This window comes from Ranitomeya variabilis, chromosome 1 (assembly GCF_051348905.1).
Source record: "Ranitomeya variabilis isolate aRanVar5 chromosome 1, aRanVar5.hap1, whole genome shotgun sequence".
NCBI classification, from domain to species: Eukaryota; Metazoa; Chordata; class Amphibia; order Anura; family Dendrobatidae; genus Ranitomeya; species Ranitomeya variabilis.
Window position 1 is genome coordinate 178619759 of NC_135232.1, and position 288358 is coordinate 178908116.

General features: G+C 42.9%; 1 protein-coding gene across 4 annotated transcripts; it reads left to right on the forward strand.

Annotated features, from left to right (window-relative positions):
- The first annotated feature begins 427 nt into the window (after nucleotides 1-427).
- Nucleotides 428-206699, forward strand: TNFAIP8 (TNF alpha induced protein 8). Of its 4 annotated transcripts, none has more exons than XM_077290823.1 (2): nucleotides 428-470; nucleotides 205460-206699. In XM_077290823.1, coding segments are annotated over exons 1-2 (570 nt in total). In that variant the 5' UTR covers nucleotides 428-469; the 3' UTR covers nucleotides 206029-206699. The 4 variants fall into 4 exon arrangements, with proteins under 4 accessions (XP_077146938.1, XP_077146929.1, XP_077146946.1 ...); XM_077290814.1 differs by lacking the exon at nucleotides 428-470 and adding an exon at nucleotides 130530-130653; XM_077290831.1 differs by lacking the exon at nucleotides 428-470 and adding an exon at nucleotides 143854-143953.
- Nucleotides 206700-288358: the final 81659 nt, after the last annotated feature.

Genomic DNA, 288358 nt, shown 5'->3' on the forward strand with positions numbered 1-288358 from the left:
CTACAGGCCCGGGGGTGAAGAGGTTAAGGAAGAGCCCGGAGCATAATTAGGTGGCACATAGCCCCGAGTGTGCGACCTCCCAAACTTAGGACCTGTAGTATCTATGTGTTCTCCTCTATGAAGTTATGAAGGAGAGCTGTGAGGCCGTGACCGGGCACCACTCGTTACACCGCCGCCCGGCCACATACATAGCATTCCCGGTGCCGCACTGACACGCCGCTACACGCCGCGCTCTGCTGTGCACGTCCGGGGCTCTGCTGCCTCAGTGTCCGCCCCGCCAGCACAGGCGCGCAGCTCCGCCCCCCGCACCGCTCACAGTCCCGCACTTCTCCGGAGCTCTGCGCGCTACAGCTTGTGCTCCCGGCAGCTCGCTTGGCGTTACCCGGTGCGTGGTGGTTACTGTGCCCTGGACCCCGTCACCACTGTGCCCTGGACCCCGTCACCACTGTGCCCCGCGCTCTGCACCCTCAGTAAGTACCGGCTGCGTCCCTGTTACTGTGTGAACCAGTGCAGTCAGTAGTCATGCCTCCAGGCGCAGGTTTCCAAGGTGCAGTGAGGAGCGGTGCTCTCCTTGCCTGGCATGTGCCCTCCTTGCCTGGCATGTGCCCTCTCTGCCTGGCAAGTGCCCTCTCTACCTGGCAAGTGCCCTCTCTACCTGGCAAGTGCCCTCCTTGCCTGGCATGTGCCCTCCTTGCCTGGCATGTGCCCTCTCTACCTGGCATGTGCCCTCCTTGCCGCCTCCTTGCCTGGCATGTGCCCTCCCCGCCTGGCATGTGCCCTCCTTGGCTGGCATGTGCCGTCCCCGCCTGGCATGTGCCCTCCCCGCCTGGCATGTGCCGTCCCCACCTGGCATGTGCCCTCCTTACCTGGCATGTGCCCTCCCCGCCTGGCATGTGCCCTCCCCGCCTGGCATGTGCCCTCCTTGACTGGCATGTGCCCTCCCTGCCAATCATCTGTTACACTGTGCCCTTTTCCAGAGTGTGACACATGGCTGAGCAGACATAAGATTGTGATCCGAGTGATGGGAATTGAGGTTGGGCGGTGCAGTTATCTCAGTTTTTCTGATGATTTATTTTCTGTGATCGCTCAGTTATCTGAAGTTATGTAATTTGTTGAAAAATGTGAAATGTTTAAGTATTTTGTATTTCAACCATTTGCATTATTTTAAGTGCAATGTATCTGTGACTCGTGAAATATTTATCGGCACTGGATTGTTGTGGCGCCGCCGATTCTCAATGTCTATAGAAGTGATGGACACAAGCAAGCGATGTAATCAAGTGCCAGTGCAGGAGGAATCGGAGACATAAGACCCCCAATCTAGTGACTGGTGGGGCTACCATTGATCTGTGGATAGTTGTCATTTGTGAGGAAACCCCCGGGAAGTGATGGCACCAAATATGTTCTTCCTTATTGGTAAGGTGGCACCCACCGATCTTGGGAGCGGGGCTCTGCACCCAGTCTCCATGGATCATCTCTGCCCCATTTATTCTCTGTGGGACTGCAGAAATAGCTGAGCACAGTATTGGGCGTTCTCTGACAGGTCCGAAGAGAATGAAGGTGACTCTGGCTGGGCATTCTTTTTAGTCAGACTGGGTGCAGGCTTTAACTTTAAGATGCTACTGATTGATTTTAACTGCTATTGGTTGAACAGCTTTAAAGTAGCTGTACTTTATTTAAAGGGATTGCCCACTATTTGGACAACTCCTTCATAAATGCTTTTGTCCCCCGTGTACAATGTGTACAATGAAAAAAAACCCCCTTGTTCTCCTCCTCATCTTTCAACTGCGCAGTCCCAGTGACGTCGGTGTGCCGCAGCCAATCAGCACCTGATAATGGACTTCACTCATACATACGGCTTTTAAAGTGTGTTTTTCTCTGACATCACGCAGCGTTTCACAGTCAAACATACCTGGCTGACATCACACAGTGTGTGTCCGATACATGCTGCCTGTGGATCGGGCAGCATGTAACAGCTATCAAGTTCCATTTAAAGGGAACCTGTCACCCCCAAAATCGAAGGTGAGCTAAGCCCACCGCATCAGGGGCTTTTCTACAGCATTCTGCCCTCAACAGGGCAAAGTACGCCTGTGCCGGAGCCGCAGCGTGAAGACAAGAAGAGGACGTCATCGTAAGAAGATGGAAGGCCCCAGACCACAACACCCATCGGACCCGGACCGCAGCGGGTCCGCCCCTCGGTGAGTATACTATAACCTCTTTTTCTCATCTTTCAGGATACATCGGGGGCTTATCTACAGCATTCCATTTTGGGGGTGACAGGTTCCCTTTAAGAAGAGGTTGCCCAAGTAGTTGACAATTCCTTTAGTAATTAAAATCAATTAATAAGAATACAAGAATAGCCTCAGTCTGCATTTACAGCTTGTAGCCACAGTGAGGTGCTTTTTTTGTTGTCGCGGTTTTCAGTACTGCTTCATGTTTGCTGCAATATTCCAAATTGCATTAAACGGCAGCCTTTTTATTGCGATTCCTGTGAAATTAAGGTAAACCTAAGCCTGTTTGTGCGTGATTGTGAAAAACTGCAGCAGACAAAATACACCGTGGCCACAATGTGCGTGTGCAGCCTTTTGTTACCCCTAATCTTACTAGGGAAATATGTACATGACGGTGGAGAGACTCCACTAAGGTTCCTCACAATGTGATGTTCCATGGATGGTCATTGATCTAAATGGACTTGAATAGTATTACATTTTACTTTTAGTAAAAGTGTATAGCCCACTGCAGCTACACTAGTATAATTATCTGATTCCGGATCTGTGATAAGCCGGACTTGTGGCAATTTCTGTTTTCTTGTTTTTTTCTTAAATGCTTCCTTCCTTTTGCTGATCTTCTGCAAGATAAAAAAAAGCATGATTTGATGTGTTTTTGATGTGAGTGAAGTACTGACTCACAGACTTTCTATTGAGCCCATACACCATTCAGCTTTGGCTGACAAGTGATGTTTTCATAAAGGCTAACTGAGTGAGTGGTGAGATCTCAGGACCTACCCACCGATTTACAGGACATGTCCGATAATACCAATCATTTTAAAAATAAAATTCCTGTTCTGAAAAAAAGACTATATCAGGCGTATGCTGAAAAAAGTATCAAATTAAGGTAAAATGGCCCAAAAATCACTGTTTGGAGTGTGTTTTAATATTTTTCTATTCTCTCACTGCTAACTTGTAAGGGCAGCAAAATAAATATATAAATATATACCATATATATATTCCTAAGTGGGGACCCAAAAGGATTCTTTTCTTGTGAAAGAACATGGTTGCTGTGAGCGTGTGATGGATAAGGTGATACTCACTTTTATGTTTATTTGTGTTAGCTATATGTCACATTTCAGTTCACATTGTTGTAACATTGATTTAGGTTTTTGTTTCATCCAGGTTTGCACCATGTTGTATACAGGAGGCTCTCATACAATTGCTATGCATGAGCTGTACATCACATTGTAGTGTTTTATTTAGATCTATGGCAGTGTGTGTAAATAATCCAACCGAACTGTGAGTCCTGATTACAGGTGCACAAGTCTGTCTTCACATGGGTCTTTCTGTAGCAAGTTCTTCTGTAAACCTGTGTTAGACAGGGCTGTGGAGTCTGTAAGCCAAACCTCCAGCTCCGACTCCTCAATTTCCATGACACCGACTCCACCAAAATGGACTCCGACTCAGACTCCACAGCCCTGCCAGGACTGTGAAGTCAGGAAGCCAATAGTGATGAGCGAATATACTCGTTGCTCGGGTGACCTCCGAGTATTTTTTAGTGCTCAGAGATTTAGTTTTCATCGCCGCAGCTGAAATATTTACAGCTATTAGCCAGGCTAAGTACACGTGGGGGTTGCTAGGGAATCCCCACATGTACTTATGCTGGCTAACAGATGTAAATCATTCAGCTGCGGCGATGAAAACGAAATCTCTGTGCACTAAAAAATACTCGGAGGACACCCGAGCGTGCTCGGGAAATCTCGAGCAATGAGTATACTCGCTCATCACTACTGGTTAGTAATTACATTTCATACAGTAATTTTTTTTGTACACTCTCCTGGCACTGGCTTAAATATGGTTTATGTGAAACTATCTTAACCATATTCAGCAGTGCGATTGACAATAGTGATGACTATGTGACATTTTAGAGCTCCTTCCCGAGCGTCCTCCGTGGTCAAACAATCAGCAAGTTATCACCTCTCCTGTGGATATTAGATATTTTGCTGAGTTCGGATATTCCCTTTAATCACAGTATAAGGGCAGGTGCAGACGCCCCTAGATTCTCTCATCCAAGAGAATCGCGCTGATTATGCATATGACACTGATTAGAGTGTGACCAAAGTGCGATCTGATATTTTCTCCGATGAAGAGTAGAGGGAGAAAAAAAAATGTCTCCATCTTCTCTATTCTGTTAGTGAATGGAAATCAGACTGCACTCATGTCATGCGGGTGCTTGACCGATGTTTTCCATCCACTGATGGACTTTCATGGCCAAGTGCAATCCGAATATTGGATCAAACTCTGGCATGGAGCTGTTTTTTATTTTTCTTCCTTGGACAATCTGTCGAGGGAAATATCGGACATGTGTATGGCCCCATACACTGACATCTGGACTGAAAATACGCTCGTGTGCACCTGCCCTAATAAAGTTATGTGATTTTAATAGTTTGCTACATGTTTCAAGGTCTTCTTAAGGAGACCCATTCCTGCAGAGAGATGAATAGATTTGTATCTTTCAATTACTAATTCCATGGGGATATTACATGGCTACATGTCTCCTGACTACATCGGCTGATTCGTGCCCATTGTGGTCACCCCTGCCCAATATAACATCCCTACGTTGAGCACACACATTTCAGTAAATCATGATACAAGTAGTAGTGAATGTCTATCTGACCTGCCATGACATCTAAATGTAGCGGCCTCATACTGATTTTCCTGCCAGACTGACTTTTATTAGTGGTTTGGAAAAACCTGCTATTACTGCAACCTAATACAGCATTCAAATCATAGTCACTATAAAAGCGCAGTCAGACGGCCGTATCACACGGACGACGATCACATGGCAGTGCTCAGACTGACCTGTGGCTCTCCTGACCTGAGTGCGACAGCTGCATAGAAATACATGCTGGTCAGGAGAGCCACCAGCCAGTCCGAGCATTGCGGTGCGACCCTGTGATAATGCTGTACACCTGCGCCCTAAGCTAAGACTTCAAATATTCTGTAAAAGTTTCCTATGTCTATCACAATGTAAAATGACCATGATCGGTTTTCTTCCCCCATGTAGAAGGATAACTGTTGCATTGCTGCTGTGACTTGCATGTTAAAGCTCTTCTAGATCCCTAGTTGTAACAGCAATTTTGGGTTCTGTAACCGTCAGTCGCACTATGACACTGAACTACCGCAATGCTGAGTTCCTGCATAATGCCACTTCCTGCTAATTAGAACTGAAGCCACATCAAGAGCAAGTCTAGGCCTTATTGTACAGGAAGAATACATCTTGTATAACTCACTGGACACTTGGTGAATTCAGTTCTCGTATTTACAATATACCCATCACAGTATCATTCACACAATGTTTTATTTTGAGATTTTAAATTGCATGAAATTAAAAAAAACCACACTTGAAAATGTCAGTATTCAAGAAAAATATTTTGTGATGGTTTTTAAAATATTATTTTTTCCAATGTGTTTGATGGATTTCCCTCCCCCTTTGTAGTACATTTAGTTGTTTTTTTTTTTAAACATGAGGTTGTAGCTTTTTTTCCCCCGCATCCCCACCAGAAAAAAAGCTGAAAACAGCCATCACAATGGCCCAATGCAAATTGATATCTACATTTCATGCCCAGTGTATCAGGTCCCTGTTGACCTTCTGCGGTGATATCACCTACGAGACCAGTAGGGAAGATCAGGGATCCGGCCCGTGTCAGGGATGAAGTGGGTAAGTATATATAACTTTCTTATTTTAGGTACTGTATATTACTGCCTGTTCGCAATTTTTATTAGTCCAGACATCCCTTTAAGGCTATGTGCACACGATCAGGATTTCTTGCAGAAATTTCCTGAGAAAAACAGGACATTTTCTGCAAAAATCCGCATGCATTTTTCTCGCGTTTTTACCGCGTTTTTGGTGCTTTTTTTTTTGCGGATTTTTCCGGAGGTTCCCAATGCAATAATATAGTGGGAAATCCGCAAAAAATTCTCGAAATTAATGAACATGCTGCATTTTTTACCGCGATGCGTTTTTTTTTCACGGAAAAAAAAAACTCATCATGTGCATAAAAATTGCGGAATGCATTCTAAATGATGGGATGCATAATGTTTGCGTTTTTTTCACGTTTTTATAGCGAAAAAAATGCTAAAAATATGCAACGTGTGCACACACCCTAAATCCGTTTTTACAGCATTACCCCTTTGTACTCCTGTGAAGTATTTGCAATCCGTAACATTCATTAGCAGATGATGGTAGTTGGTCACACGTATGCTTTCTAACATGCTTGGCGTTATGTTATTTTCCTACATGCCGGCAGAAAGGGGAGTACTAAAATGTTTCACATGCGTTGAAGATCGGAAAATATGTAAAGAACACATGATGTAAATTTCACTGATAAAAAGAACAAAAAAGTTCTAATGACTTGCAGAATTTACTGTTGACCTTTCATATGGGCACAAGAGTCACTAGAAGACTGAAAAGCCTTGTTCTGATTTTCCCCTTCTCCCTTGGATGGAAGCCAGATGTGGGGAGCACCTAACCTAAAAACCACTCTGTTTCTTTCTTTTTTTTTTTTTTTTTTTCTTTTAAACTCCTGGATTTCTTCAAGTGAGGAAGTGTTTCTGGAGTGGGCCTGATTTCATTCTGTTTCCTGGCGGTTGGTGATTTGTTTACTACCGTACATTACTATACTCCATCTCTGTGATAGTCGTGATTTAGGCATATAGACTATATTATATGAACCGTTCAGACTATGGGGCAATTGTTCTGACATCTCAGTATTTATCCAGGAAAAAGGAAATGACCCAATACATTCAGTTAGCCCTGAACCCTTGTGTAAGACTGCAATGCCTCCTTGTAAATGTTACCAGGTTGCGCTGTAAATACGGCATGCTTTGTCACCCCCTCTGTAATAATGCTATGTTTGTATAACATGCCATCACTAAGCAAGACAATGCACTGTCATCGTGCCGTACACTACACTTTCTGAGATTTATTACTCAAACATAACAATTAGGTTATGCCCAAGACAGGGTCTTTTTTTGAGCAGGACAACTGTGAAAAATGCCTGAAAAATTGCTGAAAAAGCGCTTGAAAGACTATTGTTAGTCATTTCTATTGTAAAACAACGCTGTTAATTCGTTCGGTCTTTTCTTCCACTTCAGGTATTGGAAAATGACTAGTGGAAGAAAAGAATGAGCATGTCACTTCTTATAGACGCCTCTCCATTACTAAGCCGTGGGCTTGATGTCACCAGACAATACAAAGGTGACATCAACCTCACATATATTACCTCACTAGCCACCGCTACAGCGTAAGAGGGAACAGCCAGACAAAGCGCTGGAATTGATAGATGTGCCTTTTTTTGGGCGGCTGCATGTTGCTATTTTTAGGCTGGGAAAGGGGGTCAATATCCATGGCCCATTACCAGCCTGAGAATACCAGCCCCCAGCTGTGTGCTCTAGCTAGGCTGGCTGTCAAATGAAGGGGACCCCATGCGGTTTTAAAAAATTATTTATTTAAATAAAAAACAAAAACAACAGCGTGGAGACTCTTTCTTGATAACCAGTCTTGCTGACACCTGAGGGTTGCAGCCCGCAGCTGTCAGTTTTGCCTGGCTGGTTATCAAAAATACAGTAGAACCCACGCCGTTTTTTGTTTTACACTTATTTATAGCGCAGGCGACAGCTGATGAATACTCCCATCAGCCGCCGCATTCTCTCACTGTTATTAGCGGCAGCAGGTATAGGCTGATGGGAGTAAGGCTATGTGCACACGTAGAATGGTCCTCTGCGGATTTTTCCACAGCGGATTTGATAAATCTGCAGGGCAAAAACACTGCGTTTTTGCTGCAGATTTATCGCAGATTAACCGCGGTTTTTGTGCGGATTCCACTGTGTTTTTACACCTGCGGTTTTTATATTATGGAGCAGGTGTAAAACCGCTGCGGAAACCGCAGAAAGAATTGACATGCTGTGGAATCTTAACCGCTGCGTTTCCGCGCTGTTTTTTCCGCAGCATGGGCACAGCGTTTTCTGTTTCCCATAGGTTTACATTGTAATGTAAACTCATGGGAAACTGCTGCGGACACGCTGCGGATCCGCAGCAGAATCCGCAGCGTGTGCACATACCCTAATAGTCACTGTTATCAGTTGAGTGTTAGGCCGGGGTCACACTAGAGAGGAATACGGATGTATGAGAGGCGCAAAAACAACGCATTGCACACGGACCAATGTTTCTCTATGGGGCAGCTCCTATCTGCCGTATATTTCTCTCAGGCTGAGAAAATCGCATGCTGCGTTTGTCAGCGTATTGCGCAAAAAATCCACCAATGAAAGTATATGGGGGCGAGAAAAATACGGATTACACACTGACCATGCGTGTTACTTGCGAGGAATACGCACCTGTGTTCTATAGAAAAGCCGGTAATTCAGTGCGGTGTACAGTAAAATCACACTGACAGGTTAGAATAGAATAGCTAAAATAAATGTCTACACACAGAATAGGTAGATATATAATACAGAGCTAGATAGCAGAAAAGCCGGTAATTCAATTGCCGCCTTTTGCTATCTCCTTATCAAACCCGACAGGATCTGAGACATGGTTTACATACAGTAAACCATTTCATATCCCTTATTTATTTTTTTTTACATATTCCTCACTAATAATATAAGAAGTGTCTGTGTGCAAAATGTGGGAGCTCTAGGTGTTAAAATAAAGGGTTAAAACCCAGAAAAAACTGGCGTGGGCTCCCGTGCAATTTTCTCCACCAGAGTGGGAAAGCCAGTGACAGAGGGCAGATATTAATAGCCTAGAGAGGGACCATGGTTATTGGCCCCCCTGGCTAAAAACATCTTCCCCCAGCCACCCCAGAAAAGGCACATCTGTAAGATGTGCCTATTCTGGCACTTAGCCACTCTCTTCCCACTCCCGAGTAGTGGTGGGATATGGGGTAATAAAGGGTTAATGTCACCTTGCTAACGTAAGGTGACATTAAGCCTGGGTTAATAATGGAGAGATGTCAATAAGACACCTATCCATTATTAATCCAATAGTAATAAAGGGTTAAAAAACCACACATTATGAATAGTATTTTAATGAAATAAATACACATGGGGTTTTAACATCTTTATACGCTCAATCCAACTGATGACCCTTGTCATCTGAAAAAAAAAAAAAGGAAAATTAAAAACAGCAATATCCCATACCTGTCCGCCGTACAGTCATGTCCCACCATGTAAATACATCTGAAGAGGTTAAATAATTTTACAACCAGGAGCCTGCTAATGCAGCTGCCCCTGGCTGTAAAAACTGGGCAATGAATGGAATGCAGGGGAACGTAGCTTCGTAGACTTGCGGTGATGCCCCTCCTGGTGGCATAAACTCATATGAACTCTAGCGTGGAAAAATATTCAGACTGTAAATATGTTTTCACGAATATTTGAGCCCATGGATCCATTCTATGTCCATTTTGCAAGCCGGCGAGAAAATCTCGCCGTACGGATGCCATACTGAGGTTTACATGCGCAAAATACGCAGCCACACCTTGCCTACAGATGACATACGGATCACTGTTCAGGGAACATTTCTGCGTATTTGGTCTGTAAAAAATGGACCGTATTTTTATACGTTGTGTGTGACTCCAGCCTTATACTCGCCGTTCTCCCCTACTTGCGCTGATCGTCGGCAGAGCAGTCTTCAGCACTCGGCACCTGGGAACAGCACCAACTGTACTGCTGATTGAATGGTTCTACGTGTGTAAGGGTATGTGCAGATGATCAGTAAATGCTGCAGGTTGGATGCAGTGTACTTGTGCAGCGTCCAGATGTTACAGCATAGTCGATGGAATTTCAAGAAATCCCATGCCCCCTATGTGTCCAAAGACACCCGCAGAGATGGACATGTGGCGCGTCTTTCCGGACCACAGCATGTCTATTTATCTTGCGGAGACATTCCATAGAATGTATTGTATGCGGCAAATCCACACGGTTCAGTGAACACATGCGTATTCACCTTCATTCAATAGACGGCACATGCGCTGCCAATTCTTGATCGTCTGCACATACTCTAAGGGTACCGTCACACAGTGCCATTTTCATCGCTACGACGGTACGATTCGTGACGTTGCAGCGTCGTATAATTATCGCTCCAGCGTCGTAGACTGCGGTCACACGATGCAATACACGGCGCTGGAGAGACAATTTCATGACGTATTTGCGATGTAGAAGCCGTTGGTTACTGTGCGCACATCGTATACAACCTGTGTCACACGATGCAATCATGCCGCCACAGCGGGACACTAGACGACGAAAGAAAGTTTCAAACGATCTGCTACGACGTACGATTCTCAGCGGGGTTCCGGATCGCAGTAGCGTGTTAGACACTACGATATCGTAACGATATCGCTAGAACGTCACGAATCGTGCCGTCGTAGCGATGAAAATGGCACTGTGTGACGGTACCCTAAGGGTATGTTTCCACGTTCAGGATTGCATCAGTCTTTGGTCAGGATTTTATGCAAGTAAAATCCTGACCAAAACTGCACCTGAGGTCACTGGCAGGTCACCTGTGGTGTACCTGCGTGTTTTGCTCATAGTAGCAACATGCAGCGTTTTGAAAAAACGCACAACGCATGCGTTTTCGCGGCAAAAACGCATGCGTTTTTAAACGCATAGTGGAGTCTGGATTTCATAAAATCCCATCCATTATGCTGTAACATCTGGACGCTGCGTTTTCGACGCAGCAGAAAAACGCAGCGTCAAAAACGCAGCGTTTCCTGAACGTGGAAACATACCCTTAGGGTATGTTTCCACTGTCAGGATTTGCTCAGAATTTGACTCAGGTAAAATCTGCACCTGAGGACACTGGCAGGTCACCTGCGTTTTTGATGCGTTTTTTTCATGCGGATTTGTGTGTGTTTTTGTAAGCTAAATAAAGATATACCAAAAAAAAAGAATTGTGATGTCATTTCTTGTCCAACCTCTTCATTTACATACTCCATTGAAGAATAATGTTTACACACAGAGATAGATAGATGAGAGATAGTTGAGAGATAGATGAGAGATAGATGAGAGATAGATGAGAGATAGATGAGAGATAGATGAGAGATAGATGAGAGATAGATGAGAGATAGATGAGAGATAGATGAGAGATAGATGAGAGATAGATGAGAGATAGATGAGAGATAGATGAGAGATAGATGAGAGATAGATGAGAGATAGATGAGAGATAGATGAGAGATAGATGAGAGATAGATGAGAGATAGATAGATAGATAGATAGATAGATATTGGATAGATAGATAGATAATGGATAGATCTATCTTTTCTATCTATTGTATCTATCGTATCTATCTATCTATCTATCTATCTAATCTATTATCTATCTATCGTATCTATCTATAAATATTTATCTATGGATAGCTAGATAGATATATCGATAGATAGATAGATAATAGATAGATAAATAATACCAAGCCCAATGTTTAGTAATAAATATAATAAAATGGTACATAAAGAGTTAGGCCGGGATCACAAATGCGAGAAACTCGGACGAGTCTCGCCTCAATACTCAGCACTGCCGATGGCACTCGGGAGCGGAGCGTGCAGCTGCATGTATTTCTATGTAGCTGCACGCTCCGCTCCTGAGTGCCGGCGGCAGTGCCGCGTATAAAGATGCGAGGCTCGTCAGAGTTTCTCGCATATGTGATACCGGTCTTAAATAAAGACACACTCACAATAAATCTGCGTTAGGCCGGGGTCACACTTGCAAGAAACTCGCACGAGTCTCGCACCTCAATACCCGGCACTTCCACCGGCAACGTGGGACCGGAGTGTGCGGCTGCATGTATTTCTATGTAGCTGAACGCTCCGGTCCCGAGTGCCGGCGGCAGTGAGGGGTATTGAGGCGAGAGACTCATGTGAGTTTCTCGCAAGTGTGACCCCGGCCTTAAAAGCAATATGTTTAATTAAAAAAAAAAAATGGCGTGGGCTCCCCCGCAATTTTCTGAGCCAGAGAGGGAAAGCCAGCGACTGGGGGACAGATGTTTGTAGCCGGGGAAGGGATTAATACCCATGGATCTTCCCAGGCTGAATATCAGCCCGCAGCTGTATATTTAGCCTTTACTGGCCATAAAAATAGGGGGACCCCCCCAAAAAAAAATTGACGTGGGGTCCCCCTATAATTTATAGCCAGAAAGGCTACGCAGACAGCTGCGGGCTGATATTCATAGCCTAGAGAGGAGCCATGGATATTGGGCCCCCCCTGGCTACAAATACCAGCACTCAGCCGCCCCAGAAATGGCACATCTGTAAGATGCGCCAATTCCGGCGCTTAGCCTCTCTCTTCCCACTCCCGAGTAGCGGTGGGATACGGGGCAATAAAGGGTTGATGTCACCTTTGTAAGGTGACATTAAGCTGGCTTAGTAATGGAGAGGCGTCAATAAGATACCTACCATTACTAATCCTATAGATGTTAAAGGGTTAATAAAACACACACACATGCAGAATAAAGTATTTTAATTAAATAAAACACCACACAGTTTTGACCATATTTTTATTATATGCTCAATCCATGCGATGCCCTCATCTCCTGGAGAAAAATAATAAACCAACAGTATACTTCCTGAGTCCGACGTAGTCTTTAATAACGAGTGTCCCACGACGAGTCCAGCTCTGCTACATCTGGATGCCTGACATCGAGACGTAGCAGAGCTGTAGATGATCGCTGGAGATAACTCTCCGGCGATCACCTACCCTGCAGCGTTCTCACAATCAGCTGACCGTGAGAACCAGCCTAGTGTGACTGGAGATAACCCCCCCGGTCACGTGCACGGCAGTTCTCGCAGTAAGCCAAGTTATCGCGAGAACTTAGCTGACTGCGAGAAGTGCAGTGGACGCGGACTTCCGGCGGCGGGACAGGTAAGCCGGCATGTGAATTAGTAGACATGCGTAGCAAGCTGCGTTAACGCAGTTACTACGCATGTGACTAATCATTAGATGCGGTTTTACCGCATCTAATGATCTATGGTAAATTTACGGCGCGTCGCCACATTAAACAGACATGCTACGTTCTGAAAAGATGCGCCGCACGTCCGTTTACGCAGGTCTGCCGCATGCGTGTTTTACCCCATAGTGGAGACGGGATTTCATGAAATCCCCTCCGCTATGCTGTAACATCTGGACGCTGCAGGTTTGACGCTGCGGCTCTACGCAGCGTCAAACAAGCAGCGTTTCCTGACCGTGTCTCCGGTACTTATGAAAAGTGTCACCTCACCACATGTACCAGACACACTGTTCTCTGAAAGAGGCTAAGAGGGACTGCGATAAAGAATGTGATATTTTCCCTAGCTCCCCCTTGTGGTGGATTAACGTTTGCTTCCCTATGTACACTGTGATATAATACAGCCTGTAGGATCTGCAGTCTCCACAATCAGTTATGACCTGTACATCATCCTCCGCATACCTGCTTCTATCTTCATGAACTTATTTGCTCATCTGGAATCTGCAGATCAAACCAACATCATACTTGGTTTTTCTTTTTTTCTTTTTTCAGTTTTAATATTTTGTAATATGGATAGCAGACATACGATAACAGTGAATGTCTGAATGAGAACTTGAACTGATCTAGAAGCAGTGCACTGTCTGACCATAGACAGCTGGACAACTGGCTATGTGAGTGAGTTATACAGACTACAGAATCAAAATTGTCCTTTTTTTTTTTTTTTTTTTTTAAAGTCTACTTGCTATTTGCTTTCTAAATGCACATTAGGCAACTTTATAAATTGTTTAGGCTTTCCCCAAATATCCTTCCTCCCTGTAGTCCTGGCATTCTGTTTATGGAACAGAAAAAAAAAATAGTAGGGTATATTCATATATCACAGTTTCGCTATATAGATAGTTATAGATAATATTTTTTTTTTGCCCACAAAATCCTGGCAAATAATGACGCTTTTCCAAAATTGTTAGGCTATGTGCTCACGTTGCGTATTTGACGCTGCGGATCTGCAGCTGTTTTCCATGCGTTGTACAGTACCATGTAAACCTATGGAAAACAAAATCCGCAGTGCACATGCTGCGGAAAATACCGTGCGGAAACGCAGTGGTGTTTTTTCCGCAGCATGTCAATTCTTTGTGCGGATTCCGCAGCGGTTTACACCTGCTCCTCAATAGGAATCCGCTGGTGTAAAACCGCAGGTGGAATCCGCACAAAAACCGCCGTAAATCCCCGGGTTATCTGCAGTGCGGTTTACCTGCGAATTTTGCAAAAAGTGCGGAAAAATCCGCACACCAATCCGCAACGTGTGCACATAGCCCCACAGACTGTGTCTCAATATATTAAATACCTGCACACACTGTTTGAAACTGATACAGAGAATAACACAGGATGGCAATATGTTAAGGGGTCCAAGTGCTTGTACCTGCATAAATCCTTAAATTAAAGGGGGCTGGCATTGGATTTCAATGTTACTGATAGTTTCAGGTGACTTTTGTGTGTGTGTGTGTGTGTGTGTGTGTGTGTGTGTGTACATGAATGAAATAATGAAATAAAATAAAGGTTTGTGCACACAGTTTTTTGAGGCAGTAAAAAAAACCAATGCTTTTTCAAGCAGAAACCTCTTTTAGGAACGCGCCTTCTAATTGGCTTATTCTAGGTATTTTATTTTTGTCCTGAAGTGTTTTTTGTTAACACAATGCTAACATTTCCTGAAGCATTTTGCTCATTTGTAAATATTTCTGAAGCGTTTTTTTTTTATTGCGTGCGGTCTTCACGTTTTGGCAGTGAGTTAATCACTAGCATTTTATGTGGCAAAACCGCGTACAAAATGCTCAAAAAGAGTCCCAGGCGTCTTTGTGGTGTTTTTGTAGACTTCCCATTGACCACCGTTGTAAAATGTAGAGAAACTTCATCGCGTAACACGCCTGCATAGGACACTGATTTTAAACTCTTGTGTCTTAAGTCATCTTTATATTTCCACTAGTTTTCTTTGGTGTGAATACGCCTCAATTAGTGAACTTTGTGATTTGCAACAAATTCAGCAATTTTCACTTTTTTTCCCCAAGTTGTCGTTAATTTAGTGTTGCACTTTTTTACTACAATGTGGCTTTTCCAAATGTTTTAGACTCGTCAATTGAAACTTTTTTTTTTTAAAGTTGCATAATTTGGCACAAGACTACTCCAGCCCTCCTCTACGGTGATTGTGCACGTCGCCAAATGCCATCTCTGGGTATTGTATGGTTTCCAATTTACCTCTGCAGGCTCTAGCTGTAAATTTTAGTTGACCTGAGTAAGGCTACGTTCACATTTGCGTTGTTGGGTGTTGCGTCGGCGACGCAACGCATGCAAAAACGCATTGTTTTGTGACACATGCGTCCATTTTTGGCTTGATTTTAGATGCCAAAAAAATGCAACATGTAGCGTCCTGTGCGCCCTGACGCTTGCGCCAAAAATGACGCATGCGTCACAAAACGCAAGACAACGCATGTCCATGCGCCCCCATGTTAAATATAGAGGCACATGACACATGCGTCGCTATGCTTCGCCAAACCTGCGCCCGACGCAACGCAAATGTGAACGTAGCCTAAGTGGGTGGAAATGAGCTACTACAATAGCCTGAAGCAGCGGCATTCAGGACATGATCCGGCAGCACTTGGCATTGAGGTAGGATCACTACTACACATATGCCTCTGACGTTCCCCATCAATGTGGTATTCATCCATAGAGGACTATACAGTCTTGTGATGAGCGGATAGTTTGTGTGATCTGTACATTTTACAATATACACTTTAGATTTTGGCAAAGCCATTTGCAAAATTCTTTTTGTTAATCTAATTGTCAAAGTTCATTAGCATTGCCTGAATTTTTTAATTCTTTCCATTCATTTTTTTTTCTCTTATTAGTTTCTCTTTTTTCCATTTATGGCTATTGTTACATTTCAAAGTCCCTGAACTTGATCTCTTAAATGAAATATGGCACGCATAGATCTTGGGACATTCTCTATTCTATTTGATTTTCGCAGCTTGCACAGCGAAAGCCACATGTGGTGATCATACCAAACGGTCTGGAGCATAGCCCATAGTGGGAACCTGTTCCTATGGATGAGATTAAACATTTTAGGCTATGTTCACACAGAGCGTATTTGCTGTGTGTGTTTTTTCTGCAGACAAAACCTGCTCTCTTGACGTTAAAAATGCTGTGTTTTCGAGGCGATTTTTGTGTGGATTACATGTGTGCTTTGTCTACAGGACATATTTAATAAAGTTTTATTCAGCAAAAACTCTTGAAAAATGCTGCAGATTTCGTAAATCTGATTGATTTTGCTGTTGTGAAAAGCTGATAATTTGTATAAGGCCAGTCTCACACGTCCAGATAATTCCGGTACCGGAAAAAAACGGTACCGGAATTATCCGTGTCCGTGTGCCCCTGTGTTTCTGTGGCACACGTGTGCCTCCCGTGTGCCCACTGGGTACCACACGCACCGTGCAGGAGACAGCGCTAAAGTTTAGCGCTGTCCCCTGCATCGTGCTGAAGCCGCGATTCATATCTTCTGTGCAGCAGCGTTTGCTGTAAAGAAGATATGAATAATCAATTTTTTTAGTGGTATTTCGTGTTTAAAATAAAGCTCCATGTCCCCACCCCCTGTGCGCCCCCCCCGCTGTTCTGAAAATACTCACCCGCCTCCCTCGCAGTGTCCTGTCCTGGCCGCACCTTCTACTGTATGCGGTCACGTGGGGCCGCTCATTTACAGTAATGAATATGCGTCTCCACCCCTATGGGAGGTGGAGCCGCATATTCATGACTGTAATCGGCGGCCCCACGTGACCTCATACAGTAGAAGGTGCGGCCAGGACAGGAAGCAGCGACAGCCAACGAGGGAGCCGGGTGAGTATTTTCAGAACAGCGGGGGGGGGCACAGGGGGTGGGGACATGGAGCTTTATTTTAAACACGAAATACCACTAAAAAAAATTGATTTTTCATATCTTCTTTACAGCAAACGCTGCTGCACAGAAGATATGAATCGCGGCTTCAGCACCATGTGGGGGGGACAGCGCTTACTGGAGCGCTGTCTCCTGCACGGCACACGGAGAACGTCCGTGTGCGGTACGTGTTTTACACGGACCCATTGACTTTAATGGGTCCGTGTAATACGTGTGCTCCCACGAACACTGACATGTCTCCGTGTTTGGCACACGGAGACACGGTCCGCAAAAAATCAATGACATCTGCACAGATGCATTGATTTTAATGGGTCTACGTGTGCCAGTGGCTCCGGTACGTGAGGAAACTGTCACCTCACGTACCAGAGCCACTGACGTGTGAAACCGGCCTAAAGAAAAGGCGGCATGTTAAAAGAGCCTTGCTCATTCTGGTACTATGTAAATGCTTAAAAATGTCTTTTATGTGGTCCCGGTCCCCATTTGGTAGTGTTACTTTTTCTATCTGTCATTGGTATAAACAGTGTAATAAAAGCTTTGGGAAGGACATGGATCAGTTTGTTCAAGACCACAACCGCAGAGAAAAAATGCACTGTTTATAAACTGTATTGAAAACGCAAAGTGTGAACTCATCCAGTCTAATGTGTATATGGAATAGCAGGAGAGCTTTCTGAGCAGCTTGACTCAGTACACCGTGCATCTGAGCTGTACATTTAAAGGGAACCTGTCCCCCCCTCAGGCGTTTGTAACTAAAAGAGCCACCTTGTGCAGCACTGATGCTGCATTCTGACAAGGTGGCTCTTTTAATTATGATGCCTGCACACGCTGAAATAATCACATATAAAATGTGCCCCCTCTTACCCTGAATCCGTCCCGGGGGCCGGACTTTCCTTCCTAATCAGACGCAGCACAGCCGTCACTCCGGCGCTGGGCACCGCCTCCTCTTGCAGCATTATCGTCCCCGGCGCCTGTGCATTAAGTTTTTTTCGGGCGTGCGCAGTTGCGCTGCCCTTTGTACTTACAGCGCAGGCGCCGGGGACGACAATGCAGCAAGAGGAGGTGGCGCCCAGCGCCGGAGTGACGGCTGTGCTGCGTCTGATTAGGAAGGAAAGTCCGGCCCCCGGGACGGATTCAGGGTAAGAGGGAGCACATTTTATATGTGATTATTTCAGCGTGTGCAGGCATCATAACTAAAAGAGCCACCTTGTCAGAATGCAGCATTAGTGCTGCACAAGGTGGCTCTTTTAGTTACAAACGCCTGAGGGGGGGACAGGTTCCCTTTAACATATATGCCAGGAAAAGCTCTGCGTGGTTCATGTGTACCTATACCGTGGCATGTAATGACTTTCTGGCACTCGTCTGTGTGATCTGGTGCATTTAAAATTACAAGAACAAATGATGTCATGGAAACTAATAACAATAGTTCCATAGTATTAGTTGACAAACCGATGCTTTTTATATCTCTGACATAGTTGTTTGTACCTTTTTTGCAGCTCTTATGCAAACTAATGTAAGCTTGTAGGATTGTAAGAGTTTTCTGCTAGCACTGGCTGTTCTATGTCTTGCTTTTACTGCTAGTACTTTACTAGCTTCACTCTAATCATATGATTCTTAGAGATGATGATAAAAATGTGTATGCATTTATAACAGCACGATTAAAAATATAAGTTTTTATTTTACATAATAGGTAATTATTACATGCTACAAAGAAATAGACTGCAAGCTGCACATTGTGTGCCCAAATATAGCTTTATGTTGCTGCTACAATGAAGTATAAATGCAGAGAAAAGGGGTAGCATTACGACTGGCAACAAGTTTTTGCGACTTGCGGAAGCACTCCCATCAAAGTTTTTATCCTCTTAATATAGTGCAGTCATCATGGCAACACAAGATCTATTACTTATAAATGAATAAAAAACATGACACAGAGAATTAGTGGAAGAAAAATGGCCGTGATGTTTATTTAGGGTTAACCAATGAAACACATAACTTTAATTTAAATAAACTCATATAAATATCCAGCTTCCAATAAACCAAATCCAATCCGCCCAAACAAATGGGCGATTTTCCCGCCAATAAAACACCACGACAAAGACATAACAGAGGGAGGGTGGGTGGGATCTTCTCTTCACCGCAACGGCGGACTGACAGCTGTCCATAAAAAGTGGGTCTTTATATAGTTTAAATAATCTGCCCAACAACCAAATTCTCCAATGAAAAGCCGTTAAAAACGGCGCCAAAGACACCAGTTAGAACTGGTTCTTCTAAAAATAGTTCACCTGGGCCAACTGACAAGACCCTAAAATTAACCCTTAAAACTAAACAGGGCCATAATAATAGGCCATAACTCCAAAGATCTGTGCAGCCATGAGACCCCCCCTGTATTCTTTTTTGACTTGCGGGGGGGGACTAGCATGGCAACACAAGATCTATTACTTATAAATGAATAAAAAACATGACACAGAGAATTAGTGGAAGAAAAATGGCCGTGATGTTTATTTAGGGTTAACCAATGAAACACATAACTTTAATTTAAATAAACTCATATAAATATCCAGCTTCCAATAAACCAAATCCAATCCGCCCAAACAAATGGGCGATTTTCCCAAAAGCCAAGCCTCAGAGAGGCGAGGCCCCCCCCCAAACCACACAGCCATTTTTCTACCATCGTCTGTAAATTCAAGTTAAAAATGTCTAACCCGATGTCCGATAAATGGACCAAATCGTTCCTAAATAGTCCAGGTAAAAAACCCTCCAGCTCCTCGTGTCTGAAGGAAAAACCACCAATTAAAGGTAAAAATTTACTCATGTTCCTATTAACTCGTTTGCGAATCTTATCTAAAAATGACAGATTACTGTCAGACCACAAAAATCTAGGTACTATCTCAGAAAAAATGAAACCAACCGATGGGAATGACTGCTTAAGGTTGCAAATGTCCGATCTCATGAGAGCTAATAAATCAAGAGTTCTCACTTTACCAAGGTCATTACCAGCAAGATGAAAAATGACTAAGTCTGGGAAAGGAAAAATTTTAATACATCTCTTAAACTGAAAGCAAAAATTGGACCAAATCATGCCCCGAACACTATGCCAATAAATTTGAACGTCAGTAGAATTAAAAGAAAGGTTCTCAGAATAAACTCTCTGCCTGGCTCTCTTCTCTGCCCAAAATATGAACGAGTGTCCCACAATCCAGACTATGATAGGACCTGAAAGGTAAATGAAGAATTAGTAGTCATAGAGCTCGTGGCGAACATACAATTTGAATCTTCCAGAATCCCATCTACCCAATTTCTGAATGAAAGCATCATCCAAACCCGCTCGGGATGCCTCAGTAGCAGCACCTATGCGAAATGAGTGGGAGGTAATCCTTAAATGTTGACAATTCAAAAAACATAAGCATTTTTTTAAAATGGCATTAAATTGAAATATTGTGACTGGAGATCTGTCCATATGAATAAATAATGAGCCTCCGCTCTCAGGCCTTATCAGGAGCCAGCGCTTTAAACTAGAAACTGGGCATATTGCAGGGACAGAAAAAGAGTTGACTCTCAGCCTAGACCCCCTGCCCAATTGGTCAGTTTTTGATTTTCTAATAAACCATACCAAATAAGAATCATGAATGCTAATGTCAGTAAATAGCAAACCAGAAGGCTCTGCTTTCCTAGCCGACACCACTTCACCAACCCTTAATGCTCCAAAAAATGTCAGGGTGAAAATTGTATGAAATAGCAGGCTCTCCTCAACCGAAATACAAACCTTTGAAAGAACTAAACATAAATCCTGTAAAAACGAAAAAGAGATCGGGCGTCTAGAGTCTGCCTTAAAATTAGATCTCTTCAGACCTTTTAAAAATTGTTTTACAGGAAAAAAACCGGTTAAAGGGGGGCTACCCCTTAATTTAAAAAAAAATGACACCCCCGCAAAGGATTTGGCTATCGCTGAATGAGAAAGGCCTAGCTTAGCCAGAGATTCAGCAAACCTGAGGCCTGAAAAAGCACTAGATGTGTTGTAATTTAGATTGTTCAGCATACAAAAATTCACCCATCTATGCCATGCGGCCGAGTAATCAGCCCATGATCTGTCAGAAAGTGAGTTCTTAATACAGTGAGGAATCAGCTCAAGATTAAATCCCAAATCGACTGAGGGCAGGGAGTCGGTTCCAAGTCTGCGACGGGTACCTGTGAACGAAAAATTGACCGCTCATGCCTAGCCAATAAACCCGCAGTAACTGACCATTTGCTTAAACCCCGGTTAGCCTTAATCCAAATATTGCATTTTAAGCAAGTTAAAACTAACTGCCTAAGGATAGCCGAAGCCCATTTATTCTTTGAAGACAGGGTATTAATAGAGAAAATTACTCCTTGGTTTAAGGACAAAATGACAATTCTAGAATCCTTAATTAAAGGGCCCCATAAATAAAGCCCTAAAAAAATTACAAAAAGTTCAAAAACCATCTCAACGTTTGTAATATGACCGTCCATCCACTGAGGTGGCCACCGAACGGTGCACCAGTGAGATGACAAGAAAACACCACCGCCAAAGGTGGGGTCAGCTGCAACAGAAAAGGGGATGGAATCAGCAGAGACAAAAGCGGATTGCCAAGAAGAATGTCCGTTGAATTCAGAAAGGAATTTAAGCCAAACTTTAACATCCTCCCTCATCTCTGAAGAAATTCTAATATGAAAAGAAGGAGATGTTATACCTGCAGTCGCATCATATAACCGCCTAGAAAAAACTCTCCCAAAAGGAATTATGCGGAGTGCAAAATTAAGTAAGCCCAGTAAAGATTGGAGTTCTTTTAAAGTCAGCTTTTTCTTGGACAGACAATTATTAAGAGCGTCAGTTAGTTTGGTAATTTTATCGATCGGGAGTCTGGATTCCATCTTGACTGAGTCTAAAGTTATTCCAAGAAATTCAATGGAAGTACAAGGAAAAACAGTTTTTTCGTGGGCAATAGGGACCCCAAAATAATCACACATTCTCAAAAATTTATTAAGTGTGTCCAAGGCAAGAGTGGAATCAGGGGGACCTACAAAAAGGAAATCATCTAAATAATGCAAAATTTTGACATTGGGGGAATTGGATTCCAAAACCCAATGCAAAAATGACGAAAAAGTCTCAAAATAAAAACAAGATAAAGAAAAACCCATGGGGAGGCACTTGTCAAAAAAGAAGAGATTTTCAAAATAAAACCCCAAAGAATTGAAACCCCTGGGATCTATAGGAAGTAGACGAAACGCTGACTTAATGTCTGACTTAGACATGAGCGCGTTAACGCCGACAGACCTAAGCATTTCGATGGCAGAATCAAATGATGAATAGCTAACAGAGCAAACATCTTTATCCACTTCATCATTTAAAGATGAGCCAGGGGGGTAAGATAAGTGATGAATTAAACGGAAGGACCCTGAATCTTTTTTGGGAACTAAACCTAATGGGGAAATTCGAAAATTCGTAAAAGGAGGGGAGGTGAAAGGACCTGCAACCCTTCCCAGTTTTAATTCGCTAAGAATTTTATCCCTGGCTACATCCGGATTAACCGACAGGGAAGGCAGGTTTCTTACAATATTGCATCCGATCCCTTGAAAAGGTGGGACAAAAAAACCTTTCAAAAAACCGTCAAAAATCAATTTACTGCTCTGAAAGTCTGGGTATTTGTTTAGCCAATAAACCAGACTTTCCAGCTTCACTGGTGTCTGAGCCCTTTGAAATAGAGTCCCTTGAAAGTGCATGCTGTGCGGACTGTTTTTTAAAACACCTCGACATAGAGTGTGCGTTTCCACAAAACGAACACTCGTGCCGAAAACGACAATTACTGTTCCACTTACAGCTGGAGTCATTGAAAGCAAAGCAGACACCTTTCTTAGGGACGACTGAAGGAGCTTGTTTCAAAGATGCCTGTCTCTGAGGCAGCATCAAATTTATCCATAATCCGACATCCTTTATACCCCAGGAGAGGTCAGGATGAACCGCCAACTTTTGTCTAAAGGATTCATCATAGTTTAGCCAGGCAAAACCGCCAAAGTTGCGGTATGCCTCCAAAACTATGTCGATATGTTGAAACAATTTACTACATAACTCTGGAAATTTCTCGCCGAGAACAGCCGAGTAGATGGAAAAGGCTTGTAACCAATTATTAAAAGATTTAATGTGACCACGTTTAGGGTCATCTACATCAGATTTATCGTCACGCCTTTCAGGTTTACTATGCTGTTCCCTGCGAGGAAGGAGCGAGAATAAATCAACATATTGATTGCTCCAAATCATGTCTTTAACTGCAAAACTTAAATGAAACCCTAAAGGGGAAAGCTCGCAAGTGAGGGCTTCTTTAAAATAATTTTGAGGACATGAAGAGGGAACTGTGACATTTGAATTGCTAATATTGCTAGCTGAATGAGAAGAGGACTTAAAAACCTCACCCAGCGTTTCTGACATCACATCCCTGATCATGTTTTTAATCTGAATATGTGAAACAGACAGGGGCACACAAATGTTCTCACCGCTACCGTTGTCTTGAATGCTGGGATCTGGTTGGCAGCCAGCGCTCCAGCCCTCCATGCTGGGCGAGCGCCGCTGCATTCCAGCTGGAGAAGGCTGGCAGCAAACATCGGCTTGAGTTGCTAGAAGATCAGACGCAGGAGCAGGAATCTTGATAGAAGATGCAGCCATCCCCGGCGGAGCGCCTGACAGAGGGGTTCCTGCAGCGCTTTTACGGCTGCACCTCACCCCCGATATGCCGGCGCTCCTGGATGACGTGGCTGTCGCTGGTTCCTGACGCGGATGCAGATCTCGCGCTGGACTGCGCGATCTCGTCTTCCTTGAGCGGGAAGATCTCCTGGCCGGAGCTTGAGCACGCCGGCGTGGCTGGACTGAGGACCGCGATGCTGGAGACGGCGGCAGTGCAGGACCCGGAACTCCGCTGAAGGACGGTGGAGCAGGAGCGACTTGAAACGAAGAATCTTCATCAGACGCCGGTAAAGGAGGGGGGGAGACGGCATCAGAAGCTACCGGTTCAGGTTCTATAGCCAGGCAGCTCTTCAGCCAATCTACCCCGCCCTCCAAGCTGGCTCTGGCAATCAGCTGCTGCACCAAGGCTTCCATCCCAGAGGATCTTCTCTTCTTCACCGCAACGGCGGACTGACAGCTGTCCATAAAAAGTGGGTCTTTATATAGTTTAAATAATCTGCCCAACAACCAAATTCTCCAATGAAAAGCCGTTAAAAACGGCGCCAAAGACACCAGTTAGAACTGGTTCTTCTAAAAATAGTTCACCTGGGCCAACTGACAAGACCCTAAAATTAACCCTTAAAACTAAACAGGGCCATAATAATAGGCCATAACTCCAAAGATCTGTGCAGCCATGAGACCCCCCTGTATTCTTTTTTGACTTGCGGGGGGGGACTAGCATTATACTGTACTGTATACTTACTATTGCTCATTTTGCCTTTCTTCCTAGTTAATTCTTTTTTCTCTGCTCTATTTAGAAACCGGAAGTTTCTTGTTCATGCAGAAATCATTCCGCTCCAACTCCTGACCCAGCTGCTCTCTCCTCCCCTCGCCATTGACTTTTGCAGTGACTTATGATCCATAGAGGGAAAATTGACCTCCTGTTTCTACATAGAGCTTAGAACGATTCAGCTTGTTTTTAATCATGTGATGTTATAGACCTAACGAAAAATCAGAAGATTTAACTGGGAAGAAAGGCAAAATGAGCAATTGTAGCACACAGTGCTATATAATATGATGATAGTAATATACTAACAGGATACAAATTTTGATGGGAGTATTTGTTTAATTTGTGCAATACCCTGTGGATCACAATGCACCCTCATTAATTTGCATGACACTGCAATGTAGTAGCGGCATAGAGGCCAAAGTTAACGTGAACCCCCCGTGTCTTATGGTGGAAGTATTTGCCAAAATTAAAAATACTGCTAAAATTATATTTCATTTATCTCCTGAAGTTTGCTTAAATTGAACCTGTTGGATGATACATGCTGCTCAATCCACAAGCAACGTGTATTAGACACTGGCTGTATGAACTCAGCCAGGTATGATTGACTCTGAAATGCCTCATAGAAAAACATACTTTAAAAGTCACCCATTGACCTGGATTGTTAGGTCTTTGCCTGCATGTGTAGGCAGAGGCCTGTCAATCCACAGGTATAGGTGGGGAGAAGCTGCCGGGGACCCGCCTGTCCAGCTAGTCTACTTGGCTCAGTATGTTTGTCTCTGAAATGCCGAAGTGGTTTTGAGTCAAACATACCTGGCTGAGCTCATACAGCCAGTGGCTAATACATGCTGCCCAAGGGATTGGAAGAATGCATCGGATATAAAGATCTCTTGAACTTTTTACATGGTTACGAAATGGGTCAATAATAACGTTACTACAGCAAGACAAGTGACTGTGTAGCTCATATTCACTTGTGAAAACTGCCGCCTTCCCAGTTATAGCTTAGAAATACTGATGGAAAACGCTGGCTGAATACTGCCGTGTGAAAGTGGCCCACTATGGCAGTGCCCAAGTACATGGCTGTCACTGTGAGGATGTCTAAGTGTATGTGCACACGTTGCGGATTCTCTGCGGATCTGCAGCTTTTTTGCGGTGCAGAAATGCTGCAGATCCGCAATTGATTTACAGTACAATGTAAATCAATGAGAAAAAAAAAAGCTGTGCGCATGTTGCGGAAAATCCGGTGCGAAAACGCTGCGGATTAAAAGAAGTAGCATGTCACTTCTTTTTTGCGGATCTGCAGCGTTTTTGTACCCATTCCATTATAGAAATCCGCAGGGCTAAAAAACGCAGTAAATCCGCAAAAAATCCGCAGCAAAAACGCACAAAAAACGCACCAAATCCGCAGCTGCGTTTTCTGCCAGGAGAGGCAGAATCCGCACCAGAAATTCCTAAGGCTAATCCGCAACGTGTGCACATAGCCTAAGAGTGTGGGAAGCATGGCTCTACTTGGGCACTGCCATAGTGGGCCACTTTCACACGGCAGTATTTAGCCAATGTTTCCCATCAGTATTCCTAAATTGTAACTGGGAGTGGCTTCAAAAAATATAATTAGCTGCACTGTAATGTGTTTAAGACCGCATTCCGACATCCGACTTTCACATGCTTAGTCTATCTGTTGTACACCCATTATAACCTACAGAGCTGATCACTTGCCCCAGGTCCATGACCATGTCTCCTCCGCTGTCTGTCGTTTGTCTGCCGTATTGACATCATGCCAACAGCGCTGCAGCAAATCTTCAGGCTATGTGCACACGTTGTGGATTGGTGTGCGGATTTGTCCGCACTGTTTTTGCAAAATCCACAGGTAAACTGCACTGCGGATTACCCACGGATTTGCCTCGGATTTACCATGTTTTTTGTGCGAATTCCTGTTATGGAGCAGGTGTAAACCACGGCGGAATTCCCACAAAGAATTGACATGCTGCGGAAAAAACACTGCTGCGTTTCCGCGCGTTTTTTTCCGCAGCATGTGCACTGCGGATTTTGTTTTCCATAGGTTTACATGGTACTGTACAATGCATGGAAAACTGCTGCAGATCCGCAGCATCAAATCAGCTGCGGATCTGCAGCAAAATCCACAACGTGTGCATATAGCCTCATCCTGCTATTCTTTTTCCACTAGCTAAAAGACTAGCACATTTCCTACATCGGGTCTGTATGGAATAGGGATTTGTTTTTCTCACTTTTTAAACCGCATTTCATAAATGTGTCTAATTCCTAGAGCAGAAAGCTACACTTGCTTTTCTTTCCACCTTTAAAATATAATGTTGTGCTTGGCATAAATGGTTAAAAAAAACAATAACAAAGCAGAATGGGCACTGCTTCAACAGAAAAAAAAATGCACAAAATACATTAAGTGAGGGCCAGTAGAAAAGAAGCGTAAACCGGTATGAAGACCAATGATTGTATCTGACAATGGCAGAACCTGACCCTGAAATACTCGTGTCTCAATCAGACTGCTGACCTGCGCTTTTAGCTTTGTTTTGCCAGTGACATGGAAAAGGTTGTGATTGTATACTGTTGTTATAGAAAAGCTCTAACTATCCATGTGTGTAAATACACTTCACCTTAGGGAAACTTTTGTGAGAATGCAATAATATATAGATTTACTAATAATAGTAAGTGTATCTTTTACATTCTGTGCAATGTAGCGCTGAGTGAGAGTTACATGAGCATTCGTTTGTTTGATGCCGAAAAGGATAAAAGGGGACAGTTCTGCCAGAAAAGTTTTGCTTTTGTTTTAGAAAGTGCATTATTTGAGCATGTCCTATATGGTCGCTTGTCCCTAGGGCTGACTTGGTTGCCGGACCTGTAAAGGACCTATGTGATTGATTAGTATATTAATGATAATAAAAGTGTGAGTCTGCAGGGAGACTGGGTGGTAAGATCACTGCAGTGGCCCTGCCTGGGATAATATGTGGTATTATGACTGTTTCATGTTGGAAGTGCTTGTACTCTTAAAAAGAGGTACTCTAAAATACACTTGAACTCTAGTTGTGTAATTTTCCAATTGCGCCACATTTATTAAGATGCCTTTGAATACATTTGGCACGAGACACTCCAGTTTGGCATAAGATGCATAATGTAAGGAATTCCAGTGTTAGTAAATTTGGTCCATTACATTTTCTGCTAATAGTGGCCATTGCTAAGTAAAGTCTGGGCTACACTGCAAGTTTTTGTAGCCCTACTGATTGATTTTTAACTGTGAAGTGGCAGCTGCAGTCCTCCAAATTACATACAGCTCCTTATACTGATGATTTGGACAGCACGTGTACGGTAACTAAAATCAAATGGTAGTGCTACAAAAAGTTGCAGTGTAGATCAGGTTTTGTCCTGGGGCCCTTGTTGCACCTTTACACCCTTAGGCCATGTGCACACGTTCAGGATTTTTAGCGTTTTTTTCGCGTTTTTTCGCTATAAAAACGTGATAAAAACGCGAAAAAAACGCTAACATATGCCTCCTATTATTTACAAGGTAATCCGCATTTTTTGTGCAAATGTTGCGATTTTTTCCGCGAAAAAATCGCATAGCGGAAAAAAAAGCAACATGTTCATTAAAAATGCGGAATTGCGGGGATTCCGCACACCTAGGGGTCCATTGATCTGCTTACTTCCCGCACGGGGCTGTGCACACCATGCGGGAAGTAAGCAGATTATGTGCGGTTGGTACCCAGGGTGGAGGAGAGGAGACTCTCCTCCACGCACTGGGCACCATATAAGTGGTCAAAAAATAAGAAATAAAATAAAAAACAGTCCTATACTCACCCTCGATGTCCAGCGCAGTGTTCCCGCCTCTGTGCTGCACGCTGGCTGGTTCCTGTAGCTGGTGTGCGGAGAAGGACCTTGCCGAATGACGTCACTGTCCTGTGATTGGTCGAGACCGCTCACGTGACCGTGACGTCATGGAAGGCCCTGCGCGCACACATCAGCTATAGGAATGGACGCCGGTGAGGAGATCTGATGTCTGCGGGTGAGTATAAGCATTTTTTTTATTTTTTTTATTATTTTTAAACGTTCTATCTTTTACTATAGATGCTGCAAAAGCAGCATCTATAGTAACAAGTTGGTCACACTTGTCAAACGCTATGTTTGACAAGTGTGACCAACTTGTCAGTCAGTTTTCCAAGCGATGCTACAGATCGCTTGGAAAACTTTAGCATTCTGCAAGCTAATTACGCTTGCAGAATGTTAAAAAAACGCAAAAAAAACGGAAAAAAAACGCAAAAAAAAAAATGCGGATTTCTTGCAGAAAATTTCCGGTTTTCTTCAGGAAATTTCTGCAAGAAATCCTGAACGTGTGCACATACCCTCAGTGTATTTCCTACTTTCAAACTAGACCCCCTGTATTCAGTGGCTCTGTGTCCCAGTCTTCAGTGTTCTTTCAGGTAGTATGTTGTGTAGAACAAATATTACGTTAGTGTCCCCATCACAGAGAGTGACCCACATAACATTTGTAATGTATCTTTGGACAAGAGTTGACAATATAACCTCACAATATGTGGAGTTGCGTGATCTGCTTTCTGTATATGGTGCCCGCTATAGCACGGGGTCTAGTTGTGAAATACTGAGGGCAATAGTGATGACTTTAATCATTGTCTCACACCACAATATATACAGTGGTGTTCAAAAGTCCTGCATAGGCATAGGATAAATTGATTTTTCAAGTTTTAAACGTTTTCTGTCGAATATCTTCGATGCTAATATGACATATTATATATGGTTTTGTTCAGAATACAATTTTGCATTCTCTCCCTGTAATATTTTTGGCTTTTGAAACAGTTTTGCCTGAAATTATTGCAACAATATGGGAATTGAAAGCACAACTAAATATTGTACAGCTTCAGATCCAAAATTAGCCAATCACAGATGAGGTTCTTGTGACCAATCATAACCTGGATATAGCAGCCAATCACATTGCATCACATCTGCTGCTTTGTTTGTTTGTTTGTTTTATCTGTTGGTCTATCTAGTGAATCATACTGCAGAGTTTTATGATGGGAGCCTTCAGATTTTTGTCAGCGGAGGATCGTGTGCGAGTTGTGGTGCTACATGAAGAGGGTTATACTGGCCCTCAGATCACAAGGAAGGTCGGCTGTAATCAGAGTACAGTCGTAAGAATTTTGCAGAAACATAAGTAGCTTGGAATTACCCAGGACAGGCCCAGATCTGGTCGGCCCAGAAAGTCAACTAAAAGGGAGGATAGAGTACTGATAAGAACATCCCTTGCCAATCGAAAGCTCACCTCTCCTCAGCTTCTTTGAGAATGGCAAGAAAAGTGCAACATTGAGGTAGCAACATCAACTGTTAGGAAGAGATGTTTGGAAGCAGGATTGAGAGGGTGCAAGGCCCGAAAGAAGCCATTGATGACAGCCATACAAAGACAAAGGCGAAAACTGTGGGCATTGAAATATGTAAAATGGAGGAAGGAGGAGTGGGAAAAAGTGCTATTTAGTGATGAAAGCACTTTTTGCATTTTAGGAAATTATGGCAAGTCTTATGTGAGAAGGTTCCCATATGAAGAGTACAAGCCAGAGTGTTTGAGCTTCTCTGTGAAACATCCGATGAAAGTAATGGTCTGGGGCTGTATGGCAGCCAATGGTGTTGGAAGAACAAGGTGGCTACTATTGACTGGCCAGCTCAGTCCCCGGACCTCAATCCAATTGAAAATTTGTGGCACAAGGTATCATTAAAGATATCTAGAAAACAGCCAAGGGCCAAGAGTGAGTTGATTGAGGCTCTGATACAGGCCTGGAACCACATCATCACTCGTGAACATCTGCCGAAGCTTATTCACTCAATGCCACAGAGATGCAAGCTGGTGCTCAAGAGCAAAGGCTGGCCAATAAAGTATTAGAAGCTAAAGATGCACTCTAAAGGCCCTTTTCAGGACTCTGAATTAAATAAAAAATAATAAATCTTAAAAAGTAAAATTTAAGTCTGTGTGAACGTGCATTGGAAGTTAATGAACTTAGAAACCTGTTCACCATTCTACACACTGTACTGGTGTAGGTATGGTTATGTTGTAATTAAAATTATCAAAAATGCGCATACCATAACAATTTATACACTTGGGACATTCAAAAATGAGTATGGCATACAATGAGGGATTACAAAAACATATATGTTCCACCAGTTTCACTGTAGAGATGCAGAAGTATGAAACATATAGTTTTCTTCACGCCTATGCAGGACTTTTGAACACCATTGTAGCTTTTATTTTTTTAGATTAGTATAGCAATAGGCAGTATTGTAATGAAAATATTACCGGCCTTTTAAGTAAACAATGATCACAGTGACTCTCCTGTCCATGATCACGGATGCCACAGAACAAGCAGTGGTCGTTGTGGGCATGATGAGAGCCACTGGGTCAAAAACTCCAGAGGAAGGCGAAGAACCCCCCCTTCATAGAGTTGTACCTCAAAGGGGGAAAAATTCCTTCCTGACCGCTGTTCTGGCGATCACATATTTCCCTGGATCATGTTTGTCATGCTGCATGTTACTATAGAAGTGCTTCTCACAAAATTAAAATATCATAAAAAGTGAATTATTTCAGTCCTTCAATACAAAAAGTGAAACTTGTATATTATATAGAGTCATTACATAGTGATCCATTTCAAGTGTTTATTTCTGTTAATGTTGATGATTACGGCTTACAGCCAATGAAAACCCAAAAGTCATTATCTCAGTAAATTAGCAAATAATACCTGCATAGGCTTCCCAAGCATTTAAAAAGGTCCCTTAGTCTGTTTCAGTAGGCTCCACAATCATGGGGAAGACTGCTGACTTTACAGATGTCCAGAAGGTAGTCACTGACACACTCCACAAGGAGGGTAAGACACAAAAGGTCATTGCTAAAGAAGCCGGCTGTTCAGAGTGCTGTATCCAAGCACATTAATGGAAAGTTGAGTGGAAGGAAAAAGTGTGATGGAAAAAGGTGCACAAGCAATCGGGATAACTGCAGCCTGGAAAGGATTGTTAAGAATAGCCCATTCAAAAATTTGGGGGAGATTCACAAGAAGTGGACTGCTGCTGGAGTCATTGCTTCAAGAGCCACCACACACGGACGTATCCAGGACATGGGCTAAAAGTGTCGCATTCCTTGTGTCAAGCCACTCATGACCAATAGACAACGCCAGAAGCGTTTTGTATTGATGAAATGAAATAAAGTAACTTTTTGATGATATTCTAATTTGGGAGAAGCACCTGTTTATCTGTATATCTTTATAAGCTTAGTAGGAACAACTGCTCATAGAAAAAGCCATATATCTGCTCTTAGGAATTAACAATCTACAGTAATACACTACCTGCTACTAGGAGCTCAACCTAATACAATGAGTACTGTGATCCTAAGAGTTTACAATCTAATAAACAATAGAGATTCTGCTGCTAAGTGCAGGTGCATATGGCCGCAAATTCTCTCATCTGAGAGTATTGGATTGATTATGCAAATTACATTCTGATCACACTCTGATCAGCATGTGATCCAATTCTCTCAAATGAGAAGATGGAGAAAAAAATGTCTCCATCTTCTCCATTCTTTGAAACTACTGAAAACTGACTGCACTCACATGTCATCAGAGTGCAATCCGATGGTTTCCACACCCACATTGACTTGCATGGCCAAGTGCGATCCAATTATTTGATCAAACTTTTCCTCAGACAAGTTCTTCAATTTTCTTCAGTCTCTGTTCGAGGAAAATATCAAACATGTTCCCCGCCCCATAGAATAACATTATTCCCAGGGCAATTTAATGTTTTGTCGGCTCAAAGTCAGACCGAAAATATGACTTTTTGGCCAATTTACATCTTTACACCTTTATGTTACAGCATGAAACACAGTAGTGCTCCATAACAACAGTATCCAAGTTAAATACAAAAAACAATTAATTTCTTAGAGCAATCTTTAACAGTACAACTTGTTTCATGCACAAAGTCGCAATGTTACTACAGCCTAATGGTGTGTATGCCAAAAATAAAATATTGCTGCTGAAAACTCATTTCATTTTCTCCTGATCACTTCATAACGTTAAATAAGTGCAAAATGGGTGAATAACCAGAGATTACTACAGCAAGATAAGTGACTGTGAAGCTTCTAACCACATACATGAAAACAGTCTGCCTTCTGACGCCTCCCTGTTTGAGAAGCATGGCTGTACTTGGGCACTGCCATAGTTGGCCACTTTCACGCCGCACTATTTGGGCAGTGGTTTTCATCATTATTTCTAAGTTAAAACCAGGAGTGAAATGCAAGCAGAGAAAGACTATATAAGGGCTACTTCTCATCTGCATATACCGGTAAACCAGATGAGTGCAATCTGATAAAAAATCTAATTGCACGCTGACTAATTGTATTCAGTAAAGGTACCTTCACACTGAACAACTTAACAATGATAACGATAGCGATCCGTGACGTTGCAGCGTCCTGGATAGCGATATCGTTGTGTTTGACACGCAGCAGTGATCTGGATCCCGCTGTGATATCGCTGGTCGGAGCTAGAAGGCCAGAACTTTATTTGGTCGTCAGATCGGCATGTATCGTTGTGTTTGACAGCAAAAGCAACGATGCCTGCAATGTTTTACAATGGTAACCAGGGTAAATATCGGGTTACTAAGCGCAGGGCCGCGCTTAGTAACCCAGTATTTACCCTGGTTACCATTGTAAAAGTAAAAAAAAAAACAGTACATACTCACCTTCTGATGTCTGTCACGTCCCCCGGCGTCCGCGCTGCTGCTCAGAGCTTCCTGCACTGAATGTGTCAGTGCCGGCCGTAAAGCAAAGCACAGCAGTGACGCCGGGGGACGCGACAGACACTGGAATGTGAGTATGTAGTGTTTTTTTTTTTTTTTACATTTACACTGGTAACCAGGGTAAACATCGGGTTACTAAGCGCGGCCCTGCGCTTAGTAACCCGATGTTTACCCTGGTTACCCGGGGACTTCGGCATCGTTGGTCGCTGGAGAGCTGTCTGTGTGACAGCTCTCCAGCGACCACACAACGACGAAACAGCGACGCTGCAGCGATCGGCATCGTTGTCTATATCGCTGCAGCGTCGCTTAATGTGACGGTACCTTAAGTCAGTGCTCATCTGCGAGTTTTTTTCTCAGCTTGGATCGGATTGAGAAAAAAAATGACAGCATTCTGCAAGTGGCCATGTATATGTGGCGAGACTCGCCAATGCAAGTCAAAGGGTTTGAGAAAAAAATCGAATGGCACAGGCCATGTGTGTGCTGTCTGATTTTTATTTTATTTTTTTTAAGCACGCATCTCAATAGAAACCTGACATTTCATCAGTGAAGTACAGTAAATTCTCAGTGCTTTGCTTGTGTAGTTTTGTGTACTTGCATTTAGCTAATTAAATGTATAAAACAATGGCAGTGGGTCCCCCTTATTTTTATTAGCCAGCTAAGCAAACGCTGCGGAATATGATGGCGCAAGGTAATCAAAGCATAACAAATAAAAGGGAAAGCTGACAGCTGTAAGCTAATGTTATTATTCTGGGAAGGGGCCAGTATCCATGGAACTCCCAGCCTATTCATAACAGCTCACAGCTGTCTGCGCAGCCTTCGCTGGTAATTAAAAAGGGGGGAACTAAAAAAATAAAATAAAATGTTGTTTTTAATAACCAGCAAAGGCTAAGCAGACAGCTACATGCTGATATTAACCTCCTACTGACCTCCGCCGTACCATTACTGCGGAGGTCGGATCCCCTGCTTTGATGTGGGCTTCGGCGCTGAGCCCACCTCAAAGCCGGGACATGTCAGCTGTTTTGAACAGCTGACGTGCTCGCAATAGCGGCGGGTGAAATCGCGATTCATCCGCCGCTATTAACTAGTTAAATGCCGCTGTCAAATGCTGACAGTGGCATTTAACCGGCACTTCCGTCCATCTGGCCGGAAATGAGCGCATCGCCGACTCGGTCACATGATCGGGGGTCAGCGATGCATCGGCATAGCAACCAGAGGTCTCCTTGAGACCTCTATGGTTACTGATGCCGGCTTGCTGTGAGCGCCACCCTGTGGTCGGCGCTCATAGCAAGCCTGTAATTCAGCTACATAGGAGCGATCTGATGATCGCTGCTACGGTATGTAGCTGAGCCGATCCAGTTGTGCCAGCTTCTAGCCTCCCATGGAGGCTAGCAAAGCATGGCAAAAAAAAAAAAAGTTTAAAAAAATATGGAAAAAAAAAAAAAATTAAAAGTTTAAATCACCCCCCTTTCGCCCCATTCAAAATAAAACAATAAAAAATAAATCAAATCTACACATATTTGGTATTGCCGCATTCAGAATTGCCCGATCTACCAATAAAAAAAGGATTAACCTGATCGCTAAGCAGCGTAGCGAGAAAGAAATTAGAAACGCCAGAATTACGTTTTTTTGGTCGCCGCGACATTGCATTAAAATGTAATAACGGGCGATCAAAAGAACGTATCTGCACCAAAATGGTATTATTAAAAGCGTCAGCTCGGCACTCAAAAAATAAGCCCTCACCTGACCCCAGATCACGAAAAATGAAGATGCAACGGGTATTGGAATATTGCACAAATAATTTTTTTTTTTTTTTTTTTAAACAAAAGTTTGGAATTTTTTTTTATCACTTAGATAAAACGTAACCTAGACATGTTTGGTGTGCATGAACTCGTAATGACCTGGATAATCATTATGGCAGGTCAGTTTTAGCATTTAGTGAACCTAGCAAAAAAGCCAAACAAAAAACAAGTGTGGGATTGCACTTTTTTTGCAATTTCACTGCACTTGGAATTTTTTTCCTGTTTTCTATGCTAAAGTCAATGATGTTGTTCAAAAGTGCAACTTGTTCCGCAAAAAACAAGCCCTCACATGGCCATATTGACGGAAAAATAAAATAGATGGCTCTGGGAAGGAGGGGAGCGAAAAACAAGAACACAAAAATGGAAAATTGCAAAATCGTGAAGGGGTTAATAGGCTGGGAAGGTGCAATGGATATTGTCCCCTTCCCAGACAAATGACACCAGCCCTCAGCCACCCCAGAAATCGTGCATCCATTAGATGCGCCAGTTCTGGCTCCTAGCCTTGGATATCCCTGATTGCCTTGATGTGTTGGCAATCAGCGTAATGGTTTTGGGGTTGATGTCAGCTGTGTACTGTCTGCTGACATCTAGCTCAGAGGTTAGTAATGGAAAAGTGTCTGTCAGATACTTCCAATACTAAGCCCGTAGTCAAAAGAAATAAACACAAACATACAAAAGTCCTTTAATTGTAAAAAGCATTTTCCGACAATTACCCTCTTTTACCCATTTATTAGCAAAAAAAATAATTCAAAAGGTCCGCCGTAAATCATAATAATGTATAACATAGACGTACCACGACGATCTCCGACTCTCCTACATCCGAAGGCAGTGATGAGCGGTGACATTAGTAACTTGACAGCTCACCACGGCTGCCGGAAAACCCTGAGATTAGTGTGAGAACCAGTGGCAGTAATGAGCAGTGATGTCATTAAGATTATCACAGGCGGCGGTTCTTACACTGTCCTCTGCTGCTCACACAGAGGTTACCGTGAGAACCTCTGGTTGTGACCTGCAGTATCCTTACTGTGGTGAGCCAAGGTTAGTGGCTATGTTAATCATGTCAGTGCTGATCACAGCTTCCGGATGTAGCAGAGTCGGGGATCGTCGTGGGACGTCCATATTATCGACTTATGGCGGACCCTGTGGATTATTTTTTTTAAATTAATAAATGGGTAGGTGCTTTATAGAATTTTGTATGTGTGTGTGTTTATTACTTTTGACTGCGGGTTTACTAATGGGGGTGTCTTCCAGACACCTGTCCATTACTAATCCCTGGGCTTGATGTCAGCGGACATTACACAGCTGACATCAACCCTAAAACCATTACTTTGATTGCCAACACACCAGGTCAATTGGGAAGAGACGAGGCAAAGCGCCTGAATTGGCACATCTAATGAATGCGCCATTTCTGAAGCGGCTGAGGGCTGGTGTTCTTAGTTTGGAATGGGGTGAATATCCATGGCCCCTTCCCAGCCTATTACTGTCAGTCTGCAGCTGTCTGCTTAGCCTTTGCTGGTTATTAAAAATTAGGGGAGGACCGAATGTCATTTTAAAATTAATTATTTAATATGTTAAATAAGGCTAAACCCCCCTTGATTGTCACATGAAAGGCTCAAAAGGGTGCTAGTTTGTTTTATACAGGGGGATTGTGACTTAAAATATCTACAGGACATCTATCCTATATTTTCTATCTATATCTGTATTTGATTGCCTTATTAGTTTGTAAGCTAGCTTTAATTGACAGAGATAATTACAATATATGAAAGCTGATGTTAAAAACGCAATGCATACGAATTGCTTACACGTGTCATAAGGATCCTAGGTGACAAAAAACACATCATACTCGCCTGACACTCATCCTACTTTTCTGGGTCAACATCAGAGTTTTTATTTTTCCTGCAGATATCAGCGAGCCATAAGGCCAAATTCAGTGTATCACCTACCATGCTATGCACACTAGCCACCCGTCTCCTGACCAAAACTCGACAGCTTCATATATGCCTATGAGGCTGTCGAGTTTGAGCCCAAAAACCCGCGGCTAGAGTTGCATCACAGTCCGTACTTAGACCATGATGCTCGGATCTCTGAATCTTGCCTTACAGAAATATTTGCCCTAGTCTGGTTTTGGTTTACAACTACTGATATAAAATAATGCCCAGGATACTGCTGTGTGAATGAGGCCTTACTCACAGAATTAGATCTGCCGATTGCAATAAGCCTGTTTAAAATTACACACATGTTGATAAATGTGGACTCGCAAAGTGTCTACGTTAAAGGGGTGGTTCGGTTTGAGAAAGGCGCAATGCATTGTGGGGGAGAACCCACTATGCTTTTTTCACTTTCCCAGGGTCTGGTGCTTTGTCTCCGCCAGTGCCCTGCCACTGGTCTTTGTCTGCAGCGCTGATGTCACATCAACAACGCTGCAGCCAATCTTGAACTAATGCTGTTTACGTCAGCAGAGCCGCTGAGCTCCATGATTGGCTGCATTGCTGTTGACGTGATTTCAGCACTTCAAACAGCAGGACAGTGGTGTAGACAACGTGCCCTCGCATTTGGGATAGAACTTGTCTGAAACCAGAAAACCCCTATAAATTTAAGTGAATTTTTGAATTTTGTTGCGACAAGCATTAACTCCACTTGATAAATCTGTCATAATATTACTGTTCTTTGACACTGGCTTAAAGTATAGCCCATTTTCTACAACAGGGTCTTTTTTTTTCTTCTTATACTGTAGGAAAGTAGCTGCATTTCATAGATGTGACTAATTCTTGGACAATCAAACAGCCACACTTAGTTTTCTCTCCACCATTAGGCCACATTTGGATAGGAATATAAAAGGCTGTCAAGTTCCGGTCAGAAAACCCACGGACAATCTGTGCATCGTGAACCTCTCATGGACTGTTACAAGGTGGTCTGAGTGAGACTTTAAAGGTAGTCTGTCACCACTAAAACTGTATATAACCCCTTCGTGCAATATGAGGTACGTGATTGCATGGGTGGTCTCGTGTGGACAAGGCTCAGAAGATGCGTTCTCTCAATATTCAGCAAATAATGGATATATTAAACAGCCGGCGTCTGTGTCTAACAACTGCATCCATAGCTGAGCTCAGTGTTAGTTCTTGCTGCCTGGTTTGGAGTTGGAGGTGTAGTTCTTGGTTTGAGTAGGCATTTGGAGATTTATTTAAGAGATTGTTGCTTGGAGTTTTGTTTGTATGCGCATCCTCATCCTCTATTTGGTTTGTCCTTTTTTTTTTTTTTTTTTACTCCCCTGTGTTCCAGTGGTGTGTATATTTTATGTTATTGTTTTCATTTATCCCTGTCCGTCTTCCATTGTTAGTTAGTCAAGTTAGTGTTTTCCTATACATTTCAGCTTTCCACCTCCCTGGGTGGGGGAGGGGACAGGTTAGGGCTGATATAGGAGCATAACAAGGCACGTGAACTCGGCATCTCCACCTTCTGGAGTAATCCGGATATCATTAATGTTTCATCAGATTTTTTCATGTATGAACGAACATGTATTACAGATTATCTCCTGTACTTTGCAATGTTAATCATAGACAGCATATGGATGGCACTTTGATGCCAACTGTGTGTTGTCTGAGATTTTCACAAACCCATAGATTTTTATGGCTAATTTTGATCCATTATCAAAAACAATCATTTCTCCTTGTTTTTCTTTTTATTTTTCAGATACAACATATATATATATATATATATATATATATATATATATATATATATATATATATATATATATATATATATATGTACATGTTCGAAATGAGAAAACCATGAATAGAACACGTACTTGAAAAATAACACATAATTGTGGACTTAGCGTGCTTTAATTCTTCCCTCTAAGCAAGCCTTTGGAAAGGAAATACTGGGCAAGATTGTATTTAGTCCGTACAAACCTTTTAAACTTAATGGGGTCGGTCAGCTGCAACGCAAGTTTGAATATACCCATACTATTGTATTTCCTGATCGCAGCTTGTAGCACTGGAGTTTCTTTTAGTAGCTAAGGGTTAGCATAGGATAATACCATTTTTAATTTAAAGGGGGTCTTCAAGAATGTGTTAAAATGGCCCCTGTCTCGTCCTAGTCATGTGTCAGGACTGAGTGCAGACTGAAGTAACAGTTCCTAGAACTGTGTTTGCACTGTCAGAGGAGCAGTGTAGTAAACACGTGTAATTCAGGGTGTACTGGAACAGGGCTGTGACACGAGAAGAAACAAATCTTCTCTATGACTGAGGACAAAGAATTTTTTTTTCTCCAGTCTCGGTTCTCCGTGCACAGGCTGTCGGCAAGGAGATTTGTTTCTTCTCATGTCACTGCCGTGCTCTGGAAGCTCACTGAGGTATGTGTTTACAACACCATTATTCGGTCATTTGATATGCAGGTTTAGATCAGTGTTTCTTCAGACTGCAGATTGAATTACTTGACTATTTTATTACATTTTTGGTGAAAACCTTTAAATTAAAATCTTGAATACACGGTTCAGTTTAGTCTTTGGGGACCCTCACAAAATAGTTACCTGTTGATGGTTCGGTGAAGAGCTATTTTTCCTGGCTTCTATATTCTCCACAAAAGAGCTGCAGCCAGACTACCTTTCTCAGAACAAAAGGATGGGAATTCCAAAATCGAATATGCCGCATCGTTGGCTCCCTAAACAAAATCTGTTGTGGAAGAGACGGAAAAGGCCCGTATACATTACACTGCTGGCTGAGGCTCCCAACATTAGTCTAATGTGAAGGGGGACCTTTAATCTGAGATTACATGTTTGTTTGGCTGCTAAAAATCAGTATGGAGACTTACGATTGAATCTGACTGGCATGGACTGACTCTGAAATACTCAGAGACTGCTGACTTGTGCTCTTTTAGCTTTGTTTTGCCAGTGAAATGGAAAAGGTTGCATGATTGTATAATGCTGTTGTAGTAAAAGTTCTAGAAATTCATGTGTATACATATAATGCACCTTAGAGAAACTTTTTAGCAGTGTGAGAGTGCAGTAACAAATACATTTACTTTAAATATTAAATTTATCTTTTAAATTTTGTATAGTATAGCGCAATTACATGAACATTTGGATGTTCGATACAGAAAAGGGTGAATTTTATTTTAGAAAGCACATTATTTGAGCATGTCCTATGTGGTCCCTAGGGCTGTCTTCTTGCTTGCTGGGCCTGTGTGATTGATTGATATTGTAATAATAATTGAAGCTTGAGCCTCTAAAGCCACCGACAGGTCATGTTTTCAGTATTTCCTTAGTATTGCACAGGTGATAACTCCATCACCTTCACAGGCAGGAATTTCATCACCTGTAAAATACTAAGGAAATCCTGAAAACATGACCTGTTGGTGGCTCTAGAGGACTGGAGTTGGGGAACACTGCTCTAGGGAGACAGGATGGTAAGATCACTGTAGTAGCCCTGCCAGTGGATCTCTCCAGTCGATATTATTGTGGTGTTACTGCTTTTGCAAGTGCATATACTTTTTACTGGAATCTATCAGTAAGATCAAAGCTCCCAAGCTGTCTATATGGGCATATGTAAAGTTGCAAGGAGCGGTAGTCATGACCGAGCTGCTGTTCGGTTATGCTCTGGCACTTTACAGGAAACGGTGTGCAAGTCACAGTGTTCTGTCTGGTGTTGGGTGCACTTGCATGATACATGCTTCCACGGTTTCCAGGCCTCCATATTTAGGAGCCGCCACACACAACTCATGGGACACCAAATTGATTGCAACAAGCAAACGTTTACTGGTCAGTTCAAGTTCATCAGGTTGTAACATGTGGGAAAGGGCACAACACTTTGTATTCCTTACTTCCTTTGCACGACACTTCTTCAGTCCTTACATTTGTTCCTTCTAGACTATCCCTAAGCTCACTGACTCAGTCAGCCCCAGGATTTTCCTGTTCAGTTCCACGGTGCTCTCGGGATCATCCTCCTGCCCTTCACACAGTTCTGTGTCCATCTTCCCAAATGCGCTCTTCAGCCTCACTCCGGGCCTTGGGCTCTTGACAATGCCGGACCCCGAGAGGAACCTGCAGAGGTGTCAGGCATAATCACAGCGACAATAACACATCACACTGGTAACTCCTCCTTCATGTAAAATAAGTTCAGGAGGCAGAATTATCTTCCGGGCAGTGTCCTCCCAATAGTCTGCATGGGGTCATTTATATTAAGTGATAAAAGATAATTTCTCAACAAAGCATCTGATATGAGGCATACAGGTAGGACTTTTCTCAGAGGTCTATAAACTCTATGCCTATATTAATAGTTTAGATAGGTCAAATGCGGTCACAGACTACCTTTAAGGCTACATTCCCATGAAGAGCTTTTGGTGCGTTTTTGACGGTAAGTATCTGTGCTCAAAAATGCAGTGTCTTACAGTTCCAGCAAAGCGGATGGGATCTCACGCCCACTGTGCTTTTATTTTTACTCAACGTAAACTGACCTGTGGTGCACATTTTTAATCTGCAACATGTCAGTTTCTCTTGCAGATTCCCTAAGTTTTCTGTGCAGAATTTCCCCATAGACTTGCATTAGATACAGAAAGTCCGCAGGTAAAAAATGCACATGCGTTCTTAGTGCATTTCCATGGTGGAATCGGATCAAAAACGCACGTATCAAATTTTTCATATACTTTTGTCAAGCCAAATACCAGTAAGTATCAAAAACAAAGCAGCTTTATTTAAAGTATGACACACCAAAAAGAGACAAACGCAGTGTCAAAATTTTTTACCAATCAGTGGAGATTGGAGGACCCTGACCCTGACTGATTTGCTGCACATTAGTATGAATTATTCACCTGTCCTTGCTCCAGAGCCAAGTGCTGAGTTTTCTTCTTGCCTTAGCTTCCTGCATCTGTTCTTCTGCAATGGTAACCCAGCACTTTTCTCTGATATTACTTTCTCTGTCCTAATAGGCCTGCTCAGGCTGCAACACGCCACCTGTGTATTCAGGTAGCTGATGTCCATGCCGATACCATGGACTGCCACTACTCTTGGACCCTTGAAAAACTCAACACTGCTATAACGCTGCACAGTTATGTTGCACTGAACGCTTTGACAAACCAAGCTCTGCTATATTGCTGAGTCAACCCTGCTGTACCAATTCCAGCTCTGCATTGTCATCCATGACACTCTCTGCTCTACCACATAATTGAGTCATCTCTGCTCTACCGTTGTATCAGTTCCTCATTGAACTTGCTACATTGCTGGTCTATTCCTGCCTTAGAACCTCTTGTGTATTTCAGCCCTTCTACACCAGTTTTTCAACTCCAAGTCTACCAAGAACGCAACTCTTACACGTCCGTTGATGTTTCCTCAATTTTCTTTTCTGTTGTTTTGATGTTTTCACGTAAATTAAATATCGAAAAATTCTATTTGGCATTTGTAAATAGTCACAATATGAAAAAAGGAAGAGTTTAAAATTTTGTCATAATGTAAAGGTTTTTAGGATTTTACATTTTAATATGAAATCACACTTTAGTATGTTTAACAACATTTTAAAAGAAATTTTATATATAGTATAATTATATTTATAGTGTTTTTAGAGTAGAAAAAATATTTTTCAGTGAAAAATTTGTGTACAAAATTTTTCGGTGTGAAATATTTTACTTTTTTTTGTTGTGTGAAAAAACTTGTGTATAAAATTTATTTGGTATATGAATTTTGTTAGATTCCCAGAGTGCAAAATCCTGCATATCTGAGTATCTGGGTGTGTCTGAAAAACAGATCTTTCAGCCCCCACTCAAATTGACATGCAGGGATATCTGCTATAAAATGTGTTCAGATAGATCTGTTTATATGCATGACATTATACCTACTGCTGATTTGTTAATTCTGCCTCCTAAAGATCGCATTAAGGTTTGGCTCACATTTATCCTGTGCTCTAAACTGACTTCTTACATCTGGATTTCTGTGTAAATCTCTGAAATACATGACTCAGACAGAACTCCCGGCAGAAGATTCCCTATAATGAGGCAGATGGGGCCGCTGTGGATGCCTTCAGGCCTATGATCCAGTGAAGTCCATCTTTTTAAGCGTGCATAAAAGTGCCTTCTGCAACAGTTTTTTGCGCTTATGAGAAGGACAATGCTGAACAGAGGCTAGATGGAGTCCATAGTAACTGCTGCCTCATATGGATTGGATCCGTTGGGGGTTTCATCTAGATCATGTCACTCTGAGTCTTAAATGGAAACCCCGATGTAAGTGCTCAGCGTAGAACACAGGATAAACGTGATTCAAAATGTTATGTAAAATGTTCCAAACAAAAGCTTCAAATCAATCCACAAAAACAGCAAGTCCCCACTCAGGTCCGTCATCTGTTAACGGAAATATAGGAGCTTCCAAGTCACTGGTAGTGCAAAGGCTCTGGAAAAGTGAAATGGCCCCTCACCCTATAAAAGAAATTCAGCAAATTCTTCACTCCCAAATGTAGCTTTCCATTTTGAGCCCCACAGTGTGCCTAAACCAAATTTAGCATCCACATGTTTGGCATTTTTGTAGTTATGAGAACTGGCGCATGTTTCCAGAAGTATGAGCTAGGCATTACAATGTTACATTTTAACCCATTTTCCAGTGGGGCTAAAACAAATTTTTTATGGTAAAAAATGTAATTCTGTTTTCTTTACTTCCCAACGGTATAAAGTTCTGTGACACACCCCTACATTAATTCATTGGAAGGGTATAGTTTGTAAAATGACACAACTTATGGGGGGTTTCTGCTGTTCTGGCACCTCACGGGCTCTGCCATTGTGATAAGTCACATTCAAGCCATTCCAGCAAAATCTGAACTTCAATATGGCGCTTCTTTCCTTCTGTGCTTTGTGCTCAACTTTGTTTGCCTCAGAAGTAGTTTTCGACCACATATGGAGTATATGTGTACTGATGAGAAATTGCACAACAAATTGCATGGTGCATTTTACTCTTGTTACCCATATTAAAAAAAAAAATGGGGGCTAAAATAACATATTTATAGGAAAAATGTTTTGGTTTTTTTCTTCTTCACAGCTCAATGTTATAGAATTTTGTGATGCACTTGGGGTGTAGATAAATTGATTAAGGGGTGTAGTTTCCAAAATGGGATCCCAATCGCGACATGGCATCTACTAATGATTCTGGACAGTTTTGCGTTCCCTTCCGAGCCCTGCCTTCCACCCAAACAGTAGTTTTTCCACCACATATGGGGTATTGGCATAACCATGAGAAATTACCCACAAATTTTGTATAGTCCATTTTCTCCTGTTACCCTTATAAAAATGCAATATCTGGGGCTAAATGAACATTTTTGTGGGAAAAATTAAAATGTTAATTTTTTCCTTTCACATTGCTTTAATTCATTTGAAACACCTTGAAGGGTTAATAAACTACTTGAATGTGGTTTTGAGCAGTTTTCTTCAGAATGGTGTCACTTATGGGTACTTTCTGTCATATAGGCCTCTCAAATTCACTTAAAATGGGATGTGGTCACTAAAAAAAATATTTTTTTGTAAAACTGAGAAATTGCTGGTCAACTTTTAACCCTTCTAACTTCCTAACAAAAAATAAATTGTTTCAAAAATGATGCTGATGAAAAGTAGACATAGGACATTTTACTTATCAACTATTTTGTGTGACATAACACTCTGGTTTAAAGGGAACCTGTCACCCCGTTTTTTCAGTATGAGATAAAAATACTTTTAAATAGGGCCTGAGCTGTGCATTACAATAGTGTATCTTGTGGACCCCCGTTCCCCACCTATGCTGCCGAAATACGTTACCAAAGTAGTCGTTTTCGCCTGTCAATCAGGCTGGTCAGGTCGGATGGGCGTGGTGTCTTCCCCCAGATCTTGCGTAGTTTTCCGTTGGTGGCGTAGTGGTGTGTGCATGTCCAAGGTCCCGAATCCTGCACAGGGGTGTGAAAATAGCAGCGATGTCCGTTATTCCATTGGTGATCGGTGGGCGCGGCCATCTTGCTTTGGCCGCGCGTGCGCAGAAGCGGCGCTCTGCTGGCCGCGGCTTCAGGAAAATGGCCGCTGGCATCCGCGCGTGCGCAGCTGGCTATCGCGGCGGCCATTTTCGTGAAGCAGAGTTCGCATCTCGGCTTCACGAAAATGGCCGCCGCGATAGCCATCTGCGCACGCGCGGATGCCCGCGGCCATTTTCCTGAAGCCGCGGCCAGCAGAGCGCCGCTTCTGCGCACGCGCGGCCAAAGCAAGATGGCCGCGCCCACCGATCACCAATGGAATAACGGACATCGCTGCTATTTTCACACCCCTGTGCAGGATTCGGGACCTTGGACATGCGCACACCACTACGCCACCAACGGAAAACTACGCAAGATCTGGGGGAAGACACCACGCCCATCCGACCTGACCAGCCTGATTGACAGGCGAAAACGACTACTTTGGTAACGTATTTCGGCAGCATAGGTGGGGAACGGGGGTCCACAAAATACACTATTGTAATGCACAGCTCAGGCCCTATTTAACAGTATTTTTATCTCATACCGAAAAAACGAGGTGACAGGTTCCCTTTAAGGGCGTACAAATTAAAAGTTTGAAAACTGCAAAATTTTCTCCAAATTTCCGATATTTTCACAAATAAGCGCGTCATAACGAACAAATATTACCCCTATCATGAAGTACAATATGTCACAAAAGTACAATTTCCGAATCAGTGGGATCCATTGAAGTGTTCCAGAGTTATTACCTCCTAATGTGATACTGGTCAGATTTAAAATATTTGACCTTGTCATTCAGGTTAAAATTGGCTTGGTGACTAAAGGTACCGTCACACTCAGCAACTTTGCAACGAGAACGACAACAATCCGTGACGTTGCAGCGTCCTGGATAGCGATCTCGTTGTGTTTGACACGCAGCAGCGATCTGGATCCCGCTGTGCCATCGCTGGTCGGAGCTAGAAGTCCAGAACTTTATTTTGTCGCTAGGTCTGCGTGTATCGTCATATTTGACATCAAAAGCAACGACGCCAGCAATGCCAGACATGGAGCTAACAACCAGCGAGAACGAGAAGTGAGTCGCCGTTATGTCACTGGATCGCTCCTGCATCGTTCTGCAGTTGCTGTGTTTGACGTCTCTACAGCGACCTAAACAGCGACGCTCCAGCGATCTAGTTTAGGTCGGCTCGTTGTCTATATCGCCGCAGCGTCGCTGAGTGTGACGATACCTTAAGGGGTTAGTTAAACAGTCACGTGTTGGTTTTTTTGTGTGTGTTGTTCTCACTTTTGTTTGAATGGCTTTCAATGTTTCATTTAGTATTCTGTAAAAAAAACCCACAAATGTTCTTTTAAAACATTCCACAACTATTATTACTTCCTCGTCTAGTTTGTTACTACTACTTCTAGTTTACCTAATCTACTCCGTTACCCTGTTGCACATTTAAGGGTATAAAAATTAAAAGTTTTAAAATTGTGAAAATTTCAACATTTTCCCAAGTTTCCAATGTTTTCTCAAATAAAACAAGTCATATCGAACAATTTTTACCAGTATCATGAAGTACAATATGTCACAAAAAACAATCTCAGAATCCGTGGGAGCCATTGATGTGTTTCAGAAAGGCCTGATAATCAACTGTAGTGAGGCAGGGAGGAGCCAGCCGGGAGCTGCGCTGGACCAGTCAGGTCTCTCTAATCTCTAGCCCGCTTTTCAAACCCTGACGTGCTGCATGATTTCAGAGAAAGACATACTTGCCTCCAATCTCTCTGCCAGCTTCTGATTCATCTACTGACCGGTTTCATTCAAGGGGTTAAAATTTGAAATTTACCAACTCGAGGAATAATGAAATTATAAAGATTGTGACATGCTCTACCTCCTTCTTTTAGGCACAGTATGTACTGTATATTATATGCCCGAGTCAGACCCAACTGCACAATTATAGCCAGGTACAGCGTTTCAGAGAAAATATGTTTTGAAGATCCAGCCGGGGACCATAGCCGAAGACTAGACTATTCCATCTCTGCCTCTGATCAACTCTACCCAGGTGATAAGACAGGTCTCCCACTTTTGTGTACATAAGGAGATATGCAGTCCATGAATTAGTACAGTATCATTTGGATAGCTATCGTTCACAGTGTGCACAATTATCACTACAAGCTAACTAAACACACAACACACAACCTCACCAACAAGTTTCACCTACAGGCCTCCGCCTCCCCATAAGTTTCACCTATACAGGCTTCCTCAGGGGGCTATGTGTTTATTTTAGTTAGCTGTAGTGATATCTGTGCACTTTGTGAATGATGGCTATCCAAATGATGCTGTATTAATCCATGGGCTGCAGTCATGGTATAGGTAGGACAGTATATATCTTATAGAGTAAATAAAATCTCCGCAAAGTGGATAGGATTCTAAAAATGTATGAGTTCAGTTTAATAAGAGAAACACAGGCTATCTACTGCAATTTTACAATTCTACCACTTTTTAAAGAGCATATAATAAAAGTCAAGTTTTAATATATCTCTTTAATTGGGTCTATTTCCCCTCTGGGTAATTTGGTAGTACGAATTTTCATTCCACAAGGGGTGTGTACACCCATTAGTTGATTTATAAGAATGTCCTGTTAAAAGAAGCTACTTAGAGAAGTAGAAATGGATTCATGTGTAACATACATGTCTCACTATGATTTAGATGAAAATGAGTTTGCACTTCTGTCCAGGAAGTGTGTTCATTGTGACCACACACTAAGCTAAGAGACTTCCCATCAACTGCTTGCTCTTTTTAATATTTCATCTTTAACGACTGCCGATACGCAATAAAACGGCTGTCATTAATGGGCCTTATTCCCTTATCGGCCGCAATTTCCCATGGGTGTCAGCTGTACATGACAGCTGACACCTTTCGGTATTGGCCCCGGCCGGTTTTGAAGCCGACAGGGGCTGAGTAACCCCTTAAATACTGCTGACAGTTGCGACAGGGGTATTCAATTGGTTGCAAGGGGGTTACAAGACCCTCATTGTAACCATCAGACCCCCGCAATGAGAATAGCAGGTGCCGATGGTTACCATGCTACCCTGAAGTCATGTGATACCTCAGGGTACGGTGGCCTGTGAGATCCAGCTATAAACTAGGTCTCACAGGCTGTATCAGTGAGACACTGACAGTCTCATGCATTGTATTACACGAGTACTGCAGTGTATGAGACCAGAAATCAAAATAAGAATGATACATTTCCCATAGTGAGACTAAGTAAAAAAGTGAACTAAAATATGTAAAAAAAAAAGTAAAAAAAACACAAAAAAGAGCACACATCACAAAGAGCCTTTTTGTCACTCAAAACGCAGCGTTTGTGATAAAACAAAAATAAACAAAAAAGTACACATAATTGGTATCGCCACTTCCGGAACGTCCCACTCCATAAAACTGGCCAGTATTTAATCCGTATGGCAAACGTCTTCAAAAAGATATATAAAAAACAATAAAAACATGTTACTTTTTTCATCATACTGACTCAAAGAAAAAGTGAATAAAGAGCGATCAAAATGTCATATATATATATATATATATATATATATATATAAAAAAAAAAAAAATGGTGTAAATGAAAATTCCAAACCTTTCTAGAAAAAACAAGCCATGGCAGCGTTGCTAATTCGGCAAACAAACAAAAGTTACAGCTCTCAGAATATGACAATGCAAAAGCAAATTCATATTTGTAAAATATTGTTTTTTGTCTGTAAAAGTAGCAAAACTTAAAAAAAATAAAATAAATCTAAGTTTGGTATCTCTATAATCTTACTGACCCGGTCTAACTAACAAATCGGTCTTAGCACTTTTACCTCACGGTGAACGGCATAAAAATTAAGATCAGCAATTAAGGTATTTTTTTTTGTTTTTCTGTGTCTGAAAAATCTTCATAAAAAATGATTATGTATCGCCAAATGGTACCTAAAAAATGCAACTTGTCCCGCAAACAATAAGCCTTTTCCCCTATTAACCCTTGTGTACCTGACAAATTTGCAACAAATACAAAAATTACATTTTTACCACTAAAATGACATATTTCCATGTCTCAAAGTTGCAAAATTCTTTGAGGCACCTATGGGTTCTAAATACTCACACCCCTAGATGAATTCCTAAGGCAGTGAAGTTTGCAATAGGGGGTCACCTGGGGGGATGGTGGTTCTGCTGTTCTGGCACCTCAAGGGCTCAACTAATGGAGCCCACAATCTATTTAAGAGAAATCTGTGAGCCAAGTAGCGCTCCTTTCCATCTGATCCCTGCCGCGTTCTCAAATTTTAGTGTACAACCACATAATGGGGTACTGCCACATTCAGGAGAAATTGCGCAACAAATTTTGGTGTCCAATTTCTCCCAATACCCCTCTTGTAAATTATAAATTGTGCTAAAACAGTGTTTTGGTTCGAAAAATTACATTTTATGTTCTCACATCTAAATGTTATTAAGTTTTATGAGTCGCCTGTAGGTACACCTCTAGAAGAATTCAGTCAAGTTTCCACAATGGGGTCACTTTTGAGAGCTTTCTGCTGTTTTCGCATGTCAGGGTCCCTCCAAATATGACATGATGCTCGCAGACCATTCCATCAACGTTTACATTTTAAAACGTCACTCCTTCCTTTCTGAGCCCTGCAGTGCACCCAATCAGTAGTTTTACCCCACATATGGGGTGTCTGAGTACTCTTGAAAATTTGCACAACACATTTTGGGGTCCATTTTGTCCTGTTACTATTGTGAAAATAAATAAATGGACTAAAAGTAATTTTTTGTGGGAAAAATAAGATTTTTTTGAAATTATTTTCATGGCTCTACATTATAAACTTCTGTGAAGTACCTCAGAGTTCAAGGTGCTCACGACACATCTAGATACATTCCTTGAGGGATCTAGTTCTCAAACTGGGGTCACTTGTTGGAGGTTTTCACTGTTTAGGCACATCAGGGCCTCTCCAAATGCTACAAAAGTCACAGTACTCCTTCCCTTCTGAGCCCTCCTGTGTGCCCAAACAGTAGTTTTCTCCCACACATGGGGCATCGGCATCCTCGGGAGACATTGCACAGCAAATAGTGAACTAAAAAAATTTAGGCTAAATTGGGGTAAAATTTTTGTGGGAAAAAAAAAGTGAAAGGTTCATTTTTTCCTTAGGCATTGCTTTAGTTCCTGTGAAGTGCCTAAAGGGTTATAACACTTCTTGAATGTGATTTTGAAGAAATTGAGGGGTGCAGTTTTTAGAATTTCACTTTTGAGTATTTTCTATCATATTGGCCCCCTAAAGTCACTTCAAATGTGATGTGGTCCTTTAAAAAAAAAAAAAGTTTAAAAAAGGATGCAGCTGTAAAGTACACATGTGGTAAATGTTATTTATTAACTGATTTGTGTGACATAACTCTGGTTTAAGGGCATAAAATTAAAAGTTTGAAAATTGTTACATTTTCGCCCAATTTCCGATATTTTTGCATATCATATCAATCAAATTTGAACACTATACTGGAGTACCTTGTCACAAAAATGCAATTTCATTAACTGTGCTATTCGTTGAAGCGTTCCAGAGTTATAACCTCATAATTTGACACTGGTCAGATTTGAAAAATTTGACCTGTTCATGAACCCCTTTATCCCATATGACGTACTATCCCGTCGAGGTGACCTGGGACTTAATTCTCAGTGACGGGATAGTACGTCATAGGCGATCGGCCGCGCTCACGGGGAGAGCGCGGCCGTTTGCTGCCGGGTGTCAGCTAATTATTACAGCTGACGTCCGGCACTATGTGCCAGGAGCGGTCACGGACCGCTCCCGCGACATTAACCCTCAGAACACTGCGATCAAACATGATTGCAGCGTTCTGGCAGTTAGGGTTGGGGCTACAGTTAGGGTTGGGGCTAAAGTTAAGGTTAGGGTTGGAGCAAAAGTAAGGGTTAGGGTTGGGGCTACAGTTAGGGTTGGGGCTACAGTTAGGGTTGGGGCTACAGTTAGGGTTGGGGCTACAGTTAGGGTTGGGGCTACAGTTAGGGTTGGGGCTAAAATTAGGGTTGGGGCTAAAGTAAGGGTTTGGATTACATTTACGGTTGGAATTAGGGTTGGGATTAGGGTTAGGGGTGTGGTTAGGGTTATGGTTGGGATTAGGGTTAGGGGTGTGGTTAGGGTTATGGTTGGGATTAGAGTTAGGGGTGTGGTTGGGATTAGGGTTACAGGTGTGTTGGGGTTAGGGTTTCAGTTAGAATTGGGGGGTTTCCACTGTTTAGGCACATCAAGGGCTCTCCAAACGCTACATGGCGTCCCATCTCAATTCCAGCCAATTCTGCGTTGAAAAAGTAAAACAGTGCTCCTTCCCTTCCGAGCTCTCCCGTGCACCCAAACAGGGGTTTACCCCAACATATGGGATATCGGCGTACTCAGGACAAATTGGACAACAACTTTTGGGGTCGAATTTTTCCTGTTACCCTTGGGAAAATACTAAACTGGGGGCTAAAAAATAATTTTTGTGGAAAAAAAAGGATTTTTTTATTTTCACAGCTCTGCGTTATAAACTGTAGTGAAACACTTGGAGGTTCACAGTTCTCACAACACATCTAGATAAGTTCCTTAGGGGGTCTACTTTCCAAAATGGTGTCACTTCTGGGGGCGTTTCCAATGTTTACGCACATCAGGGGCTCTCCAAATGCGACATGGTGTACTATCTCAATTCTAAGTCAATTTTGCATTGAAAAGTCAAACGGCGACCCTTCCCTTCCGAGCTCTGCCATGCGCCCAGTGGTTTAGCCCCACATATGGGATATCAGCGTACTCAGGACAAATTGCACAACTTTTGGGGTCCAATTTCTTCTGTTACCCTTGGGAAAATAAAAAATTGGGGGCGAAAAGATCATTTTTGTGAAAAAATATGATGTTTTATTTTTACGGCTCTACATTATAAACTTCTGTGAAGCACTTGGTGTGTCAAAGTGCTCACCACACATCTAGATAAGTTCCCTAGGGGGTCTACTTTCCAAAATGGTGTCACTTGTGGGGGGTTCAATGTTTAGGCACATCAGGGGCTCTCCAAACGCGACATGGCGTTTTATCTCAATTTCTATCAATTTTGCATTGAAAAGTCTAACGGCGCTCCTTCCCTTCCGAGCTCTGCCATGCGCCCAAACAGTGGTGTACCCCCACATATGGGGTATCGGCGTACTCAGGACAAATTGTACTACAACTTTTGGGGTCCAATTTCTCCTGTTACCCTTGGTAAAATGAAACAAATTGGAGCTGAAATAAATTTTTTGTGAAAAAAAGTTAAATGTTCATTTTATTTTTAAACATTCCAAAAATTCCTGTGAAACACCTGAAGGGTTAATAAACTTCTTGAATGTGGTTTTGAGTGCCTTGAGATGTGCGGTTTTAGAATGTTGTCACACTTGGGTATTTTCTATCATATAGACCCCTCATAGTGACTTCAAATGTGATGTGGTCCCTAAAAAAAAAAAAAAAATGGTGTAAAAATGAGAAATTGCTGGTCAACTTTTAACCCTTATAACTCCCTAACAAAAAAAATGTGGTTCCAAAATTGTGCTGATGTAAAGTAGACATGTGGGAAATGTTACTTATTAAGTATTTTGTGTGACATATCTCTGTGATTTAAGGACATAAAAATTCAAAGTTGGAAAATTGCAAAATTTTCAAAATTTTTGCCAAATTTCTGTTTTTTTCACAATTAATCGCAGGTAATATCAAATAAATTTGTCCACTATCATGAAGTACAATATGTCACGAGAAAACAATGTCAGAATCATCAGGATCCGTTGAAGTGTTCAAGAGTTATAACCTCATAAAGAGACAGTGGTCAGAATTGTAAAAATTGGCCCGGTCATTAACGTGCAAACCACCCTTGGGGCGTAAGGTCAAAATTGGCTTGTGACTATGGAGTTAAACAATCACATCTTTTTTTGCATGTGTTTTTCATCACTTTTGTCTAAATGGCTTTTAATGTTCCATTTAGTGTTATGCATCAAAAACAAATGTTCTTAAAACATTCCGCAACTGTTATTGTTTGCTCTTTTTGTCTAGTTTTCCTAGTTTACTCAGGGTAACTGTTTTATGTTTAGAGCTAGAGCGACACAGTGATTGGTCACACAATCTGAGGAGTGAATTGTCATATTCCACCACTTAGTTATCACATACAGTATGGTTGTGTTGTGGCATGCGACTAACCTGTATGGGAAGTGACACTTGTAGTCATATAAAACTAACTGCACTGTAAGTCGCCTATTAATGTGACTCAATTGCTTTCATTTTTTGTTCTCTTTTTTTGTGTGTGCTGCGAATACAAAAGCGCACATGGCTTCCATTCAGAAATAATTGACACCAGTGAGACAAGAAGCAGCAGACACATCACACATTTTTAGTGGCGCTGCTTAATAATGGTCGACCAAGGTTACCGTGGACTGGTGCCTCAGATTTTTCTATCACTTGTTGATTGGAAACTGTAAGTGCTGTGACCAACAGCAGAACCCAACTAGTTACAGTGCTTCAGTATTCATATTTTTTTTTTTACATTTTGGCAGGAGATAAAACCTGTATGGTGAAATGTGTCGCCACTGAAGGTCACTTCCCGTTTCTCACTGTCTTTAGTTCCGTCTGCATGTGTGAAACGTGAACTGTTTCTCTACAATATGAGATGGTGGCGATGAGCTTGATAGCAATGCTGGAGTTCTATATTGGTAGGAGTCCAGAAGCCCAAAATATTACTGGGGAATTAATAACTGACATTTTGAGAGCTAGAAGAATGACTAGTCCCTACTTGGAGGCTTCAGATTTGGAAGAATGTCCTGTTGATATTTTTAGAATACATCCTTAACGCACCTCATTAGTCAGGTATTCACAGCTTGAGTGTCTGACTGGAAACAATTCAGCAACATTGAAACCTTGTGCTGTCATTACTAGAATTTGCAAATTGAATTTGCTTGAAACTTCACAAAACATATATAATACTTAACTCTCCCTGGCCCTGACCTGTCCCACCTCACAGCTTCCTCCTATTATGGTCACTCTTCTGGGCTTTCTGGTGCTAGTAAGGCCTTATGAGATCACTAGCTATTTCCAGCCAGCTAACGCTCTGCACGCTCATTGCTATCTAATGTCGTGGGGGGGTGGGATTATGTGTGGTAATGGGGTAAGGGGGCGGGATTATGTGTGGTAATGGGGTAAGGGGGCGGGATTATGTGTGGTAATGGGGTAAGGGGGCGGGATTGTGTGGTGATGGGGTAAGGGGGCGGGATTATGTGGTGATGGGGGTGTGGGATTATGTGTTGTGATGTGGTGGGGGGCGGGATTATGTGTGGTGAAGTGGTGGGCGGGATTATGTGTGGTGATGTGGTGGGCGGGATTATGTGTGGTGATGTGTTGGGGGGGCCGGATTATGTGTGGTGATGTGTTGGGGGCGGGATTATGTGTGGTGATGTGGTGGGGGCGGGATTGTGTGTGGTGGGGGCGGGATTGTGTGTGGTGGGGGCGGGATTGTGTGTGGTGGAGGGCGGGATTATGTGTGGTAATGTGGGGGGCGGGATTATGTGCGGTGATGGGGTGGGATTTTGTGTGATGATGGGGTGGGGGGCAGGATTAAGTGTGACAATGGGGTGGGGGGGCGGGATTATGTGTGGTGAGGGGGCGGGATTATGTGTGGTGATGTGGTGGGGGGTGGGATTATGTGTGGTGATGTGGTGGGGGGTCGGTATTATGTGGTGATGTGGTGGGGGGCGGTATTATGTGTGGTGGTGGGGCGGGATTATGTGTGGTGATGTGGGGGGTCGGGATTATGTGTGGTGATGTGGTGGGGGCGGGATTATGTGTGGTAATGTGGTGGGGGCGGGATTGTGTGGTAATGTGGTGGGGGTCGGGATTGTGTGTGGTGATGTGTGTGGGGCGGGATTTTCTGTGGTAATGTGGTGGGGGGGCGGTATTGTGTGTAGTGATGTGGTGGGGGGCGGGATTATGTGTGGTGATGTGGGGGGCAGGATTATGTGTGGTAATGTGGTGGGGGGCGGGATTATGTGTGGTAATGTGGTGGGGGCGGGATTATGTGTGGTAATGTGGTGGGCGGGATTATGTGTGGTAATGTGGGGGGCGGGATCGTGTGTGATAATTGGGTGGGGGCGGAGCTACTGTGCAGGGGGCGGGATTATGTGTGGTAATAGGGTGGGGGGCGGGATTATGTGTGGTGATGTGGTGGGAGGTGGGATTATGTGTGGTGGGGTGTGGAATTATGTGTGGTGATGTGGTGGGGGGCGGGATTATGTGTGGTGATGTGGGGGCAGGATAATGTGTGGTAATAGGGTGGGGGGCGGGATTATGTGTGGTGATGTGGGAGGTGGGATTATGTGTGGTGATGTGGTGGGGGGCGGGATTATGTGTGATGATGTGGTGGGGGGCGGGATTATGTGTGGTGATGTGGTGGGGGGCGGTATTATGTGTGGTAATGTGGTGGGGGGCGGGATTATGTGTGGTGATGTGGTGGGGGCGGGATTGTGTGTGGTGGGGGCGGGATTGTGTGTGGTGGGGGCGGGATTATGTGTGGTGATGTGGTGGAGGGCGGGATTATGTGTAGTAATGTGTTGGGGGCGAGATTATGTGTGGTGATGTGGGGGGCGGGATTATGTGTGGTGATGTGGGGGGCGGGATTATGTGTGGTGATGGGGTGGAGGGCGGAATTATGTGCGGTGATGGGGTGGGATTTTGTGTGATGGGATGGGGGGCAGGATTATGTGTGGTGAGGGGGCGGGATTATGTGTGGTGGGGGGTGGGATTATGTGTGGTGATGTGGTGGGGGGTCGGTATTATGTGGTGATGTGGTGGGGGGGCGGTATTATGTGTGGTGATGTGGTGGGGGGTTGGGATTATGTGTGGTGATGTGGTGGTGGGGGCAGGATTATGTGTGGTAATGTGGTGGGGGCGGGATTGTGTGGTAATGTGGTTGGGGTCGGGATTGTGTGTGGTGATGTGTGGGGCGGGATTTTCTGTGGTAATGTGGTGGGGGGGCGGTATTGTGTGTAGTGATGTGGTGGGGGGCGGGATTATGTGTGGTGATGTGGTGGGGGGCGGGATTATGTGTGGTAATGTGGTGGGGGGCGGGATCGTGTGTGGTGATGTGGTGGGGGGCGGGATTATGTGTGGTAATGTGGTGGGGGGCGGGATCGTGTGTGGTGATGTGGTGGGGGGCGGGATTGTGTGTGATAATGGGGTGGGGGCGGAGCTACTGTGCAGGGGGCGGGATTAGCGAGTAATCACGATGCTATATATATATATATATATATATATATATATATATATATATATATATATATATATATATATATATATATACACATATATATATATATACACATATATATATATATATATATATATATATATATATATACATACATACATACATACATACATATATATGTGTGTATATATATATATATATATATATATATATATACATATACATATACACACCGTATTTTTCCGACTATAAGACGCACTTTTTTTCCTCCAAATTTGGGAGGAAAGTGTGGGTGCGTCTTATAGTACGGATATAGCATGTGGGGAGGAGGGCAGCAGCGAGTGGGATCGCAATGATATCCCACTTCAGGATGTCCCCGCTGCCGGAATCAGCTGCTGGGGAAACCACATGGCCCCGCTGATTAAGTGCAGTGAATATTCATTAGCGGCTCCCCGCCCACCGATCAGCTGAGCGGTGAGCAGGGAGCAGCAAATGAATACTGCACTTAAGCAGCGACACACAGTTTCCCCAGCACTGATTCTGGGGAGAATCTGTGTGTCCGGGGGAGGAGGCAGCAGCAGCAGCAGGGGCCAGGAGATCGCTGTATACCTGCCTGTGCTGGACGCTGAGCTGTCTGTGGTGCACAAGGAGGACCTGTGTGATGTCAGAAGTGGGCGGGCTGGAGCATCACATGGCAGCTCAGAGCCCTCCCTCTTCTGACATCATCATAGGTCCTTCAGACTCCCACCTAGAATCTGCAGCTTCCTCTTATGTCCTGCGCGTGCTTTGTGGAAAGGCAACAAGAGAGGGCTCTGTGTGTGCAGCCATGGGATGCTCCAGCTTTTACCTCACCACAGGCTGGCTGCCACAATTAAGAGGTTAGTCTTTACAAAACACAATAAAGCACTCTGCCACTCCTTTGGTGAACTATAACTCCCAGCATGTCATAGGATCTGCAGGACATGCTGGGAGTTATAGTTCTCCCATGGGATTTTAAAGCAGCACTCCAGTGTTATTTTGCAGTGCTGGAGTGGTGCTTTCACTATAAGCCCTGTGCCCCCATTCTTATACTCACCCTCCAGCATTTTCACATAGTACTTTACAGATACCACACTGGTCCCGCAGCTTCCAACATAATAACATACTATTATATATAATAACACCACATATAATAGTATGTTATTTATGTTATTAAATATTTTACCACATTTTTTTTGCTTCAAATATTTTTTTCCCTATTTTCCACCTCTAAAACCTTGGTGCGCCTTATAGTCCGGTGCGTCCTATAGTCCGAAAAATACGGTAGATGTGGGGCCTAGTCAATAATGACTAGACACCACACAATGCCATGTCCTCACAATGCCTAATCGGCGCTACAGAGTCCTGAAGTGACTAGAGCAGGAGGGAGCTACAAGGCAAGGCCATTGAGGGGCTGGTAGTAGTGACTAATGTATAAGTATCCAAGTTTTTTATTATTGTATGTATTTTTTTTAAATCCTACTTCTATTATGCTCTGTGGTGAGCGCATATTAAGCAAGTCTTAAAATGGTAAGTTATATTTGGATCAAATACACTTGATGCAAATTGAATTCCCCTACCTAATTCAAACCTTTTCAGATTTACTTGTCTCTAATATTTTGTGCCTCTCCAGAGGTGTGTATAGGAATGTGTGGTGAATAGTGAGGCATTTGTGTCGGGCATAGCCAGCAGAGAAGTGCCTTTAAGCGGTCTGAGGTATTTCCCTGGTGGCTGCATTTTGCCCCTCTCCCAGAGTAGGATTCAGCTGTTCTTCACACCTGTCAACCACTGCAGAGGACATGTGACATCCCCCTTTACTCCTTTCAGGCTGCGAATGTTCTCTTGATGGTCTCCAAGCCTGCAGCATTGACACAGTGCTTAATTTGAGAGGTGAGAACTGTCAATCAAAAGAATTGGAAGGGCCCCAATATACAAATGAAATATCAGAAATCTCATAGACGTTGCTGATATAGTAAAATTATTATTTTTCGTTGAAAAAAAAAAAGTACTGCAGTGCACAGGCGCCGGGAATGGTCAGAGAGGCCCCGCGCACTGCAGTACTTTACTCTGCCCTCAACATGGCAGACAAAGTACGCCTGTGCCGGAGCCGCAGCGTGACTAGAAGAGGAGGACGTCATCGTAAGAAGATGGGAGGCCCCTGAAAGGAACGCGACGTCCATCGTACCGGGACCGCCCCTGGGTGAGTATAATCTAACCTCTTTTTCTCATCTTTCAGGATACATCGGGGGCTTATCTACAGCATTACATAATGCTGTAGATAAGCCCCTGATGCTGGTGGGCTTAGCTCACCTTTGATTTTGGGGGTGACAGGTTCCCTTTAATCACAATTTCTCAGTTTGATTGAGAAACGGACTTAGATTTGTCCATTTCAGGATGGGCACACGTCACTAAGTTTTTACCCTCATAGGGTATAATGCAACCCTCCTCACAGAGCATACTGCAGTCCCACATGGAATACAGTGTAGCGCTGCCCCACCCCATTGAATATTATCCAGCCACCCAGTCCTACAGTCTTATGGCCACCAGGACTCACCCACTGATGATAAAAATAAATATGTGTATATATATATATATATATATATATGTGTATGTATATGTGTGTGTGTGAAAATATATATATATATATATATATATATATATATATATATATATATATATATATATATATATATATATATAGTGAAAAAAATTGGAACAGCATCAAATTACTACCTTACAAGGCATGCAGAGCTCTTCCGACCAGCAATCCAATGGTCAAAAAGTAATAAACTCAAAAAAAGGAAAAGCAGCACAAAATAATTGAAAAAAAGTGGACTTTAATGCATGAACGGCGTGGCAATGTTTCGGATGTGTTATCCTTTGTCAAGCAATCTAGTCTGAACTGGTGCATAACCAAAAAAGGACTTACATAGCAAATAGATAAATGGCTGCACTAAATTGCTGTTCAGTCAGTTTTCCTATATTTACTATGTACTATTTTTTCTGACTTGAACGCCCCGCCCTTCACCATGCTGTGATTTTAATTACATCCAAACACAGTTGGTTCCGACCTTCCTATAAATGCAGGCTTTACCATGTTGTTAGCCAGAGGTAAGTGTTCACACTAGGCAGACAGGTCGGGTACCCATCCGATTTGAGATTACCTTGACGTTTGGTGGATGAGCTCACAATTTTTGGCCAAATCTTGTGCTAAGCATCTCATGTGTTTTTTCATAGATTTCACAAGCCATTATGCTATTCACATTTCATGTATCGCACATTTCCTTGCTTTAGTATAGTAAAATTGAGTGCAGCCATTGATTTGTTTGCTATGTACTGTAAGTCCTTTTTTGGTTATGCACCAGTTCAGACTAGATTGCTGTTCAGTCAGTTTACCTATATTTACTATAATCATTAGACGGAGACCTGGAGAGGCGTACAAGCCACAATGTCTTGCACCCACTGTGAAATTTGGTGGAGGATCAGTGATGATCTGGGGATGCTTCAGCAAGGCTGGAATTGGGCAGGTTGTCTTTTGCGAAGAACGTATGAATCAAGCCTCATACGAGGTTATCTTGGAAAAACAGTTGATTCCTTCTGCTCAGGCAATGTTCCAAAACTCTGAGGACTGTTTTTTCCAGCAGGACAATGCGACATGCCACACAGCTAGGTCAATCAAGGTGTGAATGAAGGACTACCGCATCAAATCCCTGTCATGGGCAGCCCAATCTTCAGACCTAAACCCCATTGAAACGCATTTCATGCATTTTTACCCCTGCGGATTTCTATTATGGAATGCGTGCAGAAACCCTGCAGATCCGCACAAAGAATTGACATGGTCCTTCTTTTAATCCGCTGCATTTTCCATGCTGAATTTTCCGCACCATTAGCACTGCATTTTTTTTCCATTGATTTACATTGTACTATAAATCACTTGTGGATCTGCTGCGTCTCTGCCTGGAAAAAAATGCTGAGGATCCGCAGGAAATCTGCAACGTGTGCACATAGTCTTACACTAGACAAATATTTAATAAAGCAGTAAAGTTTCTATTAGACAGGTAAGTACCATATTTTTCAGATTCACTTTTTTCCCAAAAATGTGCGTTTTATAATCCGAATCTAGCTTACTGGAGGAGGGGCGTCTGGGGTGGAGCGACGTCACAGGAGGCAGGGTCGCTGCTTTAGGAGGCCTGGTGGTGGCAGGATTGGCTTGGTGCTGTGGGCCCCAGGCTGGTAGAAGGTGGTGTCCTGGCAGTGTAAGACTTTGCTGGGCTTTCAGAACATGACAAGAATTTTTTAACCCTTTAATCCCATTGGACGTACTATCCCATCAAGGTGACATGGGATTTAGTTCCCAGTGACGGGATAGTATGTCCAGCGCGATCAGCTGCGCTCACAGGGAGAGCGTGGGTCTTCGCGGCCGGTTATCAGCTGACTATCGCAGCTGACATCCGGCACTATGTGCAAGGAGAGGTCATGGATCGCCCCTGTCACATTAACCCCCGGCACACTGCGATCAAAGATGATCGCAGGGAGGGGACTCCCTATGGGCTTCCCTGAGACCCTCGGTACAAGGCGATGTGCTCACCTTGTACCGAGCGACTCCTCCCTGCAGGCTCCGGATCCAAAATGGCCGCGGGGCTGCATCCAGGTCCTGCAGGGAGGTGGCTTACCAGCGCCTGCTCAGAGCAAGTTCTGGTTAGCCTGCAGCGCTGCATGTCAGATCGCTGATCTGACACAGTGCTCCGCAAAGTGTCATATCAGCGATCTGACCCTATAACATGATGCCCGCCCTGGGGCAATGTTATAAAGTAAAAAAAAAAATATTCACATACGTAAAAAACGAAAAATATATATATATATATATATATATATATATATATATATATATATATATATATATATATATATATATATATATATATATATATATAGTTCCCATAAATACATTCCTTTATCTAAATTAAAAAATAAAAATAAAAGTACACATATTTAGTGTCGTCGTGTCCGTACCGAGCCCACTTATAAAACTGTCCCACTATTTAACCCCTTCAGTGAACACTATAAAAAAAATTAAAAAAAGAGGCAAAAAACAACCTTTTATCATACCGCCGAACAAAAAGTGGAATAGCACGCGATCAAAAAGACAGATATATATAACAATTGTACCGCTGAAAATGTCATCTTGTCCCGCAAAAAACGAGCCACCATACAGCGTCGTCAGTGAAAAAATAAAAAAGTTATAGTCCTCAGAATAAAGCAATTCAAAAATAATTCTTTTTTCTATAAAATAGTTTTTATCATATAAAAGTGATATAAATGAGGTATCGCTGTAATCGTACTGACCCGAAGGATAATACTGCTTTATCCATTTTACCAAATGCATAACGGTATAAACGCCCCCCCCCCCCCCCCCAAAAAAAAAAAAAAAAATCAAGAAAAAAATTCATGAATAGCTGGTTTTTGGTCATTCTGCCTCACAAGAATCGGAATAAAAAGCGATCAAGAAAAGTCACGTGCCTGAAAATGTTACCAATAAAAACGTCAACTCGTCCCGCAAAAAACAAGTCCTCGCATGACTCTGTGGACCAAAATATGGAAAAATTATAGCTCAAAATGTGGTAACGCATAAAAAATGTTTTTGCAATAAAAAGCATCTTTTAGTGTGTGACAGCTGCCAATCATAAAACCCAGCTATAAAAGTAAATCAAACCCCCCTTCATCACCCCCTTAGTTAGGGGAAAAAAAAAAATGTATTTATTTCCGTTTTCCCATTAGGGTTAGGGTTGGGGCTAGGGTTAGGGTTGGGGCTAGGGTTAGGGTTAGGGTTGGGGCTAGGGTTAGGGTTTGGATTACATTTACGGTTGGGATTAGAGCTAGGGGTTTGTCAGGGTTAGGGGTGTGGTTAGGGATGTGGTTAGGGTTATGGTTGGGATTAGGTTTAGGAATGTGGTTCCCTTCCCAGCCCTCCCGTGCGCCCAAACAGGGGTTTACCCCAACATATGGGGTATCAGCGTACTCAGGACAAATTGGACAACAACTTCTTGGGTCAAATTTTTCTTGTTACTCTTGGGAAAATAAAAATTTGGGGGGCTAATAAAACATTTTTGTGGGACAAAAATGATTTTTTATTTTCACGGCTCTGCGTTATAAACTGTAGTGAAATGCTTGGGGGTTCAAAGTTCTCACAACACATCTAGATAAGTTCCTTGGGGGGTTTAGGTTCCAATATGGGGTCACTTGTGGGGAGTTTCTACTGTTCAGGTATATCAGCGTCTCTGCAAATGCAACGTGATGCCTGCAGACCAATCCATCTAAGTCAGCATTCCAAATGGCGCTCCTTCCCTTCCGAGCTCTGCCATGCGCCCAAACGGTGGTTGCCCCCCACATATGGGGTATCATCGTACTCAGGACAAATTGCACAACAACTTTTGGGGTCCAATTTCTCCTGTTACCCTTGGGAAAATACAAAACTAGGGGTTAAAAAATAATATTTGTGGAAAAAATAATTTTTATTTTCATGGCTCTGCGTTATAAACTGTAGTGAAACACTTGGAGGGTCAAAGCTCTCACAACACATCTAGATAAGTTCCTTAGTGGGTCTACTTTCCAAAATGGTGTCACTTGAGGGGGGTTTCACTTTTTAGGCACATCAGGGGCTCTCTAACACAACATGGCGTCCCATCTCAATTCCTGCCAATTTTGCATTGAAAAGTCAAACGGCGCTTCTTCCCTTCCGAGCTTTGCCATGCACCCAAACAGTGGTTTACCCCCACATATGGGGTATCGGCGTACTCAGGACAAATTGCACAACAACGTTTGAGGTACAATTTCTTCTGGTAACCTTGGGAAAATAAAAAATTGGGGGGTGAAAATTTCATTTTTGTGAAAAAATATTATTTTTTATTTTTACGGCTCTACATTATAAACTTCTTTGAAACACTTGGTGGGTCAAAGTGCTCACCACACATCTAGATAAGTTCCTTATGGGGTCTACTTTCCAAAATGGTGTCGCTTGTGGGGGGTTTCAATGTTTAGGCACATTAGTGGCTCTCCAAACGCAACATGGCGTCCCATCTCAATTCCAGCCAATTTTGCATTGAAAAGTCAAATGGCGCTCCTTCCCTTCTGAGCTCAGACATTCGCCCAAACAGTGGTTTACCCCCACATATGGGGTATCGGGGTACTCAGGACAAATTGTACAACAACTTTTGCGGTCCATTTTCTCCTGTTACCCTTGGTAAAATAAAACAAATTGGAGCTGAAATAAATTTTGTGTGAAAAAAAGTCAAATGTTCATTTTTATTTAAACATTCCAAAAATTCCTGTGAAACACCTGAAGGGTTAATAAACTTCTTGAATGTGCTATTGACCACCTTGAGGGGTGCAGTTTTTAGAATGGTGTCACACTTGGTTATTTTCTATCATATAGACCCCTCAAAATGACTTCAAATGTGACGTGGTCCCTAAAGAAAAAATGGTAAATGGTGTTGTAAAAATGCGAAATTGCTGGTCAACTTTTAACCCTTTTAACTCCCTAACAAAAAAAAATTGTTTCCAAAATTGTGCTGATATAAAGTAGACACGTGGGAAATGTTACTTATTAAGTATTTTGTGTGACATATGTCTGTGATTTAAGGGCATAAAAATTCAAAGTTGGAAAATTGCGAAATTTTCGCCAAATTTCCGTTTTTTTTTTTCACAAATAAACGCAGGTATTATCAAAGAAATTTTACTACTATCATGAAGTACAATATGTCTCGAGAAAACAGTGTCAGAATCACCGGGATCCGTTGAAGCGTTCCAGAGTTATAACCTCATAAAGGGACAGTGGTCAGAATTGTAAAAATTGGCCCGGTCATTAACGTGCAAACCACTCTCGGGGCTTAGCAGGGTGGATAAAAATCAATGTTTTTTAAAAAAAATCAAAAAAATCGGATTTTTTTGATTTAAATCGGATTTTTTTGATTTAAATCGGATTTTTTTCAATAAACTGCTTTTTGAGGAAAATATTTTACCATCCAAAGGTTCTTCCATCATGAGATAAAGCTGAGATGTTTAACTCAGTAGAATAAAGGCTGTATATGTGTAACATTCACAATGCCATGCTCTTCCAGAGGTTTCTGTAGGATTAGTGGGCAGTTTCTCTCCTATATTATCACAGTCGCTCGCTTTACGCAGTTCTCAAAACTGAATTTGACTCCGCAGAGGTCCCAGCCTCTTCATCATGGCAAAAATGTTACAACATGAACAGAGTTGAGAAAAAGACCTTAATCCTATTGTTCTACAAACCTATGAATACAGAATCAACCCCTTCAGTGCCAAGTCCAAGAAGTTAGACAATATGTTTCTGATTGTTTGGAGTGGAATAGATCTGCACAACACAAGAAGAATGTGAATCTAAGTGTTTTGAGGAGGAAGGGCAAGCAGACAAAAAAATGAAAGTGAAACTTTGAGCACAATACTGCAGCATAGCCACAGACAGACAAGTCTGGATCTGTTTGTGTGTACGATCTGAGGTTTATTACATTCTTTCCTTATAATGGCAGCAGGCCGTAAAAGAGACCCAGTTTGGGAATATTTTAATGAAGCTCCTTCGCCTATCGGTAAGGCAGGCATGCGTGCAAAATGCAAACGATGCAACAAAGAGATGCAAGGCCTGGTGGCGTGAATGAGGCAACATCATGAGAAGTGCGGTGATGAAGATGACCAAAGAAACACTTCACTATCAACATCTTCATTTCCCTTCTGGTTGCAGTTTTCATAATGTGATTTCAAACGGCAAACAAGTCCTTGGATATCCTTTTGACAGTATTTGCACTTTGCTCTTGCACCTTTCTTTCCAAGATCTGCTGCTGGCATCTCAACAAAATGAACCCAAATAGGGTCTCTCTTACGACCTGCCATGGCTCACACAGATCACTTATGAAGTTTGATTGTTACTACAGCCAAGTACTGCTGACTATCCAACAAGTTTGGGCATGTCAACTGAATGGAAAAAGAAACTAAACCAAAAGTGAAACCAAGCTAGAAGTGTGGAATTAAAGGGGCAGTATGAACAAAATGTGGAGGCTATTAATAGTTTATATAATTAAGACATGCTGCTTTTAAACACCTACCTATTGCCATATAGTAAAACAAAAAAGATTTTTACTTACTTTGGGGTCCCCCCCTCACCCTGGCGTTAGATCGTTGCCCCTAGTTTCGTCCGTGTAACTATGGGCGCACATGCGCACTGCTCTCACTTCTCATTTTAATCGTGATTTATATTAAAAAAAACCTTTTGATTTAAATCAGTGATTTAAATCATGATTAAAATCATGATTTAAATCGATCCGATTTAAATAGAAAAAATTTTTTGATTTAAATCGTGATTTAAATCATGATTTAAATCGGCGTGATTTAAATCAATCCACCCTGGGCTTAAGGGGGTTAAAGAAATTCTTTCCAACGGCAGATAATTTTATTCCTTTTGAATGTGTTCACCTCCTTACAGATTTTGTTCCTGTTTTTTAGTGGAAAAAAATGAAAGTTTATCGTAGCAAAACAAAGAATTGCCACCTTAGACATCCCTCTGGGACCTGCATCTATCTCCAGAATGGCCATTCCCCAACTGTGACCCTACTGGTAAAGGAAAGTGTGACTGCCAGCAACGTCAGAGGCAGAGAATGATTGGTAGAGTGGTCATTCATTTGGCCATGGACTTCTCCATTCACTTTTCACTTTAGTGGAATTTACAGAACCTGCATGACCACGTTTCATTAATTTCCATTCCATTAGACATGATTTATAAAAATTTCTCGCCCACTGAGCTTCTTTTAATGCAGCGTAAACTGACCTGCGGTTCGTGTCTCAAATCCATGTCATGTCAATTTCTCTTGCGGATACACTAGCTTTTCTATGTGGAATTTCCCCATAAACTTGCAGTAGATGCGGGAATTCCTCACGTTAAAAAATGTAAATGCGTTTTTAGTGCATTTCCGTGACGGAAACACAGCAAAAACACATGTAATCAACAAATAAGTACAGTTTATCAGTGGAGTACAAAAAAAATTAAAAAAACGCAAATAACCAAATTTAAATAATAGGTGCAAAAATTCTGCAGCATCAAAAATTCACCAAAAGCTCATCATGGGTAGGTAGCCTTATTGTCTTTCATAAATGAAAACTCCACAACCAGCAGATTACAATTGAAAGTTTTATTCATAATTTCTCCCAAATAGAAAACTGCCAAATACATGTCTGTAATATACACACCTTAAAAAATTAATTTTGTCCTCATTATTAAGTCATGAGAATATCTTTTACAAAAGCTAATTTTTCATAGCAATCTAGTGTACATATCAGTTCAAACTCTTTTTATTTTTTAAATACCGTATATTATATACTCCCAATCAAGAAACCCCCAAAAATTGTGTAAATGGTGCCCTTGCTCAACGCAGTCAAAGCCTTAATATGGCTCCGACATTTTATCACACAAATGTGCCTTCCGTCAGCGCATCACACCCTTTTGTTTCATAAAAATGACCCAACACAGTACTATATGGCCTAATGTGACCTTATATTCTGGTGTACAAGCAGCTCCTTAGACATTTGTAGCACATCTACAGTCTTTGCTAGAAATGCCAGATACATGCAGGCCAACCGATTGGGATATGCACCCATCTCCTGAACTTGAGTGTGTGTGTGTGTGTCTCTGTGTGTGTGTGTGTCTCTGTGTGTGTGCGTGTCTCTGTGTGTGTGCGTGTCTCTGTGTGTGTGCGTGTCTCTGTGTGTGTGCGTGTCTCTGTGTGTGTGTGTGTATCTCTGTGTGTGTATCTGTGTGTATCTCTCTGTGTGTGTCACTCTGTGTCTGTGTGTGTCACTCTCTGTGTGTCTCTGTGTGTGTGTCTCTGTGTGTGTGTGTCTCTGTGTGTGTGTGTCTCTGTGTGTGTGTGTGTCTCTGTGTGTGTGTCTCTGTGTGTGTGTCACTCTCTGTGTGTGTGCGTGTCTGTGTAGGCATCCATTGTCCGATGGGACTACTGCTCCCATGCGGCAATGAATGCTTACAGTGACAGCATTGCCGATGTTGGGAAAGTAGTCCCATCAGACAATGGCTGTGTTCAGTAGTTAAAAAAAACAAACAAAACATACAGAACATATAACAAACAGTACATACAGTACACATAACATACATCACATAACATAGAGTGTATACTTACCAAACACCTAGTCCCTGAAGCCCTCGATTCTCCTGTAATAAAAATAACATAATAAGCCAACCTATACTTACCTTTCCGCCGTAGTCCAGTTAATAATGAGTGTCCCACGACCATATCCCGTGTAGAACAGTGACATTGGGCTATGTCTGTGCTCTACAGGGTCTCCCCGATGAACTGACAGCGGGGGTAATCCTCAGGGATGTTTTTCCCTTCGCCGCTGCCAAGAGAGAGGTCACTTAAGTTCATTCTCTCACCAGCAAAGCTGTGTGAGAAAATTCCCACGCAGCATTGCCATAAAGCGACAGAATGAACTAAGGTAACCTCTTCAGTGATGCACTGCAGGAGCCATTGTATCCTGTCAGTGTGTCACTGAGGGTCCTATAGAGCAGTGACATCACCCTGATGTCACTGTTCTATAGGAGAGATCGTTGTGGGACACTCGTTATTAATTGGACTGTGTCGGACCAGGGAGTATGCGGTTGGTTTATTACTATTAATTTTTTGTATGTGATCGATGGCTTCGGGGAATTAGGCGTGATTGTAAGTTTGGTGAAATTAATAATATTAAAATAATTTTTTCTGACTGTGTCTTTTTTTTTTTTTAAAACTCTTTCACTACTATAGGATTAGTCCTGGATAGGCGTCTTATTGACACCTCTCTATTACTAACTGGGCTTAGTGTCACCCTACAATCAAAGGTGACATTAACCCCTTATTACTTTATTACCGTTTCCATCTTCTATTTCACCAGCTACATAGCGCTCACTTGTTGAAGAAAAAAAATACTAATGAGGTAAAAATAAAAAACTTTGGAACCAAGTAATGATATGTGCAAAATATTGTTAAAAACAAAAAGTTTCACAGCAAAGGGGGGGGGGGGGGGAATTCAAGTTTTTACATGTAAATGTTTTAAAAGCTTTTTAGGTACCGTATTTTCTGGCGTATAAGACGACTTTTTAACCCCTGAAAATCTTCTTAAAAGTCGGGGGTCGTCTTATACACCGGGTATCGTCTTGGACGCCGGGTGTATATGGTGGGTGGGGGGGGAGTGGTCCTGATGACGACGAGGGGGCGTCTCACAGGAAAGTGCGTGGAGTATCCCCCATTACCTCATCGTAGCGCTGCAGCGTGGGGTCTCTGTGCTGGGAGCGGCGGCGGCTGCTCTTTGTGCCGCATGGGTGCTGTGCTGTGGGGCGGCGGCTCCTCTTCTGCAGTGTGGGGCCTCTGTGCTGTGGGGCGGCGGCGGTGTATTTTCATGCAGTCAGTCGGGGCTCCTCCGGCATCTCCTTAAAGCCCGGAGGCCCCGCTGGCAGCTCCATTGCTATGATGCGGTGGCCTCCGGGAAAATGGCCGCTGCTCAGATTCAGATCTCGTCTCCCGAGATCTCGGGACGAGATCTGAATCTGAGCATGCACCGCCCCTAGCGGCCATTTTCCCGGAGGCCACCGCATCGTAGCAATGGAGCTGCCGGCGGGGCCTCCGGGCTTTAAGAAGATGCCGGAGGAGCCCCGACTGACCGCATGAAAATACGCCGCCGCCGCCCCACAGCACAGAGGCCCCACACTGCAGAAGAGGAGCCGCCGCCCCACAGCACCCACGCGGCACAAAGAGGAGCCGCCGCTCCCAGCAGAGACCCCACGCTTCAGTGCTACGATGAGGTAATGGGGGATAGTCCACTCACACTTTCCTGTGAGACGCCCCCTCGTGTTCATCGGGACCACTCCCACCCAAAAGGCACATTAGTCACCGGCCCTATAAGACGACATACGGCGTATAAGAAGACCCCCGACTTTTAAGAAGATTTTATATTTTAACTGGAAAAGTTGGGGGGTCGTCTTATACGCCCAGTCGTCTTATACGCCGGAAAATACGGTATATATATGACAACGTGAAGAGTTTTTATTGTACAGGCTATTCAGTGCGAATTGTGAACATTAAGATTATAAATAAGAAGTAACAAAATTACTAAAGTATACAAATTTGTCGAGCATTAAACAAAATATCTAACATTGTTTGATGCACTGTAGTTGGAATACATTTTTCTTTCTCAGCCTTCCTCATTTTCTTTCAGTACCGTCACCAGAATACTCCATACAACATATAAGGTTGCTGGTTTGGTGAAACTTTTAAAATTTTGGGGTTCAGCTGTCCTGGTGCTATAAAGTTGACAAAAGGGGTTAAAACAAGTTCACTATTCATGCCAGCATTAGAAGTGTGACTAATGGCTTTACTCTGTTTATTAACCTCCTTTAATGTAGGTTTTTAAAAGAAAGCAGTGTGTGGAGACGGCACCAGTCTGCTGTCGGAGTGCCCTCCAGTGAAGCTTAGATGCCTTGAATTGCTCTAGTGTTTTGGACGGGCTACAGCTGTACTCACACTGACCTTTCCTCGCCCGCTCTGGCATCATTTTGTACAGTGAGGAGAAGTTTACTTTAGGTGTCAGCATACTGGTGTTCTAAGCTTTTGAAAAACAAAACTTTTCCAGTGAGTTCATTTAACTGTGTTTTTGCTTATCATTATTGCATGCCTTACCGTAAAGGTTCAAAAATAAGAGGGCATACTGCAATGGTCTAGTCAGACTCTGGGTGCTAAATTGGGTTTTGGATATTCCGTCAAAGAAAATATCTAAGGCAGAACTCCAGTTGGGTGTTACATCATTTGGAAAACTTACTGAGTTATGTGTGTATTTACAAAAGCGCTTGTGAATAAGAATAAGTCCAGTTTTTGGTGTGATATCATGCTGTGTGGAGGTATTAAGGTACCGTTACACTAAGCGACGCTCCAGCGATATAGACAACGATCCGACCTAAACTAGATCGCTGGAGCGTCGCTGTTAGGTCGCTGTAGAGACGACAAACACAGCAGCTCCAGAACGATGCAGGAGCGATCCAGTGACGGAACGGCGACTCACTTATCGTTCACGCTCCATGTAAAAACATTGCTGACATCGTTGCTTTTGCTGTAAAAAATGACGATACACGCCGATCTAGCGACCAAATAAAGTTCTGGACTTCTAGCTCCGACCAGCGATATAACAGCGGGATCCAGATCGCTGCTGCGTGTCAAACACAATGAGATCGCTATCCAGGACGCTGCAACGTCACGGATCGTTGTCATTCTCGTTATAAAGCTGTTTAGTGTGAAGGTACCTTAAGTCTTTGCTTGAAAACTGGTGTGCAAAGTTCCAACAGTTAATACTTCGACACAGAAATATTGAGACTTCTGTAGCTTTGTGCCAGCACTGGCTGGAGATTTGAAGCAGGATGGGCCTTTTGCTGCCCAACAAATTAAATCTAGTTTATGACAAAAAGTGGCGCCCATACAATTAGGCTGCTGGTGTGAGGGGGCTTACTCCTATTGTCTGTGGGCAATAGTGATTGCAGGAATCGGTGATCTGTACAGTTCAGGTACCATTATGTGATGGAGTAGAGAGGGGTTAAAGGGAATATGTCAAGACAGTGTTACTACTGAAACTGCTAGTATAACGGTATAGGTCCTAGTAAAAATGGTATTTGGTTTGTTGTAGTCCATTTGTCAGCAATTGGAGTGCATCAATACACTTGTAATGCACTTCCAGGCTAATTTGTGAGCTTCCCTTCTGAGCGCCAGCGCATCAGATTACTACAATATTGGTATCCTTTTTCGGGCATGTTTACCTCGTTCAGTATTTGTAAGCCAAAATCAGGAGTGGAACAATCAGAAATAGTATAATAGAAAAAAGGAAAATGCTGAAAACACTAGCACCCTCACAACAGAAATGATAAAGGAGGAACAGGAAAGCGGTAAGCTGCAGGCAAACTTCGGATTGTGTGTGATAAATCCAATGGTTAAACAGAAATATGTTGTTTGTCACACTAGTATGCTTATAGAGATACTAACTAGCAGAATAAGATAGCTATTTAGGGGATATGCTTTAAGCACTCTGCGTTCGCCACTAACACAAAAATGGTTATAATAAAAGTGAAACACAGAAACTCAATATATGCTTTTGGTAGTTAGATAGAAGACAAACATTCAAAAAATATCCGCTTTTGTGGAGGAAGCGCAAATTGTAAAAAGGTTATTATTGCGTTGTTTGATTTCTTTGAAATGATTACTCAAGTAAAACAGTAAATGAGAACCTGCATTTAGCTTGTTTTACTTGATTCAAGTATTAGTGATTTGTGCAGCAGAGAAAAATAAACTGCTTTGTTGTTTCTAGAACTCTTGGAAGGACGCGATGTCTTGGAGAGGTACCAGCCATGTTTTATAGATTGCTAAAGGATGTTGAGAATTACCCAAAGGACTCAAGAAGCCAATAGTTCAGAAATAGTGCAATCTAATAGCCAAGATCCATCTTCTGTTTGTACTTTCCTTCCTGTGACCTTGCTTTTTTGTAGATTTTTTTTTTTTCCCCTCGAAAGCCAATGTTTTAATATTGATCTGCTTTATGGGCCAAGCGCACAGGTCATAATGACAAAACCAATGTAGAGTATAATATGCAGGATGTTTTACAATGTTTATTTACATTGTAAACTTGTGAAAAATTAACTTATAGGCTACATTCCCAGGCTGAGCTTTTGGTGAGTTTTTGATGTTGACATTTTCTAAAACCCATTACGTAAAATAAGAAAGAAGAATCCTCCAGCGATGAAGCAGGGTAAGTATAAAACTCCACATTTATTGGTACGTTAAAAGATTATGGCAACCTCGTATCTCACACTAAAACTGTACATTTTGGTTAGAGAGCCTTACTTATGGTCTAGATAGCTGCTGGTGAACCACCATTAATTACTGTTGGCTGTTAGCCACATGGTGTTCAGCCAATGGGGGAAAAAAACCCATGCATAGAATTAGTTCACCTGCTGAAAAAAATGTGTAAATTAACAGTTAGAAACTATAAACAGTAACACAGGATGGGTATTACTTGAAAAAGTATTAAACAAAAACAAATTATTAACCCCTTACCGACATCGGGCGTAATAGTACGCCGATATCAGTATCCCTCCCTTTGATGTAGGCTCCGGCGGTGAGCCCACATCTTTCCCTGGACATGTCAGCTGTTTTGTACACCGCGATCCACACGAGGCTATTAACTAGTTAAATGCCGCTGTCAAACTATAACAGCGGCATTTAAATGGCGCTTCCGGCAATCGCACCAGAAATACACACACGTGTGTAGGCATGATATCCTGAGGTCTCCTGGCGACCTCTATGCTTGTCAGTGCCGGATTGCTGTGAGCTCCACCCAGTGGTCGGCACTAGGGTTGAGCGAAACGGATCGTTCATTTTCATAAGTCGACGACTTTTGGCAAAGTCGGCGTCTCATGAAACCCGACCCGATCCCTGTGTGGGGTCGGCCATGCGGTACGCGATCTTGGCGCCAAAGTCGCGTTTCGTATGACGCGTTTAGCGCCACTTTTTCAGCCAATGAAGGAGTGTGGGCAGAGTGATGACATAGGGGTTAGGGGCGTGCACGCCTATCATCATTTTATCGCTTGTGCGCAGTAGGGATTTGCAATGTGTAAAACGAAATTTTCGGGGCTGAGACGGAGGGGAGAGAGAGAGCGAGAGAGAGAGAGAGAAATAATAAATAAATAATCCCCATTGACGTGCATAGGGTTTCGTGTTCTGGCCGATCCTCGACTTTTCGCAGTAATCGGCTGATTTCGCCCGACTCGACTTTTCAAAAAGTCGGGTTTCGCGAAACATGACTCGACCCTAAAAAAGTCAGTCGCTCAACCCTAGTCGGCACTCATAGCAAGTCAGCAATTCTACATAGTGGCGATCTGACCATCGGCGCTATGTAGCAGAGCCGATCGGGCTATGTCAGCTTCTAGTCTCCTATGGAAATTACTAGCATGGCAAAAGTTAAAAAAAAAAAAAGTGAAAAAATTCTAAACGTTAAAATCACCCCCATTTTGCCCTTTCAAAATAAAACACTAATAAAATCAAACCTGCACATATTTGGTATTGCCGCGTTCAGAATCGACCAATTTATCAATAAAAAAAAGGATTAACCTGATCGCATCATAGCAAGAAAAAGTCAAAACGCCAAAATTACTTTTTTTTGGTCGCCGTGACAGTGCATTAAAATGCAATAACGGGCGATCAAAAGAACGTATCTGCACCAAAATGGTATAATTAAATACATCAACGCAAAAAATAAGCCCTCACCTAAACCGAGATCTCGAAAAATGGAATACGGGTATTGAAAAATAGCGTTTTGGTTTTTTTTAACAAAGTTTAGACAAAAAGAATGTAGACATGTTTGGTGTCTATGAACTCGTAATGACCTGGAGAATAGTAATGACAGGTCAGTTTTAGCATTTAGTGAACTTAGTAAAAAAAAGGCCAAACAAAAAAACAGTGTGGGATTGCGCTTTTGTTTGCAATTTCACCGCACTTGGAATTTTTTTCCTGTCTTCTAGTACACATGGTAAAACCAATGGTGTCGTTTAAAAGTACAACTTGTCCCGCAAAAAAACACATGGCCATATTGACGAAAAAATAAAAAAGTTATGGCTCTGGGAAGAAGGGGAGCGAAAAACGAAAACTCAAAACCAATAAAAACCTTTGTGGGTTAAGAGGTTAAAATCTTTAATTTTAATCCATATCTTAGTCATCTCTTCAGCTGCCAGAATTTCCAACCATACAAGCTTCAATTAGAACATGGAAACTACTAAACAGAAAACTAATAGACCATCCCATCCAGGGTAAAATAAAAAATATTCCAATAAGGATTCTGGAATCGGCATTACCATATGTAACATTAGAGGAGTGGGAAAAAAAGGTGTCTGTCACTTGGATGACATATATCAAGAAGGAACTAAAGAACTATTAACTTTCTATATAATGCAAGAAAAATATAAATTAGATGATACAGAGTTCATAAAATACTTGTACATTAAAAGATGCATAAACGAAAAAAAAGAAAAAACAGAACCAACAACTACAAATACCTAAGCCAATAATCACCTTGATCGAGGAACCCAATAAAATGCAAAACATGTACTGTATATATAAACTTTTTAATCACGACATTGGTCTTATAAAGACAACTAACCTGACAAACTGGGAGAAAGATCTGAACTTTACTCAAAATTCAGAACAATGGGAAAAATCTATTAAAACAGTATATAAATCCAATACATGCGCTACGCTGCATAGAACTTGTTATAAACTGATGACAAGATGGTACTTTACACCAGCTAGACTTAATAAAATCTTCCCAGCACAGTCACCATTGTGCTGGAGGGAATGTGAGAAAAAGGGAGATATCAAGCATAACTTTGGGGAATGTACCTCGATTAAAGAAACATGGAAAAAAGTGGAAGAACTGTGTGATGGTGTGATATGCTATGTGGGTATCATTTTGTTTATATTTCTATTTTACTTATTTTCATGGTGTTGAGTTGTTATTTGCCATCTGATATTCTCCCCACAGTTCTGTATTGTTATCTCTCCACAGGGTCAGTGAATAATGTTGTTTTCTAATATGCTAATGACATGTTGACCTGGCTTGTTGAAACAATGAGCCCCTGCGACCCACCCCCCTAACCTGTGAATGGGGAGGTGAGACACAGAGCAGTTTTTTTTTTGGAACTATGAAGTGAAGGCAGCACATCAGAGAGAAAGAAGGGAATATGGACTGTTATCCTCTGTGCTGGATTGTTGGACTTTTATCCTGTTACTGGATGCATTCGTGTTCTGGAATATTTAATCCTTTGTGTGATGGATCGTATATATGGACCTTTCGTGTTTTGCCTAAATAAAGGTCTTGGAATTGTTCACTATTCTCTTGCTCTGTTGATTGTGTGACACCGGAGAAGGAACCCATGACAACCTGATACAACAGATTACACACAATAATATAAGACTCTCTCCACAATTAACAATTCTAGCAATAGGGATAAATTATATACCAAAAGAAAATATCTATATAGTCTCACATATAATAATGATAACAAATCATTTAATTGCATCCATTCGGAAAAGGAAAGACCATCCAAAAATAGAGGACATCATAGAAAGAATAGCTACACATAATGTGTACGAATTTAACCACACCATAAGACGCAATAGATTTCCCAAATATTCAAAAAATTGGACCTCCTGGTTCAATTCACAACAGCATTCACCTAGTCCCCTTTAATCACTGGAGAGTAGGAAAGAGAAAGTGGAAAAAGGAAAGAAAAAAACAAAAAGAAAATCAGCATGAGAAAGCCTCGGGTGGGATCCCTCCTTTGCAATGGGAGAATTAACAATTGCAAAAGAAATGTAGGCTTGGAATACAAGAATTTGTTTCATTAAGAGTAGATTTATTAGAAACGTAAATAGAAGTAAATATATTGTGTATTATTGGTGGATATAAAGTTGGTATAATTGTATTTTCTGTAATAATAGGTAATAGTTTGTTTATACTTGTTTATTCAGATATTTTTATTTTTTTGTTTATTTTTTGAGAAAATGAGCTATAAAGCATTTACTCCTGTTTTTATCCTACAGTCATGGCCAAAATTTTTGAGAATGACACCAAAATTATATTTTCCCATGATCTGCTGCCCTCTGGTTTTTATTAGTGTTTGTCTGATGTTTATATCACATACAGAAATATAATTGCAATCATATTATGAGTACCAATAGGTTATATTGACAGTAGAATGCAGCAAGTCAATATTTGCAGTGTTGACCCTTCTTCTTCAAGACCTCTGCAATTCTCCCTGGCATGCTCTCAATCAACTTCTGGACCAAATCCTGACTGATAGCAGTCCATTCTTGCATAATCAATGCTTGCATTTTGCATGAATTTGTTGGTTTTTGTTTCTCCACCCGTCTCTTGATTGACCTCAAGTTCTCAATGGGATTAAGATCTGGGGAGTTTCCAGGCCATGGACCCAAAATCTCTGTGTTTGAGCCATTTAGTTATCACCTTTGCTTTATGGCAAGGTGCTCCATCATGCTGGAAAAGGCATGTTGGGCGCCAAACTGCTCTTGGACGGTTGGGAGAAGTTGCTCTTGGAGGACATTCTGGTACCATTCTTTATTCATGGCTGTGTTTTTAGGCAAGACTGTGAGTGAGCCGATTCCCTTGGCTGAGAAGCAACCCCACACATGAATGCTTTCAGGATGCTTCACAGTTGGCATGAGACAAGACTGGTGGTAGCGCTCACCTCTTCTCCAAATAAGCTGTTTTCCAGATGTCCCAAACAATCGAAAAGGGGATTCATCAGAGAAAATGACTTTGCCCCAGTCCTCAGCAGTCCACTCCCTGTACCTTTTGCAGAATATCAGTCGGTCCCTGATGTTGTTTCTGGAGAGAAGTGGCTTATTTGCTGCCCTCCTTGAAACCAGGCCTTGCTCAAAGAGTCTCCGCCTCACAGTGCGTGCAGAAGCACTCACACCAGCCTGCTGCCATTCCTGAGCAAGCTCGGCACTGCTGGTAGTCCGATCCCGCAGCTGAAACAGTTTTAAGATACGGTCCTGGCGCTTGCTGGTCTTTCTTGGGCGCCCTGGAGCCTTTTTAACAACAATGGAAGCTCTCTCCTTGAAGTTCTTGATGATGGGATAGATTGTTGACTGAGGTGCAATCTTTGTAGCTGCGATACTCTTCCCTGTTAGGCCATTTTTGTGCAGTGCAATGATGGCTGCACTTGTTTCTTTAGAGATAACCATGGTTAACTGAAGAGAAACAATGATACCAAGCACCAGCCTCCTTTTAAAGTGTCCAGTGATGTCATTCTTACTTAATCATGACTGATTGATCGCCAGCCCTGTCCACATCAACACCCACACCTGTGTTAATGGATCAATCACTAAAACGATGTTAGCTGCTCCTTTTAAGGCAGGTCTGCAATGATGTTGAAATGTGTTTTGGGGGTTAAAGTTCATTTTCTGGGCAAATATTGACTTTGCAAGTACAGTAATTGCTGTTAAGCTGATCACTCTGACATTCAGGAGTATATGCAAATTGCCATTAGAAAAAATTAAGCAGTAGACTTTGGAAAAATTAATATTTGTCTCATTCTCAAAATTTTTGGCCATGACTGTAGATTTGGATATACCAATTCCTTTAGCCTTCTACCCCCCCTTGCCCTTCCCATGCCCATATCTCCCATTACAATAAATATGTCTTAAGTATAGTAAAATATTGAAAGACGATATACTTAAAAGATGGAATTGATTGGCTGATATTAGGAATGCAAGCCCAGGACTGGGATCACTGCAGCAGGACGTTGCTCCTAGCAATCAGGAAGACGACTGCTGTAGGAAGGAGGTAAATAGGAGTGCAGCAAAAACCAGACAGATGTTGTTGGTAGGGGACTCTATAATTAGGCAGACAGACAAGGTCATCTGCCGCTGAGACCATGAATGCCGAACAGTGTGTTGTCTGCCGGGTGCTCGGATTTGACATATTGCGGATCGAATAGACATTGCTGGGTGGGGCTGGGGAAAACCCAGCGGTCATGGAACACATCGGTACCAAAGACAAAGTTAAAGGGAGGTGGAAGGTCCTTAAGAATGATTTTAGGGAACTAAGAGACAATCTGAAGGCTAGGATCTTAAGGCCCCGTCACACACAGCGACGCTGCAGCGATAAAGACAACGATGCTGATCGCTGCAGCGTCGCTGTTTTGTCGCTGTGTGGTCGCTGGGGAGCTGTCACACAGACCGCTCTCCAGCGACCAACGATGCCGAGGTCCCGGGTAACCAGGGTAAACATCGGGTTACTAAGTGCAGGGCCGCGCTTAGTAACCCGATGTTTACCCTGGTTACCAGTGAAGACATCGCTGAATCCGTGTCACACACACCGATTCAGCGATGTCAGCGGGACCTCAACGACCAAAAAAAGGTCCAGGCCATTCCGACACGACCAGCGATCTCACAGCAGGGGCCTGGTCGCTGGTACGTGTCACACATAGCGAGATCGCTACTGAGGTCGCTGTTGCGTCACAAAACTTGTGACTCAGCAGCGATCTCGCTATGTGAGACGGGGCCTTTGGGACCTCCAAGGTGGTGTTTTCAGAAATACTGCCAGTACCACGAGCATCACTAGATAGGCAGTGGGAGCTTAGGGAGATAAGTGGCTTAGAAAATGGTGCAGGAAGGAAGGGTTTGGGTTCCTTGAGAACTAGAACTGGGCCTACCTACTTATCTGTCGGCTACAGGCTCTATGGTAGGGGAGGGTGCAGCTGTGCTTGGGGAAAAAATTGTACGATGGATAGAGGAACGTTTAGACCATGTTCACACTTTGCGGGTTTTACCGCGGATCCGCGGCGATTTTGATGCTGCGGGTCCGCAACAGTTTCCATAATGTTTACAGTTACATGTAAACCCTATGGAAACCGCAAACCGCTGTGCACATGCTGCGGGAAAAACCGCGCAGAAACGCAGCGGTTTACAACCCGCAGCATGTCACTTCTTTGTGCAGAATCGCAGCGATTCTGCACACATAGAAATGCATTGATCCGCTTACTTCCCGCTTGGGGCTGTGCCCACGATGCGGGAAGTAAGCGAATAATGTGCGGTTGCTACCCGGGGTGGAGGAGAGGAGACTCTCCTCCAGGCCCTGGGAACCATAAATAGTGTAAAAAAAAAAAAAAAGAATTAAAATAAAAAATGATGATATACTCACCTCTCAGCGCTGCACACGGCCGTCCGGTCTCAGTTGCTGTGCGAGCAGGGCCTGAGATGACGTCGCGGTCACATGACCGTGACGTCACGAAGGTCCTTCTCGCACAGCATCTTTGGAACCGGACCGCCGCGTGCAGCGCCGAGGAGATCGGGACATCAGAGGGTGAGTATATAACCAATTTTTATTATTTTTAACATTACTATTGATGCTGAATATTGCTGCATACGCAGCATCAATAGTATAGGAGTAAACCCGCAGCGGAAACCGCAAAACAAACCGCGATAAATCTGCAGGGATAACCGCAGCGGTTTTGCCCTGCAGATTTATCAAATCCGCTGTGGGAGAACCCCGCAAAGTGTGCACATAGCCTTAAACTAGGATCTGGGGAGAGGGAGGGTAGTTGTTCTAATAAGGGGGATAGATGGAGAATACAGAGCGGGAGACAGTAGGGGGCAAATAAGGATTTAGGGGTGGCTGGGATATATAAGGTAAGCAGGGAGCTAAATAGGAGTAAAAAAAAGTGCTAATATTAAATGTCTGCTGGCAAATGCAAGAAATCTAGCAAACAAAATGGATGAACTGGAGACTCTTATGACGGTCACAGAATACGATGTGGTGGGTATTATGGAAACCTGGCTTGACGAGAGCTATGACTGGGTAATAAATGTAGAGCGGTACACTACATTTAGAAAGGACTGGGAAGTTAAAAAAGGTGAAGGGGAGTGCATCTTCGTAAAGTCCACATTAAAACCTGTGCTCAATAAAGACATTGGGGGAGTTACAACAATGTAGAGTCACTATGAGTAAATGTACATGGGGATGGTAATAATGGAAAGCTGCTAATTGGAGTTTGCTACAAGCCTTCTAATACAGCTGAACAGGTAGAGGATGAAATGCTGCAACAAATTAAAAAGGCAGCAAACAGTAATAAGGTTCTTATGATGGGGGATTTTAACTATCCAGACATTCAATGGGACATAGAATATTCTGGTTGTGCTAAAAGCTGCAATTTTTTACCCACAGTTTTCAGGACAGTTACCTCTCTCAGCTGGTAGATGAACCAACCAGGGTAGGTAATCTGCTGGATCTGGTTCTGTCAAATAGACAATATACAATTTCAGATCTACAGGTAAGGGAGCATTTGGAAAGCAGTGACCATAACATGGTAAGTTTCAATGTAAGTTTCAATCAAACATTCGAAAGGGGAAATGCCAAAACCTGGAACTTTAAGAAAACTGATTTTAACAAAGTTCAATAAAACAAAAACAAAGGGCATTCAAAATCTTGAAAGCTGAGAACACTGAAATAGCATTTCAGGAGTATTAAGATCTAAATAAGAAATGTAAAAAAGAAATCGAGAGCAAAGTTATCTACAGAGAAACAAATCGCCAACGATATTAAAATAAATCCCAAATTTTTTTTATAAATCAATGCCAAAAATAAAAAAAATAGATGGTATCGGCCCTTAAAAGATCACAGTAACAAGATAATCACAGTGGATAAAGAAAAGGCTGAGATATTAAACAGCCACTTATCATGCGTGTTCACCAATGAACTGTCTGTTACAGGGATCATTCAACAAGGCAATAATCAAAATTAACAACCTGATATAACTAGTTTAACACAACAAGAAGTGCATTTACATCTGAGCAATTAAAACACTGACAAATTCCCTGGCCCAGATAGCATTCATCTACGGATACTGAGGGAATTGAGCTCAATAATTGACAGTCCACTGTATTTCCTATTCTTAGACTCTCTTGTAACAGGGGTTGTGCCACAGGATTGGAGGATGGCTCACGTGGTACCAATATACAAGAAAGGTAAGAAGGTGGATCAGGTCAACAACCGTCCGTTAAGGCTGACATCAGTAGTGTGCAAAATTTTTGAGGGCATTATAAGAGACTAGATGGTAGCCCGATTCTAATGCATTGGGTATTCTAGAATATGTATGTAGTTTATTTATGAAGATTTTAGAATAATACATTGAATACACAGGATTCGGCCGGCCGCGACCAATTAGCGAAGCGTGGTTCAAATCCCACGCCAATTCGCGGCCGGACTGCGCCTGTCACTGATTGTTCGCGGCCGGCCATGTAGTAAATAGCACAGCCACGTAGTATATAGCACAGCCACGTAGTATATAGCACAGCCACGTAGTATATAGCACAGCCACATAGTATATAGCACAGCCACGTAGTATATAGCACAGCCCACGGAGCATATAGCACAGCCCACGGAGTATATAGCACAGCCACGTAGTATATAGCACAGCCCATGGAGTGTATAACAGCCCACATAGCATATAACACAGCCACATAGTTTATAACAGCCCACGTAGCATATAACAGCTCACGTAGTATATAACAGCCCACACACGCAGTATATAACACAGCCCACGTAGTGTATAACACAGGCCACATAGTGTATAACACAGGCCACGTAGTGTATAACACAGGCCACGTAGTGTATAACACAGGCCACGTAGTGTATAACACAGGCCACGTAGTGTATAACACAGGCCACGTAGTGTATAACATAGGCCACGTAGTATGTTGCACAGCCCACGCAGTATATTGCACAGCCCACGTAGTACAATCCACAGCCCAGGTAGTACATTGCACAGCCCACGTAGTACATTGCACAGGCCACATAGTATATAGCACAGCCGACGTAGTATATTGCACAGCCCACGTAGTATATTGCACAGCCCACGTAGTATATAGCACAGGCAATGTAGTATATAGCACAGGCAACGTAGTATATAGCACAGCCCACGCAGTATATAGCACAGCCCACGCAGTATATTGCACAGCCCACGCAGTATATAACACAGCCCACGCAGTACATTGCACAGCCCACGTAGTATATAGCGCAGCCCACGTAGTATATTGTGCAGCCCACGTAGTATATTGCGCAGCCCACGTAGTATATTGCGCAGCCCACGTAGTATATTGCACAGCCCACGCAGTATATAGCAATGTGGGCATCATATCCCTGTTAAAAAAAATAATTAAAATAAAAAATAGTTATATACTACCTTTCCGTTGGCCCCGGATCCAGGCGAAGCAATTACCGACGCTCCTTGCGCGCTCCGGTCCCAAGAGTGCATTGCGGTCTCGCGAGATGATGTAGCGGTCTCGCGAGACTGCTACGTCATCATCTCGCGAGACCGCAATGCATGGAGCGGTCAAGGCGGGAAAGGCCGGTTCTGGATCCAAGGAGCCAACGGACGGTGAGTATATAACGATTTTTTTTTAATTATTTTTAATATTGGATGTTTTAACTATTGATGCCGCATAGGCAGCATCAATAGTAAAAAGTTGGTCACACAGGGTTAATAGCAGCGGTAACGGAGTGCGTTACCCGCGGCATAACGCGGTCCGTGAGCGCTGACTGGAGGGGATTATGGAGCGGGCACTGACTGCGGGGAGGAAGGTGCGGCCATTTTTCCCCCGGACAGTGCCCGTCGCTGATTGGTCGTGGCCGTTTTGCCGCGACCAATCAGCGACTTGGATTTCCATGACAGACAGAGGCTGCGACCAATGAATATCCGTGACAGAGAAAAGGACAGACGGAAGTGACCGTTAGACAATTATAGAGTAGATGACCTGCAGAAATATATTGTAGAGAATAATATAACTGACCACCAGCATGGATTCATGAAGAATAAGTCGTGTCTAACTAACATGTTGGGTTTCTATGAGGAGATGAATGCAAATTTGGATGTAGGTAATGCGGCTGATGTGACTTTTCTGGACTTTGCAAAGGCATTTGAAAGATACAGTTCTACATAACACTTAAGCTACAGAAGCAATGACTTGGGGAAACTATATGCAGATGGATAAGGAATTGGCTAAATGACGGGAAACAAAGAGTTGTCATAAATGGTACTTTCTCTAAATGGGATATAGTCAGCATTCGGGTACCACAGGGATCTGTGCAAGGACCAATTCTTTTTAACCTCTTTTTTAAGGACATAGACATGGATGGGTTTGAGAGTAAAGTGTCAGTCTTGGCTAACGACACCAAACTATGTAGGATACTAAAATCTGACCTTGATATTACAATCTTGCAAAACAATCTGAATAGGATGACTGAATGGGCAAACACTTGGCAAATGAGATTTAATATAGATAAATGGAAAGTAATGCACCTACGACGGAGTAATCCTATTGCTGCATATACATTACATGGGAGCATACTCGGGACAACAGAAACAGGAGAAGGACTTGGGTATTCTGGATATATAAGTAAGCTGAACATCAGTACTCAATGTCAAGCACCAGCTGCAAAAGCAAACAAGATTTTAGGATGTATAAAAAGAGAGAGAAAATCCTGCGATCCCAACGTATTATTCCCCCTAAATCACTGGTGAGGCCACATATAGAATATGGGATCCAGTTTTGGGCTCCACATTTTAAAAAGGATATTCAGAAGTTAGAATCCTTTCAAAGATGGGCAACTAGGTTAGTACAAGGGATGGAAGGCCTCTCATATGAGGAGAGGTTGGAAAAGTTGGGTATGTTTATCTTAGAAAAAAGACGCCTCAGAGGGGATCTCATTTACATGTATAAATATATGTGTGGCCAGTACAAAACACTGGCACATGACTTGTTCCTTCCAAGGACGTGCTGAGAACTTGGGGGCACTCGTTATGGGTGGCAGAAAAGCGATTCTGACAGCTAAACAGAAAATGGTAGTAATGGCAGACACTATAACAGCTTTTCAAAAAGGGCTGGACGATTTCCCTGATACACATAATATTGCAGGTTATAGCTAGATTAGTGACGAAACAGTTGGTAGAGAAAGGTTGAACTTTGATGGACATACAGTCATGGCCAAAAGTATTCACACCCCTGAAATTCTGTCAGATAAGATAATACTCAGTTTCTTTCTCAAAATGATTGCAAACACAAATTCTTTGGTATTATTATCTTTATTTAATTTGTCTTAAATGAAAAAACACAAAAGAGAATGAAGCAAAAAGCAAAACATTGATCATTTCACCCAAAACTCCAAAAATGGGCCAGACAAAAGTATTGGCACCCTCAGCCTAATACTTGGTTGCACAACCTTTAGCCAAAATAACTGCGACCAACCGCTTCCGGTAACCATCAATGAGTTTCTTACAATGCTCTGCTGGAATTTTAGACCATTCTTCTTTGGCAAACTGCTCCAGGTCCCTGATATTTGAAGGGTGCCTTCTCCAAACTGCCATTTTTAGATCTCTCCACAGGTGTTCTATGGGATTCAGGTCTAGACTCATTGCTGGCCACCTTAGAAGTCTCCAGTGCTGTCTCTCAAACCATTTTCTAGTGCTTTTTGAAGTGTGTTTTGGGTCATTGCCCTGCTGGAAGACCCATGACCTCTGAGGGAGACCCAGCTTTCTCACACTGGGCCCTACATTAAGCTGCAAAATTTGTTGGTAGTCTTCAGACTTCATAATGCCATGCACATGGTCAAGCAGTCCAGTGCCAGAGGCAGCAAAGCAACCCCAAAACATCAGGGAACCTCCACCATGTTTGACTGTAGGGACCGTGTTCTTTTCTTTGAATGCCTCTTTTTTTCTCCAGTATACTCTATGTTGATGCCTTTGCCCAAAAGGCTATACTTTTGTCTCATCTGACCAGAGAACATTCTTCCAAAACGTTTTAGGCTTTTTCAGGTAAGTTTTGGCAAACTCCAGCCTGGCTTTTTTATTTTCTTGGTGTAAGAAATGGGGTCTTCCTGGGTCTCCTACCACACAGTCCTTTTCATTCAGACGCCGACGGATAGTACGGGTTGACACAGTTGTACCCTCGGACTGCAGGGCAGCTTGAACTTGTTTGGATGTTAGTCGAGGTTCTTTATCCAACATCCGTACAATCTTGTGTTGAAATCTCTTGTCAATTTTTCTTTTCCGTCCACATCTAGGGAGGTTAGCCAAAGTGCCATGGGCTTTAAACTTCTTGATGACACTGCGCACGGTAGACACAGGAACATTCAGGTCTTTGGAGATGGACTTGTAGCCTTGAGATTGCTCGTGCTACCTCACAATTTGGTTTCTCAGGTCCTCAGACAGTTCTTTGGTCTTCTTTCTTTTCTCCATGCTCAATGTGGTACACACAAGGACACAGGACAGAGGTTGAGTCAACTTTAATCCATGTCAACTGGCTGCAAGTGTGATTTAGTCATTGCCAACACCTATTAGGTGCCACAGGTAAGTTACAGGTGCTGTTAATTACACAAATTAGAGAAGCATCACATGATTTTTCGAACAGTGCCAATACTTTTGTCCACCCCCTTTTTTATGTTTGGTGTGGAATTATATCCAATTTGGCTTTAGGACAATTCTTTTTGTGTTTTTTCATTTAAGACAAATTAAATGAAGATAATAATAACAAAGAATTTGTGTTTGCAATCATTTTCAGGAAGAAACTGAGTATTATCTAACAGAATTGCAGGGGTGTGAATACTTTTGGCCATGACTGTAGGTCTTTATCCAACCTACACAACTATGTAACTATATACCACACGCACAGCTTATTATTATTGTTAAAAAAAAATAAAAAAAAAATTATTCTTTCTCTTTTTGGAAAAATAAATAAAAATCTATTGAAACAGAAACTATAAACAGAAAGAAGCAATGCACAACCAATCACATATATTGAAAGATAAGATCCTGTCTCACATTTAGGCTATGTGCACACGTAGCAGATTTTTCGCGTTTTTTTTTTCGCTATAAAAACGCTATAAAACCGCAAAAAAACCGCTTACATTAAGCATCCTATTTAATAGAATGAAATCCGCATTTTTTGTGCACATGCTGCATTTTTTTTCCTGAGCAGAATCGCATTCCAGAAAAAAATGCAGCATGTTCATTAAATTTGCGGAATCGCGGGGATTCCGCACACCTAGGAATGCATTGATCTGCTTACTTCCCGCATGGGGCTATGCCCACCATGTGGGAAGTAAGCAGATCACGTGCGGTTGGTACCCAGGGTGGAAGAGAGGAGACTCTCCTCCACGGACTGGGCACCATATAATTGTTAAAAAAAAAAAAAGAAGAATTAAAATAAAAAATTGTGATATACTCACCCTCTGATGGCCCCCGGAGCCTTCCCGCCTCTCAGCGGTGCACGTGGCTGCTTCCGTTCCTATAGATGGTGTGTGTGAAGGACCTGCGATGACGTCGCGGTCACAAGACCGCGATGAAGTCGCGGTCACGTGACTGCGACGTCATCGAAGCTCCTGCACACACGCCATCTATAGGAACGGAAGCCGCTGAGATCGGCTGTTTGCGGAAGGTGAGTATAACAATTTTTTTAATTTTTTTTATTATTTTTAACATTCTATCTTTTACTATTGATGCTGCATAGGCAGCATCAATAGTAAAAACACTATGTTTGACAAGTGTGACCTACCTGTCAATCAGTTTTCCAAGCGATGGTACAGATCGCTTGGAAAACGCTAGCATTCTGCAAGCTAATTATGCTTGCAAAACGCTAGTTTTCTGCGGGAATATGCATGCCAATTCCGCATGCGATATACCCGAGGCAGGAGCTGCAGAATTGCCGCGGAAATTTCCGCGGCAATTCTGCAACGTGTGCACTTAGCCTTAGTCCTGGTGTTTAACTTGACTTGAAGAGCTAAAACTATTCTCTGTTCAGGATTTTCCTTTTCAAGTTACCATCCCTACTTGGTCTACAGAACCTTACTATGCCTGCAAATTCTAAAGAAGATCTATCCCCTTGTGTGAGTGCAGAAAATGCCTGCAATCCGCAGATAAATTAATTGCTGTTGGATTTACCGCATCTGACTTGTGCCTTCTGATGCGTTTTTTTTTTTTCAAGGCCCCAATTGTACTGCTCACATATTGGATTTGCCATGTCACGCTTTCAATTAGATAATGCCAGCAGGGGCGTAACTACCGCGGTCGCAGGGGTCGCAATTGCGACGGGGCCCGCAGTGCTTAGGGGCCCACCCAGTCCAGCAGACTGGGCGGGCTCCTAAGAACTCTAAGCTACAAAATGGGCCGCCGGCCCTTTAAATAATTCTTCCTTACAGGCCCTGCTGCGCGTGCACTCGCGATCACGGGTGGGACTGCACTTGACCCGCAGCACAGCCCCTCCACCGCAGAGAGCCGCACACCACTACTATAGCTGCCACTGCTCTGTGCGCACAGGACCTGTGATGAGGTCACAGGAGGGGAGGAGTTGGAGTCACATGATCAAGGGCTTCCGTGTAGTGCAGGACAGTAGTGCAGTGCTGTTTGTCATCATGCTGGAGGAGGGTAAGCTTTAGTGTGAGGTCAGGAGGGGTTTGGGTGGATGTAGCAGAGCAGTGTGTGTATGAGGTGTACGGAGCGGAGCCGGGTGTGTATGAGGTGTACGGAGCAGAGCTGGGTGTGCATGAGGTGTACGGAGCAGAGCCGGGTGTGTATGAGGTGTACGGAGCGGAGCCGGGTGTGTATGAGGTGTACGGAGCGGAGCCGGGTGTGTATGAGGTGTACGGAGCGGAGCCGGGTGTGCATGAGGTGTACGGAGCAGAGCCGGGTGTGTATGAGGTGTACGGAGCGGAGCCGGGTGTGTATGAGGTGTACGGAGCGGAGCCGGGTGTGTATGAGGTGTACGGAGCGGAGCCGGGTGTGCATGAGGTGTACGGAGCGGAGCCGGGTGTGCATGAGGTGTACGGAGCGGAGCCGGGTGTGCATGAGGTGTACGGAGCGGAGCCGGGTGTGCATGAGGTGTACGGAGCGGAGCCGGGTGTGCATGAGGTGTACGGAGCGGAGCCGGGTGTGCATGAGGTGTACGGAGCGGAGCCGGGTGTGTATGAGGTGTACGGAGCGGAGCCGGGTGTGTATGAGGTGTACGGAGCGGAGCCGGGTGTGTATGAGGTGTACGGAGCGGAGCCGGGTGTGCATGAGGTGTACGGAGCGGAGCCGGGTGTGCATGAGGTGTACGGAGCGGAGCCGGGTGTGCATGAGGTGTACGGAGCGGAGCCGGGTGTGCATGAGGTGTACGGAGCGGAGCCGGGTGTGCATGAGGTGTACGGAGCGGAGCCGGGTGTGCATGAGGTGTACGGAGCGGAGCCGGGTGTGCATGAGGTGTACGGAGCGGAGCCGGGTGTGCATGAGGTGTACGGAGCGGAGCCGGGTGTGCATGAGGTGTACGGAGCGGAGCCGGGTGTGCATGAGGTGTACGGAGCGGAGCCGGGTGTGCACGAGGTGTACGGAGCGGAGCCGGGTGTGCACGAGGTGTACGGAGCGGAGCCGGGTGTGCACGAGGTGTACGGAGCGGAGCCGGGTGTGCACGAGGTGTACGGAGCGGAGCCGGGTGTGCACGAGGTGTACGGAGCGGAGCCGGGTGTGCACGAGGTGTACGGAGCGGAGCCGGGTGTGCACGAGGTGTACGGAGCGGAGCCGGGTGTGCACGAGGTGTACGGAGCGGAGCCGGGTGTGCACGAGGTGTACGGAGCGGAGCCGGGTGTGCACGAGGTGTACGGAGCGGAGCCGGGTGTGCACGAGGTGTACGGAGCGGAGCCGGGTGTGCACGAGGTGTACGGAGCGGAGCCGGGTGTGCACGAGGTGTACGGAGCGGAGCCGGGTGTGCACGAGGTGTACGGAGCGGAGCCGGGTGTGCACGAGGTGTACGGAGCGGAGCCGGGTGTGCACGAGGTGTACGGAGCGGAGCCGGGTGTGCACGAGGTGTACGGAGCGGAGCCGGGTGTGCACGAGGTGTACGGAGCGGAGCCGGGTGTGCACGAGGTGTACGGAGCGGAGCCGGGTGTGCACGAGGTGTACGGAGCGGAGCCGGGTGTGCACGAGGTGTACGGAGCGGAGCCGGGTGTGCACGAGGTGTACGGAGCGGAGCCGGGTGTGCACGAGGTGTACGGAGCGGAGCCGGGTGTGCACGAGGTGTACGGAGCGGAGCCGGGTGTGCACGAGGTGTACGGAGCGGAGCCGGGTGTGCACGAGGTGTACGGAGCGGAGCCGGGTGTGCACGAGGTGTACGGAGCGGAGCCGGGGGTGTACGAGGTGTCGCATCTCTGCTTCAGGAAAATGGCCGCCGCGATCTCCATCTAGGCACGCGCGGCATCCTGCGGCCATTTTCCTGAAGCCGCGGCCAGCAGAGCACCGCTTCTGCGCACGCGCGGCCAAAGGAAGATGGCCGCCCCCACCGATCACCAATGAAATGTCGCACATCACGCTATTTTCACTCCCCTGTGCAGTGGATTCGGGACCTTGGGCATGCGCACACCACTACGCCACCAACGGAAAACTAAGCAAGATCTGGGGGAAGACACCACGCCCATCTGACCAGACCAGCCTGATTGACAGGCGAAAACGACTACTTTGGTAACGTATTTCGGCAGCATAGGTGGGGAATCAGGGTCCACAAAATACACTATTGCAATGCACAGCTCAGGCCCTATTTAACAGTATTTTTATCTCATACGGAAAAAACGGGGTGACAGGTGCCCTTTAAGAGAAAGCCAAAATAACCCCGGGACAGAAGGCGAGAGCAGGGGGGAGGTGCGGGACAGAGCCGCTTTAGGCTAGTTTCACACTAGCGTTAACTGCAATACGCCGCAAATGCGTCATTTTGCCGAAAATACGCATCCAGCAAAAGTTCTTGCTGGATACGTTTTTTCGTCATAGACTAACATTAGCGACGCATTGCCAAACGTCGCGTCCGTTTTGCGACGCTTGGGCGTGTGGTAGTGGACCGTCGGGAGAAAAAAACCTTACATGTAACGTTTTTTGCTCCCGACGGTCCACTTTTTCCGACCGCGCATGCGCGGCCGGAACTCCGCCCCCACCTCCCCGCACTTCCCCGCACCTCACAATGGGGCAGCGGATGCGTGGGAAAAATGCATCCGCTGCCCCCGTTGTGCGGCGGAGACCACACTAGCGTCGGGAACGTCGGCCCGACGCACAGCGACGGGTTGTTCCCGACGCTAGTGTGAAACTAGCCTTAGTCAGGAGAAGCTGAGGAGCTGCAGCCGGTTTACATCAGCCACCCCTGTACCAGAGAGGAGATTGTGAGTTGTGTATATGAGCTGGTATCTCTGGTGTGTGTGTGTGTGTGTGGTATCTGTAGTGTGTGTGTGATAACTGTAGTATGTGTGTGATATCTGTAGTATGATGTGTGTGTGTATGTGTGTGTGTGTGTGATATCTGTAGTGTGTGTGTGTGTGTGTGTGATATCTGTAGTGTGTGTGTGTGTTATCTGTAGTGTGTGTGTGTGTGTGTGTGTGTGTGATATCTGTAGTATGATGTGTGTGTGTGTGATATCTGTAGTATGTCTGTGTGTGTGTGATATCTGTTGCCCACTATTCCCCGTGTGTCAGTCTCCCTTGCCCACTAGTCCGTGTCCCCGTGTGCCAGTCTCTCTTGTCCACTAGTCCCCGTGTGCCCTTTGTGTCAGTCTCCCTTGCCCACTTGTGTCAGTCTCCCTTGCCCACTAGACCCCTTGTATCCTTCTCCCCTGCCTCCTAGCCCCCATGTGTCCCCTAGTGCCTGTCTTCCTTGCCCCCTTGTTCCCTCTCCTCTGCCCCCTCGTCACCATTTGCTCGTGTCTTTGTCACTGCCCCTGTATGGAGGGGCTGCATTATACTATGAGGGGGGGGCTGCATTGTATTCTATGGGGCTTACATTGAATTTTATGGCGGGGGGGGCCCCATTTGGAAGTTCGCACCGGGGCCCATAACTTTGTAGTTACGCCACTGAATGCCAGCGATATTGCAGTTTATTAAAACTCTTGACTCATAACATGGGGGAAAATTTGTGCATTTCTGGATATTTTGACAAGACACACCTGGAGTGGCCGCACTTATAAAAATCATTTAACCCTTTCACGACATGCGCCGTACATGTACTGCGCATGCCGTGTCTCCCCCTTTGATGTGGGCTCCGGCGCTGAGCCCACATCAAAGTCGCGACATGTCAGCTGTTTTGTACAGCTGACATGTGCGCGCAATAGCGGCGGGTGAAATCGCTATTCACCCGCTGCTATTAACCTGTTAACTGCCGCTGTCAAACGCAGACCGGCATTTATCTAAAGCTTCCGGCCGGGCGGCCGGAAATGACGTCATCGCCGACCCCTGTCACATGATCGGGGGTCGGCGATGTGTCAGGACAGTAACCATAGAGGTCCTGGAGACCTCTATGGTTACTGATGCCGGCCTGCTGTGAGCGCCCCCCTGTGGTCGGCGCTCACAGCACACCTGCATTTCAGCTACATATGAATCAAAATGAACAAGGCCTGCACCCACAACCAATAAGGGAACGGTGCATAAGTAAAGGTGAAGTGCCAATAACACTGAAAATCATACGAAGAAAGAGCACCATAAATACCAATAATGATAAAAATTACAAAAGTTTACTGAAAATGAAAAAAATAAAAAACAAAAAGACACAGCAAAGTAAAACAGGGATGTGACAAGGTAAGCCAAAAGTAGATGGCACCACAGGCAAGGACAGGTCCATTCAGGTATGTATTGAAAATACAATATACATTATCAAGAATAATTCACCAATAATTGTGCAAAGAAGCATAAACAGTAAATAAGATACAAAGGGGCTGTTATACCACCAATGCAAATTGAGCAAGAAACCAGTAAAGTGACTGAATGCTGAGAGTAATTTACCTGAAAGGACTCTGGAGCTCTGAGGTGCCACCGTCCCCAACGCGCGTTTCGGCGCTTAAGCCCCCGGAAGAAGATTGATTATGGCCCCATAAGATGCTCCATACAGACATTTGCCTCATTTGCTGTTGTTGCGATAAAAAAAAATCACATACTCACCTCTCGTCGCTCAGGCCCCCGGCACTTTAAATATTCACCTTTCCGGCCGCCGCTCCATCTTCAGCGTCTTCTGCACTGACGTTCAGGCAGGGGGCACGCACTAACCACATCACCGTGCCCTCTGACCTGAGCGTCACTGCAAAAGACGCTGAAGACGGAGCGGAGGCTGGAACGAGGAGAGGTGAATATCGCGCAGCGCTCCCCCTCCCCATTATGCTCTCCTGCTCCTGGCACGGTGCAGTTCCTTGTTCCCCGGCACCGCAGCTTCTTCCTGTATTGAGCAGTCACATGGTACTGTTCATTACAGTAATGAATATGCGGCTCCACCCCTATGGGAGGTGGAGCCACATATTCATTATTGTAATGAGCGGTACCATGTGACTGCTCAGTACAGGAAGAAGCTGAGGCGCCGGGAGAATCAGGGACCTGCAGGGACCGCGCCTGGAGTAGGTGAGTATAATTAGACACCCCCTGCTCCCCCTCCCCTGCCGACTCTGGGTATGACTCGAGTATAAGCCGAGAGGGGGACTTTCAGCCCAAAAAAAGGGGTGAAAATCTCGGCTTATACTCGAGTATATACGGTATATGCTTTAGCTAAACTCCTAAAATCGTGTGGTGTGGTTGTTGTTGTGGTTGTTGTTTTGTTACCTACTTCTGTTGTTTCTATCCTTATTTGGTAGAATAGGTGCACAAGTCCCCCTTTGCTTTTTGCCCTTAGTTTATGTCCTATTCTACCAAATAATGATGGCCCCCGGGGTGCCGTCTATTGAAAGCATGCAATAGGAAGGCTTCCTTACAGTTTATGAATAGTGATGAGCGAGTGTACTCGTTGCTCGGGTGACCTCCGAGTATTTATGACTGCTCGGAGATTTAGTTTTCATCACGGCAGCTGAATGATTTACAGCTAATAGCCAGGCTGAGTACATGTGGGGGTTGCCTGGTTGCTAGGGAGTCCCCACATGTTATCAAGCAAACTAGTAGCTGTAAATTATTCAGCTGCTGCAATGAAAACTAAATCTACGAGCAATCATAAATACTCGGGAGGTCACCCGAGCAACGAGTACACTCGCTCATCACTATTTATGAATAAAAGGCAGGTTAGGAACATTTTTATCAATAGTCCGTGTGTATTTTGATAAACGTAATTAAACCTGAATTTTTATGGCTTGCTAGAGTGGGATTTAACATGGGTTTGTCTATTTCTGTATTAGTTGAATATACAGGGTGGTCCAAAAGTAGGTGGACAGTATGTGTAATAGAGTTATGAAGGGGGAGATTTATCAAACATGGTGTAAAGTGAAACTGACTCAGTTTCCCTTAGCAACCAATCAGATTCCACTTTTCATTCTTCACAGACTCTTTGGAAAATGAAAGGTGGGATCTGATTGGTTGCTAAGGCTATTTTCAAACTAGCGTTGGGTACTGCACGTCGCAATGCTTCGTTGTGGAGAAAAAACGCATCCTGCAAAGTTGCACTTAACCTACTGATGCTCAATTAATTTTACTTTTATTGGTATCTATTTGTATTTTTGACATTTACCGGTATCTGCTGCATTTTCCACCCTAGGCTTATACTCGAGTCATTAAGTTTTCCCAGTTTTTTGTGGCAAAATTAGGGGTCTCGGCTTATACTCGAGTCAGCATATACTCGAGTATATACGGTATATATTATCCAGAAAAATGAAGGCAGCACTCCAATAGAAAAAATAAATGTGGTTTATTGGCCCGTGTGCGACACGTTTCAGGCCAGGATGTGGACCTTTCTCAATAAATATATATATATATATATATATATATATATATATATATATATATATATATATATATTGGTAGTAATGGCAGACACTATAACAGCTTTTCAAAAAGGGCTGGACGATTTCCCTGATACACATAATATTGCAGGTTTTAGCTAGATTAGTGACAAAACAGTTGGTAGAGAAAGGTTGAACTTTGATGGACATACAGTCATGGCCAAAAGTATTCACACCCCTGCAATTCTGTCAGATAATACTCAGTTTCTTCCTGAAAATGATTGCAAACACAAATTCTTCAGTATTATTATCTTCATTTAATTTGTCTTAAATGAAAAAACACAAAAAGAATTGTCCTAAAGCCAAATTGGATATAATTCCACACCAAACATTAAAAAGGGGGTGGACAAGAGTATTGGCACTGTTCGAAAAATCATGTGATGCTTCTCTAATTTGTGTAATTAACAGCACCTGTAACTTACCTGTGGCACCTAACAGGTGTTGGCAATAACTAAATCACACTTGCAGCCAGTTGACATGGATTAAAGTTGACTCAACCTCTGTCCTGTGTCCTTGTGTGCACCACATTGAGCATGGAGAAAAGAAAGAAGACCAAAGAACTGTCTGTGGACTTGAGAAACCAAATTGTGAGGAAGCATCAGCAATCTCAAGGCTACAAGTCCATCTCCAAAGACCTGAATGTTCCTGTGTCTACCGTGCGCAGTGTCCTCAAGAAGTTTAAAGCCCATGGCACTGTGGCTAACCTTCCTAGATATGGACGGAAAAGAAAAATTGACAAGAGATTTCAACACAAGATTGTGCGTTTGTTGGATAAAGAACCTCGACTAACATCCAAACAAGTTCAAGCTGCCCTGCAGTCCAAGGGTACAACAGTGTCAACCCGTACAATCCGTCGGCGTCTGAATGAAAAGGGACTGTATGGTAGGAGACCCAGGAAGACCCCACTTCTTACCCCGAGACATAAAAAAGCCAGGCTGGAGTTTGCCAAAACTTACCTGAAAAAGCCTAAAACGTTTTGGAAGAATGTTTTCTGGTCAGATGAGACAAAAGAAGAGCTTTTTGGGCAAAGGCATCAACATAGAGTTTACAGGAGAAAAAAAGAGGCATTCAAAGAAAAGAACACGGTCCCTACAGTCAAACATGGTGGAGGTTCCCTGATGTTTTGGGGTTGCTTTGCTGCCTCTCACACTGGACTGCTTGACCGTGTGCATGGCATTATGAAGTCTGAAAACTACCAACAAATTTTGCAGCATAATGTAGGGCCCAGTGTGAGAAAGCTGGGTCTCCCTCAGAGGTCATGGGTCTTCCAGCAGGACAATGACCCAAAACACACTTCAAAAAGCACTAGAAAATGGTTTGAGAGAAACCACTGGAGACTTCTAAGGTGGCCAGCAATGAGTCCAGACCTGAATCCCATAGAACACCTGTGGAGAGATCTAAAAATGGCAGTTTGGAGAAGGCACCCTTCAAATATCAGGGACCTGGAGCAATGTGGCAAAAGAAGAATGGTCTAAAATTCCAGCAGAGCATTGTAAGAAACTTATTGATGGTTACCGGAAGTGGTTGGTTTCAGTTATTTTGGCTAAAGGTTGTGCAACCAAGTATTAGGCTGAGGGTGCCAATACTTTTGTCTGGCCCATTTTTGGAGTTTTGTGTGAAATGATCAATTTTTTGCTTCATTCTCTTTTGTGTTTTTTCATTTAAGACAAATTAAATGAAGATAATAATGCCAAAGAATTTGTGATTGCAATCATTTTCAGGAAGAAACTGAGTATTATCTGACAGAATTGCAGGGGTGAGAATACTTTTGGCCATGACTGACTGTATGTATATATATATATATATATATATATATATATATATATATATATATATATATATATATATATATATATATATATATATATATATATATATATATATATATATATATCCCTACCAACCTACAAAGTCATCATTCCCCTTTGTTTGTTTTTTGTGTAAAACTGTTTTAATCAAATATCTTGAACCCTCTCCATATGTCCTTCACTCTGAGGAGACCACTTTCTTGTTCAGACTAGGTTTCCTGTGGAAGGTTTTCAGTTCCACCATGTATTATGCAAAGTGAATATCATCTTTGAGAAGACCACCCCCTAGTTAACCACTTTTCAAGAGGTTTCACTATTCATTTTAGTAAATTTGGGGGTTGTATGTGAAAGCTGTTCTTTTGCAGGACTTGATTAGTATAATGATGTCTTGATCTGTTAGTATTTTAACGACCTCTCGTAACCACAATTTCCTTCCTCACATAAAATGTTTTCATCACTGCGACACACTCCTGTACTTCTCATCAAGTAAACATCCTAGCTATTTACTGAGAGGGGCTGCATCTTCTGTTACACCAAGTATAGTCCTAAAACACCTGAGAGTTTTAGAAAATTATTTATAAGTTTTCACTATGTAAAAAAAAACGTGAATTTGAGGTTATGCTGCAGAAAGTACATTTGTTTGCATTCTTTACCTGTTGCAGTTTTCTGGCAAAAATTCCACAAATTTTATTGTATTAAAATATGTGAGCATGCTTTTGCTGCGATTTTTGGTGCATGTTTGCCGCTGTTTTACATGTTTTTTGCATGTGTTTTTGTACAGAAATGAATGCTTTTTTGAGTTAAATAAAGATCTAAGAAAAAATTTTGTGATGTAGTTTCTTGGTTAACAGAAATAAGCACTTGAAATAGATCACTCTTTGTGTAATGACTCTACTAGATGGTGGCCCGAATCTAACGCATCGGATATTCTAGAATATGTATGTATGTATATAGCAGCCACATGGTATATAGCACAGGCCACGTAGTATGTAGCAGCCATGTAGTTTATAGCAGACAAATACTATGTGGCCTGTGCTATATACTATGTGGCTGCTATATACATGCATACATATTGTAGAATACCCGATGCGTTAATACAGGCCACGCAATATATAACAGTGGCCACGCAGTATATAACACAGGCCAAACAGTATATAACACAGCCCACGTACTATATAACACAGCCCACATAGTATATAGCAGCCACGCAGTATATAACACAGGCCACGTAATATATAGCACAGCCCACTCAGTACAAAACACAGCCCACATAGTATCTAACACTGGCCACATAGTATATAGCAGCCACACAGTATATAACAGCCTAAACAGTGTATAACACAGGCCACATACTATATAACACAGGCCACGCAGTATATAGCAGCCACACAGTATATAACACTGGCCACGTAGTATATAACACAGGCCACGCAGTATATAACACAGGGCACGTAGTATATCACACAGCCCACGCAGTATTTAGCAGTGTGGGCCCCATATCCCTGTTTAAAAAAATAATTAAAATAAAAAAGTTATATACTCACCCGCCGGGATCCATCGAAGTTCTGGAGATGCGCTCGCGGCTGTCGCCATCTTCCGTTCCTCGCGAGACCCCTAAGTCTTCTGGGTAATTTCGCAATGCATCTCTGGGAACGGAAGATGGCGGGAGCCGCACGCTCCTCGGCAGACTACAGAGGGTGAGAATAGCAGGTTTTTTGTTTTTTTATTATTTTTAACATTACATCTTTTTACTATTGATGCTGCATATTCACCTGACTTCGTTCCGGTGCCGCTCCATTTTCAGCGTCTTCTGCACTGACGTTCAGACAGAGGGCGCGCACTAACCACGTCACCGCACCCTCTGACCTGAGCGTCACTGCAGAAGACGCTAAAGACTGAGCGGTGTCGGAACGGGGAGCAGGTGAATATTGCGCAGCGCTCCCCTCCCCGTTATACTCACCTGCTCTTGGTGCTGTGTAGTCCCTGCTTCCCGGCGCCGCAGCTTCTTGCTGTACTGAGCTGTCACCGTTACCGCTCATTACTGTGAGAGGTGGAGCCGCATATTCACTACTGTAATGAGCGGTACCATGTGACTGCTCAGTACAGGAAGAAGCTGGGGCGCCGGGAAGCCAGGCTACTGCAGGGACTGTGCCAGGAGCAGGTGAGTATTATTAGACAGCTCCCCCTCCCCTGCCGACCCCTGGGTATGACTCGGGTATAAGCCGAGACGGGGACTATATATATATATATATATATATATATATATATATATATATATATATATATATAGAGAGAGATATATATATATATATATATATATATATATATATATATATATATATATATATACATATATATACACTCACTGGCCACTTTATTAGGTACACCTGTCCAACTTCTTGTTAACACTTAATTTCTAATCAGCCAATCACATGGCGGCAACTCAGTGCATTTAGGCATGTAGACATGGTCAAGACAATCTCCTGCAGTTCAAACCGAGCATCAGTATGGGGAAGAAAGGTGATTTGAGTGCCTTTGAACGTGGCATGGTTGTTGGTGCCAGAATGGCTGGTCTGAGTATTTCAGAAACTGCTGATCTACTGGGATTTTCACGCACAACCATCTCTAGGGTTTACAGAGAATGGTCCGAAAAAGAAAAAAAATCCAGTGAGCGGCAGTTTTGTGGGCGGAAATGCCTTGTTGATGCCAGAGGTCAGAGGAGAATGGGCAGACTGGTTCGAGCTGATAGAAAGGCAACAGTGACTCAAATCGCCACCCGTTACAACCAAGGTAGGCCTAAGAGCATCTCTGAACGCACAGTGCGTCGAACTTTGAGGCAGATGGGCTACAGCAGCAGAAGACCACACCGGGTACCACTCCTTTCAGCTAAGAACAGGAAACTGAGGCTACAATTTGTACAAGCTCATCGAAATTGGACAGTAGAAGATTGGAAAAACGTTGCTTGGTCTGATGAGTCTCGATTTCTGCTGCGACATTCGGATGGTAGGGTCAGAATTTGGCGTAAACAACATGAAAGCATGGATCCATCCTGCCTTGTATGGAGCATCTTTGGGATGTGCAGCCGACAAATCTGCGGCAACTGTGTGATGCCATCATGTCAATATGGACCAAAATCTCTGAGGAATGCTTCCAGCACCTTGTTGAATCTATGCCACGAAGAATTGAGGCAGTTCTGAAGGCAAAAGGGGGTCCAACCCGTTACTAGCATGGTGTACCTAATAAAGTGGCCGGTGAGTGTATATATATTATACACACAGCTAAAAAAACATAGAGGGAACACTAAAATACGACATCCGAGATATGGATGAATGAAATATTGCAGTTGCAAATCATTATTCTTTACATAGTGGAATGCATTGAGGGCAATAAATCCTGAAAGTGATCATTCTAAATCAAAATTAATATCCCATGGATAATCCAAAATCAATGTGTAAAATCTAATTACAGGCTGTTCCAATTTCAGTAGAATTGCTTCAAGACAAGGAAATGATGTTCAGTAGTGTATGTGGCCTCCACGTGCCTATATGACCTCTTTACAATGCTTGGGCATGCGCCTGATGAGGCGACGGATGTTCTCCTGAGGGATCTCCTCCCAGACAGACTGTAGTGCCACATGGCGTTGGTTGATGAAACGAGACATGATATGTACCAGGTTTGCCTCTCCACACCATTACTGACCCACTGCCAACCGGTCATGCTGGAGGATGTTGCAGGCAGCAGAACGCTCTCCACGGCATCTCTGGACTCTGTCACCTCTGTCACATGTGCACAGTGTGAACCTGTTCTCATCCGTGAAGAGCACAGAGCGCCAATGTTGAATCTGCCAATCTTGGTGTTCTCTGTCAAATGCCAATCTCCCTCCACGGTATTGGGATGTAAGCACAACACCCACTTGTGGACGTCAGGCCCTCATTACCACCCTCATGGAGTCTGTATCTGACCGTTTGAGCAGACACATTGATGTTAGTGGCCTGCTGGAAGTCATTTTGCAGAGCTCTGGCATTGCTTCTTCTCTTCCTCCTTGCACAAAGGAGGAGGTAGCAGTCCTGCTGCTGGGTTGTTGCTCTCCTACGACCTTCTCGTCTCCTGGTGTACTGGCCTGTCTCCTGGTACTGTATATGCTCCATGCTCTAGACACTGTGCTGACAGACATAACTACCCTTCTTGAAATGGCTCGCAATGATGTGCCATCCTAGATGAACTGCAAATTCTGTGGGTTGCAGGCCCCACCTCATGCTTCTGTACAGTACAGTACTTCTAGGGGTGAGAGCAATGCCAAAATGCAAAAGTGAGAAAAAAGAAAAAAAGGATGAGAAATGGTTCTCCACCTGCAGAATCATTTCTTTATAAGGGTTGTCTTTCTAATTGCCTATCATTTCTTCCTGTTATCTGTTCCATTTGCACAACAGCAGGAGGAATTGATTCGCAATCATTGTTAATTCATAACTGGATGTTATGATTGAGTGTGATTGTTACATTGTGTTGTTTGTGTTCCCTTTTTTTTGAGCAGTGTACATATACTCTCCCTACCGTGTGTCCTCCGTTTGCCTCCTTCTGCCACCTATGCTCAGATTGGTGTACAGTCTCTCCTGCTTTCATCATAACCACCTTGGTGACGTGCAGAGTGTAGAGATACGGTAATTCTTAACCACACCTCCTCTATCTTTCCTATGGCATGGGAGAGACCAGGCGTGGTAAACCTTTTTTTCTGCAAAGGGACATTTGGATATTTAAAACCTTGGTGGTTGTACAAAATTATAAATTTGAAAAATTCCCTGCTATATTTGATCAAACATTTAATTAACTTTTATTTAATGTGATGGCTGGAACGACTTCTCTATAGTGCCTCGTTTGATGTTAAGTGATAATGTTGCTACTTTTAACTACTTTTACAGATTTGCTTTGGTCTGGGACTCAGGCGACTCTTTATAAAGAACTCGAAGCAGTAAGTTGTTCCAAACACAGATGTATATTATACTACAGGTCTTCTCACAGTGGGAAATCAATCACTGTTCATGTTACATTTATAGAACTCAAGCATTGGCAAGTCTGCAGTATACATAACACAGGAGGCACTGAGACTGTTCTAAATACATCACATAGGAGACACAAAGACTGCATTATATACATCACATAGGATACACTGAGGTTGGAGTATAAACATCGAGCAAGTTAAGTATTGAACATATCACCTACTAAGTAAATGTTTTTCTAAAGGTGATATTGACATGAAATTCTCACCAGATGTCATTAACCATCCAATCAACACAGGCAAAGAAATCAAACCATAGATGTTTATAATTTATGTTGTGTGTAATAATGAGAAATGACACCAGGAAAAAGTATTGAACACGCTTACTTGAAATGTATTTAGTACTTCGTATAAAAGCCTTTGTTGGCTTTTTTTCTACACATCACACAGGAGACATGGCGCTGCGGCATATACATCACAGGAAGAGTCATGGGACTGCAGTATATAAACTGCAGCTGCGGTATATAAGCTGCAGCTGTGGTCTTTTTTGGGAAGGCAGCACATCATACCCTAATCCTGCCAACAAAATACGTCCTGACACAGGCAGTGGCCAGAGTCAGGACGTAGTCTATCATCGCATGTGTCACAGTGTTCAGTCGTGAACGCTGCAAGCCCTTGCAGAGCAAAAAGAAATTTAAAGGGCTGGCAAAATGCAGCTGCCAGCCCAAGCATTGCAGTCACCAGGAATTCGCCCAGGGGCCAGAGAAAACATCATTGTGGGCTGTACCCCTGGCTAGGTCATCCAAGTATTTTCAGATGCTTCCAAACTGGTTTCCAGTCATATAGATGTGTCTTTTCACCAAACTTTGTCGTAAGTTGGCAGTAATTTCATGTTTTACTTAATTTCTTAAATAAAAGCAGATTTTTACTTGATTTAATGTAACATCTTCTGTGTATTTTCAGAAAACCTTTTGCCTGTTTGTTGTTGTTGTTGTTGTTTTTATATCCACCATACAGTTTCAAAGAATTTTCCCTTTTTTATTTAGTGCACCCATTCTGCGTTTTTTATAGTTTTCTTTTTTGATCTTCTTTAAAGAGTATCTAAACCTTTAGCAGGTTTTTTTTTTATTTTGCAGGCACTGTATTTGTCTGCAGATCGCTGAAAAGTGTGCAGTTCAATTTATAGGAGCGCCCAGCTGCAGCATGAGCGCCCACACCCAGCGAAGTGCGGATGCAGCAGGGAGCATAGCGGATTCAGCAGGGAGCATAGTGTCTGCAACGTTCTAAACAAAAAACAACCTGCTGAAGGATTGGCTCAGGGAGTAGCTAATCTATAAAGCAACCTATGCGGTGCAGTGCTAATGCACTTTAATTCCTTTTAAAGTCCATGGAAACATCACCCATGATTTACTATGATTCTATATCTACAGTTATAGCACATCCCAACCATTCTTTTTACCTGGGATTTCTAAAAGGTGTGTAGTCCGATCATAAAGCCTGTTGTACACTATAGGTAGCTGTTAAGTAATTTTGTCCCAACACATGTACGTGCAATTCATTTCCAGACTGAAATATCTTGTTTCTATAACTCCTATAGAGATAAATGGGAGTTTCGGAAATTGCATAGCTCGCTATGTAGTGTTTCCATAATTCCCATTAGTTTTTACTGGAGGTGTGGAAATGGGCTAGGTGTGCGTTAACGTAGCCCTAAGCCCTGTTGTCCCCTTCTGGATAGAATTATTTCAGTCTCAGGCTTGAAAGACTGAGAAAAAAATATCAATGAAAAAAAAGATACAGCCTTACCAACACCAGGTCAGATTACCAATGTACCAGCAGGATGCAGCAGACCCCTATGATAAAGGCGGGGGAGCACAGGAGCAAAATGCTGATAAAACAACTCTCACAAACCTACCAATTCATGGAGGGGGTGGCTGTGTAGTATTAAACATGCTCACAGAAGACGCTTGCATAGGACGCCAGTCACACAGATAAGTGTGATGCACAGTGTCGGGCTTATAGCCTATTGATGACATGCACACTATTACATCAGGTGGGCTTGTCAGCACTGTATAAGTGCACCCCACGACAGACACCCCAATACACCCAACCAACACTAAAGGGTCTGGCTGCATCCTGCATAACAATGAAAAAATGTGCAATAAAAGGATGAAAAATAATGTATAAAATAAATACATTATGTGAGGTGCTGGTCGATATTTTGGCAAAGATATGCAAACTCAAAACTCACGTCAAGGATCCTCACACCTGCGAGTCCTAACACTAAAATTAACAATGGCTGCCATAAGACAAAATTAAAAAAAAAAAACCCTCACAGAAAAAGATACAGCCTTACCAACATCAGGTTAGATTACCAATGCACCAGCAGGAGGCAGCAGACCCGCATGATAAAGGTGGGGGCAGTATACAGTAGGGGAAATAAGTATTTGATCCCTTACTGATTTTGTAAGTTTGCCCACTGACAAAGACATGAACAGTCTACAATTTTAAGGGTAGGTTAATTTTAACATTGAGAGATAGAATATCAAAAATAAAATCCAGAAAATCACATTGTATAACTTATATACATTTATTTGCATTTTGCAGTGAGAAATAAGTATTTGATCCATCTGGCAAACAAGACTTAATACTTGGTGGCAAAACCCTTGTTGACAAGCACAGCAGTCAGACGTTTTTTGTAGTTGATGATGAGCTTTGTGCACATGTCGGGAGGAATTTTGGTCCACTCCTCTTTGCAAATAATCTCAAAATCATTAAGATTTTGAGGCTGTGGCTTGGCAACTTGGAGCTTCAACTCCCTCCATAAGTTTTCTATGGGATTAAGGTCTGGAGACTGGCTAGGCCACTTCAAGATCTTAATGTGCTTCTTTTTGAGACACTTCTTTGTTGCCTTGGCTGTATGTTTTGAGGCATTTTTGCTGGAAGACTCAGCCTCAACCCATTTTTAATGTCCTGGTGGAGGGAAGGAGATTGTCACTCAGGATTTTACGGTACATGGCTCCATCCATTCTCCCATTGATGTGGTGATTTAGTCATGTGCCCTTAGCAGAGAAACACCCCCAACACATAATGTTTCCACCTCCATGCTTGACAGTTGGGGCGGTGTTCTTTAGGTCATAGGCAGCATTTCTCTTCCTCCAAACACGGCGAGTTGAGTAATTTTTGTCTCATCTGACCACAGCACCTTCTCCCAATCACTCGCAGACTGCATATCTGAGTTGATGGCATGAACTTTGCACAATCTATTACTATAAGCAAAGGCTGCTTTGCCACTACAGCATCGGAGCGCAGCAGGCACTACAGCGTTGAAGCCCGATGCTGTAGTGCTGCAGTTGCTGTCCGATGCTGTAGTGCTGCTTCTGCTCTCCTATGCTGTAGTGCTGCTGCTCTCCTATGCTGTAGTGCTGCTGCTTTCAGACGTAGTGACTGCTGCGCTTCGACGCTGTAGTGCCTGCTGCCCTCCAATGCTGTAATGCCTACTGCGCTCCAATGCTTTAGTGCCTGCTGCGCTCCAATGCTGTAGTGCCTGCTGCGCGTCGACGCTGCTGAGGCAAAGCAGCCTTTGCTTATAGTAATAGACTGTGCAAAGTTCAGGCCATCATCTCAGATATGCCGTCTGCCCCAACTGTTAACCATCAGCGTTTTACTCCTGAATATTGAAAGTGAGACAATCCCTTTTAAGATGGGGTTTCTAGTAGTGAGACCAGTATTAGATGCAATCGCATACACATTGTGCTAATAGTCATATTACCTTTATTGCGAATGATCTTTCAATGTTTAGTTGCTGTGGAACCCTGGTATAAAAAGTTTAATTTTAGGTTTTCTTTAATGGTTCTGAAATACTAGCAGCAAAATCAAAGCATTTTTCCAGTTGATGTTTAATACAGAAAATGGCAGAAATGGCATTCAAGGTTAAGACCGAACTATACCTCCTCAGCACTGACAGTAGCATAATGGGGTAGTGTATATTTTTCTGGCTCAGAGGAATTCCACAAAAATGGCACTATGGCTGTTCATAAAAGTTGTTTATAAAAACCTGCTTTTGGTGTCCGTGGACTAAGAATAGGTCATAAGTAGATTTGCTTTTGTTACTGTATGAATACTTTAATATAGACGAGAAACTTAATGAAGGAGACACAAACTGCAGCAAACACCAGAACAGAAAATATATTGTTCTTAAAGGTCATTCATACACTAAATAAAACGGTTTGTTTGTAAATTTAATTCTATTGCTTTGGAAAAAAAGATTCTATAAAGGGGTTTTTCAAAAAATTGTTTAAATGTGTTAAAACGTCTGAGAGAACTTTTACTTGCCTGTTCTCTCCCCCTCTGCTCTAGCGGGGACGTTCCGGTGCTCCTGTTCTGTCCCCCTCTGCTCCAGCGGGGCAGTTCTGGAGCTCCTGTTCTATCCCCCTCTGCTCCAGCGGGGCAGTTCTGGTGCTCCTGTTCTATCCCCCTCTGCTCCAGCAGGATAGTACTGGTGCTCCTGTTTTATCCCCTCTGCTCCAGCGGGGAAGTTCCGGTGCTCCTTTTCTACCCCCCTCTGCTCCAGCGGGGAAGTTCTGGTGCTCCTGTTCTATCCCCCTCTGCTCCAGCGGGGCAGTTCTGGTGCTCCTGTTTTATCCCCCTCTGCTCCAGCGGGGAAGTTCCGATGCTCCTGTTCTGTCCCCCCCTGCTCCATTGGGGCAGTTCCAGTTCTCCTGTTCTATTCCCCTCTGCTCTAGCGGGGCATTTCTGGTGCTCCTGTTCTGTCCCCCTCTGCTCCAGCAGGGTAGTTCTGGTGCTCCTGTTCTATCCCCCCCTGCTCCAGCGGGGCAGTTCTGGTGCTCCTGTTTTATCCCCCTCTGCTCCAGCGAGGAAGTTCCGATGCTCCTGTTCTGTGCCCCCCTGCTCCATTGGGGCAGTTCCGGTTCTCCTGTTCTATTCCCCTCTGCTCTAGCGGGGCAGTTCCGGTTCTCCTGTTCTATTCCCCTCTGCTCTAGCGGGGCAGTTCTGGTGCTCCTGTTCTATCCCCCTCTGCTCCAGCGGGGCAGTTCTGGTGCTCCTGTTTTATCCCCCTCTGCTCCAGCGGGGAAGTTCCGATGCCCCTGTTCTGTGCCCCCCTGCTCCATTGGGGCAGTTCCGGTTCTCCTGTTCTATTCCCCTCTGCTCTAGCGGGGCATTTCTGGTGCTCCTGTTCTGTCCCCCTCTGCTCCAGCAGGGTAGTTCTGGTGCTCCTGTTCTATCCCCCTCTGCTCCAGGGGGCAGTTTCGGTGCTTCCTGCTGCTCTTGTTTACTTGTCTGCAGCAGTGACACAATGAAACTTTTGCTTTTACCTATTCTACTCATTCATGGGTTTTTATATTTAGTGTACAAAACACGACAGATGTAACTTTCAGAAGTGACTTACAACCAATTCGGCCTCGTTAAGTTTTTGAGAAATGTTGCTATTCTGCAAACTTGATTAAAAAAATAATCTTCTGGAGTAGCTTTCTGTCTAGTCCATACTGCCATCTTGAGGGTAGTTTGCAAACTGCATAGCATTATTGTTTTGGGTTACTGAGGCATCACATTTGAGGACACTTTTCAGGTAAAACAAACACACAAAACAAATTACTCTGTAACCAGTAAAAACAAATAGCGCAAATTGCTAAGTTAGTGCATAACACCTTAGTTGGAAATAAAATGGACCTTTATCCTGCTGTAAATAAATAAGTAAAATTAATAGTGCATATAAATAACACTGGGTACTCAGTAAACACTGTTTTTTATTTTTAAAAAAGAGTAAAAGTCATCCCACCAGCTTCAAGGTGTACTCAAATCGGGATGGTCCTAACCTCTAGTATTAAAAACTTACCTTGTGTCATAGTGACGTCAGTGTGAATAAAGGCTGAGCAGGACCCAGCAAATGGGAAGCTATATAAAAGTAATGTCAAGCTGAAAGAAAGGGAAGCCACATCCTTACCGGAGTGCAGAAACCTGAGACTTAACCAAAAAAAATGAACTTGAGTATAAGTTGGTCTGCATTCAAAATAGGAGCATGTTCACACCGGCCATTAAACGAACAAACAAGACAGAAATTGCGATATAGAAACAAAATGTAAATATGCCCTACTGTAAATAAATAGGTAAAAGCAATAGTGTATAGAAATAACATGGGGAACTTGTTAAACACCGTCTCTAATAAAAAGAAGCCTTAAAAGCCATCCCACCAGCGTCAAGGTGCACCTAAATAAGTTAGTGGATAGCATAATATATTTGGCACAATTCTGTAGGTACGCTTTTCTTTTTCCCATCTAGTGGACATGTACAGAAATTTTGTTCCAGAAAATTCTGAACATCTTTAAAAATGTAGCCATGAACTTGTCCATGAGCTTTGTGTATTATATTGTCAGTGTTTCACAGAACTTTGCATCAATAGTACAAGCAAATATTAAAAGCTTTTCAGAAAAATGTGCTCCTTTTCTCTACTTAGAGCCAGTTCTTTTCCTTGTCTCTGTTTTCTCAACTGCTCATTTGCTCAGAAAAATGGATAAACTCTGTCTTGCCAAAACAGGTGGAACTGCGAGCTCACTATGGGATTAGATGAATGCTGTCCATTGAATTCTATAGAGAAAGGAGGTTGAAGAGAAGGGAGGAGCAGAGTGAAACAGATCCCTGCTGTGACTTTCTAGTGTTTTAACTCATTCCATAGCTGGATTCACAGATACTCTGATAAGTACTGCTGGAAAATGTCCTCCATGCCATTGTTCCTGAATATGTGCTACATTACGATCTGAAAGTAGGAATCCTTCAAGTCTGTGTGTACTGTGGATGGTCAATATCATAGCAGCTAGTCTTCACCCACTAGCTCAGAGGAAATGAGGCTGCATGTAGAAGGAAAAACAGGTAAATTAAAGTCATATAATGGCCAGAAATACTGACAGCTTGTTATGAAACAGAAACCTGAAATGATCAGGTTTTTTTTAAAACTAAAGTATGCATTACAACTGAAAGTCGCCTTTAAAAGTGCAGAAAGCTGAAATGAAACCTGTACGAATTCCAGAAGCCACTTAGTAAATTTGTGGTTTTTCATTTTTAAGATCAAGAAATCATTTATTACCTTGTTACTATAAATACAAACAAAATGGCTCTTTTAAGATTATTCCCGTTTTATAAAGGGATGGCATATCTTTAGGATTACCCATTAGTATATGATTATTGGGTTTCTGACCTCTGGTACCCCCCACTCTGGTCCTAAGAATGAATCAGTGCTGTATCCGATTTACCATGCACAGGGCTGACATCGGCCCCTTGAATAGATCGGTGCTACACGTCGTTTGCACAGCAGGTGGATAGTGTGTGATTGTGCAGGAAAAAGCATCCCAGAGGTCAGACATATGATGGCCTAGCCTAACAATTTGCTACCACTTTACGAGATGGAAAAGTCGCTTTATCTAAACAGAAATGTGTCCACTTTTGGCAGAAATGACTAGGAAACTGTAACCAAAACTACAGTAGTATGATATAAGTAGACAGAAAAGCAATACATGTCAATATTGAAAAGAGCAAGGTCAAAAATGTTACATTAAATCAAGCTAATATCTGTTCCATGGCCATGATACTCTTAGGTGATTGTTTGCCTTGCAAACACACAGCAATAGTGTTTATCGGTAAACAGGATCGAAGAAGCAAAAAGGTCAGAGTTTTGTGGTTGCATGAAGCTCTTAAGTCTCAATGTTTTTACAACACCAGAACATGTTTACCAGTTGCCAGTCATTGAAAGGAATCGAGTCACTAATAATATTTTTTGTATTATTGTTTATTTAGATAATCCAAGTATATAAGCTGTTACGGATTTATAGTAATAGCAGTGTGTTTAATATAACCCTATGTAAATATAAAAAGTAGAACCAGTAATATGTAAACTACTGAAATGGAAAAACACTGCACTACCAAATTATGACCTCAAGGTTACCTTCCCACAGACTGATAATAGAGGTGCCTTGGTATTTATGAGTATACAGTCATGGCCAAAAGTATTCACACCCCTGCAATTCTGTCAGATAATACTCAGCTTCTTCCTGAAAATGATTGCAAACACAAATTCTTTAGAATTATTATCTTTACTTAATTTGTCTTAAATGAAAAAACGCAAAAGAGAATGAAGCAAAAAGTAAAACATTGATCATTTCACACAAAACTCCAAAAATGGGCCAGACAAAAGTATTGGCACCCTCAGCCTAATACTTGGTTGCACAACCTTTAGCCAAAATAATTGCGACCAACCGCTTCCGGTAACCATCAATGAGTTTCCTACAATGCTCTGCTGGAATTTTAGACCATTCTTCTTTGGCAAACTGCTCCAGGTCCCTGATATTTGAAGGGTGCCTTCTCCAAACTGCCATTTTTAGATCTCTCCACAGGTGTTCTATTGGATTCAGGTCTGGACTCATTGCTGGCCACCTTAGAAGTCTCCAGTGCTTTCTCTCAAACCATTTTCTAGTGCTTTTTGAAGTGTGTTTTGGGTCATTGTCCTGCTGGAAGACCCATGACCTCTGAGGGAGACCCAGCTTTCTCACACTGGGCCCTACATTATGCTGCAAAATTTGTTGGTAGTCTTCAGACTTCATAATGCCATGCACACGGTCAAATAGTCCAGTGCCAGAGGCAGCAAAGCAACCCCAAAACATCAGGGAACCTCCACCATGTTTGACTGTAGGGACCGTGTTCTTTTCTTTGAATGCCTCTTTTTTTTCTCCTGTAAACTCTATGTTGATGCCTTTGCCCAAAAAGCTCTACTTTTGTCTCATCTGACCAGAAAACATTCTTCCAAAACATTTTAGGCTTTTTCAGGTAGGTTTTGGCAAACTCCAGCCTGGCTTTTTTATGTCTCGGGGTAAGAAGTGGGGTCTTCCTGGGTCTCCTACATACAGTCCCTTTTCATTCAGACGCCGACGGATTGTACGGGTTGACACTGTTGTACCCTCGGACTGCAGGGCAGCTTGAACTTGTTTGGATGTTAGTCGAGGTTCTTTATCCAACATCCGCACAATCTTGTGTTGAAATCTCTTGTCAATTTTTCTTTTCTGTCCACATCGAGGGAGGTTAGCCACAGTGCCATGGGCTTTAAACTTCTTGATGACACTGCGCACGGTAGACACAGGAACATTCAGGTCTGTGGAGATGGACTTGTAGCCTTGAGATTGCTGATGCTTCCTCACAATTTGGTTTCTCAAGTCCTCAGACAGTTTTTTGGTCTTCTTTCTTTTCTCCATGCTCAATGTGGTACACACAAGGACATAGGACAGAGGTTGAGTCAACTTTAATCCATGTCAACTGGCTGCAAGTGTGATTTAGTTATTGCCAACACCTGTTAGGTGCCACAGGTAAGTTACAGGTGCTGTTAATTACACAAATTAGAAAAGCATCACATGATTTTTCGAACAGTGCCAATACTTTTGTTCACCCCTTTTTAATGTTTGGTGTGGAATTATATCCAATTTGGCTTTAGGACAATTCTTTTTGTGTTTTTTCATTTAAGACAAATTAAATGAAGATAACAATACTGAAGAATTTGTGTTTGCAATCATTTTCAGGAAGAAACTGAGTATTATCTGACAGAATTGCAGGGGTGTCAATACTTTTGGCCATGACTGTGTGTGTGTGTGTATATATATATATATATATATATATATATATATATATATATATATATATATATATATATATATATATATATATATATATATATATATATTGAGAAAGATCCACATCCTGGACTGAAACGTCACACACGGGCCAATAAACCACATTTATTTTTTCTATTGGAGTGCTGCCTTCATTTTTCTGGATAATATATACCGTATATACTCGAGTATAAGCCGACCAGAGTATAAGCCGAGACCCCTAATTTTGCCACAAAAAACTGGGAAAACTTAATGACTCGAGTATAAGCCTAGGGTGGAAAATGCAGCAGATACCGGTAAATGTCAAAAATACAAATAGATACCAATAAAAGTAAAATTAATTGAGCATCAGTAGGTTAAGTGTTTTTGAATATCCATATTGAATCAGGAGCCCCATATAATGCTCCATAAAGTTAATGATGGGCCCCATAAGATGCTCCATACAAAATACGCCCCATATAATGCTCCATACAGTTTATGATGGGCTCCATAAGATGCTCCATATTAAAATATGTCCCATATAATGCTGCACAAATGCGGATTATGGCCTCATAAGATGCTCCATAAAGATATTTGCCCCATATAAAGCTCCACAAATGTTGATTATGGCCCCATAAGATGCTCCATACAGACATTTGCCCCATATAATGCTGCACAAATGCTGATTATAGCCCCATAAGATGCTTTATAAAGATATTTGCCCCATGTAATGCTCCACAAACGTTGCTTATGGCCCCACAAGATGCTCTATACAGTCATTTGCCCAGTATAATGCTCCACAAACGTTGCTTATGGCCCCACAAGATGCTCTATACAGTCATTTGCCCTGTATAATGCTCCACAAACGTTGCTTATGGCCACATAAGATGCTCTATACAGTCCTCGTTCCACCGCCGCCGGGCGCTGCTGTGTCTTCCATCCTCTGCACTGACTATCAGGCAGAGGGCACACACTAATCGCGTCACCGCACCCTCTGACATGAGCATGGAACGAGGAGCAGGTGAATATCGCGCACTGCGTTATACTCACCTGCTCCTGGCGCGGTCCCTGGTTCTCCCGGCGCCACAGCTTCTTCCTGTAGTGAGCGGTCATTTTCTAGTGCTTTTTGAAGTGTGTTTTGGGTCATTGTCCTGCTGGAAGACCCATGACCTCTGAGGGAGACCCAGGTTTCTCACACTGGGCCCTACATTATGCTGCAAAATTTGTTGGTAGTTTTCAGACTTCATAATGCCATGCACACAGTCAAGCAGTCCAGTGCGAGAGGCAGCAAAGCAACCCCAAAACATCAGAGAACCTCCACCATGTTTGACTGTAGGGACCGTGTTCTTTTCTTTGAATGCCTCTTTTTTTCTCCTGTAAACTCTATGTTGATGCCTTTGCCCAAAAAGCTCTACTTTTGTCTCATCTGACCAGAAAACATTCTTCCAAAACGTTTTAGGCTTTTTCAGGTAAGTTTTGCCAAACTCCAGCCTGTCTTTTTTATGTCTCGGTGTAAGAAGTGGGGTCTTCCTGGGTCTCCTACATACAGTCCTTTTCATTCAGACGCTGACGGATAGTACGGGTTGACACTGTTGTACCCTCGGACTGCAGGGCAGCTTGAACTTGTTTAGATGTTAGTCGAGGTTCTTTATCCAACATCTGCACAATCTTGCGTTGAAATCTCTTGTCAATTTTTCTTTTCCGTCCACATCTAGGGAGGTTAGCCACAGTGCCATGGGCTTTACACTTCTTGATGACACTGCGCACGGTAGACACAGGAACATTCAGGTGTTTGGAGATGGACTTGCAGCCTTGAGATTGCTCATGCTTCCTCACAATTTGGTTTCTCAAGTCCTCAGATAGTTCATTGGTCTTCTTTCTTTTCTCCATGCTCAGTGTGGTACACACAAGGACACAGGACAGAGGTTGAGTCAACTTTAATCCATGTCAACTGGCTGCAAGTGTGATTTAGTTATTGCCAACACCTGTTAGGTGCCACAGGTAAGTTACAGCTGCTGTTAATTACACTAATTAGAGAAGCATCACATGATTTTTCTAACAGTGCCAATACTTTTGTCCACCCCCTTTTTTATGTTTGTTGTGGAATTTATATCCAATTTGGCTTTAGGACAATTCTTTTTGTGTTTTTTAATTTAAGACAAATTAAATGAAGATAATAATACCAAATAATTTGTTTGCAATCATTTTCAGGAAGAAACTGAGTATTATCTGACAGAATTGCAGGGGTGTCAATACTTTTGGCCATGACTGTATATGAGGGACCGAGGGCATTATTACAGTGGGTATTGGAGTAATTGATTGCGTAAATGAGAACTAATGGAGCTGTCCACAAATGAGAACATTCCCCACAACATAAAAAAGTGTGTTTGATGTGATTTGGTTTTGGGAAAACTGAATGTGGGGATGTTTTCTATGATGCTAGTAATAGATGTTTTCTAGTATGCAGTGTGCTGTATTTGATTCTTAAGGCTACGCTCACCCTAGTGTATAACACAGCTGAGTGCTATCCAATGTTTTATTGGTTAGCACTCGGCCCAATGTTATGCTATGAGGCAGTGCAGGTCTGCTATTTTTTTCTCAGCCAATTCAGCATGGGAAAACAATTGCAGCATGCTACGAGTGACTCGAGTATTTCGATCACACGCACTCAAGTCTCAGGACTGCACTCTGATATCATCCGAGTGCAGTCCGACATTCATGGACTCTGACAATGGAAAAGATAGAGAAATTAAGTTCTCCTTTTTCTTCACACCTCTCATGCAAGAGAGTCTGATCACACTAAGACGACGTACGGCTCAAACTCTGAGTTTGAGCAGAGTGTCCTTGGCATAATTGGCCCAATTCTATTCACGTGACAGAAGATACTGCCGTCTGACCGCATTCTTACTTGGAGCCTCATGTCACCTCTCATCTATGATAATGGTATATATGCATATACATGTAGCAGATTAATCGCAGAAATGTCTGCTACTAATAATTATATAACAAAAGGGGATTGTAACTAGAGATGAGCGAATGTTTCAAAATAAGGTTCGGCTCACGATCGCCGAAATTGCAATATTCACCGATTTAATAGCCAAACAGACACTGCACAAAAGCCGGTGTTTCCCATCCTGTGTGACAGTGTGGGAAATACCAGCGTAGCGCTTCTGATCGGCAGTGAAATCATCCCCGCAGTCAGAGAACCGCGGTTCCCACGCTGTCAAAAGACAGCGTGTGCGCGCTCAGCTGTGATCGGAGGTATAAAGTTTACCTCCGATCACTGGTGTCAGCTGATGGGACTACTGCTCTCATCATCCGATACCTGCTGCTGCTAATAACAGTGAGAGGAGGAGCTGTGGATGGAAGTATCCATCAGCCGCTCCTGCTCTGTAAATAAATTAAAAAAAAAACCTGCATGGGTTCTCATGTATTTTTGTCCAAGAAGTATCGTATCTCTCGGAGATTGACATGCTAAGCGTCTCGAGATGAGGAGACTTAAAGCCGCAATGCTCCTCTGGAAGAGACAATTTGCATGTATTTTTGATAACCAGCCAGGCAAAACTCACAGCTGCGGGCTGCAACCGTCAGCTTCAGCAAGGCTGGTTATCAAGTATAGAGGGGTCCCCATGCCGTATTTTTTTAATTATTTAAATAAATCCTTTAAAAACGGCATGAAGTCCCCCCAATTTTTGACTTGCTTAAAGCAGACAGCTGGTGGATTGTATTCTCAGGCTGGTAAGGGGCCATGGATATTGCCCCCCCAGCCTAAAAATAGCAGCCCGCAGTCACCCAGAAATGCACATCTATTAGATTAACCAATTTTGGCACTTTGACCGGCTCTTCCAACTTGCCCTGTAACAGTGGTAAGTGGGGTTCATATTTGTTGGATTGATGTCACCTTTGTATTGTCCGGTGACATCAAGCCCACTTATTACTAATGGAGAGGCGTCTGTAAGACACCTATCAATTACTAATCCTACAGTTATATGGTAAATAAAGTCACAGCCAGAATAAAATCCTTTACTAGAAATAAGACTAAACACAGTTTTCCATTTTATTTAAAAGTAACAAACACAGCTAGACTCGCCTAATGCCTAATTCCACCGAAGTCCTCGTTCTCCTGTAATAAAACTAAAATTAGAAAAACAACAATATCCTTTACCTGTTGGTCGTTCTGTCCCATGCTGTAATCCATGTCTGGGGGATTAATAGTTTTCAACCTGGACGATGCCAACATGCGACTATCAAGGCTGAGAACCACTGGTGACTGAGCTGCTGCGAGCGCAGAGTCAGTGACTAGCGGTGACGTCATCAAGGTTACCTCCGGTCACTGAGGCTGCTTTCCCAGCCGGGCTGAACTGCAGTGACCTCTGTCAGATCCCTGCTAGCACCATGGGAAAAAGTCACTAAGATCACCGAAGTGCAAGCTCAGTGACTTCACATCAGGTCACCGTGAGAATTTCTCACCTTGAACTGCGGTGACCTCATCACTGACTTTTTTCCATGGTGCTGAGGTCACGGCAGTTCAGCCCTGCTGGGAATGCAGTCTAAGTGACAGGAGGTAACCTCGATGACGTCACCGCTAGTCACTGACTCTGCGCTCGCAGCAGCTCTGTCACCAGGGGTTCTCATCCTGGACGATTGCATCTTGGCACCGTCCGTGTTGAAAACTATTAAACCCCCAGACATGGATTACGGCGTGGGACAGAACGACTGACAGGTGAAGGATATTGTTTTTTTTATTTTTGTTTTCTTACAGGAGATGAGGGATTCAGTGGGACTGGGCATTAGGTGAGTATAACTCATAGAATCATAGAATGGTAGAGATGGAAGGGACCTCCTGGGTCATCTGGTCCAACCCCCTGCTCAAAGCAGGATTCACTAAATCACCCCAGACAGATGTCTGTCCAGCCTCTGTTTGAAGACTTCCATGGAAGGAGAACTCACCACCTCTCGTGGTAGCCTGTTCCACTCATGGATCACCCTGTCAAAAGGTTTTTTCTAATATCTAATCTGTCTCCTCCCATTAAGTTTCATCCTATTGCTTCTAGTCTTTCCTTGTGCAAATGAGAATAAAGATGATCCTTCTACAATGTGACAGCCCTTGAGATATTTGTAGACAGCTATTAAGTCTCCTCTCAGTCTTCTTTTTTGCAAGCTAAACATTCCCAAATCCTGTTACTTTTCCCTTTTTTATTTAAAAATAGCAGTGTTTAGTCTTATTTCTAATAAAGGACTTTATTCTGGCAGTGCCTTTACCATATATCTATAGGATTAGTAAGGGATAAGTGTCTTATAGACTCCTTTCCATTACTAACCCCTGGCTTTGATATCACCTGACAATACAAAGGTGACATTGTATGCCGCACATGAATTGTCGGCTTTTCTATCTACCTATCTATCATCCACTTTAAAATACTTTTAGTGGCAACGCAATTATTTTCCTGCACTTTTACCGAATGTTACCGACTTTTTCCGATTTGAAGAAAAATCCTTGTGTTGCCGATCACGAATCTGAATGTACCATATTCATGCCGAATTTGTTTGGTGATCGTTTTCCGAACATATTCGCTCATCTCTAATTGTAACTATACTATGCAAATAGATTTCTCCACACTGTAAAAAAAAAAAAAAAAAGGCTGGCTCAAAAATGTATGACCAAGAAAGATAGACACAATAATTTTAATACAACAGCATTGATAATTTGTTCAAATCTTTCAGATTTTCATATCTCAGTTTGTCCATTGTATTTAATTCCAGCTGTCTATTCCAAAAATGCATTAATTATTAAAATGGATATAGAGGGGCCACATTCATTATTATGGGTCTATCCGGCTCTGTTTGGTGTCCATTTTTTATAATGGGGGAAAAAAAGTCCTGCATGCAGAGCATCTTTCAGTCTATCAAGAAATCTGAAATCCAACTGCTGAATAATAATCAACTTTTGTTTACATTACTGATGAAGTGGATCATTTTTGTACATAAATTCCATTTGTCTGTTCCTAAAATGGAATGTGCAATTTGACATTTCAACTTACCTATCTAACTATAAGGGCAGTATAGTGGTTAATGCTTTTTTTTTCCTTCTTGCACTTACTTTAAACCATTTGTAGGGGTTCACAAGTTACCTGTTCAACTCTGGTGACACCATTACTGAAGGCATTTTAAAGGGAACCTGTCATCCCTAAAATCGAAGATGAGCTAAGCCCACCAGCATCAGGGGCTTATCTACAGCATTCTGTAATGCTGTAGATAAGCCCCCGATGTATCCTGAAAGATGAGAAAAAGAGGTTAGATTAAACTCACCTGGGGGGCGGTCCCGGTCCGATGGGCATCGCGGTTCGGTCCGGGGCCTCCTATCTTCATAGGATGACGTCCTCTTCTTGTCTTCACGCTGTGGCTCCGGCGCAGGTGCACTTTGTCTGCCCTGTTGAGGGCAGAGCAAAGTACTGCAGTGCGCAGGCACCGGGAAAGGTCAGAGAGGCTCGGCGCCTACGCACTGCAGTACTTTGCTCTGCCCTCAACAGGGCAGACAAACTACGCCTGCCCCGGAGCCGCAGCGTGAAGACAAGAAGAGGACGTCATTGTAAGAAGATGGGAGGCATCAGACCGGACCGCGACGCCCATCAGACCGGACCGCCCCCCAGGTGATAATAATCTAACCTCTTTTTTGTATCTTTCAGGTTACATCGGGGGCTTATCTACAGCATTATAGAATGCTGTAGATATGCCCCTGATGCTGGTGGGTTTAGCTCATCTTCGATTTTGGGGGTGACAGGTTCCCTTTAAGATCTTTTAAGTAAGCTTTCTGTTTGTTACATTCTATCCACTACTCTGAACAATGTGATTAATCCCCAATACCCACAGTTTTAAACGTGCCCTAAAAACGCATTTCTTCAGACCAGTTTACCACCTCATCATATTTATTTTAACTTTCCCTGTGTTGACCATTCAAAATTTTCTTGAAAACCAGGACCTCATATCATCTGTTCTCACCCCCTTTATGCATTAAGTAGCCAAGTAGCCGTCTGTGTCTGTACTTTTACACATACTGGCTGGTTACCGGTTCATGCAGCATTAACCCCTAAGTGACAGAGCCAGTTTTGTACTTAATAACAAGACAATTTTTACAATTTTGACCACTGTCATTTTATGAGGTTATAGATCTGGAATGCTTCAACGGATCCCACTAATTCTGAGGTTGTTTTTTTTGTGACATACTGTATTGTACTTCATGTTAGTGGTAAAATTTCTTTGATATGACATGTGTTTATGAAAAAAAAACGTAAATTTGGCAAAAATGTTGAAAATTTAGCTATTTTCAAACTTTTAGTTTTTGTGCCCTTGAATCAGAGAGTCATATCGCACAAAATAGTTAAAAAAAACATTTCCCACATGTCAACTTTACATCATTGCAATTTTGGAAATATAATTTTTTTGTTAGGATGTTATAAGGGTTAAAAGTTGACCAGAGATTTCTCATTTTTCCAACAAAATTTACAAAACCATTTTTGTTAGGGACCACCTCACATTTGAAGTGAGTTTTCGGGGGGTCATTATAACAGAAAATACCCAAAAGTTTCACCATTCTAAAAACTGCATCCCTCAAGGTGCGTAAAACTACATTCAAGAAGTTTATTAACCCTTCAGGTGCTTCACGAGAACTAAAGCAATGTGGAAGGAAAAAACAAACATTTTCCTTTTTTTTTTACAAAAAATTACGGTAACTTTGGAACCAAACTTTTTTACTTTCACAAGGTTATCAGGAGAAAATGGACCACAAAATTTGTTGTGGAATTTCTCCTGAGTACGCTGATACCCCGTGTGTGGGGGAAAGCCACTGTTTGGGCGCATGGCGGGGCTCAGAAGGGATTGAGCACAGTTTGACTTTTTGAACGCAAAATTGCCACCAACAGGTCATGTTTTCAGGATTTCCTCAGTATTGCCCAGGTGATGGACTTATTGCCTGTTCAGTTTTTGCAATTATCACCTGAGCAATACAAAGGAGATCCTGAAAACCTGACCTGTTGGTGGCTCTTGAGGATTGGAGTTGGGGAACACTGTGCTAGATCATATCAGAGGAGAGAGAAATAAATGGGAAATCTGACTTTTTTTTTGGCGGTCGCCGTTATTCCGTGAATAACGGTGATCGCAACACTGAGATCGGTAAAAACCGACCCGAATCATGTTCTCCTGGGTCTCAGCTACCCCCGGTAGGCAAGATCCCAGAGATTTTCCAACACTGGGGGACGCTATAACCTTATTTCTCAGTGCCTTTAAAAAGCGGCACCGAGGAATAAGTACCCTTAACTGCCGCCGTTAAAATGCGTATTGGCGGTCGTCACACTGTCTAGAACATTGTTGGCTGGACCGTACAATGAAAGCAATTATTACCATCCACCTTTTGTGTCTCCCCGTTTCCTCAAAGATTGTAAACTTTCTAGCAGTGCCCTCATTTCTCTTGGTACCTGTTGATTATATGGGAATATTCTTATTCTGTAATGTATTTTATTGTTTGTACACGTCCCCTCTAAAATGTATGGGATCATTCTCAGATAAACTGTTGCAAACACAGAGCCCAACGGTTAATCTTCACTCTTCAGGTATGTCCTTGGAATTAACGATATCCTCCACTAAACTCTGTGTTCAAGTTTCTTTGTGGATGCCTCCGAAGATAGTCTCTGTGAATGGCTCTGCAGATTCTCCACCATCACCCGGTTCTAGTAGATCTTCAGTCAGTTTATGGTTTTTCTTCTTTTGGTTTCAATTCCTCCTCCCCATCCTCCTGAAAAAAAAAAAAAAACTTCAAAGGTTATGCCATATGCAGATACTTTGATCCAGGTGATCCTTCTGAAGATGCATTTTTCACATTTAATTGAATCTGAACCTATCCTAGTTTCCATCTCATCTTCAGATTCTCCACTCCACCGTTTCTAAAGCACACCACCAGAAAGTCTTGCCTTGGGCATATTCTTCTCCTCTTTGTGGTCATCCAGGTATTAAATTGCTGAAATACTTTTTCTATTGGGGGCACAAATGGAAACAAGAAATCAAGGTATTTGTGCAATCTTGCCTTCAGTTTGTGCAGTTCAAAGTGGCTCCTCCTATACCACAAAAACCCTGTGGGCTGAGATTCCCATGGAATTTATTGATCTTCCTGAGCTACAAGTGTTCACTACTATCTGGGTCATAGTGGACCATTTCTCCCCAAAACAATTTTTTCTTTCATCAACTGTACTTCCATCTGCTGCACAGTTTTCCTAAGTGTTTTTCAAAGAAATGTTTTGCTTCTCTCCTCTGGAATAGTGTCTGACTGTGATGTGCTATTTTTTTCCAGGTTCTGTAATGCACTCTGCAAGAATTTAAAAATCTTCTTGATTTTCTCTTCAGCTTATCAACCTCAAAGTATTTGATTCTTTCAGTTTGCCAGTCAGTCCATGGCTCAAAATTTATGAATTTTCTGTAACTCTCATCAAGAAAATTGGCCGGATTAGTTTCTTCGGGCTGATTTCTCCCACAAAAATTCAGTTCCAGTCTCCTTGAAATCTCCATTTGTTGAAGTGTATGGTCGAGAGGCTTATCTTCCTTTGGTGATTGCACCTAAAAGTCAACTCCATACTGTGAAGTGCCCCTCTCAGAACATGCATAACATTTGGACTGAGGTGCAATCCAATTTGGCTGCTAATGTGAAGTAGAGTGCTGATGTACACAGTCGACCTCCTTATAGCATCTCAAGCGAAGATAAGGTTTGACTTTCCAGCAAAAACATGCAGTTAATCACTCATTCCAATGCTTTTCATATATGCTTTACTATGTACTCTGATCTTCAATAAATTCTCTATGCTACGGTCAAGACATCTTTTGCTTCTTCCTCCTGGTCCTAACATGGAGTATCTGATAAACCAAATTCTGGACTATAAGAAGGTCAATGGGAACCTCATCTACTTGATAGACTGGACGTGATAACAGTCCTGAAAAGAAATGCTGGGTCCTCTTAAAAAAAGACATTAATGCTCCAATCTGGCTCATATTTCATGCCAAGCATGTTCTGTCCTCTCATATTGACTCTCCTAGGAGATGCCCTAAAAGGAGGTTATCACCCACCTCTATTGGCTCCATAGTCTGACTCTACTCCATTTCCCTACACTTTCATGAGTTTTGAGTTTCACAAGTTCTCTAGTAACATCACCCAAGAGCTTTTAAAGTCAACTTTGACACGTGTGTCTGAATGTTAAAGGGAACCTGTCACCCCAAAAATCTTTCAGGTTACATCGGGGGCTTATCTACAGCATTCCAGAATGCTGTAGATAAGCCCCTGATGCCGGTGGGCTTAGCTCACCTTCGATTTTGGGGGTGACAGGTTCCCTTTAAGTAAGGCTTGTGTTTGTAACCTTCTGCTTTGGAGTTTGTTCCACCAGTTTACTCAGCTGGAATCATCTCTTCAAACTTCTGTCTGCTTCTACAATCTACATTTTCTTCCTGGATCAGACCTGCTGATTAACCCATCGTCTACTTTAAGCATAAGTGACTGTTAACATTACTATCACTACTGCATCTTCTCCATAGAAAAGTTTTCCTCTTCATCTCTGCTGCCATCAGCTGTCTGTTGTTTGCTTATTAACCCTTTGTCTGCTGAAAGCATTACAAACTTACCTTTAGACTAGTGAACATTACAAAAGATGCTGCTATTCCTGCACTGTTTCAGCTTCAGTTGCAGTGCTTGTCTACACTACTGGCACTGTCTTCTGGTCTGGGCGGCTCCACTTGTCTGCCTGTGGTCTTAGTCCTCGCTGTTTTTAATGACATATGGCAAGTCCAGTCCGCTGTGCCATTCCTTTTGATCTATATTTTCGTCCTGACCTCTGACTTAGTAAATCCACTTCTCCATGTGAACCTTATCTTTAGGGCTTGTTTCCACTTGCGAGAAACACGTTCGTATCTCGCATGTGGAAACCAAGCTCTGGCGCCGGCACTTTGGAGCGGAGCGTGCAGCTCTATGTGTTCCTATGTGGCCGCACGCTCCGCTCTGGTGTGCCAGCGCCACAACTTGGTTTCCACATGCGAGATACGGACGTGTTTCTTGCAAGTGGAAACAAGCCCTTAATATCAGGTTTGTATAAGGGGGCAGTCTTCTCAAAAAAGTGATCCTTTGGAGAGGTTTCACTGAATATAAATTTCTGTAGAACTCTGCTACCACTTTTTGTTGTTGTAAATCAGGACTTGCTGACAATCAGTTAATTGTTGAGTCTGCAGCTTAAAGCTCTATCACTTTTTCTTATTGCCTATTGAAATGACTAAGTCCTCTAAAGTGGGTACCTCTATTTGCATTGGCTCTTCTCTTTGCAAAAGAGAGAGCCGGTAGACGGCAAAACTTGGCAGAAGCAGGACTGGACCTTAAATGACTATAGCAATCTTAGAGCCATTAGTTTAAAATCAGTCAAAACCATAAATATAGGGGGAATTGGCTGACAATCTGAGGACTCATTCACACGTCCATGTTGCATGTACGTGTTGTTTCTGTTTTTTTTTTCACGGATATAACACGTGCCCATTATAATTTATGGTGCTATTCACATGTCCATGGATGACCAGGGCAAATGCAAGTCTATGGGTCCGTGAAAAACGCGATCAGCACATGGATGGCATCTGTGTGCTGTCCGTATTTAATATTTGAAAGGATAAGAGAAGCTTTGTAGTTTATTTGTCCATCTGTGAAAGAAACACTGATGGTAAAAACGGACACACGGATGGCACACTGATGTAGAACACTGACATCGGTACCATTTTTTCACAGATGGATGTGTGAATGAGGCCTAATGTGTATGGAGACCTGACATCCCTGACATGAGAGGAATTTAAATTTAATTGTCCCACCCTTTTGTACTTTGGCGATAGGTCGCCACTATAGCTGTTTGGCAGCAGTTTGTTCCACTCTCCCTATCGAAAACGCAGAACTGCTCTGCAGTTCTTGTGTATTGGGGAGTCAGGAGTGATGGCTATCAGCACTGTGACCTTGTGTTCCAGCCATTGTTTTGCTTGCTGATTACTTTAACTTAATTAAAAGATGAATATGCAACATTTTTATTTTTAGCAAACAGTGGTAGAACGCATTGTAACATGCTTTTATCAGCAAGCACAATCGGCAACGTTCTTATTGATACTGTACACATAGGAGCTCCGTATCAAATGAAAGTCTTATAGCAAAAGCAAATGATTTAAATTGACCACCGGTAAATAATGACAAAACAAATGGAGTTGTAATGTAGGATGCCCAAAGACATTAAATTAATGTAAGTGGAATTTACAGACTGGCAGATGTGTTTCAGGGTCTCCTAAATAAGGAGTGGACATGTTGAAGCCAAAAGGGAGTGTCCTCTTTCCATTCAAATGAACCTGTGCATGTTAAAAATTGTTTCCATTTCAGACATTCATAATGGAATACTGGAATAATCCCATCCAGGCTTCAATCACTATAAGTGCAGCTAAAGAAACAGCTGAGCTACACTGTCTACCATAGAAATTAATGGAGGCTACCTAAACAGAATAGCTCAGCAGGCTAAGGCTACGTTCACATTAGCGTTAAGCTAATGTGCGTTGGGTTTGCGTCGGCGACGCAGCGGCGACGCATGCGTCATGCGCCCCCTATACTTAACATGGGGGACGCATGCGTTTTTTTTTGTTGCGTTGTGCCACACATGCGTCTTTTTTGCCGCAAGCGTCGGACCAAGAAAACGCAACAAGTTGCATTTTTCTTGCGTCCGATTTTCGGCAAAAACCGACGCATGCGTCGCAAAACGCAGCGTTTTTGCGTGCGTTTTGCCGCGTTTTTGCGTGCGTTGTGCGTTGCGTCGCCGACGCAGCGGCGCACAACGCTAGTGTGAACTTAGCCTAAGTTGTTGCCATGTTAGCATGTTAGGGGTTCTTACAATTAAATCTGTCCTTTCAACAAACTTGCATGAATCAATAGTACAGACTAATATAAGAATCTTCGCAATATATATTTTATATTTTAGGAGAGAAATCACCTTTCCCCCACTTCTGCCTCCTGAACTTTTCAAGCACTCTTAAAAACTAGCTAAAATCCATGCTTAGACCAGGACTACAGGTGTGACACAGCCCTCTATACTCTATGTAGGCTGGAGATGTGTGGGGCAATGGGAGGAAACAGGCAGAGGGAGTCACTGAACCATTGGACTGAGGTGTCTAAGGCCGGCGTCACACTGGCGAGTTTTACGGACGTTTATTATTTTTCCAAGCGAGGGTGTTGCTGATGGATTGAGAGAGCAATAAATTATTAAAACAACCGCTGTGTTTATTGCATTAAAATACTTTTAAATCATGTGCGTGTGTGTTTTTTAACCCTTTCATACAATTGGATTAATAATGGATAGGTGTCATAATTGACGCCTCTCCATTATTAATCTGGCTTAATGTCACCTTACAATAGCAAGGTGGCATTAACCCTTCATTACCCCATATCCCACCGCTACAGGGAGTGGGAAGAGAGTGGCCAAGTGCCAGAATAGGCGCATCTTCCAGATGTGCCTTTTCTGGGGTGGCTGGGGGCAGATGTTTTTAGCCAGGGGGGGGGCCAATAACCATGGACCCTCTCTAGGCTATTAATATCTGCCCTCAGTCACTGGCTTTACCATTCTGGCGGAGAAAATTGCGCGGGAGCCCACGCCAATTTTTTCCGCCATTTAACCCTTTATTTTAGCAGCTACAGCGCTGAAATTTTGCACATACACACTATTAACATTAGTAGTGTGGAATATGCAAAAAAAAATGGGGATATGAGATGGTTTACTGTATGTAAACCATGTCTCATATCCTGTCGGGTTTGTGCAGGAGAAATGAGAAGCCGGCAATTGAATTACCGACTTTTCACAGATATCGCGCTGAATGAAATCTAAATACAGAATATATATATGTGTCTCAATGACATATATATATATATATATATATATATATATATATATATATATATATATACACTGTATATATGTTTTAATGAACATTTGAGCACATAAATCCATTAGATGTCGGTTTTGCAAGCCTGCGTGAAAATCTCGCAGTACGGATGCCATACAGATTACATACGGAGGATGCCATGCGCAAAATACGCTGACACACCCTGACTACGGATCACTATTTTGGGAACATTTCTCCGTATTACGGCCGTAGTACGGACATATAATACGTGGCATATTGTCTTACGCCAAGTGTGACGCCGGACTAACACTAACTTATTTCAGATCCAGACAGCTCTGCTGTATAAGATACTCCATGTTTCTGTTACTGTTCTTTATGCACTAACAAAAATGAATGACGTACAGGAATCCCACGGTGATGAGTATGGTATGTTGTACAGTGGGTATGGAAAGTAATCAGACCTCTTTAAATTTTTCACTCTGTTTCATTGCAGCCATATGGTAAATTCAAGAGTTCATTTTTTTTTCTCACAGAATTGCAGTAATTTTTGCAAATTTATTAAAAAACAAAAAATGAAATATAACATGCTCATAAGTATTCAGACCATTTGCTCAGTATTGAGTAGAAGCACCCTATTGAGCTAGCACAGCCATGAGGGTTCTTGGGAATGATGCAACACGTTTTTCACACCTGGATTTGGGGATCGTCTGCCATTCTTCCTTGCAGATCCTCTCCTGTTCCGTCAGGTTGGATGGTGAAGGTTGGTGGACAGCCATTTTCAGGTCTCTCCAGAAATACTCAATTCGGGTTAGGTCAGGGCTCTGGCTGGGCCAGTCAAGAATGGTCACAGAGTTGTTCTGAAGCCACTCCTTTGTTATTTTAGCTGTGTGCTTAGGATCATTGACTTGTTGGAAGGTGAACCTTCGGCCAAGTCTGAGGTCCAGAGCACTCTGGAAGAGGTTTTCATGCAGGATATCTCTGTACTTGGCCGCATTCATGTTTCCTTCAATGACAACCAGTCGTCCTATCCCTGCAGCTGAAAATCACACCCATAGCACGATGCTGCCACCACCATGTGTCACTGTTGGGGTTGTTTTGGGCAGGTGATGAGCAGTGCCTGCTTTTCTCCACACATACCGCTTAGAATTAACACCAAAAAGGTCTATCTTCGTCTCATCAGACCAGAGAATCTTATTTCTCATAGTCTGCTAAAAAAACACATGAACAACTCCCAAACGCTATGCGGGCTTTCATATGTCTTGCACTGACGAGAGGCTTCCGTTCCGCCACTCTGCCATAAAGGCCTGACTGGTGGAGGGCTGCAATGATAGTTGACTTTGTGGAACCTTCTCCCATCTCCCTGCTGCATCTTTGGAGTTCAGCCACAGTGATCTTGGGGTTCTTCTTTACCTCTCTCACCAAGGCTCTTCTTCCATGATTGCTCACTTTGGCTGGACGGCCAGGTCTAGGAAGACTTCTGGTGGTCCCAAGCTTCTTCCATTTAAGGATTATGGAGGCCACTGAACCTTGGAACCTTGAGCATTGCAGAAATTCGTTTGTAACCTTGGCCAGATCTGTGCCTTGCCACTGAGCTCCTTGGCCAGTTCCTTTGACCTCAAGATTCTCATTTGGTCTGACATGCACTGTGAGCTGTGCGGTCTTATATAGACAGGTGTTTGCCTTTCCAAATCAAGTCCTATCAGTTTAATTAAACACAACTGGCCTCCAATGAAGGAGTAGAACCATTTCAAGGAAGATCACAAGGAATTGGACAGCATGTGACTTAAATATGAGTGTCTGAGCAAAGGGTCTGAATACTTATGACCATGTGATATTTCAGTTTTTCTTTTTTAATAAATTTGCAAAAATTACTACATTTCTCTTTTTGTTCAGTCAAGATGGGGTGCAGAGTGTACATTAATGAGAAAAAAAATGAACTTTTTTGAATTTACCAAATGGCTGCAATGAAACAAATAGTGAACAATTTAAAGGTGTCTGAATACTGACCATACCCACTGTATGGCAGAGATCACAGCAGCTAGTCTACTTCCACCAGCTCCTAATTGATTCCAAATGAGAGGGAGCATGCAGCCGTGAAAACTGGTGAAAATGCAGTTTACACGTCATATAATGATCAGAATAGTGTCTATCTTCATGTACACACAAAGAAACCAGCTAATTCTAAAACGTTACTTGAAAGTATGGTTACCATTTAAGAGACATTTTACTTTGCTGATGAACAATGTAGCATGTTGGTTGGTAACATAGTTAGCAAGGCTGAAAAAAGACATTTGTCCATCCAGTTCGGCCTATATTCCGTCAGAATAAATCCCCAGATCTACGTCCTTCTAAAGAACCTAATAACCGTAAGCAGTGCCGGCATCAGCACCCGGGCAAGTGCCTGGGCCCTGAGCAGGCAGGGGGCCCACTCGCCATCGGGGACACTGGCGTTCTATGGTTCCGGCCCCCGCGAGTGGACCCCCCGCCTGCTGCGGGCCCCGGCACTTGTGATACTTACCTCTCCCAGTTCCAGCGCTGCAGCGTCTTCCATCCTCTGACTGTGACGTTCAGGTCAGAGGGCGCGATGACGTCACCAGTGCGCGCCCTCTGCCTGAGCAGTCGCAGCACAGAGAGCAGGAAGACGCCGACGCTGAGGAGTCCAGAGCAGCGTCAAGCATCGAGAGGTGAGTATTTAATTTTTGTTTTGCTTTTCTATATTTGGAGCAATATATGGGGACCATCAGAAGGGGCCCATATATGGAGCATTATATGGGGCTAATTCTATATGGAGTATCTTATGGGGCCAATAATATAGGGAGCATCTTATGAAGCCAATTCTATAGGGAGCATTATATGGGGCCAATTTAATATGGAGCCAATTTAATATGGAGCATCTTAGGCTGGTTTCACACTTGCGTTTTGATCTGCAGCGTTTTAGCGCTAAAAAATGCATGCGTTTTTTTTCTATACTTAACATTAAAAAACGCATGCGTTTTTTAGCGTGCGTTTTGATGCGTTTTCGGCAACGCATGCGTTTTTTGACGCGTGCGTTCATTTGCAGAAATGCAACCTGTAGTAATTTCTAGCGGCGTTTTTTTGCCACAAAAAACGCATGCGTTTATTCACGGCAAAAAAATGCATTGCTGTCTATGTAAACGCATGCGTTTTTAAGCACATGCGTTTGCTTGCGTTAAAAACGCATGCATTTTTATAGAAAAACACAAGAAAAAACAAGAAAACCGTAACCCTAAACACAAGAAAAAACAAGAAAACCCTAAGGCCATGTTCACACTTTGTGGTTTTTACCGCGGATCCGCAGCGATTTTGATGCTGCGGGTCCGCAGCAGTTTCCATAGCGTTTACATTAACATGTAAACCCTATGGAAACCGCAAACCGCTGTGCACATGCTGCGGGAAAAACCGCGCAGAAACGCAGCGGTTTAAAACCCGCAGCATGTCACTTCTTTGTGCAGAATCGCAGCGGTTCTGCACCCATAGAAATGCATTGAACCGCTTACTTCCCGCATGGGGCTGTGCCCACGTTGCGGGAATTAAGCGGCTAATGTGCGGTTGCTACCCGGGGTGGAGGAGAGGAGACTCTCCTCCAGCCCCTGGGAAGCATAAATAGTGTAAAAAAAAAGAATTAAAATAAAAAATGATGCTTTACTCACCTCTCAGCGCTGCCCGCGGCCGTCCGGTCTTCGGTTTGCTGTGCGAGCAGGACCTGTGGTGACGTCGCGGTCACATGACCGTGATGACGCCTCGGTCACATGACCGTGACGTCACGAAGGTCCTTCTCGGCACAGCATCTTTGGAACCGGACCGCCGGGTGCAGCGCCCAGGAGATCCGGACATCGGAGGGTGAGTATAACCAATTTTTATTATTTTTACCATTACTATTGATGCTGCATTTTGCTGCATATGCAGCATCAATAGTACAGGAGTAATCCCGCAGCGGAAACCGCGGAACAAACCGCGATAAATCTGCAGGGATAACCGCAGCGGTTTTGCCCTGTAGATTTATCAATTCCGCTGCGGGATAAACCTGCAGAGCACGCCGCAGAGTGTGAACATGGCCTAACCCTAGGGTTACTAGGGATCCTAACCCTAACCCTAACCCTAAGGTTAGGATCCCTAGTAACCCTAGGGATCCTAACCCTAACCCTAAGGGTTAGGATCGTAACCCTAACCCTTAGGGTTAGGGTTACGATCCTAACCCTTAGGGTTAGGGTTAGGATCCCTAGGGTTACTAGGGATCCTAACCCTAACCCTAACTATTTCTGTTTTTAGTGGGTTTTCTAGTTGATTTTGATGATTGGCAGCTGTCACACACTTCTCAGCATGCGTTTAAAAAACGCAAACGCAGGAAAAAACGCATGTAAACGCCGCGTTTTTTTTTCTGCATGCAAAAACGCATGCGTCTAAAAAACGCGGCGTTTTGCCGCGTTTACATGCGTTTTTTTACCACATGCGTTTTTTTTAAAAATGCTGCAGAACAAAACGCAAGTGTGAAGCCAGCCTTATGGGGCCAATTCAATATGGAGCAGTATATGGGGACAATTACATATGGAGCAGTATATGGGGCCAATAATATATGAAGCATCTTATGGGACTAATTATATATGGAGCATTTTATATGGCCAATTATATATGGAGCACTATATGGGGCCCATTATACATGGGGCATCTTATGGGGCCAATTACTTTTGGAGCATTATATGGGACCCATTCGGTAAGGAGTATTATGTGGGGCCCATTCTGTATGGAGCATCATATGGGGCCCATTCTGTATGGAGCAATATATGGGACTCGGTATACTGTATGGGGCCGATCATATACTGTATGGAGCATTATATGAGGCCCATTATATATGGAGCAATAGATGGGGCCCATCATATACTGTATGGAGAATTATATGTGGCTCACTATACTGTATGAAGCATTATATGGGGTCAATTCCGTATGGAGCAATATATGCCGCTCATCCTGTATGGAGCACTCTGTGGTGCCCATTATACTGTATGGAGCATTATATGAGGCTCATTATTCTGTATGGAGCATAATAATGGGCTCATTATTCTGTTTGGAGCAATATATGGGGCTCATTATTCTGTATGGAGGACTATGTGGTGCCAATTATACTGTATGGAGCAATATATGGGGCCATTATAGTGTATGGGGCAATATATTGGGCTCATTATTCTGTTTGGAGCAATATATGGGGCTCATTATTCTGTATAGAGGATTATACTGTCCGGTTTCTGAGCTAATGAAGAATGTACAATAGATATCACTCATGTAATGTAAGAAGTAAGTGAAATCTTTGGCATTATACTATACCTATATTTCTCTGCCGTATCGGTGCATTATGAATTGTGGTATGTGTTAAAGGGGCCCACCGGGACTCTTTCGCCTAGGGCCCATGAAAACCTGGAGCCGGCCCTGACTGTAAGATACAATATTATTACGCTCCAGGAAGATATCTAGGCCTCTCTTGAACCCCTCGACTGAGTTCGCCATCACCACCTCCTCAGGCAAGCAATTCCAGATTCTCACTGCCCTAACAGTAAAGAATCCTCTTCTATGTTGGTGGAAAAACCTTCTCTCCTCCGTACGCAGAGAATGCCCCCTTGTGACCATCACATGGTATAAACAGATCCTCAGAAAGATATTTGTATTGTCCCCTTATATACTTATACATGGTTATTAGATCGCCCCTCAGTCGTCTTTTTTTCTAGACTAAATAATCCTAATTTTGCTAATCTCTCTGGGTATTGTAGTTCCCCCATCCCCTTTATTAATTTTGTTGCCCTCCTTTGTACTCCGATACCCAAAACTGTCTAAGCAGGTATTTGTTACACATTCATTTACATGCATCAATCAATCATCTGCATGACTAATTATATAGGTAACACCTAGGACATTTATTGCCGACCAGCAATGATTTTTAGACCAGCGTAAAAGTGATTATCTGATCTAGGCAGGCTTTTTTGCATGGGGCAACGAACAGGAATGAAAGTTTTAATGAATACTTATTTCTTATTTAGCTGATGGTCGACCCACGTTTAATGTTTAACGTTTTCCCAGTTACCTAGTTTTGACCTATGTAACATAGAGAAGTGATGAACATATAAATTTCTTGTAGTGGATGGTAGCGTTTGGACTTAAGTCACTTTTACAAGGCTTTTTTTGGCGCAGAATGAAATATAACACTCACAATAACAAACAGGGCCTTTCTATTTGTTTAGCAAACACTGGTTTCTCGGGGTGGTGTGTACTGGCTTCTTATAACTGGTGTGAACAAGTATTTTGTCTGTTGGAAACCAATGAGTAATTGGGAAAGTGAACATTACAAAGCTTGAGGAGTGCTAACCACACATCTCTCACATAGACCACCTTCTAAAGCTCAGGACACCATTGAGCAAAATGCTCAAGTCATGTAAGTACAATATGTGTTTATTACTTTTCAATGGTCTTTGTAATATTATTTATATGCTATGATGTAATGCTAATGAGCGTAGCTACGGTGTAACAAATGGCCCAGGAATTTATCATCCTTTAGCCATATGGTTTATAAATTGGTCAGGGATTAATGGGCTAAATTTGGAATAATGTTCTCATGTGAGGCTCCAGTCCCTTCTTCCTATTGACCAATCCCCATTTTTATTAATGTATTGTATGCAAGAATGCACATTTACAGCATTTATGTATATATGTAATACTGTATATGTGTATGTATGTGTGTATATATATATATATATATATATATATATATATATATATATATATATATAATCTCTTTACAAAATAAATTTGCGTAAGCATTCTTAAAATTAGAGTGCAGCTTTTTAGAAGGAAGTTGAGTTAGTTACTCGAATATCCATTCACTACTGTAATTACGAGCTTATTTCAATAGAAGGTTTCTGGCTTTCCAAACTATAACACCCATTCCTAAACTAACCACTTTTAACCTCTTGACAACACTGAAGAGGAACCCTTTTTAAGAAGTAGCATAACTAGAGTCAGATGGGCCCGGGTGCAGAATTTGGATCCGCCCCCCCCCCCCCCCACCCCAGCACGCACACACTCGCACTCGCACACGCGCACACGCACACACTCACACACTTCCCTGCATGCTGACCAGATGTATGAGCCTTTGTAGTGTTTTAAATCCTTTAAGGACATACGAGTTGCACCCCCTCTCCCATTATGTAGTAACATCCCTCATCCTGGTATATAGGTCCTTCACCTTGGGTCCCATCCTGCTATATATTTTAGTATATATGTTCCCCATCCAGTTATATATGTCCGTTATCTTGGGCCCCATCCTAGTATTTGTCCCCCATTCTGCTGCTGTTCTTTAGTGCATTGAAAAAAAAGACCATTATACACGCCTTCCATGGGTTCCTCCACCATTCTACGTCCTCTTCTGAAGTCTGCAGCTGAGTTTAGCGTGCAAGTGATGGTAGCACATGACCCAGTGGGTCACTGCGTTGCAATACACTTTAACTGAATGTGCGACCAAGGGTGAACATCCAGTTGAAGTTTGCTCTGACATTGGTGGGCCCAGTTGCAACCTCTGTCACCGTGTTTGTTGCGCTTGGTTTTTAAGTTTTAATTATCTTCTGCAGTACTGCAGTAAACAAGTACAGTCCTGGTCGAAAGTGTTGGCACCCTTGACATTTTTTCAGAAAATGAAGTATTTCTCCAAGAAAATGATTGCAATTATGCATGTTTTGTTACACATCTGTTTATTTTAGCTTTTTATGTTTTGACACAACACAAACAGGAAAAAAAAAAGGAAAATGTTACATTATTTCACACAAAACTCCAGAAAATGGAATGAGGCCTACAAAGAAAAGTACCTACAGTCAAATATGAAGGCTGAACGATATTTTGGGGAGGTTGTTTTGAGGCCACTGGTACTGGGTGCCTTTACTGTGTGCAAGGCATCATGAAATCTGAAGATTACCAAAGGATTTTGGGTCGCAGTGTTGTGCCCAGTGTCCGAAAGCTGGGATTTTTTCATGGGTTTTTCAGCAGAACAATGACCCCAAACATACTTCAAGAAGCACCTAGAAATGGATGGAAACAAAGGGCTAGAGAGTTCTGAAGTGGCCAGCAATGAGTCATGATTAGTGATGAGCGAACATGCTCTGATAACACCTGAACATGCTCGGATAAGACGTTATCTGAGCATTTGGGAGTGCTCGTATATAATGTTCGAATCGCCGCGAATGCATGATTAGTGGCTGTTAGACAGCCTCAACACATTCGGTGATTGCCTGTTTGTCAGACAGCCTCAACACGTGAGCATTCCCTAACAACCGCACATCTTGCAGCCGCAGTGAGTGTAACATAATATATGAGTACATCATGCAGCGGCAGAGACCCGAGCATAACATACGAGCACTCCCAGATGCTGGGAAAACACCAGAGTGCTCGGCTAAAATGTCATCTGAGCGCGTTCACTCATCACTAGTCTGGGTCTAATTCCCACTGAACATCTTTGGAGAGATCTTAAAATTGCTGTTGGGAGAAGGCGCCTTCAAATATGACAGACCTGCAGCAGTTTGCAAAACAGGAGTGGTCTGAAATTCCAGTTGAGAGTTGTAAGAAGCTTGATGGTTATAGGAAGCGATTGATTGCAGTTATTTATTCCAAAGGATGTTGAGGGTCCCAACACTCTCGTCCGGCCCATTTTTGGAATTTTGTGTGAATTTAAGTCCAATTTACGGTACCTTTTTTTCTCTCTCTCTGTTTTTTAGTGTTGTTTATTTCTTATGTGTGTAGTGGAACTTGTATAACAAGACGTGTAATTGCAATAATTTTCTTTGATAAATAGTTCATTTTCTGGAACAATTTCAAGGGCAACAACACTTTCGGCCATGACTGAATGCGTCATTTTCAGCAAAGTAACTCTTGAGGTATTTAAAGGGGCTTTTCACTACTCAGAAAACTCCTTCTAAATCACTATATACCCCCACGTAAAAGCCTATGCTTGCCTCTGGTGCTTACAGCCGTTCTGTTTTGGTCCTGTGAGCCCTGCAACCAACCAACCTGCCAATAATTAGCTGCTTCACTCTCCTACAGAGAACCGCTTTCACTTCTTATGGATGTTAGTTATGTCCAAAGAAAGGGAGCATGAAACAGCCAATTAGCCACCATTGTTTGGCTGCAGGGTTCACATGACATAAAAAAGTTAGGTGAGCCTCCGGAGACCCAGCACGGACATCGCTGGAATGGCACAGGAGGTGTGTGCAGGCTGTTATTTTACATGAGGTAATATGGTGATGGAGAAATGGTTTTTCATGTAGTGGGCAATCCCTTTAAGGTTATACTGAAAATTCGGTCGTCATCGCCAGTAAATTATTTGATATACTACGATTTACTTCAAATTATGAGGGAAGGATTCAACTAGACAGGCAACAATTACCATATAAATATTTTATTAATATTGACTTATACAACCAATACATATAAAAACAACGCAAGACACCTGGACAGTATTAACCCCTTAACGACCGCAGATACACATTAAACCGGAGGACGCTAAGAGGCCTTATTTCCTCATCAACGTTTTAAAACGGTGCCCACTATGTCCATAATAATATCCAAAAACATATCTTGAATATAAAGGGACTTAAGGGCATGAGAATCAGTATCCCCATTACAATAAAAAAAAAAAAGTAAGCGGGTGCTTTATGAGCATATATAACCTAAGATGCAAGAGTATCCAAAAGACACCACTCAAAGAAAAAATATAAAATAATTTTTTATTCAAGAAATAATATACGGTACATTAAAAAAGACGTGAATCAAGAGTAAACATGATTCATGTGAGCGGAATCAAAATAGGACATAATCAGGTAAGAATAGGTGGTAGAGCGGAGTAAAATCAGGTTGTGGGTAGTAATAACAATAGTATAAATAAACCCATATTACCAGGGATGCAGAAAAATGGTAGACAAGTGTATAAATGTAAATCATAAAGAACCATTTAAATCAACCACATTGAAAGGGATAGTGTAAAGATTACCCATGATGCAGTGAACCGTCGCGTACCAAGCGACCCGACCTATAAAACTGTCCCTCTAGTTAACCCCTTTAGTGAATACCATAAAAAACAAGGCAAAAAATGAAGCTTTTATCATCATATCGCTAAACAAAAAGTGGAATATTTTAGTGTGTGACAGCAGCCAAACATAAAACCCAATATAAATCCAGTATCGCTGTAATCGCACTGACCCGAAGAATAAAGTCGCCTAATCGCTTATACCGCACAATGAACGGTGTTAAAAATAAATGAAACCAATTCTTCACCTGCTGTTGATTTTTTTCATTCTGCCTCCCAGATCGCAGTAAGTCTTGATGCACATTTATCCTGTGCTTAACGCTTACACCGGGGCTTCCGTGTAAATCTCTGAAATACGTGATTTAGACGGAACCTCTGGCGGAAGATTCCCTATAATGAGACAGATGGATGCACTGTGGACACCGTCTGACTTGTGATCTGGCGGTGTCCATCTTTTTAGGATTGCATAAAAGTGCCCTCGGCCACAGTTTTATGCACTTCTGAAAAGGACACCGCTGAGCAGAGGTCAGACCGAGTCCAGAGTAACTCTGCTGCCTCAATATAGTGAATGGATCCCTCGGGGGTTTCATCCGAATCATGTCACTCAGAGATTTAGATGGAAGCCCCAAAGTAAGTGGTTAGCGTAGAGAGCTGGATAAATGTGATTCCAAACTTTATGTAAAATGTTCCCAATAAAAGCTTCAACTCAATCCACAAAAAAACAACTCCCCACTTAAGTCTGTCATATGTTCACAGAAATATAGGGGGCTTCCACATTACTGGTAGTACAAAGGCTTTGGAAAAGTGTAACTGGTCCTCACCCGCCAAAAGAAATTCAGCAAATTCTCTGCTTCCATATCCAAATGCCCCCTCCTTTCTGAGCCACAGTACCTAAACCGCATATATCATCCACTTTTGGCATTTCTGAATCTATGATAAATTGCTTAACTTATGAGTGAATGTCCCCAGAAGCACAGGCTGGGTATAACGTACTGGTCACTACAATGGCAGTTTTCAATTTTCACTCTGCAACATTCATTGCTGCTTGTTTCTGGAAAACACCCATGGAGTCAAAATTGTCACTACACCTGTAGATAAATTCCCCAAAGGGTATAATGTCCTAAATAGGGTCACTTAAGGGGGATTCTGCTCTTCTAGCAATTAGAGGCTCTGCATATGGAGTCCGCTAACTGTTCTACAAAAATCAGCACTCTGTTCTTCCAGAGTCTCTCCGTATGGCTAAGTAGTACTGTACAGCCACATATGGGGTAATGCCACATTCAGTAAAAATGGTGGGACACATTATGGTGCCATTTTTACCCACTTCTTGTGTGAAAATGTAAAATCTGCAGCTAAAACAAAATTTTGCTGGTAAAAATGTAGCTATTTTTTCTTCACTACCCAATGGTATAAAATTCTGTGACACACCCGTGGTGTCAATATGATCATTGTACTCCTAAATGAATTAATTGAGAGGTATAGTTTGTAAAATGTGGTCACTTATGGGGGTTCTGCTGTTCCGGCACCTCATGGGCTCTCCTAGTTGGTCATGCCACCTGCAAACCAGAGGGCTCCTTGCCTTCTGAGCTTAGCACTGTGCCTGAAAAGTTTTTCCCGATTTACATGTAGGTTATTGGCACACTCAGGAAAAAATGGACCTTGGTTTGTTGTAAAAAAAAATAAATAAAAATCCTATTAGCCCTTTAGAAAAATTAAAAACTTGGGGCTAAAACAACGTTTTAATGGTAAAAATGTAATTTATTCTTTCTTCACCGCTCAATGGTATAAAATTCTCACAAGATTCTGCAATGTATTACTAGGAACGCTAGCTGCTGTTGTGTATGCGTTTTTCCACTGCGAAGACGCATATTCAACAGGTGCACATAGCCTCGACGGGTCCGTCAGCAAGACGGGTCCAGTGCACACGTTTTCCAGAATCTGCACATGATCCGTCAATTAAACGTCTTGACGGATCCTGTGCAGATTTGGAAGACGGAAGTGTGAAAGAAGCCTTATAAATTTCTGTGAAGCACCTGAGGGTTTAATGTGCTCACTACACTTCTAGATCAGTTCCCTGAGGGGTCTAGTTTCCAAAATGATTTCACTTGTGGTGGATTTTCACTGTTTAGGCACTCTGCAAACGCGACATGGCATCTACCAATTGTTCCAACAAATTTTGCATTCAAAAAGCCAAGCTTCCCTTCCAAGCTGTGCTGTGCACCCAAACAGTGGTTTTCTCACTCATATGGGGTATCTGCATGCTCAAGAGAAATGACACAACAAATTTTGGGGTCCTTTTTTCCCGTTACCCATGTCAAAATGAAAAAAACCTGATCTAAGGCAAAAAATTTTGTGAAAAAAGTTAAATGTTAATTTTTTTTTTCCACATTCCAAAAATTCCTGCGAAGCACCTGAAGGGTTAGTAAATGTATTGAATGTGGTTTTGAGCACCTTGAGGTGTGCAGTTTTTAGAATGGTGTCATTTTGGGGTATTTTCTATCATATAAACACCTCAAAGTGACTTCAAATGTGAGGTGGTCCCTAAAACAAAAAAAAAAATGGTTTTGGAAATTCTGTTGGAAAAATGAAAAATCGCTGGTCAACTTTTAACCCTTATAACTTCCTAACAAAAAAAATGTAGCTTTAAAATTGTGCTGATGTAAAGTAGACATGTGGGAATTGTTGTATATTAACTATTTTGTGTGACATATCTCTGTGATTTAAAGGCATGAAAAGACAAAGTTTGAAAATTGCAAAATTTTTGCCAAATTTCCATTTTCTTCGTAAATAAACACAAGTCATATCAAATAAATTTTACTACTATTATGAAGTAAAATAAGTCACGAAAAAACAGCTTCAGAATCACTGGGATCCAGAGTTATTACCTCATTCCAGAGTTATTACCTCATAAAGTGACGGTAATAATTGTAAAAATTGGCCTGGTCATTAATGTGCAAACCACCTTCGGGGGTAGAGGGGTTAAGGTCAAAATTGGCTCCGTCACTAAAAGGTTAATATATTTCTGTTGTAATTGTTCCCTGATGTTTTGGGTGTACAGTTATATGAAAAAGTTTGGGCACCCCTATTAATCTTAAGCTTAATGTTTTATAAAAATTGTTTTTTTTGCAACAGCTATTTCAGTTTCATATATCTAATAACTGTTGGACACAGTAATGTTTCTGCCTCGAAATGAGGTTTATTGTACTAACAGAAAATGTGCAATCTGCATTCAAAACAAAATTTGACAAGCGCATAAGTATGGGCACCTCACCAGAAAAGTGACATTAATATTTAGTAGAGCAAAGTAAGCTACACTGCTGATGTACAGTGCCTTGCGAAAGTATTCAGCCCCCTGGAACTTTTCAACCTTTCCCCACATATCATGCTTCAAACATAAAGAAACCAAAGGTAAATTTTTGGTGACGAATCAACAAGTGGAACACAATTGTGAAGTTGAACGAAATTTATTGTTGTTTTACATTTTTGTGGAAATTCAAAAACTGAAAAGTGGGGCATGCAATATTATGCGGTCCCTTTAACTTAATACTTTGTTGCACCACCTTTTGCTGTGATTACAGCTGCAAGTCGCTTGGGGTATATGTCTATTAGTTTTGTACATCGAGAGACTGAAATTCTTGCCCATTCTTCCTTGGCAAACAGCTCGAGCTCAGTGAGGTTTGATAGAGATCGTTTGTGAACAGCAGTTTTCAGCTCTTTCCACAGATTCTCGATTGGATTGAGGTCTGGACTTTGACTTGGCCATTCTAACACCTGGAAACATTTATTTGTGAACCATTCCATTGTAGATTTTGCTTTATGTTTGGGATCATTGTCTTGTTGGAAGACAAATCTCCATCTCGGTCACAGGTATTTTGCAGACCCCAACAGGTTTTCTTCAAGAATGGTCCTGTATTTGGCTCCATCCATCTTCCCATCAATTTTAACCATCTTCCCTGTCCCTGCTGAAGAAAAGCAGGCCCAAACCATGATGCTGCCACCACTATGTTTGACAGTGGGGATGGTGTGTTCAGGGTGATCAGCTTTGTTGCCTTGACGCCAAACATCGTTTGGCATTGTTGCCAAAAAGTGATTTTGGTTTCATCTGACCAGAGCACCTTCTTCCACATGTTTGGTGTGTCTCCCAGGTGGCTTGTTGCAAACTTTAAATTACACTTTTTGTGGATATCTTTGAGAAATGGCTTTCTTCTTGCCACTCACCGCTGAAGAAGGACTTGTTCCGAAACGCGCGTCGGGGTGCATGCATACTGGACCTATTAACCCCTTAAAGGTATTCCAATCTCTATTTAGTAAAGCACTAGGGTGGAACAATAGAAGGTCACCAACATAGTATTTAAAACCCAGATAGGGTATATTCAGTACAAAAAGAGACTGGGACCAAAAGCAGGAACATACAGGACCACTGCCTTAAATTGATCAAAAACCAAAAGAAAAAAAGAAGCAGCATCGAGTCCGGATAAATATATAAACAAACTTTATTAACAATTATTCCAGGCTTAAAACGAACAAAGGGAAATGGTCCCCGTGCTGTACTCAGCACGCACCTGCAAGAACAGGGGATATGTGCCTGTAGTATACATATGTCCACATTATAACCGATAACAACAGATTAAAGTGACTGTGCATAGGGTTCAAAGGAGCCTGCATTGGACACATAGGTCCGTCAAAGATAGCTAACAAGTACACTTCATACTAAGTATATAATAATATACATACCAGATAATGTGGAAAAAAAGTCACAGCGTGGATTGGCACTTCCCCCCTGTATCCCCCCAGGATATAGGGGGATACAGGGGGGAAGTGCCAATCCACGCTGTGACTTTTTTTCCACATTATCTGGTATGTATATTATTATATACTTAGTATGAAGTGTACTTGTTAGCTATCTTTGACGGACCTATGTGTCCAATGCAGGCTCCTTTGAACCCTATGCACAGTCACTTTAATCTGTTGTTATCGGTTATAATGTGGACATATGTATACTACAGGCACATATCCCCTGTTCTTGCAGGTGCGTGCTGAGTACAGCACGGGGACCATTTCCCTTTGTTCGTTTTAAGCCTGGAATAATTGTTAATAAAGTTTGTTTATATATTTATCCGGACTCGATGCTGCTTCTTTTTTTCTTTTGGTTTTTGATCAATCTCTATTTAGACCCATTATACTCTGTTATATCACTTGCTCTCATGCTGCACTATTTTCACTTTATGGCTTATAAAGAGAGCGCTGAGTCATATTAGGGACTGCTTGTCCTTCACATTGCTTTTGTTGTTTTTCACATAGCACTGTTTTGATACAGTTAATACTGTTTTCATATTTAATTGTCCTTTAATTCACTGCTTCATGTAGTTATTTACTTCCCCGTTTTTTTCATCACTTTCACTTTTTATACAAAGTATATGTGTTTTAAGCTGTATAATGACTTTTTTAGGGGCTATTAAATAATTATTTATGCACATATTTCTGGCATACCTTTTATATCCTGGTCCAGCATACGGGCGCATTATTTGTATGAATTTATCTATGGAATATTGTTTGCCACATTTTATTATAACCAATAAATATAAATATATTTTTTCACCTACTTTCTTGCCTGGGTTCCCTGTTTTTCCATTGCTCTGTATCGGTTGTTGTGCACCACTCTTCCATAAGAAGATTTGTGCAGTGTATGACTGATTGTTATCCTAGGGACAGACGTCCCACCTCAGCTGTAGATCTCTGCAGTTCATCCAGAGTGATCATGGGCCTCTTGGCTGCATCTCTGATCAGTCTTCTCCGTATTTGAGATGAACGTTTAGAGGGACGGCCGGGTCTTGGTAGATTTGCAGTGGTATTATACTCCGTCCATTTCAATATGATCGCTTGCACAGTGCCCCTTGGGATGTTTAAAGTTTTGGAAATCATTTTGTATCCAAATCCGGCTTTAAACTTCTCCACAACAGTATCACAGACCTGCCTGTTGTGTTCATTGGTCTTCATGATGCTCTCTGTGCTTCAAACAGAACCCTGAGACGATCACAGAGCAGGTGCATTTATACGGACACTTGATTACACACAGGTGGATTATATTTAGCATCATTAGGCATTTAGGACAACATTGGATCATTAAGAGATCCACAATGAACTTCTGGAGTGACTTTGCTGCACTGAAAGTAAAGGGGCTGAATAATATTGCACGCCCCACTTTTCAGTTTTTGAATTTCCACATAAACTTAAAATAACCAATAAATTTCATTCAACTTGACAAATGTGTTCCACTTGTTGATCCTTCACCAAAAATTTACATTTGGTATCTTTTGTTTGAAGCATGATATGTGGGAAAGGTTTGAAAAGTTCCAGGGGGGCGAATACTTTCGCAAGGCACTGTAACACCTAATTTACAGAAACTACATTGCCTGACGTTTTTAAGTCCCGTGAGCCCTGCTGCCAAACACCAGGTGCTAATCGGCTGCTTAACTTTCACTTCCTTCAGGCTAAACTGACATCCTTAAGGCTATGTGCACACGTATTTTTGAGGTCTGCGGATTTTTCCACCGTGGATTTGAGAAATCCGCAGGTAAAAGCCACTGCGTTTTACCTGCGGATTTTATCTGGATTTTGTGTGGATTGCACCTGCGGTTTTACACCTGCGGATTCCTATTATGGGGCAGGTGTAAACCGCTGCGGAATCCGCACAAAGAATTGACATGCTGCGGAATGTAAACTGCTGCGTTTCCGCACGTTTTTTCCGCAGCATGGGCCCTGAGGTTTCTGTTTTCCATAGGTTTACATGGTACTGTAAACTCATGGAAAACTGCTGCAGATCTGCAGCTGCGGGTCCGCAGCAACGTGTGCACATAGCCTCAGAAGTGAGAGCTGCTCTCTGACTTCCTCCAGGTCTCTGTTACAGCTGAAGGTAGTGAGAGTGAAGCAGCCGCCGATTGCTGCTGCAGGATTTGCAGATCTCCCATAATTTGCATGGGAGTTACGCAAACCGCTTAGAACTGCGCTCGGCTCTTTTTGCAACCCCGGCTCTAGAGGTCGGAACCTAGAAACAGTTATTCCCATTTTGGTCATAAAAATGCAGACATGGGCTTAAGCCTTTATTATTAACTTTTCTCTTGACCTATCTAAATGGTTAACACAGCCCCTTTATTTTCCTACAGAATACCAAACTGTGCATCTATGTCAGATTGTATTTTTAATATTATCAAAATAACTACAGGGAAATGAAGTAAAGCTGCATAAGTTGTGTAATATTTTATATGATTACAATCTTACCGCGTTAACAGAGTGCACCGTAACAGCAGAAGTTACGGGCGCACTGCTATCATGTAAAATTATTATTTGTTCAACAGTCTGTTTTGGTTGGCTGTTTATTAGATAAAGCGTGCTGTACACTCAGTCACCTAATGCAAATCTGATTTTGGTTGTCCAAAATAATTAAATAGCAGCAATAAATTTTAAACAGGGCAGCGGGGACGGCTTGTTTTCGGCACATTGCCTTCTCACATTTGGTAAGTATGTCACATTTCTCCGCTATGTTTGCATTGTGTGCTCTAGCGGTAAATTCTGCACCAGTTACTATGCACTAGGCACTTTACGTTTATTGGGTCTAAGACTGCTGCTAATGCATAGGTCAGCACTGATAGATTTGAATTACCTATGTAGCTGTAATTTTATTGTGTCATTATAATTTGTACTGACCTATATTGCTGGAAGAAATGCTGCAATAATTCTTTACAAAGGCTAAAGGATGTGCTGGTTGCATCCTGTCCCTGGATGAGTGGTGTCCAGCAGTTCTAATCTTAATAATTTTTTTATTCTGTACTTTATCAATAAAGATTTGAATTTAAGGATTATACTCTATATGTGGTCTTTATGCACCATGTTTTTTTTATGTGAATATGATGTTTTGAGTTTTGTGTCCTTACCCTCTGGGATAGTCTTTGAGTGTTAATACCGCTAGAATGGCGCCAGCACCTGAGAGGAGTATAAACTTTTTTTTTAAATTATTTTAAATGTGTTTTTTCTTCGTGTATGGGGTGTTTGCATGTATATATGAGGCTATGTGGGGTCATACTGTATATAGGGAGTGATGAGGAGACTTTATATAGTACTCTATGGAGGGCTCACGCTGTATATTGAAGGCTATGTGAGGGCTCACACTGTATGTAGGGTGCTATGTGTGGGCTCATACTATATATAGGATGCTACCGTATGTTGGGGGCTTATATTCTATACTAGATTGTGGCCCGATTCTAACGCATCGGGTATTCTACAATATGTATGTATGTATATAGCAGCCACATAGTATATATCACAGGCCACGTAGTATATAGAAGCCATGTAGTATATAGCAGACAAATACTACGTGGCCTGTGCTATATACTATGTGCTGCTACTGTATATACATAAATTCATAATGCATAGGCAGCATCAATAGTAAAAAGTTGGGGACACACAGGGTTAATAGCAGCGGTAACAGAGTGCGTTACCCGTGGCATAACGCGGTCATTTACCGCTGGCATTAACCCTGTGTGAGCGATGACCGGAGGGGAGTATGCGGGCGCCGGGCACTGACTGCAGGGGATTAGGGAGGGACTAATCAGACTGTGCACATCGCTGATTGGTCGCGGCAGCCATGACAGGCAGCTGGTGAGACTAATCAGCGATGCGGGATTTCCATTACGGAAGTTGAGGACAGAAAGACGGAAGTACCCCTTAGACAATTATATATATATATATATATATATATATATATATATATATATATATATATATATATATATATATATATATAGACTAGATGGTGGCCGATTCTAACGCATCGGGTATACTAGAATATGTATGTAGTTTATTTATGAAGATTTTAGAATAATACATTGAATACACAGGATTCGGCCAACCGCGACCAATTAGCGAAGCGTGGTTCAAATCCCGCGCCAATTCGTGGCCGGACTGCGCCTGTTGCTGATTGTTCGCGGCCGTCCACGTAGTATATAACAGCCCACGTAGTATATTGCACAGCCACGTAGTATATAGCACAGCCCACGGAGTACATAGCACAGCCACGTAGTATATAACCAGGGCCGGCGTTAAGCACAGGCAGACCAGGCAGCTGCCTGGGGCCCCCGCTCCTCCAAGGGCCCCCTGCTGGTTCCATGACCACAATGGAGCTTGCTTACAATTAAAATAGCACAAGGCAGTGCTTTGCTTTGCAGAAGAGGCAGACATACGTGCATCTGTCTCTTATCTGTTCTGCAATCAATTGTGAGTGTTTCCTGGCGGGCGGCGACGCTACACTGCCTTGTCTGTGTTATCTATGTCGGCTCAGCGGCTGCAATCCCTGAGGCAGAAGCAGTCAGGCGTGTTATACTGACCTGACCTGCGCTCTGCATGTTCTCCTGTTCTTCCGCTGTGGCCGTCCATCCTCACTGTGCAGCAGGCTGCAGGTTATAATTTATACTGTGTCCTGGACTGGCACTGCAGCTGCTGTTCAGCGGCAGGACCTTCCTATGTGACACGGTCACCTGACCACTGACGTTGTCCTGACGCTGCACAGCAGTCAGCAGCCCCTGTCAGGGACACAAAAATGCAGGAGCTGTGCTGCCACCCAGAAGACAAGTGTTCCCATATCATATAGAAGACACTTCACTGCTTACTGGTGAGTTTTTTTCAACTGTCTGCACTAACACACCAGTCACACACTGCAGTCTGCGCAGTCAGCAACGCAACCAAAACTACAATGTAATTAACGTAAAAAAGAAATGAAAAAAAAAAAGTGATATAAAAAAAATGAATGATACCTACTGTCAGTTGTCAGCATCCTGCACAGGCCGCTCTGCAGTGTGCGCTGGCACCAGGAGTGATGATGTCACTGATCGCTAGCCACGGGACCACTTTGTTCTGTGAGGCTATATGTGCACACTTTGCGGATTCCATTGTGGATTTTTCCGCGTGGATTCTGAAGAATCAGCAGGTAAAACCCCTGCGTTTTATCTGCAGATTCACCGCGGATTATCTGCGGATTTTATGCAGATTTTGTTCGGATTCACTGACAGATGGTGTCACTGTGCATCGGTGAACTATAAAACGCACTGTGTTTTTTTGCCGCCATGCATAACGCCTTTTTGTATGACCAAACAACTCAATCTTGGTTTCATCAATCCACAGGACCTTCTTCCAAAAAGAAATTGGCTTCTCCAAATGTGCTTTTGCATACCTCAGCCGGCTCTGTTTGTGGCGTGCTTGCAGAAACTGCTTCTTTCGCATCACTCTCCCATACAGCTTCTCCTTGTGCAAAGTGCGTTGTATAGTTGACCGATGCACAGTGACACCATCTGAAGCAAGTTGATGCTGCAGATCTCTGGAGGTGGTCTGAGGATTGTCCTTGACTGATCTCACCATTCTTCTTCTCTGCCTTTCTGATGTTTTTCTTGGCCTGCCACTTCTGGCCTTAACAAGAACTGTACCTGTGTTCTTCCATTTCCTTACTATGTTCCTCACAGTGGAAATTGACAGGTTAAACCTCTGAGACAGCTTTTTGTATCCTTCCCCTGAACAACTATGTTGAATAATCTTTGTTTTCAGATCATTTGACAGTTGTTTTGAGGAGCCCATGATGCCACTCATCAGAGGAGATTCAAACAGGAGAACAACTTGCAAGTGGCAACTTTAAGTAGTTTTTCTCATGATTGCATACACCTGGCTATGACGTTCAAAGCTCAATGAGGATGCAAAACCAAAAAAAGTGCTTTAGTAAGTCAGTAAAAAGTAGGTAGGAGTATTTAAAACAAGAAAATGATAAGGGTGCCCATACTTATGCCCCTGTCAAATTTTGTTTGAATGCAGATTGCACATTTTCTGTTAGCACAATAAACCTCATTTCAAGGCAGAAACATTACTGTGTCCAATAGTTATTAGATATATGAAACTGAAATAGCTGTTGCAAAAAAAACAATTTTTATAAAACATTAAGCTTAAGATTAATAGGGGTGCCCAAACTTTTTCATATAACTGTATATTCTTCCCAGGAGCCTCTGGCTTTCAGTCATGCAGGAGCACCTGGAGCAATTCTAGTCACGGCTCATAGCACCGAGAGTGGCAGCTGTAAGAATGCACTGACTGACGGCCAGCTCTGCACTGATGTACATAGAAAACTGACAGGTGAATGAGACCTTACACTAACACGCATGTGTGAATGTAGCTTTACAGTGATATCCATTATGTAATGTCCTCCCACATTCTCGTCACGGTACTGACAGAATAAGCCCCCTCTGTCATACACCTCATTAACTGTGGTGACTAAAGGGTTAAATGATTAATGGGTGTCTGATCGATCCTTTGATTTGATTTGTTAAGCTCGCCAACATGCTGCAGTAATTCTGTGGATCTACTCTTCCCCAAATCTATCATAGGTTTGTTTTCTTTATATATTTAATATCCCAAAAGTGTTGTAAAACCAGAAACCAATGACACTTTTTGGCCACGTTAACATGACAGTGTTTTGTCACCGTATTTTGGACCCAAAACCTAGAGTGGTAAATAGAGGAAGATTTGTACTGGAAAGATGGCACCTCCACGTTTTGGGCTCGCTCACTCATGGTCCTCGCTGGGCAGTACTAATGCAAAATACTGACATGTTACATGGTGAGAAAGTTTCTGCTGCTTTTACGTGTTTTTCTATGTAAAGTGTTTTCTTTATGCACTACACAGCGGCTCACTCTCTATTTATTTCTATTATTTTAACAAGACCGAAGTTCCTGAAACTGCATGTCTGTACTTGGCAGCCTAAATTAATAATGGCTCTCTCCTCTTCTCCGGATGCTGGGTTACATATTGCTGTCACATGACCCTTTAACATTCCATCTTGCAACCACATTTGTTTGTGTTTTTCTGTAGCATCCTATTTACCAGTGTATCAGACTATATAATGAATTACCATTTATTTGTGAGTCTGTGACATTTGTAAGGCATACTTTATACTTATATATTATCTTATATCTTGCATCATAATCCCACCTAATTCTTTTTGAAGTGGTGTGTAAGGGTGTAAAAATAGTTTCTGATCTCCATTTTGTCTAGTTTCCCGTATTACTCTGGTCCCACATGACCATTCTGCAGCTTTGCGGGATCACACAGGTTCTGTATGGAGCAATAACTGCCTTCTCATTATAAGGCCGGGGTCATATTACAACGTAATACGGACGAGTGCGAAGCGATAAAAAATTGCATAGCACTCGGACCAGTATTCATCTATGGGGCAGCTCAGATTACTGTTTTTTCCTCGACCGTTTTCAGTGTGAGAGTGAAATCGCAGCATGCTGCGATTGTCACTGACACTCGGCCGAGTCTCTGCTCACTCGCACCCATATAAGCCTGACCCCGGTAATGGAGGAGATGGAGAATTTCAATTCTCCGCCTCCTCCACAGCTGTGCTCCGATCCGCTCTCTGTGAGAGGCTTGGAGCACAGAAGCATGACACTAAGCTCCCGCTCGCAGCAGAGCAGGAGCCGAGGGTCATTAGCATATCGCATCCGATGCTCTCGCATCGGAAGCCATACGCTAGTGTGACCCCGGCCTAAGTCTGAGAGAGCAAGGCTCCATAGACTTCCATTCACAAAGTGACATCCGTGTCCACACACCATCCCCTGTGTGATCATGCTATTATGTATCACATATCTAAGAAAAGGACCTGAGCAGTGCTGAAAACTAGGGAAGATAGTGATTGGTAAGTATTTTAATACTTAAACGCCATTACATGGATAATTAGGAGGGATTATGGAGTAAAAAATTTTGAGACTTAAAAACATAAGCTCTGACATCCAAAATAAGTTACTGCATCAAATTTTTCATTATAAACAGCAACCCTGATGCCGTGCCAGATCTATCAAAGACCGTGCCCATCAGAGCCCATTGTGTCTGTTACAGAGTTTTAGAAATATTTCCTGGAAAGTTTCCTAAAAGGGGTACTCCTCATTGCTCACCCCTCTGCCTGGGACATTACAGCTGTGTGCAGCTCCATGCAGTAAAGGTACGGTACCTTCACACTAAACAACTTTACAACGAGAAAGACAACGATCCGTGACGTTGCAGCATCCTGGATAGCGATCTCGTTGTGTTTGACATGCAGCAGCGATCAGGATCCCGCTGTGATATCGCTGGTCGGAGCTAGAAGTTCAGAACTTTCTTTGGTCGTCAGATCGGCGTGTATCGTCATGTTTGATAGCAAAAGCAACGATATCAGCAATGTTAAACATGGAGCTAACGACCTGTGAGAACGATAAGTGCGTCACCGCTACGTCACAGGATCGCTCCTGCATCGTTGTGGAGCTGCTGTGTTTGACATCTCTACAGCGACCTAAACAGCGACGCTGCAGCGATCGGCTCGTCTATATCGCTGCAGCGTTGCTGAGTGTGACGGTACCTTTAGTCTCCTGATGATAGTGGTTTCTTTGTAGGTAACTGGGGGCATGGTCACACCCCTCTTCTCAGACTGGCTGTTGCTGACAGGGGGGAGCTGAACTCTGGTGTGATATAAGATCCCAGACGGGAGGGGAAGCAGTGAGGAGCAGCTGCTGTCACACTGAATTACAACAATAATAATAGTAATTACAAGTGTTATAAAGATAAAAGAACTGCACTGGGCATCTCATCTTCATAGTTTGAGGGCAGTGACAGTACAAACATTTTTCATCTCCCTGGAGTGCCCCATTAAAGGGAATATGTCAGTAGATTCAAAGCCTTCTAAATTGGCGTGCAGGTCATAGAAAGATGAATAAATGTTACATTGATATCTGTGATCCTATGTCTTAACCAAGCAGTTAAGATCTATGGGCTGACAGATCTGCCTGAGAATTTGCCTCAAGAATTTAAGGGGCATTACCAGTGTGAGACCTGTACTCCACGTGCCAAATTAATATGCAAATGCTATTTTTCTCTGCTTTTTTTAAGTGGTTGATGCAAATGAGTCGGTATAATGTTCAAATAATCAACCATTAGAGTATAAATCACATTTTATTGGACATCCCTCCCAATGATAACAGTATTTCTTTTGTTAAAAAAAAAATCCCTAAAAATGCAGTGTACCAAATTATTGTTCACAACAGAGTTTCCAAACATTTTATAGGCTGTAAAGAACTTAAAATGGCTACTTGTTGAATTTGCAGCATTAAGAGGTCACATTCATTGAAAGCCTTTTCAATAAAAATCATCTTAACTAGCCAAGATAGGACCTCTTCTTTTATATATTGCCTTCACAATTCTTGCTTCCATTTAACTTTGTGAGTTTTTAAATAGTTTCTGCTTGAATTTCTTTGCAAGATGTCAGAATAGCCTGCCAGAGCTGCTGTTTTGATGTGAACTGCCTCCCATTATCATTGTTCTTTTGCTTGAGCATACTCCAAAGGTTCTCTATAGGTTCGAGGTCAGGGGAAGATGGTGGCCACACCATGAGTTTATCTCCTTTTATGCCCATAGCAGCTAAATGACTCAGAGATACAGTTGTTCTCCAAAGTTTACATACCCTGGCAGAATTTTTGCTTTCTTGGCCTTTTTTCAGAGAATATGAATGATAACACCAACACTTTTTCTCCACTCATGGTTAGTGGTCGGGTGAAGCCATGTATTGTCAGACTACTGTGTTTTCTCTTTTTAAACCATAATGACAACCCAAAACATCCAAATGACCCAATATTGTCCTATCCTATCTTCTATGTCTTTCCCTAATCTTATACAAAGTAGATGTAAAACACATACATATTATAATAACATTAAGCGAATACATTAATGTTTATAAAACTCTATGAAACAGCACCTATTTAATACTAACACTGTTTAAGAAGGGAGAGGCACATGGCGATCTGTCACCCCCTTACAGCTTGCATTTTTGGTGAATTATCTGTTTTCATACCTTGTCCAAGGCATTGCATTATTTGACGCTTTGTGGCAGGAGTGAGATCCTCTTTCTTTCTCATATTTCTCACATTGAATTGCCCGATTAATATTGTGGAGCATCCTTAAGTAGTTTTCCATAAATTGGGCTCACATGGCAAACTAATTATCACAGGTGTTTGAGATTGATTTCAGTGATCCAAAGTGCCCTCAGACACAATACCATCTATGAGCTTAGTTTAAAAACAAAAGATTACATCTTGAATGCTATTGTAAATGGTGCTCCACTTCCCACACTTACCTGTCCATTCACCTATTGCAGTAGGCTGACCATAAACTAAGCTCACCCCAAAGCAATTTAGCACATCCACACTTTTCGCTGCCACAACTCGCTGTTATAGGGCCAGCAAGAGGTGCCCTCACTTGGTCACACACTAGCACACATGCCACCAAATTTTCATGAGCACCTGATGTGTACTTTTTTTTGCACTGTGGAACACACAGTGTAACACAGCTAACCTACACTCGCCTTTAGAGCAGTAAGTAACCAACTTATTACACTTTAGATTTAATATACAAAAAGTGTACAGTGCTTAACCCCTTCCCGACATGTGACGGAATAGTACGTCACATGTCGGGACCCCCGCTTTGATGTGCGCTCCGGCGGTGAGCGCACATCAAAGTCGCGACATGTCAGCTGTTTTTTACAGCTGACATGTGCGCGCAATAGCGGCGGGTGAAATCGCGATCACCCGCCGCTATTAACTAGTTAAATGCCGCTGTCAAACGCAGACAGCGGCATTTAACTACCGCATCCGGCCGTGCGGCCGGATATGAGCGCATCGCCGACCCCCGTCACATGATCGGGGGTCGGCGATGCTCCTCCATTGTAACCATAGAGGTCCTTGAGACCTCTATGGTTACTGATTGCTGGTGGCTGTGAGCGCCCCCCTGTGGTCGGCGCTCACAGCACACCTGCATTTTAGCTACATAACAGCGATCTGATGATCGCTGTTATGTAGCAGAGCCGATCGGGCTGTGCCTGCTTCTAGCCTCCCATGGAGGCTATAGAAGCATGGCAAAAGTAAAAAAAAAAAGTTTTTAAAAATGTGAAAAAAATAAAAAAAACATAAAAGTTTAAATCACCCCCCTTTCGCCCCAATCAAAATAAATCAATAAAAAAAAAACCCAACCTACACATATTTGGTATCGCCGCGTTCAGAATCGCCCGATCTATCAATAAAAAAAAAGCATTAACCTGATCGCTAAATGGCGTAATGAGAAAAAAATTCGAAACGCCAGATTTACGTTTTTTTGGTCGCCACGACATTGCATTAAAATGCAATAACGGGCGATCAAAAGAACGTATCTACACCAAAATGCTATCATTAAAAACGCCAGCTCGGCACGCAAAAAATAAGCTCTCACCTGACCCCAGATCACCAAAAATGGAGACGCTACGAGTATCGGAAAATGGCGCAATTTTGTTTTGTTTTGTATTTTGCAAAGTTTGGAATTTTTTTTCACCACTTAGGTGAAAAATAACCTAGTCATGTTAGGTGTCTATGAACTCGTAGTGACCTGGAGAATCATAATGGCAGGTCAGTTTTAGCATTTAGTGAACCTAGCAAAATAGGCAAGCAAAAAACAAGTGTGGGATTGCACTTTTTTTGCAATTTCACTGCACTTGGAATTTTTTTCCCATTTTCTAGTACACGACATGCTAAAACCAATGATGTCGTTCAAAAGTACAACTCGTCCCGCAAAAAATAAGCCCTCACATGGCCAAATTGACGGAAAAATAAAAAAGTTATGGCTCTGGGAAGGAGGGGAGCGAAAAACGAAAACGGAAAAACGGAAAAAGCTCCGGGGGTGAAGGGGTTAATGTAAACCTGACAGCTGATGCATGCTGCCCAGTCCATAGTTATAAATCCACTATCAGGAGCTCAATAAAAAACAAACAATTTAGGGCCCATTTAGACGGGCTGATAGTGACCATTAAATTATTGCCAATCGTTGGTTGTATAGTGGCTTTAGACGTACTTGCACATAAAACTTCATGTTATCTGCAACAAGTGGCCAGCAATCTGCGACATGCAAACCAGTCTATGCTTGTTTAATGGGACAGTTCGATTACACTTTTATGAGCACAGAATGATCATTCATACAGGCATATAGAACTTCATGTCATTGGCAGCACATCTCCTGTTACACGTGATGATGTGCTGACGAGAGCAATTATTCTTAAGCTTCTTTAAACATCATATTACCCAACAAATGAGCCAGTGGAAACAGTGGCATACATAGAAATCATGGGGGAGAAGGCAAGGTCATAACGGCCAACTAAATTAGGGAGAGGGAAACATATTACAGCAGGTACAAAGTGATTATAACCATACCGAGGCTTCTTAGTGTTCTCACCCATTACTATACCCTTTTCATGGACCTTATAGAAATACCCTCTATACAGCATCACACCCCCACAGTCTTCCTTCATGTACATTATGACACCAAAGTGCCTCCAGCAATGTATGATACTGCCACAGTAACCCCAACACGGTATAATTCCTCCCACAACATGTCCCTAAAATGCTGCCCACACACAGTATGAGGGCCTCCACACACACACACACGATATGATGTCCTCAACAGGTCCCACAGCCAGTGTGATGACACCCACAGACTATCGCTATGGACTTTACTCATCTATCTAGGAATAAGCATTCTCTATTATTGACCTGTCTAAATAATGGGCTCCTCTTCAGATGAGTGTTTAATTGATCTCATTCTGCAGCCAGCAATGATCAGGGAAATGTTGGAAAATTTTTAATCAAATCGATTTGATAATTTTTTAGCCCATAATATATGTATGTACCATATATACTCATGTATAAGTCGACCCGAGTATAAGCCAAGGCACCAAATTTTGCCTAAAAAAACTGGGAAAACATATGGACTCGAGCATAAGCCAGATATGCATTCTCCCCTAATCCCCCTTCTGGTATGCATGGCTCCTTATCCCCATCTTTGTCGCTGCAGCTGTAACTGTGCTCGCACTATAAGAGAAATGAATATTCATTGCCAATGCAGTAAATATTCATTTCATCCAATCTTGAATGTGGCAGCCAGGGTCATATTTCTGTCCAACCGCTTCACCGATGCCTCCATCTTGTGCCAGTCATTACACTGGCTACCCATTCGCTACAGGGTCCAGTATAAACTCATCTCTCTCACCCACAAAGCTCTCCACAGTTCTGCACCGCCTTATATCTCCTCTCTCATCTCTGTCTATCGCCCTACACGTGCCCTCCGTTCTACAAATGACCTAAGACTAACATCCCCCGTAATCCGAACCTCGCACCTCCGTCTACAAGACTTCTCTCGTGCTGCGCCAGCTCTTATGGAATGCACTTCCCCAGACGATCAGACTGATACCTAGCCCCGACCTATTCAAGCGCGCTTTAAAAACCCATCTCTTCAAACAAGCCTACCACATCAACTACTCAGTAAACTAACTTTGCCCTGTTCCCTCCTTCCAAATATTATTCTAAATCTGCACCCTACTATTCATCTGTCTCCACACCCTCCATGCACATGATAACTGCACTTGATACTTGACTATTGCACTTAAACACACGGGCTGATGACCGGATCATGCAGCTTTATATGAAAATCCCTATTATAATTGCCAGACCTGAAATAACAAGCACTTTTCACCTATTGTGTCCCCCCCCCCCCCCCCATTTCCTTGTAGATTGTAAGCTTGCGAGCAGGGACCTCACTCCTAATGTCACTGTTTAAATTGTCTTAACTTGTATTGAATTTGTCTGTATATGTCCCCGCTTAATTGTAAAGTGCTGCGGAATATGTTGGCACTATATAAATAAAGATTATTATTATTATTTAGCCACAGGCTTTACCCGCAGACACCGGCTCCTGCCTCCTGTGACCTGCTCCTCCGCCACTCACTTCCCCCACCATAAACTGGGACAATGACTCGTGTATAAGCCAATTTTGTGTTTTCCATGAAAACTCATACTTTTATTAATCAAATGAGTTGCCAAATCAATTTAAAATCTAGTGACGACATTGACAAGGTTCGAAAAAAAGATTTTTATTTGAAATAATAATTTTCTCCTTTAAACATTGCTTTCGTCAAAGAATGCTCCCTTTGCAGCAATTACAGCATTGCAGACCTTTAACATTCTAGCAGTTAATTTGCTGAGGTAATCTGGAGACATTTCACCCCATGCTTCCAGAAGCCCCTCCCACAAGTTGGTTTGGCTTGATGGGCACTTTTTGCTTACCATACAGTCAAGCTGCTCCCACAACAGCTCAATGGGGATGAGATCTGGTGACTGCACTGGCCACTCTATTACAGATAGAATACCAGCTGCCTGCTTCTTCTCTAAATAGTTCTTGCATAATTTGGAGGTGTGCTTTGGGTCATTGTCCTGTTGTAGGATGATATTGGCTCCAATCAAGCACTGTCCACAGGGTATGGCATGGCGTTGCAAAATGGAGTGATAGCCTTCCTTATTCACTATCCCTTTTACCTTGTAAAAATCTCCCACAAGCACCAAAGCAACGCCAGACCATCACATTACCTCCACCATGCTTGACAGATGGCGTTAGACACTCTTCCAGCATCTTTTCAGTTGTTCTGCGTCTCACAAATGTTCTTCTGTGTGATCCAAACACCTCAAACTTGGATTTGTCTGTCCATAACACTTTTTTCCAATCTTCCTCTGTCCAAAGTCTGTGTTCTTTTGCCCATATAATCTTTTCCTTTTATTAGCCAGTCTCAGATATGGCTTTTTCTTTTCCACTCTGCCCTGAAGGCCAGCATCCTGGAGTCGCCTCTTCACTGTAGACATTGACACTGGCGTTTTGCATGTACTATTTAATGAAGCTGCCAGTTGAGGACCTGTGAGGCATCGATTTCTCAAACTACAGACTCTCATGTACTTGTCTTGTTGCTCTGTTGTGCAGCGGGGCCTCCCACTTCTCTTTCTACTCTGGTTAGAGTCTGTTTGTGCTCTCCTCTGAAGGGAGTAGTACACACCGTTGTAGGAAATCTTCAGTTTCTTGGCAATTTCTCGCATGGAATAGCCTTCATTTCTAAGAACAAAAATAGACTGTCGAGTTTCACATGAAAGATTTTTTTTTCCTGGCCATTTTGAGAGTTTAATGGAACCGACAATTGTAATGCTCCAGATTCTCAACTAGCTCAAAGGAAGGTCAGGTTTATAGGTTCTCTAATCAGCCAAACTGTTTTCAGCCGTGCTTACATACTTGCACAAGGGTTTTCAAGGGTATTCTAACCATCCATTAGCCTTTTTACACAGTTGGCAAACACAAAGTGCAATAAGAACACTGGAGTGATGGTTGTTGGAAATGGGCCTCTATACACCTATGAAGATATTGCATTACAAACCAGACTTTGCAGCTAGAATGGTCATTTCATGTATTTCTGTATCATTTAATGTTAGCTCCATTGGAAAAAACTGCTTCTATTTAAAAAATAAGGAAATTTCTAAGTGACCCTAAACTTTTACTGTAGTGTATGTGTATATATATATATGTGTGTGTGTGTGTGCGTGTGTGTGTATATATATATATATATATATATATATATAATGTGTGTGTGTGTATATATATATATATATATATATATATATATATATATATATATACGCACATAAATATATACAGCGGGTAAGATAATCATTGAACACGTCACCAATTTTCTAACTAAATATATTTCTGAAGATGCTACTCACATGCAATTCTCACCAGATATCGGTTATAGCCCATCCAATCTACACAGGCAAAGAAATCATAAATGTCCATACATTTAAATTATGTGTAAAAATGACAAATTACACAGGGAAAAGGTATTACATTTCAGTAAATGTGTTCATTTAATACTTCATACAAAAGCCAAAAGCCTTTACTGATGATGGCCGCTTCAAGACTCCTCCTGTATACAGAAACTAGTCACATACATTGCTCAGGTGTGATTTTGGCCTATTCTTCCACTCAAGCACTGTTCAAATCCTGAAGCTTCCATGGGCTCCTTCTATGAACTTTGAGCTTTAGTTTCTTCCATAAATTTTCTATTGGATTCATGTCCGGTGATTAGATGTGCCATTCTAGGAGCTTTATTGTCTCTCTCTGATACTAATAGTTTCCTTGACACTGTGTTTGGGATCACTCTCTTCCTGAAATGTCCACCTTGGTTTTATCTTCATCATCCTGGTAAATGACAGCAGATTTTTATCAAGAATGTTTCTCTACATTTGTCCACTCATCCTTCCTTCAATTATATGAAGTTTACCAGTGCCTTATGCTAAAAAAACAGTCCCACACCATGATGCCTGCATACAAGATATGGAGTCCATTACTAAGGCCAGGTTCATACTGCGTTAAAGCAGCCCATTGAATGCATAGCGTTGACGGACTGCGTTAACGCTATAGCATACATGCCATCGCGTTATGCTATACTGCTAGGGCAGATGATTCATCTGTGCTAACGGTGACAGAGCCTCAGACGCTGCAGCCCGTGTCCGAGGCTCCGTCACTGAATGACTCACCCAGGGTCGGCTCTAGTGCGGTCCTGTCCGATGGGTGTCGCGATCCGGGTCCGGCGCCTCCTATCTTCATACGATGTCGTCCACTTCTTTGCTTCCTGTCGCAGCTCCGGCGCAGGCGTACCTTGTCTGCCCTGTTGAGGGCAGAGCAAAGTACTGCAGTGCGCAGGCGCCGGTCCTCTGACCTTTCCCGGCACCTGCGCACTGCAGTACTTTGCTCTGCCCTCAACAGGGCAGATAAAGTACGCCGGAGCCGCGACAGGAAGCAAAGAAGATGACGACATCGTATGAAGATGGGAGGCGCCGGACCGCAACGCCCATCGGACTGGACCGCATCGGGACCACCCCTGAGTGAGTATAATCTAACTTGTTTTTCTTATCTTTCAGGTTACATCAGGGGCTCATCTGTAGCATTATAGAATGCTGTAGATAAGCCCCTGATGCCAGTGGCCTTATTATAGGTGAAAAATGGGGTGACAGATTCCCTTTAAATAATTATTTCACCCCGTTTGTATGTATGCGTGTGTGTGTATAAAGACGTGTGTGTGTATACTGTATGTATGTATATGTACCACTCGATTTTGTCTCGATCTACAGCACCTTTAATTCTTAATGTTTAGGAATGAGTTTGCATCTTGCGTGGTTTATGGCCACATATCTTCAATTTCACAATTATTCAGTTCTTGAATATTTTTTTGTCTTCTGACATTCCATAGCGAAATAACGCTAGAACAGATAGGGGTTCAGATGCTAGAGATCACTTGTCCCTTCCTCTCAGATCTCAAAGCAATGTTGTTGTGCTCTCCATGACTCAATTTTGCACGCATATGCGGGACTGCGTAGTGGTGCAAGCTCTGTTCATATGACTTTGACATACGGTAGATCATAATGTAACATAGGTCAGACATATACAGTAAGCATAGCTGGCATATGATTGACCACTCACCATCTTGATTAGATTTCTACTTTTTTAAGGGTTTACATGTTTTTACATTTCCATTTAAACATTTTTAACATCTTGTGAGCAAAGCAGAGGTGAAATCCCATGAACGTGCATGTTCCTGGGGTAGAGGTGACCTTTTTCTTATGTGTACAGTATCTGGCATGTTCATACCTATGTACTTGTTACAAATCTTTATTGCTACAAATTCCTCCCAATCACTAGCGGGTAGTCCGATCTATTGCAAATTTTTGTTGTCTGTTTTTATTTATTGTTTAGTAAATTCGCTGCCAAATCTGACAATCTGTAGCAACATTTGGCATGTAACACGGTTGGGATTAAAAGCAATTTGTGCCATTTTGGTTTTACATTATCTGTCCTCTATAGATTTGTAATCTGACATCCATAACCTTCCAGAGGCACAAAATATAGATCTGAGATTTCAATTTTAAGGAAGCAGTTAAGGTTTTGTTTCTTGTTTTTTGTATTCAGATTTTATATCCATCATCGACTAGTTAATCCACTGAATGTTATATTACTTGGGCCACTTTCCTATGGCTGTTTTGTTATTTTTCCATGTAAGAAGAAAAAAAAAAACAGACCGTCTCTGGATCAGATTTTCGGTCCATTTTTCAAATGTTGCCGTCAATGTCTCATTGAATTTTCTTGTTTACAAAAAATTAAAATATTCTCATAACCCAATAAATGTTTTAAAAAAATGACAGCGCACGAATGCCACATAAATGACTTCCATGTGCCGTTTTTTGGTTTTTTTTCCCCACCTATTAATGTTTTATGCGCAATGCAAATCAAAATTGGACTTGTCTCCATTTTGGAAGGGGGGTTTCTAGACGATCTATGAAAAACACAGAAAGTACATCAAATAGTTGGATTTGTGAAAGGGACTTAACAGATTCTTTCTCAAGCTCCATGAATTGTACGGACTTGTACAGACTACTGTGGCAGTACAGGGTCCAAACAAATGACACTGGGTCCAGAGTACGTTCACACATGGAAAGTTGCTGCAGATATATCATTGATTTCAAATTTGTTCTATAAATTGGGTTTTAACATTCTAGTGCAAACATTGTATATGTATTAAAGAATATTGTCAGTAGAAACTTGCAATATGTCTGCTAATTCTCCCTAGATCTGACTGTGGCCCTCTTTAGGAATTGTATTTATTTATTTATTTTACGTATGTAGAGCCATCATGTTCCACAGCGCTTTACAGACATCATCATTACTCACTGTCCCCATTGAGGCTCATGATCTAGATTCCCTATCAGTATGTCTTTGGTGTGTGAAAAGAAACCGGAGAACCCAGAAGAATCCCACCCAATCACGGGGAGAACATACAAACTGCAATGTGACAGGGCTAGCCACTGAGCCATCGTGCTGTCCATTTAGAGCTTGCCAAGCATATTGTTCCAAAGAAAAAAAGCCACACCACTCCAACTTTCCGTATAGTTAAAAAACCTTTGTCTTTTATTTCTTTCAATGTGGCATGGACATAGTTACAGAGGGCAGTACGTTTGCAGAAAATGCCGGTGCAAGGAGATAACTACGGCGGCACGTATTACACGCTTCTACGGGTCCATGTATAACAGATGATATGTAATTTCCTTTTTAAGCCATCAACACCTGAGGCCATTTACATATAATTAAATTTTTTATTTTTTTATTTTTTTAAACATGCACTAGTCATGAAAAAAAGTAAAAACAAAACAATTACATCTAATTTTCGTTGATCATTATTATATGCAAACTTCTATATGCTACCAAACTTCAAGAGGCAAAAAAGTTCTTTTAGGTTTGATTATAAAAAACAAGAAACATCTAATCTCTCATTAAACCCCAATGGGCCCTGTGCATTCATTTTTATTATCCATTTTGCTTCCTGTCATAGGAGGATTTTGTTATGGTCGCCCCCATTTCTTGGAAATGTAACCATTTCTATGCCAGCGAAACGCAGGCATTGGGGGTTTGAACCATGTACCTCCTGAACATGTTTTATAAATCTAGGTGAACCTTTGCCTGTTGAAATAGAGGGAAAATGTTCACGAAATCTTGCAAACATCGATCTTATAGTTTTGCCTATGTAATAAAATAAACAGGGGCAGAATATGATATATACCACATTTTTGGTCTTACATGTTATTAGATTATTAACCCTATGCTGAATATGTCCGATTTTTTAGGAAAGGACCAGTTAGATGATATTGGCAGAAATTGCAATTTTTACATTTATAATTGCCTTTAGGGGATACTGTGCTTAACCAATAATTTTTTGGATTCTCGATCCGATTTCGGACTACCAAATCTGACAAATTGTTGGTTCGTTTGTATGCAAATCTGGGTTTGATTGTTACTTGTTTAATCAGATCATTATCTGTCTCTAGCACATGCCAGTTTTTTCAGATTGACGCCTGAATTGTTTTATCTAGCACATATGTTTGAAACAGAAGTTTAAAAATGTTTCTTGTAGCACAGATTGAAATGACTTTTTGTTACCTTTACCATGCAGCAACTCTCTTTGTGTAATTTTTTTAACTTGTGTTTCCGCACTATTTAAAACCTCTAATGGGTAACCTCTATGGAGAAACCTCCCCTTTAACTCATCTACTTGTGTCTGAAGCATATTGTTGTTTGAGGTATATTTATATATTTTGCGAGAACCAATTTAAAATTCCTTAAAAACCTTTGACGTACATTTTCATCAATGAATAACGTATGAAGTGTGCTTCAAACCAGGTAAATGTGAGTGATGAACTCTCGATATTAAACGGAACCTGTCACCCCCCCAGGCGTTTGTAACTAAGGCTACTTTCACACTAGCGTTTTTTTGCATACGTCGCAATACGTCGTTTTGGCAAAAAAACGCATCGTGCAAAGTCTGCAGGATGCGTTTTTTCCCCATAGACTAACATTAGCGACGCATTGCGACGTATTGTCGTGTTGTGGCGGACCGCCGGCAGCAAAAAACGTTACATGTAACTTTTTTTGTGCCGACGGTCCGCCATTTCCGACCGCGCATGCGCTGCCGGAACTCCGCCACCACCTCCACGCACCTCACAATGGGGCAGCGGATGCATGGAAAAACAGCATCCGCTGCCCCCGTTGTGCGGCGCTTGCACAGTATGCGTCGGGCCGACGCAGCGCGACGGCCCCGTACCGACGCTATTGTGAAAGTAGCCTAAAAGAGCCATCTTGTGCAGCACTAATGCTGCATTCTGACAAGGTGGCTCTTTTAGTTATTGTTCGTTGCACTGCAGAAATAATAGCTTTTGAATTTGGTCCCTCATACCTGTGAAATCTCCAGGGAGGCAGGTCTTTCCTCTCTCATCCAGACGCCTCCCAGCCATCAGTCTGCGAGAAGGGCGCCACCTCCTCAGCTTTATTCAGTTGTCCAGGCGTCTGCACGGTCATATTCTGCCTTGGGCATGCGCAGTTCGCGCTGCCCGATAACTGACATCACTTGATGTCTTGTTTACTGCGCCTGCGTGCACCCGCGGGATCTCGGGCATCAAGTGATGTCAGTTGTCGGGCAGCGCGAACTGCGCATGACCAAGGCAGAATATGACCGTGCAGACGCCTGGACAACTGAATAATGCTGAGGAGGTGGCACCCTTCTCGCAGACTGATGGCTGGGAGGCGTCTGGATGAGAGAGGAAAGACCTGCCTCCCTGGAGATTTCACAGGTATGAGGGACCAAATTCAAAAGCGATTATTTCTGCAGTGCAACAAACAATAACTAAAAGAGCCACCTTGTCAGAATGCAGCATTAGTGCTGCACAAGGTGGCTCTTTTAGTTAGAAACGCCTGGGGGGGATGACAAGTTCCGTTTAAGAGTAAGCCCGGAGTCACACTTGCGTCTCTCGCATCAATACCCGGCACTGCCGCCAGCACATGGGACTGGAGCGTGCGGCTGCATAGAAATACATTGATGCCGAAAGACTCACGCGAGTTTCTCACATTGCACACGGAAGTGTGACCCCGGCCTAAGACTCCATTCACGCACCTTGAGATATTTCCTAATGTTAATTTTTTTTTTTTTCTCAGACATTACACTGACCCATGGAGTTTCAGTAAGCCACGCACACATCAGTTTATATTATGCCAATGACACTCAGATCAAACTCTGTCGGAGAGTGAGCCGAATGTCATCTGAGAGTAATCTGATTCTCTCACACGAGAGAATCGCAGCACAGGGACAGAGAACTTAATTTCTCCATTGTATCTTTGAGCGTATATTGGACTGCACTCTGATAACATCAGAGTGTAGTCCTTTGTTTTACACGCACCCATACACTTGTGTAGGTGTGTGAGATCCGATCATTCGATCCACCCTCAGCATCCTACAATTGTTCTCTCATGCCATATCTGCTTCAGAAAATAATGGCAGATCTGCACTACCCCATAGTGTAACATTGGGCTGAGTGCTGTCCGATAAAACATCACTTAGCACTCTGCCGTGTAGTACACTAGTGTGAGCGAACCCAAAGTCCTATTATCATCTGTTTTTTTGGGGATCTGACTCTGCTATAAACGTCTATGTGGAACCATGTAAAATGGATGAGACACTGAACACATACTTGATACCTCACAGTTTGATCTGTTGCTAACTTATACATTGATAAAGAGGTCGTCCACTACTGGGACAACCTTTTCTCAATCCCTATGTCTCCACTCATAAAATAACACCTATGCTCCCCTTTGGTGCTGGTGCTGTTTCAGCGGTCTCGGCGCAGGCTCTCCCGGAGCTCACGTGACATAACAATGCATCCAGTCAGCCGCCAGGTCACTCTCCCCTCCTTTGTATGTACAGTAACTGACATCCGGAGGAATTGAGGCCTGCTCTCTCACTTCCTCCAGATGTCGGATTAGCCAAAAGAAGGGAGAGTGAAGCCAGCGCTGATTGGCTGCAGGGATCGCGTGAGCCATGGCCAACATCGCTGGACCGGCGCCCGCATCAGAGGTGATCATAGGTGTTATTATTTTATAAGGGGGAAACATGGTGATTGAGAAGGAGTTGTCTAAGTAGTGGACATCCCCTTCAAGAATGGCTAAAAAAAAGTCCAGACAGTGTATCTGCTCAGGTGAAAAAATAAAGGATGACAAAAAACCTGAAGTAAGTTGGATGACATCTGATAAATAAATCAGTCCATTTCTCTTGGAGGGGAACACTCCTGTGGATGTGATAATGTAGCCCAAACATTGCTGATCTTTCCTACATTAGGCTAGACCATAAAAGATTAATTGGTGGGGATGTGACCTCTGATGTCCTGCAGAATGGTCATACTTGGTATCAGGCACACATGAATGTGCTGATTAACTCAGGTCTATGTAATGAGATAAGCTTGGACAGTGTGTGGAACATCTGAAGTAATGACCCTGATAAATGCCACACAGCCACAACACAAAGGGAAAATGACTGAATTTAGAGCCTGCAGTTATAAATCCACTGTCAAAGCTCATTTGTTTCTGCACAAACTGCCAGTCTGAGTGCATCCAAACCACTTTCAGCTCCACCCTCTGCACGCAACCCTTTAATTTTTATTTACTTGAGAACAACATAATGTACGGACAGAGATCCGGATTCCTGTGATGTCACTTACTGTCATTTTTATAAAATCACTATTTTGCCTGCTGTGCTCTGAATGCTGAGCTCTGTATAACCCTGTACTCACCACTGATTGGCCACTTTCTGCCCATGTACAGTGTACACAGTAAGCAGCCAATCAGTGGTGGGGTTATACAGAGCTCATGAATATTCAGGACTACCTGGCATCAGGCCTACTAGTCCTCAGGTCTACTAGTCCTCTAATCATAATCTCCTGCTGATAAACTGTGATTACACTAAGCAGCCCAGTTGTGACTCAGCAGTGATCTCGCTAGCGATCTCGCTAAAGGTACCTTCACACGAAGCGACGCTGCAGCGATAGCGACAACGATGTCGATCGCTGCAGCGTCGCTGTTTGGTCGCTGGAGAGCTGTCACACAGACCGCTCTCCAGCGATCAACTATGCCGAGGTCCCCTGGTAACCAGGGTAAACATCGGGTAACTAAGCGCAGGGCCGCGCTTAGTAACCCGATGTTTACCCTGGTTACCAGCGTAAAATCTAAAAAAAACAAACAGCACATACTTACATTCACGTCCCCCTGCGTCCACTTCCTGACTGACTGAGCGCCGTACAGTGAGAGCAGAGCGGTGACGTCACCGCTGTGCTGCTTTCACTTTCACTTTGCGGCGCTGAGTCAGAGGAGGAAGCAGACTGCAGGGGACGCAATGTGAGTATGTGCTGTTTGTTTTTTTTACATTTTACGCTAGTAACCAGGGTAAACATCGGGTAACTAAGCGCGGCCCTGCGCTTAGTAACCCGATGTTTACCCTGGTTACCAGTGTAAAATATCGCTGGTATCGTTGCTTTTGCTTTCAAACACAACGATACACAGCGATCGGACGACCAAATAAAGTTCTGGACTTTATTCAGCGACCAGCGACATCACAGCAGGATCCTGATCGCTGCTGCGTGTCAAACGAAACGATATCGCTAGCGAGGACGCTGCAACGTCACGGATTGCTAGCGATATCGTTATAATGTCGTTTCGTGTGAAGGTACCTTAAGTGAGACGGGGCCTTAGTGATGCATCTCTGTAATCAGTGACTGTCTACACCTTAACATTGTGCTGCTCTCAGGTGGCAAAAACATGCTGACAGAATCCCTTTAACCAAGATAACCGAGCACAGGGTTCTGCTTGTTTTTGGCACTGCCATATAAATGAATGGAGCAACATTGCTTATGATCGACCACCGCTCCCTTCCCATGGGGTTCTTCAGTGACCTAGTTCTCGGGGTCTGATCAGGGAGTTATTTCCTATCGGGGAGAAGTTAAAACTTGAGACAAGTTCTTTAAACTATAAAATATATGCTATACAGGTCCTTCTCAAAAAATTAGCATATAGTGTTAAATTTCATTATTTACCATAATGTAATGATTACAATTAAACTTTCATATATTATAGATTCATTATCCACCAACTGAAATTTGTCAGGTCTTTTATTGTTTTAATACTGATGATTTTGGCATACAACTCCTGAAAACCCAAAAAACCTGTCTCAATAAATTAGCATATCAAGAAAAGGTTCTCTAAATGACCTATTACCCTAATCTTCTGAATCAACTAATTAACTCTAAACACATGCAAAAGATACCTGAGGCTTTTAAAAACTCCCTGCCTGGTTCATTACTCAAAACCCCCATCATGGGTAAGACTAGCGACCTGACAGATGTCAAGAAGGCCATCATTGACACCCTCAAGCAAGAGGGTAAGACCCAGAAAGAAATTTCTCAACAAATAGGCTGTTCCCAGAGTGCTGTATCAAGGCACCTCAATGGTAAGTCTGTTGGAAGGAAACAATGTGGCAGAAAACGCTGTACAACGAGAAGAGGTGACCGGACCCTGAGGAAGATTGTGGACTGAGTCTGGTGTGGAAACATCCAGAGCCACCGTGCACAGGCGTGTGCAGGAAATGGGCTACAGGTGCCGCATTCCCCAGGTAAAGCCACTTTTGAACCATAAACAGCGGCAGAAGCGCCTGACCTGGGCTACAGAGAAGCAGCACTGGACTGTTGCTAAGTGGTCCCAAGTACTTTTTTCTGATGAAAGCAAATTTTGCATGTCATTCGGAAATCAAGGTGCCAGAGTCTGGAGGAAGACTGGGGAGAAGGAAATGCCAAAATGCCTGAAGTCCAGTGTCAAGTACCCACAGTCAGTGATAGTGTGGGGTGCCATGTCAGCTGCTGGTGTTGGTCCACTGTGTTTCATCAAGGGCAGGGTCAATGCAGCTAGCTATCAGGAGATTTTGGAGCACTTCATGCTTCCATCGGTTGAAATGCTTTATGGAGATGAAGATTTCATTTTCCAGCACGACCTGGCACCTGCTCACAGTGCCAAAACCACTGGTAAATGGTTTACTGACCATGGTATTACTGTGCTCAATTGGCCTGCCAACTCTCCTGACCTGAACCCCATAGCTGTGGGATATTGTGAAGAGAAAGTTGAGAGACGCAAGACCCAACACTCTGGATGAGCTTAAGGCCGCTATTGAAGCATCCTGGGCCTCCATAACATCTCAGCAGTGTCACAGGCTGATTGCCTCCATGCCACGCCGCATTGAAGCAGTCATTTCTGCCAAAGGATTCCCGACCAAGTATTGAGTGCATAACTGAACATTATTATTTGATGGTTTTTTTGTTTGTTATTAAAAAACACTTTTATTTGATTGGCCGGGTGAAATATGCTAATTTATTGAGACAGGTTTTTTGGGTTATCAGGAGTTGTATGCCAAAATCATCAGTATTAAAACAATAAAAGACCTGACAAATTTCAGTTGGTGGATAATGAATCTATAATATATGAAAGTTTAATTGTAATCATTACATTATGGTAAATAATGAAATTTAACACTATATGCTAATTTTTTGAGAAGGACCTGTACATGCCAGTCTACATGGAGTCGTTTCTCCCTGCATTTATACTCCTGTTTGACTGTGCAAAGTTAACATCACTCTATAAAGAAAAGCATCTGATTTTCACCCAGGACCATGAATAATCACACGTATGCCATCTGTTTTTATTCATCAGCAGATAGTGTACTAGACCAAATTCAGTTTCCTATGTTAATAATTGCAATGTAGCCGTAAAAATCGGATGAAGTATGGATGATCTGTATGAGATCTGATTTTTATTTTTTTATTTTTGTGCATCCAATGTGGAAGAAACTGGGGCATGTTGCAAATAATTTTTTCACATGGACATTGGGTGTGTGTGAATAAGCTATTATCTGAGCAGCCCCCTGAAAATCCCAGAGATGATCTTTGAAAGTAGTACTTCTCCATTTGTATGCAGTCTCGGCTCCTAGTGCTGCACTGTTGGTTTTCCCAATTATGTGAAAGTGTGCCGCTTCTCCCACCATCCTGTGTCTGGGGGCCCAGCCCGGTCGTTTCATGACACACGTCTGACTATGCCATGTTCTAGGGCTGAGCGAGTAACATCAATGCTGCTGCTGGAGTTATTAGCCTTGGGGAGCAGAGCCATAACAATCACTTTAAAGAAATCCTGGGAATCCAGCATTGCTCAGTCCTACTCCTTACTGTAATCCAGTCATGTTGCAACAAGCATCACCCCACCCCTGAAAGAACAAAAAATAATCCCAAATTCCCAGGAAGACTGTGTGTGTGGACTGTTGTGCTGCTCTCCTGGAGACATGCTTGTGTGGAGGTGCTGCTTCTCTCCAGACAGTGCCTGAGAAGGGGATGGTTCTCCTTCTACACCGCCTTCTTGCGATTGGCCAAACTTGCAGAACTTTCCTCTTTTCATCCTGACTTTTTTTTTTTTTTTTTGAGAAGTTGACTTGCTGCTTGTGCTGCTCAGTGTGCACGTCAGCTGTAATCTGGTCTCCAGTGCCTGACACCATGAGCTCAGAGTCAGATGAACCAAAGGAAGGTATGTCTGGATCTTCTATTTCAGCTCCATTTCCAAACTTTCTGCATATGAAATGTAGGAATCCTGTGCTCTTTGCTGAGCTTCTGCTCATACAGTGTTCAGCCATGATGTCTGAAAATCTGGCATATTCATTGGAAGCCCTGTTCTTTAGATTTCCGGGATGAGGAGCTCCAGTGTTGGCTTTGCATACGTTTTTGGTAGATTAGGCCAGCAGGACGCGGCTTGCATTGGACAGTGATGTGCTGCCCTCAGTAGACAACTGTTTGTTGTGGAGCTGTAGGGCTCCACATTTCTGCAGCTCGCAGGGGAAGACTTCAAAGTTTCAGCTGAGCAATGAAGATCTCTATTTTTGGCTGCAAAACGATATTTCCTCTTTCTTCGTAAGGTTCTTCTTTCACTAAGGGATGTGTGAAGAAATTGCACACTGCACAACTCTGTTCGGAAAACTGGAAGCCTTCCAGAAAAAGCAATTTCTAAAGAATAGTTTCATCAACTTTAATATAACTTTCAGCGTTTTGAGGTTTTTTTCTGGTCGCCCAATATAGCTCAGTCGAAATACCCAAAAGTAGAGGAAAATTAACCGTGAATAATACACATCTGCAAACTCTTTTCAAGCTGCCGGTTTTGTTTCATTCAGTAAATCTGAAGTGGGACAGGCTTTGGCAGTAAAGAATAGAAGTAAGTGATTATCCTGGGCATGTGCGCATACTAGGTATGTTTGTCAACCGAAACTTATTTAAATAAGCGGTGGGATATTGGCCCGAGGCCTGAGATGAACTGACGATTTTCCTTTCTTGAGTGTTTTGACAAAGTGCATTCTTATGGGAAGTCTGACATTCCAGGCCGGCATTGCTGAAGGACAGGAATGGTGGGAGCTCCAGACACCTAAATCTCCAGTTATCTGTACACACTAAAAGAACAACCAACAAGAGCTAATTGTTGTCATAAAATCTCGGGCTGGAGTTTATTACCTCCACAGTCCAGTTTAATTCCCTACTGTGCAATATGCGAGGTATAATGTTTTTAAAAGGTGTCAGAAAGCTGGTTCTCATTCATAAAAACATTAGAATTTGGGCAGTAAAGTAAGAAAAACAAAATAAAAATCCATCTTTTAGAAACCTATTAGTGCTCTCCAAACACATTCACATACTTGCGTGAAAACCGAGCCGAACGTGGGCAGATAATCATACTTTTCAATTACCATTCTATGGGCAGGTTATTGTGAAAGTATTATTCACAGATCTATTGACAATTTTGTGTTTTACTCTAATTTACTCTAATGATGAGGTTTGTAACTGAAAAAATAACATGTTTGCAGTACTCCCAATAATGCAGGGGTGTCCTGGTTACCAAACCAATGGGGTCCAGCTGGAGTACCAAATTATAAAATGCAGAGAAGTGGCAGAGATCGCTGGGTTAGCAAAAAATAGAAAACGTCTTTATTCATTCATTTACATATACCAGCAACAACTCAACCTACATCTCTGGCAAAAATTAAGAGACTACCGCATCAAAACCCTGCCATGGGCAGCCCAATCTCCAGACCTGAACCCCAATGAAAACCTCTGGCATGTAATCAGGAGGATGATGGATAGTCACAAGCCATCAAACAACATAGAACTGCTTAAATCTTTGCGCCAAAAGCAGTGTGAAAGACTGGTGGAAAGCATGCCAAGACGCATGAAAACTGTGATTAAAAATCATGGTTATTCCGCAACATATTGATTTCTGAAGTCTTCCTGAGTTAAAACTTTAGTATTGTTGTTTCTAAATGATTATGAACTTGTTTTCTTTGCATTTCTGTCCTAGAAGGCGATTATGTCTCCATTGCTTCTTTTAAAATCCATGCCTAAATGTATTTTATTTTACTGTCGGACAACTTCTATCAAGCCGTGGCTTTCTTCTGTGTTGTTTGAATTGGTTTGTCTAAATTCCAGCTCACTGCAATATAATACCTGGTCATCCCAGGGGTAAATATATGTGAATGTATATACCTTCATGGAATTTCTACTAAGGAATGTTAAATGCTCTAAATATTTCAGAAATACGACCATGATCACTAAGGTTACTTAAGGTACATCAAATTGGGGAGATTAATAAAAGTTAGTGGAAGTAAAAGGTATCAACTAATCAGATTTCAGAGAATAAGAAGCAACCTTATAATAATAATAATATTATGCTTTTCTCATATAGCGCCATCATATTCTGCAGCACTTTACAGACATTATCATCGCTGTCCCCATTGGGACTCAGTCTATCAATATTCAGTATGTCTTCAGAGTGTGACAGTAAGTGTAGTACCTGGAGGAATCCCACATACACGGGGGTATATACAAACGTGTTGTCGTTGATGGGATTTGAATCCAGGGCCCCATCACTGTAAGGCTATGGTGCTAACCACTGAGCCACTGTGCTGCTCAAAATAATGCCCTATATTGCACCAGTTTCCCAACAGGAAAGCCTTTTGATCACTACAGTGCTTCGGCTGATCGCCATGTGGTACCTGGCACTGTCTACCACCATAGGAGTGGGCAGAGAAATGTTGTCGGTCACACACAGTGCAGACTAAAGCCACAGACCCATTTTTGGGGGATAATTATAATTAGTCTGGAACTATTTGATAGCTTCAGTAGAAACTGTCATGACATTTTTTTGTAGCCAATATTCCTCTACACATGCATGTTCACGACACTGTGTATTCGTGTAGATGATGATGTTGGGTGCCAATGATTCTAGCCATTCTACTTCTATGTACTAGCCCTAATTTTAGGCTGTGGCTACATTGTAACTCAGGAACTTCTATTTTTCATGATCTGAAAACATTTGCTTTTTCTGCTTTTACATCGCTGTGTAGCCGAAGCCTGGGACTTCACAAACTTTTTTTCCCCCAGCATGACACCTGTGATACCATCAGTCCTCATCTATTGTGTGGCTGATAAGTTTTTACCACTTGCATGAGGTTTTCTTGCAACTATTGATAACTATATGACTAAGGGTACCGTCACACAGTGAAATTTCCATCGCTACGATGGTACGATTCGTGACGTTCTAGCGATATCGTTACGATATCGCAGTGTCTGACACGCAGCAGCGATCAGGGACCCTGCTGAGAATCGTACGTCGTAGCAGATCGTTTGGAACTTTCTTTCGTCGCTTGATCACCCGCTGACATCGCTGGATCGTTGTGTGTGACAGCGATCCAGCGATGTGTTCGCTTGTAACCAGGGTAAACATCGGGTAACTAAGCGCAGGGCCGCGCTTAGTAACCCGATGTTTACCCTGGTTACAAGCGTAAACGTAAAAAAAACAAACAGTACATACTTACATTCCGGTGTCTGTCCTCCGGCGTCTCAGCTTCTCTGCACTGTGTGAGCGCCTGCCGGCCGGAAAGCGAGCACAGCGGTGACGCGGTGACATCACCGTTCTGCTTTCCGGCTATGGCGCTTACACAGTGGAGAGAAGCAGAACGCCGGGGACAGACACCGGAATGTAAGTATGTACTGTTTTTTTTTTTTACGTTAACGCTGGTAACCAGGGTAAACATCGGGTTACTAAGCGCGGCCCTGCGCTTAGTAACCCGATGTTTACCCTGGTTACCCGGGGACTTCGGCATCGCTCCAGCGCCGTGATTGCAAAGTGTGACCGCAGTCTACGACGCTGGACGATATTCATACGACGCTGCGACGTCACGGATCGTGCCGTCGCAGCGATGGAAATTTCACTGTGTGACGGTACCCTAACCGTCACACAGTGCCATTTTCATCGCTACGACGGCACGATTCGTGACGTTGCAGCGTCGTATGATTATCGCTCCAGCGTCGTAGACTGCGGTCACACGTTGCAATACACGGCGCTGGAGCGATAATTTCATGACGTATTTGCGATGTAGAAGCCGTTGGTTACTGTGCGCACATCGTATACAACCTGTGTCACACAATGCAATCATGCCGCCACAGCGGGACACTAGACGACGAAAGAAAGTTTCAAACGATCTGCTACGACGTATGATTCTCAGCGGGGATCCGGATCGCAGTAGAGTGTCAGACACAGCGATATCGTAAATGCATCGCTGGAACGTCACGAATCGTGCCGTTGTAGCGATCAAAATTGCACTGTGTGACAGTACCCTAAGGCCACGTTCACACTAGCAGTATTTGGTCAGTATTTCACATCAATCTTTATAAGCCAGAACAAGGAGTGGGTGATAAATACAGAAGTGGTGCAGATGTTTCTACTATGCTTTTCCTCTAAGGCCCCATACACACGTTCAGGAATTGATGCAGAAAATTCCTGTGAAAATCCTGACATTTCTGCCGGTTTTCTGCATGAAAACCGCATGCGTTTTTTAGCGCGTTATTTTGCGCGGTTTTGACGCGGTTTTTCCCAAACATTTCCCAATGCATTAGACAGTGGGAAAACCGCGAAAAAACCGCAAAATTAATGAGCATGTCCGGTTTTTTACCGCAATGCGTTTTTCATGCGGAAAAACGCACATCATGTGCACAGAAATTGCGGATTTCATTAAAAATGATAGGATGCTTAATGTATGCAGATTATTTGCGGTTTTATAGCGTTTTTTTCATAGCGCAAAAACGCTAAAAAACCGCAAATAATCTGCACTGTGTGAACATAGCCTAATTGTTCCACTCCTGGTTGTGGCTTACAAATACTGATGTAAAATACTGACCAAATACTGCACATGTGAACGTGGCCAAAGGTGGGTTAATGTCTCTGCATAGCCATTTTGTCAGACGCATACGCCCGATGTGACATGCATCACATATTGGCCCCAGAGTGATTAAATAAGAATATTCCACCGTCTACTCTGCTTTCCTTTACTGCTAAAAGATCTCTAATACATATGAGCAAACAGATTTGCAGGTCCCTGAACCTGTGGCCACATGGCAAGTGCGGGGCTGCCGGACCGGAGCACTACAAGCCTGCAGCTATGTGCGGCATCCCTGATTGTTAGCCCCATGACATCATTCATGCATCACAACGATGTGATGTCGCAGTTCGGAGGGTTTCAGTGCTCTGGTCTGGCAGCCAAGGACTACTGTCATGTCCTCCAGTCTCCTATGATACTTTTGCTCAACTCTGTTTTGTATGAGTCTACTTGTCAGATTTTGGCTACTGTCAAGTAAAATAAGGGCTTATGTCGTTGTATGACATCTGAATTGTAATTCTTCTGAGTGAATACACCGAATGTGAACATGAAACATTGATAACATCGTTTATAGGGCGTCTGACTCAGCCAAACATGTAAGTGACCCTACTCACCTACTTGTTTTCCGCCCCTTTTCTGGCTCCATAAATCCAGAGCTGTCAATCAAACAAGATCTGAGTGGAGTTAGAGGGGAACACAAGGGGGTGGGAAGGTGCGCACAAATGAGTGGTTATGCTAAGAGGGCATCTAGCACTTGTGCTTGGTTTGGACAGTCATTCTGTGCTGACAGGTTCCCTTTAAGTAGGATGGGGAAATCATGTGTGCCTCCCGCTATGACAGCTTAGCAGTGTGAATGATAAGCTACCGAGGCCTAGTCATGAATGTATGACTGATCCATTTCATATGTAACACTGGTGATTGATGAACTCGTAGGACATCTCTTCATTGCATTAGATCGTGTGCAACAACACTATGAAACAATTAATTTACTGTGTCCCCTGCAGAATAATACCAGGAGTATGTGGTAACAAATGGCAGCCATGACACTTATACTTTGTAAATGGGGCTTTCACTGCGAGGGCAGCAGATTCTGTCGTCATATGTCTGCCCAGTAATGTGAACACGGCTAATGATTCCCGGCTGCACATTTCATAGTGAAATAATGCTCCCTTTGTTAACTAGTTACCTGCAGTTAAAGTTTGTGGCCCAAGGGGAAGCCTTAAATATATCATTGCTGCCTATTGAGTACATGCATGTGCCGCGCTTAGCTCAGCCTTAATCAAGGTACTTCACTGAAAAGGTTTTGTCATTTATGCCAAGATCTGTGGGCGTAATCATTAAGAAAAATGTTTATATTACTCAATACAGGGGCACATTTAGGGACTTGAGTCACACAGGTCCTTACTAAATATCAGCACTGTGCCTGGGCTTGTTCATATGACCATCTCTATAAAAGAACATTCTAACTTATTTCACCCAAATTTGTGGGATGTGTTGTCTTTATGCCTTTCCCCTTTGAGAGAAGAGATAATAAAAGTGACAGAGACAGGGCCTCAAGTCTTTGAGTCTTTCCATTTCCATAGTCTTCATAAAATCACGGTCTGTTTGCTGCAGAACGAGTAAAGTGTTAAACCCTTGTATATGGTCACCTACTGGTACCCACTTGAAACCAGTGCAGGCCGCACAATGGTCTGTGCAGAACACTGCGACCAGTGATTAACTGCAGCGGTCAGGTGAACTTGAGCAGCACATCATTATAAAACATGTGCTTCTATCATCTGACCACTGCAGCCAGTCACCATTTCCTGTCTTTGTGCAGACCACAGAGCAATCTGTGGTTCATCCATACGAGTACCAGAAAATCAGTATGACTGCTTATTTTTTCTTATCCCATTCTCTGTGCAAACTTTCATTTTTCCTACTCAACTCCTTTAATGGCAGCGTAGCAGGTGTCACCCACTCTCTTGTTGATGATCGGCAGCTTTTTCCGAACATAATATGGAGGACTTGAGCTCCAGAATGTTGCTGCTGCTTTAAAAAAAAAAACAAACAAAAAAACCATAAAGAAGTGAGTCGTACAGACCTGGAATCAAGTTCGCCATCACTACTTTATGCTGCTCTCATATAGGGAATTGTAAACCTGGCTACAGATTCTCTATTAAAAGGACCTATCACCAATTCAAAAGTGTATAGTTTTTTTTAATATATTCCCACTGCTTCTCTGTGTATTCCCTTAGTTTTTTTCTATCAGCCGGGTCATCCCTCATAAGCGGGCTATATGGTCATGCAGGGCATAGAAAGTTGTATAAAAAGAAATGTTAATATCTGCGTTCTGATGTCTTATTCCAGAGTAATCCATGTTTTTCTTATATATAAATGACCCCTTCCAGGCTATTGGGAGGACACTGCCTGGACGATAACTCTGCCTCCAGAGCTTTTTACATGAAGGGGAGTTACCAGTGTGAGACAAGTAACTAACACAGAACAGGAGAAATTAACTTTACCTTCATGGAAAGAGATTTTTTACAGCTCTGCTGTATTAGAACAATATTGCAGCCCTGTCTGCCTGTGAGATGGAAGCTGAGAGGACATCTGCAGATGTGTCAGGTATAATCACACACAGCTCTGCAGCGAGATCAGAAGAGCAGAGAACGGCTATTACATATCACACTGGAAACCATTACATATCACATTCGTAGCTCTCCCTTCATGTAAAATAAACTTTGGGGGCAGAGTTATCTTAAAGCAACGTTCCCCCACCCCCATAGCCTAGAACAAGTGATTTGCATATAGCGATAAAAGAGATAAAAGATGAATTATGAGCAACAATACAGCTGATATGAGGCTTTCTGGTAGGACTGTTTTCAGCAGGCTATACCCTGTATGGCCCGGGAGAAGCTGTGCCTCAGGTAATATTACTTATACCTTACCTATACCTCTCTTATCCCTCTCATATCCGTTTTAGCAGGATTCGCCCTGCATATAGACCTATTGTGGCATATAGGGATATATTGGGGAGGGTGTAGTATTTTAGGTTGAGATCCAGATTTTAGGATCTCAAATCTGTATATGAATGCCGCCTAGATTCTCACACGGGAAGTTGATATAGTGTCAGCATTGTTGGCTTAGGTACTTTTTGTCACCCTCTAGCATGTGCTTCATGCAGTAGGTTGCTGTACACATATTTTATACTTATACCTATTTTGTGTTGTGGCGTCCCTTATATGGTATCTGATGTAATTTTGGATTGATCAATTGATTTATTTTTAATTGTTTATTAATAAATATGATTTTATACTATATTTGTGGGATCTCTTCTTGGCCCCATTAAGATTATTATGGGACCGTGTTGTTTGATATTGGTGAAGTGCCCCATGCTATATTTGGACATTTAGTGATTTACATCTTCATTAAGGCCTGGGAAGACCGCAGTTACACATAATCGGTCAGTGATGGGGTCATTGAACATATCAACCCTAAACTAGTAGTACTATTTTTCCTTCAAGAGACTCGGTCTTAAAGGGAACCTGTCTCCTTGAAAATGCAGTCTAATCTTAAGGCACCTTTTTATAGAGTAGGAGGAACTGAGTAGTTTGATACATAGTTTTCTGGGGAATGATTCCGGATACCCTGTGTTGTAATCACTTAAACCTCTGCTCTTTCTGAGATTTTGTGTCCAGGGGGTGGTCCTATCAGTGACTGACAGCTTTCTTTGTATAACTGTACATACAGAGATGGCTGTCAGTCACTGATAGGACTGTCCACTGGACTACAGTACAGCTCACAGAACAGAGGTTTAAATGATATCACAGGCTATATTGAATCTGTTGTGAATTTGCTTTTTGCTCCCTCTAGTGGTTACTAGTTTTTTGACTCTGGTTTTTCTGTCATTCCTTTTATCCGCACCTGGGTCGTTAGTTAGGGGTGTTGCTATATAAGCTCCCTGGACCTTCAGTTCAATGCCTGGCAACGTAGTTATCAGAGCTAGTCTGCTGTGCTCTTGTCTACTGATCCTGGTTCCAGTTATATCAGCTAAGTCTGCCTTTTGCTTTTTGCTATTTGTTTTGGTTTTGTATTTTTGTCCAGCTTGTTCCAAATCTATATCCTGACCTTTGCTGGAAGCTCTAGGGGGCTGGTGTTCTCCCCCCGGACCGTTAGACGGTTCGGGGGTTCTTGAATTTCCAGTGTGGATTTTGATAGGGTTTTTGTTGACCATATAAGTTACCTTTCTTTATTCTGCTATCAGTAAGCGGGCCTCTCTGTGCTAAACCTGGTTCATTTCTGTGTTTGTCATTTCCTCTTACCTCACCGTCATTATTTGTGGGGGGCTTCTATCCAGCTTTGGGGTCCCCTTCTCTGGAGGCAAGAAAGGTCTTTGTTTTCCTCTACTAGGGGTAGCTAGATTCTCCGGCTGGCGCGTGTCATCTAGAATCAACGTAGGAATGATCCCCGGCTCTAGTGTTGGCGTTAGGAGTAGATATATGGTCAACCCAGTTACCACTGCCCTATGAGCTGGATTTTTGTATTCTGCAGACTTCCACGTTCCTCTGAGACCCTCGCCATTGGGGTCATAACAGAATCTTTTCTCACAAAACTATATATCAATCCGCTCTGCTTCCCCACTCGATAATATGGTGCCTGCAGATTGGACTGTATTTTCAAGGTAACAGGTTCCCTTTAAGTAGTTTTTTTATACAATTGTATTGTCCTTTAAAACTTTGTTACCACCAAAAGTTATAAGAATAGATGTTAAATATTAACAGACAACACTCAGATTGGGCCAATACATGTATCACCCACGTACATCTTGTCATAGAGCAATACTAAGGTAAATGTTATGTAGTCATCTAACAGGTTTAGTAACTGGTTGGAGGTGCGACTGCTGCACGCATCATTACGATGTGCATGTATCCTATACAGAGATACATGCTGCACTATGGACCTATATAAAAGACTTGTTGGCACCCTGTGTGCCCATATAATACAACAGCTCCCCCCCCCCCCCCCCCTTCAACATTACCTTTGCAATATGGCAGAGAAGCAACCTGGATGACTTTATAGAAATGCACTTACATCTCACCAGATTCCTCAGTGTGGTCTGTATCCAGTCACAGAGGTTTATTATAGCTAGCCCTTCCCTAGTGAATCCACACCGAATAAAGTGGGCTGTGAAGTAGGGAGAGCGGGCAGACAGACACATGTCAACCTCCCATCACATTTATTGCCAACTTGACATTTTGTTTTTTTCTAGACTGCTTATCAAAATATGATGAACAGACAATATTGTAATAAATGATTATGATTACAAGTGATCCACGTCTGCAGCCCATAATTCTGATATGACCTTGGCCGCATTCACTGTAAAATGATTATTATAGTCACAATAATGTGTATAAGTTTCTAAACCTCCAAAAAAAAATATCCTGGACACCTTAAATGTTTCTTACGGACAGGGCATAAATGAGTCCTATTTTTACTGACTGTCCAGGAATTTCTGGACGATTAGGAACCTTGATCACATTGCCTATACCGGTGATTCCAAACCGTTCATATGGAAAAAAAATCACATGGGCTTTTGAGATCTTGTCCTCAGCATTAGGCCAGGTTCTTACAACCGTGTTTTGTTCATGTGCACAATGGACTGCACGCTTGTTAGTCCACTTTATGGGATAGAGGTATGCATGTAATGGCAGACACCTCCTGCACCTACCTACTATGTGAATAAGTACACGGAGGTGCGGATCGACCCAGACGCTGACTAGCCTACAAATTTCAAGCTTCAGCTGAACCTGCCCTTCTAGACATCTGCTTGTAAAGGAGGGAAAAGGCTAGATAATGGCTACATTGATGAGAATTTTTGCCATTGCCCTTTAGTCTGTTCGGCAGCGTGCATGATTTACAGTTACATCGTTAACCAGTAATATATTACATCCATATCATAAGTTACAGATAGTACCGCCTGCTGTCTCCTGTGTACTGCTGCTATCAAAAGCCGCTTCCTTAGCTGCTTCCTGACCATGGAGTAAGATGCCTACATTGTCAGATGTCATCTTACATTATTCTAAATGCAGATAAATAAGTGGCATAAGTAAAAGCTAGTACATAGACACAGTGCAAAATGCTGTGGCAGGTTTCCTTGTACCTGGGTTTGATTTCTGCTCGTTTTCTGGTGATTCCTTCATTCTGTTCTACATCCTGAGGTTCTTTTGGATGTGGCATTAGTCACTTTTGACTCTGATTACATCTATGTTAATGTTTGCGGATTTTTAATTGATTTTATCTGATATGTTATTTGGGGTAGTGATAAAGCATTTCATATTTTTTGTATTTTTACTTATGCACCTTTTTCATAATATTGATATATGTAGCATCCTTATTTTCAGCTTATCATTGTTAAATAAGTATTTTCATGGTATTAAATTGCTTTAGTTAGCATGAAAATAAGCACATTTGCATTTGACTTGCTTTCTCCATCTGCTGCCATTCTCCTGTAACAAGAGCTTTTACCTTTGACAGTGTACAGCTTGTTTTTAAAGAGCTCGGCTACCAGATCTTGACTAAGTGTGTGCTATAGTTGCATTTTAGTATAGGAGTTAACTGCTATTATTCCAGTCAGCTCTCTCCATCCCATTGATTCCTATACAGCACTTATCAGATTACCTCCTTTCCCACTCTCTCAGCTCTTGATAGGTACCTTATCAGTCCTGTAGAATCAAAATTCCCTGGCAGCCTGCATTGGCAGTTTCCAGAGTACTCCTAATCACTGCAGGCAGTGACCAGAGTAATTCTAATCACCAATATTTGTTCAAAAACTTTTATTTGTATATAAAAATGCAGTGACATTAGAGTAGAGGCAGAACATATAGTGACATACTGCTGTGTAGTAGCAGAACAGAGCTCCTGACAAGAACTTTCACTCAGGGAGGAGCACACTTCCCCCCCCTAGCAATAAGGAAGAAAGGAAATTGCTTACCTCTGAGTTGATCAATTACCTCTGAGTTGATCAAGAGACAGCTTGAGAATACCCATTTAAGGCTAAGGTCTCACAACCGTATTTTCTCCTGTTCAAAAAAAATTGGTCCGATTATGCTAATCACACTCTGATCAAAGTTTGATCCTAATGTTTAGCATATAGTGCTCTGATTTTCTTGTAAGTTTTGTCCTTTCTGACAGCCAGTGAAAATCAGACCACACTCAGATGTTCTAATTTTTTTGCGTACCCATTGGCTTCCTTCTCGAGTGCAATTCGATTTATCGATGTAAATTTTCCATGATGAGATTTATTTTTTTTCCTCGGACATACTTGGTCTGAGGGAAAAAATCTGACATTTGCACAACCTTATAGACTAGAATTGGTCCTAGTCCACACCAATTTTTTTGTTGGATTGCACTCGGACTGAATATACAGTTGTCTGCATGAGCCCTTATACTTAGAATAGTGCACAGAGTGGCCATGTAATGGTGGGAGTTCTGCAACTGACCAGCAACTAACAAGTTGTACACAGCAGTGTGGAGATGTACAGGTGCTTCTCACAAAATTAGAATATCATCAAAAGTTAATTTATTTCAGTTCTTCAATACAAAAAGTGAATCTCGTCTATTTTATAGAGTCGTTACAAACTGAGTGATCTATTTCAATTATTTATTTCTCTTAATGTTGATGATTATGGCTTACAGCCAATGAAAATCCAAAAGTCATTATCTCAGTAAATTAGAATACTTTATAACACCAGCGTGAAAAATTATTTTAAAATCAGAAACGTTGGCCTACTGAAATGTATGTTCAGTAAATGCACTCAGTATTTGGTCGGGGCTCCTTTTGCATCAATTACTGCATCAGTGTGGCGTCACATGGAGGCGATCAGCCAGTGGCACTGCTGAGATGTTATAGAAGCCCAGGTTGCTATGATAGCAGCCTTCAGCTCGTCTGCATTGTTGAGTCGGGTGTCTCTCATCTTCCTTTTGAAAATATCTCATAAATCAAGCACAGTGATAGTGTTGTTTTTAAACCAGGTATTGGTACTTTTGGCAGTGTGGACAGGTGCCAAGTCCTGCTGGAGAATGAAATTTCTTTCTCCATCACTGTGTCAAGCTACTCATGACCAATTGACGCCAGAAGCGTCTTACCTTGGCCAAGGAGGAAAAGAACTGGACTGTTGCTCAGTGATCCAAGGTGTTGTTTTCAGATGAAGTAAATTTTGCATTTCATTTGGAAAACAAGGCCCCAGAGTCGGAAGTAAGAGTGGAGAGGCACAAAATCCAAGCTGCTTGAGGTCTAGTGTGAAGTTTCCACAATCAGTGACGGTTTGGGGAGAAATGTCATCTGCTGGTGTAGGTCCACTGTGTTTTATCAAGACCAAAGTCAGCGCAGCCATGTACCAGGAAATTTTAGAGCACTTCATGCTTCCCTCTGCTGACAAGCTTTTTGGAGATGGAAATTTCATTCTGCAGCAGGACTTGGCACCTATTCACACTGCCAAAAGTACCAATACCTAGTTTAAAAACAGCAGTATCACTGAGCTTGATTGGCCAGCAAACTCGCCTCACCTTAACCCCATAGAGAATCTATGGGATATTGTCAAAAGAAAGATGAGACACCAGACCCAACAATGCAGACGAGCTGAAGGCTGGTATCAAAGCAACCTGGGCTTCCATAACACCTCAGCAATGCCACAGGTTGATTGCCGCCATGCCACTCGTTATTGATGCAGGAATTGATGCAAAAGGTGCCTCAAAGAAGTACTGAGTGCATTTACTGAACATACATTTCAGTAGGCCAACATTTTGTTTTTTAAAATCATTTTTGAAGCTGGTGTTATAAAGTATTCTAATTTACTGAGATAATGACTTTTGAGTTTTCACTGGCTGTAAGTCATAATCATTAACATTAACAGAAATAAACACTTGAAATAGATCACTCTGTTTGTAATGATTATATAATATGTGAGTTTCACTTTTTGTATTGAAGAACTGAAATAAATTAACTTTTGGATTCTAATTTTGTAAGAAGCACCTGTACGGCAAAAATGTTTGCTCTCCTTCATTGTACTAGCACCTGATACTCGCTCTTTTAGGTTTTTTTAATTCTTCTGAGTGGGTTGGATAGATGGTGATTAATGTATTTCAATATCTTGTCTAGGTTTCGCCTGTATTGTTTTAGTTTGCATTTTTTCTATATCTATCATACTTGGAATTTGCATCTAAAGGCAACAAGCAAAACAAGTCCTTCAAGATTTGGTAACAATGTAAGGAACAGAAACCACACATTACAAAATGGATGGGATTGGTTTTGTACTCCTATGTAAAAGACCTTCTCTAGACTGGGAGATTGCTGTTAAGCATATGGCATGTGTTAGCAGTATGCCACAATTTCAGTTTCACATAATCTTTAAGGAAAAACACTGCATAAAAATATGGGCTCGGCAGGGAGTCTGCACACTGTGTGGTGTTAAGCTGCATTTACACTCGCAGATTGTGAATTGAGATAATTTTCTCAGCGATGGGTTCATCGTCCTATGTAAATGAAACCCACTGAGCACTATGGCAGCCTGTGCACTCTGATTGGGTGCATCATTTACTGTGGCCTGTCTGTGTAATAAGGCTGTGAAACGACTGTCGGTCGGTACAGGCTTCGTATCATGCCACTTGTTGGTCCTTAGCCCTTTTTGGGCTGATGATTCTGAGCCAATAAAGATGTGGATAGTGACTGGTCCATTCCTCAGCAGAAGCTTCTGTCATCAGGTTTTTGTTATGTCTTCTGAGAACAGAATAGGGCCTCGTTCACACGTCTGGATTGCAGGTACATGTTCTATCTTTCACAGATCGTGTGTCAATGCAAAACCCACAGAGACATGTCTGGATTTTTTACTGACAAACACATGAAAAGTGCCAATACAAGTCCGTGGGCCAGTGAATGAGGCGTATAGCACATGGATGGCATCGGTTTGCTGCCTGTAATTAGGATTGCGAATAATAGGAGAAGCTTTGTAATTTATTCTTCCATGAAAACCACTGATGGTGAAACCGGGCTCCCGAACCTGACACTGGTCCGAAATACTAATGACACTGGAACCATATTTGCATGTGTTTAAACACAGATGTGTGAATGAGGCCTAATTTAGAGACAAAGACCCTGTGTTATTTAAATGTCTGCTTGCTATAGTTTTGATCATCCGTAAACCTGCTACCATGTAGTCCTCCATATTCATGGCCTCTGAACCCCCACCATTAATTGGCAGCTTTCTGCCAAGGTGCAGTGTACACAGAAATCGGTCAGTAATACAGGCAGAGTTGTACAGAGCTCTGTACATTTACCACTCTTGGGCCTGGACTTTATCCCTGCGCCATTGTACATGTACGGTGTAGTGTTATATCTCCAGCATTTTAGCAGGAGTAGCTCTAGTGCTCATCTCTAAGACACAGCCAGCCAAAGATGCTGGTTGTCAGCCCATAACAGTGCCTGAAGTCACGGCAGAACGGATCTGGGCCTGCTAGTGCACAACAGCTTTGTTATGCTGGACTTCTTCCCCTGTAACTACGGCTCATATGTATACCCCAGTTATAGTGGGAAAAAATGAACAATAAAATAAAAAAATATGATCTTTTATGATATCTTGGTAGGCAAATTATGTAAAAAAATATGTATATATTTGATAAAACCTCTTACAAAAGAAAAGAAAAATTAATGAAAAATCTCCAATGGAAAAAATGATAAAGCTTTAAGAGATCACTCAACAGGTTCGTTCATAGGAAACATGAACAGCAAAACAATATAAACAAAAAGCAATTTTTGTTTTATTTGCTTTGCTAAAAAAAAAAAACCTTCTGAATTTATAAAATATTTATACAATTTGTCCTTCATAAAACAAAGCCTCAGTGATAATATAAAGTTATGGCTGATGAAAAGTAGAGAAGCAAAAATGGAAAAAATCTTCATTAAATGGTTCACATTACCCAAACAACGGGCAGCATGAATTTAACGCCAGGCGGCACGATGCTACCGGGTATGTTTTTCTCTGAAATGCTCCAGTGTTTCAGAGGAAATAAACTGTGAAGGTGCAGCCTAGGAGCGTGGGAAAAGACCTGGCTAGTTCGGTGTCCTGCTCCTGGCCAGCGAGAGACCTGTCAGTCACCTCCAGCAATGCTGAGAAGAGCCGGTCAGGGGCTGTGCCGGACTCGCCAGGTCTTTCTTTATAGTCTTTCCTTTCTGAAATGCTGGATTGTTTCAGAGAATTATATAACCAGCTGCAATTGTGCAGCTGGGCTCGGTTTCATACTGCTGTGGTTTGGGCGGCATTAATCACATGACTGGTTCCCTTTATGGCCATTTCTGGCCACTTCATTAAGGGGTTAAAGTGGATGGTTTACAGTGATATCCATGAAACGGAGAAATGTGCAGGCAACAGGGGCATAGCTGGGAGTTTCTATAAAGCGGACACACGTGACTTTTGACATTCAGGCAGAGAATGCTGGTATGGAGTTTATTGCATGTGAACAATGCAAATAGATCTAAACTGGAAATATTTGAGTGTTTAGTAAGTCAAGAGATGAAAGATAAGCGTTTACTGTGCCAGGGTGATAACCACTGTCCAATAATCATGACATCGGACTCTTGGTGAATACCTGGCCCAGAAGCAAATTGCCATCTATTAGGGGAGTTTTAGGTGGTGCTATATAGTATTAAACCTCCTTGCATAAACATCAAAAAATAACAACTTTAGCTTTTTTTGTCCTCAATATTTATTGCTTGGTTTAAATAAATTTATGAATGCTTATTTTGTTAATTTTTAAAATTTATTTGTAATATGGTAGAATAGGAAGGCAAATCAAATTTTATGTTTGTTTTTTCATATTTTTTAAAATTTAATTTTTTTTGCCACAAGCTCGGATTCACAGGAGTAAAAAAAAAAAAAAAAAAGTCATAAGTTGGGATCTTCAGCAGGCCCCCATTTGCCATAACAGCCCATAGACTCCTGGTGATTGTGTCGTGATGGGTGGAAGGGTATTGGGGGGGGGGGGGGGGGGGGTGCGTTGGAAACCAATGAGCATGTGCACAGATAAATGTTCTATTCAGCAGAGTATAAAAAGTTAGACAATGGTACTTGGAAATGGCTCTGGTAGCTGCTGTCACAGCAAGCTGCTGGCTGTATATCACACCTGGCATATCCTGGTTATGGTGCGGGCTCAGCTCTTGAGCCTGTTTTCATACCATCCACTTTTTTAATCACTCTGGCTAAATGAAAGGAGTGCCGCTTTGGGCAATAATTGTATTAATGAAGCTTTTGAAATAGTTGTGTTGTACAGAATAGCTTGGTGATCTTTTACCTTACTACTAGAAGTGATAAAGGATAGCATGGAGATCACCAGATGCCAGGCCTCCTATGCCATCAGTGCATGGTCCCTTTAAGAGTTGTAGCTTTACATTGAAGTTTGCCATTGTTCCCGATGTATGGCACATTCAGGCATGTACAGCTCATTTCTTTCTTCTGTGCTTTCGCCTAGAATAGCGTTGGCATTCAAACAATGAGCACTTCATCCTTCTCTGGTTTCTTCAGCCAGTGTATGAACATACATGTATTTATGTCTCGTCCTCTCCGTGTCAGCACAGAAAGCTTTTGTTTCCTATTGAAATTCTGCTCAGGATATCGCTAGCACTAGGGTTTTGTGACAAATGGGAAGATGAAGCAGCCGGGAAACAGCTGCCCATGGCAAATGGCTACAAATGAGTTTACTTTGAGTTGCAGTTGAATTCCTGGAATAGACTTCTCCATGCTACGTTCTGCCATGGCAATGCGTCTACTACCATAGTATGCTTGATGCTGTACTTGGCAGAAGATTAATCACATTGTTGTATTTCCTTATATGCACATCTGAGCGTTGACAAAAGAAGATTTTAGTAGGATGATTGTGGATTGTGTTGAGAAACGTCCAAATATTTATACCATGTAATATGGAGTATGTATATCTATAGAAATGGAATGTGATATGCACTTAATATATCTGCCTTACAACCCAAATATGTCACTAACGTAAAGCTCCCTCTGCTTCTTCAGTAGGCCTTTGAGTAGCATCCGGGACTGTGTGTGCAGTGGGCCACGGTGGCCACCATGGTGATGTGTACTATGGTAATGAGGCCCCCCGAAGTGCTCAACTTCTCCACTCTCATACCATTTTTCACTGCTGGCTGCAAGTTGTATATTATTTCCAATTTAGCCTTTTCTGTGCCATGTTTGGATGAACCATCCCTGCCGACATTGCCTAGAATGTAATCACACACTTCCATGTCTATTTTCAATGTATGTGAACAGACTTTTGTAAGTGAAAACTTGAACATGTTTCTGGGTGAAACTATTTCAGCTATTTTCTGCATTTCTTCGGTCTAAGCAAACAAGTAAAATTGTTTTATTGTCAACACTTCTGCGTTAACCATTAATCAATAGTACAAGTTGAGAAGCTGTTCTACAGAGTTTTAACTTTTGTAGGTATTTTTGTTGTAAATTTGGAAAACTTAAATTGGCTAAATATGGTGCTCAGTTAATGTACAGTGGCTTGCGAAAGTATTCACCATGTTGGCTTTTACTTACTTTGTTACATTACAACCTGTGTATAAATATTTTTGCAATCCGATGTGTGTGTGACGCATCAGCAAAAAATAGTCTAAGTTGGTGAAGTGAGAAAAATATGGATCAAATAACTGAAAATTTGGCGTGTGTGTATATATATATATTCACCTCTTTTGCTATGAACCTCTTAAAAATTTCTGGTGCAAGCAATTACCTTCATAAGCCACATGCTTAGTGAAATGAAGTTCACCTTTGTGCAATCGAAGTGTCACATGATCTGTCAATATACACACTTTACCTTTTCTGAAAGGCCACAGAGGCTGCAACAACATTAAGCAAGAGGCTCCACTAACCAAACACCATGAAGACCAAGGAGATCTCCAGACAAGTCAAAGTTGTTAAGAAGTGCAAGTCAGGGTTGGGATATAAAAAAAAAAAAATAAATAAAAAATCCCAATCTTTGATGATCCCCCAGAGCGCCATCAAATCCATTATCATAAAGTGGAAAGAACATGGTACCACAACAAGAGGGTCACACACCAAAACTCTCAGCCTGGAAGAGGAGGGCATTAATCAGAGAGGCAGCACAAAGACCCAAGGTAACCTGAAGGAGCTGCACAATTCCCAAGCAGAGACTGGAGTGTCTGTCCATATGACCACAATAAGCTGAACACTGCATAGAGGTGGCCGTTATGGAAGAGTGGGCAGAAAAAAGGCTTTACTTACACATAAAAATTGTAAGGTTAGTTCTGAGTTTGTCAAAAGACATGGGATACTCCTCAAATGTATGGAGGAAGGGGCTGTAGTCGGATGAGACCAAAATTTAACTTTTTGGCCACCAAGGTAAACGCTATGTCTGTCAACACAGCACATCAACCCATGAACACAATCGCGACAGTGAAACGTGGTGGCAGCATCATGCTGTGGGGGTGTTTTTCGGCAACAGGGAAAATGGTCTGAGTCAAGGGTAAGATGGATGGTGTGAACTACAGGGGGATATTCTTAAGCAAAACCTGTTAGTGATTTCAGACTGGGATAGAGCAGTTCATCTTCCAATTAGACAATGACCCAAAGCATACTGCTAAAGCAACACTTGAATGGTTTAAGGGGAAACGTGTAAATGTTTTCAAGTGGCCTAGTCAAAGCCCAGACCTTAAAGGGAACCTGTCACCCTGTTTTTTGAAGATGAGCTAAAAATAGCGTTAAATAGGGGCAGAGCTGGGCGTTACATTAGTGTCTTTGTGTGCCTTTATTACCCACCTATGCTGCCGAAATACCGTTGTAAAGTCGCCGTTTTCTGCTGTCACTCACGCTGGTCTGGTCATATGGGTGTGGTGACAGCGCTGTTTCTCCCTCAGAATCCTGCTCATCATTACGTTGGTGGCGTAGTGGTGTGCGCATGTCCAAAAGGCGAATCCACTGCCCAGGTGATGAAAAACAGCGCGATCTGCGCTATTCAGCCGTTTACCGGTGGGCGCGGCCATCTTTCCTGTGGCCGCGCGTGCGCAGATGGAGCGCTCTGCTGCTCGGGGCTTCAGGAAAATGGCCGCCGCGATCTCCATCTGCGCACGCACGGAATCCCACGGCCATTTTCCTGAAGCCCCGGGCAGCAGAGCGCTCCATCTGCGCACGCACGGCCACAGGAAAGATGGCCGCACCCACCGGTAAACGGCTGAATAGCGCAGATCGCGCTGTTTTTCATCACCTGGGCAGTGGATTCGCCTTTTGGACATGCGCACACCACTATGCCACCAACGTAATGATGAGCAGGATTCTGGGGGAGAAACAGCGCTGTCACCACGCCCATAGGACCAGACCAGTGTGAGTGACAGCAGAAAACGGCGACTTTACAAAGGTATTTCGGCAGCATAGGTGGGTAATAAAGGCACACAAAGACACTAATGTAACGCCCAGCTCTGCCCCAATTTAACGCTATTTTTAGCTCATCTTCAAAAAACGGGGTGACAGGTTCCCTTTAATCTAATTGAGAATCTGTCTTCAGACTTGAAGATTGTTGTTCACCAGAGGAAACCATCTAACTGAAGGACCTGGAGCAGTTTCGCCTTTAGGAATGGACAAAAATCCCAGTGGCAAGATCTGGAAAGCTCATAGAGACTTATCCAAAGCAACTTCCAGCTGTAGTTGCCACAAAAGGAAGCCCTACAAAGTACTTACTTTAGAGGGGTGAACAGTTATGCACACTGAAGTTATCAGTTATTTTGTTCTGTTTGTTGTTTGCTTCACAATAAAAAGAAAACCAAATGTTCTCAGTTTTAGGTATCTACTTTAATGAACGGTGGGAAACTCTCAAAAAAAAAAAAAAACCTGTAAAATTCCAGGTTGTGAGATAGCAAAACACAAAAAATGTGAATGGGCTGAATACTTTCTTGAGCCACTGTAACGTGCTTTTAGTATTGTGACTTTCCACCAGGGTGGCTACTTGTTGGCTGTGGGTGGGAGCTAGCGATGTATTTTTACTTAGACATTAGGTGCACACGATGCGGATTTTGCTGCGGATCCGCAGCGTTTCCGCAGCTGCGGATCTGCAGCAGTTTCCCATGAGTTTACATTACAATATAAACCTATGGGAAACAAAAAACGCTGTGCACATGCAGCATGTCACTTCTTTCTGCGGATTCCGCAGCGGGTTTACAGCTGCTCCTATAGAAAACCGCGATAAATTTGCAGCAAAAACGCAGTGTTTTTTGCCCTGCAGATTTATCAAATCTGCTGCGGAAACATCCGCAGTGGACCATTATACGTGTGCACATAGCCTTAGGGTGTCCCTTGTTCTAATGGGTGCTGACCCGGTACACAAATTGCTTAAAGGACTCAGAAGCATAAAGTGTCATGAAGCTGACTAATGTCAGGAACAGTGAGGAGGTGGCGGAGGATCCAGCTCTGGAGTTTGATTTTTTTTTTTTGTTTGTTTGATCTGGACTGAATTATTTAGTTATTCTATTCTTATGGTCAGATTAAATTTAGCCGGTGGTTCAAGGATAATTTAGTTTTTTAGGCAGACATTTCAGCGGTTTATGAGCTTTTTTTCAAACATTGCATTTTGCATTGATCTTACAAATCCGTATAAATGGTCAAAGATTTGGCTCTTTTCAGAGACCATATTAAAAAGTAAAATTAAAAAATCAAATGCAAATAAAGGGATCAAAATACACTGTAGAAAATGAAGCATGAAAGGCCACCATTTAGAAAGGAGTTGTCCAAAAAGTATATCTTTGTGTTCTTGAATGATTATTTCATAATGAGCTGTTCATCTACCCACTTGACCGTTGCAGCTGGTGTGCTTCACTTGGCGGTATTGGTCTGTACACCACGGAGGCCTGTGTTTGGCCCTTTGCAGTCATGTGTGTAGACGGCACATCATAAGTGCCATAACTGGTTGAGAGAGTCTCAAAGAGAATTATCAGGTCTCATTCACTTCCCATAACTTTTTTTTTTTTTAATCTCTGAAACCACTTTAACCCCCTTACCCCCAAGGGTGGTTTGCATGATAATTTTTACAATTCTGACCACTGTCTGTTTTCATTGGTACCATTTTCGGGCACATGACATTTTTTGATCGCATTCTATTCCGATGTTTGGGAGGCAGAATGGACAAAAAACAGCAATGCAGGAATTTCTTTGGGGGGGGGGGGTGTTTATACCGTTCCATGTGTGGTAAAATTGATAAGGCAGTTTTATTCTTCGGGTTAGTACGATTACAGCAATAACTTATTTATACAATTTTTTTATGTTTTGGTGCTTTTATGCAATAAAAACTATTTTATATAAAAAGTAATTTTCTGTATCCCTTTATTCTAAGAGCTATAACTTTTTTTTTTATTTCTCCTCTGATGGAGCTGTATGGGGGCTTGGTTTTTTGTGGGACAAGATGACGTTTTCAGAGGTACCATGTTTATATCCGTCTTTTTGATCGCGTGTTATTCCACTTTTTGTTCGGCGGTATGATAAAGCATTTTTTTTTTTTTTTTTTTTTTTTTATGGTGTTTACTAAAGGGGTTAACTAGTGGTATAGGTTGGGTAGTTGCAGACGTGGTGATACCAAATATGTGTACTTTTATTGTTTAGATTTTTTTTCATTAAAATATTTATTTATTGACAGAATAAATATTGATTTTTTACATTTTATTTTACAAAAAAAAAGTGTTCTGATGTGTTCACACTGCGGGGCGGGATCTCGTGCCTCGAGGACACGCAGGCGCGAGATGAATTCCATCAGATAATGTGAGTCAAAGGGCAGCGCAAACGGCGCATGCTCGAAAAAGAAAAGCACAGCGCAGGCCCCGGGTACGTTACTGAAGAAAGAGGAGGCGGCTCCAGGCGCACGCAGGGGCTGACTGATGGCTGGGAGGCGGTTGTTTCCGGGGGAAAAGACGTGCCCCCCAGATAGACTAAAGGTATGGCGCCAAAATTATAAAAATTAATATTGCTGCGTTGGAAGGGACCATAAAAAGAAGAGCCAACTTTACAGAATGCAGCATTAGTGCTGCACAAGTGGCTGTTTTAGTTAAAAACGCCAGAGGGGGGTGACAGGTTCCCTTTAAAGGGCTTATCTGGGTATAACCTATTGGTAACCTATTAAATAGGTCATCAATATGACATCGCTGATTAGCTGTTATTTGCTCCAGTATCTGCTGGATGTGAACACTTTGAAAGGACCAGAGAAGCTTAACTACATTCACTGTGTAGCGGTCTCTGCCAGGTACTGCAGAACAGCTGTTATCTCTAATCAAAGCTGTTCTGCAAAACCCGGCATGGGCTGCTACACATTGAAGTAGGTCATTGATATGTTGTGCCCCTTTTAATGGGAATCTGTCAGCAGATTTTTGCCACCTACTCTGAGAGCAGTGTAATGTAGCGCCAATGTGTCACTTACTGGGCTGCTTGTTGTAGTTTTCATAAAATCACGATTTTATCAGCAGGACATTATCACTAGCGGATTCGTAAACTGGTTTCCAGGTAGTCCTCCATATTCATGCTCTCTGTATATCTCAGCCCCACCTCTGATTGCCTGTGTTCCGTGTACACCATGCCAATCAGTGGTGCAGGCGCGGTTATACAGAGCTCAGCATTCAGAGCACTGGTAGGATGTAGCTTGATATATTTGCTAGAGTTTTCCCTAGATTAATCTTTCTGTTCCCAGCACTGCTCTATATGTGCCAGGCAGCAAGACCTACCATTGTGTCTGGAGTTTGGCGCATGAAGAAAATCTTTGATATTTATTGACTTAGAATGGAGATGTGGATATACTGCTGGTCTTTAATACTGTTTTTTTCCCTCATTATTCTACTTGGTTTAGTGTGTTGTCTTGATGCCTCGGTGCTGTGCAGCTGGGACATCCATCTTACTCAGCAGTGCAATTTCCTGCAGAGCTCTGCTTTACAGAAATGAAACTTTACCGTGCCGGAACCGTGTATGAGTGTACAACAAACTGCCCTATAAATGTAACTATGGGGTTGGGTAATATAGGATGTTGGTAAAGTAGTAGTGACACAACATACAGTGCTTGCATTTATATACTGGTATTTATTTTTAATCAGATCATTTTAATTAAACAACTCCGATACAACGGGAGAACCAATGAGTTGGCATGACAACCAGGGGTCTGCAGAAGACCTTCATGCTTGTCATTGCTGATCTGCTATGATGATTTTTGCTACACAATAGCAATCAGATGATCGCAGCTTCAAGTCTACAAAAGAGACTATTTAAGCAAGTTAAAAAGTCGAAAAAATGTTTTGTAAAGTATTAAAAAAATATAAAAGTTAAATTCACCCCACCTTTTGCCCCATTCAATATAAAACAATAAAAAAAATACACACATTTGGTATCTGTGTTCAGAACACCCGATCTATCAAAATATAAAAATAATTAATCCGATCGGTAAATAACGTAATGAGCAAAAACAGGCAATCAAAACATCATATTTACCACAAAATGGTATCATTAAAAAAGTCAGCTTACTGTGCAAAAAAATAAGCACTCGCCCAGATCCTGAAAAAAAAAGAGATGTTACGGGTCTCTGAAAATTGCACCATTTAAAAATATATATATTTCTTACAAACTGCATTCCCCCCACCATTTTAGATTTAGAATGAAGCAGAGCTGAGAAAGTTAACCCCGCCCACATAAGGCTCTCCAAAGCCCATAGACAGTGAGCTGCTTATCACAGGCGGGGGCGTTGCCAGACTAATGTAGTCTGGCAATGTTAATCTTTAGATTACATAGCAAAAACTTGCTGAAATATTCCCCTTAAGTTTTGAAAACCTAGTATCCATTTATTTATAATAAAAGCTTTATTTGTGATGAAAAGTCCCTTTAATTCCAGCCAGTACAGTTTAAAAAAAATAAGGAAAAAAAATAAAATCCTATGGCTTTTTTTTTCTTATTTACTTATTTTTTTTTAACCCCCCCCCAAGGGTGGTTTGCATGTTAATGACCAGGTCAATTTTTACAATTCTGACCACTGTCCCTTTGAGGTTATAACTATGAAACGCTTCAACGGATCCTGATGATTCTGACACTGTTTTCTCGTGACATATTGTACTGCATGATAGTGGTAACATTTCTTTGATATAACTTGCGATTATTTATGAAGAAAATGGAAATTTGGAGAAATTTTGCAATTTTTCAACTTTTAATTTTTATGCCCTTAAATCACAGAGATATGTCACGCAAAATACTTAATAAGTAACATTTCCCACATGTCTACTTTACATCAGCACAATTTTGGAACCAAATTTTTTTTTTGTTAGGGAGTTCTAAGGGTTAAAAGTTGACCAGTGATTTCTCATTTTTACAACACCATTTTTTTTAGGGACCACATCACATTTTAAGTCACCTTGAGGGGTCTATATGATAGAAAATACCCAAAAGTGACACCATTCTAAAAACTGCACCCTCAAGGTGCGCAAAAGCACATTCAAGAAGTTTATTAACCCTTCTGGTGCTTCACACGAATTTTTGGAATGTTTAAAAAAAAAAATAACATTTAACATTTTTCGCAAAAAATTACTTCAGATCCGTTTTTTTTATTTTCCCAAGGGTAACAGGAGAAATTGGACGCCAACAGTTATTATGCAATTTGTCCTGAGTATGTTGATACCACATATGTTTGGGGGAACCACTGTTTGGGCGCATGAGAGAGCTCGGAAGGGAAGGAGCGCCATTTGACTTTTTCAACACAGAATTGGCTGGAATTGAGATCAGATGCCATGTCGCGTTTTGAGAGCCCCTGATGTGCCTGAACAGTGGAAACCCCCAGTTCTAACTCCAACCCTAACTGCAATACACCTATTTCTAACCCTAACACAACCCTAATCCCAACTGTAACTGTATTCATAAGTTTAGCCCCAACCCTAACTCTAATTTAAAGGGAATCTTTCACCCCAAAATTCGCCTATAAGCTAAGGCCACCGCCATCAGAGGCTCATTTACAGCATTCTGTAATGCTGTAGATAAGCCCCCGATGTAACCTGCAAGATAAGAAAAACAGGTTATATTATACTCACCCAGGGGCGGTCCGGTCCGATGGGTGTCGCGGTCCAGGTCCAGCGCCTCCCATCTTCATACTATGTCGTCCTCTTCTTTTCTTCCTGCCACGGCTCCGGCGCAGGCGTACTTTATCTGCCCTGTTGAGGGCAGAGCAAAGTACTGCAGTGCACAGGTGCTGGACCTCTCTGACCTTTCCCGGCGCCTGCGCACTGCAGTACTTTGCTCTGCCCTCAACAGGGCAGATAAAGTATGCCTGGGCAGGAGCCGTGGCAGGAAGAAAAGAAGAGGACGACATCGTATGAAGATGGGAGGCATCGGACCGGACCAAACGGGGGCTGCCCCTGGGTGAGTATAGTATAACCTGTTTTTCTCATCTTGCAGGTTATATCAGGGGCTTATCTACAGCATTACAGAATGCTGTAGATAAGCCCCTGATGTCGATCACCTTAGCTTATAGGCGAATTTTGGGTGACAGGCCCTAACCCTAGTGGGAAAATGGAAATAAATAAAATAAATTATTTTATTATTTTTCCCTAACTAAGGGGGTGATAAAGGGGGGTTTGATTTACTATTTATAGCGGGTTTTAATGTTTGGCTGCTGTCAGACACTAAAAGACGCTTTTTACTGCGAAAAATAGTTTTTGCATCACCACATTTTGGGAGCTATAGTTTTTCCATATTTTGGCCCACAGAGTCATTTGAGGTCTTGTTTTTTGCAAGACAAGTTGACGTTTTTATTGGTACAATTTTCAGGCACATGACATTCTTTGATCGCTTTATATTCCGATTTTTGCAAGGCAGAATGAACAAAAAAACAGCAATTCATGAATTTCTTTGGGGGGGGGGGGGACATTTATACTGTTCCGTGTGTGGTAAAATTGATAAAGCAGTTCTATTCTTCAGGTTAGTACGATGACAGCGATACCTTATTTATATAATTTTTTTATGTTTTGGCGCTTATTATACAATAATTTTCTATGTTATAGAAAAAAGAATTATTTTTGCATCGCTTTATTATGAGAGCTATAACTTTTTTATTTTTCTGGTGATGGAGCTATATGGCAGCTTGTTTTTTGCTGGACAAGATGACGTTTTCAGTGGTATCAAGTTTATCTATATCCATCTTTTTGATCGCGTGTTATTCCACATTTTTTTCGGTGGTATGATGATAAAGCATTTTTTTTTGCCTTTTTTTATGGTGTTCACTAAAGGGGTTAACTAGTGGTATAGTTTTATAGGTCGGGTCGTAACGGACACGGTGATACTAAACGTGTACTTTCATTGGTTTGATTTTTTAAAATTAAAATATTTATTTATTGATGGAATAAATATAGATTTTTTTATTTTTTTAAATATTTTAAAAATTCTTAAAACATTTTTTAAATTCATTCTTACTTTTACACTTTGTCCCACTATTTGACACTCATTTTGTGCAGCCTGATCTCTTCTATAGTATGCAGATCTGCATGCTATAGAAGCTGTCAGCACTGCAGTTTCTATTAGGCTGTGGGCACACGTTCCAAATTTTTTGCTATAAAAACGCGATAAAACCGTGAAAAAAACACTCACATTAAGCATCCTATTTAAAAGAATGTAATCCGCATTTTGTATGCACATGCTGCGTTTTTTTCCTGAGCGGAAACGCATTCCGGAAAAAAAACGCAGCATGTTCATTAATTTGCGGAGTCGCGGGGATTCCGCACACATAGGAATGCATTGATCCGCTTACTTCCCGCATGGGGCTATGCCCACCATGCGGGAAGTAAGCGGATCATGTGAGGAGACTCTCCTCCACGGATTGGGCACCATATAATTGTAAAAAAAAAAAAAAGAATTAAGATAAAAAATAGGGATATACTCACCTTCCGATGGTCCCCAGAGTCCTCCCGCCTCTCAGCGGTGCACGCGGCGGCTGGGATGCTGTGTGTGAAGGACCTGTGATTATGTCACGGTCTCGTGACCGTGACGTCATCCCAGGTCCTTCGCACACCGCATCCCAGCCGCTGCGTGCACCGCTGAGGAGATCGGGTGACGTCGGCAGGTGAGAATAACTTTTTTTAATTATTTTTAACACTACATAGGCAGCATCAATAGTAAAAAGTTGGTCACACTTGTCAAACACTATGTTTGACAAGCGTGACCAACCTGTCAATCAGTTTTCCAAGCGATGCTACAGATCGCTTGGAAAACGCTAGCATTCCGCAAGCTAATTACGCTTGCAAAACGCTAGTGTTTAGTTTGAATATGGCACTGCGTTTTACCTGCGGATTTACCACGGTTTTTATGCGGATTTCTATTATGGAGCAGGTGTAAACCGCTGCGGAATCCGCACAAAGAATTGACATGCTGCGGAATGTAACCCGCAGCGTTTCCGCGCGTTTTTTTCCGCAGCATGTGCACTGCGGATTGCATTCTCCATAGGTTTACATTGTACTGTAAACGCATGGAAAGCTGCTGCAGATCCGCTGCAGATCCGCAGCAAAATCCGCAACGTGTGCACATAGCCTAAAGAAGCTACTCGCAGTCCAGGGTTACTTAGATACATACACAGTCTGGACCGGGTCACTACACTATATTGTTACAATAGCTCATTTTGCCTTTCTACCCAGCTAATTCTTCTCTTTTCTATTAGGTCTCACTTAGGTTATGACCTCACATGATTAAGAACTGACTAGCTGAATCCTTCTAGGCTCTATGTGAAGACAGGCAGTCTCTCTTCCCTACATCAGTCATGAGACTCTGCAAAGGTCCCTGGTAGGAGCAAGGAGCTGATCAGCAGGGTCAGGAGATGAAGAGGGGGATGAGAAATGCAGAGAAAAGAGACTTCTTATATCTACATAAAGCAGAGAAAAGAGAGGAATTAGCTGGGTACAAAGGCAAAATGACTAATAGTAAGTACACAGTGCTATATAATGTGATGACTGCGATATATTAAGAGGATGAAAACTGATGAGAGAAGTGCTTCTTAAATGGAACCTAAAGGGGTTGTCTGCTTTGGATCAAGATCCTCTGGAAATAAACTACCGTAATTGCAGCATGTTCCTCAGGAATATGCTATAATCTATGGGGAAACCTGACAGCGACTTTCAAATTAGTGGATGGTATGTGTAATACAGGACAGGTCCTCCAGGGCTAGATACAGTGGCTTATGAAAGTATTCACCCCCTTGGCATTTTTCATACTTTGCTATATCACAACATGGATGGAATTTCAGGGTTTTTTGTTTTTTTTTCATTTTTTGAGGGTTTGCATCAGTTCATGCCTGCTGTTCACCCCCCTAAAGTCAGTATTTTGTAGAGCCTCCATACTCCCAATTGCCCTCACTATTTTCACTCCACTAATCCTCACCCCTATCCTTCTCACACTATGAGAAACTATCGCTATCCCTCTCACTTAAAACCTGTGCAGCTGACTCCCACCCCCCTGCTTCCTCTCTGGGGCACTTTGGAATGCCCGCTCTGTCTGCAACAAGCTCCACGTGATCCACTATCTCTTTACTTCCCACAACCTTTCCTTCCTGGCCCTGACTGAGACCTGGCTGACGCCCCCTGACACGGCCTCCTCTGCTGCACTGAATTACGGTGGCCTCCACTTTACCCACACTCCTCGCTCTGGCAACAGACATGGAGGAGGAGTGGGTTTCCTTTTTTCTAAAAACTGCTACTTCAACCCTATCCAACCCCCACCCTCCCTTAACCTCCCTTTTTTCGAGGTTCACTCTGTCCGTATCTACTCTCCCTCTAATCTCCAAATGGCTGTCATTTACCGACCACCGGGCTCAGCCACTGCCTTCATTGACCAATTTTCCACCTGGCTTCTTCACTTTCTCTCTGCTGACATCCCCACCGTCATAATGGGTGACTTTAATATCCCTACTGACACCCACCAACCAGCAGCCTCCAAGTTCCTGGCCCTTACCTCATCCTTTGGACTTACTCAGTGGTCCTCCACAGCCACCCACACAGATGGACATACGCTAGACCTCATCTTCACCCGCCTCTGTTCCTTATCTAATCTCACAACCTCTCCCTTCCCCTTATCTGACCACCATCTACTCAGCTTCCCTTCCTTGTCCTCCTCACCTGCCCCCCACGTCCAGTCAGTACCACATCCTTGCAGAAACCTTCCACACCTAGACATTCACAGACTCTCAGACTCTCTTCTACCCCTGTCCTCCATATCTTCACTCCATGACACGGATAGCGCCACCGCTTTCTATAACTCCACCCTCACATCAGCCATAGACTCAGTCGCCCCTCTCATGCATGGCAAATTGTGACAAATCAATAGGCAACCCTGGCATAACAACCTCACCAAGAAACTCCGACAAGCATCCAGGGTCGCTGAGCGGCGTTGGAAAAAAACACGCCTGCCAGACAACTTCACCACTTTCAAACAAGCTACACTTGCCTTCAAACTAGCCCTCACTTCTGCTAAACAGACGTATTTCACTAACCTTGTATCTTCACTATCCTACAACCCAAAACAACTGTTCAGCACATTTAACTCTCTCCTCCGCCCTCCACTGCCACCTCCAACTCCCCTAATCTCTTCTGAGGACTTTGCCACCTACTTCAAAAACAAGATCAACCAAACAAGGCAAACCTTTACTTTTCCACCACCCCAACCACTCCATATACCAGACCTCTGCCCTTCCCCAATAACTTCCCTCTCCAACATCACTGAAGGAGAACTTACTCGCCTCCTTTTCCAAATCACACCTCACCACCTGTGCACTTGACCCCATCCCTTCCCACTTGCTCCCCAACCTCACTAACACGCTCATTCCAGCCCTAACCCATCTCTTCAACCTATCGCTATCTTCTGGTACTTTCCCCTCTGCCTTCAAACATGCCACCATCACACCCATCCTCAAAAAAGCTAACCTTGACCCAACCGCTATGCCCAGCTATCGCCCCATATCACTGCTCCCGTTTGCTTCCATACTCCTTGAGCAGCATGTCCGTGGTCAACTTTCCTCCCACCTCTCATTTAACTCTCTCCTTGACAACCTCCAATTTGGCTTCCGTCCCCACCACTCCACCGAAACTGCTCTGACCAAAATTACTAATGACTTACTCACAGCCAAAGCTAACAGATAGTTCTCCATCCTCCTTCTTCTTGATCTGTTCTCTGCTTTCGACACAGTCGACCACCTCCTACTGCTACAGGTTCTTTCTTCCCTCGGCATCAAAGGCCTTGCCCTGTCCTGGATTGCCTCATACCTTTCCAACCGCACATTTAGCGTTTCTCACTCACACACTACCTCCTCACCCCGCCCCCTCTCTGTTGGAGTCCCTCAAGGCTCTGTCCTAGGGCCTCTACTTTTTTCCATCTATACCCTTGGCCTAGGACAACTCATAAAGTCCCATGGCTTCCAGTACCACCTATATGCGGACGACACTCAGATCTACCTCTCTGGCTCAGATGTCGCCTCTGTTCTGTCCAGAATCCCGGAGTGTCTGTCAGACATATCCTCCTTTTTTCAACTCTCGCTTCCTAAAACTCAATGTAGACAAAACTGAACTCATCATCTTTCCCCCATCTCGCGTATCCCCCCTACCTGAACTATCTATTATAGTAAACGGCATCACACTCTCTCCTGCACCTGAAATCCACTGCCTCGGGGTAACTCTCGATTCTGCCCTGTCCTTCAAACCGCACGTCCAAACCCTTGCCACCTCCTGTCGCCTCCAACTCAAAAATATTGCCAGAATCCGTCCCTTCCTCAGCCCGCAATCTGCTAAAACTCTTGTGCATGCCCTCATCATCTCCCGTCTCGATTACTGCAACACCCTCCTCTGTGGCCTCCCCGCTAACTCCCTTGCACCACTCCAGTCTGTCCTCAACTCTGCTGCTCGGCTAATCCACCTCTCTCCTCGCTACTCCCCTGCTTCACCCCCCTGCAAATCCCTCCACTGGCTCCCAATTCCCCAACGAATCCAGTTCAAACTACTAACACTGATATACAAAGCCATCAACAGCCTTTCCCTTCCCTATATCTCTGAACTAATCTCCCACTATCTTCCCTCACGTAATCTTCGATCCTCCCAAGACCTCCTTCTCTCCTCCACACTTATTCGTTCCTCACCCAACCGCCTCCAAGATTTCTCCCGAATATCCCCCATCCTCTGGAATTCCACGCCTCAACACGTCCGATTATCCACCACCCTCGGATCCTTCAGACGGAACCTGAAAACCCATCTCTTCAGGAAAGCCTACAGCCTGCAATAACCATTCTGCCGCCTCACCAACCGCCCGAGCTGCCGCCATGTCACCGACCACCCGAGCTTCTGCCATGTCACCGACCACCCGAGCTGCCGCCATGTCACTGACCACCCGAGCTGCCGCCACATCACCGACCACCCTAGCTGCCGCCACGACCACCCGAGCTGCTGCCACGACCACCCGAGCTGCCGCCTCACCACCACCAGTGATGCAGCACACCAACCTCCTGTCTCTTCCCCACTAGCCTGAAGAATGTAAGTCCGCAAGGACAGGGTCCTCTCCCCTCTGTACCAGTCTGTCACTGTAAATTTGTTCACTGTTAACGATATCTATAACCCTGTATGTAACCGTAACCCCTTTTCACATGTACAGCACCATGGAATTAATGGTGCTATATAAATAAATAATAATTTGCGGCAGTTACAGCTGCAAGTCACTTTGGTTAAGTCTCTATGAGCTTTCCACATCTTGCCACTTGGATTTTTGCCCATTCTTCAAGGCAAAACTGCTCCAGCTCTTTCAACTTAGATTGTTTCCTCTGGTATACAGAAATGTTCAAGTCTGACCACAGATTGTCAATTGGATTATTGCCTGGGTTTTGACTAGGTCACTCCAGAACATTTACACATTTCCCCTTAAACCACTGGAGTGTTGTCTTGTCGGAAGGTGAAGCCTGACCCAGTCTCAAATCACTGACAAACTGAAACTGGTTTTGCTCAAGAATATCTCCACCATCCATCTTCCCCTCGACTCGGACCATTTTCCCTATCCCAGGTGCCGAAAAACATGGTGTTCTTGTGGTGATGAGCGGTATTGGTTTGGCACCATACATAGCGTTTACCTTGGTGGCCAAAAAGTTCAATATTGGTCTCATCTGACCACAGCTCCATACTACATACACGTACCACATGTCTTTTGGCAAACTCAAAACAATCCTTACAATTTTTGTGTGTAAGTAAAGCCTTTTTTCTTCCCACTCTTCCATAAAGGCCGCCTCTATGGAGTGTACGGCTTATTGTGGTTGTATGAAAAGATACGCTAGTCTCTGCTTGGGAACTCTGCACCTCCTTCACGGTTACCTATTGGTCTCTGTGCTGCCTCTCTGATTAATGCCCTACATGCCCAGGCTGAGAGTTTTGGTGAGCCGCCCTCTCTCACAGGTCTTCATGGTGTTGTTTGGTTAGTGGTGCCTCATAATGGTGTTGCAGCCTCTGCGGTCTTTCAGAGAAGGTGTGTACATACTGACAGCGCATGTGACACTTAGATTGCACACAGGTGGCTTCCTGTCACTAAGCATGTGACTTATGAAGGTAATTGCTTGCTCCAGAAATTTTTAGGGCTTCATAGCAAAATCATTACTACTCGCCTACTGTCTAGTTCAGCAGTGCTCCCAGTCTGTTCATGTGCGAGTGGCCAATGATTCCTGACATGCCGTCAGCACTTGGCCACTACAGCCACAGACTGTCAGCCCTCAGAAGAGTCGTCATTGGATTGCTGATGGAGAGTGTAGGTCAGTAGGGCGGTTTTGCCGTTTTACAGTATTAGCAGCAGTTTTTACAAAACCACTTTAGAACTTTTGTAATGTCATATAGGGTGGTGTTTCCCTTTAAGGTTCTAGAAGAAGTCTTGGTGAAATTTTCCTGCAGGATACTAGCTTGTGTCAGTCATGTGCATATTCCTCCCATCTCTGTATGGATCATGGCGCTGATGCCAGACTATTTACTCTGGACTACACCCATAAGGCATTAGGGTGTGAGGTGCTGGGTGTCAGCACTACTACAAAGCCAGGATATTATTTTCTATAATTCTGTCTGAACAATCACTCCACGCGGATATCAATTACTATATGTGTAGAGTTTACATTATCCAGCTCCATAGTGATTATAAGATCCCCAATATTAGACACGGGCAGCGTGTTCAGCTCTGGGCACTGGTATGGCCGTGTGTTCTGCATTACAGCATTCTGCCACATTCCTTCCCTTGTGAGAGCTCCAGTTTTAGATGCATTAAAGGGTATGTCAGCAGGTTTTGCTATGTAATCTGACATCAGCGTAAGGTAGGGACAGGGACCCTGATTCCAGCAATGTGTCACTCAATGTACGGTGTGCAGTGGTTTTGATTGTCTGTGTTCTCTGCTGCAAATCTAGCATAGCTCTGAATGCTGAGCTGTGTATAACCCCACCCACACCACTGATTGTCAGATTTCTATGAACATTGTATATTGACAGAAAGCTGCTAATCAGTGCTGGTGATGTGGTTGGACTAGAAGGCGCAAGGTAGCTTGTTCTCTATTGATGATTTCCTGCTAATAAAACAATGATTGTATTGAAACAGCAAGACATGGCCCAGTAAGTGATACTACACTGGAATCAGTGTCTCTATCCCTACATGCTCTATCAGATTACAAAGCAAAACCTGATGAAAGATTCCCTTTTAAAGAACCTCTTCCATGGATTTTTTTTAAATAAATCAGTGTATATGTGTATGTAATGTACTGTTAATATACTCACGCACCGCTACCTTATCCGGCATCCAGTACCGTTCTGCCCCTCTTCTCAGTAACGTCACCACTCTCCAGACTCTCTGGCTCATTTTGATACTCCACAGACTTACATTGTTTTACAGATTATGAAGAGTGGTGACTCGGAAGAGAAGCAGAGCGGGGCACGATCCAAGAGATGGTGGTGGTAGGGGAGTATATTGACACGCACAATACATGCACGTATACACAGATTTATTAAAAAAAAAACTTAATGGGAGGGTGTCTTTAAAGGAATCTGTCACCAGAGGCTCGTGGCAGCACCTCTTTAAGTACAAACATGCAGCCCAAACAGCAGATACATGATTTGATTTGATATGCCCCAAAAAATGCATCTCTGTCGCCATTCACATCACTCGGATTCTCCATGAAGTGGAAGAACATAATAACTTCAATGGAGACGGTGTGGATTTTGTTGATTACCCAAATTATAGTGGGAGTTTACTTAAATAGTAGGAGAATGTAATAGCTTGTCGCTGTCGCGTTTCTTTTCCAAACAGTTGCTGCAGGTATGCAAAATCATGTTATTAGCGAAACTATGTGCAACCGCAACTTCCTAATTCAATTTTTAGCAAATTGTGACAACATACAACATTCACCGTTCATCACTTCTGTCATTGCTTCCTTTCAGTGTGTTAGACACTCCTGACTGACAGGATGGCACCAATAGTGGCCATTGGCTTCCCAACCTGATTGCATTGAATTCAGGTCACGCTCATCACCATTATGATTGATTAATGAAGTGTGACACCACCCGAAATGCATAAACCATGTTACGTATCCAGTGTCGAACAGGGGTGCAGGGGCCCACCAGTAACATCAACTCCAGGGCCCCAGTTTTCAGCTACATTCAAATATGACTTTATCCTCATTGACAAATTTCTGTAGCAATAAACTGGGTTTATTGTTAAATGAATAAGATGGCGCCTTTGTCTGTACATAGAGAATGAAGTTTATAGTGCCAAGTGCTGTTCATATAAGAGGGTGGTGGCCCACTTCTGCACAGAGGCCCACCGGAGGATTCTCCTGTTCTTCGGTGGGCCAGTCCGAGCCTGTACCTCTCTCATGGTTGTATCTGTATTCCAGCATTAGTAGACTGACTTCTTCTGAGGTTAGTTATCACAACTAATGGCGCTGTTCTCTTTTGCACGCACAGGGTGGACACGTTTTCTGTTTCCACAACGACCTTTTCTGATATTATGAGTAAATAAGAAATCCTTCGTCACTGAACATAGGACTCGGCACAAGGATGCTTGGATACTCGTTCTGCCACCTACAGTTCGGCAATAGTTTTGCAACTTGGGTTTTTGTCGCTGGCTGTACATACTGAATATATACAGATTATTGAGGCAATCCAAAGTGTATGGGGGAGAGGGGACTATCCGGGAATACACGAATTGGGTAAATAACTTCAAGATGAAGGGTACCAGTGCATTTGGCAGTTATTTATCTCCCCCTCTCGCATACAGATGCAATGAAGATTAATCTGTATTTCATGCACCCTCCATAGACTTTAGTTTACGATTTCCATACGCAAAACAGATAAAAGTATATGTTGCGTTTACCATATACACTATATACGCCCATGTGAATAGCTCCAGAGAGTAACATTAGCTCCTTATTAAAGGAAGGGTACAGATGAGCTGTGATGCCAGGATCGTGACTTCTGCGGCCATCAATTGGCTACAGCTGACGCAAGACAACAAAAACAAGGAGTGCGTACAGGAGGCTCACCACTGGATCGCTGGGGAACTAGAAAATATGATTGAATCTTTTGAAATTTGAATTCACCATTTTTCCCAATAATTATATTGGCTGTGAAAGTACTTCAAAGCCTCCAAATGGCCTTTAAAAACATGTATGACAGTATACTCTCTTCTTTATTTCTGTGCTGTCGCTTTATCTGTGCAGTTTCCAAAGTGTTTTATGCTTTTCTCTCCCTATCTCTATGGCTAATCTGTGAGCTAGGATGTCCTCTAACTATCCAGATTCACCACAAAATGGCTGCTGCATTTCCTGCCTCTGCTTTTATACAGGCTATGATAGTCCCTCCTGATTAACCATGTGGTGGGATGGCTGCAAGGCATTGTGGGGAAGCCCTCCCAAGGCTTTCTCTTACTGATCCAATATTCTGCAACATGTAAAACGTCAGCAGCCAAATTAAATGATTCGCACAAAGCGAATTGCAAATTGTTTGAATTACAAATTCAACATGTAAATTTCCTCTTCAGAGAGGAAAAGGACAAGAACACTAGTACCACCTATTGGAGATAGCATATTTAAATGCCCAGTGGAACACTACATGGCTGATAAGTCTCCTTACGCAAACTTTCACTCTCCACAAGGAGAAATGTTCCATTTTAGACCCTAAAACACAAATTCTATTTGCATTTAATCAATTTGCTCATCTCTAGTAAGTAGTATTGGTTTTGTTTTGTTTCTTTTACAGTGTGGCAGCCAATTTTTGTTTAAAAAGAGATATGCACCAAATCACAATTTGTTTTTTGTGTTACTATGTTGTAGCTGAGGGAGAGACAACCTGCCCACTCGGCGGTCCAGGTGCAGAGGCAGTTGCATGTTGCCAGTTACAGTGACACTTTACCATGTTAGCAATGGTACGACAAGACAGGAAATCTAGTAAGCAGAGGACTGTACGTATGTAATCTGACCCATGACTTGCTTGGTATGAAGTAACAATAGGAAACAGATCCTCTCTACAACTATTTAAACTGAAAACGGGAACATAGAAAGAGAAGTGCTGCGGAGCGGAAGTAAAGCAAAGATGGCAAGTCATGCAGGATTGTGATTGGTGTAAATCAATGGGTGCTTTTTTTAGGAGCTTTTTTAGTTTTTTTTACATTTCATTGTGATTGGTGTTCTTGACTTTTATTATCGCACCCCTACAACTTCATTCTCCGGAGAAGGGTCGCCTCTGCAGAGGTTTTTATTGTAGGCTTAACATCTGGTAGCGGGGAGGGCAAAGGAGACACTAAAGATAATGGGTTAGAATTTTGTTAATTTAATTCAATAGATTCTGTGCTATGGCCTCCGTATTATGTGCTTCAATGTAGAAATTATTTCATGTTACAGAAAATAGTCTGCTGGTTCCAGATGATTTTGAGGGAGATGTAAGACATTTATTTCACAGGCCGGTTTATTTTTCATTAAGTTTGTCTTTGTTGCTGTGTCTTGAGAAAGCTGAGCAGCATGAAGAATTCTTCCCCAGCAAATCAGTGTCCTCACTGCTGAAAACTGCAGCACACTGTTAGGAGTGATATACCAGCAGAGGATTGCTTGGAGGACACAATGCCATTCTGCAGCCACCCCACGCACACCCCTCACCCCACGCACACCCCTCACCCCACGCACACCCCTCACCCCACGCACACCCCTCACCCCACGCACACCCCTCACCCCACACACACCCCTCACCCCACACACACCCCTCATCCCACACACACCCTCACCCCACACACACCCTTCACCCCACACACACCCCTAATCCCACACACACCCCTCACCCCACACACACCCCTCATCCCACACACACCCTCACCCCACACACACCCTTCACCCCACACACACCCCTAATCCCACACACTCCACACACACCCCACACACACCCCCCTCACCCCACACATTCCCCACACACACCCCACACACACACCCCTCACCCCACACATTCCCCACACACGGTTCCACAGCCATCTTCCACTGTACAGAAGGCTTTTTGGTGCGCTCCTTGGGCTCCTGACATTGCAGGAATGTCCATAGGTAGTTTTGACCTCACCGTGCTTCAGCCCACTGCATCTTGACGTCGCCCTAGCAACTGTCATCAATGAACTCTCCTTACTAACTGACTAAACCAGGACGTGGTTGCCATTTACTGGCCCTGACACCTCCCATTTTGGGCTGGACCAGTCAGCAACAGTCTCCTTTCTCTGTCTGCCTCAGCAGTCTTTTGCTGGGCAAACATCACCTTTCACTTATTTAACTTCAGTCACTACCTTCTAACAGTATGCACTGAACTTCCTATATCTAATGTGCCCCAATTAAATCTTCCCCCTTTCTAACTTAATCCCCAAGTCCTGTGCTATGATTTATATACTCTAGACTTTCCCTATATACTATACATGAATAACATGCATTAATCTCAATACATTACATTAACCGCAAACATTAATGCCTATGAAACTCTATGCAGATTCACATATTAATATAGTCACAAACATACAATAAAAGCATCTTGGTACAAACACAGTTTAAAGAGGGAGAGGCATATGACAGCCCCTGTCACGCCCTTACACACACTCCCCTCTGTCATACTCCACTCCACCATCAGATAGACCTGCCAAACAGAGGCCAAAGGAGCACTCATTTGACTTCCATGAGACTTACAGAACAATATAGATACATTTAGGTTGTACATCAGAGGCTTTTATATGGTAAAACATATGTATGAGGCCTCGGAGGCTGTGGTGTATGTTTTGGATGACATTACTTAATATTCATCTGACCCTCAAGCCAAAACATTAGAACCCAGTAGCATAATTTCTCACGTCAAAGTGAGGTGGGAAATTGCTGTGAAAGGCCATCACGTGCTGATCAGTGAAGGTCTGATCATTGAGGTCCCATTTTGCTTAAATTGTTGGTACATCTGTATTGAACAATAAAATTTCTAAAACTAACGTCACTGGTATGTTAATACTGTTTTTTTTTCTATTTTAGTGGCAACAGATTTTTTCAGTTCCAAATATCTGGCTGTCCAGGCCCAGAAGAAAATTCTTGGTAAGATGGCGTCCTCTAAATACATTGCAACCTCCTTGATTGACGATACAAGTGGAGAAGTGTTGGATGAGCTCTATCAAGCAACCAGAGAGTTCACCCAAAGCAAGAAAGACTCAGAGAAAATAATAAAGAATCTCATCAAGATAGTAATAAAGCTGGCAGTCCTGTATAGAAATAATCAGTTCAACCAGGATGAGATAGCACTTATGGAAAAGTTCAAGAGGAAAGTCCACCAACTGGCCATGACTGTGGTCAGCTTTCAGCAAGTGGAGTATACATTCGACCGCAATGTGCTCTCAAAATTATTGAATGAGTGTCGGGAGCTTCTTCATCAGGTGATTCAGCGTCATCTCACTGCAAAGTCTCATGGACGCATCAACAACGTGTTCGATCATTTCTCAAATTGTGAGTTTTTGGCAGCTCTGTACAACCCATTTGGACCTTACAAAAACCATCTTCAGAGACTCTGTGAAGGTGTGAACAAAATGTTAGACGACAACAATATTTAATGATGGGACGTTGGCGTCTTTGAACATGATTGCTGGGAAATTCAATTTTGAAACTGTTTGCCACCAAGGCGTAAGAGACCATGGATTAAATGGTGTTTTATTTGCAGATGGTAACACTGGAACCAGATTGTCATACAATACCGCTTACTGGTTCTTGCTGGAGAGTCGTTACTAAGCAGTGATTCTATGCAGATACGTTCCCTCTACATGCTGAGTGTGCTCTCGGTTGTAAGTGGAAAACGCCATCAACGCAGCGAATTACTCAGAAATGGGAATCTTCCGAAGAATTTCTACAAATGGATGGGGGGGGAGATGCTATTTATGGCCTTGCCAAAAATCTTTCAGTACAAATGATATGTGTTTTTCCTTGTAATGTATAATATATATATATATGCCATGATTCTTTATGCATTGTTTCTTAATAATTGAATGACAAGGCAGCTTTCTTTTGTCTTTGCTTCTGTTCTCCAATCTTTGTTTTGTAGGAACTATATCCATACAGATCTGCTGTCATGGAAGTGCATCGCATTTTATGGGATATTATTATTGATACCGATATCCTCATTGTGAAAGGTTCTTAATTTGTATATGTAGACCGCAGAATTGCACTTTCTTAATGCCCTGGACAAACTGTCTTATGGAAAAAAAATAAAACAATCTATCCAGTCAGAGATTATTATCATTATTATTATTATACTACAGCACTCACCAGACTTGTTACACTGGGTTAGCTTTCCTTTTTTTTCTTGCGATGTTCTACTGCCTTACAACCAATCTAACTGGATTAAAACCCCAGATAAGGACTTCTGGTTTAGCCCATGGATGAGGGTCTTTTCAGGGTAGCAGCATCCGTAGGACAGGGACCTATAAGCAGAAGGCGACAGTCACACAATGTTTTGGTGTACATTCATAGTATCGGCACAGTCCTGCCTAAGTCTACGTTCACATTTGCGATCTGCGCCGCAGCGTCGGGCGCCGCAGCGTCGCCGCATGCGTCATGCGCCCCTATATTTAACATGGGGGCGCATGGACATGCTTTGCACTTGCGTTTTGCGACGCATGCGTCACTGCGGCGCAGAGGACGCAGCAAGTTGCATTTTTGCTGCGTCCAAAATCAACCAAAAAAAGGACGCATGCGTCGCAAAACGCAGCGTTGTGCATGCGTTTTGCTGCGTTTTTGTTTGCGTTGTGCGTTGCGTCGCCGACGCTGCGGCGCACAACGCAAATGTGAACGTAGCCTAAGACACTAGTGTCCATTGTGTAGGTGCGGTATACATCACAGATGGCAACAAATACAACTGCATAGCGCGTTATTACATCAGCGCTATAGTCTGGCATGTGGTCACTAAATGCTACAAGTAAAGCCGTACACTAAGCGCCTGTCACTACTTTGGGAAGCAAAAAGCAAATGCACGTCCAGTTACAATGTTTAACATTCTATGTAATTTCATAAAAAGATTGAGGTTTTTTTTTTCTTTTTTAATAAGAAATGAATGATTTGGTTAAACTAACTTATTACTCCCAGTAATGGTGGTCATCTGCTGAAATTGTTTCACAGCCAGTGATGGTTGTAAGGTTGAGTTCAGACAGGGATCTAGCGTCACCTGCTGCAATGTATCAAAAAGAAGGTGCTTGCAAATTCTGATCAGGGCTTTGGATTTTTTTTATTTTTTCCTTTAAAAACATTAGCAGTAGCCTGGCATTTTTTTGTCATCGAGCCTTCTCCCACTTGATAGTGATAATTCCCCATTGAATTACACATTACATCAGGTTTATGCAATATTTTGTATGTTCCTTATTACACCTAATATTGTGCAGATTTATTTTTGAGAAAAGAGCCTGGTCAAAGGTCCATGTTTAAATAAATTGTGGTTACAGGGTTATTGAAAAAAAAATATCCAAAAGAGGGAATAACTTGCTGACTGCAGAGGGTCTGACTGATAGGACACCAACCGATCCTGAGATTGGGGCTCTGGAACTCCAGAAATGAGGCTCTGCTCCAATCATTTTTCTATGGCACTGCTGTAAATAATAAAGCTCTGAACTCTGCAGTCCAATAGGCAATTAATGAAGCAGAAGCAGAGTATGTTCCATTCAGGAGTGGGACTACAGAAGCCCCATTCTTGGGGTATCAGGACTCCAATCTCGGCATCTGGCCCATGCAGAAAGGCTATTTACTGCCTCTGAGCTATTACTGTATGGGTTTGTACTTCACTTTGGTGTGACTTAGATTAGTGCGAGTTTATATGAAATCAAATAGCAAAAAAATTATAACTATTTCATCAGATGCCATATTTGAGGAACTTCATAAATAAGACACCCAGTGTATCCGTGTACGGCCTCTACTTCCTCTGTATTCATGTTCTATTCTGCATTTTACACCCTAAATAGCTTGTCTCTAAAGTAAAACATCAGAATTTAAGGTACATTTTTTTCTCAGCTTACCCATAGACACTGTGTGGTGATATTTGTAAATGCACCCTATGTACATTTATATAGTTTACTATCCACTGTTCAGCACATTTACTATTTAATTTAGGGCTCATTTATACACGAGTCTTTCACTGACCGCTCACTGACTGTTTTATACAAATGAAGCATGTCATGGTAATACCAAAGCACCCTGGCAGGATGCCAGTATTTGGAGAATTGTTTTAAAATGTAAAACATGGAAGAAGTTAAATAAAAAATGACCTTCACTGGTAACACCTTTTACATATTCAGTTGATTTTTGTAGAAGGCAGTGGTCCCCAAACCTTCTTACCTTGAGAGCCACATTCAACTCTGAGTGATGGCCGCAAGCCACCATTACCGGTATGACGACAGCCAAAGCTTGTCCACAGAAAGCACACTAAGATCTTGTACCACCTTCCCGTATAGGCAGTATACTTGCATTCAAGGGTTCCTAATTTACTCTCATTTAGTACTGAATCAAGCACACTTTCCATACAATCACATCCAGCTTCGAGCTCCCCGCTAACGGAACAGTATCATCCTATTCCCAGCTTGCTATTTTTTATTTCTGAGCCGTATTTTTCGGACTGTAAGACGCGCCCCAAATTTTGGGGTGGAAAATAGCAGAAAAAAATATTTTTATAAGATGGGGATCTGTCTTATTGTCCAAAGTTAAGGTATCTTACCTTAGAGCTGGTGGTGGTACAGCGAGGTCACAGAAGGCAGGGTCCCTTCCTTAGGAAGCCGGCGGCCGCAGAAGTGGGGCAATGCTGCAGTCCCGGGGTGCAATGCTGCGAGACCGGTGTTGGCAGTGAGGCAGAGCTGGAGCAGGGTCCCATCCTCAGGATGCCGGCGGCAGCAGAGGTGTGGCGATGCTGCGGTGGTGGGCGGTGCGGAGTGCACCTGAGCAGGGTCCCTTCTTCAGGATCCCGGTGGCAGAAATGCGATGGCCTTTTTGCTGAAGCCTCCGGCGGCCCACGGCTTCAGAAGGATGGCCGCATGGAAACCGGTGATGCACTCTGCTCACCATGGACACCGGGTCGTGGTACCGCCACATTTCTGCCACCTGCATCCTGAAGAAGGGACCCTGCTCAGGTGCACTCTGCACTGCTCATCGCCACACCTCTGCCGCAACCCGCAGTAAGCCTGTGTTCGCACTATAAGACGCATCCCCCATTTTCCTCCCAAATTTTTTTGGGAAAAGGTGCGTCTTACAGTCCGAAAAATACAGTATATAATATGCACATCCAGATCTTCTCTTATGTACAGGGCTACGCACAAAAACTCTAAATTTGGACACCTGCTCACCATAGCTGGTTGCTAGACCAGCTGCTAAGCTGTCAGGAGAGCTGCGAGCCACACATCTTGGGCCTGGCAGCCACATGTAGCTCCTGAGCTACAGGTTCGGAACCCTTGTTCAAAGTGTGTATGAAAAAACTTGATGGCTTTTTCATATATCCTTATATTAATGCGGTCTGCAAATATCTCAAGGGCTGTCAAAGTGTAGAAGGATCAGCTTTATTCTGATTTGCACAAGGAAAGACTAGAAGCAGACTAGAAGCAATGGGATGAAACTGAATGCAAGGAGACACAGATTAGATATTAGAAAAAACTTTTTGACCGTGAGGGTGATAAACGAATGGAACAGGCTGCCACGAGAGATGGTGAGTTCTCCTTCAATGGAAGTCTTCATACAGAGGCTGGAAAGACATCTGTCTGGGATAATTTACTGAATTCTGCATTGAGCAGAGGGTTAGACACGATGATCCTGGAGGTCCCTTCTAACTCTACCTTTCTATGATTCTATGATGTTAGAACAGGGGTCTCAAACTCGGCTGGGTATATGGGCCATATAGAAAAAAACTAGAATTTAGGGGGCCGCATTCTTTGAAGGACAAAGTGATATTTTTAGTTATACCATTGTTTTTTTCTGTACACCTTTTAAACATTTTTGCAGTGTTTTTTTTTATTTTTTTAGAGCTTGGGTCATTATGGATGTGGTGATAACAAATGTGCACTTATATTGTAGTGTTGTCCCCATATTGTAATTATGTCCTCATATCCAGGTCCCCATATTGGAGATATGTCCCCATCCAGGTCCCTATATTGTAGATATGTCCCCATCCAGGTCCTCATATTGTATTTATGTCCCCATAGTGTAGTTATGTCCCCATATTATTATTATTTATTAACTATAGGATTAGTGATGGATAGGTGGCTTATAGACGCTTCTCCATTAATAAGCCTTGGGCTTGATGTCGCCTGACAATACAAAGGTGACATCAACCCCACAAATATGAACCCCACTTGCTACTGCTACATGGCAAGTGGAAAAAGCTAGGCAAAGCGCCAGAATTGGCACATCTAATTGATGTGCCTTTTCTGGATGGCTGCAAGCTGCTATTTTTAGGCTGGGGGAGTCAATATCAATGGCCCCTTACCAGCCTGAGAATATCAGCCCCCAGCTGTCAGCTTTAGCAAGGCTGGTTGTCAAAAATGGGGGGGACCCCATGCTGGGTTTTAATATTTTAGATTAAAAAAAAAAAAAGAAACCGCCTTGCTGAAGCTCATAGATGAAGGTTGTAGCCACCAGCTGTGAGATTTGCCTGGCTGGTTATAGGAAATACAGGGGAACCGATGCCAGATTTGTTATTTATTTATAGTGCAGGTGGCAGATGATGAATACTCCCATCAGCCGCTCCTACTGTCACTGTTATTAGCGGAAGCAGGTGTAGACTGATGTGAGTAGTAGTCCCATCAGCCACCTGCTGTCATTGTTATCACTTGAATATAACTCTCATCATTCTTCCCTGCTCGCTCTGACTGCCAGCAGAGCAGGGGAGAATGATGAGAGCCATATTCAGCACCTGGTGCCAGGGAACAGCACGTACTGTACCGCTGCCTCACAGGCATTGCGATGTGTCACACGGATGACATCTGTGTGTCATCAGTGTGCACGTGTGTGGGATTTTTTGCGGCCTGTGCTGCCAGTTAAAAAAAAAAAAATGGACATGTCTACGTGTGGGTCACATGGACATGTGCACAGCAGCGTAGATTTCAATGTGTCTGTGTGTCAGTGTCTCCGGTACATGTGAAAACTGTCACCACACGTACTGGAGACACAGACGTGTGAAAGAGCCTTTATACAGTGTAGAGATATGCCTTTGTATATAGTATAGTGTCCACACTATCTAATACACACAGCTCCATATTATATATACATATCTACACTATAAAAATACACAGTACCTTACTATATGCACAAGTCCTCAATATATACTTAATTAAGCTGTTTACACCACACGGGACACACTGGGGCCGATGTGTATCCACCACACGGGATATGCTGGGGCCGATGTGTATCCACCACTCCGGGTACTCTGGGACTGATATATACACTGCTCAAAAAAATAAAGAGAACACTCAAATAACACATCCTAGATCTGAATGAATGAACTATTCTCATTGAATACTTTGATCTGAACAAAGTTGAATGTGCTGACAACAAAATTACACAAAAAAATCATCAATGGAAATCAAATTTATTAACCAATGGAGGCCTGGATTTGGAACGATACTTAAAATCAAAGTGGAAAATCAAATTACAGGCTGGTCCAACTTCAGTGGAAATGCCTCAAAACAGGGAAATGATGCTCAGTAGTGTGTGTGTAGCCTCCACGTGCCTGTATGAACTCCATAGAATGCCTGGACATGCTCCTGATGAGGCGGCGGATGGTCTCCTGAGGGATCTCCTCCCAGACCTGGACTAAAGCATCCACCAACTCCTGGACAGTCTGTGGTGCAACGTGACGTTGGTGGATGGTGCGAGACATGATGTCCCAGATGTGTTCAATCAGATTCAGGTCTGGGGAACGGGCGGGCCAGTCCATAGCTTTAATGCCTTCATCTTGCAGGAACTGCTGACACACTCCAGCCACATGAGGTCTGGCATTATCCTGCATTAGGAGGAACCCAGGGTTAACCGCACCAGCATATGATCTCACAAGGGGTCTGAGGATCTCATCTCAGTACCAAATGGCAGTCAGGCTACCTCTGGCGAGAACATGGTGGGCTGTACGGCCATCCAAAAAAATGCCACCCCACACCATTACTGACCCACTGCCAAACTGGTCATGCTGAAGCATGTTGCAGACAGCAGATCGCTCTCCACCGCGTCTCCAGACTCTGTCACATGTGCTCAGTGTGAATCTGCTTTCATCTGTGAAGAGCACAAGGCGCCAGTGGCGAATTTGCCAATCCTGATGCCCTGTGGCAAATGCCAAGCATCCTGCACAGTGTTAGGCTGTGAGCACAACCCCCATCTGTGGACGTCAGGCACTCACACCATCCTCATGGAGTCGGTTTGTAACCGTTTGTGCAGACACATACACATTTGTGGCCTGCTGGAGGTCATTTTGCAGGGCTCTGGCAGTGCTCATCCTGTTCCTCCTTGCACAAAGGCTGAGGAAGTGGTCCTGCTGCTGGGTTGTTGCCCTCCTATGGCCCTTTCCACGTCTCCTGGTGTACTGGCCTGTCTCCTGGTAGCGCCTGCAGCGTCTGGACACTACGCTGACAGACACAGCAAACCTTCTTGCTACAGCTCACATTCATGTGCCATCCTGGAAAAGCTGTACTACCTGAGCCACTTGTGTGGGTTGTAGACTCCCCCTCATGCTACCAAAAGTGTGAAAGCACAACCAACATTCAAAAGTGACCAAAATATCAGCCAGAAAGCATTGGTACTGAGATGTGGTCTGTGGTCCCCACCTGCAGAACCACTACTTTATAGGGGGTGTCTTGATAATTGTCAATAATTTCCATCTGTTGTCTATTCCATTTGCGCAACAGCATGAGAAATTGATTGTCAAACAGTGTTGCTTCTTAAGTGGACAGTTTGATTTCACAGAAGTTTGATTTACTTGGAGTTATATTTTGTTGTTTAAGTGATCCCTTTATTTTTTTGAGCAGTGTATATATATATATATATATATATATATATATATATATATATATATATATATATATATATATATACACATACATGCACGCTCATACACATACACGTTCACACACATAGGAAAACACACGCATGCACGCTCACACACATAGGAAAACACACATGCATGCTCACACGCACAGGAAAACACACATACTCTAACCTGCCATGTTTAATTTGTCAAATGCCATCCTCCCCTGCTACTTGTCTCAGCGCAGCAAAAGCTGAGATGGGCAGCTGGAGACCTGGAGTGTGCAGGGCAGTGGGCACACAGGGCAGTTATCTCACCTTGTCCTGCTGTCCTGTGCTGCTGCTCTGCATGCTGACGCCCCTCCTGATCTTGGCTGATTGGACATCAGAGGAAATCTGCACACAGAGAAGAGGAGGATGCTGTGTGCGATCATGGTGTAAGTAACGCACCCTCCTCTTTTCCCTCCGGGAAAATGCCCGAAAGGGCAGATTAGCAGTCTGGTGCATGGTAATGTTTAAATTAAGCCTATAATCACTGTCCAATTATTGAAGTACTTTCGTTTTGCACAATATTCTCCCATTTCTGGCTTCATTAGGGTGAGGGAAATCCTGTGGAATCTAGCAGCACTAAATCATATCTGATTGTATAACCAGGGATTACAATTATCGCTGGGACTTATGCAATCAACGTGTTTGTTTCATGGCTTGGTTCATGCTTCAGGGGTTCCTGCCTGTAGCACTAATTTTGATATAAAAAGGACTGGAAGCTGCAGAAGTTGCTCATGGAATGTGCAAACCTTGAATAGCAGAGGTAAAAAAAAAAAAATTGAAATTTTGAGTTTTGAAGTTGGGCCTTCAAGTAACAGCTGACCATGATTAGCACACAAATAGTTGGTATTACTGGACTCGGGAGAGCTGGTAATTTAGGCCACATGGAAAAATTCTAGGCTGGACTAATTACATTAAATTAACTGTGGGAACAATCATGGGAAACTATGTTTTATTGCATTGTCTGCGTCTACCCACAAAGTTAATTTTGTCCCACGGTAAAACAATATAATAATATTGGTAGGTGAACCGATAGCGCCACCCAAATATGTTGTATCTCATTATTTATGATTGCAAGATTTCACAAGATTCGCAATAATGAAAAAAAGGCCAAAGTTCTCTCCTGAACATAAATGTGTTCTTCTCCCAAAATCTGTTCTCTCATTCATGTCCCCTTGTACTTTTTTTTGTTTAAATCTAAACTTAAAACCACTCTGGGGTATTGGAATGAGGCATCTTTTTCAGGCTGAATCTGCCTGGAATTCTCCTGAAGAAGCATCGCAAAAGCGCAACATCAAATGAATATAATACTCATCAATGTCAAAACGGCATTGCTGTGCTCCATCTGTGTCGTTTAATTGCTTCAGGGTTTAGAAACCCTGATGTGGTAAAGAGAAGGGACCTGTGCATCTTTCTGGTGGAAGCTGACCACCGTCAATACTTGAAAGCATAGAGGAAGAGATGCCATTTGCAGAACTGCCGCAAAAAATGTCTGAGAAGACGCGCCATGAGGACAACAGGCATTCTCCTGAATCAACTTCACCTTAAGAAAAAATAACTCAGCAGGCGTGCCAGCGGCTTAGACACCATGTGAACATACCCTTACCTGGTTTTGATGAAAGGAAATCATCTGAAGCCATATATTTGTGTGAGCAGGATACACTGAGCAGACTTGTGCATTTTGTTATTGGGCACAAGTAACTTAATGGTTTACATACGTGATGGTGGTTTCTTAGGGAGCTGCCTTAAGGCAAAAAGTAAAAATGTGAATTTTAGCATTATTTTTTTTCTGTAACAGAGATGTGACATGGAGTGCCTGTAGACAGGGCCGTTTTTAGACAAAGTGGGGCCCTTAATGCTCACATATTGCACCACCAAGCTCAAACATTTAGGTTGCATTTACATGCACTGTGTTCAGACTGTGAGTGCAACTGCCAATTTTGAAGTCCTTCAGCGCTTGTTTAACTGCCTCTTTATACCAGCTGACGAAGTATGATGGGGACAGAACAGTCCCAATAGATCAATCTGTCCGCGTATCATGTTATCGGCAGCACATCTGTAGTCTGCTGAGAACAATGATTTTTGTAGCACCATAAACAATCCAATCACACTTTGCTTGTTCGCTGGGTGATTGCCAACATGTTTACATCTATGAACCTTTGGTTCTCTCGCATGAGAGAATATATGCCAGTGTGTGCGAGCCGAAGAAAAAATCAATCAGATGATTGTGAGTAAACTATAAAGCATAACCTTTAATAAAAGGAAAATCCCACATGATAAACTTACCAGTGTTGGATAGACAAAAAACAATAACTCCAGTCCAAAGTGATGGATAACATATGACAGATATTGTCACTAACATCAATGACAGACCATTTAGAAATAAGGTGACAGTGGTCAACGAAAGATTACAATCTGTACCACCATCACCACTGGTCAATGTGCTGAATGCCAGGTCCACCATTGGGATGCTGGTACCACTGGCTTTATTTAATTTGATGTGTGCATTACCAACCCCTTGTGACCCTGAAAGAATGAAACTTGATGGGTGGTACGCAGAGCGACTGCATAGGATTAGATGCAGACTGCCCTTGTTAGGGTGGGAACACAGGACCATTGTACTACCAATAGGGCTCAATAGGTTCATCTCCAAGCTCCACTTAGACATTTTATTTTTTCTGCCTATTCAACACATGTAATTTTAATGATTTTTATTTTCTATTAATTAAAGGTTATGTTTTATAGTTTACTCTTACTCACAATGTGTTGTTCTACTAAAATCTCATGTATGAGAGCCTCGTTCTGGCTCACATTGACTTACATTGATTTGTGACTTCCGAATCGCCCAGCAAACACTGGAGTGGTCCGGCATATCACAAACTGCTGGAAAATGACCGGGGTGGTGCCAGGAATGTCTGAAAACAGTATCTAGTAAACATAATGTTAGTGGCAGGGACCTTAGATTAACAGCACAATTTCAGCGCTGCAATAAAAAAAAAATGCTGGAGAGGTGCTGTAAATTATTTTATATTTTATTAATTCAGACAGTTATGTACACGGTTGTAAATGAGTGCCCCCCCCCCAGCCTGTTTTCAGGAACCAAACTGTAATCAGTATCAAAAAAGGGGATGGGGAACAGGAGAAGTCAGCTCACCATTTGCAATCTCCTGAATGAGTCCAACACACGGAGCCACCTTGGCTTGGGCGTGCAAGTTCCAGGGAATGAAGAAAAGAAGGTACTCCAGCGTAGGAAAATAGAAAACTTCATCTTCAATGGAGAAAATTCATAAAAGCAGGCACTATATGGATAACATGTAGGTCCCAGAGAGCTACAAACCGACACGTTTTGACACTCCGATCTTAATCATGGAATGATTAAGACCGGAGTGTTGAAACGCGTCGGTTGGTAGAGCTCTGGGACTTATAGGTTATCCATATTTTGCCTGCTTTTATGAATGTTCTCAATTGTAGACAAAGTTTAATATTTTCCTATGCTGGAGTACCTTCTTTTCTTAATACTGTAATCAGGCCTACATTAGCATTTCCTGTCCTACATTTGGTGGGAGCACATGTTTCTTTGTTCCTCACTACAACCCTGCAGAAAGGCTGGAGACTGGGCTTCTGGGACATTGGTCATCCTTTAAGCTATGGTTAAGGGGGTGGATCTTAGTGTCTCTTCCCAACAAGGGGGCTGATCCCAACAGAGGTAGAACAATAAGCCACATGTTTGGTTTGTTAGTTGGTGTTGAGTTTTGTGAATGGCGAGGATCTGCTGCGGCCAGGTACTGTCCGGGGACCGTGTTTGGACTATTGAAGATTAGTCCACAGCTCACTGTGGAAGCAGCTAGATGCACCAGGCAGACATCAATCACAACATCCACCATGATGGAAGCTCCAAGAGTGTCCCACAAGGACTTAATCCATTTAATGAGACTTCAGGGAACATTGAGCGGTTCTTCCAAGATTTTGAACATCAATGTCAGTTAAAGGACGTTCAAGAAATAGAGCGAGTCACACATCTGGTGGGGCTCTTGGAGGGTTTAGCTGCAGAAGCGTATCGAGCTATGGACCCACCGTGGAACCCCGAATATAATAATAATAATCTTTATTTATATAGCGCCAACATATTCCGCAGCGCTTTACAGTTTAACAGTTTCAAACACAACAGTCATAGGTAACAACGTTAACAATACAATAATAAAGCAAAATAAGACGACCCTGCTCGTGAGAGATTACAATCTACAATGAGGTGGGGGAGATACAAAGTACAGGTGTGTATTTACAATGATGTAATTACAGTGATGGTCCAGCCATCTTCAGGGGGTGGGGGATAGATGGGGATAGTGAATGGGCTACACACACACAAACATAAAATGACTTTGATTAGTTAACGTGGTAGGCCGCTCTGAACAAATGTGTTTTGAGCGAGCGCCTAAAACTATGCAAGTTGTGGATGGTCCTAATATCTTGGGGTAGAGCATTCCAGAGGATTGGCGCAGCACGGGAGAAGTCTTGGAGTTGGGAGTGGGAGGTACGGATTAGTGCAGAGGTTAGTCAAAAGTAATTTGCAGAGCGCAGCGGTCGGCTAGGCCGATAGACAGAAATGAGGGAGGAGATGTAAGGGGGTGCCGCACTGTGGAGAGCTTTGTGGGCGAGAACAAGTGCTTTGAATTGTATCCTGTAATGAATGGGCAGCCAGTGTAATGACTGGCGAAGAGCGGATGCATCTGAGTAACGATTAGCTAGATAGACAACCCTGGCTGCTGCATTAAGGATAGACTGTAGAGGGGAAAGTCGAGTAAGGGGGAGGCCAATTAATAGAGCGTTACAGTAGTCCAGACGGGAGTGGATTAGGGCGACAGTGAGGGTTTTTGTTGTCTCCATGGTGAGAAAAGGGGGCGGATTCTAGAGATGTTCTTTAGGTGTAAGCGGCACGAGCGGGCAAGAGATTGTATGTGCGAGGTGAAGGAGAGATCGGAGTCAAACAACACCCAGACATCATGCCTGCTGCCGGGGTGTTATTATGGTGCCACCCACGGAGAGGGAAATGTCAGATTTAGGGAGGTTAGTAGAAGGCGGGAGCAGAAGAAGTTCAGTTTTGGAGAGGTTGAGTTTCAGATAGAGAGCGAACATGATGTTGGAGACTGCAGTCAGACAGTCAGTGGCGTTCTGTAGTACAGCGGGGGTAAGGTCAGGGAATGACGTGTATAGGTGTGTGTCATCAGCATAAAGATGGTACTGAAAGCCAAATCTACTGATGGTCTGTCCAATTGGGGCTGTGTAGAGGGAGAAGAGAAGGGGGCCAAGGAGTGAGCCCTGAGGTACCCCAACAGTGAAAGGAAGAGGAGATGAAGTGGAGCCAGAGAACAGAACACTGAAGGAGCGGTCAGAAAGGTAAGAGGAGAACCAGGAGAGACCAGTGTCCTTAATGCCTAGAGACTGGAGCCTAGAGAGTAGAGAGGGTGGTTAACAGTGTTGAAAGCTGCAGAAAGGTCTAGGAGAATGAGCAGAGAGTGGTCACCATTACATTTTGCTGTCAGAAGGACATTGGTCACCTTGATGAGTGCAGTTTCTGTCGAATGTAGGGGGGCGGAAACCGGACTGTGAAGGGTCTAGGAGGGAATGAGTGGAGAGGTAACGGGTAAGGTGGGAGTAGATCAGGCGCTCCAAGAGTTTTGAGATGAAGGGGAGATTGGAGACCGGTCTGTAGTTGTTTGTGCAGGATGGGTGGTTTTTTTTAGTAATGGAGTAATGATAGAGTGTTTGAAGGAGGAGGGGAAAATGCCAGAGGAGAGGGAGAGATTAAAGATTGTAGTTAGGTGAGTTGTGACGACTGGAGAGAGAGATTGGAGGAGATGAGAGGGAATGGGGTCGGTAGTGCATGTAGTTGGACGAGAAGAAGAGAGGAGCTTGGAGACTTCTTCTGTGATGGGATTGAATGTGGAGAGTGAGCCAGGGGAGATGCAGGGAGGGATGGGAGTCATTGCACTTGGTGTCTGGGAGCGGATTTCCTGACGGATATTGTCTATTTTCTCTATAAAGTGGGAAGCCAGATCATCAGCACAAATGACTGTGATAGGGTCTTGTGCTTTTGGCCTGAGGAGGGAGTGAAAGGTGTTAAAAAGTTTCTTGGGGTTGTTGGATAGTGAGGAGATCAGGGTGGTGTAGTAGGACTGTTTGGCGAGGTGAAGGGCAGAGTTATAGGTCCTTAACCCTAGAATGCGTGACCATAGAAATCTACACTATTACGTACCTGGGGCCTTTGAGGCCTGTTTTCAAATAACATGGAATAACTCAAAAAAATTTTTTTTTCAAAGTTATTTGAAAGTAAGCATGCATTCCCACTAGCTCTGGGGTCCGCCTGGACGGGATTTCGTAATGGATCTGACCTCCTGGTGACCCCGGCTAAGGCTGGTAGAACGCGTACCTGGGGCCTCGCAGGCCTGTCAGGTTACTTTTTTATTATTTTCTGTAAAACTACTTTAGTTACAATTTTGAAACTCTAGGTATTCCTCAGCTATATAGTTGTTAGTAATTTCCAGTTGTTCGTATATTTTTATGTTATAGGCATTTCGTATAGCAACGCTTTTTTTGTGACTACCCCATATTCACGTACCTGGGGCCTTTTAGGCCTGTGTGCAAATAACATGGAATAACTCAAATAAAAATACTTTTCAAAGTTTGTTTTAAATTTGCAAAGTAAGGATGCATTCCCACTAGCGCTGGGGTCCACCAGGAGGGGATCCGTAATGGATCTGACCTCCTGGTGACCTCAGCTAAGGCTGGTGGAATCCCGGCATTCCATCAGCCTTAGCTGGAGTTACCAGGAGGTCAGATCCATTATGGATCCCATTCTGGTGAACCCCAGCGCTACTTGGAACATAGCCTAAGATGTGTATAATTCCCAAAAAAAATTATGTACATAAAACAACAAAAATGTAACTAAACGGGCACGCCCAATATATTCACTCAGTACAATTTTTTATGATGGATACATTTTTTCTTATAAAAAGTTTTTACATAAAGTCTGTAGCAAACTTGGTGCAGGCATATTTCACATTCGTACACAAAACTACCTCATCTGCAATATCATCTGAAACAAATTTACTGAAAACATCTTTTTTGGACATGAATTGGGAAATTCCGACAGCTCCTTGAGGAACTCTAATAATGTTATGTGATGGGGTGCATGCATGAGCCACAGCAGTACTGTTCCAAAAAACATTTGTTTTAGATGTTCTACTTGCACATTCTGCTGGATCCATTACTTCTTCATCATCTGAGGAATCGCTGGACGATGAAGTTGATACATTAGCTGGTGGAATATACTCTTCATCCGACAAAGAAATGTCACTGTCTTCATCACTATTGAAAATAATCGCCTCAATTTCTTGGACAGTCAATCCCCTTGATGTAGACTGTGCCATTGTAATCTTAGATGTGAGTAAACTAAAATGAAAAGTAAAAAATAAAGATTACAATCAGGCTTGTGCACTATACACTGTGTGTGCTAAGACTTTGTTAGTGTTTGTGTGCTTAGGGTAAAGTACAGCCCCCCTACTCTTACCTTCAACAGATCACTTTCTTGTAAGTGCAGTAGAAGCCTCTGGTTTTGGAGCTCAGAAAGGTTCTTTGTTACAGACCAAAGAAAGCTGACTTCTTCCTCCAAAGTCTCTCCAGCAACTAGGATTTAGGACTAAAGGACCTGTACTAACATCATAATCATGTTACTTTGTGAGGGGAAACTCCCTTCCAGGATCACATTACCATGTCAGGCAGAATCCACACTCTTCCCAGCAACAGCCATCGACCAATAGTCATAAAGACTGAGTCATAAGTTCTTCCCCAACAACAGTACAGACAAAAAGACTGAGGAGTACATGTAAACCAAAGCAGGCCTCAAAGGCCCCAGGTACGTGAATCTGGGGTAGTCACAAAAAAAGCATTGCTATACGAGATGCCTATAACATAAAAATATATGAACAACTGGATATTACTAATAACTATATACCTGAGGATTACCTTGAGTTTCAAAATTCTAACTAATGTAGTTTTACAGATAATAGAAAACAAGTAACCTAGCAGGCCTGCGAGGCCCCAGGTACGCGTTCTAGGGTTAACATAAATTTGAAGTGCATGAAGTCTTCTGGTGTGCGTGTTTTTCTCCATAAGCGTTCAGCACTCCTAGAGCATCGCTGGAGGAATCGGGTTTGCGATGTGAGCCAGGGCTGTTTCACTCTGTGTTTGGAGATTCTGAGGGTGAGGGGAGCTACTTGGTCAAGGGTGCTTCTAAGAGTGTCATTAAAGTGATGTACAGCCAGATCAGGACAGGAAAAATAAGAGATTGGGGACAATGATGAGTGTAGGGAGTCTGAAAGTGTATGAGGGTTAATGGCATGTAGATTTCTGAATGTGTGGTAGGTAGGAGAGTGCTGGGGTGGGCGAGGAATTGTGAGTGTGAAGGATAGAATGTTGTGGTCAGAGAGGGGAAGCGGTGAGTTATCTTGGTAAGAGATTGAACAGAGCCGGACAAAGACCAGGTCCAGGGTGTTACCGTCTTTGTGTGTTTCAGAGGTTGAGAGCTGTGAGAGGCCTTAAAAGTCACCATCCTGGAACATTATGCCATTATGCCAGACACTTATAGGACTCGGTTCTGCTTGATAGCCTGTAATGGGGGAAGGCTCTTTTAAAATGTATGCCCATAGGATCAAACAGGCGCCTTAACTTGGGAGACCATCATCCAAATCATCTTAAAAGAACAGTTCTTTGCCAAATGCCATGCTGAGATTAAGGAATGGGTGCAAGAGAGAAAGCCAGTAGAACAAGCTGCCCAATAAGGGGGCTGATCCAAAGAGAGACAGAATAATAAGCCACTTGTTTGGTTAGTTGGTGCTGTGTTGTGAAGGATGAGGATCTCCTGCTGTGGCCAGAGCCTGTCCAGGACCCATGAATGAAGATTGCGATCAGTTGACACGTGGGATTATGATGTCTTGCCACCCTGCTGGATTTGAAGAACTAGTCTAAAGGCTGAGTCACACATAACGATATCGTTAACGATATCGTTGCAACGTCACGCTTTTGGTGACGTAGCAACGATCCCGCTAACGATCTCGTTATGTGTGACAGCGACCAACGATCAGGCCCCTGCTGGGAGATCGTTGGTCGTTGGGGAATGATCAGGACCTTTTTTTGGTCGCTGATCACCCGCTGTCATCGCTGGATCGGCGTGTGTGACGCCGATCCAGCGATGTGTTCACTTGTAACCAGGGTAAATATCGGGTTACTAAGCGCAGGGCCACGCTTAGTAACCCGATATTTACCCTGGTTACCATTGTAAAAGTAAAAAAAAAAACAGTACATACTCACATTCTGATGTCTGTCACGTCCCCCGGTGTCCACAGGGTTAAAACTGCTTTTGGCAAGAGCGCTGCTAATATGCATGCACTGCTGCCGAGAGCTTCCCTGCACTGACTGTGTCAGCGCCGGCCATAAAGCAGAGCACAGCGGTGACATCACCGCTGTTACTGCCGGCGCAGACACATTCAGTGCAGGGAAGCTCTCGGCAGCAGCGCGTGCATATTAGCAGCGCTCTTGCCGAAAGCAGTTTTAACCCTGTGGACGCCGGCGGGGGACGTGACAGATATCAGAATGTGAGTATGTAGTGTTTTTTTTTTTTTACTTTTACAATGGTAACCAGGGTAAATATCGGGTTACTAAGCACGGCCCTGCGCTTAGTAACCCGATGTTTACCCTGGTTACCCGGGGCCTTCGGCATCGTTGGTCGCTGGAGAGAGCTGTCTGTGTGACAGCTCCCCAGCGACCACACAACGACTTACCAACGATCACGGCCAGGTCGTATCGCTGGTCGTGATCGTTGGTAAGTCGTTTAGTGTAACGGTACCCTAAAGACTGTTGTTACATTTTCCTTGACGTCGGATTACCAAGTGGCGCCCCTGTATAAAGGTCTTTTGGATTGTGATACCAAATATGTAAGTATTTTTTAAATATTGCTATTGAAATATCAGGAAAAGAGGGTGATTTAATGTTTTGGTCTTTTAAAAAAAAATGTTAAATACTTTTTTAATAGTTCAATTTGGGGACTAGAACCTACGATCACTTTATCGCTTATACAACACTGCAATACTGCGTTTTTGCAGTTAATTGTACAATTAATTGTCTCTTATGAAGATCTATTAATATGGCAGACACATTGACGATTCCCTTCTAACTCTTTAATTCTCAGGTGCCAGCTGTATAACACAACTGGCAACCCTAGCTGTAACAAGTGGGATCAGTTTCTGAGCCAGCTCTATATAGTAAGTGTTCACATATGTATAAATGTACTGTACATTTTGAAAGTAATATTCTCTTTTAGAAAATTATGGTTATATATGGGGTATTAAATGTTTAGGTATTGACTGACTTTGGGGTTGGGATAAATAAAATTATACTGTCAAGCATGTTATCAGTATTTAAGGGAGTGGTCCAGTACTTAAAATGTCTTTTTAAATATCTGTCTTTAGACCCTACCCACTTTTGTGATTGGCTTTATTATACAATTCTACCTATATATCTAACCCCTAAATGTGTTTTTTGTTTTTACTTCTCTTCCTGTGACGTCTCAAATGGGACGTCACTGGAGGCTGGGGCTGCATTTACTTACTACAGTTTATTGCATTGCCGCTTTCTGAAGAAACTGTCACGCACGAGGATCGTGGACCCACTGTGCCACAATACGGGCTTACCTTTGGAGAGACATTGTTAAAGTACCACTCCAAGGATAATCCCCGGGATGGCAGCAGCTGACCGCAAGACTCTGAATCGCAGACACGGACTCGGATCCTGGAACACTTGACAGGGTGGACACTGGTGCAGGTTCAGGTTCCGCCTGAGCGGCTGCAGGCTCACGTACTGCGGGAGCAGTTTCAGGTTTAGATACTGCCAGAGTAGCTTCAAGCTCACATATTGCTGAAGCGGTTTCAGTCTCAGGTACCGCTGGAGCAGCTTCAGGTTCTACCAGAGCGGTTTCAGGTACAGGTACCACCAGAGCAACTTCAGGCTCAGGTACTTCCGGGGAGATTTCAGGCTCAGGTACCACAAGTGCGGCTTCAGGCTCAGGTACCGCTGGTGTGGTTTTAGTTTCAGGTACCGCCGAAATGTGTTCAATTAACACAGATAACAGGTTCGAGTTCAGATACTAACAGAATAGGTTCAGAGATCTGTTCAGAAAGAGGTTCTGGGACTTGACAACTAACTAGCAGGGACATACTCAAACTAACACTAAAGAGGGTGGTGTACAGGCACCTCCCTACAGGGGAGTGTGCCTTAAATACTAGATGCCTCCCACCTGTTGGCTGGGGGCATTTCCAAAGTGCGTGTGCTGCCCTTTTAAGAATCGGGAGACCTATGTGAAATGCGTAGTGGAGCAGGAAACTGTGTAGGGACCAGAGATAGTGAGTATGTCGGCATTCCCGCCGGAAGGAGGGGCAGAGAATATGCAGGGACACCAGCATTAGGGTTACAGATGTCCTGGGTTTTTTAAAATGAAACTAGTTACTAGTGATTACGGTGTAAAAAATAGATATTTAAAAAGGACATTTTAGGTACTGAACCACTAATTTAATGATTTATATGGAGATTCATAAGTATAGTATATCTAGGAGCTGTAAATGTGAAACTGTGAGATTAAGAACATATGCAGAGTTGCTTGATTCTCCATTTTAGATGCATTGAAACAATACAAATGGTTGAACAGGTGACCTAGCTTCAAAGCCTATTACTGTGATAGGAAATAATCTGGGCTCACCTTTGGATGCTACCATCTTTATAAAATGGAAGGATAACCTATATGGTATGTTACCACTGCTTATCAACTATTGCACTTGGCTGGGCTATTTAAAAAAAGATACATCCAGTAAGAAGTATGAAATGCATTTAATATCTGTAATACCAATATATTAACATGAATAAATTATAATGTGAATATCACATTATCCTAAGTGGCCTTACCCATCGTGAGTGTGTCCCACTATTGCCAAACATTGGGACCAACACACGTTTCGCATATTATTATAAGTGTTTCCTCAAGGAATGCTGGAAAGTTTCCTTCTGCTGTTTTAAATATGGTGGCAAACCAATCACATATTTGGAATCCTATCGTAGCGGCGCTACTAGTGGTGCATGGGCACACGGTTTGATGGTCCAGAAAGCCATCAAACCGCTGTTTTAAACAATTTTTCCTTTTGTTTCTATTTTTGCATTATGCACTTGTTATGCTAGAGTAGCAACTCACTCGGAGAAAAAAAGTGTCAAACTAAAAACGGCAACTGACCCTGTCAGTTACTGTACAGACTAAAGATCCTGACCAGCAGTCCCTAAAAGTTCCTGAGTGAGCAGAGATAGCCCTAACCACAGACTAGAAGATGACAGCTTGGACCTAAACTGCCTGAAGGGCCTTCAAGTGCTACATATTCCTCATATAGAACCGGAGGACAGTGCAGAATGTAAATTACCTACAAAAAGGAAAGTGTGCTGAATAAAGGAAAGAACCCAGAGTGAGTAAAGTAAACAAAGAAATACAAAATACAGTATAACCTGTTAGATTATATGCTGCCTATTTTCTAAAAAGAAACAGAAAGATGCAAACTAAGAAAACAGAAACATCAAGGAGACAAACCCTAGCACTGACTGGCTTTAAGCTGCATCAGAATGAGTGAACATTCACAAGAAACTATCACTATTAGGAAATGCCAGCAGGACACAATATAAAGCGCACCCAAAAGGTGATAGGGCAAATAAATGAAAATACCTGTGTTATACTAAATATACTGCAGACAGAAAAAAATTACCTAAACACCTGGAGAACAGGTGTGTCTTCTGTGGCTCTGCAGACAGAGAAGTCGACCACAAAACACAGACTCAAGGATTCGAACCCAGGAGCATAACAGCACTTAAGTGTATTTTATAATATGTTGGAATAGAATTATTTTTAAAAGTGAAATCTGTCACGCCCGCAGGTGGCGCGCGTGGTTCGTGGAGCCACTGTGCCATTGGACTGGGCCTGCCTAGGAAGGGGCGTAGCTAAATGGCTATCTGGTTTCCACTGGAGCTCCTGATGGTGGAGACAGACTGGGCTGCAGGTAGCCATTAGGTACCACTCCTAGGCAGGTGCCGCGGCTGCAGATGCCAGTCCCAGGGGTCAGGTTTGCTCACACAGGCAGACGTGACAGAGGTCACTGAATAGCAGGAAACAGAGACTGAGGGACTGTACAGGCAACTTGGATATTGAAGATAGGTTAATCAGGAAACAGTTCTGTAGCTGGCTGCACTAGGACCAGGGACAACAGGCTCAAGACTGGCTGCATCGGGACCAAGAGATCGGATATAGGTACAGCTGACACGCCTTCAGGATTAGGATATCACTGAAGTAGTCACAGGAATATGGACAAACTATACTATACTAGTGGGAACACTGGATATGGAAATAACTTTAACAGACTGGGAAGGAAGACCTGGCAACATACAGTTGCATACACCAACACCACTAAGAATATCTATAGGGGTTGCACAGGCCTCTTCCTGTTAGGGTATATAATAAAAAAAAAAATTATACTATGATAGAAAGGCAAAACTAGTGCCGCATACGTATATACCCTGCTGAAAGACAGAATAAGAATGGGGGAGGTGTACCACAACAAAATATGCAACAGGTAAATGGTAATACTATAGAATATTAATGGTAACACACAGCCAACGAAAGATCTGACAGCAATAAAGTAATTGCTCACAAATAGAGAGCAGGTACAGGGGGACAGTGAGTGTGCATGTAAATCAAAAAATAGATAAAATGCCTCATGCAAAATATAATATGGCGAGAGAGCCCTTATGTATCCACATTTATCTCAGCACATATGTGCAAATATACCAGGGAAGATCCCATAAACATGTATAAATAGAGCCATGTTATACTTACAAGGATGGAGAAGGTATATGCACACGCAGAGTCCCACCCTGTAGCCGTACGCGGAAAAGAGAAGCCCCGACGTGCGTTTCGCAAATATTGCTTCCTCGGGGGGCGCTAGTGTGAAAGTGAGGAGAAGACTCTTTTTATATATGAGGTACACGCTCAAAGCGGTAATGGCGGCGCTAATCCCAGTCCTGTGCTAGCCGGAAGCGGTGGAATCGGCGTCCGACGTCACTCTCAGGCGCCCCGCACTGACGCGCCAGTGGGAGGAGCCAAAGACGCGACGCCGTGAGGACGCGTATCCACGGCAACCAGCACACGCCGACCAGGAGGAGCGCACACCGCTGAGAACGGGGAAGAAAATAGAGAGGGAGGCGACCGCACAGATAGAACATAGTAGAAGAAGCCTATGTATGGACGTGCACATACCTGACCGGAGGAAGTGAAAGTGAGGGGAAGGTGAGGGTAAAAGAAAGACCAAAGGAGGTACCTATAAATAAAGGAAAAGAAAAAGTGTGACGTAAAAGCGCAGTATTATGGATGTATAATGCAATAAACATATAAATAGTGAGTGCTGGTGTGTAACACACAGCTGCAAATGAATATATAAGACAAATATACTCCCATAAATACAAACAGGAATGCACTGACAGTGTAAACATATACGCACATGTGCAATACATGTGTATAATGATAACATTAAGAGACAATATGAGAATATAATAGGTGCCCAAAAATAATTATGAATATAATCCAAAGTTACAGGGCTCATAAAATAGAAACCACAATATCATAATAAAAGTGCACTAACAGGTGCACAAAAATGATCAGAATCAGAATACTAAATATGATACTGAGTGTAAATGTGACACTGAAGATGATAATACACCAATCCGTACAAAAGAAAAAAAGATAAAGTACAAAGTGCACAATTCTAGATAGAATTATATAAATATATTAATAGCTATATGCATCTATACACACATATACATACACATAAAATAACAAACACAATACCGTGATATAAAGTGCACTGACAGGTGCTCAAATTGACCAGAATCAAGATAATAAATATAATAGTATAAAGTGCTTTATGCATCAATAAACATAGTAATGATACGTATGGGAGAGAGGAATTGAAATACAAAGTGCGCATTAGAGCAAAAATATATTATAGCAATGTGCACATAAATACATATATGCAAACACACACATGCATATGCACACACATATATACACTATGCTAACAAAAGGAGTCAAAGTATACCAAAACCAAAAATGCAAAAACAGAAAATATATATGTGTAAGAATAGTACAAAAAAATTATATAGACAATGACAGACACTGTGAAAAACAGATATCCGAGTTAGGGTCAGTCCATGACTTCTCAGGTGCAGGAAATCCATATACGCCTCCAGAGATCACAGGAGATAAACACACATAGTAAGCAATTAATATAATCTGTTAAATAGACAAAAAGAGAAAGAGGTAAAAATCAAATATATAAAACAAGAATTAAAAAACACTAGACTAAAACAGTTTTGAATAGAAACCAAAAGGAACTATAGAAAACTATAAAAATGGGACAAAACTAAGGACCTCATTGAGGCCTTTAGGGCGGATACAATCAATGCGCACAATCCATTGGGCTTCCAATTGGGCAAGACGTTTCTTCAAGTCTCCACCTCGTCCGTCCATGATAACACGATCAATGCCACGTACCCTAAGCAAATGACTGTTGCAGCCATGTTTTTCCTTAAAATGCCTTGGTATTGGCTTCAAAAATTCATCGGCCGATGGGTTAGATGCTGCCTTGATATCCCGGATGTGTTCCAAGATTCTGATACGTAGTTGGCGTGACGTTAGACCCACGTATATGAGTCCACAAGGACATGTGGCGTAATACACCACATGATCCATGGAACACGTAATATGTTGGGTGATCCGGAATTCTCTAGATCCATCACTGGATAGGCAGGTAAAGCACCGCTCCAGATTTTTACATGCCGTACAGTCCCGGCAGGGGAAGAAACCCCACCTAGAGCCCCTAGAGCCAAAAATATGCTTGGATTCCTGGCCCCTGTAATGGCTATGAGTTAGCAGATCACGTAGGTTTTTATTCCTCCGGTATTTTATGGAGGGTGTATTAGTAAGACAATGAGTAAGTACCGTGTCATACTTGATAATGGGCCAATATTTATCCAAGACTTCTTTCATCAGTGTAGAATTGTTCGAGTACGTGGCTATAAATCTCACCTGGTTAGATGTTTTAGATTCCTTTTTGGTCTTTAGGAGATTCATTCGATCCACCCGAGAAGCTCTTCTTTTGCATTGTCGGATTATTCTTGATGAGTAACCTCGGTCCAAAAATCGATTAGAGATATCCTCAGCATGTTTTTGATATGTTCCATCCTCGGAACAGATGCGTTTAGCCCTAAGAAACTGTCCATAGGGGATACTGTTCTTGAGATGTCTAGGATGTGCTGACGTAGAATGCAACAAGCTATTAACCCCTTCCTGACATCAGACGTACTATCCCGTCGAGGTGGGGTGGGCCCGTATGACCACCGACGGGATAGTACGTCATACGCGATCGGCCGCGCTCACGGGGGGAGCGCGGCCGATCGCGGCCGGGTGTCAGCTGCCTATCGCAGCTGACATCCGGCACTATGTGCCAGGAGCGGTCATGGACCGCCCCCGGCACATTAACCCCTGGCACACCGCGATCAAACATGATCGCAGTGTACCGGCGGTATAGGGAAGCATCGCGCAGGGAGGGGGCTCCCTGCGGGCTTCCCTGAGACCCCCGGAGCAACGCGATGTGATCGCGTTGCTGCGAGGGTCTCCTACCTCCTTCCTGGCTGCAGGTCCCGGATCCAAGATGGCCGCGGCATCCGGGTCCTGCAGGGAAGGAGGTGGCTTACCGAGTGTCTGCTCAGAGCAGACACTTGGTAAGCCTGCAGCCCTGCACAGCAGATCGCAGATCTGGCAGAGTGCTGTGCACACTGCCAGATCAATGATCTGTGATGTCCCCCCCTGGGACAAAGTAAAAAAGTAAAAAAAAAAATTTTCCACATGTGTAAAAAAAAAAAAAAAAAAAATCCTAAATAAATAATAAAAAAAATATATACAGTGGGGCAAAAAAGTATTTAGTCAGTCAGCAATAGTGCAAGTTCCACCACTTAAAAAGATGAGAGGCGTCTGTAATTTACATCATAGGTAGACCTCAACTATGGGAGACAAACTGAGAAAAAAAAATCCAGAAAATCACATTGTCTGTTTTTTTATCATTTTATTTGCATATTATGGTGGAAAATAAGTATTTGGTCAGAAACAAACAATCAAGATTTCTGGCTCTCACAGACCTGTAACTTCTTCTTTAAGAGTCTCCTCTTTCCTCCACTCATTACCTGTAGTAATGGCACCTGTTTAAACTTGTTATCAGTATAAAAAGACACCTGTGCACACCCTCAAACAGTCTGACTCCAAACTCCACTATGGTGAAGACCAAAGAGCTGTCAAAGGACACCAGAAACAAAATTGTAGCCCTGCACCAGGCTGGGAAGACTGAATCTGCAATAGCCAACCAGCTTGGAGTGAAGAAATCAACAGTGGGAGCAATAATTAGAAAATGGAAGACATTCAAGACCACTGATAATCTCCCTCGATCTGGGGCTCCATGCAAAATCCCACCCCGTGGGGTCAGAATGATCATAAGAACGGTGAGCAAAAATCCCAGAACCACGCGGGGGGACCTAGTGAATGAACTGCAGAGAGCTGGGACCAATGTAACAAGGCCTACCATAAGTAACACACTGCGCCACCATGGACTCAGATCCTGCAGTGCCAGACGTGTCCCACTGCTTAAGCCAGTACATGTCCCGGACCGTCTGAAGTTTGCTAGAGAGCATTTGGATGATCCAGAGGAGTTTTGGGAGAATGTCCTATGGTCTGATGAAACCAAACTGGAACTGTTTGGTAGAAACACAACTTGTCGTGTTTGGAGGAAAAAGAATACTGAGTTGAAACCATCCAACACCATACCTACTGTAAAGCATGGTGATGGAAACATCATGCTTTGAGGCTGTTTCTCTGCAAAGGGGCCAGGACGACTGATCCGGGTACATGAAAGAATGAATGGGGCCATGTATCATGAGATTTTGAGTGCAAACCTCCTTCCATCAGCAAGGGCATTGAAGATGAAACGTGGCTGGGTCTTTCAACATGACAATGATCCAAAGCACACCGCCAGGGCAACGAAGGAGTGGCTTCGTAAGAAGCATTTCAAGGTCCTGGAGTGGCCTAGCCAGTCTCCAGATCTCAACCCTATAGAAAACCTTTGGAGGGAGTTGAAAGTCCGTGTTGCCAAGCGAAAAGCCAAAAACATCACTGCTCTAGAGGAAATCTGCATGGAGGAATGGGCCAACATACCAACAACAGTGTGTGGCAACCTTGTGAAGACTTACAGAAAACGTTTGACCTCTGTCATTGCCAACAAAGGATATATTACAATATTACAAAGTATTGAGATGAAATTTTGTTTCTGACCAAATACTTATTTTCCACCATAATATGCAAATAAAATGATAAAAAAACAGACAATGTGATTTTCTGGATTTTTTTTTCACAGTTTGTCTCCCATAGTTGAGGTCTACCTATGATGTAAATTACAGACGCCTCTCATCTTTTTAAGTGGTGGAACTTGCACTATTGCTGACTGACTAAATACTTTTTTGCCCCACTGTATATTATTCCCATAAATACATTTCTTTATCTAAATAAAAAAAACAAAACAATAAAAGTACACATATTTAGTATCGCCGCGTCCGTAACGACCCAACCTATAAAACTGCCCCACTAGTTAACCCCTTCAGTAAACACCGTAAGAAAAAAAAAAAAAAAACGAGGCAAAAAACAACGCTTTATTACCATACCGCCGAACAAAAAGTGGAATAACACGCGATCAAAAAGACTGATATAAATAACCATGGTACCGCTGAAAACGTCATCTTGTCCCGCAAAAAACAAGCCGCCATACAGCATCATCAGCAAAAAAATAAAAAAGTTATAGTCCTGAGAATAAAGCGATACCAAAATAATTATTTTTTCTATAAAATAGTTTTTATCGTATAAAAGCGCCAAAACATAAAAAAATGATATAAATGAGATATCACTGTAATCGTACTGACCCGAAGAATAAAACTGCTTTATCAATTTTACCAAACGCGGAACGGTATAAACGCCTCCCCCAAAAGAAATTTATGAATAGCAGGTTTTTGGTCATTCTGCCTCACAAAAATCAGAATAAAAAGCGATCAAAAACGGTCACGTGTCCGAAAATGTTACCAATAAAAACGTCAACTCGTCCCGCAAAAAACAAGACCTCACATGACTCTGTGGAGCAAAATGTGGAAAAATTATAGGTCTCAAAATGTGGAGACGCAAAAACTTTTTTGCTATAAAAAGCGTCGCTGGTTTCACACTTGCGTTTTTGTCTGCAGCGTTTTTTGCACAAAAAAACGCATGCGTTTTATCCCTATATTTAACATTGAAAACGCATGCGTTTTTTTGTACGCGTTTGGTCGCGTTTTCAAACGCATGCGTTTTTTTTCTGCATGCGTTCATTTTCAGAAATACAACCTGCAGTATTTTCTTGCGTTTTTAAGCACATGCGTTTGCGTTAAAAACGCATGCATTTTTATCGAAAAAAAAACAGAAAACACACTGAAAAGCCACCCACCACCATCAAGGTGATAAAGGGATCCAAACCCTAACCCTAACTCTACCCCTAACCTCACCCCTAACCGTTTAATGAACATTTTCTGACAGTCATAGTGCCACGTATTTCAGTGCCACGTATTTCAGTGCCACGTATTTCAGTGCCACGTATTTCAGTGCCATGTATTTCAGTGCCATGTATTTCAGTGCCACGTATCACGTATTTCAGTGCCACGTGTTTCAGTGCCACGTATTTCAGTGCCACGTATCACGTATTTCAGTGCCACATATTTTAGTACCACGTATTTCAGTTGCACGTATTTCAGTGCCACGTATTTCAGTGCCACGTATTTCAGTGCCACGTATTTCAGTGCCACGTATTTCAGTGCCACGTATCACGTATTTCAGTGCCACGTGTTTCAGTGCCACGTATTTAAGTGCCACGTATCACATATTTCAGTGCCACGTGTTTAAGTGCCACGTATTTAAGTGCCACGTATTTCAGTGCCACGTATTTCAGTGCCACGTATTTAAGTGCCACGTATCACATATTTCAGTGCCACGTATTTAAGTGCCACGTATTTAAGTGCCACGTATTTCAGTGCCACGTATTTCAGTGCCACGTATTTCAGTGCCACGTATTTCAGTGCCACGTATCACGTATTTCAGTGCCACGTGTTTCAGTGTCACGTATTTAAGTGCCACGTATCACGTATTTCAGTGCCACGTATTTCAGTGCCACGTATTTCAGTGCCACGTATTTCAGTGCCACGTATTTCAGTGCCACGTATCACGTATTTCAGTGCCACGTGTTTCAGTGCCACGTATTTAAGTGCCACGTATCACGTATTTCAGTGCCACGTATTTCAGTGCCACGTATTTCAGTGCCACGTATTTCAGTGCCACGTATTTCAGTCACGTTTAGGGTTAGGGTTAGGGGTAGGGTTAGGGCTAGGGTTGGAGGTAAAGTTAGGGTTGGGGCTAAAGTTAGGGTTGGGGCTAAAGTTAGGGTTAGGGTTTGGATTACATTTACGTTTGGATTAGGGTTGGGATTAGAATTATGGGTGTGTCAGGGCTAGGGGTGTGGTTAGGGTTACCGTTGGGATTAGGGTTAGGGGTGTGTTTGGGTTAGGGTTTCAGGTAGAATTGGGGAGTTTCCACTGTCCAGGCACATCAGGGGCTCTCCAAGCGCGACATGGCGTCCAATCTCAATTCCAGCCAATTCTGCGTTGAAAAAGTAAAACAGTGCTCCTTCCCTTCCGAGCTCTCCCGTGCGCCCAAAAAGGGGTTTACCCCAACATATGTGTTATCAGCGTACTCGGGACAAATTGAACAACAACTTCTGGGGTCCAAGTTCTCTTGTTATCCTTAGGAAAATAAAAATTTTGGGGGCTAAAAATCATTTTTGTGGGAAAAAAAAGATGTTTTATTTTCACGGCTCTGCGTTATAAACTGTAGTGAAACACTTGGGGGTTCAAAGTTCTCACAACACATCTAGATAAGTTCCTTGGGAGGTCTAGTTTCCAATATGGGGTCACTTGTGGGGGGTTTGTACTGTTTGGGTACATCAGGGGCTCTGCAAATGCAACGTGACGGCTGCTGACCAATCCATTTAAGTCTGCATTCCAAATGGCGCTCCTTCCCTTCCGAGCTCTGTCATGCGCCCAAACAGTGGTTCCCCCCCACATATGGGGTATCAGCGTACTCAGGACAAATTGGACAACAACTCTTGGGGTCTAATTTATCCTGTTACCCTTGTGAAAATACAAAACTGGGGGCTAAAAAATCATTTTTGTGAAAAAAAAAAAGAATTTTTATTTTCACGGCTTTGCGCTATAAACTTTAGTGAAACACTTGGGGGTTCAAAGTTCTCAAAACACATCTAGATAAGTTCCTTGGGAGGTCTAGTTTCCAATATGGGGTCACTTGTGGGGGGTTTGTACTGTTTGGGTACATCAGGGGCTCTGCAAATGCAACGTGACGGCTGCTGACCAATCCATTTAAGTCTGCATTCCAAATGGCGCTCCTTCCCTTCCGAGCTCTGTCATGCGCCCAAACAGTGGTTCCCCCCCACATATGGGGTATCAGCGTACTCAGGACAAATTGGAAAACAAATTTTGGGGTCCAATTTATTCTGTTACCCTTGTAAAAATACAAAGCTGGGGGCTAAAAAATCATTTTTGAGAAAAAAAAATATATATTTTCACGGCTCTGCGTTATAATCTGTAGTGAAACACTTGGGGGTTCAAAGCTCTCAAAACACATCTAGATAAGTTCCTTAGGGGGTCTACTTTCCAAAATGGTGTCACTTGTAGGGAGTTTCAATGTTTAGGCACATCAGGGGCTCTCCAAACGCAACATGGCGTCCCATCTCAATTCCAGTCAATTTTGCATTGAAAAGTCAAATGGCGCTCCTTCCCTTCCAAGCTCTGCCATGCGCCCAAACAATGGTTTACACCCACATATGGGGTATCATCGTACTCAGGACAAATTGCACAACATTTTTTGGGGTCCAATTTCTTCTCTTACCCTTGGGAAAATAAAAAATTGGGGGCAAAAAGATCATTTTTGTGAAAAAATATGATTTTTTATTTTTACGGCTCTGCATTATAAACTTCTGTGAAGCACTTGGTGGGTCAAAGTGCTCACCACACATCTAGATAAGTTCCTTAGGGGGTCTACTTTCCAAAATGGTGTCACTTGTAGGGAGTTTCAATGTTTAGGCACATCAGGGGCTCTCCAAACGCAACATGGCGTCCCATCTCAATTCCAGTCAATTTTGCATTGAAAAGTCAAATGGCGCTCCTTCCCTTCCAAGCTCTGCCATGCGCCCAAACAATGGTTTACACCCACATATGGGGTATCAGCGTACTCAGGACAAATTGCACAACAATTTTTGGGGTCCAATTTCTTCTCCTACCCTTGGGAAAATAAAAAATTGGGGGTGAAAAGATCATTTTTGTGAAAAAATATGATTTTTTATTTTTACGGCTCTGCATTATAAACTTCTGTGAAGCACTTGGTGGGTCAAAGTGCTCACCACACATCTAGATAAGTTCCTTAGGGGGTCTACTTTCCAAAATGGTGTCACTTGTAGGGAGTTTCAATGTTTAGGCACATCAGGGGCTCTCCAAACGCAACATGGCGTCCCATCTCAATTCCAGTCAATTTTGCATTGAAAAGTCAAATGGCGCTCCTTCCCTTCCAAGCTCTGCCATGCGCCCAAACAATGGTTTACACCCACATATGGGGTATCAGCGTACTCAGGACAAATTGCACAACATTTTTTGGGGTCCAATTTCTTCTCTTACCCTTGGGAAAATAAAAAATTGGGGGCAAAAAGATCATTTTTGTGAAAAAATATGATTTTTTATTTTTACGGCTCTGCATTATAAACTTCTGTGAAGCACTTGGTGGGTCAAAGTGCTCACCACACATCAAGATAAGTTCCTTATGGGGTCTACTTTCCAAAATGGTGTCACTTGTAGGGGGTTTCAGTGTTTAGGCACATCAGGGGCTCTCCAAACGCAACATGGCGTCCCATCTCAATTCCAGTCAATTTTGCATTGAAAGTCAAATGGCGCTCCTTTCCTTCCGAGCTCTGCCATACGCCCAAACAGTGGTTTACTCCCACATATGGGGTATCAGCGTACTCAGGACAAATTGTACAACAACTTTGGGGGTCCATTTTCTCCTGTTACCCTTGGTAAAATAAAACAAATTGAAGCTGAAATAAATTTTGTGTGAAAAAAAGTTAAATGTTCATTTTTATTTAAACATTCCAAAAATTCCTGTGAAACACCTGAAGGGTTAATAAACTTCTTGAATGTGGTTTTGAGCACCTTGAGGGGTGCAGTTTTTAGAATGGTGTCACACTTGAGTATTTTCTATCATATAGACCCCTCAAAATGACTTCAAATGAGATGTGGTCCCTAAAAAAAAATGGTGTTGTAAAAATGAGAAATTGCTGGTCAACTTTTAACCCTTATAACTCCGTCACAAAAAAAAATTTTGGTTCCAAAATTGTACTGATGTAAAGTAGACATGTGGGAAATGTTACTTATTAAGTATTTTGCGTGACATATGTCTGTGATTTAAGGGCATAAAAATTCAAAGTTGGAAAATTGCAAAATTTTCAAAATTTTCGCCAAATTTCCATTTTTTTCACAAATAAACGCAAGTTATATCGAATAAATTTTACCACTAACATGAAGTACAATATGTCACGAGAAAACAATGTCAGAATCGCCAAGATCCGTCAAAGCGTTCCAGAGTTATAGCCTCATAAAGGGACAGTGGTCAGAATTGTAAAAATTGGCCCGGTCATTAACGTGCAAACCACCCTTGGGGGTGAAGGGGTTAACAGATGTTTCTTTACGATGCAGATCACTTTGTAGCAGACCATCACTGCCTTTATGGATGCGCACATCGAGGAAGTCCACGCTGTCTTGGCTGTAATGGCAGGTAAGTTTGATATTAGCATTATTGGCATTTAATTCCTCTACAAATTTCATCAGATCACTTTCAGTACCCTGCCAGATTGCAAAAACATCGTCTATATATCTAGACCACATAAGTATGTTAGAAGAAAGAGGTGTAGCATCAGTGATGAAAACTCTCCTCTCCCACAGCCCCAGGAACAGACATGCATAGGACGGCGCAAAGGCCGCCCCCATGGCTGTACCCTGGAGCTGTAGGTAGAGTGCCTCCTTAAAAATGAAAAAATTATGAGTTAATGCAAACTCCAGCAGGGATAGTAAGAATCTGCTGAGGTAATCATCAATGTCTGTGTTGTTCAGAAAAAAATTAACCGCCTCCATGCCGTCAGCATGCCTGATTGACGTGTAGAGGGACTCCACGTCTAATGTTACCAGCCACATATCAGGCTCCAAGTTAATGTTAGAAATTTTGGATAAAATGTCCCCCGTATCTCGCAAGTAAGATGGTAATGTTTCCACGATGGGTTTGAGATAGAAATCTAACATCTTACCAATGTTCTCCGAAAGTCCCCCATTTCCGGAGACAATCGGCCGACCAGTGGGACACGTCAAATTTTTGTGGACTTTGGGTAATAAATATAGACACGGAGTCCGAGGTGCATTGGGGACCAGGCCATCTCTCAAATCCTTAGTGATTATTCCATCAGTGAATGCTTCCTCCACTATACCAGATAGTTCCGCCTGAAAAATAGAGGTGGGGTTGAAGCTCAACTTCCTATATGTATCCACGTCACAAAGCTGCCGAAATGCCTCTTTTTCATACATCTCAGTGGGCCACAGCACGATATTGCCACCTTTATCGGCGGGTTTTATTAGTAGTTGGTTCCCTAGAGCGTAATTCAGTCAATGCCTGTCGCTGCATTCGGGTCAAATTATCGTGCTGTGAACCCACTGGAATTTTCTTAAAGTCCTCCGTAACCACTCGGACAAACGTCTCGATTTCGGGAAACAGGTTCAGAGGAGGAAAGCGTTTAGGCTTAGGAAGTGTGAACTTACCCTTAGGTGTAACGGGGGAGGATTCCTCGCATAGTTCGTTTAAAATTGCAATAGTCTCTTGTTCTTCAATAGTCCATTGTGTATTATCTGCATTTTTTCTTTAATGTAGCTTGTGCAGTACAAGTTTCCTAGCAAATAGGTGAAGGTCTTTTACGGCTGTAAAAAAATTGAATGATGAGGTAGGGGAAAACGATAAACCAAGGCTCAATACTTCCAATTGTGCATCTGTGAGAATCACAGAGGAAAGATTAATCACCTGTAATTTGGATGATCCTGCCATGTTGGTATGGGGGCGCTTGGAGAAGTTATATTTACGAGTTTAATTGGTGCCTTTGCGTTTGTTTCTACCAGCAGTCGAAAAGCGCTGCACATCCAAGACCTCTGTACTCCCTTCAGCCGACGATTGGGAAGAGATTGAGGACGATCTAATAGAGGACCGAGGTTTGTGCCATTTATACACTGAATTGGTCTTAAAATCCTGCACATCTCGCATGAATTTGTTAGTCTTGACCTCCTTAATTTCCTTTTCCCAAATTATAAACTGACCATCCAAATCCTTTTTAAAGGCATCCATGTCCGCTGGACTCGCCAACTCAGTGAGTTTTTGTTGGAGAGTCTCAATCTCACTCTCCATAATATCCAAGTTATTTTTATCCATTCCAATCAAAAGACCAATAAGGGAACGTGAGCATACGTTGCATGTTTCCTCCCACCTGGAGCGAAACAGAGAATCCTCAACAGGAAATGAGGGTAGAATTTTGACCCGAAGACCTCTGGGAATCATATTTTTGGACAAGTAACTTTCTAAGGTAGCCTTATTCCACCAAGTGCGCATTCGCTTTTTCAACATAGATTTCAAATTGGTTTTAATTTCCACAATAGTCCCATTTTCACTAGAACCACTAGGTGTTGCCTCACTTTTAAAAATTGCATCAATATGTGCCAGCCAGGATTGATCCCGTGCTCTGAGATCCATGGCCCTACAAAACAAGTGCTGAAACACACACAAATAGATCAATAAACCTATAAAGAGGGCACTCCAAGTAAATGCTCCGCCATCAAAATATATAATAAACCAAAGAAAAAATGGACACCAAAGCTAAAAATAACAATTTATTGAAAACCATAAAACAGTACAAAACTACACAGATAAAGTATATAATAAAAAAAAAATTATACTATGATAGAAAGGCAACACTAGTGCCGCATACGTATATGGAGCGCCCCCACTGCCGCAGGGCCGAGGGGTACACGGTACCGGGCCTCTGAGTCTCTGTTCTGGGGTTGTCACGGTGGCTAGACCCGGTCCGTGACCCTGCTGAGGGGCGTCCAGTGAAAGGTGGTGGTAAATGGTGGTGATATTGCGGTGCAGTGTAGGTCGTAGTAAATAACGAGGACACCAGGTTGCAGTCTCTTTACCTCTTTACTGAAGGTTTTAGAATCCTCAGTCCAGAGCGCTGTCAACAGGGCTGTCAGAGACGGCCGGTCCAAAGGCACATCAGGAGTTCTCTTTACAGGTGGGAATCAGTGTCTACCTTCTAGCGCTGTGTGTTGTAGTCCTTCCCTGCTGAGCTCCCGGGATAGTCCTCACAACTGAGTCTGTCTGTCTCTGATGTTCGTTCTCTCCGTCCCCTAGATGATATGGCTAGGACGCACCCGTATGACGGGGTAGGCCTGGAGTTCTTCCGGGACCCTAGAGTCGCCCCTCTCCCACAGCTGCCTCCGTTGTCTGCTTAGGTGATTTGTGTTAGACAGCCAACCTATAATTGGCTGTCCGGCCGTGGTTTGCAGTAGTACTTAGAGTCTCTTACTTGCTCGGCGTTCCGGCCACCGACTGTTTGCGCATCAGAAGGATGTTGCCTCGGTCTAACAGCACGACTCCTTCTGGTCCTAATGCCTCTTTTCTGTATTCCCGTTGTTCACTGGTTAGTTCTGCTCTTAGGAGTCTGCCAGGATCCCATCCCTGACAGGTCCTCTCACTAGCTCTTCCCAGTTACTTCTCTCCCTGTCTTCCTGTCCAACCCCCAGTTTTAACAGAGTGTGAGGAGTGGCCTACTAGATAGAACCACCCCCCCTGGTGGCCGGAGTGTGAAGTGTAGTGTGAGTGTGACCTGGTCAGAGAAACTCCTTTAGTGCAATCAGACGTAACATCACTCCCCTTAGTGGCAGAGCGACATTACTGCAATGACCAGGACTCTGTGGCGCTGCATATATACCCTGCTGAAAGACAGAATAAGAATGGGGGAGGTGTACCACAACAAAATATGCAACAGGTAAATGGCAATACTATAGAATATTAATGGTAACACACAGCCAACGAAATATCTGACAGCAATAAAGTAATTGCTCACAAATAGAGAGCAGGTACAGAGGGACAGTGAGTGTGCATGTAAATCAAAAAATAGATAAAATGCCTCATGCAAAATATAATATGGCGAGAGAGCCCTTATGTATCCACATTTATCTCAGCACATATGTGCAAATATACCAGGGAAGATCCCATAAACATGTATAAATAGAGCCATGTTATACTTACAAGGATGGAGAAGGTATATGCACACGCAGAGTCCCACCCTGTAGCCGTACGCGGAAAAGAGGAGCCCCGATGCGCGTTTCGCAAATATTGCTTCCTCGGGGGGGCGCTAGTGTGAAAGTGAGGAGAAGACTCTTTTTATATATGAGGTACACGCTCAAAGCGGTAATGGTGGCGCTAATCCCAGTCCTGCGCTAGCCGGAAGCGGCGGAATCGGCGTCCGACGTCACTCTCAGGCGCCCCGCACTGACGCGCCAGTGGGAGGAGCCAAAGACGCGACGCCGTGAGGACGCGTATCCACGGCAACCAGCACACGCCGACCAGGAGGAGCGCACACCGCTGAGAACGGGGAAGAAAATAGAGAGGGAGGCGACCGCACAGATAGAACATAGTAGAAGAAGCCTATGTATGGACGTGCACATACCTGACCGGAGGAAGTGAAAGTGAGGGGAAGGTGAGGGTAAAAGAAAGACCAAAGGAGGTACCTATAAATAAAGGAAAAGAAAAAGTGTGACGTAAAAGCGCAGTATTATGGATGTATAATGCAATAAACATATAAATAGTGAGTGCTGGTGTGTAACACACAGCTGCAAATGAATATATAAGACAAATATACTCCCATAAATACAAACAGGAATGCACTGACAGTGTAAACATATACGCACATGTGCAATACATGTGTATAATGATAACATTAAGAGACAATATGAGAATATAATAGGTGCCCAAAAATAATTATGAATATAATCCAAAGTTACAGGGCTCATAAAATAGAAACCACAATATCATAATAAAAGTGCACTAACAGGTGCACAAAAATGATCAGAATCAGAATACTAAATATGATACTGAGTGCAAATGTGACACTGAAGATGATAATACACCAATACGTACAAAAGAAAAAAAGATAAAGTACAAAGTGCACAATTCTAGATAGAATTATATAAATATATTAATAGCTATATGCATCTATACACACATATACATACACATAAAATAACAAACACAATACCGTGATATAAAGTGCACTGACAGGTGCTCAAATTGACCAGAATCAAGATAATAAATATAATAGTATAAAGTGCTTTATGCATCAATAAACATAGTAATGATACGTATGGGAGAGAGGAATTGAAATACAAAGTGCGCATTAGAGCAAAAATATATTATAGCAATGTGCATATAAATACATATATGCAAACACACACATGCATATGCACACACATATATACACTATGCTAACAAAAGGAGTCAAAGTATACCAAAACCAAAAATGCAAAAACAGAAAATATATATGTGTAAGAATAGTACAAAAAAATTATATAGACAATGACAGACACTGTCAAAAACAGATATCCGAGTTAGGGTCAGTCCATGACTTCTCAGGTGCAGGAAATCCATATACGCCTCCAGAGGTCACAGGAGATAAACACACATAGTAAGCAATGAATATAATCTGTTAAATAGAAAAAAAGAGAAAGAGGTAAAAATCAAATATATAAAACAAGAATTAAAAAACACTAGACTAAAACAGTTTTGAATAGAAACCAAAAGGAACTATAGAAAACTATAAAAATGGGACAAAACTAAGGACCTCATTGAGGCCTTTAGGGTGGATACAATCAATGCGCACAATCCATTGGGCTTCCAATTGGGCAAGACGTTTCTTCAAGTCTCCACCTCGTCCGTCCATGATAACACGATCAATGCCACGTACCCTAAGCAAATGACTGTTGCAGCCATGTTTTTCCTTAAAATGCCTTGGTATTGGCTTCAAAAATTCATCGGCCGATGGGTTAGATGCTGCCTTGATATCCCGGATGTGTTCCAAGATTCTGATACGTAGTTGGCGTGACGTTAGACCCACGTATATGAGTCCACAAGGACATGTGGCGTAATACACCACATGATCCGTGGAACACGTAATATGTTGGGTGATCCGGAATTCTCTAGATCCATCACTGGATAGGCAGGTAAAGCACCGCTCCAGATTTTTACATGCCGTACAGTCCCGGCAGGGGACGAAACCCCACCTAGGGCCCCTAGAGCCAAAAATATGCTTGGATTCCTGGCCCCTGTAATGGCTATGAGTTAGCAGATCACGTAGGTTTTTATTCCTCCGGTATGTTATGGAGGGTGTATTAGTAAGACAATGAGTAAGTACCGTGTCTGTTGTGATCCGCTTTTTGGCTCCCCTGGTGGTGGCTGGTGGTACTGGAGACTTGTGTGTGCTTTTCTGCCTCAGCTCACCTGCTTCCATCAGTTTTGGGAGTTCCCTATTTAGCCTTGCTCTCCAGTCACTTCCTTGCCGGTCATCATTGTAACCTGAGTCATTCAGTTGCATGTTCCTGCTACTAGTCTGCTGATCAGCTAAGTGGACTCTTGTCCTTATTGTTTTGTTTTTCTTGTCCAGTTTACAGTTTTGTCATTTCCTGTTACTGGAAGCTCTTGTGGACTGAAATTGCCACTCCTGTGTCATGAGTTGACACAGGAGTCTTAAAGTAATTTCAGGATGGGTTTTTGAAAGGGTTTTTCAGCTGACCGTGAAGTTCTCTTTTGTATCCTTCCTCTATCTAGTAAGTGGACCTCGCTTTGCTAAATCTACCTTCATACTGTGTATGTCTTTTCCTCTGAACTCACAGTTAATATACGTGGGGGCTACTATCATCTTTGGGGAATTTCTCTAGAGGTAAGCCAGGTCTGTTCCTTCCTCTTCCAGGCGTAGTTAGTTCTCCGGCTGGCGCATGGCATCTAGGCAGCCGTAGGAATGCTTCCTGGCTACTGTTAGTTGTGTGGTAGATTTAGGTCATGGTCAGCTTGAGTTTCCATCACCCGAGAGCTAGTCTGTTATTTTTGTGTTTCTGATGTTCCCATGCCATTGGGGAATCATGACACGTGTCATACTTGATAATGGGCCAATATTTATCCAAGACTTCTTTCATCAGTGTAGAATTGTTCGAGTACGTGGCTATAAATCTCACCTGGTTAGATGTTTTAGATTCCTTTTTGGTCTTTAGGAGATTCATTCGATCCACCCGAGAAGCTCTTCTTTTGCATCGTCGGATTATTCTTGATGAGTAACCTCGGTCCAAAAATCGATTAGAGATATCCTCAGCATGTTTTTGATATGTTCCATCCTCGGAACAGATGCGTTTAGCCCTAAGAAACTGTCCATAGGGGATACTGTTCTTGAGATGTCTAGGATGTGCTGACGTAGAATGCAACAAGCTATTAACAGATGTTTCTTTACGATGCAGATCACTTTGTAGCAGACCATCACTGCCTTTATGGATGCGCACATCGAGGAAGTCCACGCTGTCTTGGCTGTAATGGCAGGTAAGTTTGATATTAGCATTATTGGCATTTAATTCCTCTACAAATTTCATCAGATCACTTTCAGTACCCTGCCAGATTGCAAAAACATCGTCTATATATCTAGACCACATAAGTATGTTAGAAGAAAGAGGTGTAGCATCAGTGATGAAAACTCTCCTCTCCCACAGCCCCAGGAACAGACATGCATAGGACGGCGCAAAGGCCGCCCCCATGGCTGTACCCTGGAGCTGTAGGTAGAGTGCCTCCTTAAAAATGAAAAAATTATGAGTTAATGCAAACTCCAGCAGGGATAGTAAGAATCTGCTGAGGTAATCATCAATGTCTGTGTTGTTCAGAAAAAAATTAACCGCCTCCATGCCGTCGGCATGCCTGATTGACGTGTAGAGGGACTCCACGTCTAATGTTACCAGCCACATATCAGGCTCCAAGTTAATGTTAGAAATTTTGGATAAAATGTCCCCCGTATCTCGCAAGTAAGATGGTAATGTTTCCACGATGGGTTTGAGATAGAAATCTAACATCTTACCAATGTTCTCCGAAAGTCCCCCATTTCCGGAGACAATCGGCCGACCAGTGGGACACGTCAAATTTTTGTGGACTTTGGGTAATAAATATAGACACGGGGTCCGAGGTGCATTGGGGACCAGGCCATCTCTCAAATCCTTAGTGATTATTCCATCAGTGAATGCTTCCTCCACTATACCAGATAGTTCCGCCTGAAAAATAGAGGTGGGGTTGAAGCTCAACTTCCTATATGTATCCACGTCACGAAGCTGCCGAAATGCCTCTTTTTCATACATCTCAGTGGGCCACAGCACGATATTGCCACCTTTATCGGCGGGTTTTATTAGTAGTTGGTTCCCTAGAGCGTAATTCAGTCAATGCCTGTCGCTGCATTCGGGTCAAATTATCGTGCTGTGAACCCACTGGAATTTTCTTAAAGTCCTCCGTTTATTATATACTTATATATTTATTATATACTTTATCTGTGTAGTTTTGTACTGTTTTATGGTTTTCAATAAATTGTTATTTTTAGCTTTGGTGTCCATTTTTTCTTTGGTTTATTATATATTTTGATGGCGGAGCATTTACTTGGAGTGCCCTCTTTATAGGTTTATTACTCTTCCTGTTAGGCTAGGTACCGTTTATACAAGAGGGAGCGCGTGTTGCCAGGAGACAATACGGCGTGCACTGAGGGAAGGTGATCAGTTCACTAGAGACCTGCTACAGCCTGGGTAGTGAGTACATTGTCATACATGGAAGGAGGAGGGGAACTATGCTGAGGCGCCGGCCACAGACGTAACAGAATGAATCCTTATTTTTGAATATTGAGAATATGTGATAAATGTATGATCCCTAAGGTTCCAACTGCTGAGACTCCCACTAATCACAAGTAGTGGGATTCACATCCCCGTCTGAAAAGAGCAATAGTGCCCATGAATAACCACTGTAACGTGGTACGGAGAAGTATCCGCAAGGTACTCGTCTTCCATACCCCTACATGCTAAATGAAGATGGGGATCCTGGCTGGGTGTGTGAGTTTTGTCTACAGGGGCACTATGCCCTTGCAAGACTCATAATGCCGGTGACTTTGTCTGGCCAGGACCAGATGATGTAAAGTTAAATGAGGGAGACCACCAACCAAACGTAAACTGACTTTTATTGAACAGTAACTTGGTGGGGAATATGTACAATAGATAGCAGGTGTATAACTTCACAAATGTTTCCTTTACAACACGGAGCATCTTTACACTTGGTCTCTCTACCTCTTCCGGGCTTACTTGCTTTAAAGGGAACCTATCACCCCGTTTTTTAAAGATTAGATAAAAATAGTGTGAAATAGGGGCAGAGCTGGGCTTTACATTACTGCTTTTTTGGTGCCTTTACACCCCCGTTAGGCTGCCGAAATACCTTTGTGAAGTGGCCGTTTTCTGCTGTCACTCAAGTTGGTCAGGTCGGATGGGCGTGGTCACAGCGCTGTTTCTCCCCCAGATCAGGCTCATCATTACGTTGGTGGCGTAGTGGTGTGCGCATGTCCAAAGAGAAGATCCACTGCCCAGGAGAATCAAAACAGCGCGGTCTTCGCTATTCGCCGTTTACCGGTGGGCGCGGCCATCTTTCCTGTGGCCGCGCGTGCGCAGATGGAGCGCTCTGCTGCCCGGGACTTCAGGAAAATGGCCGCGGGATTCCGCGCGTGCGCAGATGGAGATCGCGGCGGCCATTTTCCTGAAGCCCCGGGCAGCAGAGCGCTCCATCTGCGCACGCGCGGCCACAGGAAAGATGGCCGCGCCCACCGGTAAACGGCGAATAGCGAAGACCGCGCTGTTTTGAATCTCCTGGGCAGTGGATCTTCTCTTTGGACATGCGCACACCACTACGCCACCAACGTAATGATGAGCCTGATCTGGGGGAGAAACAGCGCTGTGACCACGCCCATCCGACCTGACCAACTTGAGTGACAGCAGAAAACGGCCACTTCACAAAGGTATTTCGGCAGCCTAACGGGGGTGTAAAGGCACCAAAAAGGCAGTAATGTAAAGCCCAGCTCTGCCCCTATTTCACACTATTTTTATCTAATTTTTAAAAAACTGGGTGATAGGTTCCCTTTAAGTTCCTTTGCATTCACCACCACCCAGCACTGTACTACAGTCTATTAAGTGAAAGTTCTGTACTTCAACCCGTGGTTCTGCATCCTCCTTTCCCTTAGAGGAACTAATTTGCCACTATTGCTGGTACTTAGCTTCTCTTCTTACTGATTTACACTATGTTCCAAATTATTATGCAAATGACATTTTTCTCGGATTTTCCTAAATGGTCAGTGCAAATGACAGTCAGTCTAATAAAAGTCATCACCCGTTAGAGTATACATCAAATTTTATTGAAGAAACCTCAAAATGGTAACAGTATAATCTCCAAAATGAATAAAAACTCAAAATGCACTGTTCCAAATTATTAGGCACAGTAGTATTTCTAAACATTTGATATGTTTTAAAGAACTGAAAATGCTCATTTGTGGAATTTGCAGCATTAGGAGGTCACATTCACTGAACAAAAAGCTATTTAACTCCCAAAACATCCTAACAGGCCAAGTTACATGTTAACATAGGAGCTCTTCATTGATGTCACCTTCACAATTCTTGCATCCATTAAACTTGTGAGTTTTTGGATAGTTTCTGCTTGTATTTCTTTGCATGAAGTCAGAATAGCCTCCCAGAGCTGCTGTTTTGATGTGAACGGCCTCCCACCCTCATAGATCTTTTGTTTGATGATACTCCAAAGGTTCTCTATAGGGTTGAGGTCAGGGGAAGATGGTGGCCACACCATGAGTTTATCCCCTTTTATGCCCATAGCAGCCAATTACTCAGAGGTATTCATTGTCATGCATGAAGATGATTTTGCTCCTGAAGGCACGTTTCTGCTTTTTAGACCATGGAAGAAAGTTGTCAATCAGAAACTCTATTTACTTTGCAGAGGTCATTTTCACACCTTCAGGAACCTTAAAGGGCCCTACCAGCTGGTTCCCCATGATTCCAGCCAAAAACATGACTCCTCCACCTCCTTGCTGACGTCGCAGCCTTGTTGGGACATGGTGGCCATCCACCAACCATCCACTACTCTATCCATCTGGACCGTCCAGGGTTGCTCGACACTCATCAGTAAACAAGACTGTTTGAAAATTAGTCTTCATGTATGTCTGGGCCCACTGCAACTGTTTCTGCTTGTGAACACTTTTTAAGGTTGGCCGAATAGTAGGTTTATGCACCACAGCAAGCCTTTGAAGGATCCTACACCTTGAGGTTCAAGGGACTCCAGATGCACCAGCAGCTTCAAATAACTGTTTGCTGCTTTGTAATGGTATTTTGGCAGCTGCTCTCTTAATCCAATGAATTTGTCTGGCAGAAAACTTCCTCATTATGCCTTTATTTGCATGAACTCTGTCTGTGCTCTGTTTCAGTCACAAATCTCATCAGAGTATGATGATCACGTTTTCGTGAAATATCAAATTTTTCATACCTTGTCCAAGGCATTGCACTATTTAACGCTTTTCAGCTGCAGAGAGATCCTTTTATTTCCCATATTGCTTGAAACCTGTGACCTGCATAATAATGTGGAACATCATTTTTGAGTAGTTTTCCTTTAATTAGAATCACCTGGAAAACTAATTATCACATGTGTTTAAGATTGATTTCAGTGATTCATTGAGCCCTGAGACACAATACCATCCACGAGTTTATTTGAAAAACAAAACAATTAAATCTTTATGACACTTAAATCCAATTTGCATAATAATTTGGAACACAGTGTATTGGAACTACCGCCTGGGGAACTTTCTTCATGTCAAGTTCCTGGTTCTGTACTGGTCCATCACCTCTCTGAATTGTAAACTTGGGGCGGTACTGCTAGGCGTTCTGTCCCAGGACCTGTCTCTGGTAAATCATTCTGTCCTTCTGTCACTTTTCCGTTCTTTGCTCAGGATCACGCTATCTACTGCCTCGGTCTCCACTCACTTTGGAGAAACCCAACTCATGGGGCTCTGCTGAGTACTCAGATCAAAGCTACGCTGTAGCTGCAAACTAGGCTCTGTCTGATTGACTACCGGGAAGTAATCTCTGATCCTGCTATATAGCCTCTCTCTCTCTGCCCTAGTCTCAACTCTAGACTCTAAGGCTTAGTTTACACTGGGCGTTTTTGCTGCATTCTTTTTTATGTACAAATTGCCTCTTCTGAGAAAAAGAGGACTTAACTCTATAGTGCCACCTGTTGGAAGTAGCGATCCTACAAGTCACAATCAACCCTTTAACGAGTCATGCAATATGACTTAGGATAAAAGCCAAATCAGTATCTCAATTATTTTTTATGCTAATTTTCAGCTGTGTTTTACAGTACCAGCTATGTCTATGAGATTTCAGAAGTCTCATGCACACAGCTTGTTTTTTTTGTCGTCAGTATATTGTGCTTTGCATTTTTTTTTTTACATAGAGCATGTCACTTCTTTCATCGTTATTTCCGCGTTTTTCTTTTTCACCCATTGAATTAAATGGAAAGAAAAACGCATGAAAAACCGCACCAAAAATGCTGCAAAACCTGTGATTTTTTAAAAAGAAGGGCAGGCTAAGTGATGGAAATAAGAATAACGGGGATCTCCTAAAGCATGCTGACATGATTAGACAACTATAGAAAAGAGTGCATGCTGAAAAATAGGGATCACCTAATGTGAAGCAAAAAACTGTTGTTGTTTTTTTTTATTTGATGATAACACATGCAAAAAACCACAAACAAGAAGCTGCTGCTCCATAAATGCCTTTGCCTACATGGCCTCACCCGCAGTCTGTTCACTTTTACACCAGTAGACATGAGCGAATATCGTTAGCTCCCTCCTTATTCGGCAAGTTATAGCGCTTACCGAAGAAGCTGCTGCGGGAACCCGGATACCTGAAACGCTCCCGATAATCATGTGTCCGACGCCACAGTTGCATGTGTCGCGGCTGTGTGACAATCACAACACATGTATGGAGAAGCCTGTGTGCTGTGGAGGTCACACAGCCGCGACACATGCAGCTGTGGCGCCGGACACCTGGTTATTGGGAGCATTTCAGGTATCCGGGTTCCCGCTGCAGCTTCTTCAGTAAGCGCTATAGCGTGCTAAATAAGGACGGAGCCGATGATATTCACTCATCTCTAGACACCAGCAGGTTTGATTTCCGATTGCTTCCCACAGATGCAACATTTTTTCTACACCATTTTTTACTTTATTTGTTATGCATCTGCTTTCATTTAATTTGGTGATGTGACCCAGCAACGTTATTTTTCTATGTTGCATGCACTTATGCACTTTATACTTATCCTGTGTCTCACGCTTTATTAGTGTCATCGACTTGATGCTATGATGCAAGCATGGTGCTGTGAATATGGGTCGTTATTTCTACAGGCTGCTTGACCTTGTTAGTTTATAATATTTTCTAGCTTGGTATATTACACCCACGGATTTACTGATACATTACTCAGGTTTTGTTATATCCATATTTTATAAATTGGTGTTCCGACCAATCTTTAGAGCCATATACTTTTTATTTACTGTTTATTGGAGGATTGTCGTTGCCATATTGTGGGCATAACTTGTCATCTAACCTTGTTTTGTTTTCTTTTTTAAAGCGGTTTTAAATTGTTTGTGTTTTTTTGCATCATCAAATAAAACTAAAAAATGTTTCGCTTCACATTGGGTGATCCCTATTTCTCAGTATGCACTCTTTTCTCTTTGTCTAATCAAAACCTGCATTTAGGCCGCAGCTTCTTTCCTGCCAAGCACTCAAGTTTTGCTGCAGAAAAAATAGCAGCAAAGCCTCCCAATGTGAACTTATCCTAACTGTCCCTACTGTCGGGCAAAATACAATCTGTCACTAATAACGCATGTCACAATACAGCAAAACGTGTTTCTTCAAGGGCGAATGTGGGCATTATGTCCTTCTCCTTGGCATTGCCAAAGAAGCCTTTGGTCCCCTTTTTTCCTGAAATTTGGATTGTGGACCCCAGTATTCATTCATACATTTATCAATTATTTCTGTGGATAGGTGATGAATGTTATTTATAGAAACCCCCATGTACTTTTATTGTCCTTGTATTAACAGATGAGAAAATAGGAAAACATAAGAGTAGTCTGCAGAGAAAAAAATATCCGTTTGATTTGTGACACACCTCACACTATTACCGTGTAATCGAGCATATCTCCATCCTTCTAGTCGCGCCTGGAGCTTTTGGGAACCAATTTATAGCCAGAAAAAAAGCTTTGATTTGTTTGTAACATCTTTACAAGATGGCCTTAACAACGGCTCACATATCATGCTATTCTGGATTTATTATCTGGTTCCTTACCTGAAGATCTTCACTGTATCATATTGCTTTTATTTGTGAAGAGGTTGAGCAGATGCAGGGCTAAAAATCCATGTGTCCATTTTCATATTATCTTCGCTCATGAAAATGTCACTTGCTGATCCACATCCTGACCCGCTGTGACACAAAATCTAAAGGATTACAGTGCGGTGGGAGGAAAAGCAAAATGGAACTGAAATCTAAACTGGAAGAGATGGGCACTGCGACCTTGTTACTCTTACAGAGCTTTTAAGGACAGTAGCATAAAACCTGAACAGCTTCCATTACAGCTCACAGTGATAATTTCATTGTCTGCAGTTTTCAAAATCAGTCCTGCCATTTTGGACAATAAACCCTACATGTTCTGTACCGTGTGTTGTTCCAGCTTGTTCTGTTCAATCCCCAGTGAATTGAAAAATCCTGTCCACAACGTTGCTTCTGTAGTGTGCTGCTTCGTGGGAACATGCTCAGAGAATGGGCCATGCACAATGACATATTTCCCACAATATCAATTATTTTTTGCTAAATGAAAAGGAATTTGTATTGCCCAACAAATATTTTTGGGAGAATAGTAAATTAAATATTATAATTGTAGCCCCGACCATTATTAGCTAAGAGGAACTTTGAAGAATAAAAGAACCAGATTTATATTGTAGCAATTATTATTATCAAGCGTAAAATCGTTCACGTCATTAGAGATAATTATTACTTCTATGGTCAGATTTGTGTCTTTTTCCTGAAAGCCAACATTTTTTAGTAGCACTCACAGTACATAAATACTCCTCATCAGTCATATGACCGACATTCACACGAGGAACACTAAAACTAGAAATGAATGATCAATGACAGAAATATAATGGCACTCACTGTTAGTCTGCAGCATCTTCTGCATGATCATTAAACTGGCTCATAGGAACCCTGCAGAGATCAAAGGGGTTAAAATGGAGCTAGTGCCTAGTGACTTCTTTGTCTTATTGCAGACAGGGCACAGAAGCAGAGCAGGGGTCCTACCACATTCTGATAGGCTCAGGAGTCTAAGAAAGTGAGAAAAGAAGGAGGGGGCATTGCTGTTCCCCTGAGACACAGAGAGAGGATCTCTTTATATATCCCAGATATATATTATAAAACAAAATACAATCAAAAGAAATTAGATAAAATAAGTAATTGCTGGGACATGGTTTTATTTCTTTGTTGATTTTCTGTGTTTAGTGTTTCATCTCTAAATATGAATTTAAAGGCTCGCTCATACAAGCGGATAACACGGCCGAGTGCTATGCAATGTTTTACCAATGTTATTCTATGGGGCAGCTCAGATCTGTGATTTTTCTCTCATGACAATGTAAGAGTGGTGGACTGTACTGTCACGTTCCTGCAGCGCCCCAGAGTCCTGGTCGTTGCAGTACTGTGGCTCCGCCACTAAGGGGAGCTATGGTATGTCCGATGGCACTGAAGGAGTTCATCTGATCAGGTATCACAGACACCAATATATTTCACAGCCGGGCCCCCGGGGGGAGCTAAGGGTTCTATTCATTAGGCCACTCCCCACCAGAGTGGGTAAACTGGGGGTCAGGCAGGAAGTTAGTCAGAAGCTGACTGGGTTGGAACCAGGCAACACCTTGTGGCAGAGGGTGTTGTAGGGGAAGATACAGTAGGGTCTCTGTCAGGGGTGGGATCCTGACAGAGGCTTGGCAACGAGAACGAACGTAACGGGACCGTGCCTGCTCCGGGTAGCGGCGGTGCCCAAGGAAGGATTAGAAGAGAGATAGATTGTGCTGAGTGAGAAACGGGATCACGCAAAAGGAGAAATACCAGTAGGAGTCGTGCTGTAAGACCGAGGCAACATCCTACTGAGGCGCATTACCGGTGGCCGGAACGCCGAGGGAGTAGAATATCATTCAGCTTCAAGCAATACTCCAAACAGCGGCAGGACAGTCAGTCTCAGGCGGGCTGTCTAACTCAAATCACCTATGAAGTCTTGGGGGGCAACTTGTGGAGAGGGGCGTCTCTAGGGTCCCAGAAGAGCTCCGAGCCTACCCGTCAAACGGGTGCCGTTCCTACCCGAACCTCAGGGAGGGACGGAGGATTAGCAGAACATCATCTAGTCGAGTTGTGAGGGAACTTAAGAAACAGACACAACAGTTGTGGGGTACTTTCCGTAAGCACAGCAGGGAAGGACTGCAACACATAGCGCTAGGGGGAAGGCACAGATTTCCTCCTGTGAAGAGAACTCTGGAAGTGCCATTGGACCGGCCGGACTTGCGCAGCCTGGTGAACCGTATTCTGGATTGAGGACTCAGAGATCTTCAGTAAAGAGGTAAAGAGACTGCAACCTGGTGTCCTCGTTATTTACCGCGACCTGCACCTCACAACTGCACCGTTACACCACCACTTATTGCACCGGACGTCCCCCACTGACAGACAGGGCCACGGACCGGGTCTAGCCACCGTGACAACCCCAGAATTGAACAGAGACTTCCAGAGACCCGGTGCCGGGTACCCCTCGGCCCTGCGGCGGTGTGGGGGCGCTCCAACTTGGCGTCACGAACAGGATCTACTTAAGCCTGAAGAATCAGGTCATGTGTGCCTTGGAACTGTGATTTGTTGTGTTGGGACTGAACTTTATTGCAAGGACTGTGTTGTGCCATTAACCGCCAAAACCGCCGCCATTGCAGCGCTGAGGAGAGGCGCAAGAGGAAGGGCGTGGAGTGGGCGTAGACAAGCTGAAGAGCGCGAAAGACAATGGCCGCCCAGTCTAAATATCTCGGCCCCTTGAGGACGTGTCCGTCAGCAGCCGAGATCCGCCTCCTGATCCTCAATGGTGGGCAGAGACAGAGAAAACGAAACCGCCCACGAAGGAGAGAGCGGGAAAAGGACCAGGAAGAAGAATTCAGCGACATGGAGGACGCCATGGCCAGCCGCCTGGAGCCGGAGCGTGGGGTCAGAGCCGAGGACTCCCCCAGCTACCCAGAGAGGCACCGCAGCCAGACCTCCGCAGCTGACGCTGACCTCCTGCAGATCGGAGCGGACGAGCTGACCCACCAACACCTGCAGACGCAGTTGAGCACTGAGGCCGGGTGGAAGAAGACCATCATCGGGAGCCTCAAGAGACATCTGTCGGTAGCCTCGTCTGGTCCGGAGCAAGAAAAAGGTTCCAGCGGTCCGAAGCCAGAAGGCAAGGCCCTGCAGCTAGCGTTCCAGACCCCAGCGGAGACGGAGCAGACCGGCACCGGAGGGACCGCATCTGAAGCAGGTATGAAGGATGACCCTGCCCTGATGACTGACACCACTCCCGCGACTGCTAGTGTCACAGCTGCTGACTCCGTTCCAGTGACTGACCTTGCAGCAGCCACTACCTCTGCTGCAGCAAATGCCCATACTCAAGCTGTGCAGACCTCCATCGCTGCGCATGATTTTACCGTACATGAAAGACGGATTAACGGCGTTTGTCCAGCACTGGGTGTAACCCTGGACCTCACTTTTCCCAGACCAAGAAGGGTTAAGTGCCAGGTGCAGCCCTGGAAGCCGTCCAACTAAGCCTCGGAAACCTGAAGCTGTAAATAGTTAACTGTTTATTTCCTTGCTGTTTTGCTGCTAAAACCCGTCCTGGGTTAACTCTTAAAGGGATCCCTTTGTTTACCCGGGATCCCTACTTTATTTTTGCTTTCACTTTCATTTCTGCTTTTTTGTTCCACAATGTTATAAAAACTGCTGAATCATGAACAATGCATGATACAAACTTCTTGTAAATAGTTAGCACCTTATTAAAGGCGCTTCCTACTGGTTTTACTTAAAGACTCTTTGCGAAGATACCGTACCGGAGCCTTTGCTGAGTATGGACTGGTAGTCTGAGAAGACGTACTACCTCAGAAAGACTTGATCCTCTCTTAAAGGGGATGCTCAACTGTGTATTTATGAGTGATACTGTTTCAGAACAGTAATGTGATGATAATGCCTGAAAGAAAATGATGATGCTTATCTGTTGAAGTTATTTGTATTGAATTAGTTGACTGTAAAGTAAAGAAATGTTGATAATGTTCCTTGGAAGAAAGAACGAGAGACAGAAGAAAGATGCAGTAGGCCCATAGGGGTAGACAGAGTGTCCTGCATAGTCGGTAGTAAGAAGAGTAAAGATGGAAGTTTGATATTTAATAATGTTGATAGAAAGGGGGGGATAGAAGGTAGACCCTGAGTCCTCCATAAGAAGTTAGTTATTGTAAGAAGAAGAGTTAATAATGTGATACCGAGGACAGAGAGTGAACCCGTAGGGGTTAGGTGGTAGGTCCTCTTAGGAGCCATATGTAGATGGCTCAGTGTTCTCAAACCCGAAAGTGTGTTATGTTCTATACCATGTATAGTAGTTGAAAAGACAGAAGGCTCGGGCTGAAAGGAGCGGTCCCTGTAAGAAAGGAGAGGCAGTAGGTCTGGCGCCGTTAGGACAGGCGGTCCTGCAGATTAAAGAAGGAGAATGTAAAGTTAAATTTGCCTTATAATGTGATTATAAGAAGGTCTTTAATGGATGCCGAGTGTACGTCCTTAAGGGCGATGTTAAATTATTGTTCCAGAATTTATACTAAGTAGAATGCCCGGTTGGGTAACAGGAGCTATTTATAGCCTGTAATTTATAATGTTTAACCATGTTTTGTAACGTTCAAGTGTCCTTACCTCCCATAAAGGGAAGCCTGTTCAAGTATACTTATTGTTATTTGCACTCAACAAAAATTGTATGTCTTTTTGCTAACCTGTATTGTTGTTTTCTTCCCAGTCCCGGAGTACTGTGTTTAACCAGGGGGGAGTGCAGCGCCCCAGAGTCCTGGTCGTTGCAGTACTGTGGCTCCGCCACTAAGGGGAGCTATGGTATGTCCGATGGCACTGAAGGAGTTCATCTGATCAGGTATCACAGACACCAATATATTTCACAGCCGGGCCCCCGGGGGGAGCTAAGGGTTCTATTCATTAGGCCACTCCCCACCAGAGTGGGTAAACTGGGGGTCAGGCAGGAAGTTAGTCAGAAGCTGACTGGGTTGGAACCAGGCAACACCTTGTGGCAGAGGGTGTTGTAGGGGAAGATACAGTAGGGTCTCTGTCAGGGGTGGGATCCTGACAGAGGCTTGGCAACGAGAACGAACGTAACGGGACCGTGCCTGCTCCGGGTAGCGGCGGTGCCCAAGGAAGGATTAGAAGAGAGATAGATTGTGCTGAGTGAGAAACGGGATCACGCAAAAGGAGAAATACCAGTAGGAGTCGTGCTGTAAGACCGAGGCAACATCCTACTGAGGCGCATTACCGGTGGCCGGAACGCCGAGGGAGTAGAATATCATTCAGCTTCAAGCAATACTCCAAACAGCGGCAGGACAGTCAGTCTCAGGCGGGCTGTCTAACTCAAATCACCTATGAAGTCTTGGGGGGCAACTTGTGGAGAGGGGCGTCTCTAGGGTCCCGGAAGAGCTCCGAGCCTACCCGTCAAACGGGTGCCGTTCCTACCCGAACCTCAGGGAGGGACGGAGGATTAGCAGAACATCATCTAGTCGAGTTGTGAGGGAACTTAAGAAACAGACACAACAGTTGTGGGGTACTTTCCGTAAGCACAGCAGGGAAGGACTGCAACACATAGCGCTAGGGGGAAGGCACAGATTTCCTCCTGTGAAGAGAACTCTGGAAGTGCCATTGGACCGGCCGGACTTGCGCAGCCTGGTGAACCGTATTCTGGATTGAGGACTCAGAGATCTTCAGTAAAGAGGTAAAGAGACTGCAACCTGGTGTCCTCGTTATTTACCGCGACCTGCACCTCACAACTGCACCATTACACCACCACTTATTGCACCGGACGTCCCCCACTGACAGACAGGGCCACGGAACGGGTCTAGCCACCGTGACAACCCCAGAATTGAACAGAGACTTCCAGAGACCCGGTGCCGGGTACCCCTCGGCCCTGCGGCGGTGTGGGGGCGCTCCATTCCTACTAGTGATGAGCGAACGTGCTCGGATAAGGTGTTATATGACCACGCTCATGGCCTAATCGAGTATTTTCGGTGTGCTGAAAAAAAAATGCTCGAGTCCCCGTGGCTGCATGTCTCGCAGTTGTTTGACAGCCGCAACACATGCAAGGATTGCCTGTTTCTTAGGCAATCCGCCCATCGGTGACCCTGTCACTTGATCATGGTTCAGCGATGGGTTGGCATGACAACCAGAGGTCTCCTGCAGACCTCTATGGTTGTCACTGCCGGATTGCTATGAGTGCCGCCCAGTGGTCGGCACTCAAAGCAAGTCAGCAATTCCGCAGAGAAATTATGAGCTATTGTTAGCCCCCCCGCGTAAACCTGAAATAAATATAGCGGGGGTCTCATGGCCTCATGGACCCTGTCATTTAATATGACTTTCTGTCAGAAGAAAGGTCAAATAAAGGTCAGGTCAGTCATCTCTGAAAGTGTGACACTGGTTTTATCCAGTTTTTTCTGGTATGTTTGGCAGCTATTGTTACGGTTTTCTATTGGCTGTTAGCAGCTTTGCCGCTCTTTTTTTGAATATATAAACACCTGTTTTGTGGTATCTGGTCATTCTGTCAGCGGAAGAAGATAAAGAAGACACATACCCCAGGATGGAGAATCTCCTGCAACAGCTCCTGACTAGAGCCGACGGCGAGGATGGAGCGGACTGGCTGAGGCAGTGCCTGGCTATGAAACCTATCTTAGCGCCTGCCGATGCTGTCCCTCATCCTCCAGAAGATACCCTTCGGTCGCCGTGTCAAACCTCTCCGGTCCTGCCGACACCCACCGCTTCAGGGAGGCGCAGGAGGCAAAGGACCCCATACTCTCCGAAGTCGCTGTCGCCGCCTGCTTCCAGCCGCAGTGTCCAAGAAGGAAGTCACGGCGCCGCCCTCCTCAGAAGTCTCGCAGCCCAGCGCGAGACTTCCACCGCCAGCGTCATGACAGAGCGCCGACCGCCTCATCTGAAGTGGCCGGGATGTCTTCAACACACCGCAGCCGTAAAAGCGCTGCGGTGTCATTGGATTCTACAACAGCGGTGGCTTCTGCAGCTGCGGTCCAGACCACCGGTTCGGGAGGACCCCCTGTCGTCACACTCAGAAGAGGATGAAGAAATGCCGCTTACAGCAGCTTCCCATATGAGCTTGCCCAACATGGAGGGCTCGAGCTCCAGCTGCTGTATGGAGCAGAGAAATGACCAGCATTCATCGAGGGGTGAGACTTTCAATGTTCCTTTGTCTGTTCCACACTCACATTTAAAAGACATCATAAAGAAAAGTGTTAGCTGAAACTTTAAGAGAAGCTATTCCCCCCCCCTTGCTGTCACATCAGCTGTACACAGTGCTGCAATTTCTGACATTTCATCAGCTAACACCGCCCCTGTTAACTCTTTTAAAGAAGCTCTGACATGCGAACTGTCTCCCTTAGGATTCCATTTAAGCCCTTCTGTTAAAGAGCTTATTTGGAATAATCATTTAGTCGATATTTTTTCTTTACTGCCTAGAAAGGACCAGCTTTCAAAATCCGAAAAGAGTGATGAGAAAGCTGATTCAGATGAATTTAACCGCACCAACTTTAAATCTTTCAACAACTGGGTGCAAGCTTTTTCTATTTTTGCTGCAGTTTTGGGTGAAAAATCTCCCCATCTCTGCAACAAGTTATTTCAGCCCCCTTCTAGTTCAAGTAAACGCGGTTTTTGTTTCGCTTTCAACGATTCCTTTTGTAAGTGGAACAACAACTGTAGATTCCGCCATGAATGCTCGTTCTGTGGTAACTCACACCCTATGTCTAAATGTTTTAAGTAACAAGCAGGTCAACAGTCCTCAGGTAAGGAGCCCAATTCAAAAAGCTCAGACGCCAGTGATTCTGGCAAACATGTCAGTATGCCTAAGCAAATATCCCGACCAGGGGACCAGTGAGCTGCTTTTTAATGGTTTTTCAGAATGATTTTTTATCCCACAATTTAAAGGGGCGGGCTGTTCTGTTGTTCCTAATTTACCCTCTTTAAAGGCTCACCCTGAGGCAGCTAGGGATAAAATTATTAATGAAATTCAGCTAGGCAGAGTTTCAGGCCCTTTTTTAACCCCACAGTTTGTTAATTTCCATATATCACCATTGGGTATTGTACCAAAAAAAAAAAAAAAGATGAGGGCTCTTTCCGGCTAATTCACCACTTATCATATCCGCTGGGTTCATCCATGAACGATGAAGTGGACAAGGCTTTATGCTCCGTGTCCTATTCATCTTTTGATTCTGCATTAGAAATCCTCAAGAAATTTGGTTTTAATGCTTTAATGTCCAAGTCAGATATTAAGTCTGCTTTTAGACTCCTTCCTGTTCACCCGTGCGGTTTTAATTCTTTAGGTTTTTATTTTGATGACTGTTTTTTTATCCAAATGTGTGAGCACTTCGGTGTTCCTATTGCTCACAGAAAAACAGTTGGTCCATCTAGATCTATCGAATTTCTGGGAATCACTCTTGATTATCAAAAAATGGAATCTGACTTCCTGATGAGAAAATTTTTAAACTGCGCATTGCGTTATCAAATTTTTTAGCCAAGAACAAGGTCACTCTTAAGGAAATTCATTCATTGTTAGGTCTATTGCATTTTGCGGTTTGCGTCATTCCTATAGGTCGGGCTTTATGCAGAAGTTTATAGGATGCCACTTAAGGTGTATCTTCACCTCATTCGCATGTTAGTATCCGTTCTGACCTAAAGGAAGACGCTAGAATTTGTCTCTCCTTTTTGTCAGAGCATAACGGCAGATCTTTGTGGCAGTCATTTTTTGTCTCTGGCGATTCTTTTCCCTTTCTTTTCACAGCGGATAGCCAGCGTGGCTTCAGTATTTTATTTGACTCCCATTGGATGTCCATCCTGTGGCCAATAAGATGGGTGTCTAAGAAAGTAACTTCAAACGTAATGGTGTTGGAACTTTTTTCTATTTTTGCAGGAATATTAATTTGGAGATCACTAATGCAGAATTCCAGGATTTTACTCCTTTCCACTAACCAGGCAGTAGTTGTTTTTATTTATTTTATTTTTTTTTCTATCAACATGTTATCTTCTAAAAATACTTTTGCTGCCAGAATTTTGAGACAATTGGTTTTACAATGCCTGAAAGCAAAGTTGGGAAAGAGCAAATTTCTTTTCATAACTGACTCTTTACAAAATCGTCAGTGGTCGAATTTTTTCCTGCAGGTTCCCAACGTGGATTCGGAAGGACCCTCTTACCCCTTTCAATTTGGGACATGATTGCACTCTGATACAGTATTTTATAAAAAAAAAATAAAAAAAAATCGTTATCTAACAGATCTTGGGCTGACTATTCGGCTGCATGGCTGAATTGGAACCATTTTTCCAACCTACATTATTTTGACCCAACAGTTTCTAATCCGGTAGCAGCACTAAAGTTTGCTGAATCTATAGTACAAAACGGTTTGTCTTACTATGCAATAGCGAAATGCCTAGCAGGAGTTTCATTTTTCCTTAAACTTTCTGGCAGTATTGCTTTAACTAATCTTTTTCCAGTAAAGCAGTTTTTAAAAGGCTTTAGGAAAACCAATTTTATACCTGACTCGAGACGACCTATTTCCCTGTCTTTATTGAAAGAATTGTGCTCCTGTCTCATCCACGTTTGTGTAAATTTTAAGGAAGCCTTATTATTTAGCTCTATTTTTTTCTCTGTCCTTTTTTGGAGCACTTCGCGTTGGTGAGGTGGTTTCTGTTAAGAAATCGGAGCCTTCGGGACTCATGATTTCGGATGTCCAGATTCATGAGTAGTGTTTTTTTTTTTTGTTTGTTTATTTTATTTACCGGTATAAGAAAATTAAAGACAGATTAATTAGGCAGGGGATCTAGGTTGAAAATTAACGCGATCCATGTCTCTATCATTTGCCCTGTTGATAACACGGCAAATTGGATTAAGGTCAGACCTATGGGACAGGGCCCATTATTCATTCATAGAGATTTTTCTCCTGTTACTGTCTTTCAATTTAATTTTGTCCTAAAGAAATGTTTACGCTTTTTGGGTAAAAAACACCTTAAAATCACATCTCATTCATTTAGAATCGGAGCAGCTACGGAGGCCTCTAGGGCCGGGCTTTCCGATTCAGGGATAAAGGAATTGGGAAGATGGAACTCCAAAAGGTTCAAATTATATGTACGATGATCTGTATGACTATTAATTATTGGTTTTCTTTCAGGTCCGCTAGTCATTTGGATAGTCGGACATTCTTTTATCTTCTGGGCCAGGAAGAGGGCCAGCCAACGATCTTATGCTGAAAATTTATCCTTTAATCCTTCTGATATTCAGGTTTGGTGGCATGGAGTTCGCGGCTTGAAATGGCATTGCCTGGTTGCTGAAGTGAAGAAATGGCTAATTAAATTTCCTTCCCCTGATTTAATTATATTTCATGTAGCTGGGAATGATCTCGGAAAAATCAGGACTCTTGACTTATTATTGGCCATTCGATCCGATATTATTTATCTTAAGCAAATTCTGCCCGATTCAAACTTCGTTTTTTCAAGATTATTCCCAGACTTTTGTGGCACGACAATCAATTTTCTTTTTTAGATAAAATCCGGAGAAGGGTCAATAAATCCATGGAAAAATTTTTTCTTTTAATTTCAGGGTTTTCATTCCGGCATTTGGATTTGGAGGGTTTTTTACCGGGCCTTTATGGGCCTGATTTGGTTCATTCATCTGATATTGGCCTTGATATTTTTAATTTGGACCTACAAACTATCATTGAAAAATGGCTGTGTGGTTTGGGGGGGCCATGTCTCGCTGAGTCATGGCCTTGTGGGAAAATCACCCATGTCTGGGTGGATTGGTTTATTGGAAAAGTTTGGTACTTTGGTTTTATAATTTATGGAGTTTATTTATTGGTGATTAATTAATTTATGTAACCCTAAATAAACTACACGGCCATTTTTATCCACAATTAAAGCGTTTTGTGTTTTTATTGTATGAATGGGTTCTATGAGGCCATGTTAGCCCCCCCGCGTAAACCTGAAAGAAATATAGCGGGGGTCTCATGGCCTCATGGACCCTGTCATTTAATATGACTTTCTGTCAGAAGAAAGGTCAAATAAAGGTCAGGTCAGTCATCTCTGAAAGTGTGACACTGGTTTTATCCAGTTTTTTCTGGTATGTTTGGCAGCTATTGTTACGGTTTTCTATTGGCTGTTAGCAGCTTTGCCGCTCTTTTTTTGAATATATAAACACCTGTTTTGTGGTATCTGGTCATTCTGTCAGCGGAAGAAGATAAAGAAGACCCCACCCTCCCTCCCCTGAATTCTTGTAATTTTACTGTCGTGTAGTTTAATTGTGGGAAAATCACCCATGTCTGGGTGGATTGGTTTATTGGAAAAGTTTGGTACTTTGGTTTTATAATTTATGGAGTTTATTTATTGGTGATTAATTAATTTATGTAACCCTAAATAAACTACACGGCCATTTTTATCCACAATTAAAGCGTTTTGTGTTTTTATTGTATGAATGGGTTCTATGAGGCCATGTCATTCCTGCCCCACATGCCAGCTCCTCCCCGGTGGCCAACCTCCACAGTCCTCTAGTACCGTTGCCCATTACTAAGGTTCCATTTGTAACGATGGATTTAGTGGGGTCCCTGGTGAAGCCCGCAAGAGGACATCAATATATACTGGTGGTACTGAATTATGCTGTCAGGACTCTGAACATTTTGATTACCTTTTGTGCATCACTGCCCTTTTCCAAGATGGCGTCTTTGGTCTCATGTGCACTGTGTCTTCCTGCTATATAACTTCACCCCAGCCTTTAGTCTGTGCTAGAGTATTCTGCCTTGCATCCAGCTCCTGACGACTCCCTGGCTTTGCACCTGCACCTGCACCTGTGAACCTGTGTGGAGATCCTGCTACTCAGCTCTGAGTTTCTGCTGCATACATCGGTTTCCAGTAATCCTCCATCTGGCTGCTTGTGTTTGTTTCCATCTGCATTTGCTGGACATGTAAGCTGTTGCTGCTCTGCTTAAACCTGAGACTTTTACTCAGGCCTCCCTGATTGTGCTAAGATATTATTTGAACTGCCTTATAAGTACTGGTATCTGTCTGTGTTTGGATTACCAAGGACTTATTTGTGTCAAGTATCCTCAAGAATAATTGTGCTTCATAAACTTTCTGCGTGATTGAATTTTCCTCTGAAGTTCCCTATAGACTGTTAAGCTGTGTTTAATAGTTACACCAAGTGTTGTGGACTTGAGTTTCTCTCTGCACCTGTTTGAATCACCGTGTGATAATATAGACTTTACCACTTATAAAACTGTGTCCTGTAGTTGTCTTGTTCCATGCAAGAGAGTCTCCTGAGTTATCCCTTATAATCTTTACAGGATACTTTAGCCTCAAAAGAGGAGACTGCTGGAACAATGACTGCAGAAAGCAGATTAGAGCAGGTGTTCTCCATAATTAGATCACTGCAGAGAGATGTGGAAGGTCTGCAAAAGAAGTTTGGAAGCTTTGAACACAATCAACGAGTGTTTGGACAAACTTTGCAGGACTTAAGGTACCTTCACACGAAACGACGCTGCAGCGATAGCGACAACGATGCCGATCGCTGCAGCGTCGCTGTTTGATCGCTGGAGAGCTGTCACACAGACCGCTCTCCAGCGACCAACGATGCCGAGGTCCCCGGGTAGCCAGGGTAAACATCGGGTTGCTAAGCGCAGGGCCGCGCTTAGTAACCCGATGTTTACCCTGGTTACCAGCGTAAAATGTAAAAAAAACAAACAGTACATACTTACATCCACGTCCCCCGGCGTCCGCTTCCTGCACTGACTGACTGACTGAGCGCCGGCAGTAGCAGGGCACAGCGGTGACGTCACCGCTGTGCTGTGCTTTCACTTTCACTTTGCGGCGCTCAGTCAGTGTGGGAAGCAGACGGCGGGGGATGCGGATGTAAGTATGTACTGTTTGTTTTTTTTTACATTTTACACTGGTAACCAGGGTAAACATCGGGTTACTAAGCGCGGCCCTGCGCTTAGTAACCCGATGTTTACCTTGGTTACCAGTGTAAAATATCGCTGGTATCGTTGCTTTTGCTGTCAAACACAACGATACACGGCGATCGGACGACCAAATAAAGTTCTGAACTTTATTCAGCGACCAGCGACATCACAGCAAGATCCTGATCGCTGCTGCATGTCAAACTAAACGATATCGCTAGCCAGGACGCTGCAACGTCACGGATCGCTAGCGATATCGTTACAAAGTCGTTTCGTGTGAAGGTACCTTAAAGCACCCGCATGGCAGCCCAGGAAAACAAACTTGCTGGTATAGAGTCCCAGTATGGACGGGCTTTTCAGGACATAAGCACGCAAATGGCTGCACAAGCGACTTTACCATCTGGGCAACCGCCACCAGCTAGCCGACCTAAGTTGCCCCCATTCAGATTTAATGGTGATCGCGACAAATTTCGTGGCTTTGTGAATCAATGTATGCTATATTTTGATGTGCTTGCTGACCATTTTCCTAATGATAGATCCAAAGTATTGTGTGTAATAATGCTGCTGACCGCACGAGCACTCGCCTGGGCGAATCCGATGATTGAGTCTCGTGACCCACGGTTAAATAATTTGGATGATGTTTTGGCCGCTATGGCATTAATGTTTGATGACCCTAATCGCCGTGCAACCGCTGAATCTGCTTTATTGTCTTTATGCCAGGCTAAACGTTCTGTTATTGAATATGCTACTGAATTTAGGAGATTAGCGGTAGATACTATTTGGGACAGTTATGCACAATTACCTATTTTTAAAAGGGGTCTGTCTAGCATTGTAAAGGATGAATTAGCTCGCTCTGAATCACCACAAGAGCTAGAAACATTTATACAGCATACTGAGCGTTGGCAGGAGAAGTTTGCTGCATATAACCGTATTTCTAACTTTTCCCTTCCTTCCAAAGAGCCTGCAGGTAAAACATCTCGAGAGGTAGAGGAGGTGCCCATGCAAATTGATTCTGTTCAGATGCACGAGAGTAATGAGCGCCGGCAGCATCGCCTTCAAGAAAGTCTATGTTTCTACTGCGACCAGTCTGACCACTTTCTAATCAACTGTCCCAAGTGTCCCAAGCGGCCTAACAAGGTGCTAGCAGCAGTAGGGGAGTATGACAACTATGATGATGAATCTGACATCTCTGAATGTAGCCTGCCTTTAAACGCTGTATTCCATTCACTTTCTATGACTTCACCAGCCAAGGAGCTAAATTTAAAGAACTCTCACTGTTCTCTCCCAATTAAGATCCTGTGTACAGGACAGTGGATTTCCAGTGCAGCTATGATTGACTCTGGTGCAGGTGGCAATTTTATGGATATCACATTTGCCAAGGAACATGGTATTGAAATTCAGCAAAGAGCCTCTCCAATTACCATGGAAACAGTGGATGGGTCACCTTTAATCTCCGGGCCTGTGGATCAGGAGACCGCACCCCTTGAGATTTTGTTGGAGCCTAATCATCAAGAGCAACTCTCTTTCTTGTTCATTTCTCCTCCTCATTTTCCTGTGATTTTAGGCATCCCTTGGCTGTGTTCTCAGAATCCAACTATCAACTGGGAAACCAAGGAGATTATCTTTCCAACAAGGAGCAACTCAGCATTAACTGAAGCTGTCCCCGAGTCCACAGCTACGGAACCACCGGTACAGGTATTTACTTTACCTTCAGCATATAAAGAGTTCTCTGACATCTGTGACAAGAAGAATGCAGATCAGTTTCCTCCACACAGGCATTATGACTGTCCCATTGAGTTGCTTCCTGGGGCAGCTATTCCTTTTGGTAACGTATATCCTTTGGCGGCACCTGAGCTTCAAGCCTTAAAGGAGTATATTGATGAAAATCTGGCCAAAGGCTTCATACATCCTTCTTCCTCACCAGCAGGGGCACCTATATTTTTTGTAAAGAAGGATGGGTCCCTGAGACCCTGTGTGGACTATCGAGAGCTCAATAAGGTAACCGTACGGAATTGTTACCCTTTTCCTCTGATTCCCGAATTACTGGAAAGAGGCCGCCATGCTAAGGTGTTCTCTAAACTGGATCTTCGTGGGGCTTATAATTTGGTGCGTATTTGTCCAGGGGATGAGTGGAAGACAGCATTCCGATGCCGGTATGGACACTTTGAATATCTCGTGATGCCCTTCGGGCTTTGTAATGCCCCTGCAATGTTTCAACACCTTGCTAATGACATTTTCAGAGATTTGTTAAACCAGTTTGTGGTGATCTATTTGGACGATATTCTAATCTTTTCTGACTCTACAGGAACATGAAGAACATGTCAAAGCTGTTTTAAGAGGTCTGAAAGAGAACCATCTGTATATCAAGCCAGAGAAATGCGAGTTCCATCGTTCTGAGATACAGTTCTTAGGTTATATCATCTCTCCCCAGGGGCTGAACATGGAATCTGGTAAGATTCAGGCTATTCTTGACTGGCCGGTACCCAAGAACGTTAAGGAGGTGCAACATTTTATTGGTTTTGCAAATTTCTACAGACATTTTATTCAAAATTTTTCTGATATTGTCCGTCCCATTACTTCTTTGACAAAGAAGGAAAAGCCCTTTAAGTGGTCATCACAGGCTCAAGAAGCTTTTGATCGGCTTAAGATCTGTTTCACTTCAGCACCGCTGTTGATACACCCAGATCCAACACTTTCATTGTGGAGGTGGACGCTTCTGATAATGCTTTGGGGGCTATTCTCTCCCAAAGAACTGGAGAGAAGGGTCTGCTACATCCTTGTGCTTTCTTTTCCCGTAGACTAACCTCAGCAGAGAAGAATTACGATGTGGGAGACAAGGAATTGCTGGCTATTATTGCGGCTTTCAAGGAATGGAGGCATCATCTGCAAGGAGCTGCACAACAGATCGTAGTGCTTTCTGACCATCGCAATTTAGAGTTCCTCAGATCCGCTAGATGTCTTTCTCCTCGTCAGGCTCGTTGGAACTTATTTTTAAATCAATTTAACTTTGTTATCTCGTACCATCCAGGTTCTCGTAATAGGAAGGCTGATGCTTTATCCCGAATCCATGCTGCTGATTCCGTACCTGGAGCCCCGTCCAAGACCATTCTATCTGATGCCAATTTCATCGGAGTTATCCATGATCAGGAATTGTGGAAGAAGTGCAAGGAGGCTTATGACGGTGATGTATTTCTGGCCAACCCACCTGTTGATATTAATCTTGTCTTTAAGGGTGGCATGTGGTTCAGATATCGACGTATCTACGTCCCTGAGGCCGTCCGTCTGCAGATCCTCAAGTTGGTACATGACTCCAAGTTGGCTGGTCACAGGGGGGTATAGAAGACACAAGAGTTCCTAAGCCGATTTTTCTGGTGGCCAACTTGCCTGAAGGATACTAAGGACTATGTTCTCTCTTGCGAGGTATGTGCTCATTACAAGACTCCTCGTGTGGCACCTACGGGTCTCCTGCAACCATTAGCTGTTCCATCCCGACCTTGGGGGTCTATATCAATGGACTTTATTGTGGAGCTGCCTACATCGGGGGGCATGAATACGATCATGGTAGTAGTTGATCGCCTGACTAAAGCTGCTCATTTTGTTCCATGCACAGGCCTCCCCTCAGCTAAGGATACAGTGAACTTGGTTATTCAGAATGTCTTCCGGCTGCATGGGGTCCTGGATGAGATCATCTCTGACCTCGGCGTACAGTTCACTTCAAGATTCTGGAAGGGGTTTTACTCTGCACTCAATATTAATGTCTGTCTCTCTTCCGCTTACCATCCCCAGACAAATGGTCAGACTGATCGTACCAACCAGACGTTGGAACAATATCTAAGATGCTATGTTAGCCATCTCCAAGATGATTGGTTGGAATTACTGCCATTAGCCGAATTTTCATACAACAATTCTCAGAGCGCCTCCACTAAGTTCACTCCTTTCTTTGCCAATCTGGGTTATCATCCATGTATCTTACCTAGGTCTCTGATTAATTCTCCGGTTCCAGCAGTTGAGGAAAGGCTGACTGAGATGAGGCAAAATCTGGAGGTTCTGAAGGAATCCCTGACCACCGCTCAAGAACGTTATAAGAGATCGGCTGATAGATTCTGTAAACCTGCACCCATGTTCAAGGTAGGAGATTCCGTGTGGTTATCAACTAAGAATCTGAAGTTGAACGTTCCTTCACAAAAACTTGTACAGAAATTCATTGGCCCTTTCAAGATCAACGGTGTTGTGAGCACTGTGGCCTGCCATCTGAAGCTGCCTAGGACTATGAAGGTACACCCAGTTTTTCATGTATCTTTACTAAAGCCTGTATCTCCTAATACCTTCCAGGGACGTGTTGTGCCACCTCCGCAGCCTGTGGTGATTGATGGGCAAGAACAATTTGTGGTGCAGGAAATTATTGATTCCAGGATTCGCAGGAATCGGCTCCAATATCTTATAAGATGGCAGGGATATCCCCCTGAGGAAGACTCTTGGGAACCTGTGGAAAACATCAATGCCCAACAGAAGATCTCTCGTTTTTATCAAAGATTCCCTGAGAAACCAGGTCCAGGATCATCCTGAGGCTGCTTCTAAGGAGGGAGTAATATCAGGACTCTGAACATTTTGATTACCTTTTGTGCATTACTGCCCTTTTCCAAGATGGTGTCTTTGGTCTCATGTGCACTGTGTCTTCCTGCAATAAGACTCCACCCCAGCCTTTAGTCTGTGCTAGAGTATTCTGCCTTGCATCCAGCTCCTGACGACTCCCTGGCTTACACCAAGTGTTGTGGACTTTAGTTTCTCTCTGCACCTGTTTGAATCACCGTGTGATAATATAGACTTTACCACTTATAAAACTGTGTCCTGTAGTTGTCTTGTTCCATGCAAAGAGTCTCCTGAGTTATCCCTTATAATCTTTACATATGCTACCCGGTACCCAGAGGTGGTACCCTTAAGAAATTCCCCAGCAAAGTGTATCTCTTAGGAGCTGCTCCATATCTTCTCTTGTACCAGGCTGCCAAAGGAGATACTGACGGATCAGAACCTTAGTGTACCATCGCCAGACAGATGGACTGACAGAGAGGTTTAATAAAACCTTGAAGGCTATGCTGAGGAAAGCAGTCGAGAAGGACGTCCAAGACTGGGACTGTCTGCTTCCCTATCTGTTATTTTCAGGGAAGTTCTCCAAGTTTGGGAATGTATATTGTACAATGGTGGTATAGGTTAAGATTTAGGACATAAGATAGACTTGGTAAGCAATGTGTTTTCTATTTAATGTATATAGTGTGATAAGTGATATAATGCATAATGTTATGAAGGTGATCTGCCCAGCTACATACTGCAGGGATAGACATAGTTAAAGGACTAGGCCATAGTGGGAGGGATAAATCCTGGTAAAAAGGGACTGCATCCTGGTTGTTCAGATAGGGCAGTACAGTATCCAAGGTCAAGTGCAGTGGGCTGATAGTGTCAGCAAGGATCTATCATTCATGGCAGTGGGGGCCCTTACTGGAATTGCTTGAGGACATTCCTGCAACTACCGTAACTCAAGGCTCATTGCTGGTACTATGGAGAGTGCCTTATCCTCTGGCGTACAGGGAATGATGGACATGGAACCGCAAAAAGGGAAGGTAGAGGATCCCGAGGGTCCTGTGAGACTGGATGTGAAATTCCTGGGGCTGAAGGAACCAGTAAACGTAGGGATAGTCTAGGAGGAACAGATAGCAATGCTTAAAATGTACAGTACTTTATAATGGAAACAAGAAACAAAAAGTGTTGTGCCATAAAAAAAAATTTTTGGGCCCATCATGTATCATCAGGCTGGATGTAAAGTGGGAATGGAACCAGAACATAGCAAATTTCAGGGCCACATACTGGTAAAATTTTCAGACCCCCCTAGATACTACACCCCAGCTCCGCCTCCACCCCTTAAACCTGACATAGGCCCACTGCACACTCTTGGAAAAACTCCTCCACTTCTGCACCACGTTCTCACCAGTCACACATTAACAGTTCCCATCGAACACCTTATCACTAGTGTTGAGCATTCCGATACCGCAAGTATCGGGTATCGGCCGATACTTGCGGGTATCGGAATTCCGATACCGAGATCCGATACTTTTGTGGTATCGGGTATCGGTATCGAAACAACATTAATGTGTAAAATAAAGAATTAAAATAAAAAATATTGCTATACTCACCTCTCCGACGCAGCCTGGACCTCACCGAGGGAACCGGCAGCGTTCTTTGCTTAAAATGCGCGCTTTTCCTTCCTTCCGTGACGTCACGGCTTCTGATTGGTCGCGTGCCGCCCATGTGGCCGCGACGCGACCAATCACAGCAAGCCGTGACGTAATTTTCAGGTCCTTCTAGGAATTCAGTATTTTAAAATTACGTTCCGGCTTTGTGATTGGTCACGTCTCGGTCACATGGGCGACGCGACCAATCACAAGCCGTGACGTCACGGGAGGCAGGAGACGCGCGCATTTTTAAAATTACGTCGCGGCTTGTGATTGGTTGCGTGCCGCCCATGTGACCGCGACGCGACCAATCACAGCAAGCCGTGACGTAATTTCAGGTCCTGAATGCAGAAATATGCAGCTCCCATCCTATTCTGGGCAAAAGGAGATTAGATGCAGTTCTTGGACATGACCACTTTACAGGGAACTGGACTGTCTGGCCACTGCTGGAGCTGAAAACAGATGATTGGCGTTGATCTAGGTCTCAATTTGGCTTAGTCACAAATTTGTACAAATTTAAGTACAAATTTTAATATTAATTATTAATTTACTTCTATCAGAATATTGCCTAATTTAATGAATGCTAGTATCTATTATTAAAGTATATAGAAAATCCAAAATATTAACAATGGATCTATTTCAGCATACCGTGGACGTGAAGCCAAATCCTGTGTTTTTTTTTCTGGCAGAGTTTATTTCTCTATGATTAGGATGGGACTGCAGCTGCAACATATCTGTCATGTAGACAAAACTTATACTTAATCTGCTATTTACAAAATATATAAAGAGGATTGGTGGAATAAGTACAGTAATAATGTCATGGCTACCAGGTGACTAAGGCCAAGTTATTGCCAACACTGGGTGGATTCCTATACACATCCTAGATCTCTGTGTGGACCATGTTGTCCGTGTAAATTATGGGCCTTATTCCATTAGATCGGCATTTTTAACGCTGGCCTTTATGTAGAGGAATGCTAGAGTCAGATGCTCATGACAATGAATTAAACAAGCTGTGGCATCCCGCCCTCGCTGCGCCTGTGTCCTTCCCCAGCTCCACCCATTTTGTCAGAGCTTGGAGACACTGGTGTGAATACGCCCAAAGTCACAAATAGGAAGAATAAAAAATAAATAAATAAAACAAAGCTCTAAAAAAAATCTTCTGAAACTGATATTGCATGATAAATTCAAGCGTCCATTCAAAGACCACAACCAAATTAACTATTAAGAAGTAGAATTCACATGCAAATTAAGTCTATTTTAGACCTATGTATTAAAGATGAGTGAATCGATCCTTAGGTCCGTGGCCAGAACTCTGAGTTGCGCCAAAATGTTTTGACTTTTCAAAGCTTTTATGCTAGAATTCTGGTGAGAAAACTTTGATGAATCGGGCACTGTGTTTTCATGTTTCTTACCCAAAAATGAGAGCAGATCTAATCAACTGTGATTTCGCTTGAAAAGTTTTTAGTGCTATGTTTGTCAATAGTTAAATAATAGAGATTAGAAAATACATTTTCAGGATACCAGTCCAGAGGCCACCTGATAGGAACACTGTAAACCGCTTTGTAAGTCCAGCATGACATTATTGTTGCACCGTGATGCAAGAATGACGTTGCGCCTATAAACCAGAAGAGGTGCCCGTGATGACAGCAGATAAGAGGAGGTTTGTACGGCTCTTGTTCACAGACCTAAGAATCGATTCGCTCAGCTCAAAAACATAGGTCTAAAATAGACTTAATTGGCATGTGAATTCTATCATATAATTTTGTTGATTTGGTTATGATCTTGAATGGACTCTTGCATTTCCCATGCATTATCAATTTCAGAAGATCTTTTCTTAGAGCTTTGTGTTACTTTGTTTCTTTGTCATTCTTCCTAGCAATGCACTGTAACAATAAAGCAACAATTAGATAATAACATTCCCTTTTTCAATTTTAATCTCTAGTTTTCAATTCATGTATACATTTCCAGAAGGAAAATAGGAAAATATAGGAACAACACAAAGCAGAGTTCTGAGTAAATATGCTCCAAAATTGTTATTTCATGAGGAATACATGTACTAAAATGTTAGGCTATGTGCACACGTAGAATGGACCTCTGCGGATTTTAGAAATCTGCAGGTAAAAGACACTGCGTTTTACCTGCGGATTTACCACGGTTTTTATGTGGATTTTGTGCGGATTCCACTGCGGTTTTACACCCGCGGTTTTCTATTATGGAGCAGGTGTAAAACCACTGAGGAATCCGCACAAAGAATTGACATGCTGCGGAATGTAAACCGCTGCGTTTCCGCGTGTTTTTTTCCGCAGCATGGGCAAAGCGTTTTCTGTTTCCCATAGGTTTACATTGTACTGTAAACTCATGGGAAACTGCTGCGGACCGGCAGCTGCAGATCTGCTGCGGATCCGCAGCAAAATCCGCAACGTGTGCACATAGCCTTAGAATCAGCCACATTAAAGAGGATCACATCTTGAAAAACTGAAAAGGGGTGTCCACTTTTGCAGACAGTAGGCCTGATTCATTAAGGCGTTTAGTCCATAATGCTGACATTAAACATTTTAAAAAGTCGCAAAAAATCTTGTCTAATTTAGTGATGAAAGCTCTGGCTCTTTTAGAAAGAGAGACTTAAGAATGCTGAAGATGGGCTCGCCACTGGTTCACTATGTTGAAAGCAGTATGAGAGATCCAGCAGTTGAGCTGTGAGATACTCCTGGGTGCGGGGAGCATGCAGCACGGAAACATAGGGGAGATATGTGCTGTTATCTTACATCATGCTGGATGTAGTTATATAAGGAGTAATGTAAGATGGATTCATGTCCACTATGGAGCAGAAGCAGGTCAGAAGGAGCAGAAACTGAGATAATTTTGTCTCATCTTCTCCTCAATGTGTTGTGGCTGTCCGTGGACAGTATCTAGTGCTGGGTTCCCCAACCTGTAGCTTGAGGGCCACTGCTGTGTGGCTCGCAGCTTTCTGCTTCCACTGTGCATTAATGTCAGAGCAGACAGAGCTGGATGAAGAGGAGGACCACCCATGAAGAGTTTAAGGTTGCCTCTTCCTCCTTGCTGGTGACATCATCCCCTTAGCGTGAGGCTGGCTCCACCACCTGATGTATGCCGTGCACTCAGCATTGCAGGACAGTGAGGGGACGTAGGCAGTCAGACTAGAAAACAGAGACAAGCACAGGGCAGAAATAACAAGTGCTGTCTCCATGGCCTGTCAAGTTAGTGCTATTACCAGTCCTGCTTTAGCATTGCTATGTAGAGCAAAAATCGCCATCTCCTATGAACGCCGGCCAGAAGCCAGTGTTCAGAGGAGATTCACAATGACAGGCACAGGGGTCTTCTGCAGACCCCCAGCTGTCATGACAACCCATTGGCATCACATGACAAGAGTGCCGGTGGGCAGGATTTGTGATGCACTTCCGGGTGACTCGTGTTAATTCCCGATGTTAGTGATTGACAACGGGATTTAACTGGTTAACAGCCACGGGTGGAGCTCCGATCTAATTAAATCAGCTGTCATGTGTAGCGAAAAATGCGGGCTCAGTGCCAGAGCCTGCATCAAGGTCGGGGATATGACATATGACAAATCTGAAAATTGTGATGTGCATTTGTATTCAGCCCCCTGTAGTTTGATAGTGATACCCCGAAATAAATTCCTGAAGCCACATAATTAGTAAACTGAGTCCACCTGTGTGCAATTTATTCTCAATATACTACAGCTGTTGTGTGAAGGCCTCAGAGGTTGTTTGTTTGAGGACATTAAGGATCAAACAGCATCATGAAAACCAAGGATTACACCAGACAGGTCAGGAAAAAAGGTGTGGAAAAGAGTAAAACAGGGTTAAGTTATAAAAAAAAAATATAGTCCAAGCTCTGAACATCTCATGGAGCACTGTTGAATCCATCATCCAAAAATGGAATGAGCATGGCACAACTGCAAACCTACCAAGACATGGCCGTACCCCTAAACAGACATCCCAAGCAAGGATTGCACTAATTAGATAAGCAGCCAAGAGGCAGATGGTCACTCTGGAAGCTCTGCAGAGATCTACAGCTCAGGTGGGAGAATCTGTGTGGTAGAAGACTAACATCACCCTGAAAATATCATCTGTACTATCAAACATGGTGGCAGCATGATGGTGTGGGGATTCTTTTCTTCAGTAGAGATAGGGAAGCTGCTCAGAGTTGATGGGAAGATGTATGGAGATAAACAGGAAAATCCTGGAGGAAAAGCTGATAAAGGCTGCAAAAGACTTGAGACCAGGGCATAGGTTCACCTTCCAGCAGGACAACGACCCTAAATATACTGCCAGAGCAACAATGGAATGTTTGAAATCAAAGTATATTTGTGTCTTAGAATGGCCCAGTCGCAACCTAAATCCCCTGTGGCAAGACTTGAAAATTGCTGTTCACAGACACCTCCATTTTATCTCACTGAGCTGGAGCTAGTTTGCCGGAAAAAAAAATGGACAAAAATTTCAGCCTCTAGATATGCAAAGCTGGTAGAGACGTCCCCTAAAAGAATTGCAGCTGTAATTGCAGTGAAAAATGGTCCTACAAAGAACTAACTCAGGGGGGCTGCATACAAATGCTCTACATGTTTTAAGTGATGGGATCCACAATGTGTGGGTGCTGTGTGACTTGCTCCAATATTGAGAATAACTAATTTTTTAGATTCTGCTGGTAAAAAGGAATTCCAGTTAGGGCTCACCTGGTAAGGTGGATTCACTAAAGGTACCTTCACACTGAACAACTTAACAACGATAACGATAGCGATCCGTGACGTTGCAGCGTCCTGGATAGCGATATCGTTGTGTTTGACACGCAGCAGCGATCTGGATCCCGCTGTGATATCGCTGGTCGGAGCTAGAAGGCCAGCACCTTATTTCGTCGCTGGATCACCCGCTGACATCGCTGAGTCGGCGTGTGTGACGCTGATTCAGCGATGTCTTCACTGGTAACCAGGGTAAACATCGGGTTACTAAGCGCAGGGCCGCGCTTAGTAACCCGATATTTACCCTGGTTACCATTGTAAATGTAAAAAAAACCAAACACTACCTACTTACATTCCGGTGTCTGTCGCGTCCTCCGGCGTCCGCTTCCCTGCACTGTGTGATCTCTGTGATTAACATTGTGAATTACCGGCTTTTGTGCTATCTCGCGCTGAATTAAATATAAATACAGTATATATATATATGTTTCTCAATGACATATATATATATATATATATATATATATATATATATAGACTGTATATATGTTTTAACGAACATTTGAGCCCATAACTCCATTAGATGTCGGTTTTGCAAGCCTGCGAGAAAATATCGCAGTACGGATGCCATACGGATTACATACGGAGGATGCCATGCGCAAAATACGCTGCCACACCCTGCCTACGGATGACATACGGACCACTATTTTGGGAACATTTCTGCGTATTGTGGCCGTAAAAAACGGACCGTATTTTCATACGCTGAGTGTGACGCTGGCCTTAGAAGTGGCAAAATCTACAGTTTGGGTACATCCTGAGAAAGAAAGAAAGCTCATGGTGAACTCATTAATGCAAAAAGACCTGGGCACCCACGGAAGACAACATCACAGACCCCCCCAGAGCATCACAGACCCTCAGAGCATCACAGACCCCCCAGAGCATCACAGACCCCCAGAACAGGGACACATCTCCTCCAAAAACCTGCAGCAGGTCCGTCTATATACACACTGCAAGCTGCAGCAGGTCCATCTATGTGCACACTGCAAGCTACAGCAGGTCGCTTATACAGTATGGAGCATCATGTGTGGCCATTATACTGTACGCAGAATCATGTGTGGTCATTATACAGTATGGAGCACTGTGTGGCCATTATACAGTATGGAGCACTGTGTGGCCATTATACTGTAGGCAGCATCATGTGTGACCATTATACTGTACTCAGCATCATGTGTGGCGATTATACAGTATTGAGCATCATGTGTGGCCATTATACAGTATTGAGCATCATGTGTGGCCATTATACAGTATTGAGCATCATGTGTGGCCATTATACAGTATGAAGCATCATGTGTGACCATTATACAGTATTGAGCATCATGTGTGGCCATGATACAGTATGGAGCACTGTGTGGCCATGATACAGTATTGAGCATCATGTGTGGCCATTATACAGTATGGAGCACTATGTGGCCATTATACAGTATTGTGCATCATGTGGGGTGATTATACAGTATGAAGTACTTTGTGGCCATTATACAGTATGGAGCACTGTGTAGCCATTATACAGTATTGAGTATCATGTGTGGCCATTATACAGTATGGAGCATCATGTGGCCATTATACAGTATGGGGCATCATGTGTGGCCATTATACAGTATGGAGCATCATGTGTGGCCATTATACAGTATGGAGCATCATGTGGCCATTACACAGTATGGGGCATCATGTGTGGCCATTATACAGTATGGAACATCATGTGTGACCATTATACAGTATGGAGCATCATGTGTTATGATCTGGTGACCTTGGAGCCGCATGAGAGACTTTCTCAGGAGTAGGTGGTACTTGTACTGACCGCAAACCCTAATCTAACACCGCAACTAGAAGTAGCCGTGGGATGTACCTAACACGTCCTAAACATCTCGACACAGCCGGAGGACTAAATACCCCTATAGATGGAAATGGGAATTCTATCTTGCCTCAGAGCAGAACCCCAAAGGATAGGCAGCCCCCCACAAATATTGACTGTGAGTATAAGAGGAAAGACACACGCAGGCAGAAAAACAGGATTTAGCAAAAGAGGCACTTCTAGCTAAATAGAAAAGGATAGGACAGAATTCTAAGCGGTCAGTATTAAAATCCTAAAAACATCCACAGCAGATAATACAAATATTCTACATCTAACTAAAGACATAGAAAGTATATCTGCATCTCCTGAGAATCCAGCATGACTGAAAAATCCAAACAAAGTCTAAGCTGGACAAAAACACAATAAATTGCACTGAATTGCAAAGCACACTGCATGTGTGCACAGAGACAAAAAACCATACACTTATCTTAGCTGAATCTGCAGCAAGGCATGAGGAGCCAGAGAGAGATGCAATCCCTCCAAGTACAATGGACAACTGGCACAAACTCATGGATCCTGCACACCTAAATACCTAATAGAGCTGCAATCAGCAGAAACACCTGCCCGGATTACAACCCCAAGACAACTGCACTACCACCAACAACCACCGGAGGGAGCCCAAGAGCAGAATTCACAACAATCATGTGTGGCCATTATACAGTATGGAACACTGTGTGGCCAACATACAGTATGGAGCATCATGTGGAGCCATTATACAGTATGGAGCATCATGTGTGGCCATTATACAGTATGGGGCACTGTGTGGCCAATATACAGTATGGAGCATCATGTGTGGCCATTATACAGTATGGAGCATAATGTGGCCATTATACAGTATGGAGCATCATGTGGCCATTATACAGTATGGAGCATCATGTGTGGCCATTATACAGTATGGAGCACTGTGTGGCCATTATACAGTATGGAGCACTATGTGGCCATTATACAGTATGCAGCATCATGTGGGCCCATTATACTATATGGAGCATCACATGGGGCCAGCACACTATACGCAGCATCATTTGGGGCCATTATACAGTATGGAGCATCATGTGTGGCCATTATACAGTATGGAGCATAATGTGGCCATTATACAGTATGGAGCATTATGTGTGGCCATTGTACAGTATGGAGCATCATGTGGAGCCATTATACAGTAAGGAGCATCATGTGTGGCTATTATACAGTATGGAGCATCATGTGTGGCCATTATACAGTACGAAGCATCATGTGTGGCCATTATACAGTACGAAGCATCATGTGGGGCTATTATACAGTATGGAGCATACTGTGGCCAATGGCCATTATACAGTATGGAGCATCATGTGTGACCATTATACAGTATGGAGCATCATGTGTGGCCATTATACAGTATGGAACACTGTGTGGCCAATATACAGTATGGAGCATCATATGGAGCCATTATACAGTATGGAGCATCATGTGTGGCCATTATACAGTATGGGGCACTGTGTGGCCAATATACAGTATGGAGCATCATGTGTGGCCATTATACAGTATGGAGCATAATGTGGCCATTATACAGTATGGAGCATCATGTGGCCATTATACAGTATGGAGCATTATGTGTGGCCATTATACAGTATGGAGCACTGTGTGGCCATTATACAGTATGGAGCACTGTGTGGCCAATATACAGTATGGAGCATCATGTGGAGCCATTATACAGTATGGAACACTGTGTGGCCAATATACAGTATGGAGCATCATATGGAGCCATTATACAGTATGGAGCATCATGTGTGGCCATTATACAGTATGGGGCACTGTGTGGCCAATATACAGTATGGAGCATCATGTGTGGCCATTATACAGTATGGAGCATAATGTGGCCATTATACAGTATGGAGCATCATGTGGCCATTATACAGTATGGAGCATCATGTGTGGCCATTATACAGTATGGAGCACTGTGTGGCCATTATACAGTATGGAGCACTGTGTGGCCAATATACAGTATGGAGCATCATGTGGAGCCATTATACAGTATGGAGCATCATGTGTGGCCATTATACAGTATGCAGCATCATGTGGGCCCATTATACTGTATGGAGCATCACGTGGGGCCAGTACACTGTACGCAGCATCATTTGGGGCCATTATACAGTATGGAGCATCATGTGTGGCCATTATACAGTATGCAGCATCATGTGGGCCCATTATACTGTATGGAGCATCATGTGTGGCCATTATACAGTATGCAGCATCATGTGGGCCCATTATACTGTATGGAGCATCACGTGGGGCCAGTACACTGTACGCAGCATCATTTGGGGCCATTATACAGTATGGGGCATCATGTGTGGCCATTATACAGTATGGAGCATCATGTGTGGCCATTATACAGTACGCAGCATCATGTGTGGCCATTATACAGTACGAAGCATCATGTGGGGCTATTATACAGTATGGAGCATAATGTGGCCAATGGCCATTATACAGTATGGAGCGTCATGTGTGGCCATTATACAGTATGGAGCATCATGTGGCCATTATATAGTATGGAGCACTATGTGGCCATTATACAGTATTGTGCATCATGTGGGGCGATTATACAGTATGAAGTACTTTGTGGCCATTATACAGTATGGAGCACTGTGTGGCCATTATACAGTATGGAGCACTGTGTGGCCAATATACAGTATGGAGCATCATGTGGAGCCATTATACAGTATGGAGCATCATGTGTGGCCATTATACAGTATGGGGCATCATGTGTGGCCATTATACAGTATGGAGCATCATGTGTGGCCATTATACAGTATGGAGCATAATGTGGCCATTATACAGTATGGAGCATCATGTGTAGCTATTATACAGTATGGAGCATCATGAGGCCATTATACAGTAAGGAGCATCATGTGTGGCCATTATACAGTATGGAGCACTGTGTGGCCATTATACAGTATGGAGCACTGTGGCCAATATACAGTATGGAACATCATGTGGAGCCATTATACAGTATGGATCAATGGCTGCACTCAAAATTTACTGTGCTAAAACAAGGAAAATGTGCAATATATGAAATGTGAATAGCATAATGGCTAGGGAAATTTATGAAACAACACATGAGATTTTTAGCACAATATTTGGCCAAACGTTGTGAGCCCATCCACCAAACGTCAAGGTAATCTCAGATCGGATGGGTAACTGAGCTGACTGCCTAGTGTGAACACTTACCTATGGCTAATAACATGGTAAAGCCTGCTTTTATAGGGAGCTCAGAACCAACTGTGTATGGATGTAATTAAAATCACAGCATGGTGAAGGGCGAGGCGTTCAAGCCAGAAAAATAGCATATACTAAATATAAGAAAACTGACTGAACAACAATATAATCTGAACTGGTGCATAGCCAAAAAAAGTCATATAGCAAATAGATCAATGGCTGCACTCAAAATTTACTGTGCTAAAACAAGGAAAATGTGCAATATATGAAATGTGAATAGCATAATGGCTAGGGAAATTTATGAAACAACACATGAGATTTTTAGCACAATATTTGGCCAAACGTTGTGAGCCCATCCACCAAACGTCAAGGTAATCTCAGATCGGATGGGTAACTGAGCTGACTGCCTAGTGTGAACACTTACCTATGGCTAATAACATGGTAAAGCCTACTTTTATAGGGAGCTCAGAACCAACTGTGTATGGATGTAATTAAAATCACAGCATGGTGAAGGGCGAGGCGTTCAAGCCAGAAAAATAGTATATACTAAATATAAGAAAACTGACTAAACAACAATATAATCTGAACTGGTGCATAGCCAAAAAAAGTCATATAGCAAATAGATCAATGGCTGCACTCAAAATTTACTGTGCTAAAACAAGGAAAATGTGCAATATATGAAATGTGAATAGCATAATGGCTAGGGAAATTTATGAAACAACACATGAGATTTTTAGCACAATATTTGGCCAAACGTTGTGAGCCCATCCACCAAACGTCAAGGTAATCTCAGATCGGATGGGTAACTGAGCTGACTGCCTAGTGTGAACACTTACCTATGGCTAATAACATGGTAAAGCCTGCTTTTATAGGGAGCTCAGAACCAACTGTGTATGGATGTAATTAAAATCACAGCATGGTGAAGGGCGAGGCGTTCAAGCCAGAAAAATAGTATATACTAAATATAAGAAAACTGACTGAACAACAATATAATCTGAACTGGTGCATAGCCAAAAAAAGTCATATAGCAAATAGATCAATGGCTGCACTCAAAATTTACTGTGCTGTGTTTTAGCACAGTAAATTTTGAGTGCAGCCATTGATCTATTTGCTATATGACTTTTTTTGGCTATGCACCAGTTCAGATTAAATTGTTGTTCAGTCAGTTTTCTTATATTTAGTATATACTATTTTTCTGGCTTGAACGCCTCGCCCTTCACCATGCTGTGATTTTAATTACATCCATACACAGTTGGTTCTGAGCTCCCTATAAAAGCAGGCTTTACCATGTTATTAGCCATAGGTAAGTGTTCACACTAGGCAGTCAGCTCAGTTACCCATCCGATCTGAGATTACCTTGACGTTTGGTGGATGGGCTCACAATGTTTGGCCAAATATTGTGCTAAAAATCTCATGTGTTGTTTCATAAATTTCCCTAGCCATTATGCTATTCACATTTCATATATTGCACATTTTCCTTGTTTTAGCACAGTAAATTTTGAGTGCAGCCATTGATCCATTTGCTATATGACTTTTTTTGGCTATGCACCAGTTCAGATTATATTGTTGTTCAGTCAGTTTTCTTATATTTAGTATATACTATTTTTCTGGCTTGAACGCCTCGCCCTTCACCATGCTGTGATTTTAATTACATCCATACACAGTTGGTTCTGAGCTCCCTATAAAAGCAGGCTTTACCATGTTATTAGCCATAGGTAAGTGTTCACACTAGGCAGTCAGCTCAGTTACCCATCCGATCTGAGATTACCTTGACGTTTGGTGGATGGGCTCACAACGTTTGGCCAAATATTGTGCTACAAATCTCATGTGTTGTTTCATAAATTTCCCTAGCCATTATGCTATTCACATTTCATATATTGCACATTTTCCTTGTTTTAGCACAGTAAATTTTAAGTGCAGCCATTGATCTATTTGCTATATGACTTTTTTTGGCTATGCACCAGTTCAGATTATATTGTTGTTCAGTCAGTTTTCTTATATTTAGATTATACAGTATGGAGCATCATGTGTGGCCATTATACAGTATGCAGCATCATTTTGGCCCATTATATTGTATGGAGCATCACGTGGGGCCAGTACACTGTACGCAGCATCATTTGGGACCATTATACAGTATGGAGCTTCATGTGTGGCCATTATACAGTATGGAGAGTCATGTGTGGCCATTATACAGTATGGAGCATCATGTGTGGCCATTATACACTATGGAGCGTCATGTGTGGCCATATTTTTTTTTGTTTATAATTATTGTTTACGAAACATTGTGATCAGAAGTGCTAAATGGGTGTGGTTGGGGCGTGACTAGTTGTGAAATGGGTGTGGTCAGAGGTGTGGCCTAAAAATTGCCACGGCGCGCTGAGCGCGCCGATAACTTTGTCCCTCTTTCCCTTCCTCGAAAGTTGGGAGATATGGGCATAATTATACGCCAATGTCGGACTCCCTCCCTTTGATGTGGACTCCGGCACATGTCAGCTGTTTTGAACAACTGACATTTGCCGCTAACAGCTATGGGAGGAATCGTGATCCTCCAGTGGCTGTTAACCCGTTAAATGCTGCTGTCAAACTCTGACAGTGAAATTTAACACGCCTTTCCAGCAAGCTCGCTGGAAATCCGCCCATCGGTAATCCCGGGTCACTAATGGGTTGTTATGACAACCAGAGGTCTCCTGCAGATCGGATTATCGCCTGTGTGCAGCAGAGCCGATCAGGTTATGGAAGCTTCTAGTCTCCCATGGAGACTATTAAAGCATGTCAAAAGTAAAAACAAATGTTTTTAAAAATCTAAAAAAAAATTAAAAATAAAAAAGTTCAAAACCTCCCCCTTTTGCCCCATTCAAAATAAAACAATTAAAAAAAAAAATCAAACATACACATATTTAGTATCGCTGCGTTCAGAATCGCCCGGTCTATCAATAAAAAAAAGGGTTAACCTGATTGCTAAAAGGCGTAGTGAGAAAAAAAGTAAAAATGCCAGAATTACGGTTTTTTGGTAGACACGACATTGCATTAAAATGCAATAACAGGTGATCAAAAGATCATATTTGCACCAAAATGGTATATTTTAAAACATCAGCTTGGCACGCAAAAAAATATGCCCTCACCCAACCCAAGATCATGAAAAATGGAGACGCTACGGGTATGGAAAATGGCGTAATTTATTTCTTTTTAAACAAAGTTTGGAATTTTTTTTCACCACTTAGATAAAAAGAACCTAGACATGTTTGGTGTCTATAAACTCATAATGACCTAGAAAATCATAATGCCAGGTCAGTTCTAGCATTTAGTGAACATAGCAAAAAAGCAAAACAAAAAACAACTTGCACTTTTTTTGCAATTTCACCACAGTTGGAATTTTTTTTCCCATTATCCAGTTCATGATATGTTAAAACCAATTTCTCCTGCAGCTTCCTGACGTCTATCTCAAAGTTCCCAGGCCGTTAGAAAGGGGACTTTGGCAGTCCATTGCCTCGAGTTTCTAGCCTCCCGTTATCCCCGTTATGACCTTAGCCTGCTGCTTTTCACTGCTCACAACTCATTCACTGTCCCTTCCTGAACTTGCCACTAACACTCTTTCCCCCCTTCCTCTACTGGGACGGTCTTTACAGTGAACTCTACCTAAGCTAAACTATATCCCCAGAGGTATGTACAGTGGGTACGGAAAGTATTCAGACCCCTTTAACTTTTTCACTCTTTGTTTCATTGCAGCCTTTTGGTAAATTCAAAAAAGTTAATTTTTCTCTCATTAACCCCTCTCTGACCTCAGACGTACTATCCAGTCGAGGTGACCTGGGCCTATCTGACCATAGACAGGATAGTACGTCATATGCGATCAGCCACGGGGGGAGCGCGGCCGATCGCGGAAGGGTGTCAGCTGATTATCACAGCTGATCCGGCACATTAACCCCCGGAACACTGCGATAAAAAAATGATTGCAGCGTTCTGGCGGCATAGGGAAGCATCGCGATGTGATCGCGTTATTCAGAGGGTCTTCTACATCCTCCTCCCTGCAGGCCCCGGATCCAAAATGGCCGCGGCGCTCCTTCCAGGTCCTGCTGGGAGGTGGCTTGCAAGCGCCTGCTCAGAGCAGGCACCAGCAAGCCTGGAGCATTGCCTGTCAGATCGCTGATCTGACACAGTGCTTTGCGAAGTGTCAGATCAGCGATCTGACAATATATAGTGATGTCCCACCCTGGGACAAAGTAAAAAAAAAAAATTTACCCATGTAAAAAAAAAAAATAAATAAAAAAAAAAATTCCTAAATAATGAAAAAAAAAAAATCTTGTTCCAATAAATACATTTCTTTATCTAAATAATAAAAAAATAAATAAAAGTACACATATTTAGTATCACCACGTCCGTAACGACCCGACCTATAAAACTGTCCCACTAGTTAACCCCTTCAGTAAACACCGTAAAAAAATAAAATAAACGAGGCAAAAAAACAACTATTATCATACCGCCGAACAAATAGTGGAATAACACGCAAACAAAATTACGGATATAAATAACCATGGAACCGCTGAAAATGCCATATTGTCCCACAAACGAGCCGTGATACAACATCAAAAGCGAAAAAATAAAAAAGTTATAGTCCTCAGAATAAAGCGATGCAAAAATTATTATATTTTAGCTAAAATAGTTTTTATCGTATAAAAGCGCAAAAAAAAAATGATATGAATGAGGTATCGCTGTAATCGTACTGACCAGAAGAATGAAACTGCTTTATCAATTTTATAAAAAGGGGAACGATATAAACGCCTACCCCCCAAAAAAATTCAAGAATAGCTGGTTTTTGGTCATTCTGGCTCACAAAATCGGAATAAAAAGCGATAAAAAAAAACCCACTATAAAAAGTAAATCAAACCCCCCTTCATCACCCCCCTTAGTTAGGGCAAAATAATAAAATTTAAAAAATTTATTTATTTCCATGTTCCCATTAGGATTAGGGTTAGGGTTGTGGCTAAAGTTAGGGTTAGGGTTGGGGCTAAAGTTAGGGTTAGGGCTACAGTTAGGGTTGCGGCTACAGTTAGGGTTGGGGCTACAGTTAGGGTTAGGGTTGGGGCTAAAGTTAGGGTTAGGGTTGGGGCTAAAGTTTGGGTTAGGGTTGGAGCTAAAGTTAGGGTTAGGGTTGGGGCTAAAGTTAGGGTTAGGGTTGGGGCTAAAGTTAGGGTTAGGGCTACAGTTAGGGTTGCGGTTACAGTTAGGGTTGGGGCTACATTTAGGGTTAGGGTTGGGGCTAAAGTTAGGGTTAGGGTTGGGGCTAAAGTTAGGGTTAGGGTTGGAGCTAAAGTTAGGGTTAGGGTTGGGGCTAAAGTTAGGGTTAGAGCTACAGTTAGGGTTGGGGGTACAGTTAGGGTTGGGGGTACAGTTAGGGTTAGGGTTGGGGCTAAAGTTAGGGGTGTGTTGGGGTTAGGAGTGTGATTGGGATTAGGGCTAGGGGCATGTTCAGGTTACAAGTGTGGTTAGGGTTATGGTTAGGGTTGGGATTAAGGTTAGGGGTGTGTTTGGGTTATGGTTTCAGTTAGAATTGGGGGGTTTACACTGTTTAGGCACATCAGGGGCTCTCCAAACGAGACATGGCGTCCGATCTAAATTCCAGCCAATTCTGGGTTGCAAAAGTAAAACAGTGCTCCTTCCCTTCCGAGCTCTCCCGTGCACCAAAACAGGAGTTTACCCCAACATATGGGATATCGGCATGTCGGGGCCGTAATAACGACAATTAATCCTCATTCACCAGTCATTCCAAATTGTAATGTGAGCGCAGAACTTCTGGTACCGGAAAAAGAAATGATTCAGACACGTAGCTGATTCAATCTTTGCTGATGCTCTTGCGATCACCTCAGTGAGGAGCTGAGCAGCAACTGTGCTTTATTCTTCAATACATAGTACTAAAAAGGGAATGCAATGGGTGGGGTTTAAGCAGCATACATCTAGTGCTCAGTCTCTGATTCGTCGAACGTCTCCTGGTGAATTCCTCCTCTTCTTATCATTCCTTTAGTTTCGTTTCCAAAGAAATAATTCATCCCTTCAGACACAAACCAGAAACGAAACTGCCTGGCAGCCATTTTAAATCATTAACTAACAGATAGGAAAAACTTATTGTTTCACAGTATAAAAGTATAGCAGTACAAAAAGAGTATAAAGATTTATATATAAAAATACAAAGGTATATAAGAAAATACATTTTCACCTTGACAATCCCCCCTAAACACTAAGTTTTTCCCTTAAAGAAAGATCCTTCGAGACTGTCCATGTGATGGGAAAAGGGGAGGTGGATTTCTTCATCCAGACACCTCAGAAACTCTCCCCTAGCGAGAGGCCTCCAGGCAGCTGAACCCTTCACTAACCTCACATGGAGTTCTCCCACTGTCCCTAAACTAAGTCTCTTAGCGTCATCTGAGAATGGGGGGTTTTGTCTACTCTCTTGAGGGGGAATGTACTTCGGGATCTTCCCTGGATCAGTACCATTGTACTCTGGTGGATCTACTTCTTGATTGAGGAAGGTGCCAGTCGGAGTTACTTTGGCAATAACCTTTTTGTACAAAGAATAACACAACAGAAAATTATCGATTCAACTATAAGGAGGGCAATTAGTACCAAACAAGCTTATTGAAGGAATCCCTTGATCCCACCTAACCAACTGGAGAAGAAAGATGTGTCTACTCCAGCATACATGACACGTCGTCTTATTGTCCTAATTTGTTCAACTTCTTTAGAAACCTTCAGGTCTTTTGGATCTACATTTCGCCATTCAGGTCTGGCTGTCTATAATACGTCTCGTAAATCTTTGGTCATACCGTCAATGAATGTATTTACCAATACTCTAACATCAAGTGGGTTTATGGGACTGTACTCCATGTCTTCCTATTTCAGCTGTAACCGTCCAAAGTATAGCTCTACACTCTCTCCTTTGTCACATCTGTAGAAAGATCTTAATTTGTGTCCTAGCACGTCACCTGTTTTTGTGCTCACTAACTACCTAGGCCTGCCTAGGTGCACTTAATACGTCCATCATATAATCATTATTTGTCTGTAGAATGAGAAAGGTTGGTTCTCAGGGTCAGCCAATTGTTTTTGCGTAGCTAGCTAGTCAGAGGGCCTCCAGGGATAATACTCCTGTATCTGTCTTACCCTACCTGATGTGGTTGGTTCTCTGGTGGTGTGGGCGACATGACATGCTGGTCTACAGCTCCTTCCCAAAAGGATTACTGTCAGCCTACTCCCAAAAGTTAATGTCCCCACTATCCACCAACCACAATCCTGTGTCAGCTTCTTATATCACTGCATGTGATCTTGTCTGGACAGGATTCAGTGTAATTCTCTTAGGTCGGGTTGCAGCACTGGTCATACAAGTGTTAGGGCCCAAATCCTCAACTATACCCTGGAAGGCATCACAGCTATAATTGACAAATCTTTGTTCACTGTAATATATATAATTGATCCATTCAACATTTTTATTAATCTGCACCTGTGGGATTATAGAAGCAATGCCGGCATAAATCTGATTCTGGGCTTCAAAACTGGTCAGGCACCCCCCTTGGCACCCCAATGGCATCAATATATACTAGTGGATCTTCTTCATAACTCATGTGGAGCTGATCAAAACTTCTCCTCTTTCTGGTAGGTTCATCATCAGGTATCTTTGGTGTATATATATTGTGTATGTTTAATTAGCAAATCAGTATCTAGAGAACTGTTCTCTTTGCAGAAACTTGTCTTAAAAATCCCTACTGGTGTACCTGTGGTGTCGTGGGAATTGTAGCAGGTGTAATTGTCAGCTAATACGGTTACTTCTCCTGGGACCTTTAGTTTGGGTTTCTTATGAATCAGTGGGACGTAATCTGGGCAATCAGTGGACTTCAAACCTTTCAACAGATTCATGACACAGGCGGTGGTGTTGTAATCAGGAAAAAACAATGCATGTGTGTAGAAGATGT

Coding starts and splice junctions, on each gene's coding strand:
- TNFAIP8 (XM_077290805.1), top strand. CDS start 166,194: ATGAGCTCAGAGTCAGATGAACCAAAGGAAG. Junction 166,225..205,459: donor GTCAGATGAACCAAAGGAAG/GTATGTCTGGAT, acceptor TTTCTATTTTAG/TGGCAACAGATTTTTTCAGT.